Here is a 264,543-nt window from a genome sequence, read left to right as displayed (position 1 = left end):
ACTGAGCCCCTGCCCAGAGGGGCTGAAAGCTCCAAATATCACCACAGGGGTCATCCACAAAAACAGTTGGTTTAAATTTGGAGGATTCCAAGCACATGAGTCAGAATCCTCCTTTTTTTTTTTCCAGAATTCTCCCTTTTCCCCATTAACTTCTGTATCCACCAGTTCTGGCAGGGAATAATCCATCTATTTCCCAAATCACAGGCTGTCTCCTGCTGGCTGAGGGACCTGCAAACACTTGCCTTCAGCCGGCATTGCTTTAAACAACATCCATCAAATCCAGCTGGAAAAGAGCTGTTGCTCTGACCAGTGCCTGGGAACATTTTGGGGCTTGATCTCTTTGCAGCAGGAGAGGGCAAAAGAGCATTTTGTGCCCACACACAGGAACATGTGAGGGTAAGATTACCTTGCCTGAACCAAAAGCACCTCTAATGCTCCCTCATCCCCTTGCTGGAGCTGGGAATGTCAATAATTTGTCACATTTATCTTATCTCTGATGCTCAATTAAGAGATGAATTGGGGAAAGGGGGGGGGGGGCTCTGGGGAGGGTCTTAGACCCCCCAGAGCATTCAGGCCATTTGCTCTGCCCATGCTCCTCCAGCTGCTCCCCCACCCACAGCCCCAGCCCAAGCCCTGCTCAGAGGATGGGATTTGTGGGATTTGCCCTTTGGGTGTTTCACAGTGCCCTGGATCGATGACCCACGTGGGCCTGGAGAGAGGTGGCAATGCCACCAGAGCAGTGCACCAGCAGCCCTGGACCCCAGCCCAGCATAAGTCAATAATTCAACATTTCTGATGCCAAAGGGGTCACACTGCATGGATCCAGGATCTTCCTTGTCCTGAGCCCTCTGCACAGGGATGCCATGGCCATGCTCCAGCACAGGGACACTTCTCCTGTGCATCTCAGGAGGCTCCTGGACTTGCTGGAGGAGAAGTGGAGCAAAGCACCGTGGATTGCCCTCTGCAACAATCACCCCACCGCGGGCCAGGGCCAGGGCAGAGCATCCTTGAGCCTTGGGACACATTTGCCTGTGAAGCCTCAAAAATCCACAATGTGGCACTGCCAGGGTGCAGCCCGGATGGGAGGACAGCTCAGATCAAAGAGCAAAAGCCCAGGCTGAGAGCAAAGCCACTGCTCCCAGCTTGGCCATCTGCCTTCCCTGCTGCCAGCTCCCCACCGTGACCCTGGGCTGGACTTTGTCATCCGTCCTGCACGTCTGGGGCAGCAGAGCACCCTGGTAAAGGCAGACACAGCTTCCCATAGGTGGCTTGAGCTGCCCACGGGAGCATGCCGGCCCTGGCAGCAGCACAGGGGGCAGAGTTCACCCTCCCTAAGCAGGGAAAGCCTCCCAAGCCCTGACACCTGCCTGCCTCTGGCAGATGATTCCCTTGATAAATTCCTGCCATAGCAATGACCAGGCTGGGGCCACCTCTGGCACCCCAACAGACACCCCCACGGGGTGAGGGTCTCTCCCCCACTCCTACCCTGGGCACCACAGGATGCCAGTCAGACTTCCTCCAGCAAAAACCCCAATGATAAAGGAAATCCACCCCAGAGTGTTAAGGATGAACTTATCTTTGAAACAAATCTTTGTTCCTAGAAAGGACTGATTTAGCCCAAAGTCAGGCAAAGCACAAGCAGCAGTGTCACAGCCCCCTCCCCACATCCACCCCTTCCCTGAGACCCCAACAAAACAGCTGCAGCTCCATCCTACAGATCCTGGTGCTTCTCACTTCTGGATGTCCTGGACGTGGCGCCGCATCCCCCTCGGATGGGGTGGTTTCCTCTCCCCAGGAGTGAAAGCAGAGTGGATAAAAGCAGAGTGGATAAAAGTTTCCTCTCCCCAGAGCCCTGGCTGGGGACAACTGTGGAGAGCCCCGATTTTTCTGTCCCTGGTGTTGCACCAGGCTCTCCCCCTGCCATGGCTCTGTGCACCATTTTCTAGCCAAAAGCAGGACTCCAGGGGGGGATGTTTCCTACACGGTGACTTCACGGAGGTGTTGGTCCTGCTAAAACCACCCCTCTGAATGTCCCTGCAGGAAACAGCCCCCCGAGTGCTGCAGCCCCCAGGGTCCTCACTGGATGCCCACCAGCTCCGTTATGGGGGGAGCATGGACCATCAGCTCCTCGTATCTCTGCAGGAAGAGCCGGAGCCTGGAGCTGTAGGTGTCCTCGTTGTAGGGCAGCTTCTTCTGCTTCAGGTACTGGGAGACGATGGGTTTGATCTGCAAAGGCAAAGGACACGTCACTGCTGTGCAGGGTGCCCTGTGTTTGTACAAGGTGCCTGAAACGTGCCCAGAAAACCCATCCCACATGGCCAAAGTGGGCTGGAGCAGGCAGCACCAGCTATAGTACCCTTGCTGTGAATATTAAGAGGAAGGTGGTTTCCAGTCGCAGCATCACAGGGAGTTCACCCTGGCAAAACGCCTTTGGAGGGCTCCAAATTAGGAGAGATGCCCTAATGATGCTTCTAATGAGAGCCAGCCGTGAATGCTCATCGTTCACACCCATCATTATTGGCTCACACAGCCAGCTCGTTGATGGCACTGGGAGGCTGCCACAGGCTTAACTACCTCCTTCCCTGTGCCACCTCTTTGGGGGAGGAAGGTCCTGCCAGCCCCCTGAGCTCAAGCAAAGGACCCTGAAAACAGGGGCACAGCATTGCTGTGGTGATCCTGTGCTGAAGGGCAGTGTATGGACCTGCCTTGGGATCCCCTCCAGCCAGGGCAGTGCTCAGAGCCCACGTTTTGAACACACCCCACACCTCAGAGCAGCAAGTAGGGGCATGAGCAGAGTGATAGGAGGTTTGCCTGGATGTTGTCTGAACCAAAAACTGCACTGTGCAATGTTGGGGATGCTTTCCCAATGGAATCACTGGGAGGATCCTGGACTGCTGGAAGGCTCCTGCAGGCTGGAATTGGGACAGGAGAAGGAGCAGGGAGCAGAAACCCAGGAGAAACAGGAATGGGATGGCAGGAGAGGGCTTAGGGACTGTTGCAAAGCAGTTTCCAACATGAGAAGGAGCAGCACAGACAGGTCTGGCAGTGGGGCAGGAGGGGGTGGGAAGATTTCTTGTCCCCACGTCACCTCCCAGTCACCCTGTGGAGTCATCTCACCTTCAGGCACATGTTGTCAGAGAGGCTGGGGAAGAGGTGATGCTCCACGTGGCAGCTGATGAGCGAGTGGCCGAAGGACCAGTCCAGGAGGGGGTTGCGGGGCAGGTTGAGGACACCCAGGCTCATGAGGTGGATCCGCTTGGGTTTGCGGTCGGCCGCGAACATGGGGAGGCCAATGTGCTGTGGGAGAGGCAGGGTGGGCACCCTGTGGCACCTCCCCAGTCCCATCCCAGCAGAGCCAATGGCAGCTCTGCCTGTGTGTGGGCACGAGGAGCCACATTTTGGGGTCTCTGTGTCAGCCCAAGAGCTGGGTTTGTCCCTAAAGTCACCCAGTGTGTTTGTCCATGGAGCCACCAGGGAGCTCCCAGGCTCTGCTCCCCCAACACATCCACACTTAGAGCCACCAGCCTCTCCCCACCCCAGGGCCTGTAACACCACCTGAAACACATCAGCCCTCCCAGCCACTGCAGAGAACATCATCCTCATACCCTGTGCCTCATCTGCCCTGATATTTTCCACAGGCCACCACTTTCCACCCAGCACCACCAGCCTGATCCTCCTGGTGACAACGTCAGCACAAGGGAGGTGACAACTGAATACACATGCCTTAAGGTGACACAAGCTCCAGCTAGCATCATCAGGGCACTGCGTGGTGGCTTGCCTGACTCCAGCACTGTTGGGATACCTTGGAGCTTCAGGTCTCTACCTGGAATATGTTGACATGGATGTAGGGATGGGCCAGGAGGGAGCGGGTGACCAGCATGCAGAGCAGGGCGGACCACAGCGACTGGAAGCCTGAGACGTGGAGCAGGAGCCAGTAATGGCAGTAAAACCCCAGAAACATGCAGCAGAGGGTCCGGAGAGCTGCCTTCCACTCCACATTCCTCAGTAAATCTGCACAAGGAGAGGACGCAGCGCATGGGAGAGGTGTTGATGTTTCCCCACCATGACTGCTACTCCAGCAGTCAGGCTGTGCCAATAGCCCCACAGCCCAGCCCATGAACTCACTTTCCCCATCCTCCAGGTTGGCCCAAACCCTACAAAACTGCTGGGGTGTGGGTCTGAGAGACTCCCCAGAGCAGCAAATCCAGCTGTGCAGCATCACTCAGGGGATTTGGACGCACCTTCGTTTCTTACACTTTGCCAAGTCATTGGCTGTGCATTTGGCACTGCCCAGAGCTGGGTCATGCAGCCTGGGGAGCTTTGCTTCCCCAGCCTCTTGCTGCTTTCTGGGCTCTTCTCCCTGATTGTTTTCTGGCACCATTATTTCCCTGAAGCCACCACCTTTCCTGCCCAAGCTCTCTGTGTCTGGCCCCTGCATTGCCCCAAACCTCCACCCCACACACGGCCACCAAACACCTCATGTGATGCTCTGGTCAACCTGAGTGTGAGACTGAACCCCATTATGGCCACCGATCTGAGTTAAAGGAGAATGGATTTGGGGTGCTGCAGGCTCATGATGGCTTTTGCCAGGGATTTCAACATCCAGCCCAGGAAAAGGTGAAGTGTTTTCTCAGCATCAGCAGAAAGTAGATGCAGAAGATGTGGTCCCCAGAGCAAGTGCAGCATCTCCTGCCCTTCCTGCAATGTCCCACCAGGGACAGGTGTAGTTATTGTGATGCCTTCAAACAAAGCAGAACTCTTGGGTGGGGTGAGACCTGGGCAGTCACGAGCTTCCCACACCCAGCACCCTGTCCCAAGGCACGTGGGACACGTACCAAGTGCAACCAGCGGGGTTAGGATGGGCACAGCGAGAGGAGCGATGAACATGTAAACGTAGCGGTTCAGGAAAGGAAGTTTCCACGTGCTGGAGTCCCCCAGGCCAATGACGTTGGTGTAGCCGTGGTGGATCTTCACATGGTTGTAGGTGGCCTGCTCCACTGTGAAAGCTGAGCAGAGCTGGGAGGGAAGAGAGAGAAGTTGCAAGGGCTGGGCAGTGCCTGGCTTGGGCTTGTGTGGGAAGAATCTGGGGGGATGCTCTGGAACCATAATGAAGCACCATGGGGAAATGCTCTGCATCCCACAGACCCCAAACCAGTCTGGAAATGAACTTTTAAAAGTTAAGCACTAGAACCCTTTCCCAGCATTCCAGACATTTCCCACCACCACAAGGTGCTGATAGGGTGTTTTTGGGGGCTGCCCCACTCACCTCAATGAAGAAGATAGCCCACACTTTGCTCCAGGACTTGGACTCAGTCAAGGCATTGTGGCTGGCCAGGTGGCTGCCCTTGACGGTCAGGGTGTGATGCACCACGCCAAGGGTGAGGACGCCCGCCAGGAAAGGGATGGCCTGGGCTGACCGCAGGCACAGGAACCCTGTGGAGAAACCAGCCGGGCAGGAGCTGGGCCATGCTCATGTCCTGCAGCCCTCTGAGCCAGGCTGGAGGTGTTGCTACACCCAAACACGCCAGCCACGGCCCTAAACCTGTTCTTCAGCTGTAGTTACAGGTACTTAAACCACGCAAGTCAGAGTTTGCCTCCTCATCATCCTCATGACTGGATCAGCCACACTCACCCTTGTGCTGAAGATTTGGCCCCTTCCAGCCTCGATGGCAAGGAGTGCTGCAGGTGCCTGATCCTGCCCCACAGCTCTGGGATGTGGGATTCCACTGGTGCCATTACTCTGCCAGGATCTCAGCATCCCCAGGAGTTCAACAGCAAGAGAAGGTCCCAGATTTCCAGCCATGCCACCAGAGACCCACGTTCAACTGCTTTCCCTTGCACCCACACAGCCAGGGCCGTTGCCACCAAGACCACCATGTCCCATGGTAGGACACATCACCCACTGTCCTGCCCTGTGTACATCTGCCTGGGCACCATCCCCTCAGCCCAGGCTGCACCCCGGGTACCACTGTCCCTCAGCCCAGGCTGTGCCCCAGAGATCACTGTCCCCTCAGCCCAGGCTGTGTCCCAGAGATCACTGTCCCTCAGCCCAGGCTGTGCCCCAGAGATCACTGTCCCTCAGCCCAGGCTGCACCCCAGAGATCACTGTCCCTCAGCCCAGGCTGTGCCCCAGAGATCACTGTCCCCTCAGCCCAGGCTGCACCCCGGGTACCACTGTCCCTCAGCCCAGGCTGTGCCCCAGAGATCACTGTCCCTCAGCCCAGGCTGTACCCCAGAGATGTCGTCCCTCAGCCCGGCTGACCCTGGGGTCAGAGCTGCACCCCGAACGTTCACCGGGGTGCACTGGGTACCACTGTCCCTCAGCCCAGGCTGTGCCCCGGGTGTCATCGACACCTGCTGTGGGGTCAGAGTGCACCAAGTCACGGGGTGAAGACGAGCTATTGTGGCTTTGTTACAACCTCAGTAGGTGCCGACAGGCTCCCAGCACAAAGCAGTCATGAGGAGGCAGTGGGACCCCTGGGGACCCCCCGGCCATGGTTTGGGGGGCTGCGCCAGGTTACCTGCAGGGAGCAGGAGGAAGCTGCAGGCAAGGATGCTGATGTCTATGCCGTGCCGTTCCCACCAGCTGCTGCTCTTCACCACCTTCTGCACCAGCTCCGAAAGCTCGGTCATCAGGGCTTCCTCGGGCTGCCGTGCTCGCTGTGGGGCTGCCCCGGGGGTCACATCCCCATCACCCAGTGCTGGCCCCGGCTCCCAGCCCTCTGCCATCACGTCTGTCCTGCTGCCACCAGGCGCTGTCGTGCCCCGGAGCGAGGGCTCCCCCATCCCCGGGAGCGGGGGGACAGCGCTGACCTCTCCGTTAACCTGCCGTCCCCCCGGCCTCAGCGGGTCCCCATCCTGCAGCGGCATCTCCCTGCTGAGCAGAGGCCACGCAGGTGTCACCCCCAGGGGACCGAGCCCGGCACCCCGCGCCACCGCGGACGGGCTTGCGGCTCCTGCGGCTGCCGAAGGACACGGGAAGGGCAGGGATGGGAGAAAATAAACAATCCAAGGAGAACGCAGCCAGCGGAGACGGCCGGAGAGCCGCCCAGCCTCCCAGCACAGGGACAGCACAGCCACCAGAGCCCCCTACTCACGGCAGCCCCGGCCCGGCGGCTCTCCCGGCGCTGCCGCGCTCCGGCGGAGCCGCCCCGATCGGGAGGAGGAGGAGGAGGAGGAGGAGCAGGGCAGGGCTGCGAGGAGGGCGGGTGCAGATGAGCGGAGCCGATAATCCGCCCCCGTGGCCCATGTAGGGGAGCGGCCGGGACAGCGGGGCCGTGCGGGGGGCGCAGGGAAGCGACGGCGGCAGAGGAGGGAAGGAGTGGAAAAAAGATGGAGAGGCGATGGAAATGTTGGAGGCGAAGGAGCCAAGCGCCAGGAACAGCCCTGAGAAACCCAAGCGGAGCACTGAGGACAGGGATAGGGTTTCGCTTTTGCCAGGGAGAGGGAGCAAGCGTTGCATGTCCCACGTGGGAGCTGTTTTGGGGAGCAAATCGGCCTTTTCCTCAGCGAGGAGCAGGCTGCAGGAAGGAGCGGCTGCTGTGCCCGCCTGCCCAAACTGCTGCTGCCGCGGAGCCTCCAGCACCTCCGCTCTGCCGGGGGCACCCCCCAGGGGCCAGGCCACCCCAAATCTCCCTCGCAGCTCTGGCACCCAGCTCTGACCCCCGCAGGGTCTCTCTTCTCTTCTGACCTGATTCTGTATGAATTTCTCCCATTTTCCGTCACTGCCTCCTGACTCATCACCCAGACATTGGCATCCAAAAGGTTTGGGGATGCCCCTGCACAGACCCGGACCTCGAAAGCCCTATTTCTTTATGAAGGAAAGCTAAAATCACATTGTTCCTTGCTGTGGCACTGGATTTCTTCTTGCTTTGTTGTTTCTCCTTGCCAAACCTCAAATCAGCTCGACTGATCCACCAAAACCCTAACGAACGTTGACATTCATCAAATCCGTATAGATTTGCAACAAATAAGGCTGGTTTGCTGCACCCATCCTTGGATATCACAGCCCCAAACTGGCATGGGCTCAGCACCACCAGTAGCATCACATCACTGCTGTGATTTGCAGGGAAGCAAACCTCACACCCAAGTTACACCAAGCCCCAAGGAACTGTCATTATCCTCTGGAAAAAAAATTAATAACAATTAAAAAAAATCCAAGTGCTGCAAAAGGGGTGGAGCTGCAAGCGCATCACAGACTTGCTGAGGTTTCATTTCCAGTGTAAGAGCGTGCATTAGGAAAGACCATTTCTAGAGCCAGGGGCACTGAGGAATTGGGTGGTGTGTGAAGCCCAGCCAGTGATTCACTCTGATGGGCAGAATGGCTTCTGCCACCTGCCCACAGCTGGGAGAGCACCCATGGGTGCTGCCAGGCCAGGGGAGGCAGGTGCATCGGGTGGGGCTGCTCCTGAGAGACACAGACCTGCACTGCCACGCCTGGGATGTCACCACAAGGGACAGCAGCAGGAGGGTGACAGCCCTGCTCCGAGGGTGCCGCTTGGCAGGGGCCAGGGTGAGTTGTGCTGGAACTGCCATTGCACAGCGGGGCAGAACTGGTTATGTGGGGGCAGCTGAGGAGGAGCAGGGGGTGGGGATCACCCACACATCCAAGACCAACTTGATCCATGAGAATCCCACTGCAGCTGGCACAGGGAGAGGCAGGTGCATGGCATCACTCAGTTCTGTGGTGCCACTAGGACCAGAGACCACCTGGGAGAGGAGAACAAATCATGGGCTGAAACCTACACGGGAGAGGCTGAAATTTGATTTCTGAGGAAAAGTGCTGAACTCAAAGAGGTACAGCCGAGATGGGAGTCACAATGCTGACAACAGACCAGACACTGTAAGAAGAGCCTGCAGAGCCATAAGGGCAGTCAGCAGGTTCAGGATGGTAGCCCTAAATCTGCTGCCTTACAGAGCTCCATTTCCAAAAGAAACTTTTAAACCTCTGATTTCCCACCACACACAGGCCAAGTCACACAATTCCCCTGACCCAGCTGAATCCTAGGGATCAAAGCAAACGCTGACCTGGCCCTTGCACTGTGGACACAAACACCTCCAATTTAGCAGGGAAAACATGTGTAAGACTCAGAAATCCTTCAGCACACAGCAGGGCAGCTGGAGCGGATCAACGTAATCCCTGAAGCAGCGAGCCAGGGCCAGCAGCTGCTGTCCCCCTGCAGTGGCTGTGCCTTGCCCTGGGCACCACGAGGGTCCCACAGGCAGCTCCCACTGCTTCCCCAGGCATCTGCCATCCCGAGGGAGCCACGGGAATCAGACCCTGCCACTGTCCCCATCTGACCCACCTCTGTCCCTAGAACTGAGCCAAGCCCCCAGAAAGGCCAAATCTGTCTCCCAGCAAGCTCCTCCCGTGTTCCTGCTCCCCAAAGAGGAGAAAATGGGCCATTTTAGCCTGGCACAAGGACACACATGTTGAGACATCAGAACCCAGCAGCTGCAAGTGCTCCCTTGCTGAGCCCTCCCAGGGTCCCCCCAGCCCGTGGCACAGCACCTGCTGCAGTCCCAGGAGTGCAGCTTCCAGCCCAAATCCAGGAGTCTGGAAAGGCTGCACTATTTGCATCCCAGGGTTGTGGTGAGGAGGTTGAGCTCCCTCAGCAGCCCTTCCCTCCCTACAGCCCACCTTGCACACCCTCCTCCTCCTCCCTGGGGGAGGAAGGCTCAGGCTGCAGGCGGTGGCAGTGGAACACCACCAGATCCCCTGGTTGCCTCAGCCAGACACTCCCAAAACCACCACCTCCCCTTCCCCTCCATCCATCCATCCATCCGTCCATCTGTAGAGATTCACTTTTATAATACCTGGTTTTGGGCAGCACTTCCTCCCACCTCTTTCAGACCAAACGCTTTTGGGTAATTAACTTAATCAGGGATTAATTACCACCATCCCCTGCCCAGCAGGGAGACCTTAAGCACCGTCTTTTGGGGTTTGGCAGAGCTGTGGGGTCCTCAAGGAGGAGAAATTCTCCGGCTTCATCAGCTCGCTCCGCCCCTTTCCCTGCTCCCAGCGGCCGAGCGCGGAGCTCCATCTGCAGGCGCAGCTCTGCCTCCATCACCCCGAAAGCAGCTCCCCCCCAGATTCGGGCCCTGGCACACGGGTGTTTGGCACACCCCGGGGCCCACAGCCGAGCAGCTCCCACAGCTCTGCCCAGGTATGAGTTTAGCTCCGGTCCTCGCTCACCCATCCAAGGTGATGCCCCAAGACCAGCTGGGCACCCCAGACTTTCCCTCCTGTGGAATGAGGAAAGAGAGAAGGGCGAGCTCAGGACCACGGGGCAGGCACCAGAGGGAGTCACAGCTCTGTGCAGCGCCTGCTCCGCCTGTACCGTGGCCAAAGTGCTGGAGATTGAGCTGGTGGGCTCCCAAGGGACACTTAGTCCTGAGCTCCTGGGCTTCCAAAACGTGAGACCCAGCCTGATTTGTGTGCCAGGGAAAGAAGCTCAGTGGACACCAGAGCTGGCACAGCCACCAAGCCCTCACCCATGGGATGCAAAGTCTCCTTCCAGGGACCCAAACCTTGGATGCTGGGGGGACAAAGCCGCTGAGCCCCATCCCATGGGTTGCTAAGCCCTCTCCTTGGGATCAAGACCTTGGGTGCAGCCGCAGCCTCTCTGAGAGCTCCGGTGGTGCCAGGCTGGGACGGAGCTGGCGGGGGCTGAGATGCCAGATCTGTCAAGGGCTGTTTGCCAGTCCACATCCTCCCAGCCCTGTGAGCCTTGGCAAGGTCATGCTTTTAACCTTAAATAAATACACTTTCCAGGATATCTCGCTGTTTGCACGGCCCAAATGGCCACTTCAGGCCCCAGAACACTTCCCCCTCGTGCTGAGCAGCTCCGGGAAGAGGCTGGATCCCGTCTGGCTAATCTGGCCGATCTGTTTGCATGGCACGGGCCGGACGGCGGCGAGACGGGGCGGGCAGAGCCCTGGTCATGCACCGGCTGCGGGGGAGGCTTTGTGGACAATGCTTGGTCTTATCCAGGCTCTGTGCTGGTCTTATCCAGGCTCTGTGTTGGCCCAGTGCTGCCCTGCACTGCCCCGACACCTCCGCATGGAAGTGGCTGAATGGCAAAACCCCACAAAGGACAAACAGAAAGGGGTTGGAGGCTCCACACCCTCAGTGTCATTCTCACCATCTTTTTCATTGCTGCTATATTTTTCTCATCCATTTGACCCTAAGATGGGTGCTGGAGGGGTGGTAGGTGGGGAATTGCTCTGGCAAACCTCAGTGATGTTCACCCAGGGTGAGAACACCTGGGATTTACCTGCCAGGAGCAGCCAGGTATGGGGACATCAACCTAACTCCTCACTCTGGCAAGCTTTGGGGGCTACATGGCATTGTAGAGCTTGAATCCTCCTGGCTCTGGGGTTGGGACAATGTTCCTCTGGGTCCTGGCTAGGCCAGAGTGCTGCTGTGCTGCAGGGATAGACCATGAATAACCCTGCAAATGCAGAGTGTGGACAGACCCTTGGGACGACCTGACAGAGTGGGAGATTCTTCCCTGCGTGGAGTTAAACACAGGCCTGGTATCAGCTGCGCCACGTATCCAAACACAACTACCTCCCCTCTTCCTTTTCTAGTAGCCACCTGCAAATACAAGAATCCCAAAGCTCAGGGATAAGCTTACCCTTGGGAAGTAATTTCTTTGCTTCCCAAGGCTGCATGAGACTCACAGCAGTGGCTGGTGAAGGGAGGTTTATTCAAAGCACGTGGAAACCAAACCCAGCACAAAGTCCTGCCCTGAGCCCTTGGACATCGCAGCCCAGGGCTCAAAGCCACAGCACCAAACCCCACCTTTCCCCATGAGCACCCCCAAAGCCCCTGGGGACTCACTGCTTATCCACCACCAGCATATCCTGATACCATACCTAGGCTGTGTTTTCAGTTTTATCCCTGCTTTATTCACTGTAGTTTTATTCACAAGTGCTTTATTCACTGTATCAGCAGTGAATAAAGCAGTTGTCATCCATCCCTGCTCCAGCTCAGCTTAAAATCCAAAGCCTGGCTGGAGGTGTCAACTAATCACAGACTTCCTCCACTTAGCAGCTCAGGGCCAAGGTAATCACTGGTTTGGATGCCTCTGCTCTTGCCCCGACCGAAACTGCTTGCCCCCACCCCTGTGTCCCTGGCGTCACCGCCTGGCCGGGTGTTACCCAACGCAGGTGCACGGTGGAGATGCCATGGGCTCTGTCCTCTGCTGCCATAATGCTGAGCCTGCCACCAACAGTGTCACCAAGGGATGGTTGAGTCTTCTCTCCTGCCAGCCTGGCAGGTCTTCTGTAATGTTGAAGTTCTGTGGGGTCCTGTCCTGGCAAGGATCAGCTCTGAGGAGGAACCAGCCATGGCTCCAGTTCCAGTCAGCAGCCAGTGATTGGAATTATGCTCCTGGACAGAACCCTACACTTCCAGTACTCAAAGATTAAATATGTTTCTCCTTGTAAACGTGGCACTACCCAACCCCAGCCTTCCCAGGTCCCAGGTGCCCTTCTGGTCCCAACCAGAGCCACTGGGGCTGGCCACACACAAGTCCCTGCAGGCAGGCACCCGGGCCAGCAGCTCCCTATCAGACGCCCACACAGCATTTTTACCACTCGGTGCAGACAGCGTAACTCCAGGCTCCATCCTCTGCCCTCTCAAGGAAAGAGGGACGTTTCCAGTCTCCTCAGTGTGCAGGAGGAGGATGTGGACCCCAGGATGGCATTAGCCAGCACTTTCCACCTTGGGCTGATCTGTGACCGAGCACGGGTGGGTTGCCAGGGTGGCTGAGTGTTACTACCCACAGCTGCTTTTGAGGGACAGTTCTCTCTGCCAGCTTCCACTGCTGGCTTCGCAGGCCAGAAGGGAAAGGAGTGGGGAGGGAGTGCAGGGCTCAAGGCCGAGAGCCTCTTCCTTTCTCCCCCAGGAGTTTTTGAACAGGCTCTGCTGGGGCTGTTGCATTTGCCCAGTTTAAGAAACCAGAGTAAGGTGGGTACTGACCAGTAGCTGTGTCTTTACTCTGTTCCTGTTCTATCAGGATACCTTGAATTCATGGAAACCAGGAATTCCTGCAAGACAGAAAGCTCCCTGCTCATTAAGAAGCCCAAGTACAGCATTAATTGGCGAGAGGAGAGATTGCACGATGCAGCCCCTGCACCTGAGATGGGCACTGCCCTCCTCTGGGCATGTGCCCATGCTTCTCCCTGGCATGGCAGGGTGGTGCCAGCCTGGGTGCAAACAGCAATTAGGTGCCCTGGTGCCCGGGCAGGTGCCGGTCCCGCGCTGCTCCGGCCGCAGGGCAGGCGAGGGCAGCCAGGCCGTGATGTAACAGCCGTGCCCGGGAGGCAGCGCTGGAAGGGAGCGAGCGCCCGCCCGATCCAGGGCTGGCAATCCAGAGTGCTGCGTCACTCCTGCGGCCTGGAAAGTTGGTTGGGAGCCAAAGAGCTGCCCGAATCCAGCTGGACTCCAAGAATGCATCCCCACCTCACCGGTCGTGCGTGGCTGTAACCTATTTCCCACTTTTGGCTGCTGCAGAGAGATTATAGTTGAGCTGAGGGGATGAGGAGAGGGTCTGTCTCAGCTCCATCCTGCTGCCAGGCCTAGGGACACATCCAAGCAGCACCCAGTGAGTCCACTTTGTCCATTACATCCTTCCCACTTGGCACAGGCAGCCCACCAGAGCCCTGCTGAATTAGGCACTCACCAAGGGCAGTTTTTGTTTCTTCTTCCAAGCGAGTGCCCAATGCTCCCTGCCATCCAGAGGGATAACTCACATGCTGCCTGGCAGCTATTTCATCAGCACAGCCAGACCCATACAACCAGTTAGCTTAGAAAAACACGATTCTTCTAATGATACCTTTGGAGAAGTGGTGCTCTGGATCCCAGTCGACCACGGGAATATCTGGAGGAGCCCTGAGGAGGTTGTGGGGCAGCTCTGGCTGGCACATGGCTCCAAACCCAGTCCTGCCAGCAGCACTGGGTGAAGAAGTTGCCTTCCATCCCCAGTACCTTAAAAACAGCATTTTTCAGCCCACTAAGAAAACACAAGCACCAGGAAAGCTGCTAATCCTCCAGCTGGTTTTCCCATGAAAGAAAAGTCTCCCTGGCCCCATTCCTCCTGCTTTTCCCCTCCCACTGTAAGGCATTGCAGGTAAATCCAATGTGCTGCTCCTTAATCCCAGCCTGGGGAAGCAGGAGCCACCCTGACCCAAGCAACCTCACCTCACTGGTGCATTTTATTACTGACTTCAGCCAGGTCCTGCTGGCATCAGGGTCAGCAGCAGCCAGAGCTCACTGGCGGGAGGGCAAAGTGGGGCACAGCAAAAGAGGGAGGAGGCCCACAAAAAAAAAAAAAAAAAAAAAAAAGTAGGGAATAGAAACCAGGTTAGGGCTAAACTGTGGGTGTAGAGGCTGTTGTGGCAGGCAGAGCTGGCTGCTCTGCCAGCCCAGGGGACCAGAGGGCCTCCGAGCCATCCTCAGCATCCTCACCAGATTTCCAGGGTTTTCCATCCTCTGGTTCTGGGAGTTGCTGTGCTGGAGGACTCAGGGAGAGCAGAACTACAGGGATGAGGCTGGGTGCAAAATGAACAAGAGCGCAGTCCTAAAGCCATTGCTTCATCCTGCAAGGGCTCTTCTGGTCCATCAGATGGCCATGTGGCTCCAGAGGGTCCTTGCTGCCCCAGAAGTGTCAGACCAGGACAGTGACACACCAGGAATGGAGAGTCAGAGAGCAGTTCTGCAGAAAAAGTAGGGTTTGTTTTTTACCTTTCTTCCCTATTGGGAAGAGAACAATCAACAATGAGCCAAGCTTGGCACAAGGCAAGATAAGGCTGGCCTCCTGCAGTGCCTGCGGTGGCACCATGAGCGTCACGGGGCCCTTGGCACAGCCCAGAGGGTTCCTCTGAAACACACACAGGGCTCACAAGGTGCCCAGCACCACCCTGGCACCTGCCAGCCCAGGAGGCCCAAGGGCAGCTGGATCCACTGGAAAACACGGAAGGCATCTTGTAGTCACATCCCTGGCTGGGCCATGGCCAGCTGGAGGCAGGCAGGGAGCTGATAGCAGAATTTACCAAGAGAGGCCAGAGGCAGTTCTGGGAATAGCCCTGCTGCCCAGGCTGAGCCCACTTCCAAGAAAGATGTTTCTTTCTAGCACATGGCAAAGGTGATATCCTCAGAAAACTGGGAAATTCGCTGGAAGAAAGGTGACTAAGACTCATGTTTTGTTGGAAAAAGAGGTGGAACCAGCCTCCTTGAAGTTCATGGGAAATCTCAGGTTCAGCCTGAGCGTGGATTGATGGCTTTTCCCAATCCCACAGGACAACTTGTCACCTAGGAATGCACTCCATCTGCTTGGGTGGGAGAAAACCTGCTGTCAGCCATAGGAAAAATATCCCTATAAGCTCTGCTTTCCCCTAGCAGTAGGTCTCCCTTTCCCATAGTAAAAAGTCCTCTGGCCAACCAAATTACCTTTCCAAAAGACAAGCCTGCAGTGATGTTGTGAGTGGGTTCCCGTGCCCATTCCCTGTCCCATGGGAGTGCAGGGCAGATTGCCCTCAGTCCCTTGGGAAGGCTCTGCTGGTGGCAGGGCTGGTGGGGATCCAGGATGGAGAGGACATCTGAGGAGAGAGAGTCAGGGCTGCCAGCTCCCACCCCTTCGTTACATACATAATAATTTTGGGAAGGAACAGTGTAAAAAGGCAATTCTTTTAGCCTTCAGTCCCATCACAGCCTTATGCTGCTGTCAGGGCTGGCACAGTCCTTGCCATCACCTGTCCCTGGGGTGGTGAGAAAGCGAGCTTGTGGTACCCTTCAGAGAAGAAGACACCCATTCCATGCCACCTCCTCCAGCCCTTGCTGTCTGTGGGATCCTGGGGCGGGCTGGCGACCTGCTCATACCCCTGGCATGGAAAGCCACCCAGGAGGCACTGGCTGATCTTCCCTTGGGAAAGGCGGTGTGAGCACGTGGCATCCCTGCCCGGCCGAGGGAGCAGCCCCGGGCCAGGTGAGTAACACCTTCAGCTGCTGCCTCGAATACCGGGGGCTGATCTCTCACCTGGTGCCAGCAGGGAGGAGCCGCGCTGCTCCACTGGCACCCGGGATCCTGTCTTGGCACCTCCAAAATGCCTCCTGGGGAGGGCCAGGGAGCCCTCACTGCCACCCCGGGTTTTGTGAGGGATGCCCAGCACGGGCAGGGCTGTCCCTGTTCCCGTCGGTGTTGTCCTGGAGCCGGAGCAGGGCTCTGGTCACAGACACACCGACGTTGCTCCCAGCTCCCTGCCGGCACGGCATTGTATAACCTCTTACATCAGGCGGTGCTGGGCCTGCCCTGGCTCTGCATGCAGTCCTGGGACACGAAGCTCCGGGCTCCCACTCCCTGGGGATCCCTGCATCTTCTGAGTACCCCGGGGGCCTCCATCCTGCAGCCCTCCCTCAGGGATGCTGGCAGGTGCTGTCACCTGATCCCCACTGTCACCCAAGGATGCTCATCCTCCACCTCAGGACCTTTGGGGAACACAAAGCAGCACTTGTCATTGTTTGTGAAAGCAGCTGGGGGGGGGGGGAGAAGAGGGGGTTGAAAGGGAAAAAAAGGCAAAAAAAAAAAGCTTGCTTTTATGCTTTTCCCAGGTGAGAGGAGAGAAGGGGCAGGATGTGGTCAGAGCTGATCCCCGACCAGCAGTAGAGATGAGTCCAGCACATCCCATCGCAGTCTGACAGGTGCCCATAAAGCCTCCACCTCCTCAGCCGTCTCTGGCCTGCTTTCCAAACCCGACTGTCCGGGTTTCGGGGTACTGGAGGGGTGCCAAAGCACCAGGACAGTGGGGCGAAGGCATTCCCTGGCACTAAAGCAGGCAGGACACCATGCCACGAACAGCACCTGCTGCTCACCTCCCCTTCCCGGCCCCCGAAACGCGAGCAAAGCCCCTGGGGAGATGCTGTCTGTGCGTGTCAGCGAGCGCCCTCGAGGGCTGAGCAGCAGCCATGAAACCACAGCCGGGCCCACTTCCCTGGGCACGGGTGGCCGAGCCCGGACACCGCCACCGAGCTCCCACTGCCGCCCCTCGGGCATCCCTGGAGAGCGTCCCGGTGCCGCGGGGCTGGGTTCGGAGCCGGGCGCTGTTATGTAAAGCAGCAGGAGAGTGGCGGGGATGAGCCGGGCTTTGTAGGTCAGAAAATGGAAGTGCGGGGCAGTTCGGGGACTGGGCTGGGTCAGCTCGTGAGTCAGTGGCAAAGGAGGGACCGGCGGAGGCTTTATTAGCGGTGAGGGGTGGAGCGAGGCTCCGCAGGCAGGCGAGCAGCGCCGAGCTCCGGCACCGACGGAGCGGGGCTCGCCCTCCTCCCGCCCGACGCGGCCCCCGCGCCCCGGCCCGCCGGCGATGCGGCCCCGGCCCCGCTCCTCCTCCTCCTCCTCCTCCTCCTCGCCGTGCCCCTGAGGGGCCGCTCGCCCCCCGCCGCAGCCCCAAACGCCCACGGCGCAGCCAGAAGGCGGTGATGGAGCAAGGTCAGTGAAACAGGTTTCTCCTCCCGGATCCCTGGAGCAGGCGTCCTTCCTGCGCCGGCTGGGGAGCGCGGACTTGTTGACAGCGGCTCTCGTTAGCTCGGTTATTGAGCGGGGCCGAGGGCTGGGCTCCCTGCTCCTCCGCGGGTAGCGGCTCCGATGGGGACGTGGATGCCCTGTGCAGCTCCCCGTCCCTCCCCAAGTGGGCAGCCGTGCTGCTCAGCTCTCCCTCGCCTCGTGGGACCCCAGGGGATCCCCCTGCCCCGGGAAGTCTGCTCCAAAACACTAGTGGGGTCAAGGTGCTGAAATAAGGGGTGTTGGTATGGGAGGTCTGCAGTGCCAGGGATGAAGAAAGGTTTGGGGATGGCATCCCCATCTGACTCTGGTGCTGTGAGCTGCAGCCACCCCGGGTCAGCCGAGCCTCAGTGCCACGCTCAGGGGCTGTTGGTGGCTGTGGAGAAGGACCAGGCTGTGGGTTTATCACTGCAGACATAAAAGGCAGCAGCAGGCTGACTTCCAGAATCCGCCTTCTGCCCTGTTCAGGCCTTCTGGCATTCTGGAATTCCTGCACATTCCTCTACACTGGTCACCAGCACTGCCCACAGCTGATGGCACTGCACTCCAGCGATGGGGACGTGTCAAGTCCGGCCATCCCAGACATGGGTGCATTTCCGAAACAGCCAGAGAGCCCAGGGCAGTGTCCTGGGGGGGGTGAGCATGGGTGAGGGTCCCAGGCTCTGCTTGGACATGGTCATGCTTGCCCAGTTTTGCTGTTTCCTGGGGTAGAGATAATGGATGGGAACAAAGGGATGTTGTGGCAGACAGATCTGTCGCCGGCGCCTCCTGCGAGGGCAGAGCCCGTCCTTGGACCAGAGCAGCGTCGTGCTGAGCCTGCTGCTGCCTCTGCCCAGGCAGTGGTGGCTGCAGCCTCAACAGAGAGGAGATGGGACCCTTGGAAAGTCCATCCATGCTTGCTCACTGTCTGGGTTTCGGTGGTTTCTGGGCTGGATGCCACCCTGGCAGCCCTGCCCTTGCTGCTCCAGCCAGTTCCATGAGGAACTGGGTGGCCCAGCCTTCACCCAGGTGTCTCCTTTGGTGATGGCTGCTCCTGGTCCCACCAGGACTTTGTGGGCTGGGTGCCTCGGTTGGCTGTGTAGAGTGCTGATGTGTTAGAGCTTGGTGTCCTGCAACAGGAAGATATAGTTGTTGTCAAAGTACAGTCTGAAACGTTAAAGCTTGGAGATCAGGAGCAGCAGGAAGGTTGTCTCTGTCACTGCAAGAAAGTGAGGGATAATGATGAAAGCTGGGATCACCACAGCCCTCAGAGCCAGCCTGGAGCTCAGGTTCTGTGAGCAGGGATCCCTGGTGCCTGGGCAGGCAGTGCCGCAGTACGTGCAGTGCCACAGTACATGCAGTGACAGTCACTGGCCTGGCCCCACACCAGCCAAGGGTCCCACAGCCCCCTCAGAGCCTTTGCCCCCAGCAGAGTGTGCAGAGCAACATCTACAGGCCATCCAGAGCATCAGTCCTGCAGTGCAGGTGTTTGCCCCAGGTACAGCATGGTCACAGCTACCAGCACTGCTCAGGAGCCACTGCTGGTGCTGTCCCAGCTTCTGAGGGTTGCCCACCTGCCATCGCCCCTGGGACCCACGTGTCCCTGCTGGCCTGACCCTTTGTTCACACAGGGGATGTTGTGGTGCTGGGGCTGTGCCTGACTGCTCAGAGTTCTCACCCCAGCACGTGGAGTGGCACAGAGCCAGCTCCATCACTGGGCTCAAGTCAAGTCCTCCTAAAACAGTTCTCCAGTTTCAGTTTCCCTGGAGCAGTGTTTCTGTGAGCCCATCCTCAGTGCTGGTTTCAGGGCTGTGCCAGAGCCCAGGTGTCACAGGGGACCAGGCATGTTCAGCACCTGGGGATGATGATGTCCTGGGTGATGACCTGGAATGACCAGGTGGTGCCTGGGCTCCAAGCATGCTTTTTCCCAGCAGTATTGTCAGTGCCCATTGGGATGGATCCAGAGTGGGCCCAGGGCACTGGTGATGCCTCACACCTTTCTCTGCCCTGGCTCCCCCCTGGGATGCTCAGTGCTATCTGCAAGTGTGGCTCTGTGCTCCTTCTTGGGAGCAAGCCAGGATGATGGGTACAAGGAGAATGGGTACCAGGGAGTTCACACCAGCCCTGAAAAAACTGGTGTCAGAATCCATGGTATTGCTTATATTTTGCTAGTACTTATAAATTGCATTAAGTAGAAAATTTATGAATTGCAAATGTAGAAAATTATTTTCCCTGTTAATTCTGATTTCAGAATAAACTCTGTAAATTCTGAAGTCAGAATTTAAATAAAATGGCCCTCAGCTTTTCCCACTTTTCCAGCCCACTCAGCAACTGTCACTGGGAAGACATGCTGAGCTGTGTCCATGCTCCTGCCTTTTGGGGCACTTTGGTTTTGGGAATAGCCATGGAGACTCCCAAAAGCAGTTGCAAGGCCCCTGTGAGGTGCTGCATCCAACCCAGGCCATATCAGTGCTATATCCATCCCTGTGCTGGGCTGCCAGGGATCACCATGCAAGGCTCAGCAAATCCAGAGCATGCAGGAGGTGCTCTGCAACAACCCCCTTGCCTCTGTCCTGGCCATGCACCTTCCTGTAGCCATGCATTACTCAGCTGCTGGGCCAGGAAGTGAATCCCTGGTGGGATGGGCAGGAAATAATTAAGCAAGTGGGGTGAAATGGCCCATGCTGGCCTGGCAGGTCCTAGACCCCAGAGCCACCCTCCAGTGTGGGCCCCATGGCTGTCACCAACTCTGGGCGAGCTGGGGAAGAGGAGCACCAGGCAGGGCTGAGGGCAAGATGCTCCAGCCCAAGTAAAATGCCTCCCCCTGGGCCTCTCTGCCTGTAGGAGCTATCTGGTGTTCTGTGGGTTCTACCTGGTGTCCTGTGGTTGATGTCCTTTCTCAGTTCCCATGTCAGTCCCCCATGGCAAGGCCGAGCACATGTGCCATCCAAGGGCAGCAGCCCATAACCAGGTGCTGCCAGAAGCCTGGAGAAGCAGCCACGTCCCCACGGGCCAGAGGTGGTACCCAGCAGCCAAGCAGAAATGCTGCAATGCTGCCTGCAAGCCCACATCTCCAACAACACCACTGTATGACCTCAGTCTGGCCCAAAAACCTCCCCTGCTCTCTCCCCACTCCAGACCATGGTCTGGAGCATCTGAGTGCTGAGTGCCAACATAACCCCCCTTGCAGCAGCTGCTTGGGGATAAAGGCAGGGCCTGGGAATCAGCACCACTTTCGTGAGCAATGCTCCTTCAGTGGAGTTGCTGGGGCTGTCCAGCTCAAGGATGAAGTGTCCATGCCACGCCTGGACCACTGGCATGGCTCATTGGCCTTTCTCCACTCCCTACACATCACCTCCAACACTGTCAGGGACAAGGAAACACGTGTGCAAGCTTAAACCCAGGGGACTGGTTTTGCTGGGAAGCCCCATTTAACACAGACACACGGTGGTTTGGGGTTTGTGGCTCAGGGTGTTACAGGACAACCATCCCCAGGATCACTGGTTCCCTGATGAGGACTTGCTGCCATCCACTGCAGGACCTGCCCTGTGTCTGACTGCTCTGGTGCCACAGGCAGGGACAGTGTTTGCTCCTTGGCAGCAGCGGGTCGGGGAAACCTGCTGCCTGGCTGGGTTTCTGTTTGGGAGGGTATTTAAGGGTGTTCTCCAGGGTGTGCCAGCTCTGGCCTCCACCCTGCTTTCACAAGCACCCTCTCCAAAAGGAGCTTGTTGTTCTCGGTCGTGGAGTGTAATGAGCACCGTGAGGTTCCCCCGTGGAAGCTCCGATGGGCAGAGCAGCCACAGGGCAAGCTGAGCTCTGAGAACCCGGGGACAGCCACATTCCCATCTCATGCTCCATCATGAGCCCAGTGGGATGCTGCAACCCAGCTGGATGGGGGGCTTGGAATGCAGGAAGCATCTCTTTGGCCAGGGCTTTGGATGTTGTGTCCTGCAAGGGCTGTGGCCGCACACCTTGTGGGACAAACTTGGTTGGAAACAATGGACCAAACCTTGAGACAAAGAACACGCATGAGATCCAAATGCAGGTGCTTGTTCTGGAGTTTTTGGTGCCAATGACAGCCTCCCATGTCCACAGACCACCCTCCTCATCCCACAGAGCCCATCTCTTGGGCTCTGCCACACTGCATTGATGCCACAGCTCAGTTTTGGTCTCTCCCTGTGTCACAGAGGTGACCACATTGATCTCAGGGCTTGGTGATCCCAAGTGGCATTTCTGGGCTTGGTCTTAGCTATGTAGGGACATGTCCCATGGCACCTGGGTACTGTCATGTCACCAAACCTTTCACTGGCTCTTTGAAGGAAAGACAAGTTGGGAGAAAGGATTTCTGCCCGCATCAGCTCAACATCAGCAGCTGCTTGGGTGCTCCTAAGCAAAACAGCAAAAGTCAGGGAGTGTGCACACCCCAGGTGCCTAGACCTCTGAAATACCCTCCACATCCCAGTGCCTGGCCTGCTAAAGTCTCCAGTGGGTGCCAAGCCAATAGATCCACTTCTCTTTGTCACCTGCTGGGATAAACTGGTTCCCATTGCACGGGAGTGGCAATGGAGTGAGCCATGGCAAATCACTCCCCTCCTGCACCCTGCACAGACCCAAAGGCACAATCCATCCCCAGGGAAACTGGGGCTGGGGACTGGTTCATGGTGGGCAGCTGATGCTCTGGCAGTTACCCAGAGAAGGGGCAGAGGGCTTGGATGAGGTTCACATGTGCATGAGGAAGAGGGTGAATTTAGGGATCACAGCCTCACCTGAAAACCGTCCCGAGGGTGCAGGTCCTGCTGGCAGCAGTGGATCCCAGTGGGCTGGGGGCCCTATCCTGCTCTCCCAGACCTGGTCCCGGCAGAGGGAGCTGTGACATCAGCCAAGCCATCGCTCTCCCTGCTGGGACACCAGCCCCGGGCTTTGGAAAGGGACCAAAGAAAACAGTGCTGGGGCCGGGGTAGTGCAGCCTTCTTGGAGAACTCACTGACTCAGCACATCTGATCGCTCACCCTTTTGCCTGTATATTGAGCCAAGAGTTATTCAGAACTTGTAATTCCACATATAAATGCATGGTTAGGTCTTAAAAAATGCTTTAAAAAACTGAGGCTGGGACACCACACTGTCCTGGCGGGGATTCAGCCACTGGGGGAGCAGCAGGGCAGAGAAACACCCGAGTATTTCTAACTTGCAAAGAGTAATTTCCCTCCCCTACACCCACACACCCAGGGCAAGCACAGACAGGGAGCAGCACAGCTGCTTCACACCAAACAAATCCCCATCTTCCAACCAGCATAACCACGGCCTCTGCAGCTCCAAAGGGACTAAGTGTGGTCCAAATCCCAGCCTGGCCTGCGATGAGCACACACAGGTCATTCCTTATCATTTGCATCCCTGAGATGAAGTGGATAAGCACTGCCAGTAACGTGTGCAGCATTTTTCTGATCTGACAGTCTGCATCACAGCCTGAACAGGCACTTTGCCAATACCCCATGTCACAGGCTGCTGACTCTCCCTCAAGAGGATATGTCACTGCCCATCCTGCTGCTGCACCCCAGAAACTCCTGCAACCCAGGAGCCATTCATAGATCACACGTAAAATGGTGCAGTGGAGCTGGGAGTTCCCTGATCATTGGGATGGGTCTGTGGAAACACCTGGCACTGTGGTTCAGAGCTGTGCTTGGAGCACTGATGCATCAGGGATGCTCAGAAGAGGCTCTGGGCTGCAGCCTGGTGCTGTGCTCAGTCCTGGGAGATTGCTGGATTTCAGAGACAAAGTCCTTTGCACACAAACTACTGACACAGCTCAGTGCTCTGGAGAGATGGGACAGAAACACTGGTCTGTGAAATAACCATTTGACCACTGGAAGGCAACTACCAACATGTTCAAAGCATCATCTTCATTCTTGATTTTGCCCTCAAGACAGCACAGAGCAGACTCACAGACTTGTTGGGCACCAGCTGGCTAAAGTCACAGCTGGCACATTTCAAACTGAGACCATGACCATCAGAACTGCCTTCCAAAAACATAGCACCAGACAGGATGATGCTTCTCACCAAAGGAGAACCAGGAGAGAGAGCAGAATTCCCAAACCCTCTGCTCCTCAAGCCCAAACCCCAAAACAACCACTTGCTCAGGGAAGAATAGATTGTAATTATTTATTTTGTGTCCCTTTGAAAATATCATGTTATCTCCTTCCATTCATGGCTTGGTGTGGTCTCACAGCCTGTGACAGCAGTGCCCCAGCCATCAGTGCAGCTCACTCCTTCCTCCAGTGGGAGACCATGGTCCCTTGAAGGCTGGCAGGTTGGAGCTGCCTGGTCCAATCTCAGCTGTCATCCCCCCGTGCCAGGAACTGCCCGGGAGCATTGCACAGACAGGGAGCAGAGTGAGGGAGCAGTCCCATGGGACTGGTGGGGATGGCTGTAGCTTTCAGCTGCCCCAGAAAGGGAGTCTCTGGCTTGTGTTTTCTGGCAACTTAGAACTGGGTTTGTTTCTTGAGCATTAAAAAAAAAAAGATGCTGCTGCTATCTGCAAAGGAAAAGAGAAAAATCTATCAGCACCATGAGGATCCAAGAACAAGCTGTACTGAAAGGCTGTAAAAGCAGCACACAGATTATCTGAAGGCTGGGAAGCCCAAACAAAACAGTGAATTGGGGTGTCAGTGCATGTGGCCTTCCCTTCTCCTCTCTGACAGGTACAGTCCTTTAACCCTATGAACCAAACCCTGGAAACACCATAAAACAGCAACAACTCCAACCCAGATATGCAATCTCCAGAGGCCTGAGTAAGATCTCAAGCATTTGGGGAAGGATTCCCAAAGCCACCTGGCACTGCTGTCAGCCTGCTCCCACCAGGAATTGTGGTTGATTTCCTAATATCTTCAAAAGGTGAAGAGTCAATACAAACCTGAGTGTGGTTGAAAATCTCAGCTACATGGACTGAGAAGTATCAGACCACAAAGCAGTCTGCATTCAAATGGGTTATGAAACAAAACAAGGGCTTCACATCCTGCCCAGTTCCATTAAGGTTGTTGAGTAATGAACTAACGCTATTGCCACCTCTCCAAACTCTCATCCTTTCCACATGAGCAGGAATTTGCCCACACACAGAAGTGCTGAGGTTACCTGGACTCCTACTCTTCCAAAGCAGGTTGAAAACAAGACCTTACATTATCCACATCTCCACCTGCTGAAGGGTTTAACCCCTCAGACACCCCATCTCCTACTTACAGTTCAGTGTCTACAATGACATCTGGCTTCTCCAGCGTTTGTCGTCTCCTCTGGATGGCATCCACAATCTTTTTCCTGGGGCCCAAAGGGATATTGATGCTCTTCAGGTCATGGTCTGAGCACAGCATGAGGGCCTCCAAGTCAATCTTTTCCTTCTTCAGGATGGAGATGAATTCAAACATGTGCAGGGAAGCCAGAAAAGTTTCCAAGGGGCTGGTGTCTGGTTCATCGTCGTCATCTAAGCCCAGCTCCACCTCATCCCAGGGCAGCTCCTCGGCGTTCCTCTCCTGCAGGCTGTTGGCACTGCCAATGCTGTCGTTGAGACTTGGCGAGCGCTGCAGGCGGCTCCGCAGTCTGACGCCCATCCCGTCGGCGCCGTCCTCCCCCAGCGCAGCCCCGTCCTCGCGGCCGATCCCGAAGAGCCCGCTGCTCACGTAGTTGCGCCGGAACACCATGGTGCCCAGCCCGGGGCGGTTGAACAAGGAGTCGTGTCCGGAGTCAGTGCTGACCTCAGAGTGAGCCGAGTCCATGTGCAAACCTGGGTCGCTTATGGCACGGGAGACGGTGTCTTCATCCGTGAGGAACATGTCGCGGATGTTGCGGCGCGTCCACTCCTTCGGGCTGGCGTACGTGCCCTGCTTCACAAACATGACGTCATTGCCCAGCTGCAGACCAGACAGAGACCGCACGCTTTTCCTGCCATCCTCGTAGATCTTGAACGTCCCGTCCACCTGCTTCTTCTTCTCTAATTTCTTTTGTATTTTCGTCTTTCCCTTGGCTGTGCCATGGATGGTGGCTTGTGAATATGGCAGGGAAGTCACCATAGACATGTGCTGGAACTTCTTGCTTAAGGTGCTGCTGGAATAGCTGGAAAAGCTCATGGTATCCGAATTATCTGACATCTCCTTTCTGTACCGTTTCTCCATCCTTTCGTGGTGCTTCTTCTGCAGCTTCACGCAGTCCTTAATCCTCCTCTCTGCATCCCGAAAGGCCTTGTCCTTCAGTTTGCTCACCAGCTTAGGGTTGAGGTTGCTCTGCTTGGCAGCAATCGAGTCCAGGTACCGCACACACTCCATGTGCCCCTTCATGGCTGCCATGTCCAGTGGGGTGTGGTAATCATTGTCCAGGCACCAGATGTTGGCCCCAAAGGAGATGAGGAAGGAGAGGCAGTTCAGGTGGCCGTTGGCTGCTGCCAGGTGGAGGGGAGTGTTCCCCCATATGTCACATTTGTCTGGATCACCCCTAGGCAGCAAGAAAATCAACTGTTTAGCAGCAGGGATTGATGACAGACTTCACTGAGACATTCCCAGCTGTGCAGGGGCAAATCAGCACCATGAACTGTTGCCTCCTCGCTTGAAATATCAAGCTGTGCACCTAAGGTTCCTGCAACTTATTTTAAAGGGGTCTTCTGGAGGGGTGTACTACTGACATGGAATCACGTGCCCCACATGCAAGGCTGTGGCAATGTGACTTGAATTTAGGTCTCAAGAAAAATGTGTTCCCACATCAAACCAACTACTGGAGAAAGGCAAGTCAGGTTCTGAATAGCCCAGAACTCAGACAATGGGTCTAATTCCATCTCAGACCTTAAGCTTGTTGTAAAATTTCAAATCTCAAATATCCCATTTAATTCTGGTCAGAGTCTGTCTTCAGACCTTGGCTTCATTCAGACTCTGTGCCAAAATGCCTCTCTGTATTCCACATCCTGGGTAGGACACCTTGGGATCGCACCATGAAACATCCATCCTCAGCAATGGTTCTGAAACCCCCCAGCTGCTGTACCTTCCCACCCAGCTGTTCCTTGGCACCTGAGGAAATCTGTGGCACAAAGAGGAATGTTGGCAGGAGAGGATAAGAGTGATTTTGCTGTCATTGGCCTCGGCATTGGGGTTTTGAGGGAGATTTTGCTGTACCGTGCTTGGTCTCGATAGCACAGCTGGAAGCATGCTGGTATTAGCACATCCAGAGAATCCAGTTTCAGAGAAAGTGCAGATTAGGTTTCTGCACTCCTCAGGAGCTGGACACTGCCGGTGGCATTTCCATTCACACTGTGCCAGCCCCTGCCCCAGCAAGCTGCTGGCAGGACACAACCACTTGCCTGCATCTCCTCCTCCTGTGCCAGGACAAGCACAAACCTGGGATTCAAGGGAAGTCTGTCCTCCTGACATTCCTCTGTATTTGTGCTCAGGTGAAACGAGAGAGAGTTCACACCCCTGCTGGCACCAGCCCTCTCCCGAGCTGTGTGCTAATGATATGCAGCCAGCAGCAGTATCTGTCAACAGGGCGCTCTCCCTCCATGCACATGGATATGGCAAAGCCTTTTATTAAGGCTGGGCAGCTTCACCACCCTCAGGAGCAACTCCTCGTGGGCAGCAGGGCTCTGGCAGAGCTCTGGCTCAGCACAGCTCCTGCCTGTTCCCACACCACCCTTTCAGTGAGCTCCAGAGGAACCCAGCACTGTTCCTCCTCCACACAGACCTCAGCTCCAGTCCATGGTGACACCAGGAGTGCAGAAAGCAAATCATAGAGAGTTGAAAGTGACCCATCAAAGATCATCAGGTCTAACTCCTTAAATGCACACTTGAGACCTTCAGCAAGGGTTACTTAACTCCTCGCTGCTTTAGGGTCTGTGTTGACAAGAGCTGGGAGCAGCAGAGCCCAGAACCCTCTCCCAAATCCCATGTGCTCTGAGCTATGGCTTGTCTGACTTCAAAGAGTCCAAAAACTTCTCCAGAGAAGGAGCAGGAGACCACAGGAGCAGAGGGACTTCTTTACCCTGCTGCTTTGCACCTTCATCACTTTATGCAAATGCCCAAACCCCAGAAACAGCCTCATCCAGCACATTCATCCCCACACAGGGACCCCACTGCCTGCTTGTCACACTGTCCAAGGGGCAGCAGAGACAGAGAGGAACTGTCCAGTCAGTGTAATGCCAAGTTTGCAATCCTTAGGCTTTAGAAAAGCAATAAAGCCTGTCCAGAGGTTAAGCTGGAGAATATTTGCACCCAGAGCATGAATATCCTAACTTCACTCCCTGAAAGCTGCTATGAGGTGCACTCAGCTTTCTCTGTGGGAGCATGAACAGCAACTCCATCATAAACATGTTTTCACTAAATTTACAGAAACATATTAAGTACAACCTTGAGCTCATTGGCAAATTCAGCAAGTTAATCAATAGGTCTGAAACTCTGTAAGGCCAAAAAACCCACAAACCCTTCAGGACTTCTGAGCCAGAGCCTTTGACATCTCTTATAGAAGGAGAAAAAGGTTTCAAAGATGGGTGATGAAGAGAGGGAAAGCAGGAGATCGATCACAGGGTTGAGGAGCCATGAAGCCAAGAAAAGGAGAGAAGGGATCTGATAGTACTCTGGCAATGCTGAGTTTCCAGGAGCAGTAATTCCCAGCCCTTGCTTCTACCCTCATAGTGACATGTCCAGGCTGGGAAATGCATGGGGAGGATAAATATTTGATGAATTGCAAGAGAGGAGTAAATTATTGATGGAGCTGGATTTAAAGAGCCAGTGAACCTGTTCCACATGGAACTGCTGGTGCTGGTGGAGAGACTCCAGTGCGTGAAGGGCTGTTAGTTTTGTGTGCTCTGAAAGGGCACTTGTGTGCCTGGCATGTGTGGGCAGGTGAGCCAGGACACCCCAAGGGTCCCAGTGTGTATGTGAACTCATGATGTGGACTGTGACTGAGCATGGACTCACTGGAAACAGTCTTGCCCCCTAAACTAAGTGTGTGGATGCTCAATCCATCAAGTACCTTTTGGAGCCTATTCTCAGATCTGTCTGGTTCAGGGGGCAGAGGGCAAAGCCAGGGAGCTCTTGGGGGTCTCATATGTGAAAGTCTACTTTCCTCAGAGAGTGAGGGGAAAGAACATCAAAACCAGCTTTCCCTGGTCATTTCCACTGTCTAGAAAGCAGAGTATTAGAGCAAAATTAGATATCTCAGGCCCTCTGCCCTGTAAATGTCTGCCGCAGGCACTAAAAATGCATCAGAAGGAAAGAAGAACGGTGACTTGCAAAGTAGAGACGTTTGATTCAACTCAGATAATAAACATGAGGCCCTCCCTCTGGCAGGTGTCTGTCTGAGCAAAACTTCACCTCCGGGGTGCTGCACAGGAGGAGATGCTGACTGCAGGGTCCACTAAGTGGGAACGTATTTTAATAACAGGTGTAAAGTGCAGCACTTCTCAGCTTCAAAGCGTTTTTGAGCACTTAGTCAACTCCTGTAATAATCATTATTAAAACACTGTTAATTGGGCCCCTTATGTGGACATGTGCATCTCTTGAGTCACTGTGTTTGCACCATGACATGCATGCTCACTCCCTTCCTGCTGGTTTTTCCCCTCTGCTTCTCCCATAGGATTCCAATTAGCCAGGGAATCCAGTGGCACTTACATATGCTCTTCCCTGGCTGCATGTGTGAAGTTCCTCTGATAGCTCACCCTTGGCTCATGGGTGTGTGTGAGGTATCGGGGGCCCTCAGACCAGGAGCCAAGTAGGTGCAGAGTGTCTCTGCTCCCATGAAATGGTTTTGGATAAAGGAAGGGTGAAAAAAAAAATTTATGGCTTGAGAAACAATCCCTCACTACCTTCAGCATAGTCAGTCAGGGCAATGACCCAAGCAAAGCCTAGAAAAGAGCAGAAAAGATGAGATTCTGGGCTCTGAGCAGAACTTTGGGTCCTGCACACCAAGTTTTCTCCAGGTAGTGGTAGCCGGAGGATTCAGTTGTCCTCCAGGCTCAAATCCCCAAATATCCAGCAGAGATGCTGTAGATGAGGGTCATGCCAGGGCTCTGTGCCTCTTGTCCCAGCAGAAAGCCAGGCTGGCAGTTCCTGTCCAGGTGGCTGCTCGTGCTGGGGCAGTGCCCAGGGCCGTGTCTCCTGGTTCAGCACCTCAACGTGCCCAGGGCTCACCCTCAGTCCCAGCAGCCAGCTCAGGTGCCGGAAGCCACGAAGCTGCAACAGAGCCCCACCCTGCTCCTTCACCTTCCCGGCAGGTCGTCACCCTGGGAAGGTCCCCACCAACACAGCCAGGCTGCCCCGGCTCCCACGTGGCCTCCAGCCCTGTGGGTGCAGAGGGTGCACATCACCCTCACATCACCCTCACATCACCCTCACATCACCCTCACATCACCTTCACATGCCTTTGCTGCAACCTCCGCTGCAGCCCTGCCCGGCTGCGGTGATGTGATGCCCTCAAGCAGCCTGGCTGATGTCAGGAGCCACCATCAGCCCCAAACCATGGCTGAGCCACCTGTCCCCCCTGCCACTGACATCCAAAGTATCTGTGCCCCCTGTTTTTGTAAGAAGGGAAAATGAGGACCAGCTCTGCTAAGCGAGGACCTGCAGACACATCCTCACTTCTCCTGCTGTCCACTGCAAGCAAGCCCTGGCTGATCCCAGCCAAGGCCCCCAGACCTGCCTATAACTGGAGCTGGACTGGTGCCTGCCACTGCCACAGCAGTGCCTAATGAACCACACTGAAGAGTTACTGTGTCTGAAAAGCTGCAATGCTAAATGCCAGCTTGCCTGCCTCTTCCCAGACATCATGTTAATTGAGTTTGTTTTCCTCACTGGAGCCAGGCCAGGAGGAAGAAAAAGGCTTTTTGTGTGGCAAACAAGAAGGATGAGCCACTGCTAATCCCTTCATCCCAAACCCTCTGTCTGTTGCAAAGGGTGCACAGAGGCACAGACACCTCACCAGCTGGTAAGGGCAGCACAGTAAGCCTATTTCATTACCCCTTCCATGTCAGGGCAACAAGCTTCCCTCAAGAATCTACCAAAAGATTTCTTTCCCCCTCCTTGTTCCAGCCTGACACCACAATCTGCTGAACACATGTGGATGAGGCTCCTTCACTGATGACAGAGCCTACATGTGTCCATCAGCCTGGCACAACCATTAGAGCCATGATTTTGGCTCCCAGGAGCCCCCTCCCACAGCCCTGCTTTCTCAGGGTTCCTCTGGCTACCCTCACTAGGGCATTTCATAGCACTCAATGTCCCATCTTGTTTGGGCACTGCTGCTACTGCCCAGCACTGGCAAGGAGATTTTGGTGTTTCTTGCTGTCCCAGGACTCCCCATCATCCTCTGTGCTTTGACATCCCTCTGCAACCCAGATGGAGGCTCACCAGCCCACTCAGGCCCTGAAGATGCCTCCCACCCCATCCCTGCATGGAGCCAGCCCAGCCCCAAAGCCTCCACTGCCCCAGACACTGCTCCATCCCATAGTCCCACACTCCCACCTTGTAGTGCAGGGCTCTCTGAACCAAAGGAGGAATATTTTGGCAGCAGAGGCCAGAGAGCAATTCTCTGACATTTTGGGATGCTCAGGGGTCCTCCCTCTTGCCTCACAGTGCTTATAGTGCAGGTGTAATAGCAACATATATAACACAGCATTAAGTTTCATCTCTGAACAAAGCTTAAATACTGTGGCACATCATCCTGGGCACTGGCAGAAAATTACAGGGTCTGCCCTCAGGCTCTCCTGGCTCTTGCGCAATTCCACCTCTCTGGCACCCTTGACCCCAGGCTGGGGCTTTCCTGCCTTTGGCAGACCCAAAGCCAGCTCCAAGGAGCAGGGGTGTGCCTGCCTCCATGCCAAGCACTTTACTGGTCTCTCTGTGGCCCTGGGCAAGGATCTGACACATGGAGATGAATGCACAAATGCAAACACATCCTGCAGTCCCACAGCCACACACCTTGCTCCACCATCCATCATGTAAAGGGCACTGGGCTTTTGCCAGGCTATTTTCCTTGTCAGGAACAAATGTATATTAGGTTGTTAATTAAACAGCAGCCAAGCTGCACTCAAACACGATTTGAGCCCACAAGGACCTTTTAATCCAATGTGAGTTTACAAAAGCAGCCCTTAGGCTTTGTGGAGAGGCAGAAACTGCTGGCTTAGGTGGTGGTTGGCAGGGCAGGCAGTGTGCCCTATGATGGAGATGAGCAATATGAGGAGGTACAGTGATATAAAGAGATTATAAAGCCAGTCCAAAAGGCTTTGCCTTTCTGGAGAGGCATTCATCCACCGCTTGGGCCTTCCAGGTTGACTTTTTGGCCATCAAAGTCTTTGGAACCATTTTTAACTTCAGGCTCTTATCTCCTGAGCATTCCTCCCATGTCCCTCTGGCCCTGGCTAGCAATTCCTGTCCTGACAGGAGCTCTGGACAGGTTTTTGCTGAGCAGTCTTTCCTGGAGTACACAGGGAGTCACAGAGCCCCACCCAGGGAAGCATCACAGGGCTCTCACCCTCTCAGGATGCTCCACTCAGAGCACTGTCTTGCTCTCTCCCTTCCACACTCAGAAATAATCTTTTCCTGAACACACTCCTACTGCATCAGGACTTCTCAAAGCCACTCTGTACACAGCCTTCAGTTCAGGATCCGAAAGGAAATGATTCACAATGAAAGGACAACAATGGATGGAGGAGCTCTGCCTGTGAGCACAGCTGAGGTACTGGCTGAATGTTTTGCACAAGCAAACCAGAATATCAGGAAATGGCAATAGCCCAGGAACAGGTGCAGTGGAGATGTGGCTGGTCAGGTACACAGCCCAGGGTGGACAATAAATCCCTGCATGGGAGCTGACAGGCCCACCAAGCCCAAGGTGGAGAAGTAAAGCCCTTCCAAGGAGGTGTGATGTCCATCCAGGCTGCTGACCTCAGTACCATCCCACATTATTAGAAATACAAAAATCAAAATCAGCACCACCAATCTCTCAACACAAGGCAGAAGCCACTCCAGCTTTAAAAGAGGTGCTCAGAAGAGCTACTGGAGCAGAAGGAAGCACTGGGCTGTGTCTTTGGGGGGTTAATAAGCACTGGAGAGTCACAGACTGCCCCAGAGGGAGCTAGGAATGGCAGGTCTTGCTTTAGCACAGATCTTGTGTGGTTCCCCCAACACCAAGGTGTAAATCCCTCCAGTCTGACCAGTCCCCTTAATCCCACTCCCACCTCTCCACTATGTCCACATTTAGGAAGCCAGAAACTCTTTAGGATTTGGCAGCCCAGGGTGAGGTACAGAGACACAGACCAGTATGGAGCAGGCCCTGGGAGGGAGATGGGGCTTAAAGAAATCTGCTCTTGGAAAACCTGAATTTCCCAGGCTCCAAGTGTACAACAAGCTGCCCATGGGTCACATACTGAGACCTTGCTTTGGGTAAAACAGACAAGTGCCAGCCACTGCCAGCTGGCACTGCATACATCCCTCTGCCAGCGTTCTCGGGACAGAGGGAGCAGTTATTTTCTCTACCTCCTCACTTAAAAGGGCTTTTTTTCACATCAGCAACACAATGTGTTTATCCTTACAGGACCTGTAAAAGATTACAAAGCACTTGGAAAGGGGAACTCATCCCTACCCAGGGTGCTGCAAGCAGGCTTGGGGGCAGGAGCACTTAGAGGGTCGGAGGAGCTGGGAAAACACAGAGCAGTTATCAGGAGTGTTGAATTAGATTCAAAGCACCACAAACAAAGAAAAGTAACAGCAGGGAGGACAGGAGTAGGGGTCTTATAGAGAGAAGCCATAATTTTGTGGGTCACACTGACCTGCGAGCAGAGAGGGGGAGGAAGGGGGTCCCAGCTACTCTGCTCCTGAGAGCAGCCCCGTGCCCTGGCCAGCACTCACCCTCTGCTGACAATGAGGCGCAGCGCGTCCAGGTTGCCGTGGTAGGCGGCCCATAGGGTCGGGGTCATGCCATCCTCATCGGGCGAGTTCAGGTCCTTCTTGGTGGCTTCCTTCAGCAGGTCCAGGTAGCCGTCCCGGGCGGCTCGGTGGTACTGGTCATTCATGGTGCCAAGGGGACCCCGGGCCAGCACATGGGTGCCCAGGGGGCCCGGAGCATGGGCACGGACGTGGGGCAGGGGCAGCTGCCGGGAGGGCCCCGCTGGCCTCGCACAGCTCCGCGTACCGGGACACCTGAGAAGTCCTGCCCGGGGAGGCAGGAGCGGTTCCAAGCCCAGCCAGGCAGGCTCCACAGCGCTTCCCCTGGGTCCTAAGCATCCTCCGGCCCCGGCGGCTGCTTGGAACACGCACCAGCTCCACGGCACATTAAAAGCTCCAATTAAGCAGCATCGCTCTGCTGGGCTCAGCACGGGGTCACACAGCCACAATTCACCAGGTTTATGTGTCCCCAGAGCAGAGCAGGCTGTCAGACAGGCTCCTGGGTTTATCCTGCCCAATATGCCCCTATTCCACAGCTACCCCATCTCAAGCAAGGGGCAGCAGTATCCAGAGGAGGAAGAGTGGGTCAGAGGAGCACAAACCCCCACGGCCTCCACTCACAGCTCTGTCAGAGTGGGGACCTGGATGGATAATCCTGCTCTGTGTGGAGTTGGCTGACAGCAGTTTGGTGACTGATTTCAAAGCAATACCAGGGGTGTTCACAGCTAAGCTTTTCCTCACTTAAAACAAAACAACAAAACCAAACCAAAAAAAAAAACCAAACAAAAACAAAACAAACAAACAAAAAAAAACAAAAACCCCCAAACATTTATTTATTTATTTATTTATATCTCTCCCTAGTGTCACTAGGAAGACAACAGCAGACCCAGTCACCATCCCTATCCCCCATCTACCCTACCTGTACCCACAGAATTCTGCTTCCCAAGGAACTGCACAACAAACTGTGCAACAGGAATCTGATAAACCAAGGAAACTCGTAAGGCCTGGAAACATTCCCTTTCTCATCTCTTTTCTCTCTCTGGAGACTTAAAAACCCCTGTGTGTAACTCGGTAGTTCACTGCGATGTGCAGTGGGTGCAGTGTCTGGCCTCTGGTGTCTTTTATGCTGACACAGAATTCCCGTCTGCGTGAACCCTCGGGGAGCTGGACAGCCCCAGGAAACGTCTCCAGCGCAGCGTTCCCTGTTCCCGGGCACCCTCTGCTGTCGGAAAGATGGAGCCAAGCCTGGGTGTTGGCCGAAGCACGAAGCTGTCCCAATACATTACACCCAAGGGTGAATCGGTGGATTGTATCCCCTGCGGACATGCTGACGTGGAGGAGGAATTTCCTGCTACTCTCTTGTTCATTTTACCTGTAATGCCCTGACTCTGGGAATGGAGATCTCCAGGGCGGGACTCTGCGTGTGTCACCATGGCCCTGGGACAGGCACAGGGTTTGGAGAGGGTGGACAGAGCCTTCGGATGGGTGAGAAATGGGAGGAGAGTGGAAAACTGGGGAAAGACTGTAAGACAGCCTCAGGGGGGCTTGGAGGCAATGAGCAGAGAGGAAGTAAATGAGAAAGGCATCTTATTTTTGTAAGGAAAAAAAATGCCCCAAGACAGGAGGGTGGCCCTAAAGCAGTGCCAGGTGCACCCACGCAAGCTGCAGTGATTAATCCCTGGATGGCTGACACGGCATCAGCGTCCCGGCTGCCCGGGGACACCTGGAAGTGCATCAGAGCCAGAGTCTGCTCCCTGCGGGGTTTGCTCACCTCAACAGGTTCATTTGCACCAGCTCAGCCTCCCTGGACAAGTCCTGATGGGATGTAGTAGCCACTGAGGCTTTTGATGCTGGGATCCTTGCGGGTGAAAAGCAGCACAGTAACGTCTGCAATTCATTACTGACATCATTTAATGATTCTTGTATTGTTACTAATTTAATTTGTTGTGCTGTACGGTGGCTGCCAGGGGGACTGGGAGCATTGCCCGAGGCAGTGAACACTCTTTCCTCTATTGCTGGCTGGGAAGGACAAAAGAAGCACGGTAAACCAGCAAGTTTAGCCCGAGGGGCCTCTGAACCTTTGGCCTCTGCAAAACATCATGATCAGCTCAGATTTACTTCTGGGAGGCCTGGGCTTCCCCTGGGAAAGGCTGCAACTGGGAAGAGATCAACCACTCACCCCAAAAGGAATCCCCGTGGCTCAGCAGAGGCCAGGCAGGGCAGATCTGGTGCAGCTGGTGGCAGCACGGCAGAGACACAGGGGCTCTCCCTGGGCTGGGCAGGGCATCCTGAACTCTCCTTCCCCATCACAATTCAGTTTGCTGTCCTGCAGTGTGGCAAGAAGGACACAAGCAGGCAGGAATGGGACTGAGAAAGCACAGAGCAAATGGCCTCAGCTCTGTGCTTGCCCTGAAGGGGGAAAGCATCAGAGACATCTCCAAATGAGGCATCTCAAGAACTAAAACTTGTCCCCATCCACCCAGAACTGCCGCGGGACTCCTGTAGCTCCCCCACAAAACACAGCTGGGTGAAAGGGACTTTGAGCAGAAACTGTTCCCTTACCAGACAAAGGTTTGAATCATACCTGCCCTGTGGTCTGTGACATGGTTACTCCTTAGAAGGAGAGGAGTTAAGGTCCAGAGAAAGGTGATCCTACCCTGAAAAATCAAAGGCACTGCGTCAGCAAAGGAGACCACAAATTCCAGTCCCTAAATCCTGCCCTTCTCTAGTGCTAAACCTTCCTCGTTGATGACAGCATGGGTGGGAAAGGATTAAGTTACTGTGGCACTGAACAGGTACAAATGCAAATTTCTTCCTTTTCCTCAAGAACCTTCGAGGCGTGGAGTGGACTGATTTGAATAGCACAGAGTGGGGCACAGTGTTTATTCTGCTCCAGTAAGTGGAAAGCCAAGCACAAAATCATCACCAAAGACAAGTTCATCACCTAAACCATCTCCTCTCAAGGGAAGAGACCTCATGCATGTAGGGAGATGGATTTGGTGGGGTGGCTGTGCTCTGTGGTGGCCGTGACCCTGTGACCGAGCAGTCCATGCCATGCTTAGCAGTGTTGTCAAGTCATGCTCTTGCTAGGTAAATAACCCTTATCTCCTCATCTCTTTCCAGCTTCCCCAAAATCAGCTATTGCACAAAATGGATCACATGAGTTTCTCTGAGAAGCCCACAAAGCCCTGCTGTCAGCTCCAGATATGGTATAAATCACAGAGACGTCCCAACAGGTATAAATTCTTCAACTGACCAAGCTGCAGCAACAGGGAAACTTCTCAGCCTGGCAGGAGCAGAGATTTGGATCCTAGTCAGCTAAACAGGTTGGTGGAATGGCTTTGTTTGAATGGTTGATTCACTTTATTTCAGGCTTTTCACTGAGAATGAATGAAATGCCAAACTTGGCACAGGCAAGGGGCTTTAGAGGGTGTGACAACTCAAGTAGTTCACACCCTTCCTGCAGGAACTGCTACAAATTATGATGTGATAGTCCAAAGATTCCTGGGGGATTCTTACCTTTTGGAGGCCTGTTCTTCAGCAAGGAAGTATAACAATTTCTCAGAATATTTACTGTTTGACATTTAGAATTTAAACCACACTGGCTGTTTGCCCCAGGATATTTGATCCTGTGAGTGCTTTTTGGTGCTTTTCCAAGTCTCGCATCAATAAGCACGTAAATGTGGTGTGACCAATTGAACACACGTCATTAAACTGACCTGGGATCTTCCTGAGCAAGAGCATCTTAAGTAAAAAAAGTCGTCAGGGAACCAGGAAAGGGAAAGTTTGAAAATGAGCTCACCCTTCTTCTTGCACTCCCTGTCTCTGCAATACATCCTGTGCTCCTCATCACGTGTCCTGGGCTGTTCCAAATGCACCTCTCACTCACGGGCCTCTCTTCATAACAGCTCTGACCCTCAGGCAGAGCCTTGGCTGAACCATGACCGAGGAGCCCGGGCAGAAGGACAGCGAGCTCGGACACCCCCCCTGCAGCATGGGCTGCGGGCACAAGGACGACAAAGCCAGCCTGGCTTCGAGCCAGACAGCATCTTTCAGCCACCAGCCCCCCTCCACTCCTGCCTCCAAGGAAGTGTGGAAGAAGGGTGGCCGCATGTTCTCCATCCTGCTGGCCGTGCACTTGGCCCTGCTGGCCTGCACGCTGGTGAGCAGCGGGGCTTTCGAGAAGATCGCCGTGCACGACTACGACGTCTTCTTCCTGCTGACAGTCATGATGCTGATTGTCATCATCTGGATCATCTTCTACCTCGCAGGCACCTCCCGGTGCCCCGGTGCCATCCTGGGCAAGGACTCCCACGCCGGGCCCATCTGGCTGAGAGGTAAGTGCTGGGGCTGGAGGGGAGATACAAATTCCAGTCCCTAAATCCTGCCCTTCTCTAGTGCTAGAGATGGGCAGTTCATGGGAGCATCAGTTATTACAAGGGAAGCAGCAAAGATCTGGGCACAGCCTCTTCCTGCTGATGGACTGGGGCATGGCACCATGCCCTGCTTCAGGTCAGCTCCTGGTCCTTGCACTGGATTCACTGCCAGGTCTCCCTGAATCCACAAAGGCTCTTGGCAACTTACACCAGGATCTCTTCTGCTGCTTTTGCAAGAGCTGTTAGCCCCAGCATACCAGGCTGATTGAAAATCAGTTCCAGCTAAAATTATTGTATGATTTTGTTGCTGCCAAGATAATTTGGGTGCTGGGAGAGGAAAAACATTAGTAGAAGCACAGCCTCTTCATGACATTTCCTCTTGTTCCTCTTACCCATCTGCATTAGCCCATGTGTGCACACGTCTGTCCAACCACAGATATTTTTGTTCCCCAACAGGAGGCCTGATCCTATTTGCCATTTTCAGCCTTGTCATGGATGTGTTCAAAATAGGATATTACTCGAGCTTCTATAGCTGCCTGTCTGCAATCAAAATCATCTACCCCATTGTGCAGGCAATATTTGTGGTTGTCCAGGTGAGATGGTTGTGCTCTGTCTTGGGGAGCGGTAGAGAGACACAGGCACCAGTGGAAGGAGCTCTGATCTCTTGGATTTAGTTCAACTGCCCCCACAGCAAATGCAAGGGCTTAACTCAGCCCCCACCCAGCCCACATCTTCTCCCTCCAACCACAACAGCTTCCATCTATGGCAACTCAACTCACCCTAAGGCAGTGATTTAAACTTGTTACCATCCCGTGACATTTTTGTCACAAACTCTGAAAAGCCCCCAGCCAGCCAGGCCTCCTTGCCCATGAAGAACAGAGGGGGAGAAGGACAATCAAGGCAGGGGCTACATTGCAGTTTGAGGGGCCACACAGAGGACCCCCCGCTCTGGGACAATGCCAAGGAGGGAAGAGATCAGAGAGGGGCAATTTAGACAGAACGAGGATTGGCCATGGGCAGAGCAATGGCAGTGGGAGCAAAGAACATCCAGCAGAGGGCCAGCATCATGAACTAGGCTGAGCCCAGATGGACGCAAGCAAAAGAGGCTCCAGCTTGCTCTCTGCTCTGCAGGGAGATCCCTCCTTCAGAGGGGTCCTTTGCTTTCTCGTTTTGCTGGGAATAACAACTCCTTTTCTTTTCCCTGCAGACATATTTCCTGTGGGTCTCTGCCAAAGACTGCATCCACGTGCACCTGAACGTTACCAGGTGAGCACTGCTGCTCCTTGAATCCCACTGGCCCAGCAGACCTGGGCCCCCACAAGCATTCTGTACTCTCTCACACACTAAAATGTAACCAGGGGATAATCCCTTAATGCTGCCCAAAACGAAACCTGCTCAATCTCCAGCTAAACTTAGATGCCAGCTCAAGCAGCTGTGGTTAATGACCTGTAGATATATCAGGGTTGGGAGTCAATTAAAGAATACAAGTATTACTCAAAGCAGATAGTATTAAATAAATAATTATCATTAAATAATGATTCATAGTTGACTTTTTCTTCCCTGGGGAAGATAACTACGCAGTAGGCAAGCCTCAGGCTAAAATGAGATCTTGTCCACTTTTGCAAGACTGGATCTGCTGGAGACCAGTTCAGATATTTTAATTTATTCACTATTGAGAAGCTCTTTCAAAAGCAACAATGGGAATCAAACCTTGCTAATTCTCATGAGCATGGACAAAAAACAGGAAGAGAGTGAGGGCAGCAAAGAAAGGATCAAGATTTCTAGCCTGGGCCACTGGAGTCCTCACACCACTTCAGGCAGATGCCACAGTCACAAATCATGGATGGGAGAAACATGGACTAGAGCCACTGCTTTAATGTCACAAACCTTCTCCTGCTCCTGCAGATGTGGCTTGATGCTAACGCTGACTACAAACCTGGCTGTGTGGATGTCAGCAGTGACAGATGAGTCTGTCCACAAGGCACATTCAAAGCTGAAGAAAAACATGACAGAGGAAATCTTCAGGTGGCTCCTGAAAGGTAATCTGCCTCTTTGCGAAGCCATGTGGTCCAGGGAGAGATCCCACGAGGTAGAAATTGTTCCCCAGCAAGTCAGATTTTATCTCTTTTCAGAAGGTCTGTTTAGAGCTGGAGGTACCTTTGTCAGGGCTGGTTTGTTAAAAGCCAAGTATGGATGTTTATTTCCTAACCTCTGTCAGAGAGGAGTCAGAGAGGTGGAGACTCTGTACAAATGGGATGGGATTGAAGAAGGGAAGGAAAAATAAAGATTTAACCTAACAGTTAACGTTTTAAGAAAGAACCTGGGCACAAGAAAGCTGATGGTGAAGTGTCCTTGTTCTTAAAGTGGTCACATATACTTTTGTTCTTTGATTTGATTTTCACTGACCCCAAACATCCGGTTCTTCAGGGAAAAGTGTTGCTCCTTGTTTTAATACCATGGCACCTGTCTGGTTTTGTCTTGTTTCAGTGGGAATGAGAAGCAGCTCAGTTGAAGAATGCAATTGCAAGAGCCAAATATGCCAGATCTTCAAAAATGGCTACTTTTGGCTGTACCCCTTTAACATTGAGTACAGTCTCTTTGCCTCTGCCATGGTCTATGTCATGTGGAAGAATGTTGGACGCTTCATAGACCACCACTCCCACCACATTCAGCGCCTGAAGTTCAGGCTCTTCCGAAGGACCTTCTTTGTAGGCATCATGTTGGGCCTCATCATCCTCGTGAGTGGTTTGGGAGTCCTCATCCTGTACGAGGTGCAGGTAAATTCCAGCACTGAATCCAGCAAGAAGAGCCAAGCACTCACCATGTACTACATCTTCAACATTGTTTGTCTGAGCCTGATGTCTCTTGTCTGCATCGGTGGCTCTGTCATCTACCGGTTTGACAAGAGGGACATGGACCGGCACAAGAACCCCACCAGGACCCTGGACGTGGCCCTGCTAATGGGGGCAGCCTTGGGGCAATATGCCATTTCCTACTACTCCATTGTGGCCATCGTGGCCAGCACGCCAAGGGACACTATCAGCGCACTCAACCTTACCTACGCCCTCCTAATGATCGCCCAGCACACCTTCCAGAACGTCTTCATCATCGAGGGCCTCCACCGGCAGCCCCCCAAGGAGGACTGCAAGCACGAGTCTCACCAGAAGGACCTCTATGGGCTCACCTTTGTGAACATCAACGCTGTGTCCCTGCGGGTGCCCGACACTGGCAGCACCTTGGCCGCTGGTGTGGCATCTGGCACGGAAGCCATGCACGCTTCTGACCTCGTCAGGTCCCTCACTGCCCCCAAGAAGATGAACTGGAGGAGGAAGTTCTTGAGGGAGATCTCCATGTTCCTGCTGCTGAGCAATATCATAGTGAGTACATGCAGGGAGAAGAGTTTGTGGGGAAGAAGAGGGCTACAAGCACAAGGGAGAAGGGTCTGTGAAGGAAAGGGTGTGGCCTATGGAAAAACAGTTATTTCTGTGCCTCTGCTGTACAGAAAGTACATTAGTTATATTTATAAATGCAGAATTCTGATTCCCTTGTCCCCTAAAAAAACAAAGTGACTGCCCTGAAGTTAAGGCGTTTCAGGCTACATCAACAGACCCGTCACTTACCACCAGATTATCAGACACAAGAGGTGGATGCAAGAGAATAATCAGTTTCAGTATTTTTATTGTGTATTAGTGGATGTGTGGGATAGATTACATTAATAAATTACATTAAACCATTCCCTTCACCCCCCAAAGAAGGATGTAAAGTGACAAATATCTGGGGTGAAGTCTGGGTTTTCTTGAGACATGGCAGAACATCTCTTCTCAAAACCCATGGCCTAGGAGGTTGCTCCTTTCCTGGGAAGCTGTGACTGCAGGCTCCTGATGTAGCACACACCTTTCTCACACAGTGCTGTTCTCCCATTTCCTCTCACAGCTCTGGATCATGCCAGCGTTCGGTGCCCGGCCCCAGTTTGACAATGACACAGAACTGAACTTCTATGGCGATTCCATGTGGCCGGCCATCGTGGACATTTGCCTGCCCTTTGGCATCTTCTACCGAATGCACGCTGTGGCCAGCTTGCTGGAGGTCTACATCATGTCCTAAAGAGCTCCCTTGCAAGGAAGATGAGATCCTCCTCAAGCAATCCACCTTCTTCCTACCCAAGGGCTGGGAGCTGCCCAGATGTCCCCAGGGGTCTCCAACACTGCCTGAATCGTGTCCCCTTGCAGTGTTGGGGCATTTATGAACTGTCAGTGAAGATGATCCAAACATAGTCCAGATTTTATTTTTGCTACTTGTGTGTGGATGTGCCTGTGTGTGTCTGAAGTTCTTAAAGCTTAAAAGAGAACAGATTTTTAAAAAGGAAGTTATCTAGGGTGGGATCATGGTGATTACCCTTGGTTCACACAGAGACTCACCTTCCTTGTAAAGCCTGTTCACTCCATGCCACTGATGGACTCTCCAGAGTATTCTCAGCACCCTCAGGCAGTCAGAGCCTCCCTGCACACAGAGAGCTGGAGAGTGCAAGGGGCTGACAAAGGCCTGGAAGGACAGAAAGGGAAACCACTTCACCTCCTCATATGGCCAGTCGGAAATCACTCCCCTGCAGAGATGTGAAAAACAAACTGGTGATCACCAAAGGCTTTGGGAAACAATCTTTCCTCTCTGTATTGCCCATGTGTATGGGCCCTCTCAACACTTCCCTGTGCCAGCCCGTGCCTTCCTCTCCAGGAAGCTTCACTACAGCCTCCTCTTCCCAAGGAGGGAGAGCTGTGCCTGTGGTCCTGGGCTAGCCCTGATATGGGATTGCTCTAGCACACTTTTTTCTCAGCTTTCCTGAATCAGGGCTCAAGAATCATAAAGATGATGTGGGCAATACAGTGTGGGGGATAATAAAGAGATTTTTCTTTTTTCTTTTTCTTTTTTCTTTTTCTTTTTTCTTTTTTTTAAATACATAATGATTTTTTTAAAAAATATATGAATATTTTTGTGTGCAAAGTTATTTATTGATTTTCACTGTAACTGAACTCCTGAAGGGACCCTATGACACAGAAATCAATGCAATGCTGTGGCCAGTTTGATGTCCAGCACCCTGAAGGGATCCTCAAGTGCTGCATCCTCAAGCCTATGTGTGCTTTGAGGCTTAGAGTACAGCCCTGCACCCAGACCCTGTGCCCCTGACTCAGGTTTTTGGGTGCCTGCAGCTCTCCACGAACCGCTGAATGATTGAGGGGGCTTTCAGAGCACGAGTCCTGGGCTGTAGGAGTAGAAATAGGCCTCTCTGCTCTACCCAGCATCCAAGCAGAGCCTCAGAAAGCTCCCTCTGCCAGGACAGGAGGGTGCATGTCAAACTGGCACAGCTGAGCTCTGTTTGCATCCTGAGAAATCAGGGTTTAACCATTCTAATAAAGGCTTTATTGTTCCATCAGGGTTTATCGTTCCAATAAAAAACACTGCCGAGGTAGCAGAAACCATCAAGTCTTTTCCTATGGACATTTGCACATCCATCAAAGAAAAAATAATAAATGGAAGTCAAGGGATTTGAAGTGGAGTGATGCAATTTTCCACCCTACAGACCAGGCTGACGTGTTTCCAGCCACCTTTCCCTCCAAGTCCAGATCACCAAACCAGCAAGGACCAGTGCCTCTGGCTGGCCTGACACCAGTGTTCCTGTCTGCCAGCAGCCTTTCTCTGAACTGCGTAGAACACAGGGGAAAGCCCAACTTCCCGTGCCCTCAGAGGGCTGCACTGATCCAGCATCTCCACTTGGGTCAATGCTTTCCCTCGCCAGCCTGGGAGTCATCTCAAGCCCAAATGACCCTCCAAAGGCCTGGTTCTATTTTTACCGTTGATCTGGTAAAGATAAAATCTTCCTCTAGAAACATTACCTTTCCTAAAACAAAAGCCTCATTATTCTGTGGCTCCTGCAGTTGAAATTAAGTCAGAGAAGAGACGCAAACAGTGCAGACGTCAGTCCTACTTACAGCTCCACACATTGTTTGAGCCCAAGTTGCTGAGCACACACAGGGGCAGAAAACACTTTTAATCACCCAATCTGTTCCCAGGGGGCACACCAGGTTTCCTCCTACGTGCTCTTGCTGGTTCCTGCTCCCAGATTCCCAGGAATGGGTGCTCTGGGTCAAGCAGGGCACACTTTGAACTGCTCTTTTCTTCGGGACAGCTGTTGTAGGGGCACTTCTGGGGCCAAATAGATTCAGGATGGAGGTGAGGAGAATCTCCCAACAACTCAAGCAGCTCTGATACAGGCAATAATCCCAAATCAACTTCTCCAGGGTGGTGCGTCAGCTGGAACCACAACATTCAACCAGAATCCTGGTTGGGATAAACCAAAACACTCTGGGGATGGTAGAAGCTCCACAAGGATCCCTGGCTAACCTGAGGTGTCTCCAGGCTGCAAGCACAGGGATGACAGGGGCTTCCAACCAAGGGCTGAATTCTTCTTCTGCCCTCCAGCCACAAACACATATCTTGGGAAAAGCAGTAGATTGGGAAAGAGCTAGTGAACCCCAGCTGTATACACCAAAAAAAGGGGTATATAAATATACGGGGGTATATGTATAGCCAGAGGGAAAGTGAGCACAAATGCAAAGAAAAAAAGAAGACACCTAAAAATCTAAACCCTAAGAAAACTCTGCTGTAAACCCTCTTGTGTGCTCAAGGATACCAGAAGGTATCAGCTCATAGTCAGTTACTGTGCAAAGGGGTGTGCTCCAAGGCTGATGGAGAATCATCCAAATGTTCTGGGCGATTCCTTGGCACATTCAGTCTCCCAGGTGTATCACCCAAACCCAGGCACAGCCCTGGAGCAGGCACTGCCACATCCTAAGTGCACAAATCCATGCCTTTCCTTGGAGTTCCTCTCTCAGGCGACACAGCTGACTGCTGCTGGCTGCTCCATCAGTGCCCCTTTCCCCTCAGAGCTGGGACACAGCTCCTCACAGCCCACTCAAAGAGCAGGATGCATCTTCTTGATGGAGGGTTTGGCGGAAGGGGAGGACACCACAAACACAGTACCCAAGTTATGGAAGGGATCACGCTTGGCCCTTTGTACACACATCCTCATGTCAGATCCCTGCAGAAAAGCACTGCTGGTAGCTCCATCTTCCTGCCTGGAGGGAGGGAAACTGAGGCACAGGAGCTGGCTGGGCAGAGACCCTGTCAGAGCAGAGAATGAGGCTGGGCCCCAAGGCCACCAGCAGCATCTGGCTAACTGCTCCTGCCAGAGCATACTTATGGAGCAGTGATTCCATTCCCGTTAAGGGATGGGGAGCCAGGACAGAGATGTGCCTCAGGGTGACTGTTTAAATGGCAGTCACTGCAAATGAAGAGCTACAGGAAAGCAATGGGCTGCCCTGGGGTGCACCAGGTCGTCCCAGGGGCTTCCAGATTTGCCCACTTTGGTATAAAATCCACTTTGGCTTCCCAGGGATTTGAGCACCTGCTGTGCTGCAGAGGTTTGGTGGAACCCCAAACCCCACAAATAAAAATCACTCCCCAGGAGTTGGCAGGGTTAAGAGCTCGGGAGCTCCAGTCCCAAGACCTGAAACACCATGTGAAAGTCAAAAAGGTCTCAATTCAGACCCTGGCCTGAGGGACACGGTGCCAGAGCCAGCAAGGGCGAGCAGCAAGAGAGGGAAGAGAGGAAGAGCAGGAGATCAGAAATCATTGCTTAGAAAAGAGCAGGGAAGGCCATAGCCAGGGTCAGGCCTGAGGCATGATCCCACCCCACCTGGGTTTTGCATCCTCTCCTCTGCTTCTTAATCATCTGTTATTTGAGGGCGAGATTTGTTTTATTAGGAAAAAAAAACCAAAACAAAACACCATTTATCTGGGTGGTTTGCTCTGAGGTGTGTCCGAGACGGGAGGAATCCAAGTTAATTATTATCTGTCAGTGCAGTAGATGGAAAGTGGATGGATTGAGAAGGTCACAAGGCTGGAGATGAGGGATGGGATTGCAGCACAAGGTGCCTGTGAGCAGGATCAGCTCCAGCAGTGTGCTGAGAGCCAAGTCATGGTGGCAGAGGAGGCATTTCCCAGTGGTCCTTAGAGGTGAGGAGGAACTCAGTGCAGGCAGGAGGTCAAAAGGACCTGGACCAAGAGCCAGCAGGGAAGATAGAGACACGCTCACAAGGGGAGCCAGGCCATACCCCCAGAACCCATCAGAGGGGATGGAAGGACAGAGCTGGGCAGTGCAGCACAGCTCACCCTCACCCACGCTGGATGAAGCTGCTCTTTGCAGTGACCCCAGAAGTCTCTCACTCCCAGCCCCAAGGAGACGTCACCGCCATGGTTATCAGTGCCAAAGGAAGGGTGTGGGCCGGCCGGGGAGATGTGAGGAGCCCCGCGTTCCTCAGGTGGCCTTTGGGCAAACACAGTGGCTGGGCACGGAGCTCCTTCCTCCCAGGCCCTGTTTACTGACCTGCTGGGCCTGGCCTGGCTGTTATCACTGCTGAGTGCACAGATAGCACCATTAATAAGCACACTGCTGATAGCAGGGGGGCAAACATTGCTCCTAACGTTTACCAGCTTTCTCCCAACCTGTGAGTAGAGGCAGCTTCTCCGGAGCACTGATTCCCATGATTGATCCAGTGACTTGGACTCACCTTCTCCTTTTCTGCACGCTTGCTTACTTAATGATTTAGTTAAACTTGTGTCAATACATTCCAGTAAAACAGCTGCTCTTCTTCAAATTAAGGACCAAATAAGGAGGATTAACCCATCTCCCATGGCTTTAAAACTCCTCTGGGTTCAATTTCAGTTCCAAAGCCAAGATAGGGCAAGTCAGGCTAGGAAGGATGCCTCATCTTTGCAACACAGATGCCCAGTCCCATTGACAAAACTACTGAAGCACAGCAGGCACCAGCATTTTATTTCAGACCCATCTTTGAAGGAAAAACCTCCAATTTCAGCCAAACTTTAGGATACATTCAGATTCATGGCCTCCATTTCCTACTTCTGTATGGCTACCCCAATTTAGGATCAGAACACTGAAAAAGATCAGATTTGTTAATGACTTGCACAGAAATAGTTGGCTTTGGCCAACAGAGGCCACCAAATGGCTCTTGGGATATCCCAGTTCCCTGCTGATCTCTGAAACAGATTCTGGAAAAGAGCCAGGCCCCTGAAAGAGCTCAATTGCACTCAGGGGATCTCAAAACATGAAAGCAAGAACATCCAAGTAGGCCATCCAAACAGGCTGGAGATGCTGATGCTTTGGGGGAAGGCAGAACAAATCCAGCCATGGGTATTCATGAGCACCTGCCCAGACTGGAGCAGCTGGGCTCCACCACAGCAGTGCAAGGGCTTGGTCAGACATTAAACATGACCTTTTGCAGGCAGACATCAAACAATGGCTGCACCAGCACACACCGAGTGTTCTCACCCAGGAGAAATGGGGCCCTTTCAACCTTGTTTTCCACCCCTTTCGTCACATCCCCACACACGATAACCTGTGCTCCCCCAACCACTCCTACCCCTAATCAGCTTCTTGGGAATTATTTCATGGCTCTGAACTCCCAGCTCATGTGTTTGCCAGCTGTAAGGACCTCAGGGCTTGGGGGTTCATCCTGGGGCACACAAATAAGTCCTCTCCTGCCAAGGACAGTTCCATCTTCTCCTGATGGACCTTCTAAACTCACCAACTCAGAAATGCTGAATCCCTCCTGCCAGCCACAAAACCTGGGGCATCAGCTCACCACAGAGTTTAAAGTGAGAATCAGTTTGCCCTGCAAAAAGAGAGGGATCAAGAACAGCACAGGTTGGACCTAAAGCATCCCTGACCACACTTGGCCAAGACCATGAGGCTGGCACATGTGGGTCTCACTCTGAAATCAGCATTAGTAGGTTGTAGTTATCACCCTCAAAAGCAGCACCTTTCTGCCAAAAAGGCATCAAACTGGTGTCATTCCTGCACCTGTACAGGGGTGGACTGCGAGCTTTACCTTTTGGGTAAGATGTGTGCCCTGGATAAAAGCAAAAAGAAATCATATACGTGAGGAAAAAAAAATCTTAGGATCTACCTAAAAACAAGGGAGTGGGGAACTCAAGTGGATTTTGGCTGAGGCAGTGTGGGTAAGCACTCCCAACATAAGCCTGTGCCAGGAGATTAGCTCTACACCTGCCTGAGCCATGGCACAAATTAGTCACCACCGTTGTGGTTTTACCAGTTGGCAGAGCTGTTGGTGTGAGGCAACCCAGCAGGTGCATAAAGGAGCTGCTCCCCATTGGCTGCCTGTGGCAGATCTGAGAGCTTCCCACTGAGTAATTAATGAAATGACAATAATAGACACAAAGTAAACAGGGTGGAAAGAAAATAAATCAATGGGCTGGGAGCAGAGGCTGCATTTAGTGAGGAGCAGCCCTGACGGCTCCTGTCTGCACCTTGGGCTGTCGGAGTCTCCCGTGCATCCTGGTGGCATTCCAGCCACCAGCCTCAGGCCGGCTGCACCCGAGGCTGGGCCGGCTCCTCAGGCAGCAGAGGCTGCAGGCAGGTAAGGGCTGGGCTTGGCTGCTCCCCACAGCACAGCTACGGGGTCAAGGGCTGGGGTTCCTCTGTGTGCAGTCCTCTCGGGGCCCTTGGGTGAATGGGCTTCCTACTGATTTTATGGCCTCTAAGCTCCCTTTGGAGCACAAGAGCTATGGTCCTAGAAGAGAGGAGGGAGTTTGCCCCTCTGCTACCAAGTTAGGAGAATTCTGGAGAAAAATGGGGAAGAGTTTAGGATCAATCTCCACCAAGAGATGTGCCAAGGAACTCAGGGCTTGGGGGTTCATCCTGGGACACACAAATTATCCTTGTCCTTCCATGGAGAGGTCCATCCTCTCCTAATGAACCCTCTAAACTCACCAACTTATAGAGAAATGCTGAATCCCTGCTGCCAGCCACAAAACCTAGGGGATCAGCTCACCTCAGAGTCCCAGGGGCAAGGGCAGATAGGGCCCCTCTGTGCACATGCAAAAGAAAAGGGAAACACTAAATTTCAATCCCTTCTCAATTTCTCCCCAAGACTACCCATCACAGAATGTTTAAGGTTCCCCCCCTCTCAAACACATCTCAGGGGGCTTTTTTTTCACTCCAGCCACCCTTCACTGTAGTGACTGCTGGAACCTGGGCTACCTCTCAGGACTCTGGCACCAGGCCAGGAGTGGGGAATGCCTCAGGATGGGGATTTACCAGAGGCAGAACCCTTGGAGCCACTTGCTCTACGGTGCCAGACACAAGCCAGGACAGGGACCAGGCCGAGGAGCAAGGAGGAGGCTCTCCATCTTGAGGTTCCACAAGGAACAATTCATTCTAGGAGAAGGGAGCAGGACAAAAAGCTCCTCGCTCTATTGTGCAAGGGGTTTTGCTCAGATACAAGCCAGGGGGTGGATACAAACAGCTAACTAACAGGGAGGGAATCCTCAGGGGAGCGGTGAGGGGATTCCATCCAGTGTCTGGGGCCACTTGGGGCAGGAGGGTGGAGAGGATGGGCCACATGGGCACATGGGGCTTCCAGGAGTAGGGGAATTCCAAAGGGGTATTGCAGACACGGATTGGCCCGAGGTTTGAGTGGTAGGGAAGGTTCGGGAACGAAAGGGGCTGAGTTGCCTTGACAGGCGGGGAAAGAGCTGGAACAAGAGGCGGGGAATGGCATGAGGGACAGCTTTGAGGGAGGGTAAAACCCAGGGGTAAACCAACTCCGGGAGAACAGGGGGTTACAAGAGAACAAAACACTTAACAAGGAATCAATAAAATAAATTCGAGCCTCAACACTTCACTACAACCAGAGCCACGCCCTGGAATGAAAGCATCTTTCCATGTACCAAATCTATAGAGAGGCTGATGTTGCCTGATTGTTTTATGTCAGCAAGGTTTCCCTCTCAAGAGCGGTACAGTCCTACCAAGACTTCACCGACAGTTCCCCGGCTCTGACTGTCCACCAGGGCCAATCCCTCCAGCTCATCTGTGTCAGTGTCCTCACGGCCTTTTGCTACAAGAGGAAAAGGAAAGAAAAACAGGTACTGATTGTTTCCCAGTCTCAGTCCACCTGGGTGGCAGTTGGGATCTTCTCCCAGCAGCTTATTCCAAGCTTTACAGATCCTTTGTTTATTCTCTCCAAGTCTACCACAATTTGTGTGACCATTCAGGGAGCCTGTAACTCTCAGAGCCCAAAAACAACAGGAAGAGGTTGGACCCATCAACTGAAAATCAAACAGCTCTGAATTTCAAAGCAGGTCTAAGCTTGCTCTTCATTTCCAGCTAATCCTTACGGCAACAAAGGGTAAGGAGAAAACCTGAACCCAGGGCTGGAGAAGGTGTGAAAGGTGAGGGTGGGAACGGTTTGAGCGCCTCTGGTCCCAGCAGCTCCTGGTACTGGTGGGGCAGGTAGAGGTATCAGACACCCAGTTTAATCCCATGTCTCTGGACATGTTTTGGCAGAAGGGCCTTTCCCCAGTGCCTTGCAATGGCTCTGTCCACTGAGAAATTTTTAATGCCTAACCTGGTGCTAAAAACCAATCTCCTTTTCCCCTTCATCCAGTTTCTGGAGAAGGAAGGAAAAGCTGCAAAGCAAGGAAGGGAGGTCACCACACAGTGAAGTGGCCTTCACAGCAGAGCATACAGCCTCCCATCTCAGCACATCCCCCGTTTAAACCTCCCTTGTTTTCAGTGCAGCAGGTGATCCCCAGGCAGATGAGCCATGTCTGACAAGAAAGTCTCCTGCCGCCACTGCAAGAGCAGATCAGCATCAGTCCCAGCAGACAGCACCACGATCCACTATGAGAAGTTCTGGCTGTACCGTCACTGCTCTTCAGTGCAGCAGAGGCACCAGCAAGCCCAGAAGGCTGGGCAGCTCTTCTCAGGGCTGCTGGCCTTGAATGTGGTGTTTCTGGGCAGCGCCTTCATCAGCAGCATGATCTTCAACAGGGTGGCCATCACTCTGGCAGATGTCTGGATCCTGCTCTCCATCCTCAGGGTCGTGTCTCTGTTCTGGATTATTTACTACCTGATGGGCACCATCCGGCAGCCACACGCCGTGCTCTACAGGGACTCCCACGCCGGACCCATCTGGGTTAGGGGTAAGTTCTGCTTTTATTTCTTCTCTCATGCCTTCTTCCAAAGGCTTGGAAGGCAAAGAAATTCTTCCCCTGTTACTAGAAGAGCAAGAAGCTGTAGGATGTGCAGTTGGGGCATTGGGAATTTCCCAGTTCTTGTCAGGCTGATGGGCACAGTAGGTGCCACGGAGTGGAACCAGACCAGCCAAGAAAGCCTGAAACTCGGCTTCCCTTCAGCCTCCTATCAAACTTCGCTCTCTGGTCCCTTCACAAAGAGAAATCCAGGCATAACCCCTTTCCAGGACAGCAACTGAGCACTGTGGGAAAACCATAGGAAGGGTTTTAGGCAGGAGCACTTTGAGAAGTGTGTTTATCCTCCAAGAGCACCAGTGGCCCTATGTCACCATCATCCTCATTTAACATCACTGCAGCCTTGTTGCCAGGGAAGGATTCTTACCCATTAAGTCACATCCCAGTGACACCCAGGCTTTCCTGGGAGATTTTCCCTTCAGTATTTGCCCCACTTCGAGAAATTACCCTTCTTGCAGCAGCACTGCCTCTGGTCTATCATGGAGTTTTTAATTAGGCACTGTCTTGTTAACCAAAGCATGGAGAATCAATTGAAGGAAGCTGCAAGGTACTTGTGTACCTAAAGCTGCAGAGGCATGTCCAAGGCAAAAGGGAGAAACAATCAAAGGGTTCCAACTCCTGCAGATGGGAGTGCTACAAGCCTTAGCAGACTTGTGGTCATTGCAGGTTTCCTCCCACAAGGCAGAAAGCATGATCCACCATTAACTTACCCCTGTCATTTCAGATTGTACAAAAACCCCATCCCCACCTTGCATCCAAGCACAAGAAAATACCTTGCATTTTCCTAACACCTTTAACCAGTCAAAGCACGCAGTCAGGTTCAGGACAAAGGCTCTCCTTTGTCCTCCTCTCCTAAAATTAAGAGAATTCCAGGAGAAAGACTGCCAGCTCCACACAAATCCAAAGGCCTCGTCTCCCCAGACAAGCTCAGATGCTCAACAGACATGTCTGGGTTTATTTACTGGTCCTTTGCTCTTTGTGCAGGGTCAGTGCTGCTGTTTGGCAGTTGCAGCATCCTCCTGAACGTGTTTCAGATTGGTTACAGCACAGTCCTTGTCCACTGCAAATCCAAGTTGGAAATTTTGTTCCCCATCATTGGAATCGTTTTTATTAGCACCCAGGTACTGCACATTACCCTTCTGTAAGCTTGTCTATTCTCTCTGTCCCATTCCTGGGAGCCCCAGGGCTGGGGGGAAGCTGGGAGATGTGGGAAAGTGAATGAACGTGGGTCATTCTCCTGAGCACTGAAAGCATTAAAGCATCACACACCGCTTCAAATGCTACCTGCACTCCCTGTGTGCCACCTAGAGAGACAGGGGAGAAAGATTCAAAAATTACCCTAGAAATACCTGACATACCATAGGATCCAGAGGAATTTGCTTTGAAACAAAGTAAGAGGAGAGGAAATTTCACATTTTGCCAGAGATGTCTTTGCACCAGTCTGTGCCTCAGCTCCTCTTTGTACTTGTCAATCCATCCACCCAACAAAATCCTTTCCACACAAAGATATCTCACACCATTTTGACCTTGTTAGTCAACACCAGCCTTCTTCTTTACAGACCCAAAGCCATATTTGAAAAGTAAACTAATTCCCACCTCAGCAGCAAATACCCACATGAGCAGGGCAGAGGAACACGGGGCTCCAGGATGTGCATTCAGTGCAGTCACACATAAATGCTGCCCTTACCCAAGGATGCCAGCACGTGCCTCAGCACTGGGGTGCAGGTGCACACATGTCCCTGCACCTCACACAGAGGCAGGTTTGCTCCTGCTTGGACCTGTACCTTCTTGTCTACCTGTTTCTTTCCACCATGTGTGCAGCCAGCTGCCAACTTCACCCTGCTCATGGTGTTATTGTTGTCCACTTGCAGGCTTACTTTCTATGGCATCACTCTAAGGACTGTATTCAAGTCCAGCACAACTTCACCAGGTAAAAATCAAGGACAAAAAATGCCTTCTACTGCTCTAAAGAAACTTTTCCTTTCTGCCTGTGATGTCCATTATGATTCCTGCTAGAAATGTGTGCATATGATCCTATACAGACCCTATATTTTGGGTGACACAAGAACCAAACTATGCGTTGTTCAGACCCCATCCTCCCTCCACTGATCTGAGCTCACCAGCTCCCTTCCGTTTTCCTTTGTGCCTTGGAATGCTGCAAAGCTTCTTCCTTCCTCCCAAACATCTTCCTGCTGCCTGTCTCAGGCACCAGCTCACAGACTGGAGGATGAGGGAGGGGGTCTCCCCATTCCTATTACTGGGAGATGTCTCAGCTGAGGCCAGTTTCACTCCTTTGTAAATGGCAACTGGGAATATGCTCAGGTGTGTTTATGCAAAGCCACACCCCACAGGCCTCAGGTAGAGCGGGCACAAATCTGTGCTCAAATCTGTGCATGGGCCAGCGAGAGGGGAAGGACACACTGGCTGTGAAGCATCTCCAAACATTGTACAAGTCATGTGTCTCCTCCCAGGTGTGGGCTGATGGTCACCACAGCCACCAACCTTCTTGTCTGGCTCCTGGCCGTGACCAACGACACCCTGCACATAGAGATCGAGTCTCAGCTGCGCGAGGTGGAGCAGCGATTTGCAGGCAAGGCTCCTTCTTCATATCCCCATTGGTGTTAGGCTGACACAGGTGACTTCTAGGAAAACATTTCACAGAACCACAGAATCACAGAATATACTGAGTTGGAAGGGACCCACAAAGATCAGCAAGCCCAGTTCTTGGCCCTGTACAAGACCATTCCCAAGTAGTCCACCGTGTGCCCCAGAGTATTGTCCAATGCTTCCTGAACTCTGTCAGGCTTGGTGCTGGTGCACTTTTCTGGGTAGCCTCTGGGTCTCAGTGATTCAGATATCTCCAGTTCCCCCAAATGCTGCAACTTCCCTATTATTGGAGGCTGTCTTGAGGAAATGGGCTGCAAGGGGAGAAGATCTTCTCCTGGAGGAAGGGGATCTGCTATGAAACCCTGACACTGAGGTCTAGGAAAGGAAAATCCCACCATGAATTAGCATTTTTGCTCACTTTTTCCTATTAACTGCAAGCACAGGATTGCAGACTAGAAGAGGCTCATGTAATTGCTATGGTCTTCTTTGTAAGGATATAGAGGAAGAAAGGGGGATCTTATATTCCAGGGGGAGAAATAGAGAAGGCTTTGTTGTGAAGGAAGAGGAATCTGTCATCCAGCACCTGTGGTGTTGACCATAGATAGGAAAAGACATTAGCTAAGCTGTGTTATTCTGAATCCTCATATACTTTAGGACTGAGCAGTAGCCATATAACTTCCTTGTGATTCCTGTTTCTGAGGCACAGACACACATGTTGTGCCTGCACTCAAGAAACTCCCAAAGACAGCCGTGACATCCAGGTCATCTCTTAATTGTCACCTTCCTCTTCTCACGCTCCAGGCAATAAGACTGCCTTGTGCATATGCCCAAACACGACCATCTGCAAAATCTTCCAGAAGGGCTACATCCTGCTCTACCCCTTCAACACCGAGTACAGCCTGGTCTGCTGCTCCATGCTCTACGTCATGTGGAAGAACGTGGGGAGACGCATCAGCCACCACCACAACCTGAAAACCAGGCCCAAATTCAAGCTCCAGGGGGTGGTCTTTGGGCCAGTGCTGGGCACCAGTGCTGTAATCATCGGGGCTTGTGTCTTCATGATGTACCAGATCCAGGCCACCAGCTTGGACCCCAGCCGCCAGGTCCTTGTAATCTATTATTCCTACTACATTGTGCTCCTGCCCTTGATGAGTGTGGGTGCTGTGGTTGGGACAATCATCCACGCCTTGGAAAAAAAGGAGCTGGACACGGTGCAGAACCCAACCCGCAGCCTGGACGTGGTCCTGCTGATGGGGGCAGCCCTCGGACAAATTTGCATGTCCTACTTCTCCATTGTGGCCCTGATGGGCAGCAACCCCAGAGACCTGCTGAACAGCCTCGCCCTGGCCTACTCTGTCCTCATGATCCTTCAGAACATCACCCAAAACGTTTTTATCATCGATGGGCTCCACCGGCGGCACATTGTAGCAGCAGCCGAGGCCAAACATGCCGGACGCTCCGAGCAGTACACGGTGGCTGCAGAGCTGCCTGGGGAAGAGGAGAGCACGCTGAGCAGCATACAGGAGCACAGCCAGACACCTCCTGCCAAGGAGGAAGACGCTAAAGAAGATCAGAATTGTGAAGCCCACAGCCAGAGACGAGTGAGCGTGCTGGAGCTGGGACAGGAGATCCGGAAAGCTTCCCTGTCCTACATCCATACCTACTCTCACCTGAGCTGGAAGAGAAAAGTATTGAGGGAGATCTCGTTCTTCTTAGTTCTGAGCAACATCATAGTAAGTATTGTGCTCTCTGCTGTCACAGCTCCGGCTGAGCCACGGTGACCTGTGACACAGGCGTGATCTCTTTGTCTTTCTCTGTATTCCAAACAAAAAAACCTTTGCCCACCAAGTCTCAAGTACTGGTGAGGCAAGTCAAGACCGGTTTTGCTGATAATACCCCACCCTCATAATTAGAAAGTCTCTCTTTTACCCTTAGAGTCAAGTATTACTGTGTTTCATGGGAGGAGACAGCTAATAAGTCCTTACTGGCCAAGATTTTAGCCTCTGAAAAAAACCCCACAAGGCTTATTAAGGGTGTTTCATGAGAAACATGAAAGAAAATGTCAGGCACCAGCATTAAGTCTCTGTAAAGATGAGTGTCCAGGCTTGAAACTCACACAATAAAGTACACTGTGGTCTGGGATCTTGAATCAACACTGCAGCCTTAATCCAGTGAAAACCCATTGCCCAGGGAAACAATGAAATCCTGTAGAAAGAGAAGCAGGCTGGGGCAGAATGGGGCTGTCTTTAGGTTTCCAGGGATTCAGCAGGATTTGAATTACAGCAAGGAGTCAACAGCATAACTGTGGGATTTTCCTTCTCCTCCCTGGCAAGGTGACTACTGTGATACTCCTGAAATATTCCTACAACTCTTGAGCCAGTGCTGAGATTAGGGTGCAAGTAGGGTACAGTTTGTCATCCTCTGACTTGTGTTTCTTTCCCTCACATCTCTCCAGCTGTGGATTATGCCCACATTTGGGTCTCACCCCCTCTTCGAGAATGGAATGGAAAGGTCATTTTACGGCTACTCCACCTGGTTTGTGATCGTGAACTTCGGACTCCCCTTGGCTGTGTTTTACCGCATGCACTCCGTCGGGGGGCTCCTGGAGGTCTACGTGACAGCCTGAGCCAAGCTGGACCCCCACCCCAGAGGCTGGGGAGAATCAGCGATGCTGAACAAAGATGCAGTAAGCAGTAGACATGCACATGGAAGCTTCTAAGACTTTTTCCCTCCAGCTTCTGCTTGGACTTCTTGTACAACATCACAGTGAATTTCAGAAGAGGTTCTTTAATATTATCCTTTTCCACCATAGAGAATAGACTCAAAGCCCATAAACAAACTCTCACTGCTCTCAGGAATCACACATGCAGTCAGCAGTCTGCCAGTGGATGCTGTTTGGCAGCAAATGGGACTTTAACAACTCCTGTTGAGATCTTCCAGATAAAAAAATGCAAGGGCAGCCTTCAGCAAAAGCAATGAAGACTGGCCTACACCAATTCAGAAAATCAAAAGCAATCAAAAAATAAAAGCGATTACATGACCTTGCCTTACTGAGAATAAACACTACTTGTTCCTACAGGCACTCCCAGAGCCTCAGGTGGGAATCACTAGGGAAGCACTGTGGGTGATCTTTACACACCACAGATGCTGTTACCACTGGTGTGGACTAGCCAAGGTCCCATTCTTGTACAAGGGCTAGTTCAAGAGCAAGCCACTGCCACATCCACTGTGAATCTTTCCCCATCCCAACACGTTGGCCCTTGCTGCTGCCTTGCACACCCACAAACCTTTCTCGAGGTCACCATGCACAAAGGAAGGCAGCTGCAGAGGTGCCTGATCAAAGACCCACTGGGATGTGTTCCATAGGGATACTTGCTTTGAAAGCATGTGGGAGAGCAAGAGTCTTGTGACTATGGGTCCAAATCCAGAGCCTGATGAACCAAAATAAAGAGATTTGAGTTTTCATGCGTGTCTTGTGAAATCTCTGGGTCTGCTCCGCACTCAGTGAGCTCGAGGTCAACTCACTTAAATTGCCCTTACATTCAGAGGTTGTATGGGGCTCTGAGCAACCTGGCCTTGAGGAAGGAATTCCTGCCCATGGCAGATGAGCTTTATGGTCTCTTCCAACCCAAACCATTCTGGGATTCTATGAGATTTAAGAGCAGGCCTGCTCTGTAATCAATCAAAATCTGTCATGACCCTTACTCAAGCATGGCACAAAAGGCATTCTCATTATTGCTTCTGTTCCTTTGTAAATGAACCCCAAGATCAGTGTGGGTTTAGGATTAGAGTCTATTTATGGTGGGTTTTGGGATTCTCTAGTAAAGCAAACTCTCCCAAGACAGTAACAGTGAGGATTCAGCATTCAGGCAGTTTTACTTTCTGTAAAACTCTAAGTTAGACTGATTGCATGAGCATGAACTTTGCCCAATAAGTGTTTGTATTTGGGCCCATGTCAACAGAAATATGTCATGAGAAATAACAGCTGGATAAATTAGGCTCCAATAAAGTTAATTATTATTCTCATGTCAGTGTTTGTAGCATGGGATCCACAGGACATACATGCTAATCTCTGACCTCAAACCTTCTTTGTAGTGATTGACAGCCTGGGGACAAGGAGCGATGGCACTTTGTGGGCAAACCATGACTTGGATTTTATCCAGTTTAATGGATAAAACACTGGTTTAAGTTACTGAGCTTTCACAGAGCAGGTGACTTTGGAATGAACACTGAATACATGACTGAAGACATGATCAGCATGGACAGGATGCTCCAACTCTCACCTACAACCACCACAGATCAGATAAACAGTCAAGGCCTTCCATGTCCTTTCCTAACAGCCCCTAGGGCCAGGGTGCCTGTTTTACAGGTCTCAACTGCACAAAGGTTTTAGCACATGGTTCACTAACTCAGGAGACTTGATCCTGTTTGATCTTTTGATGATGCTATAAACACAGAAATGGCCAAGCCCACACAATTCAGGCTCATTTCCCAGAGTCAAATCTTCATTTTTGATTATAAAAAAAATTACCACTGCAGAGGAGGCCAGCCCATGGTCCCCTAGTGGCACAAAAAACCCCCTCAACATAAAACAAACAAGATAATAAACCTCCCTCTGTGGAAGGAGGAAAAAAAGTACCCAAGTGCATGTTTCAGTTAATCTTTATCTTTCTGTCCATAAGTAAGCAAAGAGTTTACAGTGCAAGTTGATTTCCACAGAACAAGGATCAGACTCCAAACACCAAGAAACAAACTAAAAAGCTTCCAGAGAAACTCACAAAGAAATAAAGCAGAAAAGAGAGGATGGAAGAGATCATGAGAACCAGCAGATCCATGGGAGGGAAGAGGCAAAGCATGTGGGACACGGGAGGCCCCGTTCCAGCTGTGAGGTGTGAGTGCCATACAATCAGAGTCTGGCCACACCAAATCACATTCTTATACATGAGATTCTCCAAGTGAAACAGACCCTGTTTACACCTGAACAGAGGTGGGATCAGGATGGGAGTAGTGCTGGGTGGCAAAGTGGGTTGGAGATGGGAGGCAGGTGGGGGAATAACCTCTCTCTATTTCACATATTTCTTATCCTTCAGAAAACCATTCCAATTTTATTTCACTTTCTACTGGCCTGGGACTCCATTCTCTCTCAGTGCCCAGAGGAGGAAATCACCTGACTACAGGCCAGTGGAAGCCAGCAGCACACTGCACGCTGGGGCAGCTCTCGGGGAGAGGATGGTCATGCTGTTACTACTGCAGCTGCAAAGCTTAGGCCAGGGTTACAAGTCACAGTGTGTCACGCTGTCCCTGTACTTAATGTGACAGATCTGTTTCCATGCAGTGATGCCACTGGGCCTAACCTGTGGCAAACAGCTCATGACCAGCAATTCTCCCAAGAGCCTGAATAAAAGAGCACCAAGGATTATACTTTGATAGAAAGCTCTCAGTTCATGACAGGACCCCTCATATTTCATTGCCTAAAGACCACGTGGGTCTAAGACAGCAGCCCCTCCCAGCAGAACATAACATTTGACTCAAACCTCAGAGTGTCTCCACTCACCAATGTGTAACCCCACGATGCTGAATCAAGCCAGCAACAGCAGATCTCCCACCAATTTCCATTCTGGCTTCCCAAAATTTACACATGCCTGGGACCCAATACATTCAAAATCCAATAACTTGGTCAATAAGCAAAATGCCCTGAAGAATTCAACTTTGCCTCAGCACTCTCCACTCCCTACTGACATGGAGATGCTTTTCCTCCTACAACTTCCAAATTCCTCCTACAACTTCCCTGAGTGCCTCCCTCAAACCCTTGCCTTAACAGCAGTGTGCAAAAGACCCTTCTGCTCCCTGTAGTGCATCAGCCTGCCAGGCAAAGATGGAAGGATATGGTTCCTTTCAAACCCAGGTGACGGTGTCCTTTCAGCCAGTGGGAGAAGACTTAAAAGAGTTTAAGTCAGGTCTCTTCTCCTTGCTCTCACTGAGCCAGTCCCTTCCTCCCTGTGTGCTCACATGCATTAAACAGGGCTTTTAAAAGACAGGCTCCTTTGCAACAGTCCACCATGAAGGACAGGCTGGTGGGCTTGGAAGCCAAGGAAAAACTTCTGACCCACACCAACAAAACTTCTCAAGCAGCTTTCCAGGAAAGGCCTAGAGAGATTCAGAACTGAGACACAAAGTTCTCCTTCAACATCTTCTTTCATTTAGGTGGGAAAGACTTCCCTATATGCAACTGAGACACCGGGGAGACACCTGCAGCCAGAAGGGATGCCCTGGAAACTTTATGGAGCTACATGGAAGTAACTACAGTTTCCAAACCCTGTCTCCTGCAGGAATAGCAGCTTCTCCCTTTGCACCCAATTTACAGCTAGTCTTTTTCAATTAAATGCTGACTCTGACCAGGGCAAGGACAGGGTCAGACTGGTTTCCAAACCACATCCAGAAGCAAAAAAGTAACAGAGGAGCTAAGAACAGTCTGATTTCTAGTGCAACCACAACAATGGACAATCCCTTAGATATCTTTAACTCAAGGTTCGTGGTGAAGGGTGAGGGAAGAGAAGTGAGCTGGGGAGGGATGCCCAAGCAGGTCCCAATTAAAGCTTTAAATGACAGGGAGGTAAATGAAGTGATTGTCCTTTTGGTCTCTCAGCTGGATGTGAAATGCAGGAATAGCTGTGATGAAGCAGCACGCCACAGTCCTTAGATCCAGTGTATTTCTCTCAGTAGAGGTAAGTGTTCTCTTCAGACCCGTTGAATTTCAAACAGCTTAACATCTGTGTCATACCAGATGGGGGGATCCACATTCCTGAGAGAGAAAGACAAGAACGACTTTACTCCCTGTGACCAGTTACATAGAATTCAAATCTCACAGCCACAATTACAGGAGCTGGCTGCACAGTGTGCCTTCAGCTTTGCATAAAAGGAAATCACTGGTTGAGAGACAACACACCTTACAGGAATGACAGTATCTACAACATCCCACAAAGCCAGAGCTTTGCATAAAATCTCTGCACCAGACCCTCTGGGCAGCTTTTCTATTCCCTGCTGCTGCCAGTTCCCAAACAAGCAGCACTCCCAGAACAACCCCCTTCATTGTCACCCATTCAAAGTTTTGGAGCAGTTGATACACCCCAGTCTGTTCCAAGGGAAAAACATCTTTCTATCCTGTAAATATGAGATAACCCAGGGCTGGCTGAAGGCATGCAATTCTCTCAGTAGGCCTCCCAAAAGTCTGGAAAAGACCAAACCAGGCTGCATCCAGCTGGTTTACCTCAAATAAATAACTCCCCACATGTAGGTGCGGAACCACATGGCAGTGCCCGAGTTTGCCTGGTACTTGCGGATGAGGATGGGGTGAGGCACTGGCAGCAGCCCCACCAAGGTGCCGTGCTGCAGGAACTTGAGGATCTCCGACTCATCCGTGAGACCCCTACCAAGACACAGACCAGGAACATCCTTAGCATGTCCCACAGACACTTCCAAAACTGCTGCAGCATGAAGGACCAGCTTAAACAAACACAGATACTGAGCCATGGCCCAGGAGAACACACCCCCTCTCCTCTGTAAACAGAGTGGAGAAGGGATCAGTCAAACAAGATGTTTGGCAAGCCAAGTAACAACTCTACTGAGCCCAGGACGCTTTCAATTAAACTTTACAAGGTTTCCCTTAGAGGCCCTCCAAATTCAAACTCTGCCAACCTCACCACACAGCCCTTCCTTTCCAAAAATCTCCTTACTTGTCAATGCAGATCTTCTCCACCTGAGGGACCAGCACCTGTAAGAGCCGCATGATTGTCTGCAGGGGGAGCTTTGACTTCCAAGACATCACCTGTAGGTAGGAAAAGAGCAGGGGAATCGGTACACTGCATTAGCAGGTTTTTACAGCTGTCTCCACAATCTCTGCAACAAATGAAGTTTACAATAATCACAAAGCTGGTGGGTGAACTGAGTGCAGAGGAGCAATACAATAAATCCTGGAGCACTAGAATTATGAGGCACCCAATAAGACCAGTGGGACATTAGTTTGAAACAGGTAAATAAAATATTTATTTGCAGATGTCAGTAAACTAAAGTTCTGGAGCTTTGACCTCAAGTGCCTGTGAGGAAATGCTGCTCTGGGAAAGCCTCAGATGGCAGGGAAGGGGCAGGGTGTGTGAGGCATTTCTGCCACAACTCTTTCTCGTTATTTATTTCCTGTGTCCAGATGCCCTTACCCAGTCAGGAGTTGGAGTCCACTGTCCACTGGAGGACGCACTAGAGAGACGCCTTCGATCCCGCCGGGAATGTGATGCCTCCTATCAATAACAAATAAAAGCAAACAAATAAAAGCAAACACATGCTAATGACACTTAAGAGTAAGAAATACAATCCATTTTCTGCTGATATTCTCCCCAGATTTTCTAGACCACTACTGGGAAAGACAGCTCAGCCTGTCTCTAGAACATGTCAAACCTACCCGACCTTCATTCACCAAACCCATGTGCTCTCACCCAGAGAGTTGCAATATTTGATGAAGCTGGAGGACCCTGTGGAAGGTCACAGCTCCACTCACCACTGTTGACACTCTGCTGGAACAATCCACAGTGACAGAGTTAAAACAGCACTGACAAGAGACTGTACAGAGGCATGCTTCTTTCTTTTGGCACAGAGAAGATATAGCTAATGGCCACAGTTTTTCAGCCTCTGTCAACTGAGTATCTCTGGGATTTTTTGTGTCCATTCTGGAATATCTTGAAGAGCATTTTTCCAAGGGTAGGCTCCCAGCAACTCCTATCTAATAACTCTCACCTCTTGAGGAATGACACACTCAACCTGGCTTTCCATATTCATGGCGGGAAGGAGGGAAGGAAATAACCCTCTAAAGTCACTGTCAATCTCTGCACAAGGTGAAAACAGAGAGGCTTTTTCCTTTAGCAATGCTCCCAACCATTCACTGCTACAGCACAGAGCTGACTTTTCTACAAAACAAATGGGCACAGCACTTCCTTCCAACAGCCACCCTGCAGCTCCACATAAATTGACTCACTCACTCGTCACCTTCTCAACCAGAAACAGCCAGCTTGGGGTAGAGCTGTGCCAGTGCTTTTCCGGCTGGGGAACAGTTTGAGCCAGCTGCTGGACACAGATGGAAAGACCCATGATTATGTTTCATGGGCTGCTGGAAGAAGAAAACCTTCCACAAGTTCTCAATCAAGATCTCATTTAATGACAACATAATTAATTGTGTGCTTAAGATGTCTCGCTAGCCACAGGCTTCACCTGGTACTAGGCAAGACCAGGAAGGGTAAGAAAATTGGTCCTGGAGTATTTGGGATTTCTGTACATTCCAATTTATTAAAGGCCATTCTGAGGGCAGCACCTCAGCCCAGCCTTCATGGGAACACATTGTTCACAGCACCAGCTAGTTAAAAGATTCTGGTAGAGCTCTCCATCCCAAGGGAGATGAAAAAGAAGCAGCAGTAAGAACCTGAGTTGGAAACATCAGGATCAGGATGTTTCATGGACATCCTCTGGCAATTCTGCACTCACTGCTCTGTCATAGTCTTTGTGTTGGAGAAAGCTCACTCAAGTGCCCCAGCTCTTGTGTCACAGCATAAACATGAAACACCCAAGATGATGCAACAGCCCTTCTGGACCACGTTGTGTCCCAGCACCCTGCACGTGTGCACACTGCCTTTAATGCGATGCCCTTTTTCAATGGGCCAACAGACCTCTTCTTCTAACCCCTCATTTTTGTTCACTTCACACCTAGACCTTCCCAGCACACCAGCATCCAGCCTTACCCCACTCCAGGACTCCCCATCACTCAGGGCCGCAGGTGGGTTTCCCTCTGGGGAGAGCTGGGAAGCCTCAGGCTCCAGCGAACGCATGGTCCCATCCTCTGACACCTGGGACTTCTCCGTGAGCTTGTCAATCCCTGTGTTCAAAAGAGGAAAAGCTCAGAAATACAAGTTAATTAAATAGGTTTAAAAGCTCTTCTCTGCCCCACTATGCACAGATATCCTGTGTCTTTGCTGATATTGGAAAAGCTCCCCTTTCAACAAGAGAAGCAAGATTTAGCTTTGATTTCATAACTAACCCCAAAGGACTTTTTCTCTATGAAAATGCTCCCTGAGAAGGAGGAGGAACACAGGTTCATGTGCATAGAGCTAACCTGAGGCAACAGGTCAAGATTAGGACAAATGGTCTTATGGACACTAAGTCTGAGAGGAAAGAAACTCAAGGCAGTTTGTTTGTGATCATCTGGGGCCAACTGATCTGAAACTCAGACTGAAAGGCAGTTAAGTTATTCACAAATGTAAACTCTTAATCTCTCCACACCCAGTGAAAGGGTGAGTCCACACCATATCCCACAGAGAAAACAAACCTCTCCTGTCCCAAAGGTAAACTAAAGCTCACCTGGAGTAGCCACCAGACTGGTCTTCAGCGTCCCTGGCTCAGCAGGGGCAGCAGGACGTGACCCTTCCATGGAGATCCCATCCTGAGAGTTGGTGCGAGAAATGGGCTCAGGGGTTTTCTTCTTGCGCTGCAGCCCCTTCTGGATGGACTGCGAGTCTGTGGGAAGGTTGGCCAGCTGGTGAAAGACATTCCGCTTGCGGATAACAGCATAGACCAAATTGGAGTTCCCTGGGAATCACAGCAACAAAACAAGCAGAGAAGTAAGGCTCAAAGAGCTCTGCCAACCCAGCACAGCTCGCTGGGTACTCAAAGCCTGACTGCTCCCAGCCACAAAGGCAGTGGCACAGGGAAGAAAGAGCAGAGCTCAATATCCTCTTATCCATTACAAAGCAGTACAGAAAATTCAGTGAAATCCTTCCTAGGCTGGAAAGCTGACAAGAAATGGTTTGGTGAGGGATATTCAAGCAGCTGAGAAGAAAAAGGACATTTTAAACCACTTATTAGCATCTATTTTGGAAGAAAAGGTTACTAGCCAAGGTTCAACATTCTTCCATCTTCAAAAGAACTCACAAAACAAATCAGGGCATTTAATCTGAGACACAGGCTTGAAATAGCAAAGCCTAAAGGTCAGAATTCTTACTGCCTGCAAGATGGCACAGAACAGAATGAAACCATCCTCTAATATAAAACACAAATTACACCCACAAAGGCTGCTTTTGGATTTGGCAATTGCCACACGCAAGATTCCCATCAGGGAAGCAGAATGGCCATTCTTGATTTGCAAAATTTAAAGCAAAACACTAAATTTTGACCAGGTTTAGGGATCTTACTTTATTATTTACTAAGCAAAAGACTGCTATTAACAGGGAAAGCATAATGCATTTCCTGGAAAGTAGCAAATATCAGAACTTTCTTTGGATGAGGTGCTTTGGTCTTCAGCCCCCAGAGATCTGCCAAAGTAGAACTGAGAGGCACTTGAAAGTTGTTTTGTCCCTTCACCTACATTGCTGAGCAACACAAGCAGTTTCACAGCAACATCCAGCCAGTCACAACTTATGAGTTACACATCACTTTTTGTTTCTTTTCCTCTCTGTGCATCTCACCTTCTGCAGGAGGGCTGGCTGAGGTTAGGCTGATAATTAGCTGCCATCTCATTTTGTTCTAACCAAATCTGCCTGGGCCAGGACCCAATGGTAATTATCTACTAACCCAACTTATCAGTCCTATATAGCTCATTTCTACACTTCTCACCTCCTCTCATCTCCTTGGACTTCCTCTGAACTTCCATCTGACACTCTGTTGGACTAAACTAGTGCAAACCCACTAAATAAAGCAGTCTGTTACCATCAAACTGGTACTGAATGATGTTGTTGAAAACTTCCAGCAAGAAGAAAACAAGATGGTGGTTCTGGACAGCAGAGAATAGGAACCAGGTGGTGGAAAAAGCCTCCAAGAGATGCAGTAACTTGTTAGCAGCCACCATGGAGAGAGACTTCAGGTATGGAGACACTGCGGAAAGCAGAGCAAATGAAAACTAGGGAAAGAACCAAGGTGTATATATTCTCAAAAATACACCACTAAAAATGTTGCTTTTATGACCTTCCCACCCTTGCACTTCTGAGAAAGCCTCATGGAATAGCTGAGGCAAATGGTTCCACAGAAACATTTCCAAATACAAAGCAAATGAAACAGATATTGCCTAGTAAAATGAGGCATTGCTGCTTTTAGAGGATTTTGTTTAATCTTACACTAGTAACACTATCTCTGCTGTGCCTCCTGAAAAGCTTCACAACTGGAGCTACCTGGGCACTCACTAAGTCCAAGGGAAGCACCACCACTGTGAGGAGGTGGCACTCCCTGCTGGAAAGGGACAGTAATGCCAACTACCCTCACCAGGCCTGCTGGCAAATGTCCTGTTACCTCCCCAAGGGAGCTCCAGGACTCTGCTGTCCCTCCTTCTGCCCCATCTGACCATGCAGGCAGATCTTATCTGCACTGGCTAGTGCCCTCCAGCAGCAGGGGAGCACAGAGAGGGGCACAGGGAGAGTGGAGTGAGAGCACTGTGAGCTGTGGTTTTTCCCCCCCACACAGTGCTCACCGTTCACAACGATGGTGAGCAGGCAGTCAAAGAGGGGCTGCAGCCGCTGGTGCCCGCTGGTGATGATCTTGTGAAAGACCTGTGGAAGGAAGGAGCTCTTGAGCAAGGCAGCACCTTACTGAAAGCACCCTCTCAACCAAAACCAGTGCCACCCCCACACTAATCGCTTCCTGACACCATTCCTACCTAGGCAGGGCCCTGCACACTCCACAATTACACAGGTGGGGAAGGCTGCTCTCACTGCAGACTCACGCTCCAGGAGTACAAGCTTTCATTTACAAGGAATCCTTTGGGAATGTGATTAGGGCCCTATAACACTGCAAACAGAAACTGACTGTGAGCTGTTCAACAATGTTCAGGCAGCCTAGGACAAAACTAAACCACCAGGAAGTAAGAGACACCTTCATCTCCAATAGACTTTGACTCTGAACCCTTATGATAACTGCTTGAAATGCCACAGAACTAATCATTTTACATTTGGTCTTAGTGCAGACTTCTAACTCAAATGTTTGTCCTATTTTTAATTATATCCTCAGACATGGAAAGATTCAAGTGCCTTGTAACCAGTTCAGACATTCGCAATCTTGGCCTTCACACCTTTAGCTGGCATGTCTGTAGAGAAGTCCTAAGCATAATTAAATCAAAGAGATGATCTGAGATTAATGGAATGCAAGAGCAAAACACATAGCATCAAGAGCAGTTATGGTGGGCAGTTTTCTTCCTACTCCTTTTAATAGGAATCTCCTCTTGGAGATTTATCAGAAGCTGCTGAGAGCTTCTTCTCTGGCAAATGAGAACATGACAGAAGGGAAGCACCTGAGGCTTGTATTGCAAAGCACACAGCTGCTCATAGGCAGTGTTGTGGGCTGACTGAAAGGTCAATGAAACTTGCAGCTACCCAAAGCTGTAGAGGTGAGCTTGGTATCACTGTTGTCCCCATTGACAGATGTGCTCCACACACCTCTGGTTGCCTGGGACAGAGCCAGATCTCCTGCCTTCCCTACCAGTAGAGTAGAGGGCGTGCACCCACCCCCTCATGACAGCAGTGCAGCACCATGAGGAGTCCTGTGTCACCCTGGTTTTTTAAGATTTTCTAAGCCTTCTGATGTTGACATTCTTGTAGTGAACTTTCTCACACACTTTCTGTAAATAACTCATTGTTTTGCATTCCTTTATGGAAGAAGAGAGAGTTGATAAACTGTGAGTTTGACCAGTGTCATTGGAGAGGTGTCACTGTCACCCTCCAATCCGCTGTCACTTTTAGAAAACTATAAATGTTAGAGTCAGAAAATAAACTGCCTTTTTTCTTCACCTTGAGAACAGCGGTGTGAGCCTGTGTTCTTTCGTGTCCTATAGTGACAGTCCTGTTCTTTGGGATCATTTAATGGAGATGGAATTGCACCTCATGCATATGCATCCTGGCAGATACATCAGCTCAGGTTAACAGTGTGCGTCCCACACACTTCCTAGCTACTCACTGGGCTTCCAGTTTAGGGAGGGCGAGTATATTGATGGTGGACAATTATTTGTGGAGCTAGGAGGGTTCAAGAAGTGCTGGAGCTGTACTCACTATGATGAGCAGGTCAGCATGTGTCCCTGTGAAGACAGGGATGTCCATAGGCACTCGTACAGAATACGGCTTGTTCAGTCGCACCCCAAAGTTACGCTCCCCACTGAGGAGCAGGAGAATAAAGACCCCAATGTGCATCAAGCCCACTCGTGCTGCAAGGAGAAAAAACAACAGAAAAATATGTCACAGAGAGGCCAGCGGAATTCTGTGAGGGGCAGTGAGGAGAGAGGAGAAACACTATGGGACTGATAAAAAATTGCACAGACTAAACCATCCTGATAAGGGACATCCCACACAGTGCTCCCTTCATTGTCAGCACCAGTGTCCTTCCCAAGCACATCTGTGTTAAGTCTTATCAGTGTTAAGTCTAGGGTGCTTTTCTTCATTATGTTCTTAATGTAAACCTCTCATCATAGCAGTGAAGATCTGACTACTTCTCTGCACTACACAATGATGGAGTTATGCCTGATTTACTCCCTACTCTGCTTTAATAAAGCAGATTAGTCATTTTTCCCCCTTCATTGGATAAGGGATACTATTTTCAATAAGAGGACTCAAAATATTAACACATACTAAGGAAGGATCTCCCTTCCCCATATTGCAGGATAGATTGTGTCCTGCTTCTAGCCCCTTACAAACATTAAAACCCAATTAACCAGACAACTCCACTCCATGTCTGTAGAAGGTCAGGAACATGCATTCAAAATGCTGTCAACTGGTAGGGAGGAAGCATCTCAAAAACATTCTAGCTCAACTGTCGAGCACAAATCGTTCCAAATATTGAAAATAACCAACTTACACTGGTCTGCTCTGGCATCATTGAGAAAATACAAGATTGGGACAAGAATGTCCAGAACATCGCTGCTCTTCAGCACAAAGAAAAGGAATTTCTGGAAGAAAAGGGAGGATTTCAGACAATCATAAGCATATACCCTGCACCATCCACAGGACTCAGGACAGGCAGTCTCTAGTTAATCAGTCTCTCAAGAACATTAGAAAGGCTGGTGTATGCACTACCTCATCAACTCCAGCGTTACTCATAGAGTTATTATAATACCTGTTGCAGAACCTACTTCCAGCACAGACCTTCAGGAGCTGCAGCCCCTCTCCCAGGCTGTCTCTCCAGCCAGACCCCCAGCACCTGCATCAGTGGGGCTGATGACCACAGCATCCCAGAGCCACTGCCAACTACCCACCACAGCCCTTCAACAGGGCTTGCTCCAGCCAGAGTCACAACAGCCAAGCTGGGGTGAAGCTCAGCAAGAAGCAGATCCGCACCTTGTTGAAGTCACAAAGTTTCCAGAAGAGGACAAGGAGTTCCTGATGGAATTGTATCTTCTTGGCAGAGTTTGGCAGGTAGGTCTGGACCAGCGGGTTTGATAACAAGCGAGCCACTCCTTTCAGGATGAACTGGAAATCCTGCCAACAGATCAGGAAAGAGACTGTGGTGGGCCCAGAGCTAATGCAATCAGCATGAAATCAGACAGGGAACAGTGCAGGAGGGAACACATTACCTCCTCCCGGTGTATCCTTGAGAGGTAATTCACAAACAGATTGTCTGGTCCAGGAGGCTGCATTCAAAGAAAAGGAGGGAAATGCTTACTGGCAAGGTATATTCAGGAAGTTGAAGTATAACCACCAAGGTTTCTCACTTCAGCTTTCTGCTCTGAATAATCCAGCTTTAAATGTAAAGAGAGAGCACTGCATGGAATAGTAAATTAAGGGGCTTTTCACTTACATGCTCCTGATTTAAGTCAGTGATCAAAATCTAGTCATGTATTTTGATCATGTATAGGTCTTTAGTGACCACAGGACTGAAGCAGGACTGGAACAGAGAGAGTAGACTGCAAGGGGACTAGCAGTGCTACTCAACAAGCAGTGCTGGGTCCTACAGCTCAATATTCAACACAAGCTGGTGTGAGAGGACCCAGTGAGTTCAGGAGAGCAGCAAATACAGATTCCAGTGTCACTCACATCCACATCATCCATGGCTGTGCCAGTGGTTGTGCCATCCACAGTGGGACTTGAACTGGTGGAGCTGTCATAGTCCAAGGTGACAATCAGCACCTGGGCCGCCTCCTCCACCAGCGGCTCACGGTAGTCAGAGAAAAGCAGGTGATTGTAAGGAATCCCATAACCCACGGGGTCGTAGGCGCAGACAACGTTCAGAAGCGAGGTGAAGAGTGGGAGTGCATGTCTGAGGAGGAGAAAATGTTCTCAGAAGGCAGCAGCAGGAAACAAAAGGCACTGCCTTGGAGAGAGACAGGCATTTCTCTCCCCAGGAGCCTGGGGCCATGAAAAAAACAATCATTTTCTCTGACGTGTGACAGCAGTCCATGACTGAGCAGCTCAGACCCAAGAGCCAAGACTCCAGCTCCCAGCTGGGCTCCTGGACTACAGCTGAGAGGGGAGGGGAGGTGAAAAAGGTCACGTGGGCTCCCAGAGGAATCGTGCAAAATGTGAAAACGGGAAAGTACCTCAAAGCTCTCTAGCCTCTGGAAAGACAAAACTATATTTCTTCAGCCTCCAGCCAGATTTGTACTCCCCTACGGTGAGTGAGTGCCACCTGAGGAGCTGAAGTCCCAGAGGTACAATTTCACTAGAGGGCGGCATTCATCCGCCACCAACACCACACCCCCTTCCCGAGGGAACAGCAGGGAACGAGACCTGCCATTTCCCACAGGGCAGGGATCAGTCCTGCAGCAAACTCCAGTGGGCACCGTGCTCAGACTCTGCGGAGGAACACTCCTCACTAAGCAGAAATACTAATGGGGTGCACATGAGACAGGGACAAAGTAAAAGAACAGCCCCTGGATGTTGGAGGTAACAAGCCCTATGGTTACTCATTACCAAAACATTCAATGGAACAGATTTGAACATATTTCTCCCCCTGGCTCCCAGGCCCCCACCCTTTACCCTCACCTGTTCTCTGTAGAGCAGAAAAACTGTACCCAGGGGTTGGTGTTGCTGCTGTCTGAGGAGGGAGGCAGGTACATGGCCTCAGAGAAACAGGTCAGCAGCAGCTTCAGCAGCTCTGTCCTGGAAGGAGAAGAAAAGGCCTGGAGCCATTCAGGAGCCGGGACTGGGCACAGGAGACACAATCACCACAACACGCAAGGAAGGCTCAGTCCCATCTAGAAAGTCCTTCTGAGGGAGAGCTAAGCCCATTTAATTTCCTAAGCCATACTGCTGTCACTGGCACAAAGCTAAACAGAATCGCTGCCTTACAAAAAAGAAATCCAGTGCAGAGCTCCTTGGCATTTCCAGAACAGCAGTGTTTACCCAGTTCCTGCTGCAGACAGTCTGACTCCCACCTTATATTACAAAAAGCTACTCAAAAGGTCAGCTGGCTTTTTTTCTTTGTTGTCAATCCTGTTACCTTGGAAAGGAGTAAGCAGAAAGCTCCTTGGGAATCATGGATACTCGAGGAGGCAAAGAGAGCTCATCTCCCCCAGATCTCCCTTTCCTGAGCCCAGTTTCTTTCCATTTGGCCTCAGCAGAAGCTCTTACCTATTCAAGTCATGGATGTAGTTGGGCTGTGGAGAATGAGCAAAGCCCACTCCCGCCTCCCAGATGTACTCACAGCTGTCAATGGAGTGGATATCTTCTGCTGTGTCCTGTGGGAGAAATAAGAGGTTGAAGCACAGAAGGCAGGAGCCAGAATTGGCAGCAATGGTGGTACATCCAAGGCAGTTCAGCCCCCTTCTCTAGAAAAAAACAGCAGAGAAACACCTAGACAATTGAACTGTACAAAAGCTCCTCCCCAGGCCTGAAAAAGCAGGTGCTGATATCTTCAGAGAGCTCAGCCTTTGCAAGCAAGGGATAAAACACAGAGATAAAAGTACTGTGCATGATGGAAGGAGCCCACATTTCCAGCCATAATTTTAGGGCTGACTTCAGTGGGAATATGGGTCAGTCCTGTGTCTCCTTTGCCCATTGTCTCACAGTTCTTGCTCTTTGTGGGGCTGGTACTTCAGCCAACATCCACCATGATCTGTATCTCTGGGGCCACATGCTGCTCTGCCATGAACAGAAGATGGTGGTACCCATCTCTCTGCTCTTAAGCTGCAGTCAGTCCAAGCCCAGAGAGGGAAAGTCAGCTCAGCAAAGACTACAGAGGCTGCAGGCAGCTGAAGGGCAGCCAGCAGCAAGGAACATAAATCATTCACAATCTCAGTTGCTAATTCCAGTTGCCCAGAATCCTGAAAAACCAGTCTGGCTGCTGCCAAGGGAAAAATCACAGGTGCAAGTGGTGGGGGGAGGCTCTCCTAGGAAAATCCATTGTCACCCTAACTTGTGCAATCCATCCTGGACAGGAAGTCCATCTGTTTCAGCACCACTTACTCATAGCACATGGGTCACTCTGATCCAGCTTTGCCCCTTCAGCCCCAGGTGACAGATTTCAACTCTCTACTACTCAGAAACCCCAAGCAATCAACTTAGTGCTCAGATTTGTCACAGAATTTTGCAGCCATCAAACACACCATGGTTTAGCATGCTCTTTTTTAGTTTGTGTCAGATCTATCCCAAAAAGGAGAATTGGGTTTTTTTGTTTATAGACAGAACCTACAAAAAACATGAGAGTCACTTGCAGGGAAAAAGGAGGGAGATGCACCACAATCTGTTCTCTGTTCTTAGCACACCTGGTAGAAGATCCCTGCTTCAGGAAACTCCTCTGAGGTACAAACAGTCACTACAAGGATCAGAACATATTTAAATGTCTTTGCTGCCACGATACAAAGAGGTAGAAGAGGTGGAAAGACACAACAGAGGCCATCTACTCATTCAGATCACAGCACATGTGAGCAGGCAAACAGCTGCTTCCTGCCCCAGAATGCACCAAACTGCCAGAGAGAGGAACAAGGTGCTAAAGGTCTCTGCTCTGCTGGCAACAACAGAAGAGCAATTGTTTGCCAGCATAACCACCTTTTCCTGAGGGGTAAGCTGTAGTGTGGGGGTAGTTGCCAGCCACTCCATTTGAGACTCAATCACACTGCAACAATCCCGAGAACATCTGTTTTATAAGTCACAAACACCACACCATGAACTCAAGATGATGATCAATATCACTCACTGTAGGGTCAAGCTCAGCAAATCTGTATTTTCCTGCCTGCAGGCTTGCAAGAAGCTGCTGGGGTTTCCCAGGGTTCCCCCCACCATGCAGCTAATTTGCCCCTATGCAGATAATCTCATGATTCAACTTCCAACTCACCACCGTGCTCCTCCGGTGGCTCTGCACAGTGAAGTCAGGACAAAAGAGCAGATCTGTGACAGCGAGGAGCAAGGACTCGGCCAGTGGCCGGGCATTTTCATCATCTTCATCTCCCTGAAGTGACAAACAGGAGAGCACTGTCAGTTCAGGGTGAGCAAAGAGCACACAGTAACACCAATATGTCACAGCACAAGAAGATACACTCCCCAAAACCACATAGGGAGACAAGACATTACACAGGAACAGGAGGGAACAAAAGAACAAAGGAACAAAAACCCAGACGGTACAGGAAAGAAATTCCCCCCTGGATGGTGCTGACTGAACAGGAACAAGCTCTTTAATGACAGCAAACTGAGCAGACAAAGGCCTGGAGATGTCAGGGAAAAAGAAGAGTAGCACTGGGTACACCTTGCCAGGTGGCTTGGCTTATTGAAGACAAATGACAGAGGAGGGTGTTACATTCATGAAGGAGGGTGATTTGGATGGTGCATGGAGACAGCAACAGGGAGAAGTCAATCAGCAGCAATAAGGTAAAAAAACCCTCAAAGTTCTTTCTGCATGGGCTGCCCAAAACTGGAGGTGACAGAACAGGGTGAGGCTGTATGCATCAGGCAAGGGGCTGGCCCAGCCTGCCACGGCAGAGTGAGCAGAGAGGATTGTGCCATCTCCAGCATTCAAAGAAATCTCTCCAAGCACGCATGGCTACTCCTCTGCAGCTGTTGCCATGGGAAACCTTGCCAGATCCTGCCTGTCAAAGAGCATCCTGCCTGGGAGGCCTTCCCACCACACACCGGTGCTGGAGGGAAAGGCAGAGAGCAGGAATGGCAGGAGCTTATCTACCTCAGCCAGGCCTCTGTCAGCCTGAGCACCACGCACAGCTCTTCAATCACAGCAGGCAGCTATGGAGATAATGGTCTGTGTGGCTCTGAATCTGTCTTGGTGACAGCAGGGAGGATACCACAAACAGAGCCCGGATGTAGGAACAGGCACAGAGAGGATGGATGGAGCCAGCAAAGATGCTTTGACTTGTGCTCACAGTCAGAGGTGAAATGACAACCATTAGGGTCCAAGGGGATTTCTTTTCCAAGAGTGATCTTTACTAAGGTATCTTGACTACCAGAAAAAATGTCCCTGCAGGCTGCAGGTATCACCACATCCAAAATGGTGACACACAACAAACCAGTACATCTGAACACAATACAGACTCCCGTAGAAGAGGGAGGAGCCATGTCTCCAGGAAGCTCTGCCATCCATCACTCCATCATGAATCAGGTGAAGCATAATCACAGAGATATTTGCTAAGTGTCCAGGCATACCATCATCTTCAGTTCCCAGACAGGAATCAGCCACCAGACAGCAAAGCTGTTGCCCCAGATTAGATGTGATCCCAGCTTCCCTAACACCTCAGGGATGTATTTGTTATCCCAGCCTTACAGGTTGAATGCACATGGTTAAATGACTGAGCACACCGAACCACAGCAGCTCCACCCACACTCAGGAGGGCTCCCCAACACAGCACACGTGGACTGGGCTGGATCACCTTGGGGTGACTCCACCACTCTGAGGCTGAGAAACTCTTTTCTAGGTGCTGCACAAAGTGGAAAAACAGGAATAACAGCAGCCTGGCTGGATCAGAGCACCAGGCATCCCTGCATGCTCCTTCCCAAAACATTGTTAAGCCTCACCAGCACTCCCTGGCCCCTGCAGGGATGAAAGGACTGACAGCCACCACCCTCCCCAGTCACACAAATCACACAGCAAGACTAGCAAAGACTTCCCTTTTCATGGCCTAGAACTTCCTTTTGATGTGCCCTCAAGCAAACCAGATTAGAGGTGACAGGCAGAGACAGCAAAAGGTGCCAGTTTATACTGTACCAACCACTGCCAACCCTTCATAACTGTCCCCAAAGACACTGCACTGCACTTAGACTCAGGAGAACCACATACTTCAGTACAGGCACACTGACTTGCAGATCAGAAACTCATAGGAGAGGGCTCACAAGCAAATACATACTCCTGGTATAATTTGCAGAAGATCCTAAAGCACTTTCACCCCGCTCCTCTGAGAGATGCAAAAGAGCACTATTGTGCTTGCTGTCCAGATAAAGAAATTTGGGGAGGCTGAGATACTCCCCAGGGTTATGCACTTCACTGACAGAGCCAGAAACACAACCACTCTTTAACCACTCTTGCTCAGCTGTGGGCTTCATCTCCCAGGTTAGGCTCCTGGCTAAAACTGTATCACTCAGCTCATAAGCAGGGTATTGAGTCATGATGCCAAGAGCACATTTAAATGTGACATTGTAAAATCAGTGAAAACAACACCCTGTTGCATTTTGATTTGAAACTTAAATCAACTGTAATTAATGGAACAAGGACATTTCAGTCTAAGAAAATCATACAGCCTTCACTACAGCTCTCATATTCACTAAGAGTCATACCTCCAGTTGTACTGGAGAAGCCTTTCCTCACATATCAGTGCTCTTCTACACACACAAATGAAATATCCAGAAGATGCAGCAAGAACCAAAGGAAGGGAAAAAATTTAGAAAGTGCCACCTAATTTCTGACCACACAGAAATAATTAGAATAAAATTGCCCCCAAATACACACAGTGTCTCCTCACTGCAGCCTCCCCATCACCATCCAGAAAGAAGAATAAGTGACAAGAGACAGACCCCTCCTCGGCCAGCCCCAGGGACAGTTGACCAGAAGAAACCTCTCCAGTCTGGGTCCTCAAAGATGTAAGGCAGGATACGGGTGAGGAGTCGACAGCAGTTCAAGACAATTTGTCTTTCCTTCTCCGTGTGGCAGCCACTCTCTGCTCCCTGCACCAGTTTCTCCACAGCCTGAAGGAAACAAAACCAAGGAAGGCAGCATTAGCCTGGGCACAAGTTAGCAAGAGCTAGGCAGGTCTGTCCTGCTAGTGATACCCTCACACAGACTTATAATCAGTTCTTGGGAGTCCATTTGCTCTCAGTTTAATGGCACAGTGGCTGTCTGAAACTCTGTAAAAAAGAGGGTTAATGATTTTAAACAGACCTTCTTGAATTTCTGCTGTTCCACTGCAAGAGACCTCAAATGCCAGGGCTAATCCATGCAGCACATGCGTGGTGCCACGTGAGACAGACAGCCAAAGCACCAGAAGGCTCCTTCCAGCACTGCTCCATGACACCATGCACTGAAAAGGGCAGATGAGATTAATCAGCTGCAGCAAGTACATGAGATGCAGGCAGGAAGGACCAAGGCAGCAGCACTGTGCTGCATCGAGGGAGGCGCTGGCAGAAACACACAGTCTGACAGTTCTGTCTGTGTGATTACAGCAGCAACCTCTCCTGACTCAGGAGGTGGCAGCTAAGCTGCTGCCTGTGTTATGTGTAGGGATACAGCCTCCAGCAGCATCTGCCAAGGTCCTGCTGCAGAAGAGAGTGGTAGCCCAGGTTTCCCCACTGCCCCTGTGAACAGGACTGCTGCTCTGGAAAGAGCTCCTGCACTGAAACTCTGCAGCCCATCCAGTGGCTGCTGCAACTGCCAGTGGAGGGTCACTGGGCTTTTCAGAATAGATGAGGGTCTCACCAGGCAGCAACTATAGCCACAGGAGGCAGTGACAGGAGGTTTTACCCACAGACAGAAAAAAGCAGTCTCTTCCCTCCACAGCTGCCCCCACTTGCTCTTACTCCCTGATCCCAAGGGGAAACAGAGGGGAAATGAAAGCCAAAACATTTAACAAGGATTCACTGCTTTTTTAATGCTGCTTTTTAATTCATGAGGTCACGTGTCCCTGCTTATTTTCATGGCAGACTGCCTGGGTCACTGACTCTGCCAGCCTGCGTCACTGCATTAATGGGTATTTAAGTGCTGTTTGTCCCAGCCTGTCACACACTAACTGAGCTGAACGATTTCTTCAGGCACACTTATGACTGTACAGCCTGAATCTCCAACCATGACTGTAAATGACATTTCTTCACAAACACACAGTATTGCTAAGTCCAGTGGCACATTGCACATGGCACAAGTCAGGGCTCTCAGACTGGCAAAAGCACTGCTAGAGTGGGCTCCTATGACATTGATATCCCAAGATCTACAGCTCGTGCATAAACAGTCCTGCAGTGACAAGGCCTCCCAACACACCTCTTTCCAGTAGGCAGAAGAGACTATATTTCAGTCTTGGTTTTGGAAGAAAGAAGACACAGAGTCAAAAGGGTTACAGATCTTCTAAGCCCTTCTCAACTCCCAAATAGCTCATTGCCAGAAGCCAATACCAGGGAAAAAACATTGCAGTTTTCCTCATGTTCATATTTTTTCTCAAGTATCCTCTACATGTATCTATCTACAATTCACAGTCAGAGGGACCTTCACTATGATTCAGTAAGTCTCATTCACATATTGTAGAGGAGGAAAGAAAAACAGGATGGCAGCAACTACTTAAAACTGAAAAAGTGCCATTCCAAATGTTTTAAACTACAAATTCAAGGCTACTCTTGGCATGGCTCAAATCAGGAGCATTGTTAACACCTGCACTTTCCCAGGCAGAGTAAGTCTCAGGCTGTTGCTCACCAGCTTGACAATTTGCCAAACCTGGCAGGATAGGAAATACTGATCAATGTCCCTGTGCTCCATACAAGGGTGTGATAACACCAGAAACAGCATCAGAAATGTTCTGTAATCCCAGCAGAACGAAGAAAAGTCTTAAGATTTTCCTCGATTTTTATCCAGGCCTTTGCGCAGTGACAGTCTGCACATCCCTCTGGGATCTTTCAGCTTAAAGCCAGACTGGTGCATGGTGAGGTACAATTAGATGCAGACAAGGAAGAGGATATTTCAGCCTCACCACAAATATGCAGCCTTGCTACAAAGTCCCCTGAGCAAGAAGCAGTTTATAGATATAGAGCAGGTAAGACCCAAGAGGACAGGAAGGGCACAAGAAGAAAAAGGGACAAAAGCAAGCACATTCTGTGGTACAAGGTACCTGTTATCCCTTGGAAACCACAGTGTTGTTGATCCAGGGACACCCCTGCCATCACAGCTCCAAAGAATAAAACAGGACCAAACTTACCTTGTAACACAAAGTTGCCAAATTTGAAGGCGATTCTTCTCTCACTGCTCGGATCTCTGCAGCTGGTACAAGAGCAAAGACATCCTGCACTGAAGTGGCTGTGTCTGCCCAGAACTGGTCCCAAAAGGCATTATCCGTGGCCTCCACAGGCTGTGGAGAGACAAATGTGGTTATAGATGTGGAACCACCATTCCATACAATCCAATCATCAGCAATTACGCCTGGCTTGGGGATGGGATGAGGCAAGAAGAGGTTCAATAAAACATACTAGCACTGGTTTTATATGTCAGCCTCTGTTTCCAGGGCTTTGGATGATCTATCTCCCAAATTGAACATTCCTTCAGACATACAGGAGGTTTCATGTTTGTCTGCAACTGCTGCCAGTAATCCAAGATCTTCACCACTGCACATGGGCCAGGCTGTCCTTGTGCACTCTGCCACCTTCAGAGCAAGTCAAGGAAGCCTTGAGTGTGCATTGGAATTACTTCTATTGTAACCAAAATCTCGAGGAAGTAATCAGGGACATCTCATTAGGGCACGAACAGAGCCATGGAACTGACAGACCCACCTCAAAGCACTTACAGATAAAATGCAATTGATCTTTCTGAATCAAATACTTATAGAGAACTGGACTCAGTGCAGCCGGTCGCTGCCAAGGCTTTGTTCTTAAAAAGCACTAAGTGTGCCATTCAAAGAGGAGATGGAAGAAGGAGACCAAAGAAAATCCATTTCAAACCTGTGGCCTCAGAAGCTCAGCCCCCAACCCAGCCCTGGGAACACACCTCTTTCCACTACATTTTCTGCTAATGCTTGCCAAGAGATAGGCACTGCCCAAACACAGCTGCAAGTGCTCATCCCACCCAGGGGTCCAGCTACACGGGCAGGATAAATACATGGCTGTTTATGACAAGCAGTGTGAAAGAGATGGACCCATGATTGCACTCAGAAGAGGAAAAGGTGAGCTTTCCCAGGAGTTTCACCAGCCATGGTGTGGGCGTGCTGGGCAGGTCAGAAGAGCTGCTCACCTAAGCACCCCCAGCCCTTGGCTTGGGGCGAGGAGGAGCCTCCCGCCTGCGACCAGCACCAGCTCCAAAGCAAACAGTAGCGCTCGCTAAGGGCAATAATCAGCACCACTGGGTGGGTCTTGCATGTCAGATATGAAAGGGGCAATAATATGACTGTGTGATTAATTGAAACAACTCCTGCCCACTCCCAGATGTGCAGTAGAAGGCAGGAAATTTGTCCAGTTCCATGCTCTGTCTAAATGCAGCTCAGATGCTACTTAGGGGAGAACAGGTCATTCACAACTCTGACACAGGGAAGTGCTGCATTGCCCTGTTTGCTGTCACCTCCTGAACTAACAGCCCCAGCCCACAGGCATGTGATGTGTCACCACCAACACGGGCCAAAAAGTGAGAGGGGCCAGCTACCTCAGACTGGTACAGCAGGTTATTGCCCTGCAGCTCTTTGCCTCAATGCTTCAGTGCTGCTGGTCCTAGTCCTTCCAGTCATGCAATAAACCAGCCCAAACGATCCCCCAGTCTTTAAAAACAAAACCAAGAAAAAACTCTTGTGTTCAGACATCTTATTAAACTCAACCCTCGTGTGGAAAACCTAATTTTTTTCATCTGGACACCAAAGCAAGATCCCACCAAACCTCTTCCCAAGGGAAGAGCAGCTTTTCCCAAATGGCTCAAGATCACAGGTCCTCAGAGGGGATCTGTAGGAACAATCCAATCCAATATTCACAGCCTGACTTTCAGCTGAGCATGTGAAAGAGCTGAGCTCTTTATAACCTGGGCATGAAATGCTTAAATGGAATAGATATTTTGCACATCTCATCTCTAATTGTACTCCTCAGAAAGAGCCAAGTATTTGGAAATCTGATCTATGTACTTCATGAAATACCCCACAAATCCTACACTCCATTTCAAACCACACACCACAACCTCATGTAGAACTGCCACATGTACATCCTGGCTGCCTGCCACAGCCACTCCCACTGACAACAGCAAGCAGCAATTGCTGCTAATTGGGCATCATGCATAAATAATGCCTTCACTCTCATCTAGAGGGGGAGCAGAAAACCATTTCCTTCTAGTAGACACTGATCCCTTTACCTCCCACTAGCCTGAGGCCTCCTCAGAGGTTGAACATAGCCACTGTTTTACAGATGGCAGCCCAACACGGACTGAAGAACTCTGACTGCAGTCCCTTGGAGCAGGGAAGCACAGGGGCAATTCCCTGAGCTGCAACGTTGCATGTACAGCAGCATTCATGTCTCTGCTGACATCTTGGCAACCAGATTACCCTAAAACACCAGTACCTTGCATTTTTAATAGCTGCAGCAAGTCAGCTCTTCATCAACAGATGGTATCCCATGCACAATCCTGGGACATGGATTCAGTACTGAGTCACTCACATCCCCACTGCCCCCTGTTTTAATTACCAGCCTGGCGTCATGAAGCTACTCAATCCACATAATATTCATCTCCTTGATAGAACATTACTGGCTGTTTTTAAGCTGATTGTTTTCTGCATGCAGCATCTCTGGGGATCTAAATATCCATTTCCTCAGCTGAGCTCACCCAACAGACTGTATCCAGCCTCAGAGAGGGGAGAAATACAGAGACCTAGATCAGCCTTGTTCACCAGCCAAGGATATCTTAATTTGGAAATGTCCAGATTTAGGTACAAGTGTTGGTACAGCACACACTGCAGTCACAAATCCCAGAGCACTCCTAGCCTTGACAGTGCTTCAGCCAGAGAGTTCACAAGGAGCTGAATCCTCAGCACAGGTAAGACAGAGCCTAATGTTCCTCCAGCACAGTGCAGACAACCAGCTCCGCACCAGCAGAGCAATGAGGGTAAGAATTGAGAGATCAGTAGCTCGACTCTACTCTGGAAACACAACTGGCACATCTGGAGAGCAAATGATCTTCCTGACCCACACACATCTCATGGCAGAGGCTGCCGAAGGTACAGAACTGACTGGCAGAGAGACTCTGACGCCCAAGCCAAGCTCCACAAGGGTGAGGTAACTGTAGAGCAGAGTGTTGCTGAGGACACAGTGGGCAGATCTGAGGTGATGCGACAGAGTGGCCAAGGAGGGAGACTTTTGCTGTCAATTGAGACCTCTCACCTGCATGCTGGCCAAACAAAGGTAAAACCAGTCATTCTGGACACCTCCATTCCTTGTTTTCTACTAGTTGTAAATGTTGTGTTTCAGGTTCTTTGAAGCACACCACACATATGCTGCAGAAGTTAGGAAAGGAAAACACTCAGTTTCCAAGCCTCATACCAGCTACTGAGCAGAGAATCACAGCCTGAGCAGGCAATCCCCCCACAAACAGGATACCTCACAGGAAACAGGAAAACAGAGAGGGCCTGACCATGTCCTAAAAACAGGAAAAGCTCCCAAGGCACAGTCTCGCCTATTTGTTACTGTCCTCAGCCTGACACCAGCACCCCCTTCACTTTCTCTTTCAGACACAGCTCCTCACCATCTCGAGCAGCGTGTGTGCGTTTGTACCTCCTCCCGATCACGAGCTCTCTGCGCTTATGACTTAAATCAAATGTCCATTCCTGACAATTCCTCCAACAGGCCCCCACTGGAGGACTGTCCTAAAACTAAGATTGCTGCAGATTAGCAGAGAACCAAGGGACAAGCAGCCACTAGCCTTGCTCAGTGTGTTCTCTTTTTGCTTCTTGCCAGCATGCCAACTAAGCATCCCACCAGCCACGGCAGCAATCCTTTGGAGCAGGGGCTCTCCTTCATCTGGGGCTTAACAGCAGAGCAAGACCCTCGTCCTTGCCCCGGGTTTCCAGCCAGTACTGCACAAGCTCAGGTGATCTGTTACAGCAGTTGCTCCTTTCCACCCCAAATGTGGCAGAACTGTGGTGTGGAATCACCATTCAGTCAGCTCCTGACTGAGCTTTAGATCAGGTAACCCAGCTGGGCCAGGGATTAGTTTGAGGCAATTCACACATCTTTGTACTACCTGTTTGTGCAAAAGGAAAGCCTCTGGACAGACTTATTCTAAATATGAATAACCAGTAAGATTTTATTCCTTCAGCCACGGACGGCACCTCTACACAGGCTTCAGAACAATAATAATTCTTTTGCTATAGGATCTTTGCAGTCAGCAGTGCAGAATCAATGAGACTTCAAGTCTACCACCAGTTCTGCGCTCTCACAGCAGAGACAGTGTTGCAAAGCAAACTGGAAAATGGGATTTGTAGACATCTGGCAGGGAAAGACCCCGACAAAAGTCAGCTGTGTCAAGTGTTAGTTACAGCTTTGCTTTTAAGACAACTTTGCTTTTGATCAACCTGAGATTCTTGGACAGCTGAGTCAAGCTTGAACACTGAAAGAAATGGTCTGCCAGGGACCAACCTTTCTCCAAGCACTAGATGTGCTTTTATCAGACTCAAGCTAACAGCCCATTGTACTCCTGGATTTCCACACCCCAGAAAAGGGAAGGACTGGGGTTTGTCCCTCATGTTTGAGTCTTCCTGTCTCTTTAAAAGCAGAGGCATAGCTCCCATTAAAATCTAACAAGCTGGTACACAAGATCAAAATTGCTTATCTTCTGGCTGGTTGCTGGCAGGAACCCCAACTGATTGGGAAAAGAAAAGGTGGTTCCCCTGCAGTTAAAGCTCCCAGACCTGCAATTGACCAGCCCTGATGAACTGTCATATCCACAATCCATGCTCCCTTCGTCTGTTACATAGGCAGCCCTTTTATGGGCAGTTTGGGAGGGCTCACACATTCTCTATTATGAAGCACATCTGTTTTATTATCAAAGGGACGGGCCCTACCAGTATAATGTGTGCAGAGTAATGTAATATATACATATCATATAAAAAGCCTAAAGACCATTTCTCCATGTGTGACTATAAATATACATCTGTAGCATAAGTTAATTTCTTCCTTCTGGTAATACTGCCGTTTTTAATCACTGAAATAATTCTGAAGTGATTTTTCTTTTTTAATACTCTTACACCTTTGCAGTTTCTCTTTGGCAGTTAAAAAATCAATTAAGTCAATTCCATTTGTGTCCAAACTTGGTTCCACTTTCAAGTTCTGGGCTCCACATGTGCTGTAAGCATTCAAGCGTTATGTTCTTTTCAGATTTATTTAACTTTTTAAATGCTCACATGGGAACACTCGTTTTTTAATTAAGAAAAGCCTGGAGATTATAAAAACTTATTTTTAAGAAAAAATTAACTTCTGTGCCGACTCTAAACCTTCACCAATGAGGGAACAGTGACTTTGGCTCAACCACTTCTTCCCAAGAGAGCCTTAGGAAGACCTCACAGTGCATTCTGAGCTCAGAGTTTCACGTTACAGATGATTTGGCGAAAATCTCTTTGTCCAGCTCCCTAATGTCAGAGGAGAAGGCTGTAAAACAGGAGACAGGCTGCTGAGAAGCAAAGCATGTTGTGAACCAATAGCTTGGAAGGATTTGGCTCTGTCCATTACTGCAGTCTGGTTTTGGATCCAGGATCTCATGGACCAGGAGGTTTTGCTGCTGGTAAGAGATCAGAAGGCTCCAGGAGAGCCCAGTCATGCATTCTGCACAAGCAAACACTGGTGCCCTTCTACAGAATGTAAATATGGGAGCGCCAACACCCCACCCTTTCCACATGCAGTCAGTCTCCCCTAGATCACAGAGACGTGAAATGAATTCAGCCAAGAATGAAGCTTTTACTCCTTCCTTCTTATTCGGGGCCTTCTTCCCTTACACAGGTCGATAAACCAGGGGAGGGGAGCGCTCTCGCCTGGGCTGCTGATCCAAGGGACTGCCTCACAGGATTTTCTTTGTGAACAGCAGACTGGGCAGAACCCTGTAGGCCTGATTTACCACCCCCCAATCTCACTTTATAAGCTCATTTCTCCATGAAGGAAGGACAGCCCAAAGCTGAGGATACTCTGAACTATTTGGAATGCAGAAGAGACTTTGGAAGAACCCCTTAAAACATTAATTCCCCCACTTTTCTCTTTACCTACACTCACAGCTAGTAGTTTTTAAGAATATATTCACAAAAGCCATTCTTTAGTAATGCAGATAAATGTGATACTGCTTTAGAAAGCATAAACATGTTTTTTTCCAGTCTCTTTCACAGCCTTATCCATATATAATTCAATTCTCAGTAGTAGCCTCTGCCTCTTGAGTTTTCAGAGATTTTCTCCTACCACCCTTTACCCTTTGCATCCATACCCTTTTCATGTGAATTCATTCTCCATCATTAACTATTTTTCTGCCATGACCCCCACGTTTTCCTAGCAGCTGCCTTACTTCTAAAGGTGGATCATAACAGCTGTTCTCCATTGTAGCTCAGAAGAACACAAGATGTGACTTCTCAATAGAGCAAAATCCCTCTGCTCCTTAGACAGAAGGACAGGCTACTAATTTTCTGCCAGTGTGCTGCTGCTACTGGGCACTCCACTTAACACAAAAATTAAGCAAGCTCCCAGGACAGGCACAACATATGTTAGACCTCTAGACAGCGACCCTCCCTTCACACAGCCCTCACTTTCACTTAACTCCTTCTCCACCTCAGCCTGCAGAAATAAAGCGTTAATTCACAAGTCAGAGATGGAAACCTCTGCTGCCAACAGCACAGCTGCCCAACAGCCCTTTCCATCAGCTATTACTTAAAAACAGGGCAAGGTTCTCCACCCATTATGCGCGGGGGTGGGAGAAAGGATAGAGAAAAGGGAGCAGTGGCAAACCGTGTGATGTAAACCCGCAAGCAGAATACATTAGGAGCTGTGGACATCCCTTATGACAGCAGCGTCTGCTCCGTTAGCACAAGACGCTGTTCAGCAAGGCACAAGATGTCACCAGAGGCGGTGACAGGGCCCGGCCACGTCTGGCAGCTGCCCCGGGGACCGGCCGGCGCCCCTCCACAGACCGGTGACACGGCGATGGGCGCAGCCCGCCTTGAGCCCCACGGTCCCGGCCTTCGGGCACGGCCTCGCTGGCAGAGCCTGGCCAGGGCCGGCCGTGACGGCAGCCCCGGCCCCGCGGGTCCCCCAGCCCCGGCCCCACAGGCAGGGACCCGCTCGGGAACCGCGCGCAGGAGCGCGGGGGGTGTCTCAGGTAGGGCCGGGTGCGAGGGGCTCCTCAGGGCGGCGGTTCCCAGGATGGCGTGCCCGCCCTCGCCCCCCGCCCGAGATGGCGGCCCTCACCTGGGTCTTGGTGGTGAGCTGGATCACCGCCTTCCTGAAGTTGAGCTTGGAGTCGGCGCTGCCCATGGTGCGGCCCGGCTGCGGGCAGGGCCGGGCAGGGCTGTCCCCTCACGCCGCCGCTCCTCGGGCCGCCGCTGACGCCATCCCCGTCCCCGCACCGGCGGCTCCCGCTGCCTCCCTCCCTCCTCCTGTCAAACCGGGGCTCGCCGGTCCCGGCCCTCCCCTCCCTCCGCCCGAGGCTCCTCCTCCGCCAGCTCTCCATCCCGACATCCCGCCCCACCGCCTCCCCTCTTTTCCCACCTCCGCCTGTCATCCGTCCGCCGCTTCACCCTTTCGTTCTCGCCCTCCCTGTCGCAGCCCCTTCCCTCCCACACTTCGCTCCCCACGGCCGTGCTCCCCCCAGACCCTGCCTCATCTCCACTCACGGCAGAGCGCGGCTTTTCTTATTTCTCCTTCCTCGCTGTCCCCTCCTGCCTGCGCTCCCTCCGCCTTCTCTGCCCTGCGCTTTCCTTTACAGCCCTTCTCTTCTGCTCCATCCTTTGCCTTATTCCTGCCTCGAGCTCCTCTCCTCTCATGTCACCGCTTTTCCCCTTTTCTTGCCCCTTTTCCCACTCTGCCCGCAGCCTTTGTCCCCTGAAGCTCCTTTGCCAGGCTGGGGCACAAGCCCAGTGACAGCTCTGTAAAGGCATCACCGGCCACTCTCCGAGCCTGGTCCCAAGCCCAGATGGTCCAGAGGTGCAGGACAGAAGCCATCTCCAGTCTGTCCCTAGCCCTGGGCTGAAAGGAGCCAGGTACAAGCACGCTTGTAACACAGACCCTTTTCGAGCACCTTATGAGGAGCTCATTGCATGCGGTGGCCCATTAACCCTAATGAAATTCCACCCACACACGAGGAGAGGATGTTTTATAACCCTGGGTGCTGGGAATTCAGGATTTGGCACTCACTGAACACCTCAAAGCCGCTGTTTGAGGGCATTCAGTGTTGCCTTTGAAGCCGTCGTCGCGGTCTTCTGCTCTGAGCAGCTCCTGTGAACTGCAAGCAGGTCTTTTTGGTGTCCCTAAGTTACATTTCACATGCTCGACTCTACAAACCTTTCTTCAGAAAAAAGTGAGGTAATTCCAATCGTTCTGCAAAGAAAGCAGTGTGCTGACTCTCCAGCTGGGGCAGACTGTGGGAATTCTCTTTTTTGGCATATAACCTACACAGGAGTGATGTTTGATTCGACTGAGTGACATATCAGATCTGAGACATTCTGGTAAAACCTACAGGAAAAAATATTGTCACAAAATCATGTAATCTGGCTTTTGCTGCCAAACAGCCTGGGGCTTTGCATCCAGTATGCAATATGGCTACAATATACAGATAAATTATAAGAATGTATCATAAGATATCTTATAAGAGTTCTGTAGTGAACAGAATACTTTTCAGAAGCAATTATTTCTCACAAATAATAGAAGAACTCTAGTCCAACTGCCTGACCATTTCAGGTCTGACCAAAAGTTGTCATTAAGGGCATTGTCCACATGACTCTTCAATAGGCATGAGAAAGTTAAGATTTTCCCATTTCTGTATTTAAATTGCTTAGAAAAAATCTAAGACCTAGAGATGGCATTCTCCCAGATACACCACAAGTGCTTGATTACGTTTGCTGAGTTATAAATTCCAGGTTAAAGAGACTCCTCCATTCTGGTCTGTGACTGTATTAAAGGAGATGACTTTCCAAGCAGTCACTGAATTTTCAGAATGTGTATATGTGATGGAGAGGTGTATGAGGAGAAAAGAAGAGAGGAATAGTCTATAATTCCTCTATTATTCCCATCTTTATCCCCCTCCTCTGCTGCTGCACACAAGAGCTGAGTACTAGCCCTTGCTTTAATCATCCAGGGGCACCCAGCTGCCTGTCACTGCTGGATTGGATAGAGTTTTCTGACACAAATCCCATCTTTTCTGGATGCACAGTCTGCTGCTCTTGCATGGACACTTTATATTGCCTTTTCTGTAGGCAGCACTGCAAGGCAATGCCATCAAATTTAAATCTGTGGAGTTCCATCACCAAAAGGAAACAAAAAAAAAAAAAAAAAACCAAACCAAACAAAACAAAACAAAAAAACCCAAACAAACAAAAAAACCCAAACAAACAAAAAAACCCAAAAAACCCAAAAAAATCCACCAAAAAACCCCACCACCAACAGAAAAAAAAACCCCATTATCTAAACACACTGTTACTGTCACAGAAGTTGATTTGGATCTTAGAATCTCTGATAGATTCCAGGGCTGACATAAGGCTGATAAATTCCCTTATGCCAAACTCCAGCTAGCAGAATGACCACCATCTCTAACCCTTATTCTATAAAGGTGGAAAGCAAGCACCACAATCCAATATATTTTCTGAATTTACTTATATGTAACAGATACATTTCCTCCTCAGAACTCTATAAATCCCAATTTCCCTATTGAATTTTAAGTTCACTCCATCCTTCACAAAGATAAGAAAAATGAAAGAGGAACCTACATGAGAGGCACTGATTTCCCATCAAAGTGCAAAATAACACAGGGTTGGAGGAAGACACCACACTGAGGAAAGGCTGTGGGGCTGTTTCTATGGGCTGTCCCCTATTGCCGCCCTAGCTAAGGGAGGGTGGATGATCTTCTTGAAGAGCAGCCCACACAAACCCAGCAAGGCAGAGAAGGCACTGAAAGCCCCACTGAGAGGTCCCCGTAACTGCCCCAAGTCACCCTGAAGCCCATGGCAAGGCCGGGACACGGCATTCCAACGGCAAGCCGGGATGGACAGAGCAGGGGCACCGCGGGACAGCCGCCGCTCCCCGCAGCCCGGGTGAGCCCCACCCTGGCACCCCGCGCTCCGCTCCCCGCAGCCCCGCACCCGCCCCGGGTCCGCGGCAGGGCTGGGCGGAGAGGAGGAGGCGGAGGCGGAGAAGAAGGAGGCGAAGGAGGCCGGTCTCGCCTCGCCTCCCCCTTCCCTCTCGCCTGTTTTCTTTGCAGCATTTCCATGCTAGAGGTCCCCACCGAGCTGCGGAGCGAGGATCTGCCTGGCTGCGCCGGGCCCTCTTCCTTCCTTTGTGCATCCCCCAGCCCTGTGCAAGCCGTGCCCCCCCGCCCCGGCCGCCACGTCCCCGCTGCATCTCCTCCTCCGGAGCCGCCCCCGGCCCGGGAGGCAGGAGGAAGCCGCCCCTCCGGGCACGCAGAGCAGGGGCAGCGGCCAGGCACCGGCTGCCACGTCGTGCCACCTCCTCCTTCCCGGCCCGGCCGGGGCACCGAGGCCGCATCCCCGCCCGCATCCCTGTCCGTATCCCCGCATCCATCCCGCTCCGCGGTCCGGAGGCGCCGGGCCCCCCTTCGGCGGATGCTGCGCGTCTCCCCGGGCCGCTGGTGCTAAATGCTGAGCGCCGACAGGATGGAGGAGTTTCAGAGCGAGGAAGAGGAGCCCTGGTACGACCAGCAGGACCTGGAGCAGGGTAAGGATGGGGCCACGCCGCAAGCTGCCAGGGATGGTGGGCCAGGAGATGCGCGGGCAAGAAAACGGGCAAACGCCGGGGACGAGAGGGTGGGATACCTTCTCTCTGGACTGCTGTTTGGTTGGCACAGCCAGCGCCTCATCCTGCAGCGGCAAATCTCGGCTCTGCTGCTCCGAACCGCTGTCCTGGCCGAGGAAAGTTTAAAGCCGATGGATAGAGGCAGAGAGCCCAGAGCTGTCCTAAGCACTAGGGCAGTAAATAATTTGTTGTGTTACATCTTCAAGGTAGCTGGTTCCCCAAAAAACTTGCTGCAGGCAGAATCAAACAGGGGTAGTTATGATACTGCTTTTATTTCAGAGTAGTCCAAGGTAGAGTTATGAGGCAAATTAGTTAGAAATTAATATAAAGGAAATAATGTATTGCTAAGGATGCTGAAAGTCTGTCTCAAAAGCTTTGCTGTCCAAGCCCAAATCCAATGGGATCTTCAGCTTCTTAGTCACCTAATTACTTCTGGAGATTTTTCCAATCAGCCATAATATCAGGAGAAATATGGGAGGAGAAGAAAAAAAATCAAGGCCAAGTTTCGAACGGCAAAAGAAGCCTGATTAGAAGACAAAAGTTCACTTCTGTAGTTTGCTTTGAAGTAACTGTACCTAGTTCAATTGAATGTTTACTCTAAGACTGGACACTTGGTGCCTGTGAGTATTTGGGGCTTTTTTTAATTTTATTTTTCTTATCTTAATATTTTGAGTCAACACGCAGTAAGTAAATAACTGGAAGAAGTCCCATTTTAGGCCAGTGGCCCAGGAATGAACGGGACTGATTTGGCAATGCATAGCAAAAAATCATTCCTACCTGAACACAGTTCTCCTCTGGCATGTTGTGCTATAGGTACAGTTTTATATTTGCTTTTCCCAGCTGACTGTCAGCAGGGATGTGCAATCCAGCTGCAGTGCCTCAGCCCACCATCGCTCCAGTACATTATGTCATGATTTGAAGTTTATACAACTTCAGCTGCAGGACAGGGGCCCAGCAAGGAATGATAACCAGACTCCCAGAGGTTGTTACAACTGGGCTTTAATCCCAATTTCTCAATTAACAGGAAGTAGTGGGATACTGGGCCCTGTTCTTTGAAACACAGCACTCCAACAAAGCCAAGAGCACAGAGATGAAGCTATCAGCTGGATAAACAGTGCAGCCTTTGAATGCTCAGAAATTCACATTTCTGGGTGACGTCTTCCCATGGCTCACAAGAGGCCTGGGCACTGGTCCAGGGGTGGGATGTAGGCTGAGGAACAGCAGAACTAGGGATGAATACAGGGAGTGTTGAACAACGTAGGACCAATTGATTTTTAGCCTAATGTTGTCCCTGGTGTCAGGTTCATGAGTCAGCACTGGCACTGTACAACTGGCTCACAACAATAAGAGCATCTTCCCACTGCAGGCCAGGTTCCCAGCTCTGTCCCAGCAGCCTAAAAACAGAATGACTGTCTCCAGATGATGGATTGAGGCTGGGTACGGGCTCCACTTTTGAGCACGTACAGAACTGGAGGAAAACACACACCCAAAACAAAGCCCAGCTGTGGGTTTGCAGCCTCCTGTATATGAATAGGGGCTGCACAGGCTTGCACAAACTCAAGGAGAGATGCAGGAAGGCTGTAACTGGAATCAGCCAAATGGAAAGGTCCTACGGGGTAATTACAACCGTAATTAATTTGCACGATGCACAAAGCATCGCAAAGGACAGTGCTGGACTTTGTCCACATACACTGTGCCTTTGCATGACACCCAGAGGTCTTTGGTGGTGGCACAGCCGTGAAGCTGTTGGTTTGGGAATGGGGGGTGGATATGTAGCACGAGACATCCAGCGTGGCACGATTAGAGGCATTACTAAGAGGATTGGCATGCCAAGAGCCCAGGGTCGCACAGAAACCCACGCCTGGCAGCAGCACCAAGAGGGCAGAGGACAAAAGCAGAGGCTTAAAGACCATTCCTTAGGAGCAAGGGGTGGGAGAAACAAGAAACAATCCAAGCTAGGAGAGCAGAGAAGGTTCTTCCGTGAACCAGTTGGTTGCTGGGCCTTTATCATCATTTCACAGCATCATCAAATATTTATTACATTTACATCCAAAACTGTTTGCTAAGCAACAGATGGCTTAACTGGGAGCTCTGTGATGATTATGTTAATTAACCATTTTAGCACCAGAGTGGAAATCATGCCTCCAGCTCCACACCAAGCACCTGTTACTTTCTTTGTCATCCTCCGTGAGCCTCACCTTGCCAAAGTAACTATTTTTTTTCAAAATAATAAATCCCAATCACTCTTCCTCTCCCCTGAAGTGTCCACAGCAACAGGGTGCATCTACCACATGATTTAGAAGCAGCAAGATCTGGTCCCCAGCCTCAGGACCCTTCCAGCCTTGTTCAGATTAAGCCAGTGCCTTTCAGATGCCTTTACCTGTTTCCTGCATGCTGTAACACTCTGTGGCTCAAGGCATTGTACCAAAATGCCTTAGCACACAGAAGCAGAGACTCAAGTCCCAGCCAGGACCCTCAGCAATGACATGGTAACAGCAGTGGTGTCCTGTGAGGTTTCCTTTGCAATGATGTTCCCTCTGGGAAGGCTTTCTGATTTGAGAAAAGTGGTAAAAATGGAGCTGCAATTCCCTCTTACCATGACTTGCTTATTGCTTTGTAAGCATGAAGAGATATCAGTGCTGCTTTGGTCCAGCTACCTTCCATCTGTGCCTCTAAGTGTTAAAACCAGGATAAAATTCTGGTGAACCTTTTTCCAGCCATTGTGAACTGATGATGTGGCTACAGTTACATCACATCCTGTGCACAGGGCCTACGTGCAGCCAGACCCCAAGAGAATGAATGAGCTAAAATTAGAGAGTCTGAGCTGCAGATAAGTGGGGGCACCTTTCCTGTTCATCAGGAGCATTTGTGTTTGGGAAGGCTGTGAGCCAACTCAATTGCATCTGGATCCAAACAGAGCCAGCAGCTCTGCCAGCCACTTCCAGCCTTCATCTCACCGCAGCAATCTCACAAGATGAATCCTCCTTGCAGCCATGCCTCTGCATTCCCTGATCTTCCCAGCCTCCCTATGCCCCTGCCAGCAGCCAGGTCTCAGAGCAGAGTGCAGCCCAAGAGGAGGCCTCTCAAAGCCACCCTTCTGATCCCTGACCATAGCCTAAGGCACATAGGGGTTTCTTGGGTGTCCTGCATGGGGCCAGGAGTTGGACCTGATAATCCTGAGGGGTCCCTTCCAACTCAGCATGTGCTAGGATTCTATAAGTGTGGGATGATTTCTTCCATGTCAATAAACAGCCTCTCGCTGCCTCTTACTGCTCTGAGATAGGCAGCAGGACCAGAGGGAGTGCAAGAACCAGCACATCACCTCATTGCCACTGCAAAACCAATTGTTCTCCAGGGCAGCCACAGAAACCTTTGGGCCAAACCATCTGCAATGCAGGCTTAGGACGTGACAGCTGTAACCTCTAAAGGTCTCCAGATTTAAGAATCTTTTTTAATTCCTCCTCCTCTTGCCAAGCATTTGATTGATTGAGTACTAAGAAGGAAAATGACACAAGGTGCTGAGCTTGCACCACTCCCAACTCATCCGTGTAAAGACGCAGGGTCACCAGTGCTCCAGTGACCAGATCCTGGCATTGGGGTAAGCCCAGGGGATCCGTGCTGGCACGCATACCTGCACCACCCAGGTGGTCCAGAGCACTGCAATCCATTATCAGCTTGCCCAAAGCATTCACTGCGCAGGGGAGCTGGTGAAACTCATATTCTACCCCTCAGGAGGCAGGTATCCCAGCAGTCCAGGGACAAGGCACACACCTTGTGTGCCTGTCCTCCAGGAGCACAGCAGTTATCTACCCTCCCTCCCTCCCTCCCTCCCTCCCTCCCTCCCCAGAGGCAAGCCAGAAGGACAGAGCTTTGCCTGCAGTAGCTGAGCCACTTATTTATTTAGCAGTACAGTACAGCAGGTAGCTTATGGAAGTGGAAAGTTTTCAGTGACTAATTGCTGAGCTGCTTAGGAATGACAAGAGGGACTAGAAAAGTCACAGGAGACAAGGAAATAAGATGACAGGTTAGTCTAAAGAAGTAATGAGAGACTCCAAATATGGTGGGGGGGGAAGAATATATATAGATGCATTTTCCTAGAGCGAAAATTCTTCCTGTTACTTGAAGGCAGCAAGGAAAAAAAAGGGCACAAGAAAGCCAAAAAGGGGCACAAGAAAGCCCCACACAGCAACTTTCAGTGAGAGACCAGAAGCTCCTCTCCACATCTGCTGATCCCAGGCACATAGTTCCAGCTGTGGGAGGGAGCAGAATTAGAGGAACTGCTGGAAAGGGAAAGGGGAAACAAACAAAAAAAAAAAAAAAAAACACCACCATAATAAAACAAAGAAAAAAAACCTGAAAAAAAACCACAAAAACAAAACAACAACCAAAAAACCCAAACAAACAAACAGAGTTTTCCATATTTCCCATCCTGAAACAAACAGCTAACAGTGGCAGTTTTCCTTGGCAAGGCCATGCACAGAGGATTTATGGTCTGAATCCTGAAGGACGTTTTTCCCCAGCGGCTCTGAGCCTGAGGGACTGGGAGCCAAGGCACCGGCCACTAACACCCTGCACACGGAGCCTGTCCCCCCACCCCAGCATTTTCCAATCCTCTCTCTTTGCTCCTGTACCAGCCAGTGCTGGCTGGTGACAGGCCGAGTGCACTGACTCAGTGTGACAGGCAGGAACTACTCAGAGCAGTGACAGCACCAGGGTCCCATCCTGCTCCTGCTAAAAGCAGTGCCAGCACTCAGGATAATGCACTGCCCGCTCACTCCCGCACTCACACTCTGCCTCCTCTCCCAAAAGGCTTTCCCAGAGCAGCACAGTGCTAAATTCCCACCCCATCTCACTCCAACAGATCTGTGTGCTTGCATTAAACACACCTTCAGGGTTTCCAAAGCTTCTACTTAATCTGTCCAAAAACACTATGTGATATGTGGGCCAAGAATTTAGGAAAATATTTCCAATACAAAATACCCAAAGGAAGGAAACCAGATGTTACACAACTGCTGCTTTTTGCACAGCTGGGAATTTCAAAGGGATTTTATGTTAGTTTGTTTTTTGTTTTTTTCCATGTGTATTTAACAGTTGTAAATCATCTCTCCAAAAAGTGACAGTTCTAATGGTTAAAACAGACCGTTCCTCTGCAGCTTTCTGGGAAGTCACTGCAGTCTGTGCAGCTGCTCTGGCCCTGATCAGTTAATCTGTCTCCTCCCTGAAGGATTCAGACCTTCAAGTGTGTAATATCCAGGTCCATGCTTCTTGGCCTCTTCCAAATATGCAGCTGCAGCACCAGCAGTTGGAGCAAGGATGTGATCATGCTGTCCTCCAAGTTTTCTTGGTCCACAAGGAAGTATTGAGTCCTGGGAAGGCACTTGAACTGGGAGATGGTGGCCAAGTGCTGATATCTGCAGGAGGAGGCAGAGCAAGGAGCAGCAGAGCACACCCCACAAGCATCAGTCTTTGAAGCAGAACTGTGTCAGGGACACTGGTTTTGGTGTTGGGCTCCCAAAAGAAGTATTGCTCTGCATCCTGCTCAGGACTAGTGGTGGACATAACATCATTTTGAGAGTACATCACGTATTTCATCACTCCCTTTTCCTGCAAACTCAGACTGGAAGGTTACAGCCCTGTGCTCTTGCTGTGCAGCTGCACAAACAGCACTGATCTCTCATCTGAGGTCAAGATCTCTTCCCACATGGGCAGCATCTCCAGCCTGTGCCAAAAGCCAGGCACAAGACAGCTGGGCTGTGAGCTGAGCACCTGGAGGAACAGGGCTTCCTAAACTCCCCAGAAGCAAATGGGAAAGGAGCAGAAGTGGGGCAGCATCCTGCAAGATGATACACTTTTCTTCTAAGTCAAGAAAAAGGGCTGATGGAGAAGAGGTGGGCAGGTTTTTGCGTTGCTGCAGAGGGTCAGGCTGTTTCTGCATTTAGCTGTAACACATGGAAGAAAGGTCTCTGTACCTAAATGTCTCTGGACATAAGAGGTAGCAGACAGAAGTAACCAGCAGTGGCAGTGCTGGCAGGGGTCCTGGGGGCTGCTACAGCTGCAAAGTGACAGTTGTGCTAGAAGGTTTGCTCCCTGTGCCCTGAGTGTCCAAATCACTCAGCATCAGTGGTTCCACCTGCCTCCCCCTAGAAAGAGGGGAGCAAGGCCATCCGAGTTGGCTGGGAATGGCTCAGAGTAGGGGAATATATTCAGGAGCAGGGCAGGAGAAGGGCAGGGCAGGAGAACGGACACGGCTGTGGCAGCCCAGCGCTGTGGGCACCATCCCCTGCCACGTGAGCACAGTGACCTGTCCTTCGCAGGGCGCCTTTGCTCGGGGCTCTGCACGTGCACAGCACTGTGCTGAGCACCCTGGTGCTCATCCTCCTTGTCCATCCTGGGTCACCTACAACCTCCTGCCCCCAAACACACAGGGGAGAGGAGTTCTGCCACATGGCAGCCATCCACATGCCTGTGTCTTTAGCTTTAAAAGAGTGGAAGCCTTTATTCACGGTTTTCTGCAGCCCAACATAATTAATTAGTTGGAGATTTGCTGCCCGGGGGAGGAGCGCATGCAGGAAAGCTCTGGCTCCCTTTCTCCCTCCTCTTTCTTCACTCCTTCTCTTCAATAGCCCCACTTGTATATATTTATTTAGGACATTGTGATCCAGGTGCACTATCAGAGCCTCGGAGCCACCAGTCACCAAGCACTTTCAAGCCATTTTAGCCTATAAGGCAAGCACAGGCACTGAGGCTGTTTAGATAAGAGAACAGCAGGAAAATATGCAGATGGGGCCTCAGCCATGGTCTAATAACATCCTCTGTGTTCTCATGCTCTAACAACTTGGCAAAAGGCACAACAGTTGCTGTGGGCACAGGGATGGGACTGCTCTGCCTGTCTTTGTAGAGACACAGCTCATAAGCAGAGGTGACCATCCTGGGTCTCAAATATTAATATACAGGGGAGAATTCAGAGTGCAGGAAGATAAGAGCGAAGAAAGAAAAGACATAAATTAAATCTAAAAATTCTGGTGAGCATCTGAGAAGAATAAAGGAGAGCTCATAGAGGAAATATGGAATAGAACTGAAAAATGTAGAAGGCAAGGAAGGGAGCAGCAGGGGCTAAGAGACCTGGAGGACTTCTCTGCAGCACAGCACAGTACAGACAGTGTGTCCCTGAGCCCCTTGTCAGGGATTTCCACTCGTTGGTGATGCCACTTTTGCCCAGGGGGGCTCAAGATACCATGGAAGGAGCCATTCTCAGTGCACTGGGCTTGCCTTGATCCCCTGCCAAACACCGCTCTGCCACCACCTGAGCTCCCCCACCACAGACACTTGCACAGCCAAAGGCAGCAAAGGAAAAAAAAAAAAAAAAATCCCAAGCAGGAAATCCAGCAAATCTCATTAGAGTAACAAAAATGTCAGTGTGATCAACATCAGCTCAGCCCAGCAAGAGCCACAGTTTGAAGGAGGAGAAGGAAGAGGAGGAGGCAGCTGTGGTGCCAGGGGCTTAGGCACCCTGTTTGCCCTCACTCAGCCCTAACAGAGGCTTTTCCCCACCTGCTTCATTGGGACTATTTTACAAAGCAAGCCCTGCCTTTGTGGAACACCCCACTACACCAAAATAGCAGATCCTCCCCAAAAACACACAAAACACCAAGTGCAGAGCTGAACTGAGCAGCAATGTCTGAGTTACCCCAGTGTAAAAGCAATGGGGAACCCACATCTCAGCAGTAACACTGGTGACTCTCTGGAAGCTCTGGCTGGCCTTGGGAAACACTATCTTTGTAGAATGGGCATGTTGGAAAGGCTTTTTCAGGTTGTGTTTGAGGTGCTGCCAGATGGCATTTGCTTCCCTGCACCCCAGCAAGTTCCATTGCAATGCCTTATACAGGCCAAGTACAGAGATTGCTTCCATCACCTGCCATGGAGCAGCAGTAAGTGATATACAAAAGCTGATCTTCATTGTAATATACCCACACAGCACAATGCCTCACAACTATGAAAGAAAATAAACGAGTAGCAAGTATACCCTATCCCAGGGTAAACCAGCATAGCATCATTCATTTAGACTTTGAAAGGAATAATTGCACCCACCCTTGACTTTAAGTACCCATGTGTAATGGAGCAGACAGCAAATGCCATTAAATTCAACGTCAACAGCATTAAACATCAGTTCTTAACTCTCAATGTACCCCATCCATCATCTCACAAGCACCCTGAGCTTCCTCCAGAGACCTCCCCACCCTCCTCCCTGCTCTTCAGCAGATGCATTCACCATGTGCAGCACAGGACAGGAGCAGCCCTTTCCACAGCCCCACATTTAGGACAGGGCCACAAGTAGTTTCTTTATATATGCTCAGCTGAAAAGGACCTGCAAATCCAGAAACCCTTGCTCATCTGCACCACACAGCAAAGGACTTCTGTGTCCCCTGCAAGCTGCTGGCTTTGCAGGACAGGGACAGGGCTGGTTTATTAAAGGTGAGGAGGAAGTGCAGCATCCCCAGTGTGTTCTCTCACAGCCTAAACATGAGAATCCCTCACTGCAAGAGAGATGACAGGGGAAAGTCCAAAGCAGGTGCACCAGATAGCAGCTGCACCAGAAAGCTGCATTTATGAGGAGCATCTGAACAGCTACTGGATCATCATCGAGCCAAGAGCAGCCAAAACCTACCCAGAACCAGGCTTATGCTCTCACAAAGTCACAACCAGGAGATGCTGGAGGGAAGAAACCCCTCCCGAGGGCTGTGGCAGAGTGCTCTGCTCAAACAGATGCAGGCCAGCACTGGGAAGGCAGAAACAGCTCCAAATCCTCTTTGAGCCTCGTTGCAAGGCTGGGGAAGCATCCAGCTCTGCCACAGCCCCATGCAGGGAACATGCTTGTGCCAACACTGCCACAGGATGCTGCCATGAGGGAATAGCCTGCAGTTTGTCCCTCAGCCTCCTTCCATCAAAGGTGACAGCTTCTGGATCAGGATGGGTTTTTTTCAAGTTTCCTCAGTGGCACAGAGGTAGCAGAATTATTGCTGGGCTGCTACTGCTGATCTCTGCACTCCAGGATGGTGCCTCCTTGATATTCTGCCCAGCCCTGCTCCTCTGCTTGGATTCAGCTCCTGCTCCCTTCCCACCATATGGTCTCTCTTCCCATCCCCACCCTCCTTGCTCAGAGGCCTTTCCCATGGAAGCTTTCAGAGAAATGCAGCCTCCATCCCTCCCTCCCTCTCCTGCTCCACAGGCACAGCCCTTTATTTGGGGACACGGCATGTCTCGTTGGCTGGTGTTAACTAGAAGGGTCACGTCAGTGCTTGCAGTACAGGGAGCCAGAGGGCGCCAGGTTGGTGCTGCCCGGGACCGTTTGCATCCATAGTTCTCTCCTGATAGGATTTGGCAGCATCAGGACCCCATTTTTGAAGTTGAACATTGGCCATTTCACAGTGGCGCCTTCAGCACAGGCAGGATGTGGAGGGATCGGGCACATCGAGCAGACACACAGCACTTTATTTCTCCTCCTGCATCCAGAGGTGAGGGGGAAGGGAGTCATCAGCATATCTGCTAAATTAGGGCAAGTCCGTCAGCACTGGCTGGCTGATCTGACAGTGGAGAAGCAAAGAGGAACACAAAAAATTGGGGGAAAACCATAGTACTATGTAGAAAGGATTCCTGAATTCCTAAACAGTTCTTTTTCTCCCTCAAACAACTTGGTGAAATTTCACATTCAGCCTCGGGTTTCCAAGGTCTCTGTGGAGAGGAGCTGTGTGCTCCCTCAGCCCATGCAGAGCCACAATTAGTACTAAGATCAAGAGGGATCTGGTCTAAAGACAACATTAAAGCACTTCCACAATATTCCCCCCTCCCCTCAGCCCCATAAGCTGGGGGGACCAACAGGTGCGGAAGAGGACTCAGGCACAAGGGGGTGGATGAGACAGGATTACCAAGGATGCTTTGGCTGGCAGGAAGAGAGTGAGGGAGTGTGTGTGACAATGGCTGAGGCAGTTAAAAGACACTAAAAGAACGAATTCCCCCATGTCCTTTAAGCCTGGTGTCTCCCAGGCCCTTATGCTCAAAATGGAAATGAAGACTCAATTTCCTCCTCAGAGCCGAGCCCCATTCTTTCCTCTTTCCCACTCATCCCCAAACGCTGCCCATTTCCCCCATTAAATTATTGCTGACAGAGCCCTTTAAATTACAATGCAGGATCTTGCACTGCCTAATCCACTTAACTCAACCCCAGCTGATTAAATTGGATGCCATATGGTGGGAGAGTATTGGTGTAATCCACAGGGATGGGGACACACTTGACTCATTACCTGGAGCACAGCACGGAGCCCTCTCACTCCACACCTCCACATCGGGGCCCTGCTTGCTGCCAGGGATGTGATTTCCAAGGTGCCACTCTCCAGGAACAACACTGGCTCTGGCAAGGTGGTGCTGACATTAAACACAGCCCCAAGCAGCTTAAAGGCACAAATTATCCTTCATTTCTGCTGGCATCTGGCTGTTCCCCCAGCCCCAGCTGGTGTAGCAAACACTCGGATCTCCCTAGGGCACTTTATAAACTACAGAAATTTGGTGCTTGGAAAAAACCAAATAGGTGGAGGAGGTCTGTCCATGGGGAAACGTGCCAATAACTTGATTGCAGGGAGAGCTGCGACTGCAGCCCTCAGACTGGGTCACTGTGCAATGAAGAGGATTATAATTAAAAAGGTCACAGCCCTTTTAATAATAACACCCTGCAATGCAGGGCACAGCTGGAGAGCACATTCCCATGGAAAGGGGAGATTCGAGGACATACTGAGCAGCTGTTGGCAGCACCACATCTGGGGAGCCAGCAGAAAAAACATGGGCAAGACACAAACTGGTAACATATCAGCACACCTCACAGCACAGCAGCATCCATCAGGAAAGCCCCATCCCCAGCACTGACAGCACTGTAGCTCACCCCCTGGCAAGCACTCATGTCCAAGGTCAGCATGAGCCTCATTTTGTGATGTGTGAGAGGTCAGGGCTTTCCCAGGCTCAGAATACATCCCAGGAGTCCTGGTTCCCCTTCTTCTTGTCTTAGTGACCAAATATGCCTCTTTCCCAATCAACTGCAAGGCCAAATGAACCAATGGAGGAAATGATAGCTACTCTCAGCCCTGGCAAAGCCTTTCCAGAACACACCATTAAATGCAGACTAGAGGGGAGCATTACAACAGGCTAAGAAAATGCCAGGGCAAGAGACCCATGTCCCTTCACACCCTGCAGGATTGTCACTCCTCAATTACCTACAGCTGCATGATAACCACACCAAAGAAAGAAAGAGCATTAATGCACACCAGGACCTGTTTCCTTACCTTTTGGAAGGATTAAGGTCAGATTTTCACTCTGCCATCCTAAGAACTGTTACGTCTTAGAAGCACCAAGAAAAATGAACCCCCCCGCTTATAATCACGTTTTAAGAAGACAATGAATTCCTGTGGAAGCAAAGGGCTGTTCTCAGAGCCAACTGTGCTGTCCCAGCCTCACAAACAACATCACCTGTGGGCTCAAACTTTGGCCAACACAGGATTCACAGGGCCTGGAGGCTTTTTCTTTTCCCATCAGCAAAGCCAGCATTTTCAACTGACCACACTGTTAACATCTATTTTTCCCTGCATTTCTCCTGAAGTTCAACTTTTTCAGTAGCTTCCTAAGGATGTTTAGAGGTGGCAGAGTGAACACAAAGTAGTTTGTCCTTTCCCTGGAGCTGCCCCAAGGAAAGAGCCTTGGATTCAGCCGCTGCAGTGCTGCCAGGGCAGCACATCTGGGAGGTGCCTCCAGCCCCCTCAGGCCACGCAGGGTTTTATTACTCCTGTCAGTCTATTAGAGGTGATGGATGGAGGCTGACAGGGAAGCCAAGGCACTCCCTTCGTTAGAGATAATAATGTAATTTATAGAGCATCCCCAAGGCCCTGCAGGGCTTTACCAACCCCTTGCTCCATTCTGACAGGTGCTGAGCCCTTCCCAGTGATAGGGGATGGAGGTGCTGAGCACCTGCCACAGCCCAGGTCCTGGGCTGATCCTGGTTGCAGTGTGCAGGGAATGCAGGAGGGTTTTGCAGCCAGCAAAGCACTAAATTGTCATTGCATGGAGCAGCTGCAGAGTCCTGAGCTTGGCCTCCCCTTGTTCCTGCAGCCCATCAAGACAAGAGGCCAGATCCTGTATGTTCTGTGAGCATATAGCCAGGTCAAAACGTGCCAGTAAAAACCAGTGCCATGAAAAATGTACTGCTGTGCTTGGTGTGGGGTCATTTTTTGGGGTGGGGGGAGATCCCACCACACCCAGCCACAGAGCTGTGGGAACTGCAGCAGCTTTGTCCCTCTGCTTTTCAGACTTACACTTGGCTGCAGAGCTGGGGAAGACACTGCTGGAGCGAAACAAAGAGCTGGAGGACTCCCTGCAGCAGATGTATGCCACCAATGAGGAGCAAGTGCAGGAGATTGAGGTAGGGACACAGTCGGGACAGGGGTGGGGACAGGAGCTGCTTGGCCACTGCTGTCACCTAAGGGCAAAGGTGGGAAAGGGGCACTTCCACCAGTGCCAGCAGCTCAGATGCCAGCAGAAAGGCAGGAATGTGCTGTGGGGCATGGAAGTTGAAGTATCTTCTGTAAGTGCCTGGAGCAGGATGGATTAAATTCTGAGTTTTAAAGTCTGTTGATGGATTAAAGCTCATCCCAGCCCTGGAGAAGGTCTCATTCCCCTCTTAACTGGCATTTTTCCTTTTCTCACATCCTCACTCCCTGCCCAGATGTGCACACCAGATTTTGGCACCAGATTTTGGCACCAGGCTGCATCTGGGTCACGTTTGGCCTTCCCCTGCACATCCATCAGCCTTCACACTCACTTCTCTCTGCTCTGCTGCAGCTTTCCCTTGATCCCAGAGATTCAGAATCGTTTTTGTTCCCAGCTGGCCCCTCGGCACCCCCATAACACAGCCCCCTTTGTTAGAGGCATAAAATAGCTCTTTCTCCAAGAGCTGCAATCTAAACCCCCATTTCAAGCATCCTATGGGATCAGGGCAGTATTTCTAAGAGCTCACAAAACTGATCTTAGAGGCTTAAACCTGCTGTGCCTGGGAGGGTTTCCATCCACTGGAAACCTTCTAGGGATCTGTGAGTTAAAAAAGACTGAACACCCTCTGATTTAAAAGGACACAGGGCAGAGGAGGTCTGCCAGTTCACAAGAGCAGCACATGATGCTGCAGGGATCAGACAGCTGATGTTTGAGGGAACTAGTGGATGGATTTTGTCATTCCCCCTCCAGCAGCCCATCAGAAGCACATCCACCATAGGATCTGGAATCTGGCCCCAGCTGAGAGTGAGCACCTGAGTAGATGTCCCTTTCCTAGTCTTCCAAGGAATAGATTTTGCAATAGCAGACCTATAGAAAAGAGTGTGCAAATCCACAGAACCACAGGTCTCCTCATATTTCACAGACTCAGAGTTTTAGCCTGAATTCCCAAGGAAACACAGCTTCTGCAATTGATCTGTCAGGCGATCCAGTAACCAAGCGGCCAATTTCAGTCAACTTTCAGTCCCAGGGATATCAACTTTCTTTGGTACTGGGAATAAAAAAGCAGCTGAATAGAGAGAGATAGAGGTTAGTGCCCTTCACAGAGGGCAGGGGAAGTTCAATCGTATTTTAGACACAAAAATATTTGCAGTGGTCGGGGGCATGAATATTTCATCTATGGAAGAGGCCTCAACCAGGCAGAGCCACAAAACACATGATCAGAGGAAGTAAAAGCTGTAAGAATTTCTGCTTGTGAAAAACCCTGCGTTTTGGATGTGGAGTGCTCATGCTTCACTTTTCCCTGCAGTACCTGACCAAGCAACTGGAGATGCTGCGGCAGATGAACGAACAGCACGCGAAAGTCTACGAGCAGCTGGACCTGACAGCGCGGGACCTGGAGCTGGCAAACCAGAAGCTCGTGCTGGAAAGCAAGACTTCCCAACAGAAGATCCAGTGGTACGGCCTCGCCTGGATCTTCAAGATCCAAGAGCCTTCAGCTCACCTTTCCCCTGCCCCAAAGTGCAGCCTCTCATTGCTATCTGAGCCATTCTCTTTTGTATCAGCCCATTTTTGCAGATGTTTAGAACACAAGTGTGTTGCAGTACTGCTGGTTAGCAGGGTCTGCCACAGCACAGACATCTCTAGGATAAGGGCTGGATAAAAGAGTGTCTGAAGCTACCTGGAGAGAGGCACAGCAGGCTCTCCTCAGATGCTTTTCCTTGAAGAAAAGGCACATAATCCTATCAGGGAGATCCCCAGCACACAGCCCTGAAGAAACACCAGGCACAGATCCGGCAACTCATGTAACCCTGGCTAGTCCATGCTGAAACACCACTTTATCAATAATATTTCTTTCCTAAAACAAGCCCATGATCAAGGTCATCCCTAGAAACAGCAGCCTAAGCCAGGTTCTTGTAATGCAGCATCATTTGCAAACAACTGTGAGGAGGAGGAGTTTCTGAGCAGAGTGTTTTACAAACTATCTGCAGACAGAACAAAACAAAATCTCTGCCCAGTCTCTGTGTTTCTCTACAAGATAAACAAAAGGAACAGATGCTTGTTTTAAGTGCAGAGATGTTTCAGGAGAATGCTTATGTCTCAGAGATGACTCTTTCAGCCAACTGATTTGAGGACAGGACTCCATTCAATCCCCCTATGCCTTTTTTATAACTAACCCCATTCAAGAGTGACCACACAGAGAAAGACCAACAAAAAATAAGTGCTGTCATGATCCCAGGGCACACGCTAGAAACTGGAAGCACCTTCCCTAGACTGGATTTCTCTATAAGAAAAAAACACCTTTTAGGAACTTATAGCATCTGATTTCTCACCTGTGCTCCCTCCTCTCTCTGCAGCTTGACAGAAACAATCGAGGGGCTGCAGAACCAGGTGGAGGAGCTGCAGAAGCAGGTGGAGGAAATGCGGAGCTTGGAGCAGCTCCGCATCCGGAGGGAGAAGAGAGAGCGGCGCCGAACCATCCACACCTTCCCCTGCCTTAAGGAGCTGTGCTCCAGCCCCAGGTACGGAGCCTTGGCTGTGGCAACCCCTCCAAACTGCTCCCCACAAACAGGGGAGGTGGCGGGTGAGCCCCTCTGGGGGTGCACAGAAACCCCTCAGACACAAAGATTGGGCATCAGAGCCTGAAACCATGGCTGGAGCTGAAGGGGGGATGTTCCTCTCACCAACCCACCTGCCTAAGGTGGTGTTGGCAAGGCAGAGCCTTCATCATCTCAGCATAGCAATACTTCCCTTGCCAAACCAGCACAGCCCATTTTCCCTTTCCAGCTGCCTTCCAGCACAGCACCAGCACCTCCAGCTCACTGAAACCAGTTGAGATGGTGCATTTTGTGCTTCATGACTCCAGCACCCCCTAGGAACACCAGTCACACATGCAAATACCCCATGTGCTGCCAAGTGCTGTACAAACACCTTCAGCACTACTGCAGCCTTAATCCTCCTCAAAACCCAGGACTGTGTTAATTCACTGACCTCACGAGGACATTTCTTGCTCAGCTTTGTCCACAAAAGAGGGTTCTTTAAATAGATAAGCGATCAATAAACTTTGTTACTGAAAGCATCCTCTGCCAGAGGATATGAACCAAAGACATTTTCACTGCAGCAGCAATGGGGATGTTAATCAGGCCATAACGTGACCCCCAGCAAAATCCATTTAATGTCACTGTGGTTCTTTGCCCCCCAGTCCCCCAGTCCCACTCTCCCCACTACCACAGGACCTTGGGCTCCCTTGCAGCTCCACAGTTGGCTCTGAAGGTCAGGCTGCCCTTCAGTGCCCTGAAATCTGTTCAATACCCCCCACCACAGCCATGCCTCCCAGGGGAAGACATAGAGCTTGCACTTTTCCAATCTGTTTTAAACAAACAGGATGCCATGGGTGCTTCACTGAAGAGGAAAACCCAAATTCCTGAAGGGAAGGGGGAAATGCTTGTTATCACTTCCCAGGCAATGAAGAAGGGGCATCTCTATCAAAAATCTCTATTTGCCTTGCCATGTAAATCTTCCTCACTCCCTCCAGAGCACCTCCCAGACACAGGACTGCACAGGCAGCAGCACACGTGCTTCAGAGTTTTGGCTGGCTGCATCTGGGGTTGTTGCCATACGCAGTGGGTAGTTGGTGAACTCCATGGTGCAGAGAGCAGTTGATGGACTCTAGCAGGAAAAACCCAAAGCCACCTACTTTCAGCTCACACTGGGAGCACTTGAACATTCATTCTTGCTTCACTGCAATGCTGGTGGCTTGTCTGTTAACCAGATGTGTCTTTTACCTTTTAGGATCTCATTTCCCTCCTGTCTTTTATTGCTGCTGTCCAAAAAAACTGCAAGTTCTGTGGGACAGAGATTTGTCTCTGTTTCCACAGCTTGTGGTCTCCTGGCACATGGAGAAGGCACATCTCACTCCATGAGCTCATGTCCTTTTTGGACATCAGTAGAACTACTTACACAACAATAAAACACAAATCCCTCATGGGTCAGACTGCTTGGTCTGACTCTCTCAAGCATCTTTCTCCTCTTTCAGGTATGAGGATGCGTTCCAGGTCCACAGCTCTTCCACAGAATTCAACCAGAAGCCGCTGGAGAGGGAGAACGAGCGTCTCCAAGCCATGGTGGACTCGCTGAGATCCCAGGTGAACCAGGAGAAGCAGCGGAAGGAAAGGGTGGAGCGCGAGTACACCTCGGTTATCCAGGAGTACTCGGACCTGGAGCAGCGGGTGTGCGAGATGGAGAACTGCAAACTGCGCATCAAGGAGCTGGAGGCAGAGCTCCTGGAGCTGCAGCAGATGAAACAAGTCAAGAAGTACCTGCTCAGCAGAGAGGACAACCTGTCCGAAGCCCTCCTTGAGCCGCTGAACAACGCCCCAGAAGCGGATTACATCGACCTGTCCGAGGAGGAGGGAGGGAAAAGCCACGGGACATCCATGACCCCTTCCCCAAACCACCCGGTGCGGAAGAGCTGCAGCGACACGGCCCTGAACGCCATCGTGACCAAGGACGCCGTGAGCCGGCACGAGGGCAATTACACCCTGCACGCCAACAACGTGCGCAAGCGAGGCATGTCCATCCTGCGCGAGGTGGACGAGCAGTACCACGCCCTGCTGGAGAAGTACGAGGAGCTGCTCAGCAAGTGCCGGCAGCACAAGGACAGCGTGCGCCACACGGGGGTCCAGACCTCCCGGCCCATCTCCCGCGACAGCTCCTTCAGGGACTTCCGAGGAGAGGGGCATGAGCTGGAAGAGCGGAAAACCATGGAAAAGACCATCAGCAAACACGTGGAGGCCGTGGACAAGCGGCTGGAGCAGAGCCAGCCTGAGTACAAGGCTCTTTTTAAGGAGATCTTCTCCCGCATCCAGAAAACAAAAGCAGACATCAACGCCACAAAGGTGAAAAACAAGAGCAGCAAATGAGTGCTGGCTCTCCGCAGCTCCCACGTGCAATTGCAACGGCCACGTCTTCTCTTGAGCCCCAGGAAATCCCATGTGGCCCCTCTGCTTTGAAGGTTCGAGAGGTCTGCAAGCGAGAGAATGTCACAGGGACCCAACTCACTTTTTTAAGCTTAGGCTCTGGACAACCCATTGGGACAATTGTACATTTTAGTTAGAGGATTTCAGAAACCACATGACGGATCTCTGCATGAGTTACTGCTGCTGCCAGACATCACAACAGCAATGTAAACCCCACCATGAAAGAAAACAAACCAGTCTCCCCCTCCACCCTTTTTCAGCTTGTCCCACAGCCCAATTATGTGCAAGCAAAAGCCTGGATGTCCTCCAGCATCCTGCCACAGCTGGAGTACAGCACCTCAAAGTAAAACAAAAAGCCACAGAACTTTAGGGGCTGCCCCAGCACAGCAGCCCAATCCTCCAGTTAGGTTTTATGGCTGAGAACCTATGCTTGAACCCAAGAGACTTCTATCTCTGCCTTTCCCAAAGGGCAGCATGGTCTTGCTATTTAAGCCATTCTCTAATCAGTCAGGTTTTTCAGCTCTTTACAATGCAAGCTCATTGCAACTGGAAAAACTTGAAGAGAAATATAAGACTGATTGTTCCATCTCCATCAGCATCGCTCAGTGTTTCAGTCTACACTCTCCAGACCTTGCAGGCATATGGGATTTACTCGCTTTAAGTCTGCCCTGGTATTTCAGCCCAGGTGAAGCACCATGCCTGGTAGGAACTCAGTGCCCAGGGCTTTCCCACAGCGAGACAAGAAGTGCTATTACAATATCAGAGACACACTTTCATCTCACGGTCTGGGTACCAGCTCTCTGTGCTGTGCTCTTCAAGAGGTCATTGTCCCATTGTAGCAAATTCCTTAAAAACAGCTTGCATGGGCTCAAAACTGACTCCCAGGGACTCACACACAAGCCAGGGGATGCAGCATCTCCCAGGTCAGGAGTCTGGCCCTGGCAGTAGCATGGATCACACATCACCCCTCACTCCTGCTCCAAACATCTCCCCAGCCACAAGGACAGATTGCAGCTTCCTGCTGAAAATAATCTTTCTTGGCTGAGACTGTTGCCTCTCATGTTCCAGTTCCCTTTCCAGCACTGAAATCTCCTCACTTTGGCTTCCACAGACATGCAAACACGCAGCCAAAAGGCCACTGCAGTCTCAGGAATCACCAATTTCCAGCTTCCATGAACTAGATGATGACCTTGTACAGTCAGACACGTTTTAGGCAGAGAAGCAGCATCTCAGCTTAGGCAACACCCTGAGCATTGAGCCACAAAACCCAGCAGCTCAGTGTAAGCAACCTACTCTGTACCCGCCTGGAGCAACCATCAGCTGCATCTGGATTCTCTTTTCACCAGCTTACATCCCAAAATCTTGGGTCAACAGCTGGAATCTTTCCAACATTGAGAGAAACAAATGTGAATGTGGCTTTGGAAGGGGAAGACTGTTCAAGTGGAATAATCCCCTACATCCAGGGAACTGTTCAAATGGAATAATCCCCTACATCCAGGGCTTTGATGCTACAAGGAGCAACCTTTCTTTCACTCCCCATGGAATTAATACAGAAACCCCCCCCAAAACCACCCTGTTTTGTTAAGCTGAGTACCACAGAGGTAAGTTGGCAGGAGTGTGATGAGCAAACCACCCCTGCTCCAGAGGTCTCCTCCTCAAAACCACAAACTGCTCTTCTCTTCCACATCTGGGATTTCCAGGTGCCCCACAGCCCCAGATGCATCAGGAGCTGCACGCACAGCTGTGGCTACCAGCTCTGTAACAGTATGGAGAACCTTCATGCCTTATTTATTTATAATGGAAAGCAGTTGTCTAATAAAATAAAATAAATAAAGATGAACAACAACAGCAAGAGAAGTGTTGTTGATTTCCTGGGAGTGTTCACCGTCCCTTGACTCGGCACTTGTAGCAGTGTTGGTTTAAGGCAGGCAGTGTTTGCCCTGCAGTCAGCTGATGCTGCAAAGGTGTGGGAAGGGAATCACCCTCACTTTCTGTTTTAAACAATCCTATGTGGATCAGCATCACAGTTAAGTGCACATTAAACATATTTTAAATGCTCTATTCTCCTCTCAAATACAGAGAAACACTGATTTTCTCACAGCTCTTACAGCTCTTTTTACTTTTAAGAACAGCACAAGAGCTAATTCTTTGATTTTCAAGTACAATTTAGGTCAAGAAAGTGCTTCAGGCGTCCTTGCAGAAAGGAAAGAGAATATGCTAAACTATTCTGCTGCATTATTTATATAACACACATTTTTGTGCACTTGGACTGCCAACACTGCCACGCGATCAAACCTCTCTTTTGTCAGCTCGGAAGTCTCTGAAAAACCACACAATTTCTAAGCTTCCAATTCAAATCCTGTTTTTCTTTTGACCTTTTTTTTTGCAAACCACAAATCCAAAAATGACTGATGTGAGTAACATGATATTAGTACTTGGCTTGACAAAGGCACAGCTGCCATGTATCAGCAGCATGTTCAGCGAAGTGCTGAGGGCAATTTTCTTCTGCCTCCAAAAATATTAGTGGCCATATATTCATGTCCTGATTGACTGTGTGAGTCAGAATCACTTGATTCCTGCCTTAAGTGGTGCTTTCCGTGATCAGAGGAGGAGAAAATAAGCATCTTCGGGCCTTTTGTGCCACCTTTGATCTAAACTTTTCCAATTGCTCTTGGAACACCAAGGAAAGCTACACAACTCCACTGAGAGGGAACAAGAGAGTGCTGAGCAACCACTCTGCCAGAAAGTGGTGTAACAGAGAGCAGCAGCTGCTTAACAGCACACCCCCATGGTTCGTGACAGAAAGGAAAATTGCTGCATGCAATTAAAATGGATGAGGAAAAGTATGATGTCACAGGAAATAATTCTTAATTTCAGAATTTGGCAAAATCAGTGACATTACTCAGCTCACAGCATTAAGATAATAAGGGCACAGCTTGTCAACTGTCAGGTTCCATGCTGAATTTGAAAGCTGGCATTTAGACACGTGCAGTTCCATCAGATCTGGCCTGGCTTCTCACTGGAATAATGTTTCAGAAGGGTTATAACCTCTTGTTATAAACAGGGAGGGGCCACTTGAAGCACAAAGTCAAGGGATTTACAGAGCTTGAGCTCCCTATAGGAAGGATTCAGCATCTTCCCTTTCTTACAGCAACTGAGACCTTCTGGAAGGCCCCTCAAAGCCCTGAGGGACTTTGCTCACACATCAACAGCCTGTACCCTCACTCACCCAAGGAGTGACTGCATCCTTGGACTCCTCAGCCTTTCCCTCAGGTTTCTGGGATGGCTCTTGACAGCTTTTGCTCACCAGTGACCACCAAGGGGCTGAGGGGGCTTCCTCAGCCAGAACCAGTGACAAAGCTGTTTATTTTTCCAGCAGGAATGCCAAAGGTTTGGCTCTCTTGGCTCACACCAAAGTCAGACCTTGCCATCCCAAGCCCTGCCTGACAGGGAGAGCAGTTTCCAACCATCCAAGCAGAGATCACCCAGCTTTTTACCAAGGTTCTGTGGACCAACACAGTGTGGGAATGAAGCAAAACCAGACAAATGTACTTTTAGATTGGCCTGGCCTCACCTGTGTGATCTTCCAGCTCCTTTCCCAGCCCCTCTGAGGCACTGTCCTTGGAGGGTGTTCCTGCACAACAACCACCAGACATGTTTGACAACAGCTGCTAAATGAGTCATCCTGCCTTGAGTATTGTACCCATCCCTCTGGCTACAAATCACAAATATTTACCTGTTCCCTGTTAGAAATTAAGGTCACCAGATGGCACAGTTTGCCTCTGACAGCTCTGGGTTTTTTCCTTCAAGCATTTTGTTTCCAGCTGAGTTTGGACAAGGGCAGTGGAGCAGAACTCCGGGATTCTGAAGTTCAATTAAAGCAAAGTGAGGAGCCCTCTGTGGCCCTGAGCTGCTCAGCTGCAGCCAGGGCAGGGAACCATCCATGTCCAGGACTTGCTCTCTCCAGAGGACTGAGTGCCCTGACTTTAAATGCATTATCTGGATGGAACTCAGCTCAGATCAGTCACAAAGACTGCATCGGCTTCTGAACACCCATTTTGGCTTCATCCACAGTTTTAAATACGAGATTGTCAGCTCCTGTCAAAACACCAGAGCAAATGACAGCCCATCCCTGCCTATGCATTTTCCTGCTGCCAGTAATAGCAATTCCTGCCCCTCTGGAACGCACACCCTTCTTGTCAAGCCAGCCTGGCAGCTCCAACAAGAACAAAAACTGAAGGATTTCCACAACTGCTTCATTCCCCTGCACCCTACATCCCCCACTGCTATGTCAGCATTCAAAGAAAGAATTGTGTATATGTACATGTGTGTGTTTGCATGTAACCCTTTAGCGCTCTTGAGAGGATAAAAATGTGAAAACTGAAGCACTCCAGGCGCAAAAACGACACAAAGCATTAGAAAGCTAGATGCATTTTCATTTTCAGCGCCGGCCACCGCGCAGGTCTGGGGCGCACAGACCCCACAGCCACCCTGACCTCCCTCACGGCCCGCGGCGCCCCACAGGCCCCGGATGCCCCAGGACGCCCCACATCCCTCTCTCTTGGCACCCCCATTAGTGCTGCAGACCCCTCCCCGCCCCACAGACCCCCAGCACGGACACCACACGCTCAAGCTCCATGCCCCAGCCTCAAAAGAGCCCCTTTATCCCCGTAAATCGCGCCCTTGCTCCCTCCGCCCCGCCCCGGAACGCGGCGCGCGGCCGCCGTTTCCGCGGGGACGCCTGGCGGGAGAGCACCACGGCGGCCAACATGGCGGCGCACACGCTGCGGGGCCTGTGTCGGCCGCGGCCGGGGCTGGCGCTGCTGTGCGCCCGGTTCTCGCAGCGGCCCGCTGCCGGCACCGAGTACCGGAGCTCCCACAGCCTGGACAAGCTGTACCCTCCGCGGCAGGACGGAACGGCCGCCCGCACGACGGTCAGAGGGGCGGGGGGTAAAGAGGAAGACAGGAGGGACGGCGTCTGGGCGGGGTTTAGTTGTTGATTGACAGCGGGCCGACGGTGTTTAATTCATGTGGTGGGTGGGGTCTTTGAAAGGGGCGGTGCCAATTTGGTGGGCGGGGTCACAATGGGGGCGGGGCTTTTGGCGCTGCCTTGGCGTTGGTGGAAGCGTGGCGGAGCGGAGTGGGCGTGGCCTGCGGTGGTGGGCGGGGCCTGCGGTGGTGGGCGGGGCCGGCCGAGGGTCCGCAGGGCCCCTGGGATCCCCCCAGACCCCCGGGGCCCCGCGACACCGCCCCCGATGTCTCTTGCAGGAGGAGCTGCAGCCGCCCACCCTCGACATCCCCATGGGTGAGGCCCCCCGCCCCGCACACCCGTGCCGGGAGCCGGGCAGAGCCCCGGGCACCGAGTCCGTGCCCCGAGCTCGGCCCCGTCCCGGCTCGGCCCCGTCCCGGCTCAGCCCCTGCCCCTCTCTTCCAGCTCGCCTGACCGTGTCCTACAGCCGGAGCAGCGGCCCCGGCGGGCAGAACGTTAATAAAGGTGAGGAACAGCTTCTCCCTTGGAAAAATCACCATTTTCCGTTGTTTTTCTGTACCATGTGGCAAAATATTGAGAACTTCAAGTTAAACGGTGTCTTCGTGCTGCTGGACACTTATTTTTCATTGTCATCACCCTGCATTTTCACACAACTTCTGAGTCTTCAGAGTGCTGGAGACCAGCAATAGCACATTTGATGCTCCTAGGAACACTTAACAGGGATCATTCCTGCTACAGATGCCACAAGGGACTGTAGCTCTATCCATAGATCAAATATAACAGAGCCAACTGGATTCTGAAAGTTCACTCTGCAATAAATTCTCAGCTTAATTCAAATAAACTTAAAATACTGCCTGTTCTGCCATTAAAAATGAGGCAGGCAGTGGCTGGCAATAAATTCTGTGGTGTCTAGAAAGGCAAATACCACGACAGGTACAAGTTTGTCTTGTAGAGTGGTGTGTAAAAATACAGCGAGAAAAGAATTGTGACCTTTCAGGAAATTCATCATGGAATCATCCCATGTTGAAAAGCCAGCAGAGATCAGGCTGAATTACCTCACAGATCTGAGGAAGGCAGGCTGTGACATGGAAACAAAGACCCTGTTTTTCCTCCCAGTGAATTCCAAGGCAGAGGTTCGGTTCCACCTGGCATCGGCCGACTGGATTCCCGAAGCTGTGAGGCAGAAAATGGCTCTGATGGTACCAACCCTCCCCCTCCAACCACAGTTTCAATGTCTCAGTGTCAGAACGTGGCAGTTCCAACGAGGTTTCAGTGCTCACACACGTTTTCCCATCCCTTCAGCACAGGAATAAGATAAACCGGGCTGGTGAGTTGATTGTGACCTCGGAGGAGAGTCGCTACCAGATGAGGAATCTGGCGATTTGTCTGGAGAAAATCCGGGCCATGGTCACGGAGGCGATCGAGAAACCCCGGGTGGTGTCTAAGGAGACAACACAGAAACTCATAGAGAGGTATCTTCATTAAAATGCTCTTTATTTGGGTTCAGGCTATCACGTTACACAATTTAGTTTGCAGCATTTTTAAACAATTTTGGTCATACTCCTTTTAATTTCCTTTTTTAAGGAGTATCACTGATCCATTAGATTTTAACTGCTTAGATTTTAACAGTCCCAGAACAGGGACTGATTTTTTCTATCTGAGGATGTTTGCCAGTTCATCAGATCTCAAAAGTTGAACATTTAAATGCTTTCTTTGTACACTAAGGAATCTTTTGATTTTGCTTTAGGGTGGAAAAAATGAACCGTGAACGGCTACGACAGAAAAAAATACACTCAACTATAAAACAGAGCAGGAAGGCAGATTTCGAGTGAGAGCAGCAGAGATCCAAGCCCTTGGCATTCCATCTTCCTAAAGAAGTGGTGTTGGCAGCTGTTAATGATGCTAAACTCGTGAGCTGGATTGAATAAAAGTAGCCTGAAAGTGTAAATAAACATATTTAACATCTTCTTTTGTAGCCAGTGATACACTGTGATGGCTTGTGAATAATTTTTCAGAATAACTATTGTTCACATTTGAGAGGAACTAAAACTTCTGATTTTTGTCAGCCACTCCTGTTTTTAAATGTTCTTTGTGTTCTTCAAGCAGCCTTTGCTCCATCAGAGCACCCTTTTCTGCTGAACACAAAGCTACTCTAGATTTTTGGGGAACGAAAGGGAAGAGTAAAAGCAGTCTCAACAACACATCTAAGTAGAAAATAGAATCTTAAAGCATGAAGTTTGGAAAAGACCTCAAGGATCATCAAGTCCATCTCTTAGAGTATCCCCTGTTTCTTTCCTTCTATTTCCTTCCTTTCATCTTTATTCCTTTTGTTGATTTTTATCTAACCAAAGTACATAATTTAGTTAAGCTAAAGCCACATCAGGAATTTGGCAGAAATCTCAACAGTAGGAGACAGAACCCACCCTGTGAGTGCAGGAGGCTTCTGGTCTTTGAGGTGGGACACCAAAATCCTTTGGATGAATCCTCCAGGCTTGTTAGTGGACCCAGTTTAAGGAGAATGAAGCTCTGTGGTGTGATGTGTTCACCACTGCCAGGTGGGATTACTGTGGGGCTCAAAGAAATCAAAATTATCCCTTTTTTGATGTTTGGCTGGGCCCCAGTGGCCTAAAGGATAAGGCACTGGCCTTCTAAGTCAGGGATTGTGGGTTTGAGTCCCACCTGGGGTGGGGAGAGGTGGATCTGTTTTAGGAAGACCCCAAATAAGAGAGGGAAGTCATCCCTAAGGTTAATGTGGGGCACACGGAGCTGTCACAGCTCTGCTGCATTGCCTTTGGACATGGAGCTTTGAGCTCCCCCTGACAGAATATTTCCATCTGCAAAAACAGCATTCAAAGCCCAGATCCACCCCAAAATGGAATGGTGGGGGGGTGCAGGAGCTCTCCAATGCATCCTGACATGCCAGAAAGCCCTGCCCTGCCCTCTGCACTGCTGCTCAGCACCGGGAGCATTTCACACTTCACCTCATCTCACATTTTCCCCCACTGCAAGTTTTTCTGCAAGGAATCACTGAATCATTCAGGGTGGAAAGAACCTCTAAGATTTATCAAATCCAATCCAGTACTGCCGTGCTCACCATCAAACCATGTCCCCAAATACCACATCCACACACGGTTTGAACACTTCAGGGATGGTGAATCCCCTTCTTCCCTGAGCATGGGAGGGGGTCCCTGCCAGCGCCCCTCTCACAGTGCAGGTGTCTGAAGCTCCGTGCTGTGCCCTGCCCTTTACAAACACAGGGATGTCGCTGCCTCAGATGTTTTTGTGACACTGAACGTCCTCCCACCATCGCCATCCAGGACAGCACCAGGCTCAGCCGAGCCTCCCCATCCCCAGGAGACCTTGCAGCGAGGATCGCCCGCTGCTCGGGGCTCCTTTCCCTCCGATTTGAAGAATTTCGGTTCAAGCAAAGGCGTAAAACCGTGGACGAGCACGTGGCCCCGGGGCGTGGAGGAGCTGGGAATTTCGGGGATTAAAAGCAGAGCGCGAGGTCGCGGCTGGTTTAACACCACGAAAATTGTCGGACTGTCGCCAGGAGGGGCTGGACGGAGAGCGGGGAAGCAGCGCCGGGCTGCGGGAAGGGCGCATCGCGTCCCCCCCGCGGAGAACCGAAGGATGCGGAGCTTCCGGGGGAGAGCCGGAGCCTCGGCCGCGAAAAGAGTCACCCCAGATGGGACTCGAACCCACAATCCCTGGCTTAGGAGGCCAGTGCCTTATCCATTAGGCCACTGGGGCTACGCGCCGACGTTCTCCGGGTGCCGTCACTTAACTCTCTGCTGGCCAGGCGGGCGTGCGGCTGCCGTAAGTGTGGATGGGGGATCCGGTTCGGGATTTCCGGGACCACCCGGTTTGAACAGTCCCCAGAGCGAGGCCCCGCTCCCCGCCCCCTCCATCTCCCGCACCTCCCGGCGCAGCTCAGAGACGCCACGGCGAGGTGGGGATGAGATCTCCGCACAGCACCCCTTGGCCCCCGGGAGCTGGCGGGGCCCGTGTGGGGGTCGGTGAAGCCCCGAACCGGCCCCGGACCCCGCGGAGGCAGCGCGGGGGGCCGGGCGCGGGGCAGCTGCCGTGGCCGAGCGGACAAAGCAGTGGTTCCATAAGAGATACATAGCGGGTTCGAATCCCAGTTGCGGGAACAGAGCTTTACATTCCCACACTCCGGCTGCATCATACGGCGCCCCGCACACAGAGGGGCGGGCAGTGGGTTGATATTCCCCACCGAAACACAGCAAACTGATCCGAGCCCCCCAGTAACTCTCCTAGCAGTACGAGAAATACCACCCTACCTCGTCTCAGCCCTTTCGTTTTCCCAATAACCGGCCCCAGGTGTGGGCTCAGACCCCACCCGCCGCCGGTTCCAAGCCCCGGTCCACCCTCTCCCGAGGGGTATAAATTCTCTCTCATTGGCATGATTCCTGGGGGAAATCTCACCTAAATCAACTTAATCTGCCTCTACACTACAGGCACATTTTCTGGAGCTTTAGCCCGCTGACATCCCACGCCGGGAAATTGAATGCGTCGAGTACTTCCCGTGGCTTTAAAACAACGACAAAGGGACTCGAACCCTCAAGCTTCTGATCCGAAGTCAGACGCCTTATCCATTACGCCATGTCGTCACCCCCAGAAGGGGTCCCTACCAGTGTCACGTGCCGGGGGCTCCCTGGGTGCCCCCGACACCCCCTGGGTATCCCCCACACTCGCCCAGGGCATCCCCCACTCTCCATCCCTCCTGGAAGTGTGGCTGGCTCTCCCGACCCAAGCCTGGTGATGGAGGTCCCCCCTCCTCTGGGACCCCGTGTGCCAACAGGTCACTGTCACCGTAGATGTGACCGTCACAGTGTCACTGTGCCAGCAGTGACAGGCACCACTACAGCAGAACGCTATAACACTACTGGAAAGAACACCATGGGCCTCATTAACCCCCCTTTGCTCTCCTGCTGCGGCCACTCTCTCCAAAACCTGTGTTTCTCATCTAATCCCAAAAGAAGTTCCCTGAAGCCCACCCCAGGAAGGTATTTTAATTGGTGATCAGTGCCAGGGCTTGGGTAGGTTTGTTGCTTTCCAGGCAGCAGAGCCTCCCACATCTAAGAGAGAAAAACAACTTTAAAAGAAACTTCCTTTTGTGTTTTACTGGTGTGGCATTACCCTGACCACAGCTGCCTTTACTATCCATTAACTCCACAGGAAAAGACCCTCCAGAAAGATTTTTAATGCCACGAATCTGAGAGGGCATTATCCCAAAGGCACTTACAGGGAGGACTTTGGTCCCAGGGCCGCACAGCTGAACACTGTGACTCCCCTGACCAGCCCCTCATGCAGACGTGGTTTCTGGGGGAGTAAAGCTTCCCGACATCCCAGCTTGTCCTGCTCCGGGAAGAGGCTCCCCACACAAGGTGCACATGAACCAGCATCAATGGGCTTTCTGTTGGGGCTCGGGTGCAACTGACAATACGGGAAGGAGAGAAAAATGCAGCTGAAATTCCCTGAAAACAAGGGAAAATGCAGCTGAAATTCCCTGAAAACAAGGGAAAATGCAGCTGAAATTCAAGAAAACCCCAGCTCTGCCCAGACAGAGGTAATTAAACAACTGCAACTGCTCTGCTTTGGTGCCTTCTGGGACCCCTTGAAGGATGTCCATGACCTGGCCAGTGCCGTACTTTCACTAACATCCCTCCAAAAATCAGCCTTTTATTAACACCTCTCCTCTCATCCTCAGGTCCCAAAGCAAAGCCGGTTGTTATCCCCTCGATCACAGCCTCACCTGAGCTCTGGGACCACACAACTTATTGCACAAAACATCCACCTTTGCACCCAAGCCTGGGGCAGTTTGTAGCAGCTCCTCGTTGTTTCCCTTTTCTGTGAAATCTAAACAGGGACCGCTGGCCGGGAGCAGACGGTCACAGCATCCCTCCAACAGCAGCTCCTGGCCCACGGAGAGAGCCCGGAGCTGCCACAGGGACTTCGCTGTCCCAAAACACATCATGGACTCCCCCGACCTCGCTCTTTGGTCCTTCCCCACATCAGGCTCGGTGTCCAGTGCCGTGCTCGGGCAGGTCTCTGGTCTATCCCCATCTCTGGGTTCTCCCGGGGCATGAACCTTCTCACCTGGCACCTCCCACCCGGATGGGGAATATCTTCCCGCCAAGCAGCAGCAGCCAGCGGCCGCAGGGGGAGGAGGAGGAGACGCGGCGGCGCTGAAACGAGGAGAAAGAACATGGAAACGGGGCAAGCAGAGGCAAAATGGAGGGCTCACCCCAGGTGGGACTCGAACCCACAATCCCTGGCTTAGGAGGCCAGTGCCTTATCCATTAGGCCACTGGGGCTGCGCAGGGCGCGCGCCCCGGCCGGCGGGAACGGCCCCGACCCCGTGCTGAGGGGGCGGCCAGGGGCCCCCTCGGGTCGGGCCGGGCCGGGCCGGGCCGGGGACACCGCGGGGCTCGGACGGGGCCGCTCCGGCAGCGCCGCCACCCAGCGCGGGCTCGCGTGTTCCCTCCGCCCCCCGAGGGGCAGAGACGCGAGGGGAGAAACGGGAAAAGATGATTAAAAGTGGGAGGGAGGGGGGAAAAGAAAAAAACACCGACCACGAAGGGACTCGAACCCTCAATCTTCTGATCCGAAGTCAGACGCCTTATCCATTAGGCCACGCGGTCGCTGCGTTAGGAGCCCCCAGTGATGCTGCCAAGCCCCGGCATCGCCCCCAGGCCCCTCCCGGGTACCGCCGGAGCCCCGGGCAGAGACCGAGCCGGGACACGGGACCGGGGGACACACCGGGGCCGCGGGGACACGGGCATGCGGGGGGGACTGGGGACACGGCAATGGGACATGGGAGTCCGTGGGGGGCAGGGGGGATGGCAGGGGACACGGCTGGGGAGGGACCATCCGCTGCCATGGGGAATTCGGCTGCCGGAGGGGGAATCAGCTGTGGGAATTGCTGACTGCAATTGTTGCCCTGGAGCTATTCACAGAATCACAGAATCATGGAATATCCTGGATTGGAAGGGACCCACAAGGATCACTGGGATGACAGCAGAAAAAAAAAAAGGCAGAGATGGAGAGGAGGGCAGCAGAGGAACACACAGACACATTAAAAAAACCCAGAAGTCTCTGAGCCTTTCATCGTAACTGTGAGGACTCAGAAAAGAACATAAGGAGCATGAGAGATCAGCAAGGAGGCAGAAGCAGAAAATCCATGGGTGCATGGAGGGCTCAGTGGGAAATGACACAGTCCTTTTCACTGGGGTTGCAGCAAACTCTCAGCCCTGTAAATGAGACTAAATTTGCTACTGAGTAGCTCTGGCTCTTTGCCTTTTCTTTGTGGGGATGGGCCCTTTCTTTTCCTCTCCCTCAAATGGTTAGATTCTTTTTTTAATGACCTTATTTTTCCTTGACCACAACTAAAGGCTACTCCCAAGAGCCAGCTGAGTGCATCAAACCATTAGCAAATTCTTCCTCATAACAGATAAAGTGTGTTTACAAAAATCCATCCCTCATTAATAAATATCAAATCAACTTCCACATAACAAATGACGTGTCCTGGACTGGTTCATAAGACTCACGGTACCATTCTCCTCCTTATTTGGAAGCAGGAGATGATGCAGGGAGTTTTTGTAGCCATCCTCACCTTTTCTCTTGGGACAGGTAAGTGCAAGGGGGATTGAAAACCTTCGAGGAATTCTGTTCTCATCTCTGTGAGAAGGGATTTTTGTGTGTTGATGACATTTTTCACATCCACAGCTCCACACCCTTTCTTCTTTGATGCATCCTCACAGGTTGCCTGATGTTTTTGTGTTTGAAGTGGAATTTTCTTTCCAGCAGGGGCTGCTCCAAAGTACCTCTGCACCTACTATGACGTTGTTGACTACCTGAACATCTCCTCTCATGACAAGCTGCACACGTACATCCTGCCCAAGATAAACCTGAAGGAGCCTGTGGAAGTGAAGGTGGATTTCTTTCTGGTGTCAATTCTCTCTGTGGTAAGGACCCATACTGAGTTTTTACAACAGGAAACTGGGCTATTACTAGGCCAGGGTTTGAGTCTTCTGACAGCAAGTCCACAGGGGTGAGAACCAGCCCCTTCCACTTCAGCTTTCTGCTATTGGAAAGCACTTTTGGAAGATCTGGACTATTTTCTCCCACTCCTTCCAGAAGTCACATTCAGACAAGCAGCCTGCTTAGCAGGAGGCTCCAAACACCCAGCAGTGCCTGAACTGGACAGTGCATTTGCAGGACACTGCCATGGAAATGTTAACAATAATTATTATTTTTCCTAACCATTGGACTTTGTGCTCCCACTCTTCAGCCGTAGGATCAAGAGCCATGAGCTCCCTTCCCAAGCCCCATTACTTCAGTCTGTGCTCAGGGAAGAGCTTCTGCATTGGATATGTCTAAGAAAATCAGCTAAATATCTTTGTTTCTCCAGGTGGAAAAGCTCCAGACAGTCAGTTTTTACTTCGTCCTGAACCTGGTAGGTCCCTCAAGAGCGTTTCTCTCCTGATGCCCAACACAAAGCCTGGTGCCCAGCCCAGAGCTCACCTCTCTCCTGCAACTTCTTCCCTCAGGAATGGCAGAACCCTTTTGCAACCTGGGATCCCCGGGATTTCTGTAACATCTCTGAAATTGTTCTGCCCATGGATACGTATTGGTCGCCCCCCATCTTCATCTTAGAGCGGTATGTTCCCCTTTCATTTTTATCCACTGGCTTCACAGAAATACAAAGGATGCAAACTGTTGGTTGTATTATAGGAAATGGGATAAACTCAGATGGCTAAAAGTTGTTCCCTTGAGCTCTCTGTAACCGAGAGCCTCCTAATTTAGATTAATGGTGACCACAGTTTATACAAAGCACTTAGTGGCTCTGTAATACTGTAACAGCTCCTGAAATTTCCCATCTGGGCTGCAGCTAAAACCAGCACTGCTGTGGAATAAAGTGACCTTTAGTGTGTGGAAAGATACAGGGCAGAGCACCAAGGGTCTGATAGAGGGATGGGCACCTCCACCAGCTCTCCAGAGGGAGAGAGGAGGGGGAGGCAGAGCTAGGAATGAGCCCCTGCCCTGGTGAGGGCAGGAAGCAGAGGACAGAGGGGCAGGAGATGCTCAGTAGGTGCAGAGCTACAGCAAACCTTGATCCCAAAGGGCTCAGGAGCCCTTCTCCCAGACCTGGATTCCTCTCTTCCTGCTGCATCCCATGGCTGGGTGATGGCTCAGAGCCCCCCAACAGGGTGCTGACATCCTGATTTCATGGGACTGAGGCACAGGCAGCATCTCAGGCTGAGTTACTCTCCCTGTCTGTTCCCTGCAGAGTGAACGGGCAGAACCCAGAGCTGAATTACATGGTCCTCATGCACAACGGCACCTTCAACTCCACCCGGCCCTACCAGGTCACCCTGACATGCAGTCTGGTTATCTTCAAGTTCCCCTTCGACACCCAGATGTGCAACCTGAGCATTGCTTCATTCCTCTACCCAGGTACAGCTGCAGGCTGAGCTTGACCACCTCTGGGCTGAATTTGGAGGAGGAGGACTGGATGAAATGGGCCCTGGTAACTCCTGGGCTCCTGAGCAGCACCGCGTGCTCACAGAGGGGTTGAGGTCATATGAGACCAGGGAAAATGAGTTAAAATGCTGCCATTCTGTCCTGGTACATTTCCCAGCAACATCTCTGGAACAATCCAGATGTTCTGCGGCAAGCCCCTCCCAGAACTGGTTTCTACAAACCAAGAGACTCGAGACCAGGAGGCTTCCTGCAAAACTGCTACTTGTTCACATAGAATTTTGCAGGACTGATCTTTAAACACACCTGAAAGCCATAGAAATGGGAGGAAATTAATCATAGAATCCTAAGGTTGGAAAAGATTTCCAAGGGCATCAAATGCAACCATCAAAAGGACAGTTTCAGGGATTCAAACTGCAGTTAGAGTTCATCCCTACAGGAAGGGCTGAAATATAAGCAGAGGTGACACAAAATCTCCCGAGTCCCATCCACAAAGGCCAACTGCCCTAATTCAACAGCTGTTTCCCCTCTGATCCACATTTCCAGAGGTCCAGTGAAACCTCTTCACAGAGACCTTTTTAATTTCTCCCTTATGGGCTGAGAAACCCGAGCAGTGCATGAAATCTTCCTCCTTCCTGTCTGCATACACCCTCAGTTGGGTGGGAAAGGGAGAGGAATAACTGATCTCTAATAAATTCCTAAATTCTTTAACTTCCCTTCCCCCTCTGCCTCCTGCCCAAGCAGTAACAGACTTTGTCATGAAGACGAGACGGACACCAGCTGAGGTCATAAGAGACAGCAAGAACTTAATCCTAACTGATGGCGAATGGAAGTTTACCAACGTGAGCATCATTGAATTCACGGAAATGATGGATGACAAAGAATTTTCTGTGGTCACCTATGTGGTATGGCAGCACTTCCATATCATATTGCACTGATTTGGCACCAAAAAAACCCCCAGTATAAAACAAGACGATTTTTACATTAGGGGACCAGCACTTGTCAACACATTGAGTCATCTCCTGCTCATCAAATTTTGCTCATCTTCCTCAACAGATTTCCATGGATAGACGACCCACTCTCTACATTCTGAACTTGATCCTCCCAACGTGTGCCCTCTACTTGCTGGACATGGCTGTGCTGTTTGGTCCCAGCTCTCTCGAGGAGAAAATCAACTTCCAGATTGCCATCATCCTGGGCAGCTCCATGCTGGCTGTGATTCTCAACAACAGCCTCCCAACTTCCTCCAACAAACCGCCCATCATAGGTACCCACCTTTATCAAATAAACCCTGATTGTCACCCAGGTACCAGCCCTAGGGGAGGTTTTTGGGTGTTGACAGACACGTTCATGAACACTGAAGTCATGAACAGCTAAGCTTGATTAGCTTGCTGGAGTTAGGCTTTCCCTGCTCTCCACCAGGCGATGGAATGTAAGAAAATGCCGATTCTCCAGAGCTTTCTCTGTTTTCCTGTTGCTCTGCAGTGGTGTTTTTCCTGGGCACCTTCCTGCTCATGATCATGGCTGTGTTGGACACCTTCTTCCTGTTGTACCAGCAGCGCAAATCCAGGCGCTTGGACAAGGTCCTCAGGAGCTTCCAGCAAGGTAAAACAACCCCTAACACCTCTAACAGAGGAGGTCTGGGGCATTTCCCTGCATGTTGGGTGGGGCCAGGGTGGATTTCCTCAGGGACAAACTGTGCCCCAGGCAGTGTGAGCCATGGTGGCCCCACTGTGCTGACCCTGCCCTCTGCTCCCTGCAGACCCACACGAGCTGCCCAAGGCACCCCCAGACAATCTGGCCAAGGGGGGTCCCCAGCTGCTGCACCCTCCCAAGAAGGCCCAGGGACAAGGGCAGCCTACCAAGCACCTCTGGCAGCTGCAGGAGCTGGATCAGTTTCTTCCAGTTCTGGAGAAGGTGCTTCTCTTCAGCCACCTCTTCCTGTCCCTGTTCTTTTTTACTGTGATTTTTGTAAAATGGAGCAGCTGAAGATCAGCTGCAGTGCCAGCTCAGTTTTTCTCTACTGTGTTGCTTCTGACACCCTGCTGTAATTTGTTCCTGGTCAATTCATAGAGCTGCAGTTCAGTTGCCTGAATAAAATAAAATTAAATTAAATTTAAATTAAAATTAAATTAAAAGGACCCAAGATCTGCATGTGTAGTGCTTCGTACTCTGGTTCAGTAGAACTACAGATGTTCTTGAAGTATTCTGTGAGCTACTACGGTATTTGAATAAAATAGTTGTAAAATCTGGGGATAACACCTTCATTCTACCTATCTGGAATTCTGACCTCCAACATGACCAAAAAGGAAAGGAGCTGATTGCCTTCTCTTAGAGGAGAGAAGGCAATCAGCCATCTTGATTAAACACCTTCCATCTTGAGGGAAGGTGTTTAAGAATTCCACCTCAGATTATTAAATAAAACAGTGCAAGTCTTTACTATTGTTTCTGTGAGTTCCAGTGCAATCAGCACCATTCAGAAATCCAGGGCAAAGAGAAAAGGAGCATCATGATTAAGTGTTTTTAAAAAAAACTTTAAAAGTTACTTTTTTATGTGCTTCTCAACACACCAACACTCCTTCACCTCCTTTTGGAATTGGCTTTTCCTAAAAAAATCACAGTCAGCCCAGAAAACAGCCCTAGACCTGTGGCTGTAGAAATCCTGAGACACTTCAGACACACACAAATCATGGCCAAATACACTCCAGCATCTCAAAGGGCTACACACGTTCAACTTCTGAGCAAGGATCTGCCTGCAAGGGCAGGAGAACTCCATCCCCTGCCCCTCGTGGCTACAGAGAGGGACAGGAGGTTTATTTGCATTTCACAGGGTTCAGTTTGATCAGCGGGACAGGGAGCTTGGTCCTGCTACCAAAACAAGCTCATGGGTAGAAAACACAAAATCCAGAAAAAGTGGAATGTTTGCAAGTTACTGTATTGCTCCACATTACTCAGAACTCATGTCTAAGATCTAAGCCACAGACAGAGAAAGCTCTTTATTTATAAGATCATGGAGTCTGACAGTCATTAAACTGCTCATTGAACTGCTCCCAGTTTACAGATCAGCAATTGGCTTGTGGGGCCAGTATGGATACTTCTTCTTGCTCAGTTTGGTTTCAGGGAAGGCTTCACTCAAGTCTTCAAACGTCATCTGTTCAAAGGGAATCATGTTCTCGAGCTTCTGGAGCTGTGGAAGCAGGGACAGACACATCACAAGTCAGTGGTCAGGAAGGAGCAAAGCACACCCTGGAGAGCCAGGGGTGTGCTCCAGAGAATGTTCCCTAAGCAAGGTGCAGCCTCACCTCCTGCTCGTACTGGGCGATGCGGGCTTTGGAAGCCTGGATGTACTCAGCAGTGCTCTTGGCCTGGGGAGAGCAGAGGACGTGGCCAGAGTGGTTATGATAAACACACTGCCCCACAGTGAACCTGCACACCCCCCCCAGGCTTTCAGTTGGCATTAAAATCCATCACTGTTACACTGGGTAACTGATGGAATCTCCAGCAGAACCCAGACAGCCAAACCCTGCCCTGTGCAGGGATCCTTGCTCAGAAAGCCAGGCACGTGTGTGAGGGGCAGAGCTGTGCCCTGCCTGTGCAGGGGCACATCCAGAACATCCCCTCCCTCTCACCCCTTGCCACCCCCACAGAAGGCAGGGACAGCCTCAGTAGGGAATGGTTCACTTACAGCTTCCTTCTCCTGGGCATCAATCTTGGCAGTCTGTGTATCCACTGGCTCTGGAACCTTCAGTGCACTGAACTGTAAATTGAAACACAAATATTTTTAAGGTTTGTTTGACTGAAACAATCCTTCACATCAAGGTCACCTTCCCTAGCAGCAGGGGAGCATTCCTTCCTGTCTTCCTAGGATTTGCTCACAACCATGTACGTTAATGAGCTAAAAGTGATCAGTGCAACTGTCCCCTGTCCCTCCCAAGCAGCACTTGCTCACCAAGGAGCTTCCAGACATCTCTGTCCTGCCCACCACCCCCAGGACACACAACACCACCCGTTCCCCACAGCTCTGGAAGGAAGCTGGAAGGTCCCACACCACAGACTGACCCTATGACAGAGTTACTGCCCCCACACAAAGCTCCCACACCCATCTGAGCTCAGTGGGTGCCTCCAGTCTTGGGAGGCAAATCTCCACAGTGATGCAACCAAGCTCCTCTGCTGGTCCTGGTGTTTTCCTCTCAGTGCCCCAATTAAACTCCAAAGAGCAATACCCAGCTGGCAAGGAGACTGACCTTCTTCTGGAACTCATCCACCATTCCAGCCTTGGCAACATTAGCTTTGTAGAAAGCCCAGTCGATGGCCGGGGGCTTCTCTGGCAGCGCAGCCAACCTGCAGGGATGGAGCACAGCAGACATGAGCAGCAGCCTGAGCACCAGCACAGCCTGCTGTGCTCAGTTTAGGTGTCCTCAAGCTTGAAACAGCCATTTCTGCAAACCCCTCTGCCCTTGGAACAGGCTCCTCAGGACAGACAGGCAGAGCTCAGCCTGCAGCTGAGCCCCTCTGGGTGCAACCCTTAAGGAAGGATGAGGCTGTTTCACAACACTGAGCCAGAGGCAACCAGCAGGACTCCCTGCAACAGCTGGCACTTGTATCAGGCAGAGGGTGCTAAAGGATTTGAGAACCAAGATGAATTTGTAGAGCATTTAACAGTGACAAACCTCGTGCCAAAGCAAGGTGCACTCACAGAACTGCAGCTACAGGTTTACTCTGGGGAAGATTAACTAAAGGTGATTTGCCAAAAAAAGCCACCAGCTGCCTCAAGGTGACCCGCTTTAATACCTGCGAGGCCACTCCTGCGGGACCACAGAAGGACAGACAGACAGCAGCACTCACAGCGGCTGTCGGGGAGGCTGAGCGGGCACTCACCGGGCCGTCAGCGCATCGTTGCGGGTCTTCAGCGCGTTGAACATGGCTCGCTGGCTCGGCGGCACCCGCTCGGCGAAGGCCGCCCAGTCCACGGCCTTAAGGGCAGCCCTGCGTCCCGCCATGGCTCCGCCTGGCCCGGAGACACCGGTGGGTCACAGCGCGGCTCCGGTCGGGAACGCGGCACCGAGGGGCGGGAGGGGGCGAGACACGGGGGACGGGGACAGGCGCGGCTCCGGTCGGGAACGCGGCACCGAGGGGCGGGATGGGGCGAGACACGGGGGACGGGGACACGGAAGGGGTCGGGTCACGGGACGGGGACACTGGGGATCGGGCACGGAGAGAGTGCGGGCACTGGGGATCGGGCACGGAGAGAGTGCGGGCACTGGGGATCGGGCACGGAGAGAGTGCGGGCACTGGGGATCGGGCACGGAGAGTGCGGGCACTGGGGATCGGGGCACTGCGGGATCGGGACACAGGGGTCGCTCCTGAGCCCCGCCAAGACCTCACGCTGGCTCCCATCCGCTCCCACGAACCTCCCAACACCGAGGACGTCCCCAGCCGGTCCTGTCCCCCGGCCTCGGGACTCCAGGTCCCCCTTCCCGCCTCCCCTCTCCCGGCCCCGCTCTCACCTTCACTGACCGACACCGCCGTCCCCGCCGCCGGAAGTACCGCCCCCTCGGTTCCCGTCGCCCAATCAAAACTCTGATCCACCGGAAGTCATCATCCCGGAAGCGGCGCTGGCCGGAAGCGGCGCGGGCGGCGATGGCGGCGGGCGGGCGCTGAGGCTCCGCCATGGCCGAGGGGCCGCCGAGGGGCCGCACGCCCAGCCCGGGCCCCGGGGGGCGCCGGGGCCGCCCAGCCCCCGCGCGGCCGGAGCGGCGGCGGGGGCCGCCGGGGCGCTGTCCCCGCCCGCCGCCGCCTCCAAGTGGGTGCGGCTGAACGTGGGCGGCACGTACTTCGTGAGCACCCGGCAGACGCTGTGCCGGGAGCCCAAGTCCTTCCTGTGCCGTCTGTGCTGCCAGGACGGGCCCGAGCTCGGCTCCGACAAGGTGAGGCCGCGGCGGGGCCGGGCCCCCACCCCGGGACAGCCCCTCCCCGAGTCGCCGCGGCAGCCGCTGTCACCGGGGTGCCCCGAGCTGTCCCCGAGCCTCCCGTGCGGCCCCGGGCCCGGGCTGTGCACGGGCCGATGTGCCACGATTTGGGGCACGTCACTCTGACACATCGTCGGCTTGTCCCTCGTGTCGCACGGGCAGGGAGGGGGTGGCATCCCCAGGAACGGGACGTGGCTCTGCCCTCGCGCCTGTGACACCCGGGTGATGCCGCCGGTTCTGATCCCTCCACGTGCCGTGCGCTGCGCTCGAGGAGCAGCCCACATTCCCCCGCTGGTTACAGCGGGGAAGGAAAGTCCTAGAAACAGGAATGTTACGATTTCCCACCCTGAGCATGTTTGCTGTTGGTTTGGTTTTTAATATATTTCACTTCACTCCCGTAAAAGATGATGGTGCACATTCCTTGCATGGCTGGACAGTTTTGAAGTCGCTGTAGTTTATTGTAAGGATTTTGCAAGCACTTATTCTTGGAGTTGCAGATTTTCCACAGGATCAGGTGCACGAGGTGTTGTAAATGTGTTGTGAGTAGGTCAGCCAGAATCAGTCGAGTCTGTTGCTGCTCCATTCAGAGTTTAATCACAAGATAAATCCTGGTTATGATTGAAATATCAGTCACCAGCATCAGTGAGCAGAGGAGAGATTTCAGAGAGGGTTTGCACAGTTTCTTATTGCTTTAGAGTGGCAAGAGAAACAATGCTTTAAAGTCCTTAAGAGAGGGATGTGAGAGTTCTGCAGAGGGCTTGGCAGTGCTTCAGAGCTGCTCAAGAGATGCTTTTGGCTGTCAGTTGTTGGCTATTTAATGCCAATCCTTGTTGTATTTCTGGACACATGGCTGGAGCATTGCAATTTGTGTTTGCAGTAGTGGAAAGGGGAAAAAAAAAAGAACTGTTTTGGCTGTCAGGTGCCCTTAGCTAGAACTGGAGATCCCATCTTCCTCCAGAGCCTCCTGGTTAAACTAGTCTGGAGAGCAGGCTTAGCCAGAACACAAGTGCCAGGTTTTGGTTCTTACTGCAGTGAAAAAGCCCTCCTAATCCCAGCTTTTTTCTCCAGGTCCATAAAATGTGTGTACAAGTGCTTCCTGTAAGGCACCTGCCAGCCTTACTGGGGCTGCAGTGTTCATAGATCAGACACTGAAGAAGAAAAACGGTTTAAATGTAGCACACTTATACACCTCCCACAGGCAAATGAATCCAGGTTCTCAGAGAGAAACTGTTGCATTTATTGTGTTAGATTGAAAGTGTTATTTCCTGGCACCACTGAGCCGTGCCTGTTTTGCTGTCAGGATGAGACCGGGGCCTATCTCATTGACAGAGACCCCACGTACTTCGGGCCGATACTGAACTACCTCCGGCACGGGAAGCTCATCATCAACAAGGAGCTTGCAGAGGAAGGTGAGAGAATAACACAGGCAAGGCTGGAAGGGCTGTTTGACAGCACATCCAGAGCCCTCACCATCAGCTGGTGAGAGTGTGAGCAAGTTTCCCAGGAGTGCTGTTAGTACTGTTAATTGCTCATTAGCAGGGATTAAGTCATCAGATTGTGTGTCTTCCCAAGTGCAGAGGCTGCAGCTCACAGCACACCCTGTCACTGTGCTGAGCCCAAGGTCTGGTACAGCCCATCTGCCCCTCACAGACCACGGTTCTCCCCAAACAGGCAGCTCTGAGGGCTTTCCCTTGATGGGGCTGGGTGAAGAAATAGACATTGTACCATGAGATTTCTGATAATCCCAGGGAAAGGGGAATAATCTTTCTTAAAGATCCTCTTAAGTCACAAAAGGAGGTGACAGTTAGTCAGGCATTTTCTCCTAGCCTGAGAGCAGGAGGTGGGTGGCACATTTGAGATTCTGACATCTGGGCTAGATTTGGAGTCAGCAGCAGGGTTGAATCCTTGTGACAGAATCATTCTATCCTGTGCAAAGTAACAGAATCTGTGCTTTGGGTTCCTCGTCAGGGGTGCTGGAAGAGGCTGAGTTTTACAACATCGCGTCCCTGGTGCGGCTGGTGAAGGAGCGGATCCGGGACAACGAGAACAGAACCTCTCAAGTAATGCACCCCTGGGTTATGGAGTCAGTTCTGTGCCTCAGGAGGACAGGCATGGCTGCAGCCCTTGCAGTAGCACTTCTTTGGTTTAGCAGTAACAGGGGAATAAATGCTGTTGGGTGGATGCAGGGCATGGCTAGCAGAGTCCTCAGTGTGGCTTTATAAAGCACAGACCACTGAGTCATCTCAGCTCTGTAGGGAAAGGCAAGGGACACTTACAGGAGAGGGGCCAGGAGCAGACACGGGTGGTTATAAAGCAAAACATACTGCTTTGGCAAAGAACAGCTCAAACTCCTCCTTCTCTAAACCATTTCTTCCCTTTGTTTCTCTGGGACGTTTCCCATTGATGCTCAGCTGATATCAGCACGTCCGATAGACTGAATTTCAGAAATGTTTTCAAAAAGCAGCAAATGGCTTTGAAAGCTAAAGAAGTTTTGCTTTCACTGTAGCTGAGACACCTAGAAAGATTTTAAGAGAAGAGTGGCAGGCATGAGGTTCTGTTTTGGAATCACTGGGATAAAAAAGCCCTTAGAAAGCCTGGGGGGCTCTCACTTCCTAAGATGAGAGCAGGAGCAGCTTATTAATTTTCTAGCATGATACTAGTAAAGCAATTACTAAACCCCAGGCATTGTTCTCTGTGCTCCAGGGACCTGTGAAACACGTGTACAGAGTGCTGCAGTGCCAAGAGGAAGAGCTCACACAGATGGTGTCCACCATGTCCGATGGATGGAAATTTGAACAGGTACCATTACCAAAGAATGGCAGAATTCCTTTGAAAACTGGATGTGGAATAAGTAGAGTTGCCTGTTGAGTTGCTTTTCACACTGCTCTGCTCTTCTGAATAAGCAGCCTGACCTGAGCAGCAATCCACTTGTGTCCAGTTACTGACAGGGGAGAGCAGAAGTCACTCAAGCTGCCAGAGAGATTTCATTTTCTCTCAGGGCTTCTTTTCTTCTTGTCAAATCCCAGGGCAGTTCTTCCCTTCTCCTGCATTTCATCACATACACCAGGCCACGGTATAACAGTTCTATCCAGGAAAATTACCAGAGCCATGAGAAAACACAGCACAACTTTCTGGGAACCTCAAAGCCACAACTGCTGCATTTACTGAAGAGGCTCTGAGTGAGATGAGAACTTTCTGCAGATGTCTTTGCAGTGCAGCTGGTTCCAGGGCTGGGTGTCACTGCAGTTGCATATGGCATTGGGTCCATGTTTGGTTTCTGGAATCAAACACAGTTCTCTTATTTCTGAGGAGGGAGAACTGGAGCCAGCTGGCCTGTGTGTTATGTTATATTAAGAAACTACAGAATGGGGTCTGTGGATTGCAGCAGTGTCTTCCTATTTAGTCCAGCTTCAGTACAAGTGGATGCTGTGGGAAGTGTGCTGACATGGAGTGAGGCAGAGGATTAGGAACAGCACTTCCCATCAGTTGCTTCTATGGATCTGTTCTGCAATGCCTGGAAACTGTCTCAGAGTGGAGAGGCAGTCAAAAACCTGACCCTGTAAGGAAATAGCGAAATCTTGTGACCAAGAACCACTCATTGCTCTGTGAAAATGCAGTTCTCCAACACCCAGGTTTTGCTGTCCAGCAGTTTACAGAATCTGCCTTTCACACATCCATATCTACACCCCCAAAACCTTGAGGTTACAGGCAGTGCCTTTCATGGGAACCTGCACCCTTAGATCTTTCCTAATCTTCCTTTTCAAATCTATAATCTATAAATATGGAGCTGGTTCTTCCAAAATCTATTTGGACATGGAAGTTAAGGTGCATGCTGCACATTAAAAGTTTCCTGGACACACACAGTTGGTAAGAGTCATAATGCTTTCTTCAGAGGACTTGGATTTATTTTCTGGAAAGCAGAACTGAGTTGTAAATGACAAATTAGCTCTGTACTCCAGGATGTCCTTTTAATGTAATAATGATGAATGAGACAGATGGGGTTTCTTGGATTGAGTCCAGACCCCCTCAACACAACAGTAATAGAATATAATCCTGTTTACACAGATACCAGACTCCATTTTGGCAGCATCCACATAAAGGACAGTGTCTGTTTGCCACATGTCCCCAGTTAATCCAACATCTGCCTGGGGTAAAGAATTCCCATTTCCACATCAGTCACAAGGCAGTTGAGAGCTGAGTTCAGCAAGGACCAGGCAATTTGCAATGCCTGCCCACGTCTGAGTGAACTGGATATTATGTATTGCACAATCTGTTTTCCCTTTTTCCACCCCCAGAAACTGGGCAATGTTCTGCTGTGTTCAGCATTAGTTTCAAGCTGGAATTCCTTCCCGGGGCTCCAGGTGCCACTAGAGGGCTGTGGAGCTCGGGTGTGTCCCTGCCTTACACACACACACACACACATACACAGGATGCTGCAGGGGACACTTCATCCAGAACAGATCTGGGACAGTCCTCTCTCATAGCAACTGCAGGAATAAAATCAAGGCTTGCTAATAGTTACCTTGGCTGTCTCCTGTTGCACAGCTGATCAGCATTGGATCTTCCTATAACTATGGAAATGAAGACCAGGCAGAATTCCTCTGTGTTGTGTCCAGGGAGCTCAACAATTCTACCAATGGCATTGTCAAGGAGCCAAGTGAGAAGGCCAAGGTAAGGCACTTGCTCAGATGTATCAATTTGAATTCCCCTAGAAAGAAAAACCTTTCCTGCACCAAGCTGCAGCAGTAGTTCTGTGGATCAGCTTTCCCATTGCCTTCTCTACCCCTTCTTGGAAGATTTCATGATTTACTGTAGGACAAGCGGTAAGGCTCTCTGTGAACTTTAAATTAAGACCAAAATACTGAAGGAAAGAGTAACTTGAAGAGGAAGAACGGAGTAGCAAGGTCCTTTGAGGTTAGATTTTGTGGTTGAAGTATGTTGCAGGGAGAAACAAGATTTTTCTTCTCTTTCTACCCTCCCCATCCCTGGAAGTGTTCAAGGCCAAGTTGGATGGGGCTCTGAGCAGCCTGGTCTAGTGGAAGATATCCTTGCCCTTGGCAGAGAACAAGATATGCTTTAAGGTCCCTTCTAAACCATTCCATGAATCCACTTTTTTTTTTTTTTTCTTTTTACCTCCCAGAATAAAAACAAGATGACATCTTTATCTCCTGGCAAGCAGCTGAGCAGGATTTCTAGAGAAGGGGCTCACTTGCCCTTAACCAGCCTATCAGTTGTTTTGGTGGCATAAAAGCCTGCAAGCTGCTCTCACATTAGTCCATGCTTCCTTTGTCTGCAAAACCCAAGGACTGTGAACAGGAACTTGTGCATATAAACTTGTCTGAGGTTTTCACAGAAGGTCTCTTCTGTTTCAGATTCTTCAGGAGCGAGGATCCCGGATGTAATTCAAGTGTCCACTCCATTAAACTCCCAGATGTCACAGGGCAGTCCAGCTGGGCAGAGCATCTCTCCACAGAGCAGCCCAGCCCTTGTACAGTAACCAAGCTAATGCAAAGCAAAGCCAAGCCTGTCCTGCCAATGGCAAATAATTCTGGTCATAACCAAAGGCTTTTCTCTTACCCTGGAAACCGAGAAAGGAAGAGACTCTTCCAGTTGGACAGTCCTTTCCACAAGTATTTGTTTTATTTCCTTGGCCAGCGCTGTATTGAATTTTTCCGACAATGGCTGGGCCGGATTCCCAGCCGGAGCCTTTGTGAAGGTTGCTCAGGTCCTCAGGCCCTTGTAATCAATCCCACCTTCCACAGGCTGCTGTGGGTGAGAAGGTCCACATTTGAGCTGTGCCATTGCTTGCACCCAGGTCTGCCACCAGAACAGTGCAGGGACCTTGCAGTGCTCCCCCTTCTCCCCCAAATCTGAAGAACAGGGCTTTAAAAGGAGGAACAAAACAACCACTCCTAAAAAAACCCACACAAACTTTTCTATCCTTGCTTTGTATCTGTTCCTTGTTCAATTCCTAAGAGCTGAGTTTAGATCTGAGGGGAGGGGAGTTGTGTATCCATCTGACACAGGTCTCACTGGTAACACTATTCTACATGGGCTCCTGGTATTTTCCAAAGCCCATTACTTTGTATGCATAAACAAAGAGACCTGTGTTCGCCCAAAATAGTGATAGAGTGATAATCCCATCCTTTACACTTCTCCACAGAGGAAGAGCGGTGACATCTTCCCCCCCAGTACCATGTCATGGCCATATCTTAGCCTGGTGCAAAGTCATAAGGTTTAGGGACTTGCTGCTGCCAAGTTCAGCTTTGCCTTGTTTGTCTCCAGCAGTGTGGGCTCTGTCTCCTTCCCTCTCACCAGGGAGGGCTTCAGGCAGAATTTCTTTTGTACTGTACCAAGCAGGCAGGTTTGTCTGACCCCACGAGATCCTTTGCAGAGGAGATCCCTGATTTACACACAGTGATTTACCTGCAGCCCCCTCCTGTCCCCACCTTTAAGAGATCACCTCAAATTACAGAGGGACATCACAGAGCTGGGGTGGGGGGGTTTGGTGAAAAGTTGCCAAACTATTGTAATGTTTCTTGTCCAAAGTGATGTGTCAACTTTTGTGACTTTTCTTTCCTTTTTTTTTTTTTTGGGAATGCCTTGGATGGATGTGCAAAATGTTCGTTTGTGCCTCTCTTGAATTCTAATCTTAGCCAAACTGCAGTCACTGGTTCCCCTCTGTTACTCTGTGCCACCCCTAACCAAGGGCATGTCCCTCCTAGTCTGGTAAATGGAATTTCATAGGAATTTGCTGCATGTTTTTCCCCTTTCATCCTGGCTTTGTTCTTTGTAGCCTGAGTGTCCTGGCACTTGGGTCATTTTCAGTCCCAAACTGACATTACAGCAAAGCTTAGGAGATGCTGGAATTCAGACATTGATAAGCTCAGAGCAGATGTTTCTCAATAAGCTACCAGAAAATTCCTCACCTGGACTGAGGGGTTGGGCTCCTTTCTGGAGGGCTTCAGCTACCCATGTTCTCCTGAAAGTTTTGACACAGAATTAGGCAGGTTTTCCATCTTAACCACTTGTTGCTGAGAGGGTCCTACCAACAGTCCAGCAGCCAGTTCAGTGACCAAGATGTGCAGCAAAGACACTGAGTGGCACCGCTGTGCTCTGCCTCTCTCCAGTCCTTCTGCATGTCCTCTTGCCTGTTCTCCATCCTGCTTTGCCAGTGTACCTCCTCCAGTGGAGCCCTTGCCTCATTCTCAAGACAGACTGCTTAATTGTCTGTGCTAGATTAGTCCTGGTAACAACAGACTGTGCCAAATGTCTTTGAATTCACATTGTGTCAGTGACAGGCTGTTGAATCACAGCTGGCTTTCCATCACACTGAAAAACCCAGCTCTGCTTCCCTCCATCTGCCCTGTTTATAACATGGTGAGCTGGTGTTGGTGTGATCAGACTACACACCTTGGCTGGGCCTGAACAACACTGTGATGTGTACAGATCTCCCTCCTCTGTCCCTATGCTGTAGCCTCAGCCACTGTCTGTGCTCATAGCTAAGAAATCAAGCACATGTATGCAAGTTAGCAGCCTGAAAAGCCCTTTGACACTCATTTGTCTTAGTGCCCTTCCTCAGAGGAGGGAGTTTTTGGGAACTGGTCAAGAAACACCAAACTAAAGGCAGCAGGAACTGGTCAGGTTGTGTTTGCGACATTGATGCCAGCTGAGCACCTTGTTAAACCATGGAGCTCAGAGCCACCCTGGCTGCAGAGGAGACTTTGTGTCCTGTACAGCTCAAGTAGACAAGAATAACAAACACTTCCCTGGCTGCTTTGTGTCACACGTGGTGAAGCCCAGGGAGGGTTGCCTGATGCAGTGATGCCATCGCTCTCCCCTCTGAGCCACAGAGAGCCTAAAAGTGACCATTAGCAGGTGAATGGCACAGCTGCTTAACTGATGAGCACAAGAAAGATCCAAGTTGCATCTTGGTTTTCCCTTTCATGCTGCTTTTGGTAGGGAGAAGGTGCCAGGGCACCATGGACTCTTTGGGTTCCATTGCAGGGTCTGTTGAATTTCAGCAGAACAAATTTATGGTAAAAAACCAATCATTGGTACTGGATGCTGAAGTTTTTGGGTGATGTTTAGGACCAGGCATGAAGTCCATCCAGAGCAGGTACATTCCAAGTGAAGGATTTCTCCTTCCCTGACTCTGCTAAGTCACCTTTACCCTGAGACAGGGCAGGTCTCAGCATTATGCACCAGTTGCATCCCTTCTGTGCTCAAACAGGGCTTTTCCTTCCATTGCCTTTCACTCAGTCACAACTATATCAAAATTAGTGCTGAATTAGGATGAAATTTGTCCCATTCACTCTAAAAAAGTGTAGCATGTTGTGGTGAGTAGAGTAGGAGAGCAGGGGTAGATCTACTGGCTGTCCAAGAGGGCTTCTGCCTCTTGGGAAGGTTCACTTTAAAGCATTAATCTGGGAATGGAGTGTATGACCCTTTAGGTTTTTTTAAAACTTGCCCAGTGGCCTAAATTGTTCCGTTATGGCAAGACTGGAAATAACCTCTTGAAGTGTCTTTGTTTCTGCACATTTTTAAAAACTGATTTTTCTCAGGGGTGACTGAGTGGGCTGAGGCGAAGGGGGCCTGGTTGGCTGCGGGGCAGGGCCGGAGTAGCCGGGCCGGGGGCTCCTACCCGGAGGTTTTGTACAGTTTGTCACGTGTCAGTGCCCTTTGCTACTGTTTCTTTGTTTATTAAATGTGTTTGAATAACAGTTGAGATGCTGTGATTTTTTTTTTCCAATAAAGATTCTGAAATTGGTTTGAAAAGTTTAAAGGGCAGTCTGCAGCCTGCTGCTTTGCCTGCAGCACACAGGTACTGCATTATGAGGGAAGAAATGTGCAGATTGGGCACTTGCTTCTGGCTTCACTTTTAACAGTCATTTGCCAAAAGGAGGATCTGGAGTCCTCCTAGACGGCTTTCAGGGATAAAGGTACAACTGAAGCTTGTTTCTGATGTTTTAGTCTATAAAATAATCTCAAATTGCACATTTATCCTAACAATTTCCACTGATAACCACAAGTAAGTAGAACATTAATACAACCACTAAAAGTGAGTAGCTAAAACAGGAAGAGGATTTTTTTCCTTGTCAGCTGTCATTTGCTGAACCCCTACTCAACACTGGACCACATGGAGGAAGGGTCTGACTCTTTCAGCTTTGGTGCTGCCAGAAGTTGGATGACATTGGCAATTCAGGCCCAACACAATGAAAAGGAAGAGCAAGGACACAAGTGAAGAATGGGAAGTCTAGGGTTGAGTTAGTCCTACTCTTGATTGCAAGTGGCTGTTGCCTCCTGTGGGTGCTCTGAAGGCTGCCAGTCTCCATCCTCACTGCCACAAGACCCTCAAAGCCACAGAGCAGGGAAGGGCTGACACATCCCCAAACCAGGGTTTAACACCAGCACAGTGGAAGAGGATGAGACTCTCCCCACACAGGGAGTTCACCAGAAACCATGGCTAAGCCAAGTCACCACACACTGTGAGTTGATTTAAGATAGTATTTTCAAACCTCTAGACCCATTTTTCTATCCCAGACCTGGCTGCATGTCTGCACTGCCAGTGAATTTGCCCAAAGCAAAGCCACACTTCAAGTGCTAGCAGAGTCTTGGGCAGAGGTGGAAACTGCAGTGCTGGCACTGCTGACACCACACACATATCTGTTCATCAGGGAGGGCTTGTCAGCAGAAATTCAGGTTACAGCCAGCATTTACATAATGCCACAACCTCCCTGCTACCCCACCTTAGGACTGTCAGATAAGGCCACACAAGCTGGAAAAAGCTTTGCAGGACCTTTAACCAGCTCCAGGCCTGCCAGGCAGGTGGCTCCTCTAGCACAATGCCATGTCACCACGCAGGAGACACAAGCATTACTCAGTGCACCTACAGGAACCATGAGCTGGAGCTGCCAGGTCTTTGCAGCGTCCCTCACTTTCCCATCCAAGGCTGTGAAACGCATTAACTCCTTTAAAAATTATTTTTTTTTACTTGCTGCAGGAAACAGGTGATGCCTCAGTATTGCCGAGTGATGAGAGGTTGTGCAGGATTGGCAGTGTGTTAACTTACCCAAAATAAAAATCAACCCTGTACATCAGTTCTTAACGTGCTGGGCCTGCTGCTGCCAGGAGCCCAAAGCTCAGCTCTCCCTGTTGCCAAACGCAGGCTGCTCTAGAGCTGCTGCAGCAGCAGAAGGGAAAGGGGAATGGATTGCGGCAGAACTGACCTCAGCAGAGGGTTATGGGCCCTGACTCTTGTCTGTGTTGATCAGAGCACCCCAGACAGCCTCCCAACACTGTTGCCCCAAGAAGATGTGGGATGCCCAGTGAAGGCACATCCCCAGGGACAAGCAGCTCCTGTGAGTGAGGGGCTCTGTCCACGGGGCTGTGCCACCACCAAGGCAGGAGGTGAATGGCACCACAAAAACACCCAAGGGATTTCATACCTGCCCATAGCAGGATCTGGTCCCTCCTACCCCCAGAGACAACTAGGGGGGAAAATTCTCCAGGTGGCTTTGCCAGGTGCCTGGGGGAAAGATGAGTGATGAAACATCACATTTTCTGATAGCCAGAGTAAAGTCAGTAGGTAGTGCATGCACTAAGCTATGGCAGAGGGACTTGAAAATCTCCTCATCAGATTTTCTGCATTGGAAAGCACTTAAAAGGAGCAATTTTACATCCTTCTCTGGAAAGAGAGGCTCAGGCCCCCTCTTGTCCTCCAGGCTGTGTCCAGGGCCCACCAGGCTCCCTGGGGCTGGTGCTCACCTTCCCACAACACTCTCATTAGTCACCCCAGCTGGCAGCTCACCTTGCCCCTGACAGTTTTGCCTGGAACACAATTAATTAATTAGTTGGTTTTTCTGGCCTGCCTGTTCATGTCCGTGGACAAAGAGGAAATAGTAATTGACATTAAAGGCAGAAAATGGTTTTAGCAGTGTCAGGCACCCATCAGCATCCAACTGCTTGGCCTGGGGCTCCAGCAAAATGCAATGGAAACTGAGGCTGCATTTGCCCTCTGCGGGGGCAAATGGGAGGGATGAAACACAGCAATGCAGAGGTCCTGCCACAGCCATACATGCATCTTGCACAACCCCTTCACATGCTTCTCTGCTCTGCCTCAGGCAAACACACAGACGAAGGTCAATTCCTCACTTACCCGCCCACCCTCACCCGGAACAAAGTAATCAAGCCAGATCTGTCTGCAGACGGGAAGCCTGCAGATATTTTCAACTCAGCTTTCTAACTTGTTTGGGAAACAAGGACCTTGGCCATGTCCTTCTACCTAGATCTGGCTATGAGGCAGTTATTGATGGTTTAACCCAACTTTCACATGGTTAAATAACTGTCTCATACCCTCTTGCTTTCCAGGCTGGAGAAACACATTGGTTACTCCAAACCACAGTAAAGAAAGAGTTGCAATGCCCTAGCAATTAGCTTCAGATTGTGGTGTAACAGATGAGAAAAGGCTTATCTCAAAAGATAAGCCTTTTTGACCTTCTGGTAATATTTCCTGTTAGAGGCCTCTATCCCTCCTAGGTGTTTCCCAGTGTGAAGTGCACAGAGTCCTCAGGTTTTATCAGTGAGCTGAGAACTCCACAGGTCTCTGTGTCACCAAGAATATCCTTGAGCTCAGGGCCATCTAGGCAGCAGGTCCTTTACCACAGCCAGGAAAACATGCACCAGTGATCTTGATGAATTCAAATGACAGCATCTAAAAATGAGGAAAACCATTTGGGTAACCAAGCAAGGAGACAGGCCTTTAACCTGAGCACTGAGTTCAAGATGTCTTAGAAAAGCAGGCAGATTCAACACTAAATAGATAGAAAACACCTAATAAATGGTCATCCTCAACCTAATGTTCCAGTGTGTTTTTATCTAAAATTTTAATACAAAGAAACATGTAAAAAGTAAGAAGAAGAGGGACATATTTGCCAAACCAATGGAGATTTGCCCATGAAACAAAGGCTTAAGGCCACGTTTTGCTGTTTCCATACCCCTCTGAAAATATGACCCTAAGGCACACAGGGACCTGCACTTGCTGCTGGGATAAAGAGTTCCTGCCTTTCCTTTTCCAGAAATCACAAAGCTAAACATTGTGATCCCTCTGGGTATGAGCAGGAAGAGCCTCAGTGTCAGCACTTAGTATCTTCTGTATCAGCTGTATCTTCTCTTCTACCCTGTTACGGCCTCTAAGCATCACCCATATTTTCCTTAGAGCAGGACATCCTCCTTGGACAGGAGACCTGGGCAGGGCCTGGCTGGGATGGCAGAGCACCTGCCCAGAGCTAAAGAGCCAAAGCTGAATAGCTGGAGCCCAAAAAACAGCTGGCTTCCTAAAAACCATGCTCCAAAATTTCTGGCTGAACACCTTCAGCCCCCCACAACCTCCTCCAGCTGCTCCACAGGTCCAGCAGTCAGACACAAGGAAACACTCCTTTTGATCCTACTCCAAATGAGTCCCTGATTCCTTATTAATAAAAGCCAATTTAAATCATAATTAAAAGCTTTTTAGAGGGAACTTTCAGCCGCTGCTCAGGATCAAAATATCAATCTATGAAAGAGATGCCCTGCAGCAGGGCTAGACTACCCACAGCTGCATCACATCCCATTTCTCCCTTCCTCTGCCACATCCTCACCTACTGCAGGAGTTTTCTTGCAGCTAATGACAAGGTAACTTCATTTCTTGAGAAGCCTCATTTTCCTAGGAACACGCCCTGCCCTCATCTTCCCAAGTGCAGGCAATTGCTGGAAGAAAAGCACCCACAGCTTCCAGATATCCTCAGTAACCTCAGCCAGGTTCCTAGCAAGGACCTCCATCTGTTCAGATACTCCATGGTCCCTCTCTCTGTCCACTCCAGGGCAGGCCAGGGCAGTGTGGCAGGTTATGGTGCCACACAGCACGAGCCAGAGCTGCTCCCAAAGCCACTTTCACCATGAGTTTGTGCAATTTCTTCCACAGACTCATCGGCAGATCCCCATTGCCTCAGGGAATGTTGTCCTTCTTGGCACCACACTTGGCACATAAAGCACAGGCTCTGGGACAGCTGGGGACCAGAGGGGATGGTGGCAGTCAGGAGGGCAAGGGCCAGCATGCACACAACCATCTGCAGTCACCCACCAGCCAGAGATCCACCACGGGGATAAAGAGCAGGGACAAGCCACGGCTTGCTGAATTCCTGCAGGCCAATGGGAGCTGTCAGTGCATGCTCTGGTGCCAGCTGCCTCCTCAGCTCTCATTTCCATCTCCAGGCTAAGCCATTTTATCCCAGCACGGGCTAATGGCCATTAAACCTAGTCCCAAAAGGGGGATTTCTCACCTGGTCTTACAGCCACACTATCAGTGATTAATGAGCACAAAGCAGCCAAGCAGACCCCAAGTCAACCCAGGAGAGCAGAAATCAGTGGTGAAACTGAGCAAAAAGTGATCCATGCAAGGATCTGGACTTAAATGCATCTGGGGAACAAACAGGATGGAGGGGGTGTAGGAGGAGGATACAGATGAGCCTGGTTGGGTTAGTTAAGACCTGTTAGTGCAGGAAGGACCCTGATCCCTTTTGCAGGGGGAGGATGTGGGAGTGATGCTATGGGAACTGCTTGGGAAAGTCAGGATAAACCAGCACTTCCTCCATCCTTGGCACAGCACCATTTTCTCAATACAAGCAGAGCTGGTCTGAAGGGGTTTTGCCAGGGTTGTTCAGATCCTGTCCTGGGCTCAGGAACCTGCTTTCAGGGGCTCTGAGACCTCGGTTTCTGTTGGGTCTGTCTACATTCCAGGGATGGATCAGAGCAAGAGTTTAATTTGTGACTGAACCTGGGGCAGGAACAGCTCCCTGCCACAAAGCACTCTGCAATCCCATAGCTGAAATGTCACTTCATTTCCCTTGCTTTAGACAAAAAACAAAACCCAAAACCAAACAGCCCCCCACACTTCCTCTGCAAGAATTAATCTGCCAGAGGATTTGCTAATCTGGATCTCTGGAACAAATTCAACTGCTCTTTCTCAAGTGTGATTTGCAAGCTCGGAGGCATTTGCACTTTGGTATCCAGCCACAAAGAATCACAGAACCATTTCCAGCTAAAGGTTGGAAAATACCTTTAAGATTATTGAGTCCAACTCTTAACCCAGCACTGCCAAGGCCACCACTAAACCCAGTTTTGAAGCCCCAAAGCTGCTGCTGAGGCTCCTGAGCTCAGGGCTGGTTTACCAAGCTGTAACATGCTGGTAAGGACAGGGAGAGAGCGGGGGACGCGCAGCCACCGCCACTGTGCCCCAGGCACAGCCTTCCCCGAGGGCTGCAACCAACTGCTGACAAGTGACATCCAGCAGAGAGAAGCCATAGCACTGGGCCAGGCTGCACCACTTGGACTGATGCTTTAATCAGAGCTAAATCTGGATTCTCTGCTGTCACCTCACTGGATGACCTTGGAAAAGTCAACTGGTATACAATATAAGCTACATGGGAGAGGATGGCAAAGCAAGCCATGGTCTCAGGATGAAAAGGTACTTAAAAAGTCACTTATAAAGGTATTTACCAAGACAAGTGCTTGGCTCTCCTACCCTCAACAGACACTGAGTGACCCCAAAAAGCAGTTTACCACCCTGCTCAGTTTACAGTAAACATCTTGCTTCTGTACATGCAGCTTATTTTACACATTCATAAAATATGCGTCCAGTGCATGCCAGGGCTGAGCCTGATGGCAGGATGGTGCAAGAAACCTTCTTCTCCAATCCCATTCCTGCTCTCAAGCTGCAGGCATTGTCCAGTCTCTGAGCACCCCTCCAAGCCCCATTGCTTTGGGCAGCAGTTCTTTGTCCCCCCAGCCACACTCCTGGCTTTCCTGCTGGACCCTGTGGCTGGGTCTCCCTCCTCAGTGACTCCAAAGAAGTGAGCTGCTCATCTCCCTGCAGAGGTGCCCCAGCTACAAACTCTTACTGAAGACTATAAATATCATTATTTGCACAACATAAACCCCTATTTGTGAAATATAAACCTCTTCCTTTGAGGTGAGCTACATAAATGCCCCAGGCTGTTGTGTCTCTTGGCATAAAGGGACACAACACTCCCTGTTCTCGCAGGGAGCAGCCAGGAGCCCTCATGCCAGCAGCTGTTTTTCCCCCATCGGAGCTGAGAGAAACTGAGGCACAGAAGAAGGACTCCTGGTCTGCTGTCACAAACAACAGCTACCAGGTCTGCTCCACAACAGCTAGGGAAATTCAAAGTTTGGATGCTGATGTCTCAGGGATCACTGGAAGAGGAAACAACATTCAGGCACGAACAGGAGAGGATTAGCTTAGCAGAGCAGACAGTGACTGTCAGAGAGGGGCTGGAGAGACAGACTGAAACAGGCAGTTCTTCCCTGTGTCCTATCCAGGGCACTCAAGTGTCCTCAGGTGCTCCACAGGCTGGTAGAGAGAAGCACCTTTGCACTCTTCACCTGCTCCCAACAAAAGCACACTGTTTGCAGCAGGCACCCAGGTGTGGCTATTGCTGTGAACTCCAATCCTATTCCCAGCCCTACTAAGAAGGGATGATCACGTGCGTGTGAAAATCTGCCCATGTTTCACAGGTGTCCCAGTCCTGTCACGTTCACTGCTCAACACCAGGAGCAGTTTGCCTGAGAGCATCAAGCCCATAGGAGCAGGGTAACACACACCAGCCCTCCACTTTGACACCGTCCATCCTATCTCGATACCTTGGAAGGGTTAATCCGCGGGTTTGTGCGGCGCTGCTGTTGCTCGGTGTGGCACAGCCCGCTAAACCAGAGCTGGAATAATCTTGTTCCTTTACCTTTGTAAAGGAGGCAGCGAGGAGGCAACGAGGAGGTCGTGTGGCACCTGATCCCCAGGGTCCTTGCAGCGACTGTGCGGGTCGGGCTGCCCAGGGGAAAAGGTGTCCTGCAGCCTGGGGCAGAAGGTGGACGAAAGCCATGGGGTCTGCAGCCCCACTGGAGAGTCCTCCCCCGTAAGCAGGCACCCAGGGAGATGTGAGGGGAGCCAGGAATCTGCTGGACAAACTCAGAAGTTGGACAGGGCAGCTGGGAACAGAGAAGAGCTGTGCTTCTGCCTTTTTTTGCAGGTTTGCTGTTGCCGGGGAGAGGTTTTAGGCTGTTATCCAGCTAATTCACACCACAGAGACAAGCACTTGAATTAGTTGCATTATCTGCGCCCAGCTAAATTGGACAAAGGATTAAAGTGTGCTGAGCACCACCACCGTGATTTGCATCTCAGAGCCCCTTCCCACGGGCCCCCTCTGCTCCCAGCCTTTTTTTTTTTTTTCATTCTCTGGCTGTGAGCCAGCCAGCATAAGAGCCCTGTTTACAGAAATGATGCCTAGGTTAATATTGCAAAAGACTTCATCAAAGGCTGTAGTCGCTACTGAAGCAGAAGGGTCTGACCGTGGGCCATGAGCTGACCGGGCTGCGCACACAGGGGATGAGCCGCAGCCACGCGGCACCGCCCTTCGTTTGACAAATTCTGGTCTCAGCCTGAGGTACGAAACTAACTTTCTGCCACCATGGCATATTTGAAATAATGAGCAAAATCAAACTATTATTCATCTCTAAAGCTGCACACAAAACCTCAATGCAGCTGTTGTTTTAGGGAAAGAACACCATTTGAGTGCTAAGTAAATATTGCGTTGTGCATTGACCTTATGGGCACTTTTTCTGAGCTCATCCAGCTGCCAGAGATTATTATTTTATGCATGTTTATTCATGTGGAGAGGATGCAGAATGCTATTGCTATATGTTTCTGTCAGTCTCAGAGAAATCCAAACTGGGATCTCTCAGAAGCAGCTCTAGATCTAGAGAGGTAAAGCAAAAGCCTATATCTGCCATCACTGGATTGTAATTAATTAATGGCTTTTAAAATGTTTTTTCACCACCAGCACTTTGTATGTAGGTGTAGTTTTCCTAAAAGGCTCACACTGAGCTCTGCTGTGACACAGAACCTTTATAGGTTTCTATTTTGCTTGGCATTTGCAGTTCTTCCTCCTCGGCACGGGGACTGAGTGACCTTAGCAATTGCCAGCAAGGGGACTCCATATGATGAAAGCAGGTGAAAGGGAAAATAAGGGCGGAACTAGGTAAAGCCAATTCATACCTCAGAGGAGGTGTGGTCCTGTCCTCTACCTGACTGTGGTTACAGTCTTGTGAAATATAAAAGGAGAAGGCAGTGGTTTCTTAAACAATCTGGTGCCAGGATCCTGTAGTGAGAAGGAAGGGAGGTGCTGGAAGAAATGCAGAGCAAGAAGTCGAGAGTGTCAGCTGTGAAAGGTGTGGGACTCACCGGTGCTCTGAGCCTCAGGAACACCATCAGCTCTTCCCTGAAGGCCTGTTCACTGGGCTGAGGGTTGCGTGGTAGCTGCACTCCCTTCCCCAGCAGACTGGCTGAGAGGAGAACGGAGCTATCATGTCCCAAGGAGAAGCAGCAGGACGCGGCGCTGCCAAGCCCCAGGACCAGGGATGGGCATGGATGGTCCTGCTGGCTGCAGTGGTGCTGCAAGGGCTGACGCTGGGCTTCCCCAGCTGCATTGGTATCTTCTTCACGGACCTCCAGCACGAGTTCCAGGCCAGCAAGAGCGAGACCTCATTGTTCCCGTCCATCATGGTGGCCGTGCTGCACGGAGGGGGTGAGTGATGGCAGGGAATGGCCTCCTCCACCTCCTGCTCTTGTGCTGTTGGTGGGGGGATGTAATAAGGATACTTCCAGCATTTCATTAAGGCGGGTGGTGGAAGGGACTGGCTGTTTGGCAGTACACAGCATTTCCAAGACAGTTGGATCCCACAGTCCAAAGCTAAATGTCCACAGATTCCATGCTCCCTTTTGTCACTCTCAGAGTCAGCCAAGACCCTTGGTCAAAGAAGACAAATCCCTTTCTCAGCCCGGTTTTTCCAGACCAGCAAAAACACAGTTATTTCTCACTGAAGCTCTTTGAATAAGCCAGCACATAGTGCTGGAGCTCCGGTGCTTTCTTGGTTCATCTTGTCCACGAGAGCACATCTCCTTCCAAATGCCACATGACAGCTCTGTTCTTTGTGGCTGAAGAGATGCCAAAAGCTGAGCTCCTCAGCGCTGCCAGCTGAGGCAAAGCCCTAAAAGCAGCTCCTTGGGCGGTGGCACGGAGCGCACACCTACGCAGGCATCGGGGTGGATGTGAGCAGGGCTGGATCAGTGCAGAACGTGGGTCAGGCAGAACCTACGGCTGCAGGGCTGGAAGGAGCATTGTGCTCTGTGAATTGTGCAGTGAATCACTGGTTTTCCCCTCAAAAAAAATATGGAAGCAGTACAGGGCAGTGGTCCCAGATTCTACATACAGATGTGGGGATTCTTTTTCTGCAGAGAGAAAACCAAACCCCCAGCAGCTCAAGGACTTCCCAATGAGTGGTCTGTGCTTTGTGACCCATACAAATCCTGTGGTTATTTGATAGACAGACAACCAAAACCCTACCAGGCAACAGAAGGAAAGTTCCCAGTGTTGCCCATGTATCCAAGCTTCTCCTTGAGTTCATTCCTGCTCCCTTCCAATGCTGGTGAAAGTTGATACTACATTACAAAGCAAAAAAACAACCCCAGAGCCCTGAGTCACACTGATGTGAAGGCTATGGCAGGTTCAGTCTGTACCATGCAGGATATGGCTAGCAGCCACCTGCATGGAATTGAGAGTTTGCGCCTTAGCAGAAACAGCTGGGTCCAGAATATCAAGATGCAGATGGAAAGAGATGTCGAGGGAAGCGACAAGGGGAGGAATCACCACTGAGAGTCAGCAGAAATAAAGCAGTATCCTCGGAGCTTGGAATTTGGAAGCTGTTGGGCATTCCCCATCCTGCTGTCCAGCCCCTGTGATCCTTCTGTCATTAGTGGGAAGGGTCCAACTGGAACCTGCTGGCTCTGGGAAACAGTCTCAGAAGCAGCTTGGTCCCAGTATGTCCAGGAAGGACAACTCTGCCAGTACCCACAAGAATGTCAATTATCCTGTCATTTTTAATGAAGTAATTGTTGTGTAGGAGGCTAGAACCACTGTAAAAGGTAATACAACAACAGCCAATACATAGATCCAAAAGTTTTAAATTGGATAAGGAAAGAATAGCTTTGTGTTGATATTCACAATAGAATTTGTCAGGGCACAGCCAGAGAGTTGTACTTTGCTTGCCAGTTATGTCTCCTATTGCAGGGTCTTAGAGCACAGGGGGGCTTATTCTTTCCCCCAGTAGCACAAGGCAGCACTAACATAAACCAGAAAAAAAAAAACAACAACAAAATAAACAGAGATCAAAGCTTCCCTCTCAGGCCAAGCACATATGGCTTTTGCTGCAACTTCTAACCTCATTTGGAGGGGGCCAGGCTTTCCTTGATTCAGATTCTCCAGTTACATTTCAGCACTTAAGTCTTTCCCAAAATTGCATGCTGTTGTCACCAGTATCTCTTAAAGGTGCCACTCTCTTTTCTACACATTTATTCCTTTTAATTCAGAGGAATTGAAGGGGGAAAAAATTTATTTGTTACAAAAATTGGAAGAGAAAGAGAAATGGGCAGAGCAGCCTGTTCCCAGAGCAGCCAGTACTGGGAGAAGGTTCCATGCAGGAGAGCTATGGAAGGAAATGGGGAAAGGCACAGGGCAAACAATAGCTCATAACTCAGCCAAACATATTCCATTATCGGTGCTACGTTCCTAGGTAAAAGCCATTAGCCTAGGTAAAAGCCATATTTTGTTATAAGATAATTTGAGAGACCTAGGGTGCTACATCTGTGTCCAAAAGGGAATTTCAGGCCATTACAGATTCCTGCTCCTAGATATCCATGCACACAGAACACTCTGCACTAACTCATATAAATGCAGCACTTTTGTTGATATTATTGTTGCAAAGGAAAGCACAAAAGCCCCAGGCAAATGAGAAATAACATCTGAAACCCAGACAACAATTAACCAGGAACTAATCACGACAAACCCTTATGGTTTTTAGAGTCAATCTCATTATTTTATTGTGTTCAATTTATGCCTTCTTGGGCCAGTTCAACAGTAGTACCATCCTTAATGTCTTCAGCAGGAGGAAAAATAATGCAGTCACATTTGCTGGACACTTTTTCAAAGGCCAGTGAAGTCTAAGGTGAAAATCTCCCAAGCAGATCAAAATACAGACAGCTGCACTCCTAATTTTAATAATGTTCCACTGATCACTTGACTGTGTGGATTTTATTTCAAACCAGATGTTGATTTAGGTCACAAATATGCCACAGGTTATATTCCCTACACTGACTGACTCCTAATTCTGCAGTTTACAGTCATTTTGCATTTGCTTTCATAACCTTAAGTGTTCAGAATTGGGAAAAATGTTAATAAAACCTGGAAAACCTTGAGGATCCTCGAGGGAACAGGAAAAGAAACTACCTTCAGATCTTCTTCTCCCGGAGAATGCAGAGAGAAGCACCTTCCCACTGGCGGGCTGCAGGTGTGATCTGATCTTTCTCTGCCCCAAAATGAAGGATGTTAATGTCATCAACAAACAAGTAATTTATCATAATCTCATGGAATTCACCATAAGTCCATTTCCAAGGGTTTTGATGAAAATCCATCACATCCTACTTGATGGTCAAAATCCCAGCAGATGACAGACGTCACGTCAGCCAACAAGCTGGCCAAGCACTTGGGAAGATGACGGAATCACGGAATATATTTTCTCTTCCTGTCTCCCCCACTACATTAAATTGCCAGGAAAACTTTCAGGGTCTCTAGACTACATAATTTCATAATTGCAGCAATCCAGCAGGTACAAAATACTTCCTTCCTCCCTAACTGCTTCCCTTTTCCTTCTCTACTTCCAGGGCCCCTGTGCAGCATCCTGGTGAAGCGGTTTGGCTGCAGGTTCGTGGTGATGCTGGGAGGGCTGCTCAGTGGGCTGGGAATGGTGTCCAGCTCCTTCTGCATGTCCATCAGCCAGCTGTACCTCACAGCTGGCCTCATCACTGGTATGTACTAGAGAGCAGGGAAACTCAGCTGCTGCGCTGGAGATGGGAAATGGGAGAGGCCCAGCTAAGTGATCACATTTTTCCACTCATCTGTGAAATAGGAGAACTCAACAGCCTCCCAGCACAGCAGAAATCCTACAGCCACTAGACTTGGCCTTCACACCCCTTTAGCACACACCTCACCCACTCAAGCTCACTGGGAAGTGCTTCCCTCTGGAAAAAGCTACAGGTCTCCAGAGGGTAAAATGGAGAAAAAGGATGTCTGTTCTTTTTAGTAGCTTCTCAGCCTTTTGTCTTTAAAGAAGGGAGGGTTTTTGTTGTTTTTGCAATCTTGGAACATAATGTGTTGCGATAATGTCCTTCTCAGGTTCCCTGAGCTTGTATTTCACCACTCCCAAACTGGGGGAGAATGGAGACATCTTTTTCTAACAAAAGACCCTGTTGGTTTTGAACAGAAGTAACAGATGGGAACTCTTCCTTTCCAAATATTTCTCCTATGTAACTGACGTTCAATTCTTGGTTTTTAATAACACAGAGAAATTAATTCCTTACTCTGTAACCATTCCTGCTGGATCTTGCAAGTTAAGCAGTGGCCACTGCTTAGAGAGAAAAACAAGCAACTCCCTGAGCCCTGCTGAAAGCATCAGGAAAGCAGCACTGCTCATTGCATGTGGTATAAAATCCAAGCTTTTAATGAACAATTTCATAGCAACTTAAGAATTGCACCGTGTCCCAGAAAAACGTCAGTTTAGATCAGTATATTTACTATACCCAAGAACACAAATAGTTTAATTTACACATAACAACCTTCTTCATCCTGGTGTGGGGTTTCTGAGTATTAATAAATCCCTGGGGGCTATGTGGCCTGGCAGGTCAGAAAATGCTTCAGTGGCAGATGAAATCATCTGTGGGTACACCCTGAATTTGGGCTCTTTTCACCCTTTAAGACAACAAAAAAAGATCATTTATTCTCATCTTTAGGTCTGGGATCATGTTTCAGCTTCCAGGCAGGAGTGACTGTGCTGGGCTACTACTTTGTTCGGTGGCGAACACTGGCCAATGCTGTGGCCTCCACCGGTGTCTCCCTTGGTTTCACTCTGTGGCCGCTGCTGTCTCAATTCTTGCTGGATGAGATGGGTTGGAGAAACACCTTCCTCATCTTTGGAGGAATACTACTGAACTGCTGTGTTTGTGGAGCCATCATGAGACCCATTCAGCTGGCATCAGGGTCACTTCCACAGTCTGCCAAGCCTGAAGAGGAGCCAGGGAGCAGAGCAGAAGAGGCACAGCTGTCCAATGGAGCATCTCCTCACCACCCCAAACTCCAGCAGCACACCAAAAGGACAAAATGCTTTCCGGTGCTGCAGAAGTACCTGGCTTTTGACATCTTCTGTCAAAACAAAGGTTACCAGATTTACACTATTGGAGTAACCTGGATGATGATGGGGTTTGCCTTACCCCATGTCTACCTTGTGCCTTATGCCACCCACAATGGGGTGGAGGAACGCAAGGCAGCCCTCCTCATCTCCATCATCGGGTTCATCAACATCTTCATCCGCCCTCTCACAGGGCTGCTTTCAGGACACAGAGTCTTCACAGGAAGACGCATCTACCTGTTCAGCCTGGCTGTGCTCCTCTGCGGGCTCAGCAATTTCATCTGCGTCATCTCAGCTGAGTTCAGTGTGCTCATCCTCTACTGCGTCATCCTCAGCATCGCCATGAGCGGCATCGGGGCGCTGGTCTTCCAGGTGCTGATGGATGTGGTGGAGATGGACAGGTTCTCCAGTGCTCTAGGGCTCTTCACCATCCTAGAGAGCACCACCCTCCTCATCGGGCCCCCGCTCACAGGTGAGAGAGGCTATGAAACCTGGCTGGGGGAAAGGTGGTGGTTTGGAAAGTGGTGACAAGTGTTTGGGAGCATCAAGATGAGGAATTAGGGAGTTTCCAGACCCATGGTGTAGGTGAGTTATGCGAAGGGAGCAGTATAAAAGGTACGGTTGGAAAAGAATCATCAGCCTTTTTTGACAGCTGGAAAGTAATTTCTACAGCTGCATCAAGATCACACTGAAAAAATAACTCACTTGGTATGTGATCTGATACATATGGGAGCAATGACAGCTTTTTTCCAGTGGCAAGAAGCCAACAGGAATAACTATGAACTTTTTCACCTTTTTACCAGTTTGCATTGCTTTATCCACGAAGTCTCAAGAAACTGTGAACATCCCATTAAAAGAACTATTTGTGTTCACAATTATTACCAGCCCTACATTATTCAAAAGCCCCACAGTAAAAGCTTCTGTTCAGTCTTCTTTCCAAGTTCTGGAGCATATTAATTTTTCTCTGGAGACATGAAAGGCGCTAGTTATGACTCTCAGTCCAATAAATTATTCACAGTTCACTCCAAATGCCACTAAGTGACCTGTCCAAGACACACCTGCTCCTGCAGTAAATTCAAAAGACCAACAAACAACAAATGTCAATCTGAGCATGTCAGCCTCAGTTCATGCTTTAGTTCTCTTCTCCAGACAATGAATTGTGGCTACTCAGCAGGAAAATTGTGTCTGGTTCAATAATGTGATGGTAACATGCAGTGTATTTCATGGTACTCCCTGCCATTAGCGTGTCAGTCACTTTTCTCAAAGTGCAAAGAGCAAAAAAGGTCCCTTCTTGGTCATCTCTGACAGGAGCAAAAAACAAACCACAGTAAAAGCAGCTCCATTTCTGTTCGTAGTCCTAAAATCTGCTATAGAAAAGTACACCATGGAAAGAAACATCACCAATCTTGACTGAAAAATACAAGCAAATAAACATTATTCCAATATTTCCACATTGATAAGCAGCCTTATGATGATGGAAGGCATCATGTATTTGGCCTAAGTATCACTTTTCCATCTCTAATATTAGTGTTAATGACTCCCTTGATATCTCATGTTTCTAAATGGTTTATATTGAGGTCACTTAATGTTAGTCATAATCTTGCTGTGCTGTGAATTTCCTTATCCTTCATTAAACAGGATTAGAGACAAATACTCAGTTTGGAGACCTTACTATGTAAATTTCTGAGCTATTTCTCTATCTAGTTGTTCTATTTTCTGCCCCAGGATGTAATAGGGTCACTCATTCCAAAAGCCACTGAGTGGCAGTGGCACAAGGGTCCTCTGCTGAGCAAACAAAAGGAAGCAGCAGGTTGAAGAAAAATTACAATTTCCTTTCTTTCCTGATTTCTCTGTGTATTGAGAAATACTTTCTACAGAAGTATCACCTGATTTGTGACTACAAATAAAAAACTAAACAACCACTAGAATCCAGAGAAGAGAACTTAGCTCATCAGAGAATGCTTGTCTTTTGTATATGGCAGTTTGCTGAATGATTCAGGTTTAATGTTCATGTAAATGAATGCCTTTAGTGCCTCTTCTCTTTGCTAAGCTTTGATTTCTATTTCAGGTCTCTTGGTAGACATAACCAGTGATTTCCACTACGTCTTCTACACCTCCAGCTTCTTCCTGATATCAGCTGCATTATTTATGGGGCTCAGCTTCTGTGCTCTAGAAAAAAAAAACAAATCGACAGAGGCTTCCAAAGCACCTTTGGACAATCCCTCCAGATATCAATACAGTGAAATGTTGGCAGAACCAAAGGCTGTAAGTCAATCCCGTCCAGAAGTCGAGTACATCACGAGCATATGAAAAGAAAAACCGGGGGAAGAGTGCAACACCATGAAGTGGTCTGCACAAAGCAACACACGGCCCAACACTGATGGCAGATCAGGAAAAAACAGTCTGCTTTCCACTACTGTCATCTTCCTTTTGCACTTGCACTCCACAGGGCCTTGTCAGACTCCAAGACAGAGATCCAGACCACGGGCCCAGCACAGAACCCAGCACCAGCCAAGGAGATGAAGCTCTCCTAAAGCAAACCACAGGATAACAGCCATGGGACCCAGCACCAGGAGACAAAAGCTGGGATAGTTCAGTTGGGTTAAGTCACCACCTTTAAGAAGTCACTGGAATTTCACAAGCACATTCCAGTTGGAAGTGCTGGATAACACCTATCAATGCGTAGTTTTTCCCAAAGAAATATTGTTGCCTCATCTAAATATGCAATTTTGGTGCATAGGTTTCCCGTTTGCTTCCTGTGTTGGGGGTGGCAAGTCAAACACTTTCCACAGGAAGCATGTTATTATTTTCCACATCTCTAAATATTATACAAAAGCAGCTGTATGGGTTGTAGAACTCAGACAAATCACTAGTAAGATCAAATATTTTCTCCTATGAAGCATACACAGGAGTTCTTCATGCCAAGACAGCGTCAAAATTTAACTCCAGAGCCTCAAAAAAAAAAAAAAAAACAACCCAGAAAAACAACCCACCATGCCTTGGAGTGCCTATGTTGTATAGCTACTGATATCTCAAGTGCAGTTTAATATATCATAAAATAGAATTCATGGCTCATGTAAACACACTTCAGCATTAACTGGAACCCATTTGGGGCAGGGAGGGTGATATCAGACCTAAGAAAAAGGATATGCATCCTTTTATAGGGCAAAATACAAGGCAACTGTAGTTCCTCTTTGTGGAGATCAGTTCTTTAGTCTTAGACTTTTGAGCCTAATTACACCAGCATTCTCATTATAGAGAACTTTGTACAAACATAACTTATATTTCTTATAAGCACAAGCAGAAATTTAAAAGAAATCCATGGGGAAAGCATACTGAGAAAAGCCAGTGTTGCAGACTTTCTATCCATACAGCCTCGACTGTAAGTGGCATTCTCTGCCACAGCCCCAGGATTTAGGCTTGTCACTGCTCAATGGCTGCAGCAGCCTCAGCAGCAGATCACTCTGTTCATGCTCTGTGTCATCCCTGATCCAACAGATGCGGGTAACAGCTCACGAAGCACACGGACAAAGATAACCCAACACATCACAACAATCAAAAAGATGGAACCACAAAACGGGAGTGAAACAGAAGAAGTAACAGCTTTCAATGGAACTGCAGTGCCTGTCTAAGAACTGCTATATCAAACTGAGCTGCAGTGCTTATCTGGAGAACTGACCTATCACATTCCTAGTGACAAACCCACAGTTTTCATTAGAGCTCCCCAGACAAAACAAACAAACCAATTAAAAAAACCCACTCTGGATGAACTGAGTCCAAGGTCCTCAGAGACTATGATGGCTTCACAGGTGGTTTTACACAGAAGGGGCATCAGCCTTTCAGAAGGGCTCCTGCTCCCACAGCTCTTCTCCAGTACTGCCCTGGTGTTACAGACCCAGGAGGATTTGCACTTCCTGATCAAACCTATACTTAAATAAGATGGTTAGGGGGAGATATACATATCTAATCTCTCATCACATGTGTTTATTAACTTATGTAATGATTACATGGTCCATAACTATGAAGTAAACAGGGACTGGTGCTTCTCAGTTTACCAAAAGAGACTGCTGTACATTCCCAGAAAAATGAGGGGGCTTTCTCACAAAAAAGCAGTAAAAAGGGATTAAGTCCCAAATTTCTTCTAGCTATTGCAAATAAACAGCTAAGCAGCTGAACAGGCTGTCATTTTCTCTGTGTGTAATTCTTAAATTCTTTTCACCTTTCTATATTCCCTTACAGAAATATGAGGTTATGTAGCCCCAGATCCTCCCCCTGCTACAAATGTCCTGGGCAAAACAGGCAAGATATGGTGTAAGCTACAATCCATCAAAATTTCTCACAGAAACAAAGGTTAGGTGAAGGAGCAATGGAAGGCACCTCCTGCATGGAGCCAATTGATCCACCTGTAATGCTTTTGCCTTGGAAATGTACAGGGCAAAACCAAAAAATCTTCACCAGCTGAAGCTGACCCAGAGATCAGCTCCTCCTACACCAAGGCAAAAATGCCTGTTTTGATCATTTCTTGATTGTGCAAGATAATTTAGGATGGAAGGCAAGGAGAGTGCTTTTCAGAAGTGCTTTTTGATACTCCCAGACTGATCACTGGGGTCACTGGGACTTATTCACAGGTGCAGAGGGAGGTTTCTGGGAAGAAAAACAACCAATTCACAAACCTGTTATTTTAACATTTCTCAAGTTGCTGACTGAAACCTTTCTAATAGAACTCAAGTCTGAAAACAGGGTTGTCTCCGCTGGTTACTTTCCACAGACCCTTTAAAAGTAATCCACAACCCACAGGTTTGAAGCAAATCCTCAGCAGACAAGAAGTAACATTTTATGCAGTGTTTCCACAGGTGAATATGATGTCTTAGTTCCCATAACAGAGAAAACAACCCCCTTCCTCTCCTTTCCCATATATGTTTCCAACCTGAACTCCAAGCTGCCTTGAGCAGGAGCTTGGCAAAGGATAACAGGAGAGACCTGAGCATGCTATAGAACAATAAATATTTCCCCTCAGAGGGATCCTACAGGGGCAGCAACACTCAGTCCTCAGGAATCTTGGGGACTCTCATTAGTTTAAGGTCAGCCCTTTACACAAGGCAATGGCAGCCCCACTGAAGCAGCTTCTTTAACATCTGCAGAGAGTAAAACAACCCTGGCTTTAATCTGGGACAAACACTAATAACTCAGCCAGGTTACAAATCTCTGAGAAATAGCAGAGCCACAAAAATTGACCTGAATTATATGTTCCTTGCTCCCCATGTCCCCTCTTGCCCCTCCCCTGCTCCCTTTATCATTGAAGATATTCTGCAAGACCATTGCAAGATAAGCATTTTGGCAAGAAGCACCTTTCCTCACTGAAATGAAACATTCACAGTGGGAAGTTCACACTGAAGTATTGCAAGATCATGATCCTTAAAAGCCTAAGATTCCCTGCCAGGGTAATACTTGGGAAAGTTCAATATTAATGATTTATATTTAATAGCAGTAAACCCCAAATAAAGGTTACAGCATTCTTACACACTCTAAGACACCTCTGAAGTGCAAAATCACTTAATTTAAGAGCTTGGCTTGCTGTTTGCAGACATAGCTAGTAGCTATAAGAAAAGAAACAACTACTAGAAATTAAAATTTCCTGAATTCTGGCTTCAGTGTGCTATGGAAGTCACCAGAATAGCCCCTAGAGCTGTGACTACCCTGGCTAGACCAGCCCCTGCTCTGGGAACTGCCCTGGCAAACAGCCAGTGCTTGGAGCACTCAGACCATTAAACTATACAGCCAATATTCGGTGGGTAAATGCAGTTCTTACAAACAGAAGTAATCACATTTTTCCTTTTTAAACACAGTTCTCCCCCCTTATTAGTCAATCCCAGCAGTGTTCTGTTTGTATGGACTAGCTGCCTGTGTTTGCTTTCTCTGCTCCTGCTTTCCCACATTACTCATTCACCTTCTATTTAATGACAGACGAGGCTTTAAAGTATAGCAACACTTACCACTTACAAAGGCACAGATTAGAAGAGATTTCTTACTACAGTAGCAAAACATTCTAATATAGACACATTTTGTAGCACCTTTGCAGATTATTTTCAGATAGAGACACTCAAATAAGCAGATAAAAATACATGCATATATTTAGACATACACATAAATACTTAACAACTTCAGTTGATAATCATGCTAAGAGCTGAAGTTGTTAGCACTTAGCCTGACTTAAACTTTTATACCAGGTAGAAATAAATATCTTCCCTTTCATGCTCTGTATCTTCCCACACCATTACAATGTTAAAATATTTAGCATTACTGCATTCAGTGAAGCTTCTTTGCTCATCCTTCTATTTAATGTAGTCATGGGCAGATATTTCAGTGCCCTCAGCTGTGTGGGTTATCAGCCCACCACTCTTGTCACTGGTGCCATGTGGATCACTCCATGACTCGTGTGCTCGATATGAAAATCAATTGTATTAGAGATAACACAAAAGACAACATATTCTCACGGCCTGTTCCTTGCCTTATCCACAGAAGAACAGCCATGCACGTAATTGCTTCAATAAAAGCAGTACAAATTTCTGCAGAGTCCACTCCCACAGTTTATGATCTTTATTAACCTTTACCTTGTATATTTACACAACATGCACCATAATTGAATCCTCTTGCAGCACGTAAAACTGTGGTGGTTTCACTGAGCTGTTACTTCAAGACGAGGGAATTGCTCTGCTCTGTGGCCAAACCATTGTACAACCAAGATGGAATCACCTGCTGCTCTTTTCATTCAGTCCCGGGCTTTGTTTCATTTTTTTCCCCCCAGATAATTTCACTCACTGTGCAAGTACTGTGCTGCCCTGTTTTTACCTTTTCTCCCTCAGCTTCATGTATTGCGATCCCGTTATTTAAACTGGAAGTGATCCAGGAACAGCACTACCGCAAGGACAACAGCGTTGGGATGGAACAGCAAAACATACACAGAGGTGAAAATTATTTAAGCAATCAGTGGGGAAAGGTTAGCGGCTTTGCAAAACCAAGCGTTTAAACAGCAAAGCTCTGCCATATAATGAGACAGTCAAACATCTCGACACAGGCTCATTTATTTTTATATAAAGTATATAATTATATATCATGTATTTAGAAAGAGATACGAGACACACAGATCAGCCACCACCTCTCATCCTCAGAGGAGTACAGCCGCCCCCCGCCCACAAAATGGCGCCCGCTCCCGCGCCTCCTGCGGGGAGATGGCACCGCCCTGTCCCGCCCACAAAATGGCGGCGGGCGGGCCGTTCCGGCCGCGCAGGGGCGGCCGGTTCGTCTCCGTTCCTCGGTACACCCGATCCGTGAGCGGACGCTGTCCGGGGAAACAGGCAGCCCGGTGCGGTGTCCCCTGATGGAACTGGGTCGGCTGGAGTACCTGCAGGCGCTCGTCACCGAGTTCCAGGTGACGGACAGCACAGGTAAGAAACGCCGCTGCTCGCTGGCCCTCTCCGTGTCGAGCATTTCCTCACACCCCCGACCCTTTTCCTTTTCCCTTGCAGAGGCCAAGGAGCAGGTGCTGGCGAACCTGGCCAATTTCGCCTACGATCCCAGCAACTACGAGTATCTGCGGCAGCTCCAGGTGCTGGACCTGTTCCTCGATATGCTGACCGAGGACAACGAGACCCTGGTGGAGTTTGCCATGGGTAAGGGCTGCCCCGAGCACCCTCAGCCGTCACCGGGGCAGGGACACCGGCCTCGAGCTCTGTTTGGTCACTAACCCGCCCCAAATGCTCCAAAAACAAACTCACGCTGTGCTGATAAAGCCTCGTTTAGTGCAGAATGGGAGAGAAGTCAGAGGCGGGCGTGTCTTCCATGACCTTACAGCGCTTAATGAAGACACTATCTGGAAAGGATGTTGGGTTTTTATCCTAAACACTACCTGATTAACTTTTTACTGAAATCTCTTCTGTAGAGAGGTAGTAATTAATACATAGATTTTGCCAGGTACATTGTACACATCCATTCTGCTATTGGCAACTGGTCTTCTAGAATACTTACTTGACAATTTTAATAAATCTTTTGAGGAACTGCATTACCACGATTTTTCATCGTCTGAACATAAGCTAAGAGACCAGATGCTGTGAATGGTTCTGTGAGATGATACTAAATGGATTTGATTTTTAAGGTTTGTGGCTGCATCTCAAAGTTTCAAGTTTCAAACATTCTGTGCTTCTTGGAAAGAAGCTTCAGAGAAAGCCAGTTTCTCTGGCTTTCTGTAGCACCTGCAATAAACTGCTGGCTTGTGTCTTCTATGAGGGATGAGTGGGAATTCCTGGAATCATTCTGTGGAAGCAGTTATGTGCAGCACTAACAGTGCCCTCTAATGACATGCAGGAGGAGTGTGCTGGTGGAAAATCTTTGGATACAATCAAAAACATGTGGCCTAGGGAATCGTTAAGAATTTTCCATCCATACAGAAGATGTGGATGTTAGAAAAGGATGAGCGGTGAATTTGCATCACCTCAGACACTTTCCTCTTGCCATTCCAGGTGGTCTTTGCAACCTGTGCTTGGATAAAACAAACAAAGAGTACATCCTGGAGGCCAACGGGGTGGAGCCCATCATCAACTGCCTGTCCAGCTCCAACGAGGAGACCGTGGTGTCGGCCGTGACCACGCTGATGTTCCTGACGACGCCGCGGTCGCGCGCGCAGACCACGGCGCTGCCCGTGGTGGAGTGCATGCTCCGCTTCTCGCTCTCGGCCAACACGCGCCTCAGTAACCTGGCCTCCATCTTCCTGCAGGACTACTGCAGCCCTCCGCAGGTGGAGGAGGCCAGGAACCTCAGCAAGCACACAGCAGTGGGCATTCCTCTGCCCAAGGACTGAGCAGGGCTGTGGAGAGAGGAGCCTCCTACTGTTCTCACTTTCTGCTCAGCAGGTCAAGAGTGGCGTTAAAAGTGGGGAGTTGGTCCCACCAGCGCTGGTGTTTGGATAACAAGCAGGAAGGAACAGCACTAACATGGCAGCTGGGCCAAGCACACGGCTAAGCCTGCAAATATTTAAAATAAAGCAGGTCATGGCTGCACACTGGAAAGTGCTTTGCCAAGTGCAGCTCAGCACCCAGCTTGCACAAACAACCCTTCCCAGCAATGAGGGGTGTTCTGCTGGTGTTATTGGGCGGAATTATATCCACTCCAGTTCCTGGCTAGTTGTGCTACACCTTTCCCCTTCAGTGCCCGTGACAAGTGACACTAAGTGTCAACTCAAGTCACTGAAACGTCACAGAAATGTATTCCTCCTGCAGAGAAAGGAGTTTCCCTGCCCTGGCAATTCACAATCTCTCCATCCCTGTGGCACTAGTTATGCCATCCTCTAGTCATGGCACAGGCAGCCAGCTACGGAATCACTACATAAGGCAGGCTATAGCTACTCTAGAAATGAAGATGTGGAAAGTTTGTCTTTTATTACTACTGGTGAGAAAGGCAAAGTAATTAAAACAAAAAGGAGGGGGGCTCATGGCAGTCCAGCTCGTGAGAACAGCTGTCTTGTAAAAGCTTCTGTTAATAAAACATTAACTTAAATGCTGTGTAATCATTTCTGTGTGAGAAGCACATGGACCAGGAAATCGAAGCCAGCCTAGTTTCTTTTCGTTATCAGCCATGAGGCAAGAGAAAACCCAGTAACCAGGGTGGCTAAATAGATAAAATTTAAAAGGTTTGGCTGTTGAGCCCAATGCTTCCTGTCAGACGCCCACACTGGATCTGCTCACGTGTGAGAGCCTTCTTCCTCTCTTTCTCTCCCCTCTGCCCCTGGACAGCACAAACCAAACAGGAGTGAGGTTAAACACACACAAAAATCCAACCACAGCTGCTTGTAGTTTATAGTTTCTCTTCTCCAACAGCAAATATCCAAAACACTACAGAGATTAAGAGTGCAGAGCAATCTTCCAGAAACTCAGAGCACTGTATCTGACAGGAACAGCTCATTTCTTCTATGGCTGATCCCTGCGGTGACAGTGCCTCCTGGCCATGGCAGGGGGTGGGCTGGTTGTTTCCTGGCAGTGGGAAGAGCACAGCATCCCCTTCCTGGACTACTGCCTGCGCTTGCTTTCCAGGATGGCCTTCCAGTCGTCGGCCCAGGAGCGCAGGCGCCGGCGCGGGGCCGGCAGCTGGAGGTGCCGGTTGTGGCAGCAGGTGAACAGGATGTGCTCCCAGCTCGGGTTCGGCTCCGCGCCTGTGGGAAGGGGGGAAAGCTGGAATCAGCTGGAATCAGCTCCCCAGCCAGCAGCCAACCATGGAACTGCTGTTCAAACCTTGGATGGTGTCCTTGTCATCAAACAGCAGGTCAGCAGCCACCACGGTCTTGTCTCGGGTCAGAATAATCCTCTCCACAAACTCGGGTCCCAAGTGTTTCTCTACCCACTTATACTGCAGAGACAAGGAAGAGGAGAAAATCCTGCTGTGCCCTCAGTTTGCACATCACTCCTGTCAGACCAGCCCTAATAGAACAATTTCTTCCCCCTGTAAACATTATCTGTGTCCAGGAATCCCCACATGGAGACTGGCTGCGGCCCAGGATGCTGATTAAACCTGTGTGACAGCCTTCAGTCAGCAATGCCCTGGCTGTGCCCAGCTGGTGAGTTTGTGAGAAGCACGGGCTGCTTGCCCAGAGCACATGGGTTGTACCCATCTAAGTCATTCCAGTGATCAAAGTCCCCCTTTCCATTCTCATACCACAGGCAAAAAGGATTTATTCCAACACAACAGCCTCCTCCTCCACACAGCACTGACCTCTTCTGGGACATCTGAGGCTCCAGATTTAGACTGAAGTAGGTTTTGTTGGTTGGTGGTTCTCCAGAGTAGAATCCCCTGGGAATACCCCATCCCTGTGGGTCACACTGCAACAGTTCCTTTGTTGTCACCTGCTGACACAGCTGGTCCCAGCCCAGCTCCAAGAGCCCAGGGCTCACGTGCTCCACAGCAATTCTGGCACCATGTGGCACTTGGAGATTCCCTGTCCTGAGTTACTGCTCTGTGTGTGAGAACCTATCCCTCAGATAGGACTGAGGGAAGCCTGGCAGCTGGAGCAGCTACTGTCTCTGGAAAGGAGTAGCTCCAACTTGGGTAGTATGAAACAGCAAAGCCTTGCAAAAGCAGCATTAAACCCAATAAAAACAATTCTCTCCCACCTTTTCCACAATGCAGTGCTCGTATTTCCGGAGAGGGCTCGTGCAAATGAAGACCTCAGTACTGAAAAGAAACAGCTTTTGTTAGCAGGCAGGGGAAAGTGTGTTAGATCCTGGAAAAGGGCTGCAGGGTGCAAAGTGTCCTTACTCCTGCATGTGGAGCATCTCCTGCACAGCTTCCAGGGCTCCTGGAATTGGATCCAAGCCTAGGAAGAAGCCAGGTGACTCATAGACACTGGCTACCTTGGCCTGCAGGAGACAGAGGACCATGAGCAGTGGCTGTGCTCTGTCACAGCACCCTCCAGTCACCCCCTGTGTAACAGCCTGGTGCCTCCCCCCAGCACCGAATTATAAAATTTCTCACCTTCGGGTTCTGGGAAAGGTCCAGCTTGGGCACACAAGAAGAAGTCACTTTCTGGTGGCTCATGAGGAGGCAGAGCTGGCCCTGGCCTGGCTTTGCTCCCACAGCCAGCCCCAACCCGCTGGAGTCTCTGGGGGCCTGAGGGAGGCAGAGCTCCCCCCCACCCTTCCCAGCAGGTGTCCTTCAGCTGGCTCTGGTGAAAACCAAAGGAACAAAGTGGAGGCTTCTCCTCCTCTGTCACATTTGGCTGAGATTAGCTGAGGGCTCAGGAATTCACTGGGGATGGGTGGGCAGACACAGGCACTGCCCATCAGCCTCCTTCTCCTTCAGAGCAAACAGGGTACAGAGGTGACCATACCAATGGCCAGGCCAGCACAGCCACACCAGGGGAATCCCTTCAGCAAGAGGGAAAGATGAGGATGAGAGTGCTGGGAAATCTCCATGTCTGTTGCTTTTTGATTTTCAACCATCCACTTCAAATATTGTTGAAGGAGCATGCGGCCTTGGCTCCAGCCTGGATGGAGCTGTTCCCCTGAGGTCATGGTGCAAAATCTGCTCCAAAGAGTCTGAGACTGCAGCAGGAAGTTCACAGGTGATCCCTGTGCTTCCCCAAGAACTTTTGGCTCTGTGGGAGGTGATCTGTGCACCCCATGAGCCCCATGTGGGCTGCGTTTGAGGGTGCTGTGGGACACTGCTCCCCTCCCTGGCCCAGCACTGGGCTGAGCTCTGTGGTTAAAAGGGCTTTATCCCTTTTGTGTCTGCACCTGTTCTTGGTGTAAACCTGACTTCCATACAGGCAGGTGGGATGCCACATGAACCAGAGAGGAAGTTAACGATAAACAAGTGGTGAAGGAGGTTAGCTTGAAAGGTAGAATAATTTTTGAGTGTAAATAGAAAAGAAACAAGATTTCTGGAGGAGCAATGTTATCCCAGGCTAATGTAGCCAAACATGGGACAAAAAGGTATTTAATATGATACAGTACAGTGGTATCTTTAACCTCTGAAAGGAAGAGCAGTATTTCCAGGGCAATTTCCAGGTAGGACTGTCCTTCCAGTCTCTTTTCTTCTTAATTTATTGGTAAGACATTTTCATGCCTTTTATTATTAGAAAAAATACTGGTTTGAATCCAGCTCTGGTTAGTTCATTTTAAGAATTACTCCCTGGTGACTATTCAGTGGCCTGTGTTAAATGAGAGTTTCACAGCACGTCACAGCTGAGGGGTTTTCCCATTCCTTATGCCACATCCCATCATGGCAAAGGACCCACAGCAGCACCAAGGGCTGAGGCCCCTTCCAGGCCTAAGTTTCACCTTCAGACAGAGAGGTTAAGCTTCCAATATCTCTTTACCCTGAGACACACAAATCTTAACTTCCTTGGGGTCACATAGTGAACTTCAGGGGTGTCAAAGCACCGTTATTCCACAAGCATCAAAGTCATACATTCCCATGCCACTGAACAGTTTGTAAAACTTAATTCTTGTTTAGTATTCTTCAAAGGCAGGCTGCAGCCTTTGCTTAGAAGTGTGTCCAGCTCTTTAGACTCCAGCTGAAGATCTCCTTGCTCTATGTCACCAGTGGAACATCAACAAAAACCCATTTCAATTAAGCAGCAGTGAGGTAGAGTCACCATTAAGCCAGACTCCCAGATCCTGAAGCTCACTCAGTTATCATCACCTACAAATACTCATAAATCAACAGCCAGAAATTTGGAAGCACTGCCTGATTTCACACGCAGATCAGAAGAGGTTAAGCAGCCTGTCTAGGTTCAGACATGGCAATCAGATCTGCCCGGATCTCTGTTTCCATGCAAAGCCTCCCTGATCCCAGCAACAATTCCCTGGAGCTCTTCCAAGGAGATTGAATTACAGACTTGGGGCTCATGTCGGAAAGCTCTTTTATCCTTCAGCAAGACACCAGAAACTGGCAAGTTTCCACCACATCACAAAAAAGTCTGGCTTTGTTGGAGAAAGAAATTTGATTTGATGACTCTTGGAACCAGAAGCCATTTCCTCTCATAAAAAAGTTACAAGAAAAAGAAAGTAAAACCATTTTCTTTCCTCATGTTCGTGCCACCAATGCTTTCCTTCCATTAGTAAGAAAACAATTTGGATACAAAACTGGAGGGACAACATCTGTCCCTATGCTTTCCCATTTGCAGGACTTCAAAATAATTCTAGACATTTTTACCACTGGTGGGGATGTCGAGTCCTTTTCTTGAAATTGCCTGGGGCCAGGAAGCATGGGGATAAATCCCCACCAACAAAATGGCCACACACACAGGAGGGGAGGTAGGCAAGCGCAGTGAAAAAATCTTCAACAACATAAAATGGATTAGAAGTCCTTCTAAATAAAATGGATTTACAGTGTGGAATTAATGATCAACTTGCAATCAAAACAGAAACAAAAACGAAGTAATGGCTCAACTTTCAAGGGGCAGCTGCTCAGCACCAACTAAGCATGAACACCACTCAGGAAGAGGTGATGCATAAATCATCATCACAGCACTTCCCAGGCCCTGCCAGGAGAATATCCCACACCCTGGAAGTTCATGGACAGACACAGCTGGCACCTGCCACAAAGAGACCCCCTGGTGTCCAGCTGAAACCCTGGTGTCCAGCTGATCTCCTCCTTTCAGCACTGACAAACTGCAGGCTCCATTTCCCTGCACGGCCCCACAAACTGCCCTGTGAGGGCTGCTGGCTCCTGCCAAAGCTTTCCCTGCAGCTGGAGCCAAGGAGAGACTTTCCACAGGGATTCTCCTGTCCCACAGACACTCTGTAGAGCCATAGCAGAACAAACAAGGACTGTTTTTAAACTAATGGATGGAATTTACATAAAACCCAAAGGAGCCTCACATCTTTATAACTTTATTGTTCTGCCAAAGATACCTGAACCAGCCCAAAGCTCCAGAGATTACTGAACGAGACAGACACAGAGCACAGCTCCATGAAACTTATTTCCTTAGGAAGTCAGGCTACAACAGCAAGATAAGAGCTTTCTGCCACTGCTGGCGTGCTGGGATCCAAACCAGCTATCTGGATATTTCATTGCCACACCTAAAGTCTGGGGATGAACAGGATAAGCATGAACCAAATTAGGGAATGAGGGTTCCAGAAATAAAGCAAAGGGCAATTTTGTCATAGATCAGATTATAGACCTTCCAAAAAAGGAAAAAAGAAAAAGTCATCACCCCTTGAATTACTTGCAACTTTTTTTGTTGTTGTTCGCAGGATTTGTTTAAGGAATACTCATTTAAACAAAAAAATCATGTTTGTTTATGCAATGCCATAGCCAAATTTATACCTACTGACTATATTTACAGGTTTCTGCTTCCAGTAACTTTTGACCATCAATAGTCATCGATCTGAACTCCAGCAGTTTGGAGCCTGTGGAAATGCTGACTGGATCCAGCACTCCTGCCCCTTACTCTGATGCAGGAGCCTTTACGTCACGATGGAACAGGGGTGAAATGAATGTAAATTGTCATTTCCTAGCAGTAAAATCTCCTAGGCCCAGTACAGGATCTTAAAATGAGCAATGAACTTCTCAGGGAAAGTGTTCAACACAGCCTGGATCAGCAGTTTCCTTAGAGTCCTGTAAGGAACTTGACTGGCCTGTGGTGACCAGAAGGAAGGGTGAAGTCTGGATTCACAATATTTCTAATTTTGTGTTTCATGCAGCCTTAATTTGTGCACTGATAATCAGTGACTTCTTGCAGGATAGCCAACCCTTTACAGAGGGATGTGTGTGTAGAAATTCTGCCATCAAACCATTCACTGAAGCATCTTCTTTACCTACCCATGTTCTTGCTCTTGCTTTGCAGCAGAACAATAACTTACTCGAAGCTCCCTGAGCGCTCTGCACATCCTCACACTGCTCCACAGCAGGACAAGAACTATATATGTGCTATCTGAGTTTGTACAGAATGAAATCCTGTAGCCATATTCCCTCTGCATGCCCTGACAAGCTGAGTGCACAGCAGGTAAGAGATCAGGAACAGCAGGAGAAAGCTGGTGGAACACCCTCCATTCATGCAAAGTGCTGCTATTTTTAATGCTTGCTAATGACTGAAAGAGTAACAGAGAGATCTGCAAGACAAAATTACAAATACTGTAAATCCAGACTTCACCCTTCCTTCTGGTCACCACAGGACAGTCGAGGACTCGGTGAGGAAATGGAACAGATGCTGATCCAGGCTGTGCCGAACGCTTTCCCTAGAAGTTTATTGCTCATTTTAAGATCATGTACTGAGCCCGATGGTTTTTTACTACTAAGAAATGACAATTTCATTTCCCTCCTGTCCTATAGAAAAGTGCAGGCTCCTGCCACTGGCTGATAGACAGGAATACGAATCCAGTCAGCATTTCCACAGGCTCCAAACTGCTGGAGTTCAGATCGATGACTATTGATGGTCAAAAGTTCCTGGAACTAGGAACCTGCAAATACAGTGAGTAGGCATGAATTTGGTTATTAATAACTTAAACAAACATGACTTATTGTTTGAATATTCCTTAAACCTTACACAAATCCCATCTAGACAAAAAAAACCTGAAGGTAATTTAAGGGTTTTTTTAAACTCTGGTCCCAGGCTGAGCTTTGCAGAGCCCGGCGGGCAGGGAGGGGTTTCCAGCGGGGTGGGGAGGCTGTGCTGGCCCCGCAGCCGTACTCACCGCCAGGTCCTCCCGCAGGCTGCAGTACTGCTCCCGCACCGAGAAGCCCCGGCGCTGCTCCAGCTCCACGCGCGGCTCCTCCGGGAAGCGGGCGCGGAATTCCCGCAGCACGGCGCCCTCGAAGTCGGCCAGGACCCCGTCCATGTCCAGCAGCACCCGCAGCGGCGCGGCCGCGCTGCCCATGCCGAGCCCGGAGCCCGCTCGCCGCTCCCGCAGCGCCCCCGGTCCGGCACGGCGAGGGCGCTCATGCATATGCAGATTAGCCAGGTGAATATGCATGAAGGGGCGGGGCGGAACGCCTCGAGGGCAGCCCCGCGTGGGAACAGGGCTGGGCTCCAGCGGGAATAGAGCAAAAGCCCAAAAAAGCCACCCCCGCCACCCCTCGGGACCCCGCGGTGGCACTGCCGGGTCCCCCGCCCGAGGAGAAAGGAGCACAGCGCAGCCTCAGCAGCACTGAACCATCTTCTGATCCATCAAGGAGCATTAACAAGCTCCCCTGGGCACGAGGCTTGCAAAGGAAATATTAATTTATGGGTTATTCCCCGTGCTTTCTGTGCACTCGGTGCAGGGCACGGTGCACATCAGGGACAGGGAACCCCCCCGGCTGGAGGACAGCAGGAACAGGTCACAGCAAATCCAGTTCCGTAGGTTCAGCACCCCAGGGCAGGGCTTCTCCAGCAGGGATCTGGAAAGCCAGGGTGCTTTCAGGCACCAGTTCTTCCCAGAGAAGGGTGGGAAAGGCACCAGCAGACACAGCAGCTCCATAGAGATGCTCTGCTGGGGCTTATTGGGCAGCATAGCCCTTCCAGAAACGCAGAGAACTTCATGGCTTGGTCTCAATTCCACCCTCTCCCCTTTTAGGGTCCTCTGTTTTTGTTCTCTTTTTAATGAGGAAAATAAACTTTTCTCAGTTTTCTTGAGAAAAAACTGTTTTGGGTAAACCATAATATATATCAAGCCATATTCCACAGTTCTCTGATCTAGAAGCCAAAAATGAAGAGAGAAGATTTTCTCCTCAGGGGAAGTCAGCATATGGTGGTGACCTCAAGCCAGGTGTAAGAACTCTCCTCTGTTAGAGCAGGGAAGGTTAGCTGAGACAAGGACAACTCAGAACACAGCAAAACCAAACCCGTGAAATAAAACCCACACAGGAAACACTGCTTCAAAATTTCTATATTATTTACTTTTAAGCAACAATCCAGCTTTGTGAAATTACAACACACACTTTAAAGGATGAGATTTTCACCTCATGGTCAAGCACCAGCATGATCATGCACAGCATTGAGTCAGTTGTAAAAAAAATGCCCTGTAATTCTTATTTATATGATCCACTCCACTTTTACTGAATAAAGTCTGAATCAGCCCCTTCCCAGCACTAGGCCAGGTGGCTCTGGTCATCAGCCCTCTATTTGGCACAGACCCTGTGTCATAGTAGTCCAGTATCAAGACTTATTTTGTTTTTAAAGGCAGCATGGTGTACATTAACCACTTAATGATTTATATGGCACAGCAGGGCTCAAGGCATTTACCACATGCAGTCAATGAAGCCTTTTAGATACCTAAATCCCACATGTGGAGGAAGGGACTGCTCTTGCTGATTGTTTGCTGGCCTGGTTAACCAGGATTCTAGACCCTTGTAAAGCTAAGGGGTTCTAAAAAAAAATCTCAGTACAAAAACCCTCTAAGCACACTTAGAACCAAGCTACTCTCCTTTGAATTACATTACAATACTTCATAAAGCTTTCCCTCGAGTCTATCACTAGAAAACACTCATGTCACTTCCAGTAGATCTGGGGGAAACACAGGACAGAAGTGGAAAAAAACCCTTAATTTCAAAAAAAGATGGAGTACATAAAGTGCTTCTTTTTAATGAAAGAAATTTGAGATGTACAGTCAGGCTCAAGTTGTGCAGTTCACAAGCATGGGGGAAAGAAAACAGACACAAGTTCAAAACAGTCAGGAAGGGAAAGGTTTAACCGAGCACTAGGCTGGACTTGCCACCGGGTGGATTTCTCCTGGAGGGTGCAGGTGCTGGTGCTACTGGGCTAGGAACAGGTGCAGCAGGCAGGGACTTTTCTTCACTCTGACCTGGGGCAGCTTCTACATCAGCCTCAGTGTTTTCTAGAAGAAAAGAAGCTTTTAAAGTGTTTGATGTGGATGATGAGAGCCAGATGTTTGGCTGGCTCAGACGGAAGCTCAGCTCCTGTCAGATTTGTCCGTGGGTACAGACACACTCCAATGCTGTCTCCCACTGGCAGGGCAGACTCAGCCCTCAGAAGTGTTTCTCAGATTAAATCTGAGGCCTTACAGCTCAGTCTCAGGCCTTCAGCAAGAGCCACATTCAGCAGCTGCTATTAGGGGACACCAGCAATTCATTTCTTTTAATGACAAGCAGCTTAAGGCTTCTACATATAATCAGACAGTGTTGTGACTGTGGCATTGTCACTCAGGTCTGAGCAGGTGCTGGGAGCCACAGCAGCACCAAGAGCTCAAACTCAGCACCAAGAGCTCAAACTGCATCCCCAGTTTCCTAACTGGAGGGAAAAGGATCTGACACACTTCTGAGGCTTCACACAGGACACACCAGGGAACAGCCATGCATGGGGAGGCTCTGATTGTACACTCCCTGGAGAGCACATGATTATTTTAAATCCTTCTGAGCAAACCACAAGTAAAGAAAGGGCACAGAAGGAATTCTTCACAGGAAGCACTTTAGATACTGGAGCAAACAACTAAGTATCTGTACTGTTGACAATTGAGTACAGCATCTCACATTTTTACAGATTAGCATGACCAGTTCTGAGCCAAAGGCCCAAATCAGCACCAAGCAGCCCCTGACATTGGTGGTGAAGATGAACCTCACCTGTTTTCAACAGACCCCTTTGCTTCCTCTCATCATCACTAATTCTGGGTTGGGAGAATGCAAAGAACTGCTGCCCTGAAGCTTAAGCTTCATGATTTAGCAGATCTTGATTGATTTTCCTCCCCCAGCCTTCTTTTCAAACGGAACAGGCACAACTATTCCAATCTCCCCTCACTGAGCAGCCACTGCACCCCCCTTCACCTTCCCTGTGACCTCCACTACAACCCCCTGCACTTCATGCATCAAAGACTGTACACAAAATTCAAGATATGGAGCTATTACCATTGTTTACAGGAAAAAGTAAGTAATTTTCCATCCTCTCCCTGATGACATTCAGTACATTGCTGGCACCTCCAAACATCTCAAAGAATTTCAAGGGGAAGGACTCAAGGCAGATCCTGGGAGCACCACAGCACAGAGCTGAACACAAGGCTGCCATGGTTTAGTTTTTGGGGGGTTCCCCCCCTCACCCCCCAGATTCATTACTTTACACTTGCTTACACAGGGATTATCCTGCCTTTATACCTGCCTGCCTCATTTAGATGAGTCCTTCTGGCAGTGAGATTTTCCCACCATCAGCACAATTTGACTACTTGAAAAGGTAATATCACCAACAAAACTGGAGACTTCACTGCTCATTACCTGTTCCAGGTCACAGACAAAGGCACTGAATAAAACCAACTCCACCATCATCTCCCATAGCTCATTTTTCCAACCTGAAAGGTAATTACTAAGTCCTACCCTTTGTCCTATTCTTCCTACCCCCAGCAGCAGCTTTCCTCACATCCTGTGTCAACTCAGTTCATTTTTTTTCAATGCAAAATGTTATCAGAAACACCAAAACCCAGCTTTTGCCCACTGAACTCCCCCTATATCCATGCTTATAATAATCTCAAAGAACTCCAGCATCTGAGCACAGTCCCCATGCTATCAGGAATAATCTCCACCAGAGATCCTCTGCTGTGTTCATTAACTGTTTGTTTCAGCTGTGCTGGGTTAACACCACATTTTAAGCCTGAAGCTCCTGTAGCTGCTGTGTCAGCAAGGGCTGCATGTCCCTGCCTGGGGACAGTCCCAGCACTGTGCAGGGTCCAGGCTCCACCTTCCTGTGGGTCATGTACACTCAGGCACTGCCTGATTCTCCTTAGCTGCTCCCATTCATGCAGCTCACACTGCCCCTGAATCACAAAAGAAACAAGAATTACCAGCACAGGAGGCTTTGGGGGAAGTTTCTGTAGCTCCTTGTGTAGCTGATAAACGTTAGCACTTCCCACATAATCAAGCTAACTTTGCCAACCTGATGAGTGAAGTGGTAAAACCAACAGGATCAGATAAAATATTAAAGCTCCTCCCTTCTCAGAAAAGGTCTAATTCCTGAAACAGCTCCCTGCAGAGTGCACTGCAAGCCACTGAGAACTCTGATGCCCAGAAAAGAACTACAGCTCCCAAAGAGGAAACAAGAGCCCTGCTGCAAAATAAATCGTTTTTTTACCCTAGACAGGCTTGATTAATAAATATACACATCCCACCTGACACACACTTGGGGTTTTATAATCATTTACATACAGAAAATAATTTCCACATTCAAAAGATTAAACATTTTTTAATTACAGAAACCTACTAAGAATCTGATTGTGCTGTGAACTTGTCAGCAGACAGCTTTTGCTTGGAGGTGTTCATTGTTCCTTTCCCAACCCCACAGACAGCCCTACAAGGCCAGTACCAAGTCCCAGGTGTGCCAGTGGGATGTTCAGCAGCCTAGGTCTGCCATCCCCACAGCAGGAAAATCCAGGGGAGGAGGGACAGCCAGATCAGAGAGACTGGGCTCCACTGAACTACAATACCCAAAGCAATCAATGGTAGGAATTAATTTAAAAATCCATCAGGATGTTCAGGTATCTGCCACAGACACCATTTCCAGGAGGCATTAATTCCTACTCCTTCCTAAGTACCATTAGTGAAAGTTTAACATTCAAACCTTTGCCTGCCATGTTTATTTCATCTTGGCCACCTTCAAAAATTTAATTTTCAGTCATGGCCACAAGAAGAAACAATCCCAGTTACCTTCCATTACACTTGCTTTTTAACCACCTCCCAGCATAGCTTCACCTGACCCTTGATAAGAACTTCCCTCACTGTCACTTGCCAGAAACAAACTAAAAGACAAATACAACACCTGTGAGAATGTGAACTTATTAAACAAGTCAGGAATACCACTTTGCACTCTGAATTTCAGCCAGCTGTCCTGATCCCAAGCAGCCCTGTTTCATTTCTGCTTCCTGGCACCTCAGCCATTCTCACCTCCCTGTTGTTTGTGGGATTTCCTTTGCCCTGTGGGGAGCTGGTTTAAACAAACACCAGGAAAAGCAGCAGAGCCCTCAGAGCAGTTTTCTTCTATTAGCAAACCACATCCTCCTACTCAAGGCATAAACACTGGATGCCTACAGTGCTAATTAAGATCAGACAGACATGGGAAAGAAATCCTAGAGCCTGTACAGTTGGATTAGAAGCAGCCTGCAACACTTATTTTAGGCACAGAGGTAGTGGAAATGTTCTGGAAAAGCTCTCCCCCCTCCCAGCAAGTGTCTTTTCAGGACATGGAGGTGCTAATGGCCCCAGGGATGTCCCACCACTCTAAGGTGTTGACAGTAGCACTTGGAAAGCAGCAGTCAACACACGAATTCCTGTCATCAGGAAGTCAGATATTCCTAAAGTGAATCTTGCAAAGGAGGCATTTCCAGCCTCAGAGCTAGAAAAAGCACTTCAAGGGGAAATGCCTGTTTACAGGAGATTTGCAGTATGCAGATCAACTTCCTTGGCAAAAATCAGCATTAAAAAAGCAACAGGAAGTCAAGAGCTGGTTAATACAGACACTTGGAGAAGCAGTAGCTGGGTTTGATTCTTCCTGTGAATGTGGAGTTTGCTGTCTCAGAAGACAAAGGGAAGAAGGAAACTGCTAAACTAAAGTCAATTATGTTGACTGTCCTATTTAATTATAAGCAACTCTAACAGCAGTGTGGCCTTTCAATCACTGAACTCTTTGCAGGAGTCTCCACCTTACCTTCCAGTACTCAGACAAATCTTGGCACCGACAGCTGCTAGCAAAACAAACCAACAGGACAGTTCTCCTTTTTAGCCTGGTGAGCAACAGCATTCCACATTTCCCTCCATGCCCACACTCCAGTGAAGCAGCTGGTCACTTTGGTGATTTGATGGGTTCCAGGGACAACCCCAGGCTGCCTCTCTCCTAATAAATGACCATTTATAGATCCTACATCTTCTTCTACTGCAAAGCCACCTGCAACAGGCTTTTACTAGAGGAGTCCAAGGAAGTTACTCACCAAAAATGTCACCACCAACATCTCCTCCCTAGAAAAGAGAGAGGAACATGTTACATCTCATGTTTCATAAAGCATTTTCCTATTCCATGGAGTGGGTACTCCTCCATGGTGTGACCATGGTGTCTGGGCACACTGCTCTATGTGGCACCACATTCTGAGCCACAGGCTCAGGGAGGCACTTCTGGAGCAGCAACAGGCTCCAAGAGACAGATCCCAGCAGGCTGAGGGACAGATCCCAACAGGATCTGAGGGACAGATCCCCACAGGATCCCAGGGACAGATCCCAACAGGCTCCCAGGGACAGATCCCAACAGGCTCCGAGGGACAGATCCCAACAGGCTCCGAGGGACAGATCCCAACAGGCTCTGAGGCACAGATCCCAGCAGGATCCCAGGGACAGATCCCAACAGGCTCTGAGGGACAGATCCCAACAGGCTCCGAGGGACAGATCCCAGCAGGCTCTGAGGCACAGATCCCAGCAGGATCCCAGGGACAGATCCCAGCAGGATCCCAGGGACAGATCCCAGCAGGATCCCAGGGACAGATCCCAGAGTGGCACAGTGGGCTCTGCACTCATAATTCTGCAGATTGAAATTGTGGATTTGTAAGCACCATTTCTTAAAGATTGACTTATAATTTAACCAGTTCTTCATTTGCCTACTTCTAGAAGTTGAAACAGATATTGGAGTAATCCTGATGACACGTGGCACATTTGTTACTCCCACAGTGAAGGACAGAGGTGGGTAAGAACACTTTATTGTACAGAGCATCCCAAATCAAGCACCATTGACAGGATCCAGAATATTCCCACTGCCCAGCAGGAAGGGCAAAAAAATTACCCTGACAGCAACAAGCAAGAGTGGAGGAGCATTGTCTGCTTTCTATTGAGCAACTCTTTGCATTTATCTGTTGGCAAGGCCAAGAGCATTTGTTCTTTCCAGGGTATTTAACCTCATTTGTGAAACACAAATCAGCTTTTTTTTTCCCTGATGAAGTTTCCTTCACTACATAAACTGTTCAACATTCTTTACATGCTGAATCTGTTTGCAGGCTGCAGCTTGACACAAAGATATGGAGTCTCCCAGCAGCAGCCAAGGCTCTCCAATGGCATCAGATTTATCAACTTCCATAGATTTAACATTGCTAATTAAGCAGTGAAACTGCAGAAATCGGGATTAAAAAAAAAGCACAGAAACTGACACAAATCTATCACCTTAAGTCTCCGGCTGTTTGCACCTGAATTACTGCATAAAAGTAAACTATTCCACATGGGAAGAATCTGTTTGCAAAGCTAACCACAGTATTTAAAACAATTTAGAAATAATTAGACTAAACAGTTAAATTTAAAGCTGAAAATATACCACAGAAAATAAATGCGTTTATATTTGAAACAAGAGTTGCTAAATTGAAACAAGACATTTTTTGTAACAAAGAACAGTTTTGTGACTTCAAGCTACAACTAGTAACAAAAATGGGTTGTGATGCTTGATATGAATTACCAAAATAAAACCTCAGATAAAAGGTGTCTGCTACAATGTTTCAGATAATTATTTATCTACCCAGTTCTTTTCAGAAAATCCAAGGCTGGAGAGTTTTAAACAAGATTTATTTTCTCCACTCTGTTCATGCAAATACAGGCTATTCTACATTCCTAGGGATCTAAGTTCAGACAAATTACTGGTTTTTTACTGAATTTACTGTGTTTCAAAATAACCCTGATTTCCCCATTAAATATAATTACACATCTAGCAAATTTTACTTAACACCACTAACACGATAAATTATGCTCCATATTGCTACTAGGTAAAGAGTTTATATAGAAAATAACACACCTGATGGTAGTATTAAAACAAAAAAAGCACTAAAACTACTGAGGTAAGAATTTGCTGGGATGTGAACCCAGGTTTGTTGTCAGACCCACACAGAGTCTGCTGCAGTAGCTGTCGTTTGTGAGATGTTTAAACCCACAATCACACACAGAGCTGAAATTAGATTTCACATCACTTCATTACTGTCTCAGCAATGAGATGAGTTAAGAGCTCTACAAAGTGGTCCTTGTGAAAAATCCAGCCCTTCCTTTCTCAGCATACTGGAAGAGTATCAGATGGAAAGGGGAACCCTCATGAAAAAAACAAATTTGAGAGAAAGGATTCAAATCCTACAATGCTTCCAACTGTGTGAACATCCGTGATAAATCAATCCCACACAGAGTGTGAATTGTCCATTATCAGGCTCTTTTGTAGTCAAGTACTGACCTTGGGATCTACGAAGTCTCCACAGTTTGCCTCAGTTGAGTTTGTTCTTTGTGGTCCAGAGGATTCACAGCTGTCTCTGGTTTCACCTGGCTTAGCCCCTACAACCAGAGATTGAGTCTAATCAGGTTGCAAGATAAACTTAATGTGAAAGCAGATCATAAATAGTCACAGGTTTGGGTACTTTGGGAGAGGCTTTTCTTTGAAATTAGGGCTCTACCATTCTAAAAAGTCCTGGTTCTTTAGATAATACCTCACAAATTGTCTTACAGCAGCACCCCATGCAGGGAGAGTGTCGTTTAAACAGATTGAGTTTGGGGTCCCAAGGCCACCCAGACTGGCAGTGCTCTGCAGAAAGGGAAGCTTAAATCCAGCTGTGAGAACACGAGGCTAAATTGCCTCTGAATAGCCAGGACCAAGCAGCACTACTCCAAACAGTAAGACACAAGTCCACTTGTGTGACTGAACTTGGAGAAACTGCATCCAAAATACACTTCTCTGCTTGCAACATGCCTAGTACTTGCATAAAATAAACCCTTCTGGAAGAAATTAATGAGAAATAAACAATTCTCTGCAACAGACATCATTTATAACCCCAAAGTACCAAGCAGGAAGGGAACTCTGGTTTCCACGCCAGCCACCAGCAGCATCAGGCTGAGCCACAAAATGAATCAATCCCCAGCAGCAGACGTAGAAACAAAGCACTGCAGCCTCACCTGCTTTAGCCCAGGAAGGGGGGTTCTCCTCAGGAGTTCCAAAGATGCTGGATGCCATTTTGTTCCTCCTCACGGGCTGTTCTTGGGGCTCATCAAAGCCCAGGGAGAAGTTGGAGCCGCCGCCGGGAGGACGCAGCACTCTGTGGAGAGAGGCAGCTTCACACCCTGTGCCAGCCCCAGCTGCACTCCCAGCACATCACTCCAACCATCCAGGTAAGCTCCCGCCAGAATTCCAGCCTGGCACTGTATCTCCACTGCTCTTCAGTGGCACTTACAAAAATAAAATGCTCTCATGCTCTACTTGTGCCCTTGTTCCATCCAGTATCATGCCAAGGGCTGCTCCCACCACTCTGAGCCAAATAAAAAATAAAAATAACTATGTGGGCATGTCAAATTCCAGCTTTTTTAAGAGTACCCTGGGAAGGTTCATTTTTAATCATCAAACTGGCTGCACAGCAAAGACTGAAGCTTGAACCAAAGGACTGGCTGCATCACTGATGGCTGGGTGCTGCAGCCTTTATTTAGATTTGTTTCCTCAGGAAAAAATCCTCAAGTCTGCAGCATGCTGCTGGTCTAGAAGTAAAAGTTGAAATTAAACAGCTTGGAGTTGACTATTATTAGGAGAGACACGTGTACAAAGCTCCAGATATGTAACCTAAATCTAACAATCTGCTCTTAGACACAAAAGAAGCCTGCTCAGTACTTCAAGAGCTTGATTGCAGTCTGCTTTCCAACCTGCAGAACCCAACCAAAATGAACAGGTGCAGCAAAATAAATCTTGAAACGTAAACTCCTCCTGATCTTATTTTCATAAGCAGGAGATATTTTGTTAGCTGGAGAAGCCAGACAAAAGCCAGGAGAACAAAACTGTGTGTGAGAACTTTCAAAACTCCCAGAGAGATGTGAGGACACCAACAGAACCTGGGGCTTCTTGGGCTTTCAAGGCCTCCAATACTCCAAAATGAACACCAGGACAAACTAAGGATGGTGCACTCCTTCTTCTTAACAAATAATTTAATAAATCAAAGTTAGAACATGAAACAGTACCCAGCTTGTTAATGCTCCAAACCTGGGAATTCAACACAAAGAGCGTGGTCCAATTGTACAACTCAGATCTTGGGAGAATTTGTGCATGTTACATTCCAGCTGCAACACAAAAACGCTTCTCCAGCCTACAGAGCTCAAACATCCCAACAGCAAGGGAGATTCCTAAAGGTGTGTGATGTGGATATTTACTGTTACATAACCAGAAAAATACTTTTCCTAATAAAATTCTTTTTCTAAGAATTACTAATGCTCAGCTGCTAATGGGAGGATCCCAGCAGACTGGAGAGTATGTTTTATTGTGACTTGTTTTGTCTCCTTTCTGAATCAAGATGCTGTGTAATGGTCTTGAATCACTCCTTTATCTTTTTTCTCTCTGAGGAAACGTATAGAAGGTTTATTTTCGTAGTTATAGCTGTTGCAGTCACTAATCTGAAGAACAGTCTGTTCAAAGCAGGGCTTGTTCCCAAACCTTAGATCCCCTCTTTTTACCACAGCAGTGAAACCAGTACTCTCTTAAGGGCACAACAGTTTGCACTGACAGACTCAATGACATTAACAGAATAGGCAACTGAAGGGGGAAAAAATATCCATCACTCAAACTGTTAAAAATGAATAATCAATCCCTTTTAACAATCTCAGGTAAAAGCTGACAGATTTTATTAAAAGCCTCTCACAGCCTCGAAATGCTGTAATCTGCTTTATGAAAGCCATGTTAAACACTTCAAGCAATGAAATGCTGTTAAAATTCCACCTGATTCCCAGTGATGTCCACCGAAAATCCACCTACGCTCCAGGGAGAGCTCTGGCCAAAGGCTTGGAAACAAGCTCTGTAAAGATTTTTTTTTCGCTTTAAAAAGCACCCTGGAACGCCAAAAGGGAACAGGAAGCATCCGCTTTGTCAGGCCAAAACCTTACTGAAAAAAGCCACGATAGCGTGGAAAACGACACGATCCTCTCCAGCTGTGACTGCCGAGACCGCGGGTGCCCGACCCAGCGCGGTGCATCTCCTCCACACCAACCTGCCAAGTTTTCTTTGTTTGCAGACAGGCTCCGCTTCGCCTCCGCCCCTTCCAGCCGCGGGTCGCCCCCGGGAGCGGGGCCGCGGCCCGAGGGAACGGGCGGCCCCGGCCCCGAGCACCGGCAGCTCGCGGACCGAACGGGAATGAACCCCCCCGGCAGCGCGGCGGGCAGGGGGGCCGGGCAGCGCAGACAATGGAGCCCGCCCGGCCCCACCCAGCCCGCGGCGGCTTCGCGGGGCCGAGGGGCGCGGGGGCCGCGGCGATGGGGGGAGACAGGCGGGCGGAGGGGCGCGGTGCCCCCCGCCCCCGCGCCGTGGCTGCGCGGCGAGGCGGGGAGTCGCCTCCCTTCTTTGTTCGGCGGCGGCGGCGGGGCCGCACCGAGCGGCCCGGGCGGGTCTCGGCAGCTCCCGCACCTTCCTCCCCTGGGCACGGCGCGGCCCCGGGATGCCCCCGCAGCCCACCCGGGTGGGCGCGGCCGCCCCCGCCTCCGGCCAGCCCGCCCGGGAGAGGCCGGGCGGAACCGCATGCCCACAGCCCCGGCCCGGCCGCAGCCCCCGCCCCGGCACCGCTCCGGACATGCCGTCCCCGGGACCCCCAGCCCCACAGCCCTCTGGGTCCAGCGGCCCTCGAGGCCCCCGCAGACCTGGAGCTGTTCCTTCCATTGGGGTCCATGCCCGAGAACGTGGCCGTGGTGGTCATGGCGGAGGGATCGGAGCCAGGCAAGGGCTCTGTACAGTGACGGTCCCGCGGACAGAGCTACTCCTGCCCACAGCCCCGGCCACTACCGGTGACAACTGCGGCCGCCGCCCGCACCGCCCCAACCTTTATACACACCGCAAGCCCTGCCCACCCTCGGCCTTCTCATTGGGCGGTTCAAACGCAGTCGCGAGGTCTTATTGGGCAGCGCCCTGCCATTCTCCCACTTGCCCCGCCTCTCTGTCTATTCCGAGGCGCCTTGCCTCACCGCTAAAAGCCCGTTGGTGAAGCACTACGTCTGCTCTGCGGTGATTGGCTATGGGCGGTGGCACCTGCTGCTGGTGATTGGCGAAAAAGCTGTCACTCACCCCCGGCGAGCTGTGATTGGCTCAGCCGCACCTGAGGCCAGACAAAAGTTCCCGCGGCGCTGCCCCTGTGACGGGCCCCGGGAGGGGCCGGGCCGGGCCGGGCGGTGTGGGCGGTGGGAGGTGCGGCTGTCCCGGCTGTCCCGTCGCTGCCTCCGCGACCTCCGCCTGGCTCCTGTCCCCACAGACACCGCCCAGGACACGCTACCGAAGCGGCCGTCACCAAACCCACCCCTGGCACCCCCCTGGCCGCGGAAGGCCCGGCTCCCTCACACCCATTGCCGTGCCCGACCCGCACAAGCCCCGCAGGTGCCTCAGAGGTGTCATGGAGCAGCTCCAAGGATGAACCGCACCGAGGCCATGGCGGTGCGGGACGGGCTGGCACAAGGCTGTGGTGGCTTCAGATGTTGGATCTGACAAGGGCTGGGACACAGCCCAGGGCCTGCAGGACCACAGGCCTGGTGGGGAATGCCAACACCTCAAAAATCATGGCGGAATAAAATAATTTGCAATTTATTATTTTGGATTATTGCATGAAAATTGAGTTCCAGCACGGCTAGTGCAGCTGGAGTACAAGGCCCAGCAATGCTGCTCACAAGGCCGCACATTTTGGGTCGTGCATCTCCCTCCAGCCCCAGCACAAAACTCACAGGACAGGCTTTAAACCACCACGTGTTGGCTGCTGACCCATCTGCCACATCCTTTGATTTGGTGACTGGGGGCTCCCTGAAACTCCCACAGACACAGATGCCTCCCTGATCACCTTTTACTCCAAAACCATCATCAGCAATATTATTTCAATGAGCACTTGCATAAAGGAGGAAGAAAGGGGAAAGAAAATCCATCTTTTCCAGCTACCCCCTCCCAGTTTCCACTAATAACAGCCATTAATACCCCCAAAACATTTTCTAGAGAAAAGTATTTTTTTTCTTGGTCTGGAGAACACAAGGATTGTGTTACATCTCTCTATGCATAACATGAGTCATCCAGCATCTGAATTAAACACCAGCCTTAATATTAACACAGATCATGAAAGATAAGAACTGTTAAATGTACACAAACAGGACCAGTGTATTATTTTTTCTAATCTAGGATTCATTTTGAAAAATCCTGTTTTGTTTTTTTGGGTTTTTTTAAGCTCCAACCACTATTTAGATCCCCAGGGAATTCTCTGTTGCATCACATTTTTTTAGAGATAGATTAAAGGGAAATTTTAAGTAACATGACACAGTTGTTTTAATTCTATTATCCCTTAGGCTTGGGCATTAAGAAGTCAAATGATACGTGCACACAGGTAAACATCTGCTCTCTCAGGAAACTTGCACAAGTATTTTGTCATCTAAATGCTTCTTATTCAAAGCCACAGGATTTTACTCTTTAATTTGTACCCCTGAGACACACACAGAGCCACTTTTAAAAGTCGGGATGAAGAAAAACCCGTTCCCTATGACACAGCCAGTTTTCACACGGAGCTTTAGAATTCTAAACCTTAAGCGTTTCCAAGGGGCCCCACTGATCTCTCACAGGCCTGGCTGCAGGGTGGACCTTAAATAAAAGCTGCTTTTCTGATTATTCATCCATTACAAGATGGATAGTTTATGGAGATGGCTACGAAAACTGGGCTTACAGTCCATCACAGGATGATGACACTTGACCAGAACAATTCTCAGCAGCTGTCTGGAAGACTCAGACACCAAACAATTCCACCTGTTGTTAAAATTCCACCAGCGAGGAATGCACAATGCATTGTGCATTCTGGAACTCTGAACAAGACTCCAGGAAATGCAAGGGTTAGGCAAGGAGAGATACCATTGGTCTGAGAAAAACCTCAGCTTGGTCATCCTTCTGTGACCAAGGGTTTCTTCATGCCAGTCTCTGCTGCTTATGGCTGTCACAGAGAGAATCCCTTTATTCCAAGCACAAAAAAAAAGAGGGTTTGACTCATTTTTTTCTTGCCCCATTTCATTCACAGCTGAAGTGCCAGCTAATAAACAAACCTTGCCACAGCTGGATTTGCCCCTGTCAGATTTTTTTGCATCTGGAGCGATGCATGGAGGTTCAGTGGAATGTGGAACCTTACAGGTCCAATGGTTTGTCCCACAGAACTGATGCTGTTGTTTGCAAGAGTTGTAAAAGTTGCTCTGGTACCCAACAGCCTGTCACTGTTTGGGATGGGGAATTGCCCAGACTCCCCTCAGAGCTCTGAACAACACAAAAAGCAGAGTGGCCAACTCATGCTGCTGTTCTTGTCTGGACATCCAACACCACCAAACCTGGTCATGCACTCCAAGTGTTCCTCCTTACTGGGAAAAGGCAGGGATTGCTGGAAGGGGGTCAGTGTCCCAGTCTTGTTTTGTTTCAGTTTTCTTAAACAGTGAAGTTTTCTTATTCAAATGATCCTTCAAGAGCCCTTGCAGGCATTAGAAATGCTTTGATGGGATCCATGTACTGGGTGCTGAAAGGGGGAGATCTAAGCCACCAAAACCAGCACAAAACTCACCACAAAGGGTAACTCTTTTGCATCCATGTTTCCCTGAATATTCCTTTCCAAAGGAGAAACTATTTGCTAGTTGGCCTTCCACCACCTTAGCCTTTCCCCAGTACTCCAAAATCATCCTCATATAGGGATTGTTTAAACCTACAGCTCTTCCCACAGTCCCTGTTCCCACTGCAGCTCCTCACTGACTCACACACATCCCTTGTCCTTCTCCAGCACCAGTGACCTTCCCTTCTGGGATCTCTGCTGACAGCCAGCACAGCACAGCACAGCACAGCACCACCCGCCCCACCTCACCCTCCCATGCAAACTGAAATCCTTCCAGGACAAGGGAAAACTCTTCCCTTAAAGGGACTTCAACCATTCCATAAACACCGGGTGGGGCTCCCAACACCTCCATGTTACAGTAAGATCACCTTCCCATGCTGCTAGGGAAGAAACCAGGAAACCCCTGGAATTAAGCATCTTGGAGGTCAATCAAAACAGAGAATAGGGATCAAAATTCCATCTTCCATTTATCCTCACACTCCTACATCCTAATCACCCAGGAGAAGTGCTGTACCACCAATTCCTTCTGCCACTAAGTCCTAAAAAAGCAAGACAAACTAAAGTATTGATTATTCCCTATCAAAACACATTGTCTGGAAACTCATTACAGGCAGAATGAAGAAACCTCAATAAACCAGAGAATTAAAAGCATTAATTACGCTGGTAATATAATTAATAATAATCCAAGTTATGTAAATGCTTTTAGATTCATACTCCACAAGAGTCCATCACAGCAGCTGACACACACATACTGAGAAGAGGCCACTACCTAAAATTCTAAGAAAAATACTTGGATTTATTGTTCACGTGATGACCAAGGAGGTATCTTTTCATCTTTAGCTTTCAAAACAAATTGCTGTTCCTTAGAAATTCAATTACTTCCAGCTGGCTGAAGCCTAGGAAGGCTCCTCTCTTTCAGCCAGTCACATTATGCCTTTTCATTACTGTTGCAGTAAGAGACACAATAGAACCAGCATCCACCAGGCAAATGACAGCACTTACATTACACTGACTCGGAAGTAATGAAGTGAAGGTACTAGAAAGGAAAATTCCTGCTGGAAAACCAACTTGCTTTGACCTTAACCCTTGCAGAGATGCTGTCTCTGTTCTGATATTCAGTATGATCTTGAAGCAGCAATTATCTTAGTGTTACTTCAGGGATTTTTCTTTTGTTAAAAACACCTCCATATGCCAGCACAAGAATCTCTCTCATGTTACCACTTGGAGTATTTCCTTACAGTCCTGGCAGCCTGGTAGATTCCATGTCAGAGCAGCCTTGCACTCCTCATCTTCTTTTGAATCAGCACCTCAGGCCAGTTACCACTGACCCCACAGGAGCCCCCTGGGGTGCCTGTGATCCCCACTGTGCAGACAAACAAAGGCATTGATTTTCAGGTGTCAACTGCCCAAACCAGCTGTGATTTTCATCTGTCCTTATCTCTCCTGCACATGAATAAAAATGCCTTACTTAAGGCACCTGACAGAATTTTAGTAACCTATTTTTAAATAACTGGTCATGTTCACAACTCATTTGAGAGACTAAAACCCCAGCACAGGCTGAAGGGGTCCAGCCATCCACCAGAACTCACCAGAGAACTGGAAACAATTATAACTTACTCCATCCTTTTTCATTTAAAAACCATGGGAGAAATATTAACTAAATTGCATGGCAATCACTTTAGAACACATTATTTGAAAATTGTGAGCAATAATGTAATTTTCCCAGGCTCTTGAAAGATCCCAGCTGTTTAATAAAACATGAAAAACTTACCTCCCAACTAGCCTGACAAGACCTTTTTGCCCAGTTTTCCTTTATCCTCCAACAAGTGGACTTCCAGAAGTCCAGGTGGCTACCTGTGTAAACCTAGGAACTGCCACAAACCAAGCCAAGCAGCAAAGTAAATTGATTCAATTTGTCAATTGATTCAATTACCAAATAAGTTGATTCAAATTGTCCACATCCTTGTACTCCATACCACTTCCAAATCATCATCCCTAGCAGCAGCTTCCCTAAGAGGTTGTCACAGTAAAACCACAGAGGGTTCCAGCAATCAGGAATCCACAGGTAAATCTGTAGCATCACAGGAGCAGTACAGACAAAAACAAGTTCTGACATAAAGAGAGTATTTGCAAGACCATGCAAAAAGAGAGCTAATTTTCTTTTTTTTTTTAAAGGACTGTATTTCTGCATTACTGTTACACCAACGTGTTATATATCAGAACCAGAATCAGAAACCAGCCAACATTAGTTTGCTACACTAATGGAAATTCAACATTTGAGGCTGCTGAGGAACTAAGTCACTGAAGTTGAGATGTTTTTGTGATCACATTAAAAAAACAATAAACTACATCAGAAAAGACTATTTAACACTTTTTGGCTGGAGTCACCACCTAACATAACACCATTCAGCATTGTTAGAGGAATCATTTCAGGAACATAAGCAAGCCCAGGTAACAGCAAAAAGATGAAAAGTGGAATGTAGGTGAATGCTGCACATAAGTTCATGAGAGATGAAGTAACACTCGACTAATTCAGGAAATGAAGACATTGTTTTTAAAAGCTCTTCAGTACCTGTCACTTGACTTCTGTTGCCTCAGGAAATAAAAAGTACAAGGCAAGATAGAACAGGGAGCTGTGAGCTTCACAATCTTAAGTTGAGCTGAAAAAAAATTGTATTTAAGGAGACCTCACCCTTTCTTCAGAAACTAAAGCAAGTCCAAACACCTTTTTTGGCCAAACAAGATAAAGACAGCTTTCTCCTGGGAAAAGTCTTGGCATGACATCAAGTTGAAAGAATTTTATACACTGATATCAGAAGTTTAGCCAGCTTAAAAGCCAGAGATTCTAAAGCCAAAGAGCAATGTATTTCACATGTAACTTAGGGAAGATGGTGAAATATATTCCCCCACCACCCTCTTCTTTTCTTCGAAGTAGTTTTATAGGCCTTTTAGACTTGGATATGTAAACATTTGTTCACAGGAAGGAATTTCAATCCTACAAAACACCACAGAAGTCTACAAGATGCATCCCACAATGAGAAGTAATCTGCTTGACAGTAGTATTTCCTTGAATTAAAACAAAGGTACACAGTAGATTACATTCTTCAGCTACAGACTTGAATGCAACTGCAAAAACAGATGTTAATTTTCTCTGTATCTCCATTAGATGGAACTAACGTAGCATCAAATGTGTTATTTCTGACAGATGACAAATAGATCACAACTCATCAGCTAAATGCACACACCCATCATTCTGCCACAAAACTTTCAGCTCAAGCAGGCACAGGCCCCACGTGTAACAATCACTCCTTGAATTAACTGCTACAAAAACTACCACCAAAGAGTGGCCTCTTCTCAGAAATTTATACCTAAAAAGGCATTAACTTACTATAAAATATTGGAACATTCCTACGACATCAGAGAATGCTGTGGGGCTGTGGGTTTGACAGGTATATAATCTCCCATGAATGTCCATTGATTTCACTCCAACCTCTAAACTTCCCCCAAAAAGTTCCCCAAGAACTCAAGAATTGTGGAAAAGATTTGTGAAAAACACCACCACCACTGTATCTTCCTTCAATACTTCCAGCCTCTTTCCCTTTTCCAAGCAAAGCAGCAGAGTGGGGTAAAGCAGAGCTTGGAATCTCCACCACCATAGCTAAATACACCCAAAAACAGAACTCAATTTTTTATTTTTGCTTTACATTTCCAAGCAGCTCCCATTTGATACCATGGTAAACTGAACGGTTAATGAAATTATTTGCTCTCTTTAACTTGATGTTTACATCAATAAGCATTCAAATACAGAGTCTTAAAGAAACTACTGTAACAACAATATTGATGCTTCTAATAAAGACTGACAAGAAGAGCTCAACCCAAAGGCATTACTAAGTAGTTCAGTATTTTGCAGTTTGCCTAATCAAACAGTTTTGGCTTAGCAGAACATTCACAAAAAAATCAAAATAAATCAAAATAAGAGAAAACTGACTTCTATTTCCAGTTCAACTGCTGACTGACAGACCTCAAGGAAGCCTTTCCTTTTTAACCAGTCTTCTGCCTATACAGGGGGGGATTATGCTTACTTACCACAGAGAAAGCTGAGATTTGAGAAGCATAAAGTGCTGCAGAGAAAGAAATACAGCTGCTGAGTACTATTATCTCACAGAAAAAGAAAGAAAACTGGTTATTTTAAACAAGAAGTTTATTTAAACAACAAGACGTTTTACTTGAAGGGAAAACTATCTAGGACTTTTTTTTCTTTTTTTTTTTTTAAAGAGTAATTTACCCCTACTTAGACAGAGATTGCTCTACATGTAACAGCTACGTACAAAAAAGTTATAAAATTGCCCTTGGTTTTACAATGATAAAAGAAAAACATTGAAATTATCCAATCAAACAAGGTATGCAAGGTTTTTGTTTTTGAACAGTGAGAGCAAAATAACTTACTGGAATATAAAGATAACTCGGCTTATTCTGTGATTCTGTAAAAGTAGAAGGAGCATGCCACTAACGGAGAGAGGGGCATTTTCACAGAACCAGTTTGTTTTCCCACCCCATCTCCATTAAATGTTGATCAAAACATACCATTGGCCATTTAGTTAAAAAAAAATATGCATTATGCCTGTGCACATCACCAGTTACTTTATGTACAATAAAAGGAATAAGAAAAAAAAATCAGAGAGAAGAGAGAAAACTATACTGCAGTAGTCAGGATGTGGCTGAACCAAGTCTCATTTTTCTAATTGTGAAGTGTCGCCTGTGGGAGCACAGTTCTGGAGAGGAAAGTAGCAGGTTCTTTTTTGTGTGTTTGTTTTAGTAAACTCCTCCTGTTTGCTGCTGGAACACATCAATTGTATCTTCATCCTCCATTTCCAACTACAGCAGAAAAAAAGGAAAAAGGCCTTTCAACTCTTCTCACATCTCTACAGCAGCCTCACAGTTTCTGACTTTATGTTTACTTTTTATGCAACTTAAGCAGAGAAGCCCCACTCCCCTCCACCACCACCCTTTTGTACATTAAAGAAAACTCACTAAACTCAAAAGCAAAGAAACTGCACAGAAAAAAAAATGCCAACTGGTAACTGTTGACCTAGAATGAATTCTAGTACTAACTTCAGGGTACACTGTGTGACTCCTAAGAAACAGATTTATAACATTTGATTTCTGTTGCCTGCTTTGCCATTGCACCTTTGTTCTCCTATTTACTCCCTCAGTTTACCTTAAAACATTGCCACAATTCCAGTTGGCTGCTGCTGCTCAAATGGCTACAGCAATGGAGAAGCAGACTGGAATTAAAGCCTCTGCCCAAGCAGGCAGTAAAACCAAGGATCAGCAAGCACAAAAAAATTAAAAACACTTGGCATGTAACCATATAACAACTGTCAGTGAAGAACAATACTTCCTTAAAATAATTCTTTTTTCACCCTAAGTTTTACAGTTGATATTCCTGGGATGTTAATGACACCTACTGACAAAATCTGTACCAAAACTGGAGCTGCTATAACTAATTCAAGTAATATTTCTAAACAGACTCAGTTGCCGCTCAGGAAATCAAACTGGTCTATGCCATTTACCACAGCTATAACAGACTGGCCTAAAATTCAGCAAAACATGGATGGAAAAGAAAAATCATCCTGTTGCCTCAATTATCAGTATTGCAAATTAAAAAGTTACATAGATTGGGGCCACAAGAAGCACAGTCTTTGAAGCAACAGCTTGGAAAATTCAGAACTGAAAACTAAAGTCTGTTATTTCATTACAAGTGGTTCTGAACAGCAGATAAAACTAACACTTGGTGAGGCTGATTAAACACAGCTCTGTGGAGCAGGGCAGAAAAATGCTCCAGGGTCACAGGGAACCATTCTGTTCTTGGAATGGCCTTCATTCAAACACTTAGAGACAACCCAAACTTCACCATATTCATTAATTCCATGCTACTGAAACGCTAGAGATCACAAACAACAGAAATTACTTTTGTATTACAAATGCAAGCTTGCAAACAGGATCTCTCTGATAACATCCTGGCAGGCTTTTATATAAAAAATAAAGCCACTGCTTCAAGAAAAACTCAATTCTTAACTTACCATCCTTATCTCACAGCCATGAATCAACAAAGTGAAAGTTTTACAGGACTCACCATCTGCACACTGTACTTAATTTTTCTGTTTTATTATTACAGTGATACAGATTTATTATTCAAAACACCACAAGTCCTGGATTCCATTTCTAATTATCCTAAAGTAGTTACACCAAAATAATGGTAAAAAAGATCCAGTTCTATCAGTAATATACACATTTACAAAAGTATTTGATAGGAAACAGAAGCATCAACTCTTGCAGCAAATTTCAAATAGTTCTTCAGCCTTGCTTGTGCTGTTTACCTGTGCAGGTGTGTCTGTTTCATTAATTGGCTGCCCATCGAACCGGAATCTGATTTGCCTCATTGACAACCCCTGGACAAAGAGAAACAACACAAAGGGAAATAAACCTGGTGTAAAAGTTCTCAGTAGTTTACTCTTCAACTTGTTACTGAATTGCAGCACCATCATTAAAAGCCACCAGAGATTCCATGCTTCCCTCATGCTCTGACTTTTAGGCATTTCACTCCAAATCCCTGCAATCTGTTTTGTATTAAATACTGCATTGTGTCCAACAACTCCTGAGAAGCAACAGTGCCCCCACTGACTAAGTTAAAATAAAGCCATTTCCAAACACCCCAAGGCCAGCAGGTTTACTGTGCTTTTGAGTTATTCACTTAAAAACTAGGTGCAACATTCTAGGTAATAAATGTCCAACAATGACACTCAACACTCCTTTCTGGTCTTCTCCAAAAACAAAGGTATTCTAAAATATTTCTTCCAGAAATGCAACAACAAAATTAGCCTGCAGCAGCAAAGAGTAAAAAATGGGAACTTTTTAACCTCCAATTCCTATTATAAAGAAATCAATGTATCAAGTTTTTCCATGCACAGATGGAAAAAATAAAGGAATTTTCTACTTCCAGAAATTAGCCAGTATTTTGGATAAGCATTTCTACCACACAACACTCATTTTACCGACCTCTTCCATCCCTAAAAGAATATCTCTCATCCTCACCTGAGCCAACAGACTGAAAAATGTAACTTGGGAGTAACAACCAACCTCTCCTACTGATAACATCAGCTCCAAAATCACCAGTGAGTTTTCCAAGGTATTTTACAGCACCACACATTCTGCAAGGGCAGGTCAGTGACATTTGGGGATACAAACTTCCTTTCCAGTTCTATCCATTCTCCCCAGAGTATCTACCCAAGAGCCCAATCTGGTTTTGAAGGCAATCCAATGGATTGCAGGGTCGTGCTTTGGCATCTCTGAGTTAGAAGAGAAGCCTCCATTCAGCCTGGCAAGAGCGGATGTCACACACAACGGAAAACAATGTAGTAATTATTTCTGAGGAGTAGATTTGTCAGAAAAAATAATTTAATAAATGTGAGTAAACTTCTTTTATTAACTTTATGGTTCACAGCAAAATGCCTTCTCCAGAATAATCAAGACACTGCAGCATTTGCTCAGAACATCATCTGGTCTAAGGAAGTGTGTGGCTCAGCCTCATGGCAGCAACACATTTCTGCACAGCAACATTTGGTTTGAGCCCTTTGCTCTGACATTGTGTTTCTTGAAACATGTATTTCCTATTCCCCGAGTCTTGTTTTTTTCCAGGTTCTTAACAACTTTATGAGCTAAATAAATGTTAGCTGAAAACATACTGAAAAACTGTCCTTTGGTGAGCTTAGTGTCCACAAAACATGAAGTATGGTCCATGGATGATTTTTTCACCACTTAATCACAAATAGTCTTGATCTTCTCAACAGATCACTCAAATTTAGTTACTTCCATTTTAGATCTACTACACACAACACATGATTATCATCCTTTATAGCTGCTAAGTTCTCTATCACCTCCCCAAAATTAAAGATTTAAGTTGGGGTGTACCTAGTTAGGTAAATAAATACATGAATAAAATCTAAGTTTTACAGACATGCAAAACAAATTTTTTTTTGTTCAAAACGATGCAGCAAAATTTCACAAGTAAGCACCTAAAGACAAATCCACATCCACAAAAATATTCTTTGGATACTTACTAGCTTAAAACTAAGATCAGAAAAAATGTCTCCCATTCTCAAGATTTACTGATGTTTGTCCTCCAGTTGATATCTGGGGTTTTTTGGTGGTTTTTTTTTTCTGGTTTTGGTTTTGTTTTTCTTTAAGCAGAGTAAACATTTTGGCAATCTAAGACAATATGGAATATTACTTTTGCTTGCTTCAAAGTAACTAAGAATGAATGATACTTCAAAATTTTTTTATGCCAGGACTTTATAGACAACCAATCCTCAAATTCCCTGAAAGACAGATATAACTGCACTCTATGACTGGAAAAAGCAACACAGTGATTTGCAAAATAGAACAAGAGTTTATATGACTGAGGTAGGAAAAACAAACTCACAGCTTCCAACATTCACTAATTTCTCCACAGAACACTCATACAAGAACACATTCACACGTTCAGCAAGAGCTAATTTTTCCTGTCTTTACTTTTATTCAGTTGTGGCACAGGGCAAACCAAAGAGGTTTTACCACTGTCTATGTGAATCACAGGGGTTTTTCCTGGTGATGAAATAGCTGCACCAATATCTTATACTGACTTTATTATATGTAATAGTACCCTTGAATATTTATGTTTAAAAAATTAAAAATTCACTAATTCTGAACACTTTTGTAGAGGTAGAACTTTCTGAAGGCAGATAGTCACTAAAAAATATCATGGATAACAGAGACAAAATTTCCCTAATCGGGAGCTTCAGAAGGAAGAGCTCCATAGCTCTACTCAAACAGGTGTTTTTAAAACTTGCAATAGCTGCCTGCAGCCTCACAGACTGTGAGCCTCACTGTGGCTGCAGCTGCCACCACATCAGCAAATACATGGGATGTGTGTGTCTCTCAGAAGATTCATTTGTCAGCCAGGACACAAGAGAAAAAACAAAGCTCATCATTAAATGCACAAGCTCCTTCTCAAGGTATCTTCTCATCTCAGTACAATTAAGCTAATAAATCAGAAGCCAATGACCAGTCCAAGAAGTCACTCAGAGCTATAAAAATCCCTGATTATCACTTAACTCTCTCTCCCCTAAGTTCATCCCAAATCCACCCTTTCCACACGAACATTTCTGAGCATTAGAGCAGCAGTTACCTCCCAGAAGCCTCCACCTATAAACACAGATTTCATAAATGACAACAGATCTTTATTTCACCCATTTCCTGCCACAACCCTCTCAGCCCACCCTGTAACAGAGCTCAAGGACAGCACTTCACAGCACAATTAGTTTCTGTTCCATCTCTATCATTTTGCATATTTACTCAAGTTTTAAGACTTCAAATGTTTTCCTCTATCCCTGTGGAGAGCAGCTCTCCCCCAGACACCGTTCTCCTGAGATCATACCTGTCGTTCACAATAGGCTTTCATTAGTTTACTAAGTGGTGTGTGCCTCTTAATCTTAAACTGCACCACAGACCCATCTTGCCCTGCCACCTTCAGATTAATGTGGTCATTGTTTTCAGTCTTCACTCCTTCCTGTGGAGGAAATAAAAGAAAAAAAAATAACCAACACTTTTTAAAAAAGGTATGAAACAAGAACTTAACATTTTACCAAAGTGCAACAGGTTCTTGAAAAGGAGGAAATAAAGATATTAAAGCTGTTTACTGACTTGAAACCTTGAATTAGGGAATAAAGGTCAGCACTTTTCAGTTGAAAATTTAAAGGACAAAAGACACCAAAAAAATCTGATATTAGCTGTCATTCTGCAGACTGGAAATTTAGCAATGAAGAATTACCACCAGGCCAGGCATTCAAAACACATAAAAAAAAAGTTATTTCTATCAAAAGCACAACAATATGCAACACCAGTGCTCCCACTGAATGGAATTAAGTTACCTGTGTTATAACTATGATTTGTTATAGCTGATTTGTGCTATAACTGTGCTCCCAACCAGCAGCAAGGCTCTTTCTCATTGCACCTCAAACTTTTTCCTACCGTTTGATGTCCTTATTAAAAAAAACTTTGCAGATACTTTAAAGGGCCATGTTTCAAACGGTGATAAAACCTGAAACGGGCCAGGTCTTCTCCTTTAGAAAATGTTTAAAAAAACTCCACATCAAGCAGGCCGACCCTGCCGGAGCGGAAAACTGCGGAGGATCAACTTCCAGCTCCGTCCCTCGTGTTCGGGTCGGGCCTCAGGGCAGAGGGCCGGGGATCGGGGCTGTCCCGCCCCGGGGCTCTCCGGCACCCCCAGTTCCAGCTTTGTTTTCGCTCCTTGCCGGGAGCCGGGTCCCGCCATGTGTCAGCCCGCGCGCGGCCCCGCGCCCTCCGCCACTTCGAACTCGGTTTGAAAATAGTGTGGGGGAGGGAAAAAAAAGGAAGGAAGGGTGAGGGGAGGGAAAAAAAAAAAAAAAGGCCAACGGAGGAAAAAAAAAAAACGGGAAAAAAAAAAAAAGCCAACCCCCCGGCGGCGGCCTCTGTTAATTCCTGCCGTGCGGAGCGGAGCCCCCGCGCCTCCCCCCGGCCCCGAGCGGGGCCAGAGGCGGCACAAAGGGGCCGGAGCCGTGCGGGGACCGTGAGGGCAGCGGCTGCCGAGGCAGCCGGCGGGGATGCTGCGGCCACGGAGGAGGAGGAGGAGGAGGAAGGCAGCAGCAACCGCCTCCAGACCTGCCTCTCTCCCCGCGGAGGGCGGGAAGGCGGCCCGGGCTCGCTCCCCCTCTCCCCGGGGATCCCCCGCCCGCCCCGGGAGCCGCGGCCTCGGCCCCCCCCACACGCGCAGGAAAATGGCGCGCAAAGGCGGCGCGGGGGCTGCGGGCCGGGGCCGCCGCCTGAGGGGCCGAGCGCGGCGGCGGGAGCTGCGGAGCGCGCCGGCCTCACCTTGGGCTTCTCGTCGGCCATGGCGAGTCGGCGATGCGGGGGGCGGCTCGGAGCGCGCACAAAGGGGGGCAGAGCCGGCCGAGCGCGGCGGAGAGAGGGAGAGAGAGGGACACAGAGAGAGGGGAAGGCGGGGGGGCCGGGAGCGCGCACGCACGGGGCAAGGCGCGGCCCCGCGGCTGTGCGTGCGCGCACCCGCCGCGCTCTCCCCCCCCCCGGGCGCGTTCCCGCCGCCCATTGGGCCCCGGCGCGCGGGGGAGTGGGCGGAGCCAGGCCCGGGCGGGGGGTGAGGCAGGAGGGGGGGGAAGGGGCGGTGGAGGGAGCGCGCGCGCGCCCCGCGGCCGTTACATAACGCGGCGGCGGCGGCGGGAGGGGCGCGCGCGCGCCGCGCCGCGCCGCGCCCGCGCGCTGCGTGCGCGCGCCCCTGCCCCGCCCGCGCGGCGGGCATTGTCCTTCGCAAAATGGCCGCCGGGCCGCCCTCAGCGCCCCGCGCCGCGCCTCGCACCGTGCCCTTCCCGAACAGAACTTCCCCTGCCATCCCCAGCATCCGTGGCCCCCTCAAATCTTAAATGCCCTCAAATCTCCTCAAAGCCGCTGGGCCGCCTTCCACAGCCCCCTCAGTGCCCTCTCAGTACCCCTTCAGTGCCTCGCACGCCGTTCTTTGCACACACACCTTCCCGGGCGAACGGGCAGCCCAGGGAGGTGCTGAGTCCCTGTCCCTGGAGGTGTTTAGGGGAAGAGTGGAGGTGGCACTCAGTGCCATGGTCTGGTTGACGAGGTGGTGTTGGGGCACAGGTTGAACTCGCTGATCTCAGAGGCCTTTTCCAACCTCCTTGACACTGTGGGTCTGTGATCTCCCTCGTCTCTCATTCATCAAATCTCTCTCTCCTGCTTGTGCCCCTCACTGTGGTATGGAGGACAATGATGGCGTGGCAGATCCCAAAACCCTGGGCTGTCCCTGTGAGGAGGGGTTATCCTGGGAGAGATGCCATATCTGTGAGGGAACTGAGCACCTGCAGACTCCCAACAATTACTCTACATGAATCAGAGCCACCAAAGTTCATTCCATGGAAGGGAAGAGGAAATTCTCAATAACTCCAGAGATTTCACAGGTTCACACAAAACAGTTCCTGTGCTTTTTATCATCAGCATTACACTCACCACCATCATTTGTCAAATGCTTCTCTACATCACATAGATGGAAGAGAAACATCACAAAAACGATCCCTGTTGATCCCCCAGGGATGGATTTTCCAGGTGGGCATCACTCCGCACTGGCGCTGCTCCACGTGGGAGCACTCTGAGTCATGACACCAAGGTGGCCATGTGGTCACACAGCCCCTACTCCTGGCAGGACAACACTTTCTGCACCACTTCAGAGATGTTCCTTGTCCAGAATAAACTGCTCACATAGTGAAATATTGACTGAAGAGAAACTTCACTCACAGGCAGAGCTGCAGACTTGCTTTTTCACTGTCAGTTCTGGTCCCTCTGCTCTGCCTTTCTCATGTTACTTCACATTCCACGTTACTCTCTCCTTCTGAGCGCAGATTGGATTTTTCCTGCCATTTTCTGGAAATTGCAAAAGAGTAACACCAACTGGGGAGAGGAAACTGAAGCCAAACCTTTATCTGAGTCCCCAGTTAATAAAATGGCACAGCCATTTTATTAAGGCAGGAGGATGTCCCAGGCAGCCACCTGAGCTTCCAAAAACATGAGCAGTGGTCTTTTACAATCCCTTTTACAATCCAAAATTTAGCCTGAAATTTCATAGAACCTTTTAGTTTTAGTATTTTACTCCTCCTGAAGAGTCTTAATGAGTCAATTGTGAAAAAAACCCAGACACAGACATGTTCAGTTTGACCCAAGAAGGCAACAGATGCTGTTTCAAATTGTGACTGCGATTCAAAGAGATCATCCTCTGAGCTCTGCTTTCCACTCCTACCTGTGTCAATTGATGTCTCTGTCCCTCTGGGGAGCCTCTCAGGAACCCTTGGCCAGTCCCGAGTCGGCAGACACGGGGGGGACAACCCCAACCCAGCCGACAGAGAGGAGACACTCTCCCGTGCCCCGAGGGCACTGAGGGCACCTAGGCTGAGTCACCTTTGCAGCAGAAGAGACACCGGAGACCTCGGTAGAAGATAAAGGGCCAACTCTTAGCAGGGGTTAATCCAACGTTTTATTCTAGGAGTCCCAAAGGAGCTCCAGCACCTCAGGGGGCTCCTGCCGAGAGCCCCGGGAGATGTGCCAAGGTTACACTTAAAGGGAGGTGGAAACCGAAAGTAGAGAACATTTTATTAACCAATAAGTGACCCTAAGGGATCAGTACTGGGGGATAGACATTTAGGACATTAGGATATGGGGCAAGGCTTGGGGGGCTGACCCCTAAGCCCCTGGCTAATCACTCGACGGCCTGGATCGAAGCTTCTAGATGGAGGGGATGGGATGCTGAGTGATTGACAGAGAGCCAGGGTGGGGGTTTGGGGATGATCTCAGCCAGGGAGAGGGATTACACAGGTAAAGGGAGGGGGGTACAATCTGGGATAAACCATTTGGGAAAAATATGAGGACACAAAACAAAACTACTTCAAAGTATTACAAAGTATAAAACCGCACTACAACAACTTGATTTATTATCAAAAGGTCAATCAGTTGATCCTGCCTGTTTTCTCTGTGTTTAATTACTCATGCTATTATGTTTCTATTTGTTTAAGGTTGTGGAGGTGAGAAGCACCCTGGCTGGGGAGACCATGTACTTCTACCCAAATCCCCCTTCATGTGCGATGCCTCAGGCTCCTATGATCTCCCTTTTCCTTTCATTTGAGCTCTGAAAAGCAGTGGGCAACTTGGTTTAGACCTTCTCAAGTCGATCATCACCACTAAGTAGAACTACTAGTGAGAACAAGGAAACAAAGCACCTTAATCCCCACCCTTCTATCTCATCCAGAGCTTTTTAAAGCAAAACTACAAACCCATGGGATACTTCACAGAACTAAAGATGAGTTGTGATCCCCAATGGACCTTAAGTTCTATTTTTAGAGATGATGCAACATCACAGAGAATTGTGGAAGGGCATCATGGGGCTTGATGGTCCTGTTGTATTTTGTTCTTGTCACTCTTCCCCCTCCCTCCTTGAAGACCCCTGTGCTGCAGGCCCAGGAGGAGGATTTTTTGGGGAGGTGGGATGAAACTGGCCAAGGCCTGAGCATGGCACGAAAGAACTGAAGGCAGGAATGGCACCAAGTGAGACACACACTAAGGCAGCATCACAAATAGAACAAGTGTGCTAAAAAAGACACTAAAATACTCTAGAATTTGTGAGAACATATGGGAGTTAGATGTGCTCAGAAAAGCTGAAAATGGCTTCAGCTGCACCAGCACTGGTCTCACCACCAATCAAATAGATCCCAAATCACAGAGCAGGTTTATACAAACCTCATCTCTCTGTGTCTTTTCTTTTTACATAGCAACGGAGGAAACTCTGAGAAACTGGAGCTGACAATAATCAGTGCTAAAACCTGCAAAGGAACGGGCCAGACAGCAGCACTGGCAGCGAGCAGCGGGGGCAGAAGCCACACTGGGAACTACAAAGGCCCCACTCCTGCAGGGTCTGGGCTGCAGCAGAGGGGAGCAAAGCAAAGCTTTTTGTCCCTCTGAGTTCCTCCTCTTCAATGCACCAAGCTGAAGGGAAGTGAATGGGGAAGCGTCACGGTGAGAATTCCTGAGAAATCCCATCTCTGGGAGAAAAAAATTCCACGTGTTGTTTCTGAAAATATTTCAATACTTTGTTTCATTCTTGTACTGCAGTTTTATTGGGAAGAAATCTAGATTTTGCAGATCTCTTTGGCTTAATTCTCCACCCTCTGATGAAGAGGGTGGGGAACACAGGCATTCCATATATATGCTCTTCATGCTGGGATTTTAAAACATTCCGTTTTCTGACACCAAAGCAGCTGCAGGCAGAAGGAGTGTGCTCCTGCACATCAGCAAGCATTAGCCTACAAAACCTACTCCAGCCCCTTTAAAACTGGGTGTTATTTTGCGCTGAGTCCAAGGCAAGAACTGAAAGCACACAGTAATTTGGAGGTGTGAGCAAGTGCGTCGAGTTACTGGCTCAGACCCTGCAGGTCTGAGTGCTTTACTCAGGCTTTGCTCTTCATTAATTGTGGCTTAGCCCTGGGAATAGAAAATACCTTTTGCCTACAGCCCTGCCTGTGCTGTGCCTTCCCTGTTCATGATGCTGATCATTCCCTCTGTTCCCCAAATAGCTTCCAAACCTTCTGTTTCACAAGGTGGTAACTCCTATCCTCATCAGACTTTTGCTTGTTTGTTTGTATGTTTTCTTTTTCTCCTGACTGTAAACCACACAATTTCTCTTTGCTTTCATTGCTGGACCCACAGGCCATGCTCCAAAACCTTTCTGAGCAATGTGAAGTTCCATGCTGACATGGAAATTCCCAATTCTGCTCAATTATATGGACTGGAGAGGCACAAAAGCCTCCTTGAGAGGTGAGCAGGAAGGTTTCCCTTTCAGATATGAGCAGAGCTCCAGCCAGTGTTCAAGAGGACTAAAAAATGTCAAGATTTCGTACTAAAACTCACCTTTCCCAAGATGATTTCCACAGGAATCATCCATTTAAGAACAACAGATGCTGCGGATATGAAAAGCCACAGACCTTTTTAGGGAGTGAGCAAAGTGGACTCTGTGTGCCAGGAGACAGCAGGAGAGGATCAAAGAGTTCCAGCTTTCAGTGTCTCTTCACACAGATGGACCTGGGAGCAGCAGAGGACACTGTCCCACTCCTAGATCCACCTCCCACACAGGGTGTGGATCTCTACACAGTATTACATGGATATTCTAAATATATTCTGCCACTCACAAGAAACTGCTGCAGTTATAAAAGCGGCACCTTAGCCTTGAGGAACAGCGGCAGGAGGCCTTGTACTCCTGGGTTTTCAGGCATCCGGTTTTGATTTGCATCTAGAACCTTTTAATGATGTGTGGAATGGTATTCTGGATCTAGGAAAGCCCATAACATCTTCAGAAGTCTGCAGCACAGAGCAGCACCATTGTGTAAGACAATAGGTGAATGTGACTTTGTACAGCAGAGATTCAAATACAGGCACATCTTCAAATAACAAAACACAGACCCTTACCCATGATAAACAGTGAGGGGTTTAAAATTGATGAGTCTTCAGTTTCTCAAGCAGCTTTTGGAGTGTTTAATTTGTTCTACCTGCAAAAATTCTTTCCTTCTGACCTGAACAGACACCACTTCCTTTTCTCAGCCTGACTTGTTACATGACATGCTCTTCCCAGAGATAACTGCTGGCTTTATTTTTATTGGAAATGGATGGATGCAGCAGCTGATAAGTAAAAAAGGGCAATTTAACCATGGAGTGTTGCAGCATTTGTCATACAAGGACAGCAAATGATTTACATTATCTTGAAAAGTTAATTTTTAGTGAGCATCCTGGGAAGGCACCAGCCTAAGAGGGACTGGTTCCAGCTGTAGGACCAACAAAGCTGCACTGCTAATACTTGTCTTAAAAAGTATATTGCTGGAGAATTCGCTTATTGGCTAGCACAGACAAAAAGTGAGGAGTACACAGGAGTGGGGAGGAGAGCAGAATGGAAGGAGAGGAGCAGGATGCTGTTAGTGTTTTATCAACCAGGTTATTGAGTTGAATGCCACGGTAGGTGAGCTCCCAGTGTTAACACAAAGGTGATGAGCCTCCAGCAGCCTCAGAAGGCATCTCTGCCCAGTGTCCAGGGGATACCGACCTCTCCTGGACCCTGAGTGAATGAGTGAGTGAGGCACAGAGGCTGTTCTTCCTGCTTCGATCCTGCTTCATTACATGTCCTTCCCCAGCCTGCAGGCAACTCACTGAAGTCAGAACACATAATCTGGTTTGTCAGCTTTATCAATGCCCAAGAGCTCCAGAGAACATCACCTTCAACATCCTAGAGGTTTCTCAGCCTGCACGTGTTTGACATGCATAAAGAAATAGAAGACATGGGTTGTTACACAGCAATCAGTCAATGAAGTGAGCATGAAAACAGCACTGTGCTAGTGACTGTGCACTTGGACAGAGATCAGACAGGGTGTGGGGTCTTTCCCACTGGAGATATTCCAGAACTGTCTGGACACAACCCAGTACCATGCGCTCTGAGATGAGCCTGCTGGAGCAGGGAATTTGGACCTGAGTTTGTAGTCCTTCCAACTTGACCTATTCGGCGAATCTGTGAACACTGACTGACCAACTACATCACTGCACTACAGACCTGGGACCAGCAATGCTCCCACCCAGCACTGAATCTGTCCTGACAAGAAAATGAGGCAGATTGTGATGGGGTGGCATCCATCCATCCATCCATCCATCCATCCATCCATCCATCCATCCATCCATCCATCCATCCATCCATCCATCCATCCCACCCCACCCCACCCCACCCCACCCCACCCCACCCCATCCCATTTCCCGCAGCCCGCTCAGAGCAGTCCTCGCCCGCCCTGGCCCTCAGGGCCGGCGGCTCGGGCGGGGGCGGAGCGGGGTCCGTCCCGCCCCGCCGGGGCCTCGGGAACGGGCGGCGCTTCCGGGGCGAGCGGTGGCGCCTGCCCCGAGCCGGCGGAGACCCGCGGTCCCTCCCTGTCCCCTCCCGTCCCCGGGCGGCGGCTCCGCCGGGGCAGCAGCGGCCGGGCCGGGCGGGGGCTCGGGGCGCGCAGGCGGCGGCGCGGGCAGCCCGGAGGGGCCTCCGGAGCCCCGGCGGGCGGGAGCGGGAGCAGCGCGGCCGCCGCCATGGACGAGCCGGACACGGAGCCGCCGCTCGTGGTGCGGGATGGGCGGGCAGGGCAAGGCCTGGGCTGCGGGGCCATGGGCGGTCCGGGGCTGCGGGCGGTGCGGGGCCGGGGCGCCGCTGACGGACACCGTCCCCCCACAGGTGGTGCCGGGCGCGGACCCGTCGGCTCGGCAGCTCTGCTTCGCCTGGGGCCCCGCGGAGGTGCTGGTGTGCGAGACCCTGTTCGGCCGCGCAGGTGAGTTCCGCTCCCCACGCCTGTCCGCTCTCCATGCCCATCCCGCTCTCCATGCCTATACCGCACTCCATGCCCATCCCGCTCCCCACTCTTGTCCGCTCTCCGTGCCCATCCCGCTCCCCATGCCCGTCCCGCTCTCCGTGCCCATCCCGATTCTGGGGTGAGGGCAGCGCGGGCGCTGCTGCCCGGGCGCTGCTGCCCGGCGCTGACGGGCTCTGTTGCAGGGACCGGGGATGGAGCACCGAGCTCCTCCCGCGTCTTCGTGGTCCGCAGGGACCAGGACATTTACATCCACACCCTGCGGAAACTCTTCAACGAGTCGCACGGGATTTTCATGGGACTGCAGCGGAGCGAGGAGGAGCTGGCGGGGAAGTCGCGGAAGGCGCAGTGAGTGGATGGGGAGAGTGGGAGGCAGCGGCTGCCCCTTCTCCAGCCGGGGGCCAGCGCCAAGGGCTGATAAACACCTCTGGTGAGGCAAGTGCCGTTGGCCAGGCTTCTTTTACCAGCTCTGGAATCAGCAGCGGGGCAGATAGAATGACCATTTTGGGGGGATTTTACAAATCAAGGCTCGGATCCTTCCAATAACTACGCTGGTAGAGTGCAGCACAGTCTCACTGATTCCAGATGGATCCACCAGGTACTGGGAGTTGCTGCCGCAGAGAAACTTGCAAGGCTATAGGGGATATAACACTAAAACTCCAACAGCTCCCTCCAACCAAAGTCTTTTTGTGTTTGGCAGATTGGTTCAAGTGAGTAAAAACTACCGGTCAGTGATAAGAGCCTGCATGGAGGACATGCACCAGGCAGCTGGTAAGTTTGTTTGTTTGTTCTCTTATTGCAGGAAAAGGAAACACCAGTTGCAATTATGAAAGTAGGATTGTAATGGGAACTTACTGCAACTGCTGTACAATAGCATGTGTAGGTTTCAGTAATTACCAGGACTCTGTTTCCATGCTGGAGATTTCCAGGTTGGTTTGTAAATCTGGTCATGGACTGGTTTTTTCCCACTGCATTGTAACTGATTTTCTGGGGACTTGAAGCCTTTTTGTATCTCATGTGGCAGATGTATGGAAAGCTATCAAAGCTCAGAAGCAACTGTCAAATGTAAATATGTTCTCTTTGACTTTCCTTGTTTTTCCCTCAGTTTCGACCCGGGACCCTGCCTTGCAAGGCCAGTACAGCACTCAGGTAATCTGCAGTCCTGTCAGGTTGAACGTGGATTACTGACTGGTGAATTCACGAGGCCACCACTGTGGCATCAGGCACTTCAGATCTAACTCTGCCTTGTGTATGAGATACAGTTCATGACCAAGAATAAAGGGAAATAAATAGTTAATTCCTGTACTTCTAAAACAATAAAGATGCCCAACACCTCAATTCACTGCCATGTCGTAAACATATTTGCTGTTGTACATGTGATGTTTTCTTGTCATCCCAAAGCTGACAAGAAAAGTTTCAGACTTGCTGTGTGGTGTATCACCTCTCAGACTCTCAGATTTCAGTCAGCTGCATCTGAGCCTCTGGGTGTTCACAGTGAGCTGTCACATCCACGGGAGTGTTCTGGGAGGAGCAGAGTGCTCACACCAGCTTTTTCCTAGCAGCTGCAGTGATGTTGCTTCATTGGCTGCTCTTTCTTCCTTTGATGTTTGTATTGAGTCTTAAAAGTGCAGAAAGGCTGAAAATAAGACCAGCTAGGTTGCTCACTGGTGGCAGATTATTGCTGCATTTCATTGCACAGTGTCAGTGTTTTCTGGAGAAAAAAGGTGTAAAATTTTGGCATGTGTCTTTTAATTTTTGTGTGAACTGTCAGTATTTCTCTGTAAGAACTGATTGCTGTGGACAGCAGATGCCATTGCGTGGTTAAAAAACCCAGCTGGAATAATGACTAGCTCTGAAACTCGGCCCTGCTTTCCTTCAGGTTTCCATTCTCTCTGCAATGGAGCTGATCTGGAACCTGTGTGAGATTCTGTTTGTGGAAGCAGCTACAGGTGAGCCGTGAACTGTCCTCGTGTACAGACTGATGGGGGTTTGTTCTTTGCATATTTATTTGTTTAAAATGTATATCATATTCACTGTGTCATAGTTTAATGTTTTAGAGATAGGCAGAGTGTCAATAAGCCTTTTAATACCACTTCTGCCTCAGTTAATTGCCTTCTTTATATTGAATTATGTCAAGCTATTCGATTTGCCTTCTACTTTTCTTCCTCGCTCTGATTTAAATTGTTTCTTTGTCAGAAAGATTATGAAGAGAAGGGATATCAAAAGTTGTTGCCAATCTGTTTTATTTATAAGCTTAAACATCTCTTTAAACATCAAATGTGTCGATGCCAGTTGACATTTACACAGTTCTGGTACAACTCCTTTAACTCTAGGTTGCCATTTTTGCAGTCAGTCTGTTTACATTGCCATTTTAAAGTAGAAAATAATTTTTGAAGGAAATAATATTATGCAAGCAAATATGCTCCTTACACAGTCCCAGAATTCAGGAGAGATTCACAAATTACAGATTACTTAATCTAAATCACCTAGTGCCAAATTTCTTCCTCATATTCAGTTAGTAATAATGAAATTATGCTAAAATAAACAGAAATATTCTGTTTGTCTCTTGGCAGTGCAAGGTTTATGGTCTGGATCACTCACTTTTTATTTTTTCCAAGTTTGGGTTTTCTGGACTGTGTTGCCCCAGGAAAACCTGCCAGAGGCTGGGTGCTCCCAGGGCCTCTTTGCTTAAGGAACTCTGTAATCTGGGGGTGGCAGGTAGAAATCCAGTCAGTAAATCTCATCTAGTGATGTCGAACTGTGACGAAATGTGTGAGAGCAGTTTAGGAACAAACCCTGGGAACTGACAGAGGGAAATCTGTCTGCACAGCTGGGCCCCTCCTGCTGCGCCTCCTGGACTGGGTGCGGCTCCACGTGTGTGACGTGGACAGCATGGTCCGGGAAGTTCTGAGCAGTGAGAGTCCATCCAAACACAAGCTCTTCTGGAACGTGGTGAGTATCACCACCTGGAAGATTCCTAAACAACAGGAATTCATGTCTGTGCTTTCCTTCCTCTTCCCTGCTGGACACAACGCCTCATTGCTGTCTGCCTGTGTAGGCTTCAGGATGAAGCCATTCTCATTCCCATCCTCATCCTTCATGGCCCATAGAGGTCAAGCCTTACAATGTCACTTGAATTAGCAGTGCCTACAGTTTAAACATTTTAACTCCACTTCCCTTGCCTGAATTACAGGTTAAAATGCTCCTCTGATCCCTTTCCTGGGTGCTCCATAATCCTGTCCAGTGTGGAGCTCATGGACAGGGGGTTTTTGCAGGTGGATGTCTTTGTGCTCCAAGGCCGGATGGATGAAGCACGGCACCTGCTCTCCAAGGAAGCCAGTGCCAATCCCGCATCCATGAACATGTACAAAATCTTAGATGACTTGATGAAGAAGATGCCTGTGCCCAGTGTATGTACAAAGTTTGTTTTTTCATGTAGTGTGCTGGGAAAAGCCACCTGGTTGTGTCCCCTGTAACAGTTTGTTAGAACATCTCAGTCTTACTCCTTTGCAGTAACAATATTTGTGTTCTTGAATTGCCCAAAGACCCAGCAATTCAGAAAAAAGTCTGTTAGGTGACACATCAACACAGAAAGATGACAGGCAGCCTCATGTTTAGCTTTTTATCAGGAGTGACTGTGAGTTTGGCCCAAGAGCCTGGTGTGATTTGACTTGGTGTTTCCTTTATTCCCTGTATTCCTTTATTCCCTCTGTTCAGCTCGGCAACACCCAGACTCTGACAGAGCTGGAGCTGAAGTGGCAGCACTGGCACGAGGAATGTCAGCGGTATCTACAGGATGGGACTTTTGCTTCCAATCCCCACATGGAGTCCATCTGCAAGGTGTGTTTTTGCTGGGAACAGAGGAAACTTTGGACTAAAGTATTGAATCTATCCTTGTGGGTTTCAGGAGCCCAGTGTAGCCATAAGTAACTTTAATATGTCTCCTGTCCTCTGTTGATGGTTTGCCAGCCTGGGCAGTTTGGTTTCTCTCCCTGTCCAAGGTCCTAAGGTTGATTTGGAAACTGAACTGTGAGAAAGATTTTTGTTATGTAATTTTGAATAAATCTTCACCTTTGCAGAACAGGAGTAATGCCTCTGGAGAGCTGGAGTGCAGCTGTGCCCATCACTGAGTGTGCCGCATTCCTGCTGTGTTTTTGTCCCATTAGATCCTGCTGGGAGATGAGGATGCCATTTTGGAGAAGAAGGAGCTCATGACCACCTGGTATCACTTCCTCGTCACCCGGCTCCTGTATTCCCACCCGACGGTGAAGCCGATGGAGCTGCGTTTCTATGCACAGGTAGGAAATAAAATATTCTAATATTCTCCACTGTTTCAAGCACAAAAGGGTTACTACACTGAAAGAAAAACATAGGGAAAAGTCTTACAGCAATTAGATGCCTGTAAGATGTTGTCTGGAGTTTGTAAAAGGACTGGGAGAGTGAAAAAGTTGACAAATAATTGTTGAAGACCCATTTCTCAATGGGTCACTTCTCAGTGTCATAACATTGCCAGTCTTGTTCCTGCAAATTGTTTTCCCAGTCCACTATGCTAAAATGAGGAAAATTCCATTTTGTTAATGTGTTCAACTTCTATAACCTATTATTTCCTATAAAATAACTGCTACATCCAAACAAATGTCTTGCTTCGCATTTATGTCTTGTCATCTCATTCCACAGTCTAGTATGGACCTGTTCCTGGGTGGAGAGAGCAGCCCTGAGCCTCTGGACATGATTTTAATGGCAGCCTTTGAATTTGAGATGCATCAAGTGATCAAGGAATGCAGGTTGAGTTTTAAGGGTTTTTTAAGGGATTCTCTAGTTCTACAATATTGCTTCTGTGTATTTGGGGTGGGGGTATGGGTACAGAGCCCTGATAATCCTTGCCAAGGATTTAGCAAAAATACGTGAAGGCAGTAATTAAAAGTATTCCATTATGTCTGGGACACTGCAGCCAGACCTTGGACTGTAACAGAGCTCTGTATTGGTAAGAAATGCCTGTGGAAAACCTGACACAGTCCCTGGCAGCATTAGGCTTAGTTTTTTCTTTTGCTTCAAACACAGCATTGTCCTGAGCAACTGGTGGTTTGTGGCTCATCTGACTGACCTGTTGGATCACTGCAAACTCCTGCAGTCTCACAATCTCTAGTAAGTATTTATTTGCATTATTTGAATAAAGCTGATTAAGATAGCCCAGAGGAAAAAAAACAAAACCAAAAGGAAACATACTGCAGAAATTGACAGTACTTGTGAAATAAAGTAATCAGATTTTTCCAGTGAGAGGCAAATAATAATATCTGGATATTTGCTCTCTTTCCCCCCAGTTTTGGTTCAAATATGCGTGAATTCCTCCTGCTGGAGTATGCCTCAGGACTCTTCTCCCATCACAGGTATCACCTTTTGTTTTATTACTTACAGGACAGACTTAGACTGAGGCAGACAAAACAAATAACTGCATGTTCATGAAGTAAAAGAGCAAAACTTAGAGCAGCCACTGTTAGAATTTCAGCAGAGGTGTCCCTCGGGGTTTGTACAAGATTGGCACATTTCCCTTCCTGAATGGAGACAAAAGCTGTCTGTTAGAACTCTTCACACCCCATGACCTGGGCACAGCCACTCCTGCCACTGTGCAGAGTGCCTTGCACTGAAGCTCTTACCAGCTGCACATATTCCAAAGTCGTGGCATTCCAAAGTTATGTTACAGGGAACTGGCATGAGGTAGAAAGGAAAAGCCATTTCAGGACTGAATGCAAAGTTAATCACAGCTAACAGTTATTAATGCAGGCTCGGATTCTCCTTGGGCCTTTACTGTTGTGCTCATTGAAGATCCCTAGGGTTGGAATGGTGGTGATTTCTCCCCTCTCTCAGCCTGTGGCAGCTGGGGGTGGATTACTTCGACCACTGCCCGGAGTTCGGCCGGGTGTACCTGGAGCTGCACATCGAGCGCATCCCGCTCAGCACGGAGCAGAAGGCCCTCAAGGTGCTGAGGATCTGTGAGCAGAGGCAGATGCATGAACAAGGTGGTGCATTTTCAGTCTCACTGTTTCTCAGTGGTCCACCTGAACCCACTGGCACTAATTCCTCCTTTGTGTGCTCCCCCAGTGCGCAGCATCTGTAAGATCATGGCCATGAAGGCTCTGCGGAACAACCGCCTGGGCTCGGCCCTGTCCTGGAGCATCCGGGCCAAGGACGCAGCGTTTGCCACCCTCATCTCGGACCGGTGAGGCTGAGCAGCAGCTCCCAGCCTGGGGGGACAGGGGCAGGGTGGCTGCTGTGTCAAGGGCCAGGAAAGCTCCCATGGCTGCAGGTGGGGCCAGGCACCTTCTTGTGGACTAGAAAACAACACCCTTGGGTGCTGTCCCCTGCAGTACCCCCAGCTGTGCCTTCCCTGTGTTGTTTTCCTTCCTGACATCTAGAGACAAAACAGATTGACTTTATCTGAGAGTCCAACCCCCTTAGATCTTACTTGGATAAACATTTCTTTTACCAGCTTCTGTCCTCTGCCCTTCACTTGCTGTGACAGAGTTGTCTAATGGGCTGGACAGTGACCCAAGGGGCTGATTCGGGTGGAGGACAGTCCCTACCTGTGCTTTATTCAGCAGATTATTTATAATCAAGTTCACCTCACCTCCAAACAAGCCAGTAGGAGTCACGTAAGCCACCATTTCTACTAAAAATCTCATTGTTTCTACTAAAAATTTGTATCAATGAGTTGTTTTATCATGTCCCTGGCTTTGTATGAGCCTCTCAAAATTCCTGACCTTTCCTGAAGTGGGAGGGTTGTTATCAAAGTGAGGACAATACTGACACTTGGCTCAGGCCTCAGCAAAAGCTCTGGCAACTCTTTATGCTTTGTAATCTGTGACAATCCATGTTGTGTGGGTTTTGCTAATTGGAAATAGGCAGAGACCAGTCCCTGCATAGTTAGAGTATAATTTTGAAATTACACTCTGGGTAGGTGGCCAGACAACACTCTGTCTTCAACACTGGCGAAATGGGTGGTAAGAGATTGCTAATCTGAGGTTTGGGGTTTTTTTGTTTGTTATTTGAGGGAGTGGGAATCATTTTATTTCCTTCAACAGAAGGATGAGAAAAAAAATCACAGGAAGCAGCTCTGCAGAAAGCAGCATAATGGAGGCTGTGACAAAACAGATGAAAAGCTTTCAGCATTGTTTTTGTTCCTGCTGTTTATCAACTTTTTTACACAGCAGAAAAACAGAGCTTTTGTTATGATCTGAGAGTGTTAGTTATGCACCCACCAGCCTCAGCTTCCTGCCTGCCTTCCTTCATTTACTCCTTTTAAAAAATAGATCTCAACTACCACAGAATGCAGAAGAATCAATGGAGTGTCTGTTAAATATACATTACACCAGTTCTTTGGCCACTTCCAGAAACTTCTGAATCCCTTGGGGAAATTGATTAAGATGGAACTGAGCTGTCCAGTCATGTTTTCTGGGAAGGGATTAGGAGGCACAGAATGGATGTGGATGATGTCCTCCCCTCTAAGCTTTCATTGTGTTCCACTTTCTCCCCAGATTCCTTAAGGACTATTGTGAAAAGGGGTGTTTCTCTGACCTGGACCTCATTGACAATCTGGGCCCATCCATGCTGCTCAGTGACCGCCTCACATTCCTTGGTGAGAGCTGCCTACAGTGTCCATGCTGCTCTGCTATGGAGAACTCCATGGGATTTCTTGGATTTATGCTTTCTTCCATCTAGCTGGCTCCTGGTTTAGTGATGAGGGGAAAGCAAATGGTGAATGTGGTTTGGGATGCAGCTTGTACCAGGGGTGGCCTTTACCACTGCCTTGACAGCAGGTTCCTGCTCTGCTCTGAGCAGGACAGGCCCAAGTCTGACACTCCAAACTTCTTCCTTCTTTTTCCAGACTGTATCACTACCTTGAGAGGCTCTGAAATACTAACAAATGCTGCCTTAGGGGGTTCATTGGAAGAGTAATCCATTGGTTTCAGTTATGTTGACCTTGTTATAATTTCACCAAGGTCTCCGGAGTTTCCAGTGTGTGGGTTCAGTGTGCCAGTCAAGCTAACTGGAACAAGAGCCCTCCCTGCCCTCTCACTGAACACCTGGGCCAAGAGACAGTGAGGGCCTCCAGCTCATTTCCTTCAGGTACCACAGCTTCCTTCTCCTGCCTGGCACAAGGCAGGCTGTGGTAACCTGCCCCTCTGCCTGAAGCTGCTCTGTGGCCTTTGATTCATGGACCAAAACAGGAAATTGATTTCTCTGATGCTGTGAGTAGGCCAGAATCTGCTAGGAATTTGGAATAGCTGTCAGCATTGGACTGACTCCCCTCTGCCTGATGCCACCTTACAGGGAGGGTGAGCATGAGCTTTATCTGTTTCCACTTGGTCCAGCTTGCAAAACTGGAACTGATTTTCCTTCATTAAAGCTGATCCTGAACTAGTTCTAGAAGCTAAACATGACTTATCAAATTGGTAATCCCTCAGCTCTGCATGCCCAGCATCATCTGGTAACTGTCAGCCCCAGAGAAGCCTTTTCCCTTTGTGCTGTTTCTAAACAATCCTGAAAGGCCTGAAAATATTTCTGCCTGCTTTTCCCTTAAGGTTTTTAGAACCTTTGGTTACCTTTGCTGGACAACTTCCCCATGTCTCTGCCTTGAGCTCAAGCATTAGTCAAGGTGAATCTGAATGGGAATAATTAACTTCCAGTATTGTGACAGTTTAGTGGATACAGAACGAGCCCCACTTCCATCCTCAGCCACTTCTCTCATGCTGGATATTGATCTCACTAATTCTTAGCAAATGCAGAACTTTCCCTATTAACAGAGATTCCAGTTTCCATTTAAACAACCAAGGAAGACTGTGCAGCTTTTCAGACCTCCTGATACTCTGTGACCTCAAAAAGGACATTCTTCTGCTCTCTAAGCCACTGGGGCCTTGCTCCCCTGCAGACACTCAGCCTGGGGCAGCAGCAGCCCTGACCAGTCTGATGCAAACCTGAAGCTCACCCAGAACAGCAGCAGGGTGTGGCTGCCCTTTCAGGGAGGCTCTGTTGTCATCTTCCTTCATGCACCAGATTCCCAACCCCGAGGGGCTGCTTTGGGCTCGTTTTGGCTGGGGGTGGTTCTTTGCGGGAGCAGAGGGATCTCCCCAGGCCCAGCTGCCGATGCTCCTTTTCGCCCCCCCGTGGCAGGCAAGTACCGGGAGTTCCACCGGCTCTACGGCGAGAAGCGGTTCGCGGAGGCGGCGCGGCTGCTGCTGACGCTGATGACGGCTCACATCGCCCCCTGCTCCTTCTGGATGACGCTGCTCACGGACGCGCTCCCGCTGCTGGAGCAGAAGGAGGTCAGGTCCTGCTCACACCGACACAGATCCCAGGGGGCCTCTTCTTTTTTCCTGACAAGGGAGCTCAAAGTGGTGACTCTCCTTTCATGCTCCTGCCAGGACCTGGCTGTGGCAGTTCCAAGTGTCCCAGCAGTGGGAACACACAGGGACCCAGGAGGGGATAAATTGACTCTTTACTTTGGTTCCCTGCTGTTACAACAGCAGTGGAATTCATCTGCTCTGGTAATTTTAGCGCACGCTGCGTTCAGCTCCTTTGGGTACTTGGCTTGAAGGTTGTTCCTGTGCTTCTAAGCAGAATTTTCCCTTCAAGATCCATCAAGAAAAGAATAATTCAGCAATTACAGACCCAGAGCAGCCACTCTGGCTTCACAGCTGACCCTGCTTGGTGCAGGTGGTGGCACTGAGACCTCCCAAAGTCACATCCAACCTGAATTATCCTTGGATCCTGTGATTTCAGGGGTCAGAATGGAACTGTGGGAGTGTAAAAGCATTCTCTTCAACTGCACTATCTTCTCACCCTGTGTTATATCTCTAAATTTAATCTTTTTCAGTAAATACTTTGATTTCCACAGGTCATATTTTCAGCAGAGCAGACTTACGAGTTGATGCGATGCCTGGAAGACCTGACAGCAGGGAATCCAGACAAGCAGAAATTCCAGGTAGCCCTCTTCAGTTCTGAGGACAATTGGATAATGAAGAGAGGAGGGCTGTGGGAAGGGTCAGGGAGGGAAACTGCATTTATATTGCTAGTGAGGTCATAAGAGAGGGACAGCCCAAGTCCCAGAGACTGGCACAGTGGGTTCAGGGCAGTCAAATGAAGCATCAACAAGAGACTGAAGTATTCATGAACCCAGTGCAGGAGTGTTCCTACTCCTCATGTTCTGATGGTTTGCACTGGAGCATGATGCTTTTCCAAGATAAATAATTGCACATTATGTGGGCAATGAAGAGCTGAGGTGTTGCCATCCAGCAGCTCTGGCTCTGAGCATTCCAGGCACAGAACAGGGAACTATTTGCTGCACATGCAAAGCCCTGTAGCATCCAGGGAATGAAAAGGCTTGGCAGTGCTGTCTTGGGTTGAGCTAATAAGTAGGAAATGCAGCTTTTGCTCTTCTCAGGACGTCCCTGTAAATGCCTCTCACTGACCTGCATCTTCACCTTCCCAACCCTGAGACAGACCATGGCACCAGCTCATTGCTGTGTGCAGTCCCCTAACCCAGGCTCTGCTCCCTTGCAGGATGATGATGTTGAGACAACCAAAGTGGAAATGCTGAGACTCGCCCTTGCACGGAACCTCGCACGAGTCATCGTCAAAGAAGGCACCGTGGAAGGATCTTGAAGACTGCAGGGTGTTCCTCTTCCTCTGGGGCTTGCTGTACATAAACTGACTTTTTCTAAGAATAAATGTTTTGTTTTGCAGATTGCTTGGTCATTTGTTCTTGTCTTCCAAAAACAACTTTACATAGGCTTTTTTTTAACCTTTTATGAAGAACCTACATCAAAATGTTAGAGCTGCTTGTTCCAGCTTGGTCTGGCAGCCCTCCCCTGGTGCAGTGAGCCTCCCTACAGCTTTTCCTCGGATTTTATGTTTTCTTTGCCTTTAACACCCAGAACTGAAATGAAGGCCACCTCTTAAACCAGCAGGGTTTTAGAAATGGCAACCTCTCTATTTTTGCTTAGGAAGGTCTTGAGTCCATAGTTTGAGTCTGAGGCTTTCCAGAAGCAGCACGGCACTGCAGAAGCCGTCATGAGAAAGGGCCAGCACAGAGCCAGGTAGGGAAAATGATTTATTCAACATGCAGCAGCACAAATGCATTGGAGATGTATGTACAGGTAGGACTGCTGGGGATGAAGCAGGAACCTCACCCTACAGACAAGGAACATTCATGGTTTAATTTCCAAAGCAGCAGGACCGTGGTGCGTGTCCATGTCCGGGTGGCTGCTGCTGCTGAAAGCACCTGTGCTCTCCTGCCTTCCTCCAAGTCACAGTGAGATCCACGTGCAGGGAAGCAGTGACCCTGCTCCTCAGGACACACCACCCAGGCACTGCCCCCATGCCTACTGTGTCTAAAGTGCTGGCAAGAACATGTCTGAGGCAGAAAGAATTCTCTCCTTGTCCATTATCTCCCAGCCCATCAATTTAAAACAGCTTTCTTTAAGATCCAAACAACCCATCCCTCTCCCCTGGCTTCTGCATCAGGGAGCTGACAAGGCTGAGATCTCCACAGGCTTCAGACCAGGACAAGCTTGGATTCCACCTTCAGGGGTTCCTGTAGCTGCCTGGTGCCTCTGATGAGGGCCTGAGGCTTGTGAATCCCATTTTTTCATTTATAGGGATTTTACTCTGCAGCATAGTAAAGAAAATTCAACTATGAATAACTGCAAGCTGTGTTTGCAGCAATGGTTTTACAGCCACCATTCATTCCAGCATCATGTTCTCCTGTGGAGTTTTCCTTCATGAGGCAGGAGCCTCTGTACTGCTTTTCTCTGTGCTGCTCCCACTCCACGTATGAGAAGAGCTGTTGCTTGACAACCCTGCTGGAAATGCAGAGCTGAGTGTCCAAAGACTGAGCAGGCACCTCTCTGTGTTCGTGTCAATGGGTGTTAAAAACCCCCATTAATTTACAACAGTCTGTCAGGGCTCACTGAGGCACTGCTTGAGACTGGAAACTGAGAAGAAAGAAGGGGCTGCTGGAACCAAGTTTTGGTGATTTAAACCTTTTTTCTAGGAGGTTGCAGCTAAGGGATCAGCTCTTCTGTTAGCAATGATGTCCAGCAAAACTGTTTTCCCCTTTGTGGGGACAATTGCACTTTGCCACTTAATACAGGGAACAAAGAAAATGAGGCATTAACCCAGAACATGCCCCATCACAGCCCAGGGGAGCCTCTTCCTTTCTCTGCCTGCTTGTTCTGTTTTAATACTCTACGGCTCTATTATTTACATCTTGTAGGTCATTGTACTCAGCTCAATAAAACACAGTATTTGACTATACCAGTAATACTGCCTGCATGAGGGGACATCAGAGGCATCTCTCCTTTTCCCTGGATTCAGTCACCTGCCCTGACTAGTGATTGTAAAGACAGTTCTGTGCTCCAGGTGCTGTCCTCCTCCAATACTGACCAATACCCTCCAGCCCTTTTTCCTCCTCACTATGCATTTCCTCTTTTCCCCACACTATGGAATGCAATGGAGGCAAAAAAATAACCAGTGTAACCATTTGCAGACAAAACTCAGCACCAGCTGCCCCAAATGGATGCCCCAGGGTGGCAGCCAGCAGCATAAAATAAATATAACAAGTAAAGATATAGCAGTATGGCACACACGGAGCAAGGGGCTGCTTACACGGGCCCTTGGGAATGAAGCAGGAGAGGGGGAAGGGAGCTAAGTGCTGTTTCAGTGTAAAAAAGGAAGCATTCCCTCATGGAGCAGCATTATTGCTCAGCATGCTCACGGGCCCATGTGGCACAAGGAGGTCACAGGCCCAGGGAGGGTCTGTCAGGGCTCTGCGCTGAGCTCGCGGCATCATCACCCCACAGCCTGTCGGGATCTCTGGACAGCAGTGCAGGAAAAGCCAACTAAATCCCCTTCTGCTGACAGGTCTTCCCTCAAAATACAATAACTTCAAGTTTAATAGAGTGGAAGATAGAACCAGATTCACCCAGAGGTCAAAGTAAAAGCAGCCAGCACCACCTGTCGCTGGCTGCCTCTCAGTTCATGCTTGGCATAAGTGTTCCAGGGCCCCTTCAAATGTGGGGCACAACATTCTGGACTAAAGCTACAAGCAGAGTGGTCAGGACATGTAAACAAAGCTGAACATCACCAGTGGATAGCATGTGTGTCCCTCCCCACAGCACATCCGTTCCAGTCCTGTGGGATCCTGCCCTGGTCCTGTCAGAGTCTCTGGCAGTGTCCTAAGGTCATAGATTCCCCCACTGCTCCACCGGGGGAAACTGATCCACTTCGCCCACTTCTGTGCTAGGCTGATCTCCCAGGGTGAAGGTCAGTCTGTACCTCAGCCTCACCTTCTCCTGCAGGAAAGACAAAACCCGAAAGCAATGTGAGAACAGTCCCAGTTCAACAGCCCTGAACAAAACACTTCACTGTTACAGCTCTACAGAGAGCACAAGACTTCCATTGTACAGAGCAGGGGCAGGAGGGCTCAGGTTAAGTTCATTGAGTTCAGTTATTTACAAACCTGAGTTATTCACCTTACACTTCTCATACCAAAAACCTTTTACTGCTTAGCATGGAGCAGACCAAGAAAAGCATGAATGACCTGTGAGCATAGACTGCACAGACATGGCCAGTTGCTCAGCTGCTCTCCAGAGAGCCTAAAGACTGCTGCTGGAAAAGTTCCAAAAATTACATTCCTCATCATGTGGAGGAAGATAAAACAGTTCCTGCTCTGAAAAATGCCTTGCAATACAGTAAGCATGACATGGAAGCAGCCCTTCAATCAAGTCACAAAGTTTTTTAAACAACCACTAAACTCCTCTGACATTCATCCTTTTGTCTCAGGGATTTCAGCTGATACTTGAAGGGCACTTCCGTTGTAACTCTCAAGTATAAACATTTAAATTTGTCAAACAATTAGAAAGTCCTTCAGCTTTGTGCTTTCAGAGCTGGCTGACTGAATGAGTGACTACAGCAAGGAAAAACATCTTCTCAGATGCTCCTAGCATCATCAGCAGAAAGGGAAGTGTGAACCTCATTGTGTCCCTGGTCACAGAGAATGATGGAAGACAAGATCTGACATTTGCCTGCTGGTTCATCAAAAGTACTGCTACAGCACCAGTTAATTCAGCATTGATCTAATTATCAGCAAAACCAGGCACATTCAGTGCACAGGAGAGTCAAACTCCTGATGCAGCTTTGCTTCCCTTTAAAGCTGAGCCTGACATGATCCTTGCCCTTTGGCTGGAAGAAGTATACTGCCCCCTCTCATACCTCTCCCTGCCAAGACTGTTGGGAAGAGCCTCCTCCAGCCCTGAACTGAAACACCAACATTCCATAGTAACCGCTTCTGGAGGGCACATGAGAATCACAGGTAATTAAGGTTGGAAAAGACCTCCAAGATCATCAAGTCCAAACTTTTAGGAACTAACAGCTGTAGCTGCTCAAATGTTTGGTCCCACCCCTCCACAGAGTTCAGCTGGTATCAAACATGTCTGAAGAGGGCAGGATAAATCCCAGTGTCCCTCTCACCTTCGCAGGATTTGCCAGAAGCATGACCTGGGTGATGGCAGCTGGTGGCTGGATGGGATTGAATGGAGACAGCTCAGTGCCAGAGGGTGGCTGTAGCTTCACCTTCATGGACTGCAAATGAAACAGAGAGCAGAACCTCAGGGATGATCTCCTGCCTTGGGGACAATGAAGGATGCGTGCACAGGCTGGGGGGATAACAGCCCATATCCAAATGGAAGAGAATCAACCCACAAGTGAGAGAGAGGGAACAAGAGCCAGCCCAGCTTGCAAAACACAATAGGAAAAGGCAGATCTTGACTCATCCTCAGTGTTTTCTGCCTCTGACAAGAACCTTTGTGTTCTGGAAAGAGCACTGTGGAAGCCCAGGGCACTGAGAATATTTCTCTGTCTGCCCTGACCCCCAGGGGAGCACTGACTTTGACCCTCATTCAGGGAGAGAGTTTCCTAGACTACAAGATAAACTAGAATCCACAAAAGTGTGAAATAGATTATAGAGAGTAGTGTCGGTGTATCACTTGGTGAGAAATTGAGGTTTTGGGATTTTTAGTATGTTGTGGATGCAAGCAAGATGGAGGGCACAGGGTGTCATCCTGGGTTTCTTCTTCATGCTTCTTCTTCCTTCTTCTTCATGGGTTTGGGTGGCATTTTGTAATTGAGAAGAAAAGTTCTATTGCAGGCTCTTTGGGATCAGTTATTGGGTTAAAAGGGAAAATAATCTAGGTGTCAGCTCTTAATTGGATAGTTTAGTCTTAAAAGACCTTGTACCAAGAGACTGTTAGCCATTTTGTGCCTTCTAATGAAAGGCTGCCAAACTCACAGTAATGAGACTGTTTTACTGATAGGAAATAATAAACACCCGAGTCCAAACACAAATTACTGTATCAAGTGCCTTCAATCCAGACCCAGAAAAACCAACAACTGGTGCCCCCACAAGCACAGCCCATGGAAAGGTCAGACCAGGCTGTCCCAAGCCCCTGAGTCCATGGCCAGGCCTTCCTGGGTGCAGTCCCTGTGCCACGTGTCCCTACCTTGGGCACGGCCGCCTGCAGCACGATGTTCCTGACGGGCAGCGGCGCCGTGTTCAGCATGGACACCACCACCACCAGCACGTCCGAGCGCCCCGGCGGGCACTCCCGGGCAAAGTGCAGCAGGATCCGGAACCCGTTCTTGTCGTAGGCTGTCACGGGCAGGGCACTGCCTGCCACAGGGGGAGAAGGGAGAGGATCCAGGTTCGTGCTGCAGCACATGGTCTGAGACAGCACCAGGTGATCAGGATGTTCAGCTGGAGCTGCTCATCCCTTCTCTCTATTTCATGAACTTTGACAAGAAGCTTTGCCTTTAAAAATATCCAGAGCAAAGAGAAAAACCTGAAATACTCACTGGGTTTAATGGATTCCAAGGGAACATGGACATTGGCCAAAGAAATTTCAGGTGCTTTCATGGGACTGCCTTGCTGCTGGAATGATGTTGGCTGGAAGAGAGGACTTCCTGATCCAGCAGGGCAGCTGCTTGGGAAGGGAGCTGGTGGGGCCCCAGAGGCAGTGGCTGCCAGCCCTGCAGGTGCTGCTAATGGGGCAGGAGTGACAGTGGTTGGCAAAGTCACCCCAGGGAACACTGAAGGTGTTGCCATGACTTGGGTGGCACTCCTGCAAGAGAGACAGAAAAGCTGTGGTGAATGGAGCTGGAAGGGAAGCAGTAATTTCACCAATACCCAGAGGCAACAGCTCAACACAAGGACAAAGCAGCAGCCTGGAGTCAGGCTGGAGTCTGTGACTCTGCACAGTCTCACACGAGGAGAACTTCAAGGACAGGGGTGGTGGTTGGGTTGGGGTCACTTCTCTAAGCCAGGAAGGAAATGGGGCCTCTTGTACCTTAACAGCTAGTTCTCCTTCACACCACACCTTTGGATCTGTGTGCTCTGCCTGCCTTTCCCTCCCAGAGGTGGGAAACTCATATTAGTTTGTAAACTGAAACCTCTGAGAAGAAAAATCCCAATCCCACATTTCTACCAAACCAGAGAGTTGAAAGTCACCCTCAGAACCTGGCACTGCAGTGAGCTTGGCTTCTAACTGCAGAGCCAAAGCAAAGTCAGGACTTTTGGTTACCCTTTGGCTTCTTCAAGGAGTTGTCCCAATGCATCCATCTTATGTGACATATTGCCCCCCACAGACGAGCTGAAGTACCCAGGAGCAGCTGGAATATTCTTAGGAGGCCCTGCAGGGGCAGCTGGTACAGCAGGAAATACAAACGGTGCTGAGTTTGGTGCTGGGATGCTGGGAGCAGTCTGGGAGGCTGGGAAAGCAGAAGGCAGCGTGGCTGATGTCCCACACGTGGTCTGTGATGTGTGATGGAGAAGAGGGTTCCCTGCAGGGTTGCAAGCAACAGTCACCAACTTCGGATTAAAGAAATCCAGGTCCAACTGCTCATTCTGAAAGAGAGGACAGGCAGATGCTCTAACTCGCTGCTGGCCCTGATGCAGAGATGGCACTGCTCTCTCACAGAGGGACAAAGGTTTACCACAAAAACAGGTTCTGGGTGACAAGCAGCAAAGTCTGCAGCCTAAGTCAGGACTACATCTGATCTGTAATTTAAGCAAAGCAAGGACTAACATCATGGGGACAGATGGGACTGACACTGAGAAAGCCAGGTTCAGGGATACCTACTCTGCTCAAACACAGCTATCCCAGATTTTAGGGCTAAGCCAGACTGCCCCTTTGCCTGTGTGATCACATGCTTTTCCAAGGTGACAGTGTGTCCTGAGACCTCCCACAACATCAGTCTCTCCCTCCCTCCTCTTCCCTGAGACTCCTCCTTTGTACCTCAAACATGCTCCACTGGTTGTTCTCTGAGGTCTCCTTCCCTGCTGCAGGGGCTGGGTCATTCAGGCCTGAAGGGAAAAACAACAGGAGGAGAAAATGAATTCAGTGTAATTCCTTGGCTGCTATTTCAGTACCATCAAAACTTGATTCAGCTCTTCCAGAGCCCAAGAACCTGATGAAACACTGAGATGGACTGCAAGTTTGTGATGAGGAAAAGACTGACAGCATCAGCAGCCAACAGTCATGCCGTGCACGCAGCTCTTCTAACCCATCCATTGCCTTTTGCTGTTCACATCTGGGCTCCACAGACAGGCATCCTGCAGGCTCCTATGCACAGCCCCTCTGAAGAACCTTCTCCTCAGCACAATGTCCCAGCAGCCCCAGAGATCAGAATTCAATTGCACTGAACAGTTACTTTCTTGCAGCCAGCCCTGGGAAGAGATTTTAATACTGACTCACTGACCAGGGCTTATACTCAGAATGACGCAAGGGAGCGTTCCCTGGAATCCAGGAACATGGAGAACACAAAAGTAGCCTTTCTTAGGATGGATTGAGCAGCCCTTTTGCAGGCCCCTCAGCATCTTACCCAAGCACAGGAGCTCCTCATCCAGCAAGGACAGGGAGTTGGTTGTGCTGCCCTGCTGAGTGGGTGCCGTTTCCCCGTGGCTGGCGGAGCTGCTGTGCGGCGGCGCGAACGCCTGGGGAGGAGGAGGGAGGATGGGGATCTCAGCTGGGCCAGGGGCTGGGCTGGGGGCTGCTGCCAGGCTCCTGGGGGGCAGTGGGGGCGGCGGCGCGCTGCTGACGTCCAGTCCAGCGAGGTCAATCAGGGTGTTGAGATTATTGGTGGAGTTACTCCCTGCAGCAGACAGAAGAGCACTACTAGGAAAAAAGGCAAAAGGCTCAGAGCAAACCCAGTGTGTGCAAGAAATTAGCAGAGAGATGGTTTAGATCCTCATCTGAGCCTGGCCTATGGCTCTTTGTAACAGAGAAAGGATATTTACTGTCTGGACTATGTAAATCAACACAGATACTTAAAAGAATGAAAATCTGCTGCAACCACTGCTCCTTCCCCAGTGCTTCACAATTCATGATCTCTCCAAAAATCTTTTGAACTCAGATGAGGCTTTGGGAGATCCTACAGCATCATAATAAAGAGAGGTTACCAGAGAGCTGGAAAGCTGAAGGAAATTCATATCACCTCAGTCTTCATATTTAGAACAGTCTTGTCCCAGTAAGATGCTGCCAGGCAGCTGCGAAAATGTTTGAGTCGCAAGTGGTAATTCTGTCACAATTGTGTCCAGAGCTTTCAATGGTGAAGCTCAAGTGTTAAGTGGGCAACTGGCCTGAATTCGCAAATGAAATTACTTGCAAAATCAGGAAAAGGACCCCTGGTCCAGCTCCTACTCTTCAGCTCTTGTTTGATAAAATGTTTTTGATAAAATTGCTTTTGATAAAATTATCTTCTTCTTACACATTACCATTAAAAAACAGGACAAATGTGGGGAGGAAAATGTATGAGAACTTCCAGCCACACAAACTGCTCACATGGAGGTTTGCTACTGATGTCATCAAAGGTTTCAATAATATGGACTGAGCAACGGAGAATGCAAAGCTGCAGCACTGCTGCTCCTGTTCAGAATTGTTTATCCACTGCTCAGGAACCTTCTTGTTCCCCTCTGATTCACAAACTGTTGGCCACAAGAACCATCAAAAGCTACTTCAACAAAACAGGAAACATTGTTCAAAACACTTAGAATTGCAGGATTCAAAAATTAAACAATTGGCTTCCCAGGAACTCACCTTCCACTACAGACATCCCAGGGAGATCCACTTCACCATTGATCACTTGTCCCTCTATTATTTTTTTATAGGAATTTATCACACGTGATAAATTGTCACTGGCCTGCAGAATATCCCCTACAAGAGAGATAAAAATTACCTCCAAGGCTTTAGTCCCTTTGTTCCCACTAATGCTGAGAGTGCTCAGTTTTCAGCTAAATAATCAGCAAGAAAACTCATGAATATTTGGCTGTGAGCTCCATCACTCTGCCTTTGCCACATATCTATAAGCAATACCCTGACCTTTTCTAGCTCCACACACATTGCAGTACCAAGAAAAAAATGAGCCCAAGGTTCTTCCCCACAGCAACTCCCTTCCCCTCCCAAAGCAGCAGCTGTCCCCCATCACTGCTCCCATCCTCCTGAACCAACTTTACTGTGCAGTCCTAGCCTGAACTGAAATGATAAGCACAAAGAGAGAAGGCCTGTCCTTTATTAAAGCAACAAGAACCCACAGTGAGGAAATGACTTTACAGCTGAACCCTTACAAAGGCAAGAAGCACAAAAGCAATTAAAAAGGAAAAGTGTAGCTTAGTTTACCCAAACTGCTGTCATTATCCTCTGTCTCACTGGCCAGCTTGAACAGCGTCCGTCTTTTGGTTTCACACCTTTCATAGAGCTCCTGAAAGACAGATTAGGACAGAGGGTTTCACCAGCCAGGAGCCACTGCCAGCAGCACCAGTCAGCACAGAATGACCCCCAGAACAGACCAGTCTCACTATGCTGACTGTGCTAGTGTGGCTGCACAGCCAGGATGGCCCTCTGTGCCCAGCTCACAATGCTCAGCAGTGTTACACGAGCCTGGGGTAACACAACCTGCATTCCCAACACATTTCTCAGTCCTCCCTTACATCAGCACTTATGGCCAAGTTCTAATCCAAAAGAGATGTTTCTTCCTTGTACAGCAGTCCCTGAAAGAGCAGAATCATGCTTCAGCAATTAGGCTTCAATTGTGCTGCACCCACTACTGAGTATGCAACCACACAGCAGAAAGGTGGCAGTAACAAAATGGTTCACAGAAACAAACACGTTTCTTAAGAATCTTACCACTCTTTAAAGACTGTGTTGTTAAAAATAAGTGGGTTTGATTTTTAAAATAAGATAATGTGCAATTCTTAAAGGCTCTGGGCCTACCAAGTCATCCCTGGTGGTTGTTTTGATCTTCACTTTGCTGATGCTCTCCTTACCCTGAAATACAAGCTAAAACTCTTCCTCTGAAGGGGAGGGACTATTTTCTGCCCCATTCAGCCTTTAGTTTATTCATCCACAGTGCTACAACAGACAGTTATGACCTGCAATCTGTGTGCCCTTATAGGATCCAGAATTACAAACTGCAGCTTATAGGTTCTGCCATGCTGCACCTCTGGAGAACAGCTGCACCTCACTTCAAGCATAGATGAAATGGAGCTACTCCCCACCCAGTCTTTTGGTAAAAGGCACTAAAAACATGGATATTTTCTTGCCTGCTGTTTGCAGCAACTGCTCCTGTTTCTCACCACTGCTCCCCATTTTACTGCAGTGTTTGTAATTCTCTGCAGAACTCAAGTCTGTAACAAAGGACTGACTCCAGGATTGCTGGGAAGAAGGAGCAGCTCAGACCCACCTTCATGAGCTCCCTGTCAGCCTCTGATGAGTCCTCTTTGCTGTAATGAACCAGCATCTCATTCAGCAGCTTCACATTGTTGTTCACCTCTTCCAGCGTGTGCATGCGCTTTGTCACCTTCTGGATCCGAGCCTCATCCTTCAGGGTGGAAAGCACAGATAGAAAGGGTGAGTTTCCTTCTAAAAGCTCACAGCAACACAACCAGTGATGTTATCTGCAAATGTGTCAAGTAACTGCTATTAAAGATTAAGCCAGAAAAAAGCAAACAAAACCCTTCTTCATTCATGTCAAACTTTGTTTATTTTATTGTCTTTTCACCACCATTCTGAAATTACAGGCAACCCCATATTTCCAGAAAGTCTGATTAGATAGACTTCAATGTATAATTACACCACTAAAAAAGTTCCAAGAAGTTCCTTTCTGACCTTTTCAGAAGATTTTTTTTTGTTCACTTGATGCCACTTAACAAAAGAGAGGTGTTTGAGGCAAAACATTTACTAGGAAAAACAAGCACACTTTGGTGGAAAATGTCCACCCATCTGTGACTGGTGATTCCAACTGAAGACAAGAGGAGCTTGAATGAAATATCTTGGTAACCTATACAACCACTACAGTCCAGAAGGTATCCTTTTATTTGCCAGAATCCCAGTGAGTCATTTCCTGGACTCCAGAGTTTGGAATGACTGCCATGGGTGGATGCAGCACAGCTCTACAAACAGGAAGGTGTTTCCATGAGCTTGTTTGTGAGAAAAACCAGTCCAGTAATTCAGTCCTCAGCATCCAGGGGTGGTACCACAATGCTCCCACCAAACCTTGATATGAAATCCCACCTTGAATGATGGGAATGTGGTTATTTATAAGAGACATTCAATTCCTGCCCCATCATTCACCAGAGACACCAACCGTAGACACAAACATCACATTTCTGTACCACAAACATCTCCTAGGTACAAACTAGAGACCAAATCCTAACCTTTCCATTGCTTAAAACCTGGAAAGCAGACTGCTTATCTGAACCAATCCTACAGGAATTTCTTACCTCTTTTACCATGGATTTTATAAGTTTGTTTGCCTCTTGTAAATCATCTGGGTTTTTGCTTTTCAGCAGCTTGGCTAGAAGCTGAAAGACAAGAAAATTATAGTCAGGAAAAAAATAAAGACCCTTGAGCAAAGGAAAAGGGATCTGTATGAACAATTCAGGGGAAAAGGGATACAGCCCAGTATTACAAGGCTCACACAGCTTCCGTAGTTACAGGGACTTCGGCAGGAGTCATTTAGAGTTTATTATCTATGTGAGTTGCTGCATTCCTGCTTTTACACAGGACATATTCTGTGACATCTCAGTGACTTCTGGTACTAGATAGTTATTCCTCCCATACATTATTTTTCCTCCAGTGTGTGAAACATTCTCTGCTTTCCAGTACTTCAGTAGGATGGCACTTGAACATAAATAACCCCATAATGGTAACACAGACAAGGTCTTAACTGGAACTTTGGGTTAAGCAGGTGGACAAAGCAGTGAACCCTGCAAAAGTACAGATCATCACCCCCAAAATAAAAGCCACATTATTATACTTTGCTTCCTTATTCTAAGTGTGCACTGAGTAATCACTTTTCATTAGTGATTTTGTCACAAGCCTTCCCTGTACCTTGGATTTCTCCTCATCATCAAACACTGGGTTCTTGGGACGAGGTGGTGGGGAAGGAATCAGTGTTCTGTCTGCAGGAATCACAGGATCAAACATGACAATCCCTGAAAGCAGAAAGGGATCCTGTGGGTCAGCACACACACTCACACCAGGCAGGGCACACAGGTACTCCCAGGCTTCTCTCAGAGCCAACACACATCTGCCCCTGATGCTGCCACACTGCTCCAGTGAACAATCTGCATCCCTAGGCTGACTTCACCTGGATGTTCTTCCAACCCCCTAACAAGAGCTAAAACTCTGCCTCTGAAGGGGAGGAACCATTTTCAGCCCCATTCAGCCTTCAGTTTATCCATCCACAGTGCTGCAAGGGACAGTTATGACTTCCAGTATGTGTGTCCTAATAAGACAGGATGGTTTCCAGAGCTTTCATGGAATCTATTTTTCTTGTGAAGCTACTGATTTTTTTCATTGTGCCTACACAAGAAATGTGTGTCAGCTGAACTAAAGGAACAGCTGCAAAGCCATTTAGTTAAAAGAACACAAAAAGCTACTTGGAAGCCCTTATTTCACTTTAAATTAGACTTGTTCAAATAATCTAATAGCTACTTCCACCAAAAAAAAAAAAAGAACTTATAAAAGGCCCTTCAAACCAAAACAAAAGTATTTGCAAGGTATTTCACTAATTTAGTTAACCAAGCCAGCCCAACCCTGCCCAAGGCATTTACACATAATGAAAAGCTTTTCAGAGAATTTCTCCCTTGTTCTATCTCCCCTCAGAGCTTGTCTTGATCCCATTTAATTAGAAGCTGTATATTTTGTGACACTCTTGCTCAAAGCCGAGGCTGGAGAGAATGCATGAGCGAGCAGCTGACTCCCTACCTTGTCTCTTCAGCATGTAGTAGGCATCCTTGATTTTGGATTCCTCTGGCAATGCCACAGTCCAGCTGTACAGCAATTCAATCACTTTGGACTTCACCTTCTCTGAGACTCGGTCCCCCAGGTACTAAGTGTGGGAAAAAAGATCCAAATCCTTCATGTTCTTAATTTCTTTTTAAAAATAAAGCTCTGTGGAAGCTCAGTGAAATAAATTCAAAGGTGTATGATCCAAGTTCCAAGATGGTCTAAGGTACATCTCATTAGGAGGAAAAGGTGCTCCTCTAAGAGATTTGAAATAACAGTGAAGAGAAGCTTTGTGATTACCTCCAGCAAAAGAAAAAGCAGCTGTTCTGCTGACTCCAGGATTTTGCTATTTTAAAAATTACAGCAGTACAGAGAACCACCCCCTCCTCTGTCTTATGGGAGAGAATTTGGGAATGCATTGTTGCATCAATCATGCCATAGGGAAGATTTTCAGCACATTAAACTCATCATGAATGCTGAGGGACTTAGCCTGGCACTCTTTACACAGCAAGTCAGCAGAATGAGGACTAGAACTCCATGGTGTGCTGTCAAACCTCTTGTTTTAACCTCTGCATCACATTTCTCTTCCACAATGACTGGAATTTCATTTTTTAAAACAACACAGCCCAAGTTTTAGAAGCTCTTTAGAGTTACTTGAAGGATTAGTACACGCAGAGACTGCATAGTGATGGCAACTTAGTACAACTTCCTGAGAAATTCAGTAAGGCATAAAAACCCCCCAAACAATAAGAGCTTAGCTAACAAATGCTCTTGAATATAGGCTAATAAGTGCAATGAGCCAAACAGAACACTGCAAATATTTTGGATGCTGTCTGTAGCTTACAAAGGTCATACAAAAAGCAGCTACAGCTGTAACACTCAGGGACTAACCTTTGGAGACACAACTTTTATTAACTCATTTAAAAAGCGAAACTTCCCAACTTCATTATGAAATCTTCTCCCACAATTCTTCATACAAGCTTCCAGCACCTGCATTCAAGAAACAGAAACAGGGGCTGAAAGCAAAGGGAAAAACCCTACAGCAACAGTGTGTGTTCTGCTTAGAGGGGAGGTAAAGGGCCCCTGTCAGTGAGACAAGTATTCCTGCTCCATGCAGACATTCGTCTCCCATCTTTAGGGATGACACACCCTCATCTGGGTCTGTGTTATCTCAGTACTTGGCCTCAACAATAAACACAAATCTTGCCTGAAGATAACAAAGGAAAGCAGCTCAAACTAACGCAGAGTTGTTTCTGGACACTTTAGGGATGGAACTGTGCTCCCTCCCAGGGATCAGGGCACTCAGCCCCAGCTGACCCCATGGACACACCCTGTGCCCCCTCTACCCCACCCAGGTGATGCAATGGGATACATGCCTGGATTTAAGGGGAGAGGTAAGGACTACCTACTGTCAAGGCTTGGACTGCCTCCCATTCCTGTGGTGACTGGATTTTATGAGCCAGGAGTCTCACAGCTATCTGAGGCCTAGAACAGAACAGGTAAACACCACAGAAGACTTTAACACTTCCACAAATTCTGCTGTTTAAACAAAGTGTCTTGCAAGTAAAGATTTTAAACATGTGAAGCTCCACCAGCATTATCAGTGATAACCCCATTTTACAGACTGGCAAATGGAATAATTTTGGCCAGATGAGAACCCTGGAGCTGCTGAAGCTGAAATTAAAAGCAGATTCAGAATTCCCAGTTTCCCAGTGCTCAGTCTGGATTAGCCACGCTGCCTTTCACAGGAGAGGCAGCACCTTCTCTCTGTTGTAGCCAGCTCTTCCTTGTGGTATCAGTATATGTAAAAAAAGTGTATCTGTTTGATAATGGAATTTCACACTTTAAACTGTGAACATTTATTTATTAAGTCTAGAGCAGTTTGGGACACCCACCCTTCAAGTTCCTTGTTGATCTGGTCACAGAATCCAATGATGTATTCCCAGTCTTCTTGCCTGTTGGATGGGTTGGTGGCTTTATCTTTGGCAAGGGAAAGATATCAATTAAGAGAAGAAACAGCATAAAAGCTCACACATTTCCTAGAGAAAAGAATCTGACATCCACTGCCAGCTCTAACAAAGGAGAAAGAAGTCCACACATGGTACGTCTGTTCAGGGAAAAGGGCGTGTCCAAGTTGAGACATCCAAACATCCAGTAAGAACCACTGCTTTCCAAAGAAAACAGGTGGCCAAATCTCACGAGTTTAGAGACAGGCTATTCCCATATCCTAAATGAGAGCACAGAATAAAATATTTCAGCTCACAGTTTCCTCTGCCTGAAATGATGTCTCTTTCTATTTGGCTGTAACAATAAATTCTTTAAAAGTTAAACCCTCATACTTTACATATGAAATTATTTTTGTATTCCCTGGGAATTTTGCAGAAGGAAGAGCTGGAAGATCAGATGTTTAATATCAGTCATGTAGCATTAGCACTTGCTTGTGGAGTGCCAGCTGTTTTGATTGATGCCTTAGCATTTCTCCTGGGATTTATGAACTGAAATTTATTATTATACATTGAGTTCTTCTTGCAGGTAATAAACACTGCAGCCTGCACCTGATCAGGAACTCAAATCCTCCGTGCAGAAGCTAAGAGATCAACACTTTACTGACAGGGCTATTTCAGGTTCCTGAAGGATCCTCCCTCAAGCAGCAGGACCTCACTGACTGCACTGATTGCAGAGTAGTGAGGCCATCAGCACCTCTTTGGTTCTGAATGCATCTTCTACATGAATTTCACTTAACCCTGATGCAGCAATGAATTTACAGATCAGATTCCTGCTTTAACCTAATTTTCCAGCCAAGATGACCAGACATAATGGTTTTTCTTTCTTGTAAGGGAAGAAACAATGCACTGTACCTGTCCCTATATATCTAAGAGCTGGCCTTTAAGAAACCTTCCTAAAAACTTTAATATAATGGAAAGAGGTTTAGGAAATTAAATATTGCTTAGTCAGGTAGTATAGAGCAGGGGATGAAGGGCAGGAAAAAACCCAGCACACACTCCTGTACTTTCATCTCAGAGGGAAGCATAACAAAACAAACACATGCTGCATTACCAAGTGTCATTTTTTATCATCATTAAAACATATCCTTTTACCTTTCCAGAGACAGCTAAACAGCTGTCAGGCATCTACTCCAAACCCTCCCTTTCCCAGTGCACCTGAGCCCTCCTTCTGTGGCCATCCTGCAAGGTTTGCTCAGGTTTTCCTCCTCACTGAATGGTATTTGTAAAGCAAGTAAATGTTTCCATGGATTGCATGGTAAAATATTCCACTGGTGAATGAATCTCTGTGCCCACTGCTGACCTTCATGGGACCCTAGATGAGCAGAAGACAGCAGTGAGGGAGGAATAACTGCAAGATAACATCCTGTAGAACTCACTGAGCTACCAGGCTGGTCTTAAACTCAGGAGATTCAAGGGAAGCTCAGTTTAAAAGACAACTTCTGCAGAGCCAAACAACTGTTCCAAACATGTGGCACCTAAACCTTATTACCACATTTGCAACTGATGAACACCCTGGAAGCACCATGAAACCATGGACTTAAAACAATCTAAAGCCTCTTCATGCAAGTCAAACAGCACTGTGGTGCTTTGGTGCTCCAAAGCACCTCTTGTGCTCAGCAGGCCCAGAAGAAAAACCACTCAGTTCCTGGCTGGAATTAAGGGAATTGACTTAATGAATGCAGGAGGAGCACAAACAGATAAGGACACACAACCAACTGGACTTTGCTGGCTGCACATCCTGAAATTAGGAAAATGATGTGGTACAAATAGGTAAATGTAACCAAGTTTCCCATGTTCAAAGTGTTAATTTTAAAGCTGTTCCAAATACCTCCAAAAATTTTTGCAATGACACTGGATTATGCTCTCAGACTCATCTAAGTTTTTTCTGCAAAAGCTCTCACACATAGACAGTGAAGTCTCAGAAGGAGAGAGTGACTGCCAAAGGGAAGTGCTGTTCCACATGAAGAAATTTCCTATTTCTAACATCCATAAAACCTCCATATGAAACCTTGGTTCATAAAAGTTAATGAGCTTGATCACAAGTCCTGCCCTGGCTCTGGAGATTGATGTGTTTGCATGACACAACACACCAGGGTGTATGGATAGCTGTCCCCAGTCTCAGCATAGCCACATGAACTCAGCAGCCCAGCACAGTGGAATCACCTCACTTCACCCTACAGGAAGCAGTGTCACGTCTATCAGGTTGTGACTTACAATCCTCTCTTTTCATGAGAATGCTTAAAATGTGGGCAAGGAGCTCATCTGTGCTGCTTTATAAATATGCTTCAACTCTTATGTGAAAGGATTCAGTCCAGGATGAAGAGTTGGTGCTCTGGAATATCAAGCCCTTGGCTTTTCTGTTAAAACTGCCAACCAAGGCCCATTTGGTACCAGTTGTTTGCTTCCACAGACACTTGTCCACCTGGTCCCCTCCTGAAAATCCCATTTCACACTGGCAACCACATGACTCTAAACTAGCAATCTGGGGACGGAAGTCTTGGCACTGCCCCAGTCCTGCCACCACTTCTGCCTCAGTTTTCAGCTTTTTTAAAAATGTGCTCAGGACAAACAAAGCTGCTTCACACCCACCCTGAGCATCAGAGCCACTCAGCCCTCAGGTGCTCTGCCAGACTGAAATGCTAATGAGGCAACATTCAGATTAATAATTAGATACGAAACAAAGGTGTTTGTTTTCCCTGGAGAGAAACTATACTGGAAAGCAGAGAACCACAGAGCAGCTGGAATGAAGAGAACCACAGACCATTAACTGGCTGGTAACAAATGCTCCTGTTTTCCTGGGTTCACTTCTCTATTGAAATGGGCCAAAAGCCACCCCAACAAAGAGTTTGCCCAGGTCAGGCTTAGCCTGTGATTCCCAGCCCAGGCATGTCCAGTCTAACAGTCAGACTCTGCAGTCCTGGGCAGAAAAGAACACTGAGCCAGACAAACAAAGGAAAAAAGAAATGAAGAAAGTTACAATATTTTATCCATTTGCATCTGTTCCACAGTGGAACACTGCCTTAGCCTGACATGAGCAGGGTACAAGACGCTTCCTTTTGGATGCAGCAGAAAAAGCAGCATTGGAGTCAAAGGCTCCAGTTGTGTTTGTACAGCTGACATTATCTCCTAACCTTCTTCTGTTTCAGCTCAGAGCAGAAGCAGAGCCTTCCTGCCAGGAGGGGACAGGAAGGATCACCTTCTCTCATCCCAGCTGCCTGGAATGAGGCAGGACATGCAGATGCCAGATCATCCCAGGCTGAGGCGCAGATCTTGCTGCAGCAGCAGGACACGAGGATGATGTTACTTCATGGGTCTGTGACTCCACCTGATGCCAGAGGCAGGGCAGCAGGAAGCTGCACACCACCACAGGAAAAGAAAAATGGAACATTTTCAATCAGAAATTCTCCGTCTTCCCGTGACTGGGAAGTTGGCTGTGCTGCCGAGCCGTTCCCTTAGGGGGGGTACAGCATGGCACACCCTCAAGGCTGGCATTAGCCGCGGCTTTGTCATGACTACAGCAAACCCCTCGGGAGGGCAGGTGAAAGCCGGGAGCTGCAGCAGCTCTGCCCGCCCGGCCTCACGGCGCCGCCGGTAATTCCGGACACGGGAGGCTCCGCGCTCCCTGCGATGGGAGGGGCGATACAGCCACACCGGCAGCGATCGCTGTAGCAGTGACCTGGCATAAAAGCATCCTCCTAAATCTGACGGCAGCACTCAAGCCTTGAAAAATGTGTGCCCCTCTGCAATCAGGCTCGCTGCAATGCTTCTCACAGTGAGTAAGGCCTTTGCAACTCTTCCCTGTAGCCCCTTGGCCAAGGACACATCACCTCTCCCTTAACTTCCTCAATTAAAAAATATCCCCACAAAACAAGCAGTCAGGAAGCATTCCAGGCTATACAACCCAAAATATCCTTCCTACTAGAGACATTTTCACACACAAACTGAACTGGGTGAGTCAGCTCTCCTCAGAGAAATATTGCAAGGAAGGGATGTGGGTGTTCCTTCTTGTGTCTCACTGGCTACAACAAAAGATATTGACAAATTGTGGGAGTTCAGAGGAGGAGCAAAAACGGTAAGGGGACAGAAGGGATTGAGCTAAATTGAGAATAGATGAAAACATCTTTCAGCCAGTAACTCGGCTAACAGACCATGACAGCATGTACATGTTTGAATTTTATATAAAAATACCAAGAAAGAAGGAGTAATCTTGTTTATGGAAGGATAGCTCCAAGGGTAACAGGTTTTGCACTCTGAGGTATTTGGGGTAATGACCATCTTCTGCTGTTTGCCCAGTACCTGACTACTTGGAACTTCACTTGCTGACATAATCAAACAAATAACCATTAAAAAAAGGAGAAGAAAATCTAGGCAACAGGCTACGATGTGCAGCATGGCCTCCCAGGGACAGCAGCAGGAGCTCCTGTGTGTAGAATATATAAAAAACAATTGCAGTTATGACTGATTTGTTCAGGAATCACATCTCCGGGTTCTGCACAGCCAGAGCCCAAATGCCATGGGCAGCACGGACACACAGGCAGGGCCACTCGGCAGGGGCTGGGCATCAGCAAACAACGGGGGTTTGTCCCCTCTAACCTTACAGGTACCTTAATCTGACAAAGGGTTTTGATATTTTCCAGCCTCTACAGAATGGATGTCCACAACTACCCCAAAACCGCAGCCAGGCATAAAGCAGGATTTGTCTGCTTGAAAAATCACAGTTGTGTAACACATGAATAAATTAATTCATCTGGGAACCCCCACAATTCTGAACCTCACGAACAGCACTCAGGCTGTACACTCGACGGGCCACAGGCCACGCAAGGGAAGAGACGGGAGGGACAGACACGAACCAGGACTCTTTATGGACAAGAAAAAGCAGCAGCCTCGCAGGGGCTGAGCTGCAGACGGGCCCGGTGCCCCCGTCTCCGGCGCGGAGCTGCTACCGGCCCCCGGCCGCTGCCGCGCCCCACACCGAGCTGACCGCCGGGAGGGGAGGCCCCGGCTCTCCGCCCGGGACGGCGCATCCCCGGCTGCCGAGACCCCGTGCCCGGTGTGCCGAAACTCCCCCGTGCCCGGGGGCTGTGCCAACCCGTCCCCAGGGCGCTGTCACCCCCCGGCCTCCCCGGCACGGCCCCGGGGCTCCCGCCCGGCTGAGGGGGGTAGCGGGGTCGGGCGAGCGGAGGCTGCAGGGAGGCGCTGGGAAGGGGCTGAGGGGCCGGGGGGCAGCGGGGCCGGGGGCCGGAGGGGGCCGGGCAGTGCCCCCGCGCCCGCGGTACTCACTCAGCCACGACTCCAGGCTCTCCCCCTCAGCCTCCGCCATGTTGCCGGAGCGACCCGGGGCCCCGCCCCGCCCGCGCGAGAGCAGCGAGAGGGGGCGGGGCCGGTTCTGACCCCGCCCCACCCGCCGTGGCCCCGCCCCGCGCGGCGGCGCGCGCAGGGAAGATGGCGGCGCCCAGCGCGGCGGGGCTGGGCCGGCGGCTGCGGGCGTGGCTGCCCCGGTGAGCGGGGAGAGGGCCCGGGGGGCGCCCCAGGGGCTGCTCACCACCGCGGGGACACGGGCAGCGCGGGAGGAGGCTGGGGGCGGCTCGCCGGGAGCACACCGGGGGTGCGGGGAGGGTGTGCGCCGCACCGGGAGCACGCGGACAGACCGCCCGCCTGTTTTGCCGGGTCACGCAGGCATAGAACTGTCAAGGTTGGACCTTTAAGGTCATCCAGTGCGACCGTGCACGCAGCATTGCCATTCTGATCCCTAAACCACATCACGCAGTGCCAGGGGCAGACGCCTCTTGAGCAGCTCCAGGGACGGGCCCCGGGCCCTGCGCAGCCCTTCCAGCGCCTGACCACGGGAACGGTGACAAAAAAACCGGTGCCCCACTGCCAAGTGACGCCTCTCACATCCAGCATTCCTTCTGAGGCGTGTGCACATCTGTGCACATCTGCCTGCGTCCGTGTCACGACACAGCACGTGCCCGGGGTTACAGCCCCGCCTCTCTCGCTCCTTGCAGGATAATGCCCGTGAGATGGAGCCGCTACAACCCCAGCTACCTGGAGCCAGAAGTGAAAAAGGAATCACATCAGAAACCTTTAGAGGAGCTGACAGAGGAGGAAAGGGAACAAATGGAGCTTAAGGCTGTTCGACCCATCAAAGCTGCTCCTCCCAGTCTCTCCAGTTCCGTGTTCAGCGACCCCATGATCAGGTCAGAGAAAGCAGCAGCTCCTCCTCTCTCCAAAAATGCCTGGGAAGTGTGCTGCCCTCTTCTCCCTTCACCTGCTGGGTTCACATTGCCTTTTGTTACAGCACAATCCCTATATTCTGGGTTAATCTTTTCCCATCAACGACTCCATTATTGTTCTTCAGTGATTAGAGATAATTACAGAAGATCTGGCAGCACCCACAGTTAACCATGGGAATGACACAAAGGGATGGGGTTGGGGGGCTTATTTCTGTGAGTGATAAAATTAGAATTCATATGGATCCTATCTGACTTTGTGTTTACAGTAAATTCACCAATATGATGATGAAGAGTGGAAATAAAGTGCTGGCCAGAAGCCTCATGTCTCAGGTAAGAACTCAGGTTTCTTCTCACTATTATGTTGAAAGTAGACAAAATGGAAGGGATGTCAAACCCACTGGAATTGAGAATTACCAGAACTTGGGTGGTCCATCTCTGTGGGCCTGATGTGTTTCAGTCTGCCACACATTGCTTGCAGCATGATTCCTCTGATAAAGCATGATTTGTTTGATAAAATGGCCATTGCCCCAGCCTCCTTAGCTCACAGACCAGCAGGTGACAGCTTCGTGTAGAACCTTCTCTTTCCATCCTTCAGTATCCCTGTGTTCTTTTGTACTGCATAAACACACAGAATACCCTTAAAAAGCATGATTTTTCTCTAAAGATCTTTGCAGCTCTCTGTCATGCCTTACCCTCTGTGTAACTTGCCCTTGAAGCCCCACAGATGTGTCACCTACATGACACAGCTTTGAGCTGCTCTGACCCACAGCCACTGCTGTTAACTGCTGTTCCCGTCTGGTCTCTTCTCCCCCTGAACTCCCTTTGAAATGGAAACATTTTGGCCAAATGTTTCGAATTAACTGCTGGATCCTGGTTACAGAAAGGCACACAGGCTCTGGAGGGGAGGATGCTCAGTGCACAGACCCCTCCCTATTCCTGGCTCCACTTTGTCCCTGCCCTTCCCTGGCTTCAGGCCCGGGTTTGTGCTGCTCATCCCCCTCACCCGAAATGCAATGACTGATAAAAGAGAGTGAAGAGCTGGAAGAGGCTGAAGTAAATCTCGAGTTAAAGAATTCCCAATGGGTGTCTTTTGCCTCTGGGGCTGGTGGACCAGCTGCTCAGGTGGAAATGGGGTGCCTATAAAAGTGATGTAACCTCATGGACTGGGAGAGTCCATCTGCCCTGTATGTCTTCTTTCTTGCCTTTCTTCCAAGACTCTGGAGGCCATCAAAAGGAAGCAGCTGGAGAAGTACCACAAAGCTCCAGAAAATGAGAAGGAGACAATTGAATGCAACCCCTACGTCATTTTCCACCAGGCTCTCAAGAACTGCCAGCCCATCATCGGGCTCAGCAACATCACCAGAGGAGGCAAAACCTACCAGGTGAAAGGGGGCTGGGAGCACATCTGGTTGTAAGGCAATTAGCTAGGGAGGCAAATGAACTGGTTTCCACCCCAACAGCTCAAGATTTTCTCTCCTTGGAAAGAGCCACTTTGCAATCTGGAATAAAACAGCACCTAGAAACTGTCCAAAATAAGGATCTCCATCTCTGAGTATTGTGACAGAATCCTGTGACAGAATCACTAAGGTTGGAAAAGACTTCTAAGATCAATCAACTCCATTAATCAGCAGCAGTCTCTGGTTCTCTGACTAGATTTGAGGAGAAACACACAGCAACTATTTTCCAAAGAGACAGAGATCAGCAGCAGAAGAATTGGTAGTCTTTGGACTACCAGTCCCATCCTTTCCACTGCACCACGTTGCTTGGGGAGAGGTCCCAAACCCCTGGGGCAAGTCTGCATGGCAAAATGGGTCACCTAGATCCAGTGGGATATTTAAAACATGAGCAGAATCTGTCTCTGAGTACGGGTTCTTCAACCCTTGGGGCCTGAAGGAGAGGTGAGATGTGGGGGCATTTGGAATGAGCTGATCTTTAAGGTCCCTTCCAACCCAAACCATGCTGTGATTCTGTGACTTCTCTGTATTCAGTGCAGAGATGAGGTGACCTTTCCCATCTCTGCTAACTCAAACCAGCCTGGACCCAGCTCCCAGACAGGCCAGAGTTTCCACTTCAGTAGCAGTGGCCAGTTCCTATGGACAGAGCAGGAGAACTGGCAGGGCTCAGCTGTGGGGAGCAGGTCTGGCTGCAGAGAGCAGCACAGTGAGCACCTGTAGGTGCAGCTGGTGCAGTGTGGCTGCTGGGGAGGAGCAGGTTGCTGATACCTGCCATGTTTAACCCTTTCCCAGGTGCCCGTCCCGCTGACGGACAATCGGAAGCGCTTCCTGGCCATGAAGTGGCTGATCACCGAGTGCAGGGAGAACAAGCACCGCCGGACACTGATGCCAGAAAAGCTCTCCCAGGAGCTGCTCCAGGCCTTCAACAACGAGGGGCCTGTCATCAAGAGGAAGCATGTCCTGCACAAGATGGCAGAGGCCAACCGGGCGTACGCCCACTTCCGCTGGTGGTAGGGACCCTGCGTGGGACACGCTGCCACGGCCTGGAGAGCAGAGCCCCAGGGCTGCCAGCCTGGGAGACAGCAATGGGGAATATCCCTTGCAGGCAGCTTCTGTTCTAACCCAGGGAAAGCTCACACGATCCCCACGAGGTTCTTTTTCTTTGTGCTTGTTTGGATGGGGGAAGGGGGAGTCTGAGGTACCAGCCTCAGTGGGGCTGCTCCACTTAGTTCATAATCACTTCCCTGTGAAGACAAGCCTTAGATGTTTTTCTTACAGCAACGCTAAACAAAACCATCTTTCACTTACCTGTTTCCTGGGGATCTGAAAGTCTCTGCTCCTCAAATCAGCAATGTTTTTGGCTGCAGAGCTGAGAGCAGAGCTGGATCCTTTTCCACAGGGATTGGTACAACAGGCAATAAAAGGCCCTTTTTGATTTTGGCCATCAGCAACATGGTCTGCACAGATTTGCTGGGAATGTGGACAAAATAAAACCAGTTTTATGGGAAAGGTTTCCCAGTTCCAGACTTTTGTCTTTGTTGCTCCAGGTGCCCTGGTTGTGTAAAGCCCTGAGGCCCTAGACTGTAGCAAACAGAGTTATCTCAGCCTTAGGGCTTCAGTCAGGAGCAACCCTTCAGTGTTGCTCAGAGCTCAGCAGCTGTGCAGGAAGAAAGCAGGGCATACATTAGTGGAAAACTTTTATTAGAAAAAAATCCTTCAATAGACTATTTTGTTTCATTTCTTCCTCTCCCACTCTTATAAGAAATATACCGTAGCTGAAACTTGCAAATTCTGGAAAAAAGTGACAGTTATTGTATAAAACCTATAAAACCTGTTCCTACATGTGCTCAGGGACCTCTTCTGTTGCAGACTGCCTTGTGGCAGGTATTCCTGGCTGTGGAAGAGGCTGTGTGCATGCAGGTGCAGCCAGCCTGCTGGAAGGAGTCTGGGAAAAAAAGCACTTGGTTGAGCTGTTTGTGAGGCCATGGTGTGTTCTGTGACCCATCCCAGAGAACCAGGTACAACCTGAGCTGGGAGATTTCCCTGCTGCCTCCCACAGCTCTGCTGGCTTTGGGGTGAAGCAAAATGTTCTCAGCCTCTAAACTGTGCTTTCTTTAACACTCATAGAAAATGCTGGTGTGAGCTACAAGCCTCCCGAGCCCTTTGCTGACAGCAGCCCAATATTAAGACAAAATCAGTGGGAGAACTTTGCTGGGTAAAGTGTGCCCTTCCCACTGCTCTGAACCTCCAAAGTCAGACCAGCACCAGCTGCATCTGACAGTAGGTGCAGAGAGGCTCTAGCCAGTATAAATCCTATTTACAGGGAGTGCTAGAAAATTAATGTGAAAAATTCCAAATTGGTACAAAGCCTGCTGGTGAAGGTGCTGGGGATTCCTCTGCCTCGGGAGGTTAATCTGTCACTTCACTGTAATAATATTTCTGGGCAGCGTCCGTCATCTTCCACTCAGCAGCCCGGAACTCGATGATCTCCAGCAGCAGGAGCTGGGACAGGGAGCTGAGCCCCTCCTGCAGAAGGAAACCATCTCGGAGCAGGGAGAAGAGCTCGTCCATCCGCTGGGAATTCATCTTCTCCAGCTGCTCACCGATGCGGTGGAGCTGCAGGACCAAGCAGTCCACCTTCAGAAGGAAGAGCAGTGGCTGAGCACAAAGCAGTGGAGGCTCCTCTGCACCCCCCGGGCTGTGCTTTTTACAGGTCCTTGGCAGGACAACAGGCACATCAGCAGCTCTCCCTGCACTCACCTCCTCTTCCTTCTGCAGGCTGTCGGGCTGTGCCAGCCGGAACAGGCAGTCGTACACCGGGTTCACCAGAGCCATCATGGGCATGTTGTTCACCTGCAAGGAGAGTGGAGCATTGTCAGCCTGGGGCCAGAAGGGAGTCTGCAGCTATTTTAAATAGTTATTCCCTTGCTGCTCTCCAAAGGAGAAGGGAGCAGAATTTAGTTGTGCTGTGTTAGTGGGATTTTCATCAGAGATCAGACATTTGAGTCTCCAGGAACCAGAGGAGCTGAACAAATGATGTAAAAACCATCTATTTTTAAATGTAAGGAGGTAGTCATGGGAAATACACTTGTTCCCACAGTATTTTTCCTGCCTGCAGCTCTACTTGCATCATTTTCACATCTCCAAGCAGGAATTCAAAGTTCACACACTGCACAAAGGCCTGAAGCCAAACTCTATCAGCAAACCCCACAGCAACTGAAGCAGTCCAATCTGGGACATGTGGGATCAGGCAAATCAGGGGTTTTCAAACACCAGGTACAAAATGAGGAAGCTGAGGCTTTGTGACTGTTCCTGAAGACTTGCTCTGCCTCTCTAAGCCTGTAGAAAGCACCAGCTCTGTCAGCATCCTTGTGCAAAGAACCAGCTCTGGCCCCCATGGCCCTGGGGCTCTGAACAACACTGACCCACCACCCCTGCTCTGGTGTCCTGGGATGCCCAGGCCCTCCTGGCACTCCAGACAGCAGCAGCTGGCTGCTCCAGCTCCCTACCCTCAGGTAGTCAAAGATGTTGCAGATGAAGGTGACGTAGCAGATCCAGGCCTGGAGTGAGCGGGTGCGCAGCTCCTCCCTGTCCTTGTACTCCTGCTGCAGCCGGTTCAGCAGGCTCCTCCGGAAGATGCTCTGGCCAACTTGTTTGCTCTCCGCCTATAAGCCCACAAAAACAGGATGGAGGGATGAAACAGGGGTGCCAGTGGGGCAGGGGGATGCAGTACCACACAGAGACCCTTCTGTGATTCCCAAAGAGGCAGAAAAGCTGCAACTTGCTGCCTGTGCTGGCCCACTGCTCTTCTGGATGCTGCCACTGCATTGGGCAAGTGGCAGGACAGGAGAGATGGGTAAGGGGTCAGAGCACGTGACTGGGGCAAAGCCCTTCCTGGCCCAGCCCAGGGACAAGCCACACAACAGCCCAGGTGTTTCACTGTCCAGATATGAGCTCTCACCTGGATGATGGTGTAGCAGATGCGCCCAGCCTCCTTGCTGAACACAGAGTCTTTGAGGGACTGGTCCACTATAATATTGGCCACTTTCTCCAGGTCCACATTACTGGGGTCTGCAGAGAAGAGGAATGCTATTAGGACCCAGCCCTCTTTGGCCCCTGATTGCTTTGAGGTACCTGGAAAGCAGCCAAGGTCTGTGCAGGGCCCAGTAGAGTCACATTAAATGATGCAGAAGCCGTGCGTGGCAGAGGAGCTCATAAAAACCTGCTGACCTTTCAGGGCTGTTTTCAGCAGCTTCTGAGTCTCGGAGTCGAAGGACTGTATTTTGTACTCTTCTTTGCCTGTTTCCCCCATGACGGGTTTCCTCCAAGGGCAAGAGTCAGGGCAATGGATGAGCTAGTGACAGTCCCTGGGGAAGGAGCACGCAGAGCTTAGTTGGACAGAGGCAAACCTTCACCTATTTCCCGTTCGGCACATTCCAGGTAGTGTTGAAGTACAGGCTGTTTCCTGACAGCTCCCCACCCCAAAGAAACTCCTCTTTTATTAGAGCACCAACTCTACCTCTAGATCTATGCAAGTCCTCATTTGCACATTCCCACGTCTTTTAAAGCCTTGTCTCCTACCAGCTGATAAGAGAACTTCAGAGCCTTTATATTTTTCTGATACGAGGAATATGTTACAGGCAAAGCAGACCCAAAATATATGTGGTTGTATCACAGGAAGGCACACACTGCTCCCTTGGGCCCTTTAAACACAAATTCAGCAGCTTTCATACAAAAATCTGGGAAGAATCAAAGCCAGTACAAAAGCATCCAACACACACTCACTAGAGCACCTCTCCTGCACCACAGCCAGGCTTCCTCAGCTCCCAGCTCGACACGGCAAACTCAGCAGCCAAATCCCCAAGAGCAACAGCTCCCATCTCTCTCATCCCTCTGCGGTCAAGCACTGCTCTGCAGCACCAGCAGAGCTCCTAACTAGTCTCTAGATTGATTTTCTTCTGCTTCATGATACAGTGAAGACAGCAAGAGGGTACGCACAGCACAGAGAGGAAGGGCTTGCTTTGATTCACACAGGATCTGATGGATGGAAATGCAGGGCTGGCCAGACCGGCAGTACAAACAGGAGAAGGCAATCGGCCAAATGAGTTTTGCCAGCTCGTCGAAATTCCTCGGCCATTACTCACCCCTCTCTGCAAACAGGTCCCTACCCAGATCACAGCCCAAGAGCCTTTAGGGGCATGGGACAGGTACTGTGGGCAGTCCCCTCACATACAGCACAAGAGTGACTCAGAGCAGAGAGCACCCCAGGGGGTGACCACCTGCCGACACTGCTCTTGCAGCCAAAGCTCTCACCTACCCTGGGACTGACACTGAGGTTTCTTTCCCTGGTGGATTCACAAGCAGCTGGGTGCCCTCCGTGCCTGGTTGGCAAACACCTTCCTAGCTGACCTCTCCTCTCTCTGCATCTGCACTGATGCCATGCTGCACTGCCAGTGGAGCAGCCCGAGATCACCAGCAGCCCCGTGTCCCACCGGCAGCATCTCCACGCAGCAGGACCCTGGCGAGAGCACAGCGCCTCACGCAGCCCAGCGAGAAGCGCCCGAGCCCGTCTGGCAGCGTCTGTGCCGCCGCCCGGCCCCTCTCCCGGAGCTTCCGTTCCTCGGCTCCCTGGGATGGCCACGGCTGCTTTGAGCTGCTGAGCCAAATAACCCTGCCAGAGCAAACCACAGCGTGTGAACACCGAGCCAGCCAGGTCTCGCCTGCACTAGAGACCCTCCTGCCAGCACCACCTTATCGGAAGGGCTGGTGGCAGTGGGTGACATGGGGCACCTGCGGGTACCGACTGCTCCTCTGCCACTGGCCCCGGCTAGACGAGCCGTCCTGGGGGCTGACTCGGTTGGGGTCAGCACCCTCAATCTGCTGGTGATGCACCAGCTCAGGTGGATCACACAGGCACCTGTGACCTGTAGGGTCACACCTGGCAATATGGGCTGGACAAGTTCTGGCCACTGCAAGGAGAGGGAGAAGAGCAGAGTCTCCTCTGCCGCCCCATAGCGTCTGCCCCAGGTGCTCTACCAGCCCCCGGAGCCCCCATCCGATCCCCGCCGAACCGCGAGTAGAACCCCCAGCGTCGAGACGCCTCTTGCCCGGGGCAGCTGGACCACAGGACCCCCAGGAACCCCCGCCGCTGCCTCCCGTCGCTCCAGCCCCGCGGCTGGCACAAGCCCCAGGGCCACGGACGGAGGAAGAGGCGGATCCCGGGGAAAGCAGCCCCCGCGCTGCCCCGGGCAGGGCAGGGGAGCCGGGCGCAGCCCCACCGACCTGCCGGCCGCCCCCGCCGAGTCCTCGGGCCGCCGGGACATCGCCGGCACCTCCCGCGCCCTCCCGGCACGGCCCAGGTTTCCTCTTAGGTCATTTCCTCGCCCGAGCCGGGGGAGGGCCGGGCCGGGCCGGGCGGGAGAGCGGCGGCAGCTGCGGCAGCGCCACCGCCTGCGAGCGTCGGGGCACGGCGGGCTAAGCGCCGGGAACGGCCGGCTGCTCCTCGGGAAACTCCCGGGCTCCCCCAGGCACGGCCGGCTGCCCCCCGACACCCTCCCGGGCACGGCCGCGGCTTTTCCGACTCCCCCACCGGGGGATCGCGGGCAGCACTCACCCCTCTGCCCCGGTCCCCCGCGGGGCTGTCCCGGCGCTCTACGGGTGACAACGGCGTGAATTCCGCCCTTCCCTCCGGGCCAGGGCAGGCTGCAGCCCAATGGTATTAAAAAATGAGTAGAAAAAAGTCAGGAAAGAAGAGAGGCAGTAAACCAACGCACTGCAACAACAGCTGAGCATGGTATAACACACTTCAGTTTTTTTTCTCTCAAATCTCAACCATTCCATAAGGTAAGACCCCCACAGGGGGCAAAGTCTTCACCGCAGAGCAGACAGGCTGCTAAACCAGGGAATGGCTGAGGGAGTACAGAATGAACAGTTTGGGAATATTTTCTGTAGCACTGCATGGCCTGGCTGGATACAAAGAAAGCCTGAACTATTCCACCGGGGGTGTGACGGTCAGGACTGGCTACCACAGCTCTAAATGCCCCTCTAGGACACAGCAGTGGGACTGGGCTGCAAAAATCACCCTTGGCTGATCCCTTTTGGTGCAGCTCTCAATAGTGATACCCAGCAGGGAGGGTACAGTTCTGCCTACAGCTGAAGAGCACCCACAAGCCAGCCATGGGAAATCCAAATGGCTCCTGTTCTGGTCCCTGACTATTCTCCCTTTTAGGCAGCAGGAGGGCCACGATGTTCCTGCAGGGTCCAGCAGAGGCACGAAGAGGAAAGGAATAAATCAACTGCAGCCAGCCACTGCGTAACAAAATATTTAATGTACCTTGTGTTAAAGGTAGGCACACACTGTACATGTTGTGCCGAATGCTTTCAGGAAACAGTAGCTGCAAAAGATCCACTCTGGCAACACAGCAAAATGCCACTGTTACAGTTTCTACATCACAAGAGAAATTTAAATCCAAATTAAATACCATCTATTCCAGTTCCGACTGTAAAACATTGATTTCTTGTCAAAAACGATGCTGTGCAGCTCTGGATGAGTATCCTGAGAGTGGGACTGTCCTAGGAACTTGGTGAGGCAGCCAGCACTGCAGGAATCAGCGTGTTCCTCACAGAACCTGTGTGTCCGAGGCTGGCTCAGTGCCGTGGTGGAGCTGCAAATGACTGGGGCACAACTGCTCACCGACGCTCTGCCTGCTAAGGAGCTTTTGGATGTTCTCATGGTAAAAGGCACTAGAAGAAAACAAATGCAACTGCTGAACAGCTTGTGAGGTGAACTGCAGGCAAATCCCTGGTGATAGGATTAGCTTGGAAAGAAATCCCAAGGGCCAAAATCAGCCAAGTCTCACAGTGAGGCATTTGCCATGTTGAGTCACTTCACACTGAACGGGAGCAGCAGCTTCCAAGAGCGTATCTGTCCCAGTACCTCAGAGAACAAGGTGACTACAGATCTCTCCCATCTCCTGCTCCTCTAATTCTAAGAGATTTAGCTCCTAACAGCATGTGTTTTGTCAGAGCAGCTTGAGAAATAAGACCTGTCCTCCTAGTGCTTCATTCAGCCTCAATCCCACAGAGAAATCAACACTCCTCTTACAGTGCTTTCCCCAGCAAAGTGCACTTGAGAAATCTATGAGGACAGATGCTGCTGATCAGAGGTGAAGAAGTGATTGTTGGATGCAGCTCCTAATATTGCTGAGGTTGTCACATCTCTCTCCCTCTCACTGGAAGCCCAGATGCCTTTATGGGCCTGTAACATTTGTGACTCACAGCCTAAAGGCCTCCGACCAGGGAGTGTCTCTTCCACAGCCTGGGCCAGACAGGCACAACTTAAACTCCAGCTTTGCCATCTGCTGGGCGGAGGCAAGCTCAGTTAATGCAGAGTGGAGGAAAAAACGACCCCAGAGAGGAAGAGCTGCTCCATATTCTCCAGTGCTGCCCTCTCTGTGGAGCAGCCAAGCTGCCCATACCAGCATCACCTCAAACTCCACAGCACCCTCGAGGAACATCATCTTAACAGAGTGAGATCTTCCTGCTCTTTCTGGCTGCTGAGTTCCCAACCAGTTTCCCCCTATTTTGTGCAGTTTGACAGCAGCTATTTGACAGAAAATGGAAAACAAGTCTTGTAATGTTGAGACAGGATGGATGAGTCCCCATTTCCTAAGGAAGCCTAGGTCAGCACCAAATATTTTCTGCTCTGGCCTGTCCCTGCTAACCATGACGGCATTCCTCTCACCAGCAACAAAAGACAGTAACAAAGCCAACCTGTTTGTGTCTGTTTTGAAAAGAGACATTTCTCTCCCTCAGAAGGATATAATGAGGCTGAGTTCATTACTCCTTACCATGTCTTTCCAAGAACAGGTGAACAATAAACAAAGGCTAAACATTGTTAAGAATATTCTGAGGAAATCTCAGAAGAGCCTAATAACACAGGAAAATGACAATAGGATTGAGGCACTTGGAGAAACTCCACATTTCCTGCATTTTCTGCTTAAACAAAATGGCCATTTTTAGAGTATATGCAGCTCTCTCTCCCTCTTTAAGACTCACATATCAGCCTCCTGCCTGACACTGACACTGCTCAATGAACTTAATTTTACACAGCTCTGTCATGTGCAGGCCACTTTGTACTCCAAGATCTCAAACCCATAGCAGACATAAAGTTATTCAGCCTGGGCTTGCAAGGAATTTCTCCAGATACCTCAGCCACCAGTGAAACAGCTGTTTTTTAAAAACAGCCTCTCACAATAGCTCAGAATAAGTGAGCAATGCTGATATGCTCAAAATTGCCAGAAGTTTCGTCAATGGAATGGAATTGGTCACGCTGGAATCTGGCCAGACCATTTGGGATTAACACCCTGAATACTGCAAAAGAGCTGGGAAAAGCTTTGTGTTAAAAACCATCAAACCATCCTCCAAATAACTGCAGTGCTCTGCCTTATCCACCCCTTGCAGATGACTAACGTGCTTTTGTATGGCAGGGCTGGGAACTCTGCCTTCCACACAGTCCAGCCACACCCTGCTAGGCTTGAAAAAACACAGAATAGAAGAGGAGGAAGAAAGTAATTTTCCTCTTTTCCACTGTTACATAAATCAGAGTTGTTGGTAGGTTGTTTTGTTGGTTTTTTTAACCACTCATAAAACCTTTGAAACTCCACAAAAACACTTTTCCATCTCTAATTCAGTCATCCATGTGAAACACCACGCTCAGCCAACCAATTCCCATGTTCATTCCTTTCACTTCAGCAAATCTTGTCACAACATTTTCATCTGCTAGCACCAATGCAGGACTGAGGTTCTGAAATATTTTGAGACCACTACAGAAATACAGAAACACATTCAGAGGTGCTGTTAAATAAATAATGATAAAAAAATTACTAGTTTCCGCAGGACTTTCCCTTCATTATTCCAGCTTAGAATAATTATTTCTTAACGCTATACAGCATTTGTTTACTCACTGCTTTGAAGCAAAGCACCCTGAAGTAAAAAATTAGTTTGTGTGTTGAATCCCCTCAGAATGGGGCTCTTAATATGCAAGTTTGCTTGTAAAAAGTGTGAGTGAGGCATTGAAATCCCTAAGAGATGTATGGCCAGACACCCAGGAAGAGAAAAGGGAATTCAGCATACAATCAAGTTCACTGGAGTTAAAGGAGAAACAAATCTGATCCAGCATGATCAGAGAAGATGCTGTGTTTAAGATGACAGAGAATGCTCAGCTAGCAAGTGGTGACCAAGAAGCAGCAGCTGACAGTAAAGGAAAGGAAAACTGAAGGTCTGTGCATTTATGTGGCTTTACCTGACTTTACACCAGCAGGACAGAGCGACCTGCGCAACACTGAGACAAGAGTCTGGTGCAAACAGCAGGCACTGAGCAAAGGAATAAAGCTGTGCAGATGCAGTGCTAGGATTGGTGTCTGGTTGGTTAAGCAGCACTAGGCTGGGCAAGAATCCCCTCTCTGGGATCCAGGGCAAGCTCAGGGATTCACCCACTTTATTGGGTGCCTTTCCAGAGCACAGGAATTGCTATGGAATGGTCTGTTTGTTCCCCCTCTCACCACTAAATGTGCACTGATATGAGATGAGACAGAAGGAAAGTGCTCTGTTGAATGTCTCCCAGCCAAGTAGTTCAGTGTCTCCAGCAGAACTGCAGTTGCCTTCTCCTTCTGCTTGGTCCCAGGAGGTGATTCCCCACAGGCTGGGGGAGCTCTGGGAAGCCCTGACATTTCCAACATGCTCGTGACAGAGCAAGGCCATCAGCCTCCCCTCCTGAGGAGAACAGCAGGCAGCCACACACGTCCCTTTCAGCCTTCCTTCCTCTTCGTGCTCTTGGGGCTCTTCATGGTGCACAGGAGGCTGCAGAACAGCTCATACCAAAAGAAGATGAGGCCAGAGGAGAAGGCAGCCTTCAGCAAGCTGGGAGAGAGGCCCTTGAAGAACCCACCTGGGCCCTCCTCTCGCATGATCTGCCTCACACAGTCCAGGAAACCCCCATATGTCCGTACCTGGGAGAGAAATGCAACAAGGTTAAACAAGAAAACTTCAGGACAACTGGAAAAAACCACAAAGATCTCCAAACTATACCCAGAAACATTATCTTGACATGCAGCCTGGAGATGCCTTTCTGGATAATATAATAACTAACTGAAACTTTCAGAGAGAGTTTAGAGAGAGCAAGATAAAGGAAATGTACAGCATCAGCAATGGTTTATGCACATCATTCACTGTAAAATGGCTGTAAAACCTCTGCATGCAACACCAGCCTGACTTTAAAGAGGTTTGTGAAGTCATTATTTCAGGTTGCATAGTTGCTGTTTTCTATCCCCTTCACTGTCTAAGAAGGAAAAAATGTTGAGTTTTCTGACAGAAAGCAAACACAGCTACACTTAGAAGTCTCCAAATTAGCTGTCTGCATGTTGTCATGTTACACTGTGTAGTTTTAACATCTTGAGATGCATCAATAATAAGAACAAATTCTGTATCTTACTGCAAGAGGAAAAGCATCCAATGCAATGGGCTGAGACATCAAAATCCTATTCCAGAGTTTCTTAGGGTACAGACTGATTTCCTTTTCAGATCTCAGGAATTTTAAGGAAAATAGAAAATTTCCACATTTCATGGAAAAAAAAAAGAATTCCTTGAAAGATCTATGTTTGTCTTCAAGTGTATTTCAAGGTGGTAACAATGGTGCTAAAGAACACCAGAGTATTTAATTTGTTTTGAATTTCAGGCTATTCTCATACATAAAACACATGTTGAACACTTGGTGCCTATTTCTTGTGTCAAAATAGTAACTGCAGAAGAGAAGCCTGACAGCCATGTGACCCCAGCACAGAGCCAGTGTCATCCTCTGCTAGTAATTTGGTTCTGAATCAGAAAAACCAAGCTGCAACTAGAAAAGTAAAGTAAATCAAAAGCCCTTTGCCTGCCTGACTCATCCCTAGCTCCAAGACACAGTGGATGGGGAGGGATGACAAGCCAGAGCACAGGTATGTGGGACAGGTCTCTCCTGGGAGCTATCATAAAATAAACCCTGTAGGTTCATGTATAAATTCACATTATTAAATGACACCAGTGCTCACTGGGAGCTCCCAACCCAAACATGAACTCAACAGGTACCACTGGTGGATGGTCACTGCATTCCAGTGCACTGGACTAGCCATACTCAGGAAAATCCACCACTTCCAGCATTTCTCACCTGCCCAAAGGCTGCCCGAGCGTGCTCAAAGCCACCCACTTGCAGTCGCTTTTTGACCACATCCAAAGGGTACGTGAGGCTTTTGCTGACCACTCCAGCACAGCTGCCACAGACAAGGTTTCTAACGCTGGCTGAGAAGCAGAAAGGGCAAAGGATAATAGGGAGGAAAAGAAGAGCATTATCAGGGAATTCTGATTAAAGATCATAAGAGGTAAGTTAAAAATCACTTTTCACAAGAAGTAAGGTCAAAAAAAGTCCTTTGAAGTTGCATCACCTCTTCTGCAATAGTTTCAGCCAAAGAATCTCAAGCTGTATTTTTTCAGGCTTGCAATGTCTATTGGAATCAGAGGACCAGCTCCTCTTCGTCCATTACACTGACTTAGGATTTTGCTCTGCTCAAAAAACCCCAATCCCCAGTCACAGACAACTCGCTGCCAGTCAATGAAAGTTTTCATGTCCCCCCAGTAAAAGCCTGGTCACTGGAAATCTTGCACCCCTGACTGCTCAGGCTGATGCATTCTGGATTGGAATGTCTCAAGCTGACACTGCCTGATGATTTCAGAGGCTTGTGGGAAATGAGTTCTGTATTAGACTTTTTCCTGACAAACATGAGGTCCCAGCACAAAACCACCATCAGCCTCTGCCACCTAAAATTAAATATGCAGACATTGAAAAAGTCTAGTTTCTCTGCTGAAGAAATTCCATTGAGAAACAAAGTCATGCTGCTGCTGCATCCCTCTTGTTCAAGGAAGTACAGGTATCTAGCACTGCCAAGGTGGCAGGTTGCATCAGGATGAGGTTCTCTTACAATGGAGCTAGAAATCAACATAAAAATACCAAATTAAGAGCCTGGCAGCTTTAAATTAGAGTAGATGAATCCTCTTCCCTAACAGCTGTGCTGGAATCTGCAGGCAGATTTACTACAGAAATCCAAGAGTCCTGTCCCCACAGCACTAATGAAACAGAAAGATTATGGCAGCACTGTCTTCCCACAGTATCAGTAATGTGACACTGTTAAAGAAAGAGCACCCTGGCCCGTGACACTTCACTTTCCCATCTACCCACTTCCATCACAGTTACTGCACAATGGGAGCTGTTTGAAAACTCTGCTGTACTTAATTTGGCATTTCCATGCAGGGGTAAAAATAAGAGGTGGGAAATAAGAGTCACTTTTCAGATGTTGCATCAAAAAATGTGAAAGGACTAACAGAGCTTACATCAGTCACCCAAACTAGCATTCATCTTCTTTCTCTCCTGACTGCAACAATCACTGTCCCAAGTTCCTACCTCCATTCTTTGCTTCAGCTGGAATCACCCATTTGGAAAACTGCTGCAGGATGTTGTAGAAGAAGAACTGGAGACCAGCGTATGGGAAGATAGCAATGAGTGTGGGGGTCAAACCTCTGTAGAAAGTCCAAGGCCCTTCTGTCTGGTACATGGTCACCACTGCATGGCGAAGGTTGAGGTAAATCTGTACAACAAGGAAGAGGCTGAGTGACTTTCCAGTGAACTTAAAAACAGCCAACCAAAGGTCAGGTAATTTCCTAGTAATGGGTTTAGGAATTCCCCACTGCCCAAAACACAAATGACTGTCTTCAGCACAAAGTGATGAGCAAGGTGATTTTCCACACCCTCACAGCACTCTCTGCTAGGCCCTTGTGACTTAAAAGAAACAAGACATGGGGCTGGAGTCCTGAGACCACCTGCATCACAGTCATGATTATTATTCTTTTAACAGTTCTTAACTCCTGCAACACAGTTCATATAATACATACAGTAATTCTATTACAGGCTAAATACAGAAATGGCTCTGATACAAATCTATCCCATTATTACAGACATAGTTAGTGCAGAGACCAATTCTCGTGTAAATAAGAACATGAAGCACAGGTGAAAGGTGACTAGTTTCAAGTACCATCCCCATCATTATCTACACATGACTCTCTGCATGTGCAAAGTTTCAAAAATGCAATGTTCAACAGTCTGGGGAGCGGGTTCTATAAATGCCAACAGCCAAAGCAAAAAACTGAGTTATCCTGTTAAGGGCAGTTTCTCCTTTCTGCATCAGAAGCACCAAAACACAATTAGGAAAGCTGTGTCCACAGCACAAAGGATAACTTGGCAACAGAGCAAACAGTGGCCATAACAGCACCTACTCCTTCATTTTAACCCACAATGCTGTATGTGCTTTCAAACCTCCTGCACCTTCAGACCTGTGGAATATTGCCACTGCTATGGATGGCAACATGGAACGCTAAGCCTCACCTTTGGCTCACCCTGGGCAGCAAAGCGGGTGCGCAGCGTGTCCACAGGCTGGACTGCGACCGAGGCGGTGCAGGCAGCCAGGCCCCCGCACACCAGGTGCACCAAGGAGTCGCGGGCTTGGAAGGAGGTGACGTTGTGCATCAGCTCCGTCAGCCTCTCGAAGGTCATGAACTTGCAGGAACAAAAGCGCGCGGGTCAGGAAGCCGATCCTAATGACTCACACAGGTTTCCCACTTCTCTCTCATTTCACCAACAGCTCCACCCCTCCTCGCTTGTTACCACCTTCTAGTCCTTCAAAAGTCCTCCCCAACCTGCAACGTGTAAATATCACTAAGCAGCCCAGGGAATGCTTGGGATACTCTGGTGTCCAACACTTCTGCTAATTCTTGCATTTAGAGTCGTGAAAAACTCATTTTAATGTTCTGTGGCTCCAGAATAGTGTTTGCCATGTCACAGATACGCTTTCCTTTAGCCTTCCAGCCACTGCTCCTAAAGCTGTCACTAATGTTTACAAATTAAGCATAACAGTGCTGTGTAAAACACACTCATCAGCTTCACTGATTTTTTCCTAAGAAGCCCTTAGGGTGACAGCATGACTAGAAGCAAAAAACTGCCCAGGCTTGGGGCATGAGCAACTAAGCCAAATGTCAGGAGTAGGGAGAGCTTATCTATGACACCAGATACAGACAGAGCTCAGTTTGGTCTCACTATGCTCCAGTCTGTTCAGCCAGCTCAGGAATATTAACTTAGGAATTATTCAGCAGCTTTGTTTAGGTATACAACCTTTCCACTCCTGAACACAGTCTGAGGGAGCAGAGCAGTGTCCTGTGTACACACATTGTGCCCAGGTGATGCCTGGTGCCCTCACCTGAACAGCCCCGAAGCCGACAGAAAGGAACTGAGCGGGGACATGGCCCTTCCAGAAGGCTGTCAAGCCCTCCTCCCGGAAAATGCGCTGCACAGCTTGCAGGATGCCGTGGTACTTGGCCGTGGGGTTTCTGGAGGAGAGCTGCTCGATCTGGAGCTGGAGGAAAGGGGAGAAAATATTTTCAATTTCACCCTTCAACACTGGTTCAAGTGTCCAGTTCAGGAATTCACAACCCTGTCAGCCAACCAATGCTAAGGAATGACATTCTGTCTTCCCACAGAACCACATTCAGATCTGACTGGGATGTTATTTATGAAGGGCTCTAAAATAATAAAAATGTTCATGAACACAAAGATAAGCAAGAGGGATGATGGTGAAATTCAGTCAGAGACTGTAAGTCATTCACAAAAACAGAAGGAGAACGAACTCTGAGAAACACAAGATTCCATTCCCACACAAGTTAAGTTGTATAAATAGAAGTGGTGGACACAGGATAGCCCTACTTCCTTGCATAACCTGTACACAACGTAGGTGAGGCCTGATGAGGGATTCAGTGCTCTCTAGCTGCACAGGTGACCTGTTCACCAGGACACGATCAGCTCTGCTGCCTGACAGGCTCTTTCATCCCGGCCCCCGGGCACGCCGCGGGTGAGGTACCTGAAAGCGGATCTTGAGGACGTCCAAGGGGCTGACAAGGACCCGAGTGACCAAGCCAGACGCTGATCCTGCTGCAGCCGCCTCCGCCGTGGACACGCACCTGCCTTCGGGGTCGTAACCCACCATGCCTGCCGGCTGTCCCAGCCTGGGCAGGGGCACAGAGCAGTGAGCCGCGCCCTCACCGACCTCCACCCCACAGTCCCCTCAGGCCAAGGCCCACTCAGCCCCTCCTCACCCCAAACTCCCTTCTCACCCCACGGGACACACAGATGCCCCTCTGCATCACTCCCTCTGCCCCGCAGCTCCCAGCCCCGCCAGTGGCAGCCACCAGCGGGGCGCCCGAGCCGAGCCCGCTGGCACCGGGGCTGTCCGGCCCTCGGCCGACTCCCGCCGCGCCGCCTCACCCGCTGCCGCGGGCTCCGCACTGCGCCTGCGCGCCGCGGGGGTCGCTGGGAGATGCAGTCCCGGGAACGGTGCCCACGTTGGACGCGGCGTTCACAGAACCGCGGATCGGTGGGGCTGGACGAGCCCTGAGACCGTGGAGTCCAACCTGTGGAGTCCAACCTGCGAGCCAACACCACCCTGTCAGCCAGAACATGGCACTGAGGGCCACATCCAGTCTTTTCTTAGACACCCCCAGGGACAGTGACAGCTCCCTGGGTCACCCGTTCCAATGTCTAATCACCCTTTCCATGAAGAAATTCTTCCTGATGTCCAACCTAAAGCTCCCCTGGTGCAGCTTAAAGTTATGTCCTGTCACTTGTTACCTGGGAGAAGAGCCCGACTCCCACCTGGCTGCACCCTCCTATCAGGGAACTGGAGAATGCAAAAAGGTCACGCCAGGACCTTCCCTTCTCCAGGTTAAACAAGCCCAGCTGCCTCAGCCCTGCCTCATCACACGTGGATTCAGACTCCTCCCCAGCTCTGCTGCCCTTCTCTGCTCCCACGAGGCAGGGCTGTGAGAGGGCAAGGGCAGCATTGCTCCCACTGCCACCTCCACCTTGCACAACCACAGACCAACAAACCTTGTCTCCATAAAGCACAGGGGAATGAGATTTTCTAAGCAACCCAGCGTACAGTAAAACGCCACTTTGAGCAGTACGTTTTGCTATAGCATTACAAAGAAAGCCAAACACTTCAAACCACATAGTGAATTTTCCACACTGACTTCTGGCACAAAAAAAAAAGAAACATAAAGAAATAATTGTAGAAGTATCCAGGCATTTCCACCTTGACATCATCAGTATTTAAACACAGTAACTAAGAGCAACTGTTTAAAAACCAATGAAAACTCCAGTGTAGGCCTTTTCCTATCCCCTGTTAACACTGACTACACCATTCACGCTCACAGGTACTTTCTGACCATTAGCAAAGGCTGAGGAGAAGCTGCAGAGAGCTGCCCACACACCTTGTTACTCCAACAGAGCCGTTCTTCTTTAGGTAACAGAAGTGAAAACAATCTGCAGGGCCCTGATGGAGCAGATCCAAAGCCACAACAGCCTGAGCCTGGCTGCTGTGCTCACACCAGCCCAACACCACCTCCCCCTTCTAGCAAAAGGCTCCAGAAGTGTCTGAATTACAAGCTCACTCATAGCTTGGTCAGTTAACTGAAATAACAGACAGATGCTCAAGTGAAGAATTCAATGTATATTTATTATTCACAGTTAATTACTATCTACCAAATGCTGCTGCAGAGTTAAAGGATTAAGTACATAGGCCTTTTTTTTTATTTAAACACAGAAAATTTTTTTAATATATATACACACACAAGACATATGTCTGCAAGGCTGCATGATATACACCAATTCCAAAATAAGGAAACAATCAAATGGTCCAGGTGTAGAATGCCATAGATTCCTTTTCCAATCACTTTACAAAGTGGGAAGAAAGTGAGTGACAGCTAGCAAGGAGAGGGGGGAAAAGTAATACTCTACAGGGTAGCTCTCTCTTTCATTTGCTGGAAAATCAAAGTGTAAGGCAGAGTTCATCTCAGGAGTAAAACTTTTGTAACACTTACTACAAAAAAAGGCACCCTCCAACAAAAGATTGCCCGTGCTGAGCAGGGCGGGAGGAGATCTCCGCTGCAGGTTGGGTGTGTTGGTGGGGTGAAGGGATCCAGCCAAACGGCCACCAAGGGAAAAACAACGCAATTGAAGATTGGCACAGAGAGCGCTGCGGGCTGATTGCTTTCCTTCTGTCCAATTTAATGTCACACTGTTCTGGTGAGGAGCAAAGGGCCACCAGGAACGCCCCGGGGTGCAGGGCGGGGAGAACAGTCACACACAGCCTGCTGTGAACGGGAGCGGGCGGGGAGCTACTTCAACAGGAACACTGACCTGAGGAGGGAGGAGAGACTGGAGAACAGGGATGCCAACTCCACTTCTCAAGAGCAACACGACTGCAAATACTGCCTATCCAGGCCGAGGAGACAGGCTGATCACATGCATCACGTAGAAACATTCACTAAGAGCGTAAAGTTTTTTTTCAAGCACTATTTCTTGAGGTTTCTCTGCATTATGAAGTTTTCCACCAAAGGAATGTACATTTTGTAGGACATCTCAGGGCTATTATTTCTCAAATTCCCCCCTTAACCCTCCCTCCACAAAATATTCTTCCTCATTTTCCCTCATCAGAACTTTCCCCTTTCTCTTACTTCTTTTGAGGCTCCTGGTTGCAGCTCTCCACCTCTGAGCAGCCTAAGTTGCCACTTGAATGCCTTGATTTTATTTTCCTTGGAATAAGGGAAGTTGAACAGTAAGACAAATCTGAAGATTAAAGCTCCATCTCTGTTTGTAGATTTTTCTCAAGTGTCCATTGATAAAACCACCCTCCTTTGCCCCCTTCCCCCAAAGTATTTATTTACACATAGGCAGAAAAAAAAATCCTCTGAAAAGCTCTGGACTGTCCTTTTAACTTAAAAAATAATAAAAAAGAAAATAAGGGGAAGGCACTATGGAAAAAATTACAGAATGTGCTCAACCGTACACCTTTAAGAAAAAACAAAAAAGCTGTCAGCACAGCATTAATAGACTTCAGTTGTACGTTGGAGTTTCTCAAAGCAGCTCTGTGACTCAAAAGTAAAAAAGAGAACAAAAAGCCACACAACTCTTCTCCCTTCCTCTGTTTGGAAGCTGCTGAGCTTCAGAAGAAAGTGCCAAAGGAGAAGAGACAATAAAAATTAGATTAACACCTCATCTTTCCCAGGCAAGAAATGCTGAATGTTGAAGGCAAAAGCAGAAACTGATGATTTTTGTTTTTTTTTAAAGGCAGGACTGTGGACTTGGTTCTTCTCTCATGTCCCTTCATGTCAAATGAAGACCGTTTGCAGAGAGAGAAAATACCAGCAGAGTTTCTCCCTTTTCCTTTAACTGCATTGGCTAGGACTTTATATGGCATTAAAACTTCATGCACTGATGGACAGAGGAGGAGGGGGAAACAAGAAGAGTTGTGGTGAGACCTTAAGTGACCTTAAAACACTCATTTTCAACAAGAGTGAATAAAAGGGGATAACCCAGGAGCAGCTGAGGAAATTTGTTATTTTCATTTTTTTTTCTCTCTCTCTCCTTTTTTTATTTTCCTTTTTTTTTTTCCTTTAAGATAAGTTTTGGTGTGTAAGTTGAACTCTTCCCCCCGCCCCTGAAGTTCCGTTCTGAGGGAAGGAGGATCACCTCACGGTGACAGGTGACTCTGGTTTTACCGCCGTGTGATTTTTAGGTCACTGGCTGCAGTTAGGCTCTGTATGTGTATTTACTGTTTCTCTGGTTTCCTTAAATAATCTCTAATATTTCTCTCTAGATGTTCCGGTTCACTGGGGTCACGTAGTTGCGTGGGAACATGCCCGTCTGTCCGCGGCACGCTCCCTTCCACCAGTTGGGGTCAGAATTGTCAAGGACTTGGATAAAGTCTCCACGATGGAAGCCCAGCTCTCCTTCCTCTTGGGGATCAAAATCAAACAGGGCCTGAACATATGTTGGTTGCTGAAAGGGGAACAAGAAACATACACAGTGAGAATCACCCACGGCACTCCAGGCACCTGCTCCTGCGGGCAGAAGCTGTCTTACACCGAAGATTAACAATAAACATTTGGGCTACTCCCTTTCCCTGCAAGCCAGCTCCCAACAGCTGCAAGGAGGTGCTAAAACAGTAATGGACAGGCTATAGAACACCTCAGAAAAATGTCAAGTTTCTGTGAAAGAGGTGAAATAGAGCAGATAATTCTGATGTTTTTCTAGCATTTTTCACTCTTTGTGGCCTATTGTAAATCTGTGTTCTATAGCAATACAGTAATATTGCTGTTTACTTGTCCTGTTTTCATACTTGACAGCACAATTATTATTGATCTACACAAAGTTACCCCTAAGAACTGAATGTTGACATTTTACACATTTTCCTTAACTCTTCTGTCACAGAACATTTTGCCTGGTCAGCAAGTCTTCCTTTCTGATGGAAAAGCTAACAGTTAATTTAAAATATATTTGCAGTCTTAAAATTGTGAGGCCAGGAAGTTCTCTTCATGCTTGTCCTTTTCAGCCAGCTGGTTTCTCACACTCTGTTTATCTCTGACCTGACCATGCAGAGCCAAGTGTTAAGTTCAGACAAACTGTGACAAAGTTGCCAGTGGCACCTGGACAGCTGCACAAATGCCACATCCTTGTCTTCAGGCTAGAAGCAGAATGCTGTACAAGGAAGCAAAAGGATTTACCCAGAACTGACAAAACATGCAGTTACATGAAATACAACACTCTGATTGACCTGGGAAATGGAACAAAATAAAGAGTTGGATATACACAAGCTGCTCTGCTGGCACTTCACGACAGTTTCTGGATTCTCTTCACACTGGCTAGATCCAAACCAGAGATGCTCCATATGCTGTAACCACCTCTTCAGGAAAGCCCAGTATCAAAGCCTCACTGAGGGCTGCACTTCTGGCTATGATCAGGTATAAATCAGAACAGAATCACAGAATTCTTTAGGCTGAAGAGCACCTTCTAAGATCAGCAAGTCCAACCATTAACTGAGCACTTCCCTACCCTTTTTAACTGTGCCCTAAAACAGGAGCAAATCCATTTTTAATTCACAGGAATCAAATTATCTTCCTGCAACAGAATCTAAAACATTAAAACAAGTCAAACATTCAAACAGCAACAATAATTTTGCCTCAACTTCAGGGAGACCAGGAGTGGAAGTAGGCATTGCACAAGAATGCAGCTTACTTATCAGTAAAATTTTGACTGCAGGATCTAAAGATACACTTCCACAGGTAAAAAAATCAAGTCAGCTTCTTTCTTACTCTAAAATGCAATCCCACTTCAGACTCTGGTTGCAATAGCCTCACCAGTGCCTCACAGGACACTCTACTTTTCTTACCTGTGGCACCTGCTCAATGTCCCGGAGAAATATTTGCTGGTTCCTGGAGACAGAGGTGGATCTGTGATAATCTACCAGCTCGTTCAAAGAATTGAACTTCACCACCCAAAGGAAATACTTGCCAGCCCCATCTCTAAGCACCTTGAAGTGCTGCACATCATTTCCAAACCTGCGTGGAAAGAATGAAGAACATAGAGCACATTATTAGCCATAGGGAACTCCTTCTGGGATCATCAGCACAGAGTTTGGAACAAGAAGGTCCTTTGGGGCACAGTGAAAACTGTCAATGACATTGCTAACACAGCTGCAATCCCATAACTGGAATCACACATACTTCTTGATGTATGCTACATATTCTGTCACCTGTATTGATGATGATGATGATGCAGAATCCCAAGGACAAATGCCAGGGACTTTGCAAGGTCACAGCAACACAGCTGCACCCTGGTGCTTTCCACTTCCCATCCTCAAACACAGAATTGTCAGATAAACAGCACAAGCACTTTGGTTTAGCTCTTCACACCCAGCAGTTTGACAACTGACTCAAGCCACTCTCAGTCTGTGCTACTCTTGCCATGGTCCTCTGCTTCTCACAGCCCCAGTCCCTCCCTCCCAAAGCACCACTGCCTATGTGCAACAATGCAATGCAAAAGCACCAGTCCCATTACAGGCAAATTCCTGGGAAAACACTGCCCCAGGAAGGGCAGAATTGGCTCCTCTGGCAACCAGAATGGACTTGTGCAAAAGGCTCTCTTATGAAACAAAAGGACCTCTCTGGTCTTTAAAAAAACCCCCAAAACAGAATGTAACAGACAAAAACCCCTCAAACCCCAAAGTGTTCAAAGATGATGCTGCACACATAAACCAGCAACTCCAATTCTGTGTTAACAGACAAATTCCATGTTTCTTCTGACAAACGATGGCATTCAATTGAAGCTACATTTCCAACAGTTTTACTCTGAATAAAGAGGAACTCTGGCGAGGTCCACTGGGATTTTCCAGATGAATGGCACATTGGTAATTTTACTTCAGCTTAAAACACCGAAAACAGAAGACAACTGTTCCCGTTTGGCATGCATGACACCTATACATCACTGGGAAAAGCAGACACTGCCTTGAAACAACTCCTGGGTGCTGCCTCTGCTCTGCCTTCCTCAGTCTCTGAGCTTCTCACCATTCCAAATCCTACAGATCACTGTTTAGGAAAAGGACTTTCCTAAATTATGCACACAGGAAAAAAACCCAACTGAGACATTACCACCAGATGGCAACACCAGGCTGAACAGGCAGGCCCAGCTATGCCATTGTAATTTTCTGTTTCTTAAAGGAATGCACTTTCTGCAATTGAAGCTTCCATTCATATCTAATATTCCAGCCTGGATGACTCTATCCTAGACAGAAATATAAACATATCTAAAATAAGTGGCTTTAATCCAGTTTGCTTGCATGATTCAGTGCTGCTGTACAGAAGGACAAAAATTTGGTTACAAACCAAAGATGACCAGAAAAAAATAAACAAATCTTGTTGAGACGGATCACTGACAGCCACAGAAAATAGAGCCAGCTGAAATTGCACATGAATAATAAAAATGTCGTAAGGATTCTAAAGAAAATCTTGTTTATTTATGGTAGAAAAGGGGAAGATTGCAGAAAATAATTAAAAAACCAAAATAGTCAAATTCAACCTGCTGAGGACAGATTCCCTCCCATCCCCATCCTACATTAAATTACTTCACATATCTTTTCAGGTTTCTAATAGCTCTATTTGAGCACTTCAGAGAATCACAGAATTGCTTGTGTTGGGAGTCACCTAAGGACCACCTAATTCCAACCCTCCTCTCATGGGCAGGGATATCTTCCACTAGACTAAGTTGCTCCAAAGCCCTGTCCAACGTGGCATTTAACATTTCCAGGAATGGGGCAGGCACAGATTCTTTAGGCAACCTATGCCACAGCCTCACCACCCTCAAAGAGAAGAACTTCTTCCTAAGCCATGTGGAATATACTTGTGAGAGTTCGAACGGACCTCTGGTTTCACAGCTCCATGTCCAGTGCTAGTCAGTGGGAATATTAGCAAACCATGTGCCAAGCAGAGAAAAATATACTTGCAAATGTACAACACAGAGGGAAGATAAAGTAATAACTTGCACTGCAGAGGAGGAGTGAAAGAGGATGGGAAGTTGTGCACATTGGGTGCTTTGTGGCTGTAAGAGGGAGGAATAGGATCCACAAAGAGGCCACCAGACACTGCCTGGGCCTGTGTGAGCCACGTGCCACCAGGTCAGTCCTGTGGGCTCACTGCAAACCAGAGCAAAGATGTTTGTTCTATTAGAGAGGGAATAAATATCACTAGAACAGGAGTGCTATAGGGCATCTGTGAGATTATTCCTGCTCCTCAGGGTTGACAATCACCTGCCCTTTACTCACCAGTCCAAAGGAGCAGTAGATGCCTGATTAGCACACAATTGCTCCTGGGCATGACTTACTTGACTGAGAGGGAGAAGTCCCCAGGAGCACTCTCACTCTCCCTGATGAGGAAGGCACCATCGTGTCTCTGTTTGCCCAACATTTCTTCAGCCTTCGCTCGGGGAATCTTTCCAAAAAACCACCTGTGTGGAGAGGAAAAGAAAACAATAGGAAAATTTAAGAATTTTAATCCATTCATGGAAGGGCCAGAAACACCACAGCTCCGGAAACAAGATCTTGTCTATGCACTGCCCCATCCTGCACACGTGGAAAGTGCATTTTGTATCTAAATCAATTTCTTGTCTCTTTCAGATCAGGTGGTAAGACACATCTACTTCAGTAGAGAGAATCAGTATCTTCATCCAGCAGCTGTTTGCTCCTGCAGCCCAGAGTCCAATCTCTGAGCCCTACCAGAGTCCTATGGTCCAAGACAAGTATCATCTGTCAGAAAGCTGAGGCAGGTGCCAGGACTGCACTTACAGGCCAAGTGAGAAAAGTTCCTTCAAGGTCTCTCCGCCCCACTGCAGAGCAGTGCTGAGCTAGGCATGGATTCTGTTCCAGAAAAGATGCTGATGACACTTGTTTCAGGAGCCTTTTTTCTTGCTTTCCCCCACAGGCAGGACAATCCAGCAGCTTTCACAGGAGAGTCACATGAAGGAGCAGCCTCATGAAAACCACATCCAAAATTCTCACCAGCCATAGGCTGACCATGACACCAAGGCTGAACCTACCTCAGGCCACCAGATCATCAGCACTGACCAACAGACTGGTCACGGGATCCCTGCCCCCATTTACATTTGCATTTCTAGACTAATCCAAGATTAAAGGCAAAGAAGGGATGAGTGGTAGGTCACATGGCATAAGAAAAGCAGAAGCATCTTCACAACTAAAAAGCAGAGCTTTCAGCTCTGAGGAACAGATCACACAGGACAGCAGCACTTATCACACCCACACCCATGCAGATGGCTGACCTTAGAGGAGAGCATTTCATAACAAGAGCTCCACTCACACAGCCAACTGTCTGCAGTGAAGGTTTTGCTGCAGCAACAAGGCAGGAGTTGCCGAATCCTTCTTGAAACAGTCATTCTTAAGAAAAGCTGGAGCTCTTGTGACGTCAAGAAGTCACCAGATCTATCTCTGTAAGGGGAAACTACCTCTAGAGCTGAAGAAGGACTGATTACTTGGTTACCAAACATACTCCCCTTGCTTGAAACTCTTGCTGTGTTTTTATCCCCTGGAATAAAAAGGAAAAGCTTCCTCCCTCAACCATCCTATTCCCAGTGGTTAAGAATTTCATGGTATTTTGTACATTCTGGGTGGCTCAGCACCTGGGCTGTTTCTTGGTACCTGAAGTGAGGTGGTGGCAGACCACCACAGGAGACCCATCTGCCCCTCACTGCACATGCTGCCCACAAAAATCAACCAGGAGAAACTATTAAGTGAAACTCCTTCAGAAATCAAAGGTAGTATTTAATTTCCTGGGCTTTTGGCACTACTGTCAGAAAGACAAGGAAGTCCTGAATTCTCTCTCTGCCAAATGCTGTTTGAAGCAAGCTTTATATCATGTGATATCTCACCATATTTCTTGTTTACAAAGTGTCTTAATCCTGTTTAGTTCTCAAATAATTCTCAATTACTCATGTGACAGTTTAATCTTAAACACAAACAAAAACCAACTTCACCTTTCTCTATAAAGTAAGAAGGAAAGCCAGAAAGAGCTTCATAGAATCCTTCCTGAAGCCTCCACAGTTCACCTGTTTTCCCCCTAAATTTTACTGAATCACTACAAAGTAGAAGTGTACCATTCTTTTAAATGAAATAACACTTCCAAAGTGACAATGGCAAGCTATGAAAGTTTTCTGCTGCTAGCTGCTTCTAAGGCACTTCAAATAGAAAGACTAAAAATCTTTCACAATTCTTAAGCTTCCTTGCAGTTTTGTAGCTTTACTACCACATTAGCAAAAGAACCTGAATTAAATGAACAGAAAACCCCAGAGACGAAACAAAGTTACTGTCTACTTAAGAACGCAGTTATACAGCAGCAGAAGTGTTGTGCACATATATTTGCTACAGAATGTGTGAAAAAATTAACAAACACCACAGCACGTCAAAAATCACTTGGGGAGAATTAGGGAAAGTGACAACGACATTCCCACAACTTTTCTTCTGAAGGGTAAGCCTGATAAGGCTTGACTCCAACAAGCTCTGTAATGCAGGTGAAACTCATCCTGCCAGCACTGCAGAAGCAAAGCAGGCATTCCTGCTGATGCTGCACAGCCAGAGGGAGCTGCACTGATTGTACAGCACAGGTTCTCATCGCTTCCAGCCTCCCCTCCATCGGCACTTTGGCAATTCCTTCGGCTCCACTTCGCACAATCATCTCACTTGGCCGAGTTCCTCCACAGAAATTACAATGCTGCAAAGTGAGACTTCAGCAGTATCCTCAGGACAAGCTGATAACAAACACAAAGACCTGAGATAGCCAGGATCAGATCCATGGTGTGTTTCATAAACAGCAAAGTCTTCCCCTGCCCCCTTCCAGAGCAAGGTGCTGCTGTGCCTTCACTGTAACTTCCCTGCCCAGAGCTTCCTGTAGCTCTTCTCTGTCCTTCCTAGCTCTGCTCAGTCTTTGCTTTGTTAATTGAGGTGGTAATTCAGATTAACCCTTCAGGTTAATCCCTAGGTAAATCTGGTCACTGAAAAGTGCCACATTTTCCTTTCAGCTTCATTTGCTGAGAGTTACAAAGTGATCTGTAAGATTTGCAAAATACAGCTAAGGAGAAACATGGCATTTAATACCAGTTGTGCAGTTGGAAGATTTAAGTTTTGGATCCTAGGACAGGATTTAAAGCCATATTCAGTTGCTTTCTTTCCAAAACCTCTTGAGAACAATTTGATGGTACTCTGAGTAAAGGAACATTCTCTTTCTCACTGCTCAGTTGCCTGCAGTTTGCTTTTTGTATGACCTGTATGACTAGAGAGGTCTGCACTACAGTTAAGCCAACATTATGCCATAAAAACTTTTGCATCATTTCCCAGGGTTGTTCAAATGCAGTAGTTAAGACTCCCAGCATTGCTGACACATGACACTGCCTCCATCCAGATGCCATCAGAAGTTTAAAACATCTTCAGATAAAATCAAATTAATTATGCTTAAAAACCACTACCAAATTTGCCCACTTGCGGGCTGAAATATTGTTCATTCCCTTTTGATACAAAAAAAAGTGAAAAACTGACAACTCTATTCCTCTAAAACAAAACTCCATGGAGGATCACAGAATACACTGATCATCATAGGAGACATCACTGCAGGATAACTCAAATGCCTGGAAAATTGTCATGAGAAGGTACAAGCATCAAATCAATATGAGAGACATTGCAATGTGGATTTGTGATCCTCAGTGGACTGGTACAATCAGGGTAAACCAGACATGTTACTACAGAAAACAAGGCTTTAAAAAATTTCGGAATTTTCTTGTGTGTCCTTGCTTCACTTCCCACTTGGCTGCCCTAAAGTAAGACACTTCTTCTTCCTTCTTGGGGCCAGGCCCTCAGAAGCTTCCTTCTGCTATTTCAAAAGGGCCTTTAGAAAAATAATTCTTGATTGCATTTAACTGCAATATCTTCATTATATAATGACAGTCAACGCTTACATTAATCATCAGTTTTTGTGAGCAAATGAAACGCTACAGCTTCTTGTAAAACCCCTGATTACAGGTTTTGCTTCTCCCTCCTAAACCTCCCTTTGAATCTCTTACCCAGAGCTTGCTGCTCTTGTTCAGATGTCACAGGATCTCAAAGGTTGGAGAACCAAAGTTTAGCAGAAGACAGCAGAAACACATGAACTGACATAAAGAAAATACCCAATCATGAAATGCTACAGTTTTCATAGGCTGGGTTCATTACACCTAGGGGGAAAGGTTTGAAGTAGTTACTCAAACACAGCTCTCTGGAGCAGCAGTTCAAGGCAACAATACTTGTGTAACAGCACTTTGAGGTCAGCCTGTTTTGTGAAGAAGGCGTTGGACCAGATGACTGTTACAGGTTCTGTCCAACCTTAAACAATTCTGTGATTCTATACTCAGGATGTGACAGACATACTACAAGTTCAGCTCCAAAAGCCCTTCACCTTTCGCAGAGCTGTGAATGCCATGATTTTTACTCTTAGCTGCTCAGTAAGTAAAATTGAGAATCATCACAAGAACACAGACACTTTTCCTGGGGCAGTGGTAGTGCAAACTCTCTACTCAAGGATTTTCTGCTGGTTTATGGCTGCTAACTCCAAGATTGCTCTGTCTGACTCTAAAAACCACCAGAGCAAGCACCAGAAAAGCCTCCCAAAACACCCTGCTATGCAGCTGCTGTGAGAGGAGTTAAAGCAAACACTACAGCCAGAGACACATAACTCACCAGCCATCCTTTATCTGTCCGTACATTTGGGTGGATCAGGTAAAATTTTAGCAGAAAACCATCCTTCTGTTTGCGAGGATGCCCAGAGTAAGACCAAGAGAGCCCATCCCAAAAGCTCTACTTACGGATGGGGTTTCATTTCTATGTAGTTCTTGGGAATGAAGCCGTCTTTTCCATTGAGTTCTGCCTTGTACCAATTCTGATCGCATTCTTCATTCAAAACCTGAAGGAAGGCAGCAAACAAAAATTAAGCTTGACATACGTTCAAGATACAAGCAAGACTGATGAAGGTACCAGGTTAATTCTTCCCATTTGTGTTGAGCAGTTTTTTACATTAATAAAGCTAAACACATTCAAACAGCAAATGTAGATGAACAAAATTCCTTATTTTTATTTTTGAAGGGGATACTTTTCTTGCTGTAATTTTGAACGTGAATGAAAGATCAGGAGTCACAAGAGAGGAGCCACATAAAAAGGTAGCTTTAAAAAGCACAAATTGATATTTCAAAGCATACTTGCTCTAAAAATTTTGATGATTTATTTTTCATTGAATTTCTGTCAACTGGTATGCTGCAATAGGCAAGCCTGGTGCACTGACTGAAAGCAGTCCCTCCAATATTCTATTATGTTCTGTAAATAAAACCATGCTATATTGTTTGAAACTACCTCTCCTCAAGATGATTTTGTGTTTGTCAACACAAAAAAAAAGCCTCAAGTCACAAAAGTATCACATGATTAACATTGCCTGAATGCAGAAAGATGAGGAAATGCAAAGAGAAAGAAACACGAATGCAGATCCAGAGATCACATACTACACACACAGAGTTATGGTGAAGATGTCCAACAAACCCTCAAACTAATTCCTTTGCTATGCCATTATGTTTCTTTATTTCAAGGGTGGTGAGAGGAAATAAAAAAAAAGAAAAAGTAAAACCAGACAAAAATTTGCAAGTGCATGTCTCATTCTTACAGCTGACTAGAGTGCATCAGAAAATTAAACTCCAAAGATCAGTGCTTGCTGCCTTTTAAAATTGACACACCAACACCCTACATCTGCCTCACTGCTGACTGCTATGTATGACAGAGAAAAACCTCAAAACCTACTGAAATGAAATGTGGCAAATAAAAGAGAACAAAATGTGAACTTCCTCAACAAATAACAGGGGCTAATAGTTACTTGGATGTTCCTTCACTCCCAAGGGAAGAGGCTGATGGGATGTACATTCCCCAGGTGCCAGCACTTCCACTGGGGAGATAGCACAGCAGCAGGGCCACATCTACAGAACTTAGGTGAGCAAAGACATCCATCTTTAAGGCCCATTTCTGGATTTTTCAGCTAAAGAGGCTCTAACACTTAAAAGATCCCAAGTACTTACATGTGGATGAAACATTCAAGCTGTCTTTTGTGCAGTTACTACTTTGGGCTTCCATGCATTTATGTACAAGCACTGCTCCAGCATGCACAGCAGAGTTCAGTCTTTTAGCTGGCATCATCTGAGCACAGGTCATGAGCAGTTCAAGCATGGCTCTGTTACAGCTCTGAGATGAGAACTCACACATGGAGAGCTGCCCTGGATCAGCTGATGTCTGCTGGACTGCCTTGGAGCTGTGGGACAGCAACCTGGGCAGGGACTGATTCCTCAACATGAAATACAGGGAGAGACACCAGGAGGAGTTCTGGGAGACTGAACAGGGATGACAGAGATCAAAAATAGGTGTGTAAAAGTGAATTGTGCAGAGACCAGGGAGGGTATGAGCTGAAGCCCAGATCTGTAACTCAGTCATGTAAAGATGTCAGCACATAGCTTCCAAGAATCAGTCATTTGGGCTGTTCTGTACCTCAAGCTGCCTTCACTAGAGTCCTGCACAATAGAACACAACTCAAATACAACATATTTTAATATGATTTCTAACAAACCAAATCTTACACAATGGCATGCATTCCTTTATCAGAGATATCTCCCATGAGCTTTGATAAGCTCATGTGCTACAGACTCGTTTCATCACCATCAGAGAGCAGTTAAGGGATCTGGCAGTCTGTTCTTTTTCCAGAAAGAATGGGTACATTGTAGTTTCACCTGAAGGACAGTGCCACAGTTTTGGGGATTCGGCCGTAGGTATTAAAAAGTTATCATTAATTCTAACGCCCAAATGTAAATTATTTTAATGAGTTTTATCTTGCTCTGAAGATATGTTAATAGATTTGGAGGAGCCAAATCACATCGGGCTTGGGGTACTCATTAATGCCTGGCCTGAAGCCAAATGACAGCGAGGGAGCAGTGCTGAGGGATGCATTAAAACTTTGTGACCAGAATAAAAAATAGCTGATTAAAGGCAGGGTAAGGTAACTGCCTACATATCTGCACGTCCAACCTGTTCAGGGGACTTCTGCTGTAGTGATGAGCCCTCCACAGCTCCACATGAGCTGCTGAGTTTGCTCCCAAGACCTTTTCCTGCCTCACTCCCCCAGGTGGACGCTATCTTCACAGCCCGTTGTCCTTTCTAGGATCACATTAACGAGCTGTCACAGCTCCATCCACACCCTGGCGGGCAGCCAGGGATCCCTGCCCTGTGTTACAGACCGGAGAGCTCATGCACAGACACTCACCCTGTAAACACCCCTGGCTTCCCCTTTCTGGCTCTTCCAGAGAGAACAGAACACACTGTTTGCTCTCCAAAGCTCCACTTTCCCGTACCATTTCAGCAGGAGTCATCTCCACAACACAGATCTGCAAAACCATTTCTTCTGACAGAGTCAGACACCCCTGGAGCTGCCCCCAATGCTTAGCCAAGCAAAACTGACTTGAACTGAAGTGCCTTAAATTCAGGACAACTTTGCAGTCACATGCTGGAATTCTGGTAGTTCTTATGAAGTTATGGAGCTATTATCATGAAAACTGCAGAACTGTCCTGTAAAATTTCAGCTTTCAAAAAAAATTACGCCACTAACATCCTTTAGTGAAATGTAACTAAAAAGTCTGGAAGACACATAGGAATCTTGAGCAGTAATGTATCTGTTTTTGATGTTTACATCTGACATTGCTCTCTTATTTTAAATCATAAATCCACTGAAATGAAAGAACTGACTTTAAGTAATTAAACCATTTTACTGCAAAACGTTTTATGAAAAGCGCCTAGTAAATCCATCTATTCTATATCTCCAAGTGACTTCCAGATAATAAATCATATTAAAATGTATCATCTGGATATTAAAACACAGTGCTATGACTCTAAGAAAAATAATTATTCTTAACTGAATTACAGTAAGATTTCCTTGGACTTACCAAAGCTACAAAATTTAATCTAAGTCCCACATGCATCACTAGATTTTGCTCTTAATAACTTGCTAAGTACAAAACAAAACCACAAATAAATTAAGTAACAAAATGAAACTTTCAAGATTCACTGCTCCAAACTGGACAGCCTTCAACATCTGCAAAAAATGTGAAACACTTTTTTTTTATCGACTGTTCAAAACTGCTGCTCTTTGGGTAGGTCAAAACCTAAAGCATTCCTCTGCATCCAATCCCATGGTGGCAATAGATCCAACCAGGTCTATGCCATAGTGACTGTTCCTTTCACACTGGGGCATCTGTGCCTGAGAGGAGGAAGGAGGAAGGATATTTTTATCCCCTCCATTTGAAGCCATGCTGCCATGTGATGTCCTCAGCCGCAGTCAGCCCTGTTTTACAGTAAGAGTGGCTCAACTGCACCCGGCAGTTTCCCAGTTTGATGACAGCTCTTATCAACAAAAGCCCATCTGTTCCCATGGAAATGGGGAAGAGGCACCGCAGAAGAGTTGCAGCAAGGCAGTTCCCAAGTTTCAGCTAGAACAGTTCACATACAACAACCATCCCCAGCCATGTTCAATTCCTACCTAGCGAGTATTTCCAAGCACACCGTCGGGAATTGTACACCAGTCCCAAACCTCTCAAAACCAAACCACCGTCAGGAACACAAGGCACTAAACAAAAGGCACAAGGAACATAACAAGCAGATATGGCTCAGCTCTCAAGCTGACACCCATATGCAAACATGAAACTAAACATAATGCCTTGAATATTATGTGCTGTGAATTTAGCCAAATTAATCAGCATGGTTCAGTTTTGGAGAGACAACCCCCCAAAAAATTTATTCAGAGAGGGCTCTGAGTTTTGGCTGAAACTTCTCTTTTCCCTGTACTCCAAGGTTTTGGGACTCTTACTGTGCTAACTGAAACAAAGTGTAACACAACTGCTGCAGTAGCACCTGTTATTGCCAATGCAATAACAGGAGTTTTTCTCCTCCACAAAGTCACACTGACAATGCCGCAAAGAAAACAAAGCAATACATTAAAAACATTCCCAAAGTCTAAAACATCCAAGGAAAGCACTCACAACATTCAAACTAGGGCAGGAATTAAAATTTATTAAGTGAACAAATGTTTCAAAGGGAGCAATTCTGCAATTGAATTTCTAAACCTGGAAATTACTTGTCCCAGGATGGAACAGCCCTTGGCAGCAGGGTTCTTACCCTCAGAGAGGGTGTTAAAGCAGAGGTGCTTTAACATTGTTTTTCATTTCAGAGAAAAATGGCTCCTTTTCTGCTCTGAGAGTTACAAACTACATATAAACCAGCAAGTAAAAACTGCTTCAAGGGAAACGGTCTGGATTCAACAAAGCAAGTTCACCACAGCCCAACAGAAAACATTTTTGTTCTCTGTGTAATAAATGCATAGTGTGACGTTGGCTCTCGCAAATGTTGAATGTAAGAAGTTCTGTTAAGATCTGGTTCTCTTATATAAAAGTTTTGTAATGTTGCATGTTGATCTCTGACCATCAGAAAGGTTTGAGCAGGAAGGACTGCACAGAGAGGTGGGATGAAGGAGGAGCTGGGTCTGCAGAGTGACATCTGCACCAGCGCTCAGCTTCCCAGGGGACTGGGTTACCAACAGCAGGTACTGGGGGTGGGTTATTACCAACAGCAGGTACTGGGGGTGGGTTATTACCAACAGCACACAGTGGGGCTGTCACAGTGTGGGCCCTGTGCCTCTGGCTGCAGCTAAGCACACAGTGCTCTCCCTTTTCCTTATTCAGTCCCTTGTTGTGGTTCAATAAACCTTTTAAAATTTTAAAAAGTGAGGTGTTGTTTCTCACATCTGCAAATTTACTGTAAATGGCATCACAGGACATTCAAATTCATTTCTTCAGGGTTTGGCAGAGACAACCCAAGACATGGCCTGGTCACCTGCAGCTCCTGTCTCATCCTCGTGTTGAACAAATGAATCCT

The 264,543-nt window shown here is 49.1% G+C and overlaps 21 protein-coding genes and 5 non-coding genes across 35 annotated transcripts in view; 11 read left to right on the top strand and 15 right to left on the bottom strand.

Annotated features, from left to right (window-relative positions):
• Nucleotides 1-1,728: 1,728 nt before the first annotated feature.
• On the bottom strand, nucleotides 1,729-7,150 carry FADS6 (fatty acid desaturase 6). 2 transcript variants are annotated; one of them, XM_030962163.1, is made up of 7 exons: nucleotides 7,098-7,150; nucleotides 6,522-6,877; nucleotides 5,267-5,433; nucleotides 4,836-5,016; nucleotides 3,824-4,011; nucleotides 3,118-3,297; nucleotides 1,729-2,226 (listed from the first exon to the last, which is right to left on the bottom strand). In XM_030962163.1, the coding sequence occupies exons 2-7, from the start codon at nucleotides 6,868-6,870 to the stop codon at nucleotides 2,077-2,079; spliced, it is 1,215 nt and encodes a 404-aa protein (XP_030818023.1). In that variant the 5' UTR covers nucleotides 6,871-6,877; nucleotides 7,098-7,150; the 3' UTR covers nucleotides 1,729-2,076. The 2 variants fall into 2 exon arrangements, with proteins under 2 accessions (XP_030818023.1, XP_030818024.1); XM_030962164.1 differs by having other exon boundaries at nucleotides 6,522-6,874; nucleotides 7,098-7,121.
• Nucleotides 7,151-24,766: 17,616 nt separating this feature from the next.
• Nucleotides 24,767-33,567, bottom strand: USH1G (USH1 protein network component sans). Its single transcript, XM_030962228.1, has 2 exons — nucleotides 33,404-33,567; nucleotides 24,767-26,012 (listed from the first exon to the last, which is right to left on the bottom strand). The coding sequence occupies exons 1-2, from the start codon at nucleotides 33,565-33,567 to the stop codon at nucleotides 24,767-24,769; spliced, it is 1,410 nt and encodes a 469-aa protein (XP_030818088.1).
• A 3,125-nt stretch (nucleotides 33,568-36,692) lies between these two features.
• On the top strand, nucleotides 36,693-42,006 carry OTOP2 (otopetrin 2). Its single transcript, XM_030962206.1, has 7 exons — nucleotides 36,693-36,765; nucleotides 37,348-37,776; nucleotides 38,272-38,408; nucleotides 39,023-39,081; nucleotides 39,721-39,854; nucleotides 40,303-41,192; nucleotides 41,749-42,006. The coding sequence occupies exons 2-7, from the start codon at nucleotides 37,380-37,382 to the stop codon at nucleotides 41,917-41,919; spliced, it is 1,788 nt and encodes a 595-aa protein (XP_030818066.1). The 5' UTR covers nucleotides 36,693-36,765; nucleotides 37,348-37,379; the 3' UTR covers nucleotides 41,920-42,006.
• Nucleotides 42,007-50,513: 8,507 nt separating this feature from the next.
• On the top strand, nucleotides 50,514-56,191 carry OTOP3 (otopetrin 3). The gene is made up of 6 exons (XM_030962381.1): nucleotides 50,514-50,892; nucleotides 51,943-52,079; nucleotides 52,830-52,888; nucleotides 53,430-53,548; nucleotides 54,367-55,298; nucleotides 56,021-56,191. The coding sequence occupies exons 1-6, from the start codon at nucleotides 50,514-50,516 to the stop codon at nucleotides 56,189-56,191; spliced, it is 1,797 nt and encodes a 598-aa protein (XP_030818241.1).
• Nucleotides 56,192-58,211: 2,020 nt separating this feature from the next.
• HID1 (HID1 domain containing) lies at nucleotides 58,212-85,267 on the bottom strand. The gene is made up of 19 exons (XM_030962307.1): nucleotides 85,095-85,267; nucleotides 77,897-78,046; nucleotides 75,519-75,689; nucleotides 72,841-72,954; nucleotides 71,139-71,245; nucleotides 70,551-70,667; nucleotides 69,603-69,825; nucleotides 69,143-69,199; nucleotides 68,907-69,047; nucleotides 68,428-68,518; nucleotides 67,629-67,780; nucleotides 66,059-66,137; nucleotides 65,305-65,469; nucleotides 63,961-64,188; nucleotides 63,345-63,478; nucleotides 61,776-61,856; nucleotides 61,299-61,390; nucleotides 60,833-60,991; nucleotides 58,212-60,367 (listed from the first exon to the last, which is right to left on the bottom strand). Exons 1-19 carry the CDS (start codon nucleotides 85,158-85,160, stop codon nucleotides 60,304-60,306), a joined length of 2,391 nt encoding a protein of 796 aa, XP_030818167.1. The 5' UTR covers nucleotides 85,161-85,267; the 3' UTR covers nucleotides 58,212-60,303.
• A 2,829-nt stretch (nucleotides 85,268-88,096) lies between these two features.
• On the top strand, nucleotides 88,097-107,991 carry CDR2L (cerebellar degeneration related protein 2 like). The gene is made up of 5 exons (XM_030962309.1): nucleotides 88,097-88,571; nucleotides 100,994-101,106; nucleotides 102,481-102,629; nucleotides 103,529-103,693; nucleotides 105,208-107,991. The coding sequence occupies exons 1-5, from the start codon at nucleotides 88,493-88,495 to the stop codon at nucleotides 106,091-106,093; spliced, it is 1,392 nt and encodes a 463-aa protein (XP_030818169.1). The 5' UTR covers nucleotides 88,097-88,492; the 3' UTR covers nucleotides 106,094-107,991.
• Nucleotides 107,992-110,895: 2,904 nt separating this feature from the next.
• MRPL58 (mitochondrial ribosomal protein L58) lies at nucleotides 110,896-113,127 on the top strand. The gene is made up of 6 exons (XM_030962068.1): nucleotides 110,896-111,084; nucleotides 111,419-111,455; nucleotides 111,585-111,644; nucleotides 112,257-112,339; nucleotides 112,443-112,612; nucleotides 112,888-113,127. Exons 1-6 carry the CDS (start codon nucleotides 110,920-110,922, stop codon nucleotides 112,970-112,972), a joined length of 600 nt encoding a protein of 199 aa, XP_030817928.1. The 5' UTR covers nucleotides 110,896-110,919; the 3' UTR covers nucleotides 112,973-113,127.
• Nucleotides 113,128-113,754: 627 nt separating this feature from the next.
• On the top strand, nucleotides 113,755-113,827 carry TRNAR-UCU. Its single transcript has one exon. It is a non-coding gene; the product is annotated as a tRNA-Arg (tRNA).
• Nucleotides 113,828-114,820: 993 nt separating this feature from the next.
• TRNAR-CCU lies at nucleotides 114,821-114,893 on the bottom strand. The gene has a single exon. It is a non-coding gene; the product is annotated as a tRNA-Arg (tRNA).
• Nucleotides 114,894-115,701: 808 nt separating this feature from the next.
• TRNAR-UCG lies at nucleotides 115,702-115,774 on the bottom strand. The gene has a single exon. It is a non-coding gene; the product is annotated as a tRNA-Arg (tRNA).
• A 1,425-nt stretch (nucleotides 115,775-117,199) lies between these two features.
• LOC115911332 (5-hydroxytryptamine receptor 3A-like) lies at nucleotides 117,200-122,684 on the top strand. Of its 2 annotated transcripts, none has more exons than XM_030962233.1 (9): nucleotides 117,200-117,416; nucleotides 118,974-119,131; nucleotides 119,578-119,622; nucleotides 119,717-119,826; nucleotides 120,457-120,623; nucleotides 121,392-121,552; nucleotides 121,704-121,914; nucleotides 122,133-122,252; nucleotides 122,410-122,684. In XM_030962233.1, the coding sequence occupies exons 4-9, from the start codon at nucleotides 119,786-119,788 to the stop codon at nucleotides 122,634-122,636; spliced, it is 927 nt and encodes a 308-aa protein (XP_030818093.1). In that variant the 5' UTR covers nucleotides 117,200-117,416; nucleotides 118,974-119,131; nucleotides 119,578-119,622; nucleotides 119,717-119,785; the 3' UTR covers nucleotides 122,637-122,684. The 2 variants fall into 2 exon arrangements, with proteins under 2 accessions (XP_030818093.1, XP_030818092.1); XM_030962232.1 differs by having other exon boundaries at nucleotides 118,971-119,131.
• Nucleotides 117,409-117,481, bottom strand: TRNAR-CCU. The gene has a single exon. It is a non-coding gene; the product is annotated as a tRNA-Arg (tRNA).
• TRNAR-UCG lies at nucleotides 117,736-117,808 on the bottom strand. The gene has a single exon. It is a non-coding gene; the product is annotated as a tRNA-Arg (tRNA).
• An 877-nt stretch (nucleotides 122,685-123,561) lies between the features above and the next one.
• On the bottom strand, nucleotides 123,562-126,213 carry ATP5PD (ATP synthase peripheral stalk subunit d). Of its 2 annotated transcripts, none has more exons than XM_030961926.1 (6): nucleotides 126,155-126,213; nucleotides 125,526-125,655; nucleotides 124,892-124,988; nucleotides 124,333-124,404; nucleotides 123,950-124,012; nucleotides 123,562-123,834 (listed from the first exon to the last, which is right to left on the bottom strand). In XM_030961926.1, exons 2-6 carry the CDS (start codon nucleotides 125,645-125,647, stop codon nucleotides 123,703-123,705), a joined length of 486 nt encoding a protein of 161 aa, XP_030817786.1. In that variant the 5' UTR covers nucleotides 125,648-125,655; nucleotides 126,155-126,213; the 3' UTR covers nucleotides 123,562-123,702. The 2 variants fall into 2 exon arrangements, with proteins under 2 accessions (XP_030817786.1, XP_030817787.1); XM_030961927.1 differs by lacking the exon at nucleotides 126,155-126,213 and adding an exon at nucleotides 126,059-126,150 and having other exon boundaries at nucleotides 123,567-123,834.
• Nucleotides 126,214-126,317: 104 nt separating this feature from the next.
• On the top strand, nucleotides 126,318-135,394 carry KCTD2 (potassium channel tetramerization domain containing 2). The gene is given in 7 exon segments (XM_030962156.1): nucleotides 126,318-126,366; nucleotides 126,369-126,574; nucleotides 127,917-128,025; nucleotides 128,585-128,676; nucleotides 129,320-129,415; nucleotides 131,162-131,287; nucleotides 131,989-135,394. Coding segments are annotated over 7 exon segments (708 nt in total). The 3' UTR covers nucleotides 132,019-135,394.
• A 7,659-nt stretch (nucleotides 135,395-143,053) lies between these two features.
• On the top strand, nucleotides 143,054-151,325 carry SLC16A5 (solute carrier family 16 member 5). The gene is made up of 5 exons (XM_030962230.1): nucleotides 143,054-143,109; nucleotides 144,003-144,249; nucleotides 147,441-147,584; nucleotides 148,566-149,432; nucleotides 151,029-151,325. Exons 2-5 carry the CDS (start codon nucleotides 144,030-144,032, stop codon nucleotides 151,268-151,270), a joined length of 1,473 nt encoding a protein of 490 aa, XP_030818090.1. The 5' UTR covers nucleotides 143,054-143,109; nucleotides 144,003-144,029; the 3' UTR covers nucleotides 151,271-151,325.
• A 4,866-nt stretch (nucleotides 151,326-156,191) lies between these two features.
• On the top strand, nucleotides 156,192-158,509 carry ARMC7 (armadillo repeat containing 7). The gene is made up of 3 exons (XM_030962049.1): nucleotides 156,192-156,405; nucleotides 156,487-156,630; nucleotides 157,477-158,509. Exons 1-3 carry the CDS (start codon nucleotides 156,339-156,341, stop codon nucleotides 157,812-157,814), a joined length of 549 nt encoding a protein of 182 aa, XP_030817909.1. The 5' UTR covers nucleotides 156,192-156,338; the 3' UTR covers nucleotides 157,815-158,509.
• Nucleotides 158,510-158,800: 291 nt separating this feature from the next.
• On the bottom strand, nucleotides 158,801-166,218 carry NT5C (5', 3'-nucleotidase, cytosolic). The gene is made up of 5 exons (XM_030961993.1): nucleotides 165,145-166,218; nucleotides 160,262-160,362; nucleotides 160,117-160,177; nucleotides 159,241-159,355; nucleotides 158,801-159,161 (listed from the first exon to the last, which is right to left on the bottom strand). The coding sequence occupies exons 1-5, from the start codon at nucleotides 165,421-165,423 to the stop codon at nucleotides 159,019-159,021; spliced, it is 699 nt and encodes a 232-aa protein (XP_030817853.1). The 5' UTR covers nucleotides 165,424-166,218; the 3' UTR covers nucleotides 158,801-159,018.
• Nucleotides 166,219-166,299: 81 nt separating this feature from the next.
• Nucleotides 166,300-177,193, bottom strand: JPT1 (Jupiter microtubule associated homolog 1). Its single transcript, XM_030961994.1, has 5 exons — nucleotides 177,026-177,193; nucleotides 174,317-174,456; nucleotides 173,604-173,701; nucleotides 171,349-171,376; nucleotides 166,300-167,265 (listed from the first exon to the last, which is right to left on the bottom strand). The coding sequence occupies exons 1-5, from the start codon at nucleotides 177,079-177,081 to the stop codon at nucleotides 167,117-167,119; spliced, it is 471 nt and encodes a 156-aa protein (XP_030817854.1). The 5' UTR covers nucleotides 177,082-177,193; the 3' UTR covers nucleotides 166,300-167,116.
• Nucleotides 177,194-184,171: 6,978 nt separating this feature from the next.
• On the bottom strand, nucleotides 184,172-191,129 carry SUMO2 (small ubiquitin like modifier 2). The gene is made up of 4 exons (XM_030962065.1): nucleotides 190,939-191,129; nucleotides 189,464-189,595; nucleotides 186,369-186,440; nucleotides 184,172-184,863 (listed from the first exon to the last, which is right to left on the bottom strand). The coding sequence occupies exons 1-4, from the start codon at nucleotides 190,957-190,959 to the stop codon at nucleotides 184,801-184,803; spliced, it is 288 nt and encodes a 95-aa protein (XP_030817925.1). The 5' UTR covers nucleotides 190,960-191,129; the 3' UTR covers nucleotides 184,172-184,800.
• A 6,540-nt stretch (nucleotides 191,130-197,669) lies between these two features.
• Nucleotides 197,670-208,750, top strand: NUP85 (nucleoporin 85). The gene is made up of 19 exons (XM_030962231.1): nucleotides 197,670-197,769; nucleotides 197,879-197,972; nucleotides 198,197-198,359; nucleotides 198,712-198,782; nucleotides 199,117-199,160; nucleotides 199,891-199,960; nucleotides 200,842-200,963; nucleotides 201,287-201,421; nucleotides 201,729-201,851; nucleotides 202,178-202,309; nucleotides 202,689-202,795; nucleotides 203,073-203,156; nucleotides 203,333-203,398; nucleotides 203,877-204,028; nucleotides 204,111-204,228; nucleotides 205,544-205,644; nucleotides 207,180-207,331; nucleotides 207,904-207,990; nucleotides 208,569-208,750. Exons 1-19 carry the CDS (start codon nucleotides 197,737-197,739, stop codon nucleotides 208,668-208,670), a joined length of 1,956 nt encoding a protein of 651 aa, XP_030818091.1. The 5' UTR covers nucleotides 197,670-197,736; the 3' UTR covers nucleotides 208,671-208,750.
• A 355-nt stretch (nucleotides 208,751-209,105) lies between these two features.
• On the bottom strand, nucleotides 209,106-228,698 carry GGA3 (golgi associated, gamma adaptin ear containing, ARF binding protein 3). Of its 2 annotated transcripts, XM_030962174.1 has the most exons (17): nucleotides 228,634-228,698; nucleotides 223,243-223,327; nucleotides 222,757-222,832; nucleotides 222,239-222,337; nucleotides 221,327-221,450; nucleotides 220,448-220,551; nucleotides 219,838-219,918; nucleotides 218,799-218,936; nucleotides 217,736-217,817; nucleotides 217,157-217,273; nucleotides 215,943-216,212; nucleotides 215,357-215,424; nucleotides 214,643-214,965; nucleotides 213,918-214,183; nucleotides 213,566-213,735; nucleotides 212,538-212,648; nucleotides 209,106-211,360 (listed from the first exon to the last, which is right to left on the bottom strand). In XM_030962174.1, the coding sequence occupies exons 1-17, from the start codon at nucleotides 228,671-228,673 to the stop codon at nucleotides 211,250-211,252; spliced, it is 2,265 nt and encodes a 754-aa protein (XP_030818034.1). In that variant the 5' UTR covers nucleotides 228,674-228,698; the 3' UTR covers nucleotides 209,106-211,249. The 2 variants fall into 2 exon arrangements, with proteins under 2 accessions (XP_030818034.1, XP_030818035.1); XM_030962175.1 differs by lacking the exon at nucleotides 228,634-228,698 and having other exon boundaries at nucleotides 222,753-222,832; nucleotides 223,243-224,033.
• A 72-nt stretch (nucleotides 228,699-228,770) lies between these two features.
• MRPS7 (mitochondrial ribosomal protein S7) lies at nucleotides 228,771-232,872 on the top strand. Its single transcript, XM_030962266.1, has 5 exons — nucleotides 228,771-228,851; nucleotides 229,359-229,550; nucleotides 229,853-229,916; nucleotides 230,801-230,968; nucleotides 231,833-232,872. The coding sequence occupies exons 1-5, from the start codon at nucleotides 228,796-228,798 to the stop codon at nucleotides 232,052-232,054; spliced, it is 702 nt and encodes a 233-aa protein (XP_030818126.1). The 5' UTR covers nucleotides 228,771-228,795; the 3' UTR covers nucleotides 232,055-232,872.
• A 381-nt stretch (nucleotides 232,873-233,253) lies between these two features.
• Nucleotides 233,254-237,457, bottom strand: MIF4GD (MIF4G domain containing). Its single transcript, XM_030962267.1, has 6 exons — nucleotides 237,323-237,457; nucleotides 235,271-235,407; nucleotides 235,002-235,111; nucleotides 234,550-234,705; nucleotides 233,801-233,893; nucleotides 233,254-233,677 (listed from the first exon to the last, which is right to left on the bottom strand). The coding sequence occupies exons 2-6, from the start codon at nucleotides 235,350-235,352 to the stop codon at nucleotides 233,450-233,452; spliced, it is 669 nt and encodes a 222-aa protein (XP_030818127.1). The 5' UTR covers nucleotides 235,353-235,407; nucleotides 237,323-237,457; the 3' UTR covers nucleotides 233,254-233,449.
• Nucleotides 237,458-238,346: 889 nt separating this feature from the next.
• SLC25A19 (solute carrier family 25 member 19) lies at nucleotides 238,347-247,444 on the bottom strand. 5 transcript variants are annotated; one of them, XM_030962334.1, is made up of 7 exons: nucleotides 247,437-247,444; nucleotides 247,033-247,177; nucleotides 246,376-246,531; nucleotides 245,508-245,678; nucleotides 244,530-244,713; nucleotides 243,243-243,373; nucleotides 238,347-242,049 (listed from the first exon to the last, which is right to left on the bottom strand). In XM_030962334.1, the coding sequence occupies exons 2-7, from the start codon at nucleotides 247,156-247,158 to the stop codon at nucleotides 241,849-241,851; spliced, it is 969 nt and encodes a 322-aa protein (XP_030818194.1). In that variant the 5' UTR covers nucleotides 247,159-247,177; nucleotides 247,437-247,444; the 3' UTR covers nucleotides 238,347-241,848. The 5 variants fall into 5 exon arrangements, with proteins under 5 accessions (XP_030818194.1, XP_030818193.1, XP_030818195.1 ...); XM_030962333.1 differs by having other exon boundaries at nucleotides 247,286-247,440; XM_030962335.1 differs by having other exon boundaries at nucleotides 238,356-238,783; nucleotides 243,243-243,369; nucleotides 247,286-247,440.
• A 1,222-nt stretch (nucleotides 247,445-248,666) lies between these two features.
• The window catches only part of GRB2 (growth factor receptor bound protein 2), a 55,634-nt gene continuing 39,757 nt past the window's right edge, over nucleotides 248,667-264,543 (bottom strand). The window contains exons 3-6 of one of the 2 annotated variants that reach the window (XM_030961849.1): nucleotides 259,401-259,498; nucleotides 254,886-255,008; nucleotides 252,400-252,568; nucleotides 248,667-251,009 (exon numbers count right to left, since the gene is read on the bottom strand). In XM_030961849.1, coding sequence (XP_030817709.1) covers nucleotides 250,824-251,009; nucleotides 252,400-252,568; nucleotides 254,886-255,008; nucleotides 259,401-259,498 — 576 coding nt within the window. In that variant the 3' untranslated portion in view covers nucleotides 248,667-250,823. The remainder of the gene's footprint in view (nucleotides 251,010-252,399; nucleotides 252,569-254,885; nucleotides 255,009-259,400; nucleotides 259,499-264,543) is intronic. The other variant, XM_030961848.1, reaches the window with a different exon arrangement.

The sequence above is a fragment of the Camarhynchus parvulus genome, chromosome 18 (genome assembly GCF_901933205.1).
Source record: "Camarhynchus parvulus chromosome 18, STF_HiC, whole genome shotgun sequence".
Classification (NCBI taxonomy): domain Eukaryota; kingdom Metazoa; phylum Chordata; class Aves; order Passeriformes; family Thraupidae; genus Camarhynchus; species Camarhynchus parvulus.
This window is presented reverse-complemented; position numbering and strand designations above follow the sequence as displayed.

Coding starts and splice junctions, on each gene's coding strand:
- FADS6 (XM_030962163.1), bottom strand. CDS start 6,870: ATGCCGCTGCAGGATGGGGACCCGCTGAGGCCGGGGGGACGGCAGGTT. Junction 5,434..6,521: donor CTTCCTCCTGCTCCCTGCAG/GTAACCTGGCGC, acceptor GTTTCTCCACAG/GGTTCCTGTGCCTGCGGTCA. Junction 2,227..3,117: donor CTGACAACATGTGCCTGAAG/GTGAGATGACTC, acceptor TTGCCTTTGCAG/ATCAAACCCATCGTCTCCCA.
- USH1G (XM_030962228.1), bottom strand. CDS start 33,567: ATGAATGACCAGTACCACCGAGCCGCCCGGGACGGCTACCTGGACCTG. Junction 26,013..33,403: donor CGCCTCATTGTCAGCAGAGG/GTGAGTGCTGGC, acceptor CTTGCTGCCTAG/GGGTGATCCAGACAAATGTG.
- OTOP2 (XM_030962206.1), top strand. CDS start 37,380: ATGACCGAGGAGCCCGGGCAGAAGGACAGCGAGCTCGGACACCCCCCC. Junction 37,777..38,271: donor CGGGCCCATCTGGCTGAGAG/GTAAGTGCTGGG, acceptor GTTCCCCAACAG/GAGGCCTGATCCTATTTGCC. Junction 39,855..40,302: donor CTTCAGGTGGCTCCTGAAAG/GTAATCTGCCTC, acceptor GTCTTGTTTCAG/TGGGAATGAGAAGCAGCTCA.
- OTOP3 (XM_030962381.1), top strand. CDS start 50,514: ATGTCTGACAAGAAAGTCTCCTGCCGCCACTGCAAGAGCAGATCAGCA. Junction 50,893..51,942: donor CGGACCCATCTGGGTTAGGG/GTAAGTTCTGCT, acceptor CTCTTTGTGCAG/GGTCAGTGCTGCTGTTTGGC. Junction 55,299..56,020: donor TAGTTCTGAGCAACATCATA/GTAAGTATTGTG, acceptor ACATCTCTCCAG/CTGTGGATTATGCCCACATT.
- HID1 (XM_030962307.1), bottom strand. CDS start 85,160: ATGGGCAGCGCCGACTCCAAGCTCAACTTCAGGAAGGCGGTGATCCAG. Junction 69,826..70,550: donor TTCTGCTCTACAGAGAACAG/GTGAGGGTAAAG, acceptor TCTCCTCCTCAG/ACATGCACTCCCACTCTTCA. Junction 60,368..60,832: donor TGGGGAGTTATTTATTTGAG/GTAAACCAGCTG, acceptor TTTCTCTCTCAG/GAATGTGGATCCCCCCATCT.
- CDR2L (XM_030962309.1), top strand. CDS start 88,493: ATGCTGAGCGCCGACAGGATGGAGGAGTTTCAGAGCGAGGAAGAGGAG. Junction 101,107..102,480: donor AGCAAGTGCAGGAGATTGAG/GTAGGGACACAG, acceptor TTTTCCCTGCAG/TACCTGACCAAGCAACTGGA. Junction 103,694..105,207: donor GAGCTGTGCTCCAGCCCCAG/GTACGGAGCCTT, acceptor CTCCTCTTTCAG/GTATGAGGATGCGTTCCAGG.
- MRPL58 (XM_030962068.1), top strand. CDS start 110,920: ATGGCGGCGCACACGCTGCGGGGCCTGTGTCGGCCGCGGCCGGGGCTG. Junction 111,645..112,256: donor CGGGCAGAACGTTAATAAAG/GTGAGGAACAGC, acceptor TTTTCCTCCCAG/TGAATTCCAAGGCAGAGGTT. Junction 112,340..112,442: donor GGCAGAAAATGGCTCTGATG/GTACCAACCCTC, acceptor CCATCCCTTCAG/CACAGGAATAAGATAAACCG.
- LOC115911332 (XM_030962233.1), top strand. CDS start 119,786: ATGGATACGTATTGGTCGCCCCCCATCTTCATCTTAGAGCG. Junction 121,553..121,703: donor TTTCTGTGGTCACCTATGTG/GTATGGCAGCAC, acceptor CTTCCTCAACAG/ATTTCCATGGATAGACGACC. Junction 121,915..122,132: donor CAACAAACCGCCCATCATAG/GTACCCACCTTT, acceptor GTTGCTCTGCAG/TGGTGTTTTTCCTGGGCACC.
- ATP5PD (XM_030961926.1), bottom strand. CDS start 125,647: ATGGCGGGACGCAGGGCTGCCCTTAAGGCCGTGGACTGGGCGGCCTTC. Junction 124,405..124,891: donor TGGATGAGTTCCAGAAGAAG/GTCAGTCTCCTT, acceptor TTCAATTTACAG/TTCAGTGCACTGAAGGTTCC. Junction 123,835..123,949: donor TCGCCCAGTACGAGCAGGAG/GTGAGGCTGCAC, acceptor CTGCTTCCACAG/CTCCAGAAGCTCGAGAACAT.
- SLC16A5 (XM_030962230.1), top strand. CDS start 144,030: ATGTCCCAAGGAGAAGCAGCAGGACGCGGCGCTGCCAAGCCCCAGGAC. Junction 144,250..147,440: donor GGCCGTGCTGCACGGAGGGG/GTGAGTGATGGC, acceptor CTCTACTTCCAG/GGCCCCTGTGCAGCATCCTG. Junction 149,433..151,028: donor CATCGGGCCCCCGCTCACAG/GTGAGAGAGGCT, acceptor TTTCTATTTCAG/GTCTCTTGGTAGACATAACC.
- ARMC7 (XM_030962049.1), top strand. CDS start 156,339: ATGGAACTGGGTCGGCTGGAGTACCTGCAGGCGCTCGTCACCGAGTTC. Junction 156,406..156,486: donor CCAGGTGACGGACAGCACAG/GTAAGAAACGCC, acceptor TTTCCCTTGCAG/AGGCCAAGGAGCAGGTGCTG. Junction 156,631..157,476: donor CCTGGTGGAGTTTGCCATGG/GTAAGGGCTGCC, acceptor TTGCCATTCCAG/GTGGTCTTTGCAACCTGTGC.
- NT5C (XM_030961993.1), bottom strand. CDS start 165,423: ATGCATATTCACCTGGCTAATCTGCATATGCATGAGCGCCCTCGCCGT. Junction 160,178..160,261: donor GAGATGCTCCACATGCAGGA/GTAAGGACACTT, acceptor GTTTCTTTTCAG/TACTGAGGTCTTCATTTGCA. Junction 159,162..159,240: donor TGACAAGGACACCATCCAAG/GTTTGAACAGCA, acceptor CCCTTCCCACAG/GCGCGGAGCCGAACCCGAGC.
- JPT1 (XM_030961994.1), bottom strand. CDS start 177,081: ATGACCACCACGGCCACGTTCTCGGGCATGGACCCCAATGGAAGGAAC. Junction 174,457..177,025: donor AATGGAAGGAACAGCTCCAG/GTCTGCGGGGGC, acceptor CTCTCTCCACAG/AGTGCTGCGTCCTCCCGGCG. Junction 173,702..174,316: donor CCCTTCCTGGGCTAAAGCAG/GTGAGGCTGCAG, acceptor CTCTGGTTGTAG/GGGCTAAGCCAGGTGAAACC.
- SUMO2 (XM_030962065.1), bottom strand. CDS start 190,959: ATGGCCGACGAGAAGCCCAAG. Junction 186,441..189,463: donor AAGCCTATTGTGAACGACAG/GTATGATCTCAG, acceptor CTCTTTGTCCAG/GGGTTGTCAATGAGGCAAAT. Junction 184,864..186,368: donor AAACAGACACACCTGCACAG/GTAAACAGCACA, acceptor TTTCTGCTGTAG/TTGGAAATGGAGGATGAAGA.
- NUP85 (XM_030962231.1), top strand. CDS start 197,737: ATGGACGAGCCGGACACGGAGCCGCCGCTCGTG. Junction 199,961..200,841: donor GTTTGTGGAAGCAGCTACAG/GTGAGCCGTGAA, acceptor CTGTCTGCACAG/CTGGGCCCCTCCTGCTGCGC. Junction 203,157..203,332: donor CTGCAGTCTCACAATCTCTA/GTAAGTATTTAT, acceptor CTTTCCCCCCAG/TTTTGGTTCAAATATGCGTG.
- GGA3 (XM_030962174.1), bottom strand. CDS start 228,673: ATGGCGGAGGCTGAGGGGGAGAGCCTGGAGTCGTGGCTGA. Junction 222,833..223,242: donor ATCAACAAGGAACTTGAAGG/GTGGGTGTCCCA, acceptor GTTCTGTTCTAG/GCCTCAGATAGCTGTGAGAC. Junction 216,213..217,156: donor TGGGATGTCTGTAGTGGAAG/GTGAGTTCCTGG, acceptor TGTCTGCTGCAG/GGAGTAACTCCACCAATAAT.
- MRPS7 (XM_030962266.1), top strand. CDS start 228,796: ATGGCGGCGCCCAGCGCGGCGGGGCTGGGCCGGCGGCTGCGGGCGTGG. Junction 228,852..229,358: donor CTGCGGGCGTGGCTGCCCCG/GTGAGCGGGGAG, acceptor CGCTCCTTGCAG/GATAATGCCCGTGAGATGGA. Junction 230,969..231,832: donor GAGGAGGCAAAACCTACCAG/GTGAAAGGGGGC, acceptor ACCCTTTCCCAG/GTGCCCGTCCCGCTGACGGA.
- MIF4GD (XM_030962267.1), bottom strand. CDS start 235,352: ATGGGGGAAACAGGCAAAGAAGAGTACAAAATACAGTCCTTCGACTCC. Junction 234,706..235,001: donor TCTGCTACACCATCATCCAG/GTGAGAGCTCAT, acceptor GTGGGCTTATAG/GCGGAGAGCAAACAAGTTGG. Junction 233,894..234,549: donor ACATCTTTGACTACCTGAGG/GTAGGGAGCTGG, acceptor CTCTCCTTGCAG/GTGAACAACATGCCCATGAT.
- SLC25A19 (XM_030962334.1), bottom strand. CDS start 247,158: ATGGTGGGTTACGACCCCGAAGGCAGGTGCGTGTCCACGGCGGAGGCG. Junction 246,532..247,032: donor TCCTCAAGATCCGCTTTCAG/GTACCTCACCCG, acceptor CCTTTCCTCCAG/CTCCAGATCGAGCAGCTCTC. Junction 245,679..246,375: donor TCGGCTTCGGGGCTGTTCAG/GTGAGGGCACCA, acceptor TGTTCCTGCAAG/TTCATGACCTTCGAGAGGCT.